At 40.6% G+C, this 288,358-nt stretch overlaps 1 protein-coding gene across 24 annotated transcripts; it reads right to left on the bottom strand.

Moving 5' to 3' along the window:
• Positions 1 to 89,669: 89,669 nt before the first annotated feature.
• Positions 89,670 to 245,561, bottom strand: Elavl2 (ELAV like RNA binding protein 2). 24 transcript variants are annotated; one of them, XM_013116516.3, is made up of 8 exons: positions 245,354 to 245,561; positions 244,912 to 245,009; positions 156,861 to 157,104; positions 127,294 to 127,397; positions 102,805 to 102,958; positions 99,439 to 99,664; positions 92,998 to 93,036; positions 89,670 to 92,448 (listed from the first exon to the last, which is right to left on the bottom strand). In XM_013116516.3, exons 2-8 carry the CDS (start codon positions 244,936 to 244,938, stop codon positions 92,118 to 92,120), a joined length of 1,125 nt encoding a protein of 374 aa, XP_012971970.1. In that variant the 5' UTR covers positions 244,939 to 245,009; positions 245,354 to 245,561; the 3' UTR covers positions 89,670 to 92,117. The 24 variants fall into 24 exon arrangements, with proteins under 24 accessions (XP_012971970.1, XP_021085277.1, XP_021085280.1 ...); XM_021229618.2 differs by lacking the exon at positions 245,354 to 245,561 and adding an exon at positions 159,782 to 159,897 and having other exon boundaries at positions 244,912 to 244,984; XM_021229621.2 differs by lacking the exon at positions 245,354 to 245,561 and adding an exon at positions 159,807 to 159,897 and having other exon boundaries at positions 244,912 to 244,984.
• Between the last annotated feature and the right edge of the window lie 42,797 nt (positions 245,562 to 288,358).

Genomic DNA, 288,358 nt, shown 5'->3' with positions numbered 1-288,358 from the left:
GCTCTATCTAGGTGTGACTGAGAGAGTGTTCTTAGAAGAGATTGATATTTTAAAGGTGAAAATGAGTGAAAAAGATTATCACACAAATTTGGGTAAGTAACATTGAGGGGAAAAGGAGAGCAAGAAGGTGAATTAAAGCTCTCTTCTTGAGCTAGGAACATCACCTATTTCTCTCTAAATTTTTTGAACCCAGACTGAATTTTTCCATAGGCTTTCTGGTCAACCATTCTGCAGATAGAAGACTCTGGGAACTCTTAGACTCCACAATGTGAGCCAATTTCTATAATAAATTTCCTCTTAGACAAACAGATGCATAGACAGACAGAGGGAGACAGTCTGTTGATTTTATTTCTCCAAAAACCACTAACACCAAAGGTAAAGAAAGCACTGTGGCCCCCTGAAACTAGCAGTGACTAAGTGTATAGTAGTATTGTTGTTATACTTCTGGAAGGAAAATCAGAGACAAAAGAACTTGATGACTTTTTAAAGTCTTTTTAGGGGAACTAAGATAGTGTGATGAAGATAGATGAACTACCTCTTTTGTTTTGTTCAAGGAGAAAATGAATCAAAGATAGGACTATCCTTCACATCCAAGGATTGTTTAGAAGAATGAGAAATGTGTTCTTTCCTAACTCTCTGGAGTTGGAAGCAAGCAATCAGATAGGATTACAAAAAGTCTATAAAATTGGGGCTCAGTGGCTAGCTTTACAGCCATCGCATCAGAATGATATTCAGCCTTGTCCCTGTAGCTGTCTCCAAGACAGAACCCTCAGGAATCTAGGAAAACTGAACTCTTGTCCATAAGGAAACACTAACATTGTGTCCGATATAACCACATATGTCTCCCCAAATCCTTCTTGACTCATAAAAGGTAAAAGTTTTCCATCCTGGAACTAGCAATGGCATGGTATAGCGACCAAATGACAAGTGAATTTCTGCCTTGTGACCTGGGCCTCCTCTTTGTCTAACAGGAAACCGATGGTAATAGATACTAACTTCTCACTGTTCTGAGGGTTAGAAATCTTAGATGAGGGTACCTCCATGGCCGAGTTCTTAATAAGGGTCTTTTCAGCCATCTCCCTTTCACAGTATCCTTTATGGTAGAGGGTGAGAGTGAAAGAGGAAACGTGAAACAGAAAACGTGGACCCTTTAGTAAGGGATGAAGAGATCTTTCATCCTTTATTAAAGACACTAACCCTTCATGAACTTATTAACCCCAAGTTTCCACAAGCAAATACCATTTCCTTCATAACTTAGGCTTCAGAATATGAATGCAGACATTCCAGGCACAAGGCTAATAAGCATTCTTATACATTGGTTTAATATACATAGAATTAAAGAGAACTTAATAAAGACAAACCACGCCGGATAACAGAAATATCAGTGTTTGCTTTGATGGGTAAAATTAGCTCACAAAAGGCATTTCAAACTACCTTTTAGGTAACAGAGTTATTCTAAAACTCTCAATGAAGAGTTTTCCATAATTCTACTTATGCTTGATAGTCTAAAATCTCAAAACATATCCTCCATCCTTCCACAGTCTCTTGTCTACTTATTTCTCAAATAACATGTTGAGCACATTTCTGTCTCCTGGATTTAGCCCAGGCTGTGTTCCATTTCTCACTTAAGATTCTTCTCTTATCCAATCTTCATGTTTTATTCCAATTTCCATTACTACAACGTTAGCCCTGCTCTGGGCATTGGAGGTGCACACCTTTAATCCCAGCATTTATGAGGCAGAGGCAGGTGGATCTCTGTGAGTTCGAGGCCAGCCTTGTCTACAGAGTGAGTTCCAGGATAGGCTTCAAAGCTACACAGAGAAACCCTGTCTCGGAAACCAAAAACCAAAACCAAAACAAAACAGAAAAACAATGTTAACCCTGCCCCTACTTGGAGTGAATTATTGACTATGCCAGATAATGCATTAGGCATTGGAGATATAGTTGCCAACAAAACAGATGAGTGAAGAAAGAAGGATGAAAAGGAGCTGAAAATTAATATATTTATGAAGCAAAAAGTAGTATGCCAAAGTGATTGTGTATGATGAACTATCTGGACACTGATGCCACCAACTGTTCTAGAATCTGGGTGACAAAGAACTTGTCCAGACTATACTGTGAGCTATCTTAGAAAACAAACAAAGCTTCAGGCCAGGAATTTCCACTACCCAGTTGTGGTGATCTCAATGGCCCCCACAGGCTCATATATTTGAATGTCTGGTTTCCAGTTGGTGGACTATGTAGGAAGGATTAGGAGGTGTCACTTTGTTGGAAGAGGTGTGGCCTTGCTGGGGAAGATGTATCACTGCAGTGGGCTTAGAGATTTTTGTGATTTCATTAGCCCATGCTAGGTGAGTCTCTGTCTCTGTTTCTCTCCCCTAATTCCATCTTGCATATCATGTAAGCTCCCAGATGCTGCTCCAGCGCCATGCCTGCCTGCCTGATACCACAGCTCCCTGACACCATGCTCCCCCCCCTTAATGTTCATGGACTAACCTTCTGAAACTGTAAGCAAGCCCCCAATTAAATGTTTTGGTTTTCAAAGTTGGCTTGGTCATGTCGTCTCTTTACAGCAATAGAATAGTAACCAAGGTAACAGTTATGCCAGAAACAAATGAGTTGGCGGTATATACATGTTCTTGATTTCTGAGAAGTCTGTAGCTCATGAGATTCCTGTCCTAACCTCTTTGGACCTAGTTGAACTGCTAATTATACACATGATCTGCCTTCTTCATAAAATGAGCAAATCTTTTAACATCCTGGTAGTTAGAGCTCTTTCAATAGATCACATCAATGCTATCTTTCTTCAAGTAGCACAAAGTGAATCTTGAAGTGCTTTATTCTGATGATGTCCCCTGAGAGATATCCATTTGTTAAGTATCTCTCATGTAATTTTCAGTCTAAAGTCCATCATTTGTAGACAGAAGTGAGGACAGCACAGTGGGAAAAAAGTCTAAAGCTGTGATTTTAAACAAACAGCCAGTTACAAGTGCTGGTGAGGGAGAGATTTTCCATTTGTCTTTTCATACACACACTAGTCTGTCACTGCAGAGTTCATGTCTCTAATCTGATTAGCTAGAGGGGTGTCCAGAAATCCCCTAGCTACAATAGCCACTTGCAAAATCCAAATACATCAAAACAATTATTAATAAAATATATCTATAAGCGTGTTTACAGTCGCAGGGGGTTAAGAGGGGAATGAAACAGCAGCTATTGCAGGCTCTTTCCCCCTGGAATTCATAATTTATTTACCTTGTCTGTCCTGCTCCCGGTGTGGCCACAATCAATTGCATTCAATGTCAGCTGCTAGTACAATGGGCTGCTGTGCCTGCATTTTAGCTCTACAGGCTAAAAATTCTACAAACACTTTTAAGAAAACATCAGTGTGTACATATTAGCCATTCAGATGAAATATAATTGCTACTAAAAAGTATGTAGGGCCTTACTCTCTCCCTACAGAGCATCCACACACACAGATAAACTAGTCAGAGTAAGACACCAACTGGAACAACCCTGAACTTCAATGATTTAACATAATAAACATTTCTTATTAATGCCGCATCCAACAGTGATTGCTAGTCTAGGCAGGTCTCCTGAACGTCTCTCCTCCACAGAGACTCAGGGATCTAGCAACCTTCTAACCACATCATTTATCTCAGCAGCATGACCCGCCACTATTTTTCTAAAAGTGTACAAGGATATTCTAGGATATGAGCATGGGCTATTAGAAATATAGCTAGTTTTCCATGTCTTGTTTGCTCACATCCCATTAGCCAGAAACAGGTCCGAGGCCTCAGCTAGACACGTGAGCAATGTGGAATATAAATTCAGTTGAATGGAATGTTATAGTCTACATTATCAAAGGTGAATGTCAACCTAGTGATCAGGTGACCACTTTATAACTGCATTATTCCTTATCAAATCTCAACCTCTACAAATATTAGCCCAAATATCATGCCATAGATCCTAAGGGCTCAGAGTAAGGTGACATGGAGCAGTAGTTTTAAAGATAATTTTAAACAAGTATTATAGCATATACCTGTAGTCCTTGCACCTAGCATGTTGAAGCATAAAGATAGGTAATTCAAGGCTACCCCGGGCTACATAGAAAGATACAGGCCAACATAGGCTTTTTAATGAGACTCTGTACCAAAAATAAATGATAAAAATTAATTTGTTAAGGCTAAAGATCAAGTTTGTTTTAAACAGTCTAGGCTTCAAAGTCAAGGCTTCCTCCACGCTTGGGCAGTACTCTGGTGAAGAACAATGTCTCTAGCCCAGAAGTTTTGAAGCAAACAAATCTAGATTTACATTCTGACCTACCTCTTTGCAACAGTGTGACCTGTAGAGATAATCTGTCTTTTACAATTGACCAGAAAATAGAGATAAACAGTGATATTACATTCCATGGTAGCTGTGGATTGGATGGAATGTATGAGAAGCCCTCCCCCAGGCATGTGCAATGAGGACTCACATTTTAGAAATTTTAGCTGTCTGTAACTAGTAACTGGCCCCTGTCATTCACACTTGTCAGGGACTTAAAGACAATTGATAGCCTAGGGAAGATGCAGGTAGGAGTACCTAAAGTGAGCATCTCAGTTGAGTGCAATTGAGTGTAGTTTGCCCTCTATGCTTGGTCCTGAGTTGTATCTAAGGGCAAAATAACGGATGTACTTAATAGTCACCAACTAAGTCCTCTAGAAAGGGACCAATGCTACTGAGACTATGGCTTAGGTTTCTGCATTGATGGCTGAGAAGGATAGACGTATGAGTTCTATTGTCATCTATGGGAAGGTATTTGTCACTTTCTAAGGTCAGTCTCTAACAAATTGAAGTTATTTTAAATTGGATGGGTCTCTTCTTCTTTCACATTGATACAGATGACTGTCCTAGGCCTATGCCTCTGGTAAGAAAAATTTAATCAGAAATTTCATTGTCTTAAGCCCCAAGCCTTATGAGATGATGGCAAGGAAACTGTAACATGGCAGCTTCAAATTCTGTGCTGATGGCAAAGCTATGTCTACCTCAATAGTACACTGCATCCAGCAAATCTCTCTGCATCCTCATGAAGCCAGGGTTAAAGAGAAATAATGTGCTCTATGGTTCTGTGAATGAATGGGTTTTCCAGGATGCTACACAGCTGAGTGCTGGGGGGGGGGGGAGAGGGAGGAAGGGAGGGGGGAAGGAGGGAGGGAGAGACTAGCAATGCCTACACACCCTCTGCCTTGTTCCCTAGTTCAGAATTGTATGCTCTGATAGGAACTGGGTTCAATAACCAGAAGAGCCTAAAGTTTGCAAACATCCCTTGAAAGGGAAGGATTGTGCATAAATTCAACTGAAGTCTTATCGGTTTGTTTATGAGCCTAGACTTTTACAGCTGAATGATCTCTGCACCCAAGTCATCTCTCCCAGTGCTGGGTCTGGAATACCAACCCATCCTACAACCTGCCCTGCCTGCAAGACTTCCTAGTGGCTCAGATATTGTGGGAGTGCCCAAACAGTGACCTGTGGCATGAAAAATAGAAGACCCAAAGACTGATATTGGGGTTCAAACTTTATGTTGAAGATCAGAAAAGTGAAGCAGCCAGTCACTAGCTCTTACCTCTATCTTAGCTCAGACCAAATGGGGCGAGCCTCAAACTGCTCCCGACTTCACTGCTCTTCAGATTCATGTAGACTGCTATGCTCTCTGCAATGTGACTAGAGACTAATTCTCAAACAGAATGCTTCTACCTTTTATACCTCTCAAATCCTGAAATTAAAGCCATGAGCTCTGGTTCACTCTTCGGTAGCTCAGGGTAGGTAGTCTTGGACTCAGAGATCTGCCTGCCTTTCTCCTGAGTCCTGGGATAAAGGTGTGAACCACAACTGACCAGCTTCTATAGCTAGCTAGTATGGCTTCTTTGCTATTTTTGTCTCCAGTGGCTTTAATAAATCATTAACAATGTATCACTACCTTGACTGGAAGTTCAGAGATTTAAAAAAAAAGTCAATGAAATGATTCCTGTAGGGAGAGGTCTGCGTACCCATAGAGCTACGGGTACAGGTACATAGACCTCTCCCTACAGATTCCTAATGGTATTGTGCTAATTTCATAGATTGATACTTAGCCCAATCAGAGAGGCTTCTTCCAGTAGCTGATCAGAGCAAATACAGAGACCTACAGGCAAACATTAGGTGGAACCCCTCAGAAGAAGAGAAGGAAGGATTGTAGGAGCCAGAGGGGTGGAAGACACAGGAGAATAAGACCCACAGAATCACCCTAGCAAGGTTCATAGTGGCTCGCAGAGACCAAAGCAGCAACCACAGAGCCTGCATGGGTCTCCAGCAGGACCTCAGCATACATGCTATGGTTCATTAGCTTGGGTATTTTATTGGACTCCTAACAATGGGAGTGGGCGTGTCTCTGACTCCTTTGCCTGCTCTAGGGACCTGATTCTTCCTACTGGGTTGCCTGGTCCAGCCTTCATATGAAGGTTTGTGCTGAGTCTTTCTGCATGTTGCTATGCCAAGGGAAGTTAGGCGAGGCTGGGAGGGGGAGCAAGAGAGGACGTGGTTGGGTTGTATTGTGTGGGAGAAGTAATTAGTTGATTAGTTAACTAATTAAAGAGTTTGGAATGTTTGGCATTTTTTAAATGTTTCTTCATTTGTATAATTTCATATAAGAAAATATAGTGATGTTTTAGAAATATATTGATGTGGTGTAAATTGAAAACATAAAGAACATTCAACTTTGTTTATTATATAGTGCTATATTTATTATTTCAAGTGAAGTAAAACAATAAAATGATTTAACAACTGAAAATAAAAACAAAAATAAATTCAACCGAATATGTGAATTCTTGAAAGACTCAATGCCAAATTAATCTGGTTTGGCAAAAAATTACATTTCCTGGAGCCTTTACCTTGGATAGTATTAGTGTTAGCTGCAAGCCCCTTTCTCACTCATTGGAGACAGGGCCATGGAAGCTTCAGGAAGGTATTCTGGGTCTGCTTTTGTCCTAAGAGACAATAGAGCTTCTTCTACATTTCTGAGTCCTTAAGTAAATAAATCTGACACAGATGTGTGTATGCATGTGCGCATGTGCACAAGCAGCAAGGGCACACATGTGTGTTCACAGATGTACCACTTCAACTTCCAGGGTTCTAGAGTGTAGGTGAGTTGTTATCACTAAAAAATAGACTACTTGAAATTTTCTGCAGGTGACCTGGGCCCAACAAGTGATAAACCTTAGAAGAGACACAGAACATTATAAGAAGAGACCAGGACAAAAGAAAGACTTGGATGGACAGGACATGACAATGAACAGTTGATTAATTAAGAAGGGAACTTAGTTCATGAAAACAGCATCATCCAACAACAGGTATATGGTGATATATCTCCACCCTCCAAGGCAGGCCCCACCCCTAGGAGTAGTTGGACAAAACAAAATGAACTCTGTGTGTATTTTGTTTTGTTTGGGCATTTTGTCTTATTGAATTTTTTGTTGTTGTTTTAATTTTTGTTTTTATGGGATGAGAGAGAGAACATAATGTTGGGTGGTAGTAGATAGGGAGATGTGAAGTATCTGCGAGGAGCTGGGGAAAGGGAAAAACATGATTAAAATATATTGTATGGAAATGTAAAAAAGAAAAGCATAGAAATAATTTAAAAAGAAAAGAAAATCCTTGGTTATATCTATACAAAGGGTAATTATTTTCTGGATTTCCAAACATGGTTTGAAGTCCTGTCTGATATTCCTGCAAATTGTATTATAAACTGAGTTTATAGTTCTAGGCTAGAATTAATTAAAATAACTTCCTAGGAGCTAATTATTGAATCTCCAGGAATTGTGAGAAGCTATAATTATTATTAGTAGTAGTACTGCTATCATTAAATTTTTAATTCTATAAAATTGTAACTCACTTGTCAAAAGGCAATGAATACTCCAAAGACAATATTTACTGGTTACCTCTATGACATTTTACTACTATTTATGCTCCTAAGAAGTGTCTGCTATATGTATATAGAGAAAATGCTACAAAACATAGCAATGATAAGTCCCTTTCTAAAAGAGGACTTTCTTTAATTGCATGTATTCATGTGTGTCTTTGTCGGGGTATGTGTGTGTGAGTGCAGGTGCCCATGGAGTCCAGAGGTGGCACTGAACGTCATTGAGATCATGTTACAGGCATCTGTAAGCCCCCAGATGTGGGTACTGGGAACTGAACTCTCATCCTCTGCAAGTGCAGCAAGTACTATTTACCAGTGAGCCTTCTCTTCAACCCCCAGCAACTCTTTTCAAATCCTTGTTTGGTATTACATTGTCTGTTTGGAATTAGTTGTGATGGAAGAATGTGCCATAGAATCAACAAAATTTGAAAATGATGATTCACCAACACTCTCAGGAACCAGTTGTTAAGTATTTAGAATACTACCGATGGTAACTTCCTCGAGCGCCAATAGATTCAATAATATCTCATTGATTATAAAAATGCTATACATTTCCATAGTCTCCTGTGTTGTTCAATATGACATCACACACACAACTGTATTCCACACTTTGCCATTTGAATAGAATTCTGGAAAGCGGCAGTCAACTCATAACACTGACTATGTTAAAGCATATAGCATGGGACTTGATGGATTTAAAAACCCACGGCCCCCAAAAAGAACCACATCCCTTGCTGCTTTAGTTGTAAACAAGGGGAAAATAATAACCATGAAAATAGAATAAAACATTCCAGCAAGGTGAATGCAGACACACAAAACTATATACCACAACAAAAAGTTCAGATTAGTCAAACTGATGTCCCAGAGAGGAGGGAAAATTGTTTCACTGACAGAAAAAGAAAACTGCGCACAGCTTATCTTTAAGTTATTGGAAGGTAATTACACAAAACAAAGATTAGCTATTTTCTGCTCTGCATCAAACAGAATCTTAAACTTTCCATTTGCAAATGCTGTATACCAGGAAAAATGGACATACCCTGGGTATACAGTTATACAAAATAAGCATAAAATCAAACACATTGATAATAACAAAGAAATTTATTTTTGTATTTAAATTAGAAACAAGCTTGCTTCACATGTCAATCCCAGCTCCCTCTCCCTCCCCTCTCTCTGCCACCCACCAATTCCCCCAACTTCCCACCCAGTCCTCATCTGCTCCCCAGGGAGGGTTACACCCTCCAAGGAGGATCTCCAAAGTCTGTCATATCACCCAGGGCAGGGCCTAGGCCCTCCCCCATGTGTCCAGGATGAAAGAACATCCCTCCATGTGGAATGGGCTCCCAAAGTCCATTCCTATTCCAGGGATAAACACTGATGTACTACCTGAGGCCCCATAGATTGCAAGGCTTCCTCACTAACACCCACATTCAGGGGGTCTGGATCAGTCCCATGCTGGTCTCTCAGCCCTCAGTCTTGGGTCCACGAGCTCCCCCTTGTTCAGGTCAGCTCTTTCTGTGGGTTTCACCAGCCCAGTCTTGACCCTTTCGCTCATCACTCCTTCCTTTCTGCAACTGGTTTCCAGGAATTCAGTTCAGTGTTTAGCTGTGGGTGTCTGCAGCTGCTTCCATCAGCTACTGGATGAAGGCTCTAGGATGGCATATAAGGTAGTCATCAATCTCATTTTTGGGGAAGGGCATTTAAGGTAGCCTCTCCACTATTGCTTAGATTGCCAGTTGGTGTCATCTTTGTAGATCTCTGGAAATCTCTCCTCAAACCTATAATGACTCCCTCTATTATGGTATCTCTCATCCTGCTCTCTATTCTTCCCCCGACTCAATGTTCCTGCTCCCACATGTATTCCTCTCCCCTCCTCTTCTCCCGTTCTCCCGCACACACACAAGCTCACACACTTATGGTATATTTATATGTGTACATTTTTGTGCATGTTCACAGGAGCATATAAGGGCAGACTCCAGAGGATACTCTCTTCAATTACTTTCCACTTTTGTTTTGAGACAGGGTCGACCACTGAACCTGGAGCCAGGCTGACAGCCAGCAATCTCCCAGCATTCCACTGCCTTAATCCCCACCATTCCCACGACCAGCACTGGGGTTTCAAGTATATAGGGCCACACTTCCTTTTTACATGGGTGCTGGGGGTTAAAATTCAGATCTCATGTTTTCACAGCAATCTTTCTTATCCACTGAGCCATCTCTCCCAGTTTGTTCTTCTAATGAAATTTGTAATTTTCTGTGTTTTATTGAATAACAATTTCATGTGTATGTATGTATATATAATGAATTTTAGTTGTTCCCCCCATTACCCTCTTTAATCTCCTTCCCTCTCCCACTGAAATCCCTCATCTTCCCAACCCCAGCCCTAATTTTAACATTCATTATAAACAAAGTGAACCTTCTTGTTGATGAGACCAACATGCCATGTATTTTTACTTAAAGGATTAAATGTTGGCCAAATATTTGATTCTGAAGGACACAGAGCATCTTTGGTTCTTTCAGAGTTGATTGATAATTTGATCTTGACTGCTAATATTGTAAACACTGCTACCCATAAATGCAGAATACAAATAGAAGGAGTAGTTTAGAGCCATTTCACAATTATTGGAAATTCTGCTCTAATCCCAAGCCAAAACTCATTTGATAATTTTTAATAAACTCATCATCAACTCAAACAGCAATTTTTAAAAGCAAACATCCTAAGATAATATGATCCAAATATGTACTATTTTGATATGTAAATGCTGAGGAATGATAGTAGGAGAAATATTAAAAGTTGTTTTCTGTAATCAAACCATTCTGTTTGTATAAGAGCAGAAGATTTTGTATGTACAGTAAAAACACTAAAATGTAAAGCCAAACGTCTCAAATCTGATCTGAGGAGTCTTTTTAGGCAGCATTTGTTTGTGACTTATGCTGATGCATTGCAGAGCACACATGTTATATATTACATGTTAAGAAGCAAGGCTATAGTACTACTAGAAATACTTTAAATTCACTATTCATTTGCTTTTTATTTTTTTCATTGAACACTCCAGTACTATTGCTACATTTGATTTCAGCCTTCACATTCACTTATTTGACTGGTAGTTTCGGGAAACTGGACGTTAGACAATAGCTGAGGAATCAATATTTAGGTATTACAGAGAGATACATTTTTATAATAAAGACATGACCATTGTTTTAAAGATGATCTGAGGAGACACATGGCCAACCTTGAGAAGGAGTGGATTCCTGTTTCAGTGTTACTAAATATAGAACCACCTCAAGGTTGGCCCATGGCAGCAACTCAAAAGTACTGACATGAAGGAATGAATGAATGAATGAATGATTGAATGTTACAGTAGTGGCTCTCAGCTGGAGCCTCCTATGGGATGTTTGGAAATGCCTCCACACAATGTAGAACTCTACTGCCCTAAATGACACAAAATGAAGTTTCTTCTTACAAGGAGCTTAAGACTGATGGCAGCAGACCATGTAGTGAATGAGGAGTTTCAAGAGTGGTAAATAGCACATGTGGAGATTTCAACATTTGCTGGAAGAGCAAAGTGCTCCTCTAAAGGTAGAAATACAGGGCTTTTCACAGGAAGAGGACAGCTTCTCAGAGGCTCTGCAGAAAGCAAGCATGTTCAGGAAAAAACTTCTGAGAATGCTGGATGTTAGCAGTCTGGGAAAGCAAGGGGGGGCTGCAGGTAGAAAAAAATGGAGAAAAATTACATTTGGTCAACTGAATACTTAAAAAGAAAAAAGCAACTTCTCATGCGCATTATAATCTAAGCACAGTCTGACTAGATGTTGAATATAAATAGTCTTCAAAAAAAAAAAAGACTGGGAAGATTACTTTTCATTGCTGTGACAAAATACCCCAGAAAGACTTAAGGAAGAGTTTATTTTGGCTCAAAGTGTATAGTCCATCATGACAAGGAAGCCACGCTGACAAGAATCACTCTAGCTGTAATCACAAGAGCGTCAACAAGAAGCTGGTTGCTTTGTATCCACATTTGGGAAGCAGAGAAAAACGAATGCCAGTGTTAAACTCAATGTCTTCTTTTTCATTTAGACCCAGGACCCCACCCTACAGCCTATGGTTTTGCTACCCACACTCAGGATGGGTCTTCTCTCCTCACTAAACACATCAGGAACCACCCTCACAGGTGCACCCAAACTTCTGGAGTATTTCATATCTAAAGGGCAATGAGATTGGTTAACCATCATAGTTGATAAATGCTTGGTTTTGGTCTTGGGTTGTTTTTCCAGAGGCAGGAAGAGAGGTACCGGAGTCTATGACATGATCAAGAAACCATCATCCCCGTCTTATCCCATTCTCCTCGGAGTTGCCTTTGCCTGAGCCGCCGGGGCTTTGCTGTCAGCCCAGCCGAGCAGGCCTCCACTTCAGCGTATTAGGGCATGCTCTTCTCTTCAGTTCAGAGCCTTCTTCCCTAATACACACACAGTTGGTTCCCTTTCAGCCTGAGACCTCCTCTCCGTGTCACATCAAAGATGCCTTCCCTGTCCACACGACCCAAGAGAGAGTTATCTGAAAGCTTCACACTCTTTAGCCTCATGATTATCATCTTTAGCACTAGAATGCAAGTTCTCTGAGCAGGCTGTTACTTGTACATTCCAGTTGTGGTCTCCAGCGTGCCATGTATTCCACCTGAGCCTTTCAAGCTGTCATAGATACAGAAAGAAATCCCATCACAGGAGGGCACCCAGGATGGCAGGGAGACTCCAAGCAACATAACACAAATGACGAACTGGTATGTTATCCTAATAAAATGGACAGTACGAGAGCCACCCGAGAAACTGTCTTAGGAGAGAAAATTGTAGATCTTGAGACATGGAGCTGGTGAAAATACCATCAAATATTTTCCTGTGTCTGTAGGGCATCCTCCAAAGGAAGGGAGGAATGGAATTGCTCTGATTTGTCCCCAAGGGAAAAACCCCTAGAGTAGAATTCTTGTGAGTAAGGTATCAGCCACCACAAGAAAAGACTGTATAGAGAAAGCAATAGCAAAGTTCAAAGGGGTCCTTTTGGGCAGTTGAAGGTCCCATATAAAGAGTGATTTTAGCAGAAGCTAGCCAACCAATTCAACAGCAACTAAATCCTCAGGTTAGCCAGGGCATCAGACCAAATAACTAGTATCTATAAGTCACCCACTACATGCCAGAAAGACTCTACCAGGTGTATGACAAATATTAGCTCATTTTATCCTTACAAAGAACTGAGGGGGTAAATACCACTGTCAGCATTTTACGGTACAACACATCAAGAAGCAGACATCAACGAACCTGACCGAGTTCACACCTCACCAGTAAGTGGCAGAGCCAACTTTGAAAATGACCTTTAATGTCTGCTCTGTATTTCACAGTAATTCTTTTTATGCCTCAACTGGAAATGAGTTGCTATCCTATTTTTATCATCTTCAGAAAAAAAGCATGCCAAAGTGTCCAAGCGAGATGAACCAGATACACAGAGCTCAGATTGTAGGTGGCACATAGCTCAGGGTTTAGTGAACAGATACCCTGATAGTAGGTGAGACATAACAGAGGGTTTAGTGAACAGACACCCTGAAATCTGGTGCTGGATGGGGGACTCCGCCTCTTTCTGAGCATGCATTTTCTTTTCCTTTTCTGGTCCATTCCTCCCTTCTCCAGATCCACCAAGAAGAGTACTGGTGTGTCTCCTGTATCAAGCAAAGAGGGAAGGGGCTGACATCTTCAAGGCTTCTTTGTCCTGGATCCCATACAGTCAGATCTTCCTTGCCATCTTTACTAGAATGCTTTCAAGAGAAGAAAGCCCAGACCTCGAACTAAATGTACAGTCGCTATGGCTTTCAAAAAGAACCCATTGCAAATAGTTTTGTAGGTTAAAAAACAAACAAAACCACAACTTTTGCTTTCAAGCCAGGTTGCTGCAGCATGGATAGAAGTTTAGAGTGTATCTCTGAGTTGTTATCAAAAATTTCATTCTGATTAAATGTAATAAAATAGAGTCAATACTAAAATATTAATAAAATGTTGTTTTTCCCTAGTCACTGGCAACTAATAAAGGTGGTTTCGGTCCTATTTATGAAATAAATTATATTACTTAGTACCCAAAGGTGCTATTGTGTCCGTGGGAGGTAATCATATTCTAATTTAATGATGGAGGAAAAGAATCATGCCTGACTAAAATAACTGTAACCCAGGCTATCCTGCTTCAAGATGACTACAGCTTGTGAGAGGTTGCCCATACACCAGTACTTGTAAAATTAACAGGCTTATTTTTTTTTCATTTACTATGTGTCAGTTAGTCTTCTTCCAGGTCCCACAAGCCCACACTATCTTTTCATGAATATTTAATCCACACGCCGCTCCCCTCCCCCCGCCCCAGGAAGTCAACTCTGAAGTCACCCTTCTAGAAAAAGAACCTTAAACAAGCCTGAAGGGGGAAGTGAGACAGGAGATGATGTGTGAGCAGATGCAAAAGGACAGACTGAAAAGAAGAGTGTCACATTCACCCCAGAGTTACCATCAAAGGAGACAGGAGGAACAATTGCAAGCCAGGAGGGGACAGATCCATTCTGGGGGCATTCAGAGCTCTCCTGCATTCCCCAAATGGAGAGGTGGGTTCTATTCTAAGGCAAAGGGGGGAAGCTTATGAATACTTTATGATGTCTGCATTAGCGAGCCCCACATCAGCAGGAATAGATCTCATCTTTCCAGGGAGAAAGCCACTCCTTGGTCAGTGGTTAGAGATTTTATGTCTTTCTTGAAGCACACTTCCTGGAGGCAGTTGAGTCATAAAACAACATGATTTAAAGACAGACAGAAAAGCTTCAGCGGAGGAATAATAAACTACTTCATTAGCATCCATTAGGCCCAGGAGTATTTTTGGCCTCCTAGAAGAGTTGAGCCGGAAACCATTAGAGAAGCCACCCTTTGGATTGCTCGTAGACAACTGGAAGACAGCCTTGAGAGACAATCTCCTCTTCCATCATCACCGTTATTGTCTACCTTAAGTTGGGAATGCCATACCTGGGGGGTGATTTGGGTAAAAAAAATGTTAGAGGTCAGCATGATTTCTTAAAATTATAATGATTTTACCCGAATTGCTGGGGAGTACTTTCTTGTCTAATCCCCAGGGGACAATTACTTAGGCCACTTCACTGTCAAAGCACATTTTCTTGTAAGAGAGTGTGGGAAGTACTGGGCCCAAGTCCTAGATTCAGTAGAGTTACAGGAAGTACTTGTTTTCCCTTAAGAAGAATAAGGGCTAACTAAATTCTATGCCTAATTAATTTCATTAAAATGGCATTTGGTTCAAAAAATATTTTATAGTTCAGATTTCCATCAGAAACTAACCTAGAGCTAGATAGTGGGATGAAAACAGGAGGTGTTTTAGGAACAACTCTGGAAAAAAACAAAAACAAAAACATTATCAATGAACTTCCAAGATGGCAATCCACACTGAGGAATTCTGGGAATCAGTATAGAAAACACGCCTCAAAATGAACCCTTCTGAGAGGAAGGGCTAGTATAATACAGTAGGCTCTTCCTGTGGCTTGATGGGGGTAAGAGTAGCGTCTTGACAGTCTTGACTGTCAAGCTCTGCCAACCAGCTTATACCTTTGTGGAGCTGAGTGGGGACTAAGTGGGCTCCAGCAGCCAGAGACAGCTCAGGAGAGGGGAAGCATATGTTGGTTCTAAAAATCAATTCAGTGTGTGGTGACATTGTAGGGTATAAGGCACATGGGCAGGGCCGCAGGCTGCTACAGACAAGAAAAGAGAGGAACTACGCAGGCGCCAGGATCCACAGGTGCCAGCATCCACAGATAGACAAGAATGAACTAGAAAACATGGGCTTTAATTGTTCCATACATAGGTACTGACAATTGTTGCTGGGTTCAATCAAAACCAAAAAGGAAGAAGTTACTTATCTATCCTCTGCACCACCACACAGTGCCTAGAATGCTTAAGTGTGAAGCAACACTGGGTTGCCCTGGTTAATGAAAAGGAGAGGACCATGACAGACCCTAGGGGAATGGAAGGAAGGCTGCCTGGTACTTTAGAGCATAAGTGTGATGTCTGGGAGCCCCGATGTGGCCACTGAATAGAGCAGCTGGATCACCAGTAACACTTCCCATCCTGCTTCCTTCCTAGGTAGAGGACTATGACACAGGTGCCCGCATCTAAGTGGACTAAAAACATGGGCCTTCATTGTGCCACACATGGGTACTTACAAAAGACTGAGGAATAGGTAATAGTAATTTTGTTATTTACATGCAATATAATATTTACATTTTATAGACAATACTTTTATATTTTACATTCTTTTCAATGGAACATGAGTGTTTGGCCCCAGCCCCACGAGGTCTCTGTGAGTTGCTGGTCAGCCTACAAGTGCAACTTGTTTTCCAGTCCAAGTGCATCCTGTTGTCTAGTCCTGGCTTCCTGCCCGGCCTTGACCCTCTGACATCAACATCTAGCAGGTGGAAATCACCTCTCTACCTCCTGGGGTTTTTCCACTGTGCTGTAGGCCTGTATATAAAGCTGCTCCCTCCTACAAGAGAGAGACCTCTTAGCACTTGCAATAAAGACACACACACACACACACACACACACACACACACACACATTTTCCTGGCAATAAAAGCAGCAATGCATTCTCTTAGTACAAGCAACTGGATGTCTTGTCTTTCTTTTCCTGATACCTTGGATGTGCTCGTGGCGAGGGCACCACACATGAGCATATGTACATATAACAAAATTTCTCTTTAAAACTGTTATTGAACACTACTTTATACACTAATGGTTTGATATGATTCAGAAAGCTGCTGAATTCTACATCTCTTTGAGGTGGAATTTAAGTGGCACCAAAGCATATTAGCATGGAGAGCACTTTCGCTGAAATACCAAAATACTAAAACAAGTGACCTAAAGGCTAGTTCAGTCTCTGACACAGATTTGGAATACACTCCAACTTCAATTTTTAATAAACATATCAAAAAGTATTATGTTTGTGTCTATGTCTGTGGAGTACATGTTAGCGCATGCTTGTGTGTGCATGTGTACATATATGTGTGCAGGTGTGTGTGTGTGCAGGTGTGTGTGTGTGTGTGTGTGTGTGTGTGTGTGTGTGTGTGTATGTAGGCTAGAGATAAACATAAGCTATCTTCCTCAATCACTTTCCACTTTAGTTTTTGAGTCAGTCTCTGACTTAACCTGGAGCTCACTGATTGGCTAGACTGGCTGGCTAGCAGGCTCTGAAAATGTCCCTTTGTTGTACTACTTCTGCCCCCTACCCTGGACAGAACTAGGCTTAAAGTGCCTGCCTGCCATGTGCCCTCATGCCTGTGGGAACACCAGACCTTGAGCAGAGACCCACTTCCCCTTCTGCCTGGGAGTAGGCAGCTGTAAGACAATGTTTAGTAAAAACATGTTTACTAAAAACGATACAATAAGTTCCTGGCCACTTCCCCTTCTGCCTGGGAGTAGGCAGCTGTAAGGCAATGTTTAGTAAAAACATGTTTACTAAAAATGATACAATAAGTTCCTGGGAAAGGCCTTCCCACAGAAACCGCCCTGACCTCGACCTTGTCCAAAGACTAACCGCACCTTCAAAAACCCACACACCTCTGGGGTCAGAGCAGAACCAGCCAGGGGAGAGGAGAGAGCAGAAGCTTCTCTGGTGGGAGCTTTTCTTAGGAAGTTTTTCTTGAACCTTTTTGGAGCCTGTTTAAAGTTCTCTTTATATCATTGAACGAGTCTCTGTGTTATCAATACCCGACACCCTCCGCACGTTCTCGGACACAGGCCGCGCAGCAGACGTGACACATGCCCATCTTTCCATGTGGGTTCTGGGACTGGGAGTTCACGCTTCCATGGGAAACTGCACTAACTGAACCATACCCTCAGTCCTGAGCCCAACATTTTTCATTGGCGAGATTTCATACTAAACTCTGATTTCTGGCTGAAAAAAAAAGTTAGAAATGCCTATACAATGGGACAACCACCAATGGTTCAGTTAAATACTGTCATTGTTCTTTGTCCATTGTTATGATTAAAATACCCTGGCAAAAGAAATTGAAGGGAGAACAGATTTGGCTTATAGTTCCATGTTATAGTCATCATGGCAGAGAAGTCACAGTGGCAGAGGCTTAAAGGAGCTGGTCTCAGGACATCCTCAGTCGAGAAAAACCAGAGTGACAGATCCTATCCTCAGCTAGCTTTCTCTGTTTTATGTAGTCAAGGGCCCAACCCCAGTAACTGAAGCCAACTACATTTAGTGTGCATATTTTTACTTCATTTAACCTAGCCAACATAATTCTTCAAGAGAAGTGCCTGAAAGCTTGACTGCTGGGTGATCCCAGATTCTGTAAACTCAACAATTAATACTAATCCTAATAACTATACCTCTTTTCAAGTTGACACCTACCATACTGCTTTTAAGCCTTTACCTTCTTCCCTTGTCCTCACAGACTCATAACCATCTCATAATGTGCAAAATATCCCATACAACTTTGAAATTACCAAAGTCTTTAGTATTCCAACACCCTTTAAAAGTCCATGCATGCAGCAGTAGAAGTGTAGCAGGGCTGATAAGTGTCCAAAATCTAAGTCTCATCCAAAACCTGAGGGAGTTTCTTAACTGTGAGCCCCCATAATATCAAAATACAAGTTATATGCTTCTAACATACAGTGATACAGAATAAATATGCTCATCCAACAGTGAAATAATTTGGGCATAACAGGGAATGATCAGACCAAAGCAAGACTGAAACCAATAAGGCACACACCAAACCGTCCAGCTCCATGTCTAACATCTGGAAGTCATGATGCAATCATGTAGTTTTCAAAGAACTTGGATAGCCCCAACTCTCCACATCTGCAATGTGCAGCATGTCTTTCCTTAGGCTTGCTGCATCCCATGCTGAAACCTTCTCTAGTAGACATTCCATTGTAGCAGGATCTCTTAGACCACCAGCCCCTAAATCATGACACAGATTTATTATTAGTTATGAATACTCACTCATAGTTTAGCTTTGTTTCTAGCTAGCTTCTAAAAGTTAAATTATCCTGTTTCTTTTCATCTATGTTTGTCTCATGGCTTTTTTCCTTTCATTCTGTATGTCCCATTTCCATGCTCTTCTTGTTTGCCTGGCTAGCTGCCCCCAGGTTTCTCCTCCTTCTTTTTCTCCCTCATTCTCTTCTCTCTCAAGTCTAGACTCCTACTACTTCTTATTTTGACAGGCCTCCCTATTCCTCTACTATCTGTCTATTGGCAACTCAGCTTTTTATTAAACCAATCAGGTACCTTAGGCCAGCAAGGTAAACAAAATAGCACACCATTACACAGTGAAATATTATTCCACATCATCCCATAGTAATGGCATCTCCACCATCCCAAGCTGTCCATTGCAATGTCAACATCACCATTGATAACTGCAGCGTCCCCCTGAAGGGATTCCAATCCCACCACATACATCTAAAACCATTGTGAAAGACATCATGGCCCTTCTACCCCAATCTTACATCTTTCATGCCTGTAAAACCAATACCGTAGAGACAATTCCACAAAATTCTACTACCAGCTGGAAATGGAACTTGGCAGTCTCTGAAACAGTTGCATCAGCTTTTGTATGCTGAATCTGGGGAAAACAATTGCTTAGGTGGTTGTATTTGAATAGGGAATTGCTCAGTTAGGTTGTCTTCCTTGGAATAAGTTTAGATCTTTGAAAGATAGGACCTCTGGTGGGTGGGGTTTTGCCCCCTTGACACCTTTCCTATTGTCCCCATTCTGTTCTGGAAGTTTCTCTTTAGTGGTGTTCATTCCTTCAACAATTACTTAATTACTGTTTAAGCACCAACCAGAATGCTCTCCTGTTGTGAAATTTTCCTCTACCGAGAAAATTAGTTCATTATCTTTAAATTAAAGTTCACTCAGTTGTTAGGACACAAGCAGAATAAATGCAAATTCTTGAAAATAGTTCATAAATGGCCCCTATTCCAGTTGCTGAGAGTCCTTATTTTCCTCCAAAACTGTGTGAACTAGATCTCCACGATTCATGATTCTTTCAATAGTCCTCTCTTCCAAAGCCCAACAGAATGGTCTAGTAAGCTCTGTTCCAACATGCTAGAGCTTTTCCTGCCCAAAGCATCAAACTCTTCTACATTCTGGCCACGAAACTGTCCCAGATGCCCCAGAACCACATGTTTAGCATAGCAACATCTCCACTTCTCAGCACCAGTTTTCTGTCTTGGTTTCTTTTCTTGTAATAAATACACCAACAGAAGCAACTTAATGGAGAAAAGGCTTGTTTTGGCCCACAGTTCAGGTTACAGTCCATCATAGTAGGGATGTTACAGTGCCAGTAGCTTGAGGGAGTAAGTCTCATTGAGTTTTCAGAAAAAAAAAGTAACAAATGCTTGTGCTAAACTGTGTTCTCTCTCTCTTTTTTTTAATAGTACAAAATCCTAGCTCAGGAATAGTGTGGCCCAATTCTAGTTTGCATCTTCTTACCTCATTAACTTAATCAATACAACACCTCACAGGTGTGCTTGGAAGCTTTGCCTACTATGTGATTCCAGAACCTTTCAAGTAGACAACGCAAATGATCACAAATAGTATGATTATTTAAATTGTCCAAAGCCCTATCACACTACCCATTGCTTTCCAAACACCACATTTGTTGTACTGATTTTTCCTTTTACTACGAAAATAGAAACACCAAACCAAACCATATGGTATATGCTTTTAATCCTAGCACTGAATCTTGAGTTCCAGGTTAGCACAGGCTACAGCATGAAACTCTGCCTCTCAAGCAAACCAGAAAGAAAGAGAAAGGAAGAGAGGGGGTGGGGAGGAGATTTTGATGACCATAAGGAATGAGGTAGAGTTTCATCCAGTCAGTTGGTTGCATGAAGACTAATGAAGGGTAAACGTAAAGACAGCATAAATACTTCTCTGCAGAAGTGGAAAATGGTTTTATACTAAAGACAGGAAGTGTGCTGTGCTCTGACTTCTAGAGTCCTTGAAGATGGCCTCTGTGCTCAGAAAAGATCAAGCTACTGGTAACTCTTTTAAATTTTAGCTTTTTTTTTCATGGTACAAATTTACAAGCTTAGTTTTTCCTTCAGCTTCTCATTTCAGCCTACAAATCCAATTCTGTTTATGATCTAGGAATTTCCAGAAATTGCTTTTAAGGGTACTTAGGAAAATATTTAGCTTCATTTACAAACAGTTAATTAAACCTCTTCAAACAATTTAAAATTCACTTATAAATTTAATATATCTGATTTTCTTTAAGTACCTCAATTGTCTGACTTAAAACCTTCCAGAATAATTAAATAAACCCTTTAAATCAAATGAATTAATTTTATAGATATGGTGAATCAAAGTCTTTCAAATAGTCCAGCGCTGTAGATCAATTTAGTAATATTTCAACATGAAACTACAAGGCTAAATCAATTAGTCAATTATGCCTTTTATATTGGAACTATGAGACTGATCTATTAGATCTCAAGCACTACAAAACTTTAAATATCATACAAATAGATTCCTTTTTTAACACAAAAGCATTCGATTCTCTTAAATGCTGCCATATTTAATATAAACCCTGTTTCCTGAAAAAGAAACTTTCTAGCTGGTGAACAGTTGTGGTTTCTGACCATCTAACTAGATTCTTAATGATACAACTGGGGGAAGATTCCGTGCCATATTCATTGACTACATGAGGACCAAAGCGGATGGTCACACACCAGGCTCTGGAATTAGGTTTCATTATTAGAAATTTCAAAAGAGAGAGAATTGTAGCATTGCCACTCAGATAGTCGGTCATATTACTTGACAGGTAATGCATAACCTTGGTTGTAAGGTTCCCATGTGGGATGTGTGTGTATCTGTCTGTCTGTCTTTCTCCATCTTTGCCTCTGTCTCTGTCTGTCTGTCTGTCTGTCTGTCTGTCTCTCTCTCTCTCTCTCTCTCTCTCTCTCTGTGTGTGTGTGTGTGTGTGTCATTAACTCTAAAGACCTAGCATATAATATCAGAACACTCATTCTTACTAATCTTGCGGACATTAAAATACTCTTACCCCAATGGATTTTTGCTATTTCATGTACCTTGTATCTGTTGGGTTATGAAATTCAAAGTACTTCTACTGTCACAGTCTCATGTAAAGAGCTTCTTCAGGCCCTCTCTCATCATCTGCTCCTGGTAGGAACACACTATAGCCACCTGTAAGACACATAGTAAGGGATGGCAACCCCAAATGCTGTTAAATGCTTGGGTTTCAAGAAAGCTATATAAGCCTTCACATGACAGTAGAGGAACATGGTTTTCAGTAATTTTTAATGTCTTGTGATTTCCAATATTTCAGAGACTCTGTCACAAGCTTTCTCTGCACATTAACACAAAAGCACTGTAGTTAGCTAGGTTCAACATTTTGTTTCTCTGACATTCACTGATAGATATCAAACTGAAAATAAAACAAAACAGAACTTCAGCCTAGATGGACATCTTGTTCAAATTAAGGCAGAAAGGTGTTCAATGGAGATTAGATTAGATAAAGTATCTTTCTTATAAAAAAAAAAGTGAACTCTATTCTGCTTCCATTGAACATGTATGTCAGAAGTGAGCTACGGTGAGGAACACATTTTATAATGAGTCTTCCAAATATGTAAAGGGTTCTTCAGCTGTGGAAAATTGTAAGTGTATTCTCCACCTTTATTGAAGATTAAAATATGCATTGGCTCTTGGAAGACTGAGGCACAAAGATCTCAAGGTCAAGCCAGCCTGCACTGTGTGTCTCTTGAGGCCTGTCTCAAGACGAAACAGCAAAATAAAATATACTTTCAAAATATGGGAAGTTTCCTTCTGCTTGTTTGGTATTTTGGATGTGTTACTGATGATAGTGCAGAAACACCCTTTCTGGAAGTCATGGCCTGGAGTGTGCCTCATCTGTCTCTGGGGTAATTAAGGACTACTAAAAGCAAGAGTGTCACATCTGTGAATCAATGGAAGGATGGATGCATGATCTTTTAGCATTCCTTAAAAACACGTGCCACTGCGTTTCATGTCAGATCCTGGTTTTCCATTAGCCATCACACATGCTATGTCATAATATTTACTAACCAGGGAGAATTCTCCACTGTATTTTTGAGCAGATACACTTCATCTAGTAATGTCAATTTTGTTGAGTTTGGCTTCCCTATTGACACCACAGATTTAAAGGGAAAACTATCCTGACTTTAGATTCGTTCTGTCTTCTTTGTGCTTAAAGCTGTAGGCAAACTTCTAAAGTGATTTACCTTCTGCAGTCTTTTCGGAGGTGTGGTGGGCTTTGAAACGATTTTATCTTCAGAAATCCTGGAGGCAGGATCCTGCATTGAACACATTTAAGGCTTGGATTTCAGTTGCCTGACTCTTAGAGCAACAAACACACACACACACACACACACACACACACACACACACACACACACACACACAGTCACAAAGCTCTGATATGGGAAGCTGTGCTCAAAGACAGCATGCTCCCTTTAAAGCCACAGTTCAGTGGCTGCTTCCCTCGCAGTAAAGCCTTTTTGCTTTGTGAGACTTTTTTTTCACTCAAAATCTCCCCTTTTCAGTCACATGGGTATTTTGTATTTTGTTTTTGTTGTTTTTAATACCTTATTTCTTGGTGTTGATAAGGACAAGAATCTCAAAGGTGCTCACAAAAACAAACATCCTGATTCCTGTAACTTTGGGGAATTCCCCAAACCTCTGTGATGGAGATATTTGGGCAAAAGAAGAGAAGGGAACAGGTGTCTTCACGCACCGGGCAGCCTGCCTCCTCCAAGTTGACATCATAAAAGTGTGTCTTTGGGGAGTGTGAGCCTCCTTTCCAAGCAATTGAATAAAATTTAAATGCAGAAACGAAGACATTTATGTGGAAGACTTAAGGTCAAAAATTAGTCTGTCTCCTCCCACAGTGGCAAACCTGATCTGTACAGAAGTTTGCTAATCTTATCCATCTATTTTTTGTTTATTTATGTTTTTTTTTTGAGACAGGGTTTCTCGTATTGTTTTGGAGGCTCTCCTGGAACTCGCTCTAGACCAGGCTGGCCTCGAACTCACAGAGACCCGCCTGCCTCTGCCTCCCGAGTGCTGGGATTAAAGGCGTGCACCACCAACACCCAGTTTTGTTTATTTATGGAATAAATAATTTCATACAATATATTCTGATAATGCTTTTCCCTCCCCCAACTCCTCAGATCCTCACCAGCTCTCCATCAACTCCAAGCCCTTTCTCACTCTTTAAGAAAATGAACAGCAAAAACCCCAAGAAACACACACAAACACGAATAAAAATATACAGACAAAAGACTAATATTACAAAAATTCCCAAACAAAGTAATGTGAGACAAAATGTCTATAAAAATACTATTGAGTTCTTGAGTTCACTTTGTGTTGGCTAACTATTTCTGGGCATGGGACCTACCCTGAACTGTGGTTAATATACCCAGTGAGACACCATTGGTGAAGACTAGTTTTTCCTTTTCAGGAGGGTATCAATTGCAAAGGGCCTGCATAGGTTCATTCATCATCTTACTAAAGTGGCAGAGAGGTAAATACAAGTTCTACAAACTTCCTCCAAGTTGTGGTAACCAGACATGTCTTAGTCAATGTTTCTAGTTATCTCATTGCTTTCCTTAAGGCCAAGTCCCTTCTTTTAATGCTTCGTAATTTCATGGGAGATTCCAATTAGCAATTCGAAAAACCACTTCCTATTTATGTTAAATTACAACATTTTGCATACTCAAGTCACTATGAACAAATCCATAAAATGAAAACAAATTGACAAGTAACAACACTAGATGTACATAGTTCACTGTTATATAAAATCTGAGTATGAATCTAACTCAGTAACCACTGGAAACAAAGCCATTCATTTCTTCAATTCAGTTGTTCACTCATTCCTTCTGTGTTGAGCTCTTTTTCATGCTAGGCACTGGGAATAGAAAGATGAAGGAGATGCTTCTTTCAATGAGACATTGGCTGAAGCCTGCAGGAAAAGGATACTTACAACAAGATGATGTAGAGCAGTGGTTCTCAACTGGTGGGTCAAGACTTCCACAGGTGTCCTATTTCAAATAACCAGCCTATCAGATATTTGCTTTATGATTAGTAGTGACAAAACTACAGATATGAAGTCGCAGTGAAAATAATTTTATGGGTGTGGGTTACCAGGATTAGGGAGGTGAGAACCACTGATGTAGAGGATTTCATATGATGCTCTGGCAGCAAAGAGAAGGCCTATCTCGTTCAGATAAAGAAGACCATTAGAATGCTAAAGCTGGCTCGAATAAAGGATTAAAAAAGAAATAGCTGAACAAAAAAGAGTATTATATTTTCAAGTTTTTAAGTTTTACTTTTAACACAACAACAAAGCACATTTGTAGTGTGAGAAGGTTTTCCAAGTCTATTATGTCTGTAGAAGACTCAGGTCTGATCAGAACAGAGCCAGCAAAATGATCTCTCCATAGCTCATGGGAAACTGGCATGTGTTTTCCTCAAACAGGTTCCACTGATTGCTCTGATGGCTCAAGAGATGTACAGCCTGACCCCCGAAATCTCAAACAAATGCTGCCTAGAGAAAAGAAAGCAATACAACACCTCAGCTTTCTTTCTAACACACACACACACACCCTTAAGAGTCTAAGAACCTTAAAGACCTATCCTTGCAAAGAAACATTCATGTCCATTTCCACCCATGAACTAATTTTAACCAATAATAATTTGTGAGACTGTGTGCATATTCTGAGTGAACCAAAGGAGTTGGACCTTCATTCTTCTTGCCCGCTGAAATCCCTCATTTTAGCTAACTGTACTTTTATCAGTATCAGAACATACTTCCTGCCAGGGTTTAGCATTTGCAAATTTTTTATAGGTACTGATTTAATGGCACCAACATTAAGGTTTCTATCCACTGGGTCACATAAAAGCCAACTGAAATGAACTGCAAAAGAAAAAGACGGTTGAATACAAGGAGTGGGAGGGCAGAGAGAGACCTGACAATGGGCTCACTCATCCTATATTGACGGGATAACTTGTGCTGGCTGCAATTATTAGCTCAGCGTGCTGGAGATCTGCTGAGAGTTTCCCCTCGGCCTCCTCCTAATGGGAAACTCTTAGGGAGAAGGAGTGCCAATAGTCTATCGTCTTTGATCTCAGACTCTGATCCAAGTATTACCACTTTAGGAGACACAGAAGAGAAATAAAGCAGTCCCCGACATTGACTCATTGAGCTTTTCTCATGAGCATCACATCAATTTGGTTTCCCTAGTGATAGTTGGGAATTTCTATAAAATATACATAGAATCAAAGGAAACTGGCACTTTCAGGGGGATAGAGGAGACGTATAAGCTGGTGACCAAGTGCTTCCTTTTTCTGTATCTACTCTGATCCAGGCAACACCTCACTCCTAAGGGATCCAGACAAGCATTTTGGGGTAGCAGGGTGGATACTGGCAGAAAAGAATGAGACACAGTCTCCAGACCCCATAAAGGGAAGCTCATCTCTAGCCCAGAGTTTTACCATAATGGTGTGTATGTTGAGAGTGGCCAAATACATCAAGTGAAAGAGAAATATAAAATATAACGTGAAGGGGGCTGCAGCTCAGAGTTAAGAGTACTTGCTATTCTTGCAGTCAAGCTGAGTTCCCTTCCCAGCACTCACATCAGTTGCTCCACAACTGCCTATAACTCCAACTCCAGAAAAGTCAACACCCCCTTTGGCCTCTGCACTACCTGCACTCATATGCACATACCCACCAACCCCCCACACACACACTCACTTCTTCAAAGTCGAGATATTTTCAATAATATAATACTCACCAAGGTCACACAAAATAAATCGGATACCAGATACAGATTACAGACCAGCAGTTTGTACCATCTGTCAGAGTATTAAGGTGAGAGTTTAGAGATGATTTAAGTATCACAGATTATAAAGTAGAAGTCCCTCTAAAGTTACCATGTGAATTGTGATGCTTTTTAACCCAATGGAATTTTACACACATACCCCTGACAACTTTGGGCATAAGTATTTCATGTTTCCCTTCTTTCTTTCAAAGAAATCTTAATTGTGTTCAAGGCTGATCATATGAGAGGAAAGAGAGTTGAATCAATGATTAACACAATAGAATAATGAGGCTTCTTTAAAAAGTTGCCTTTGGTTGCAGAGAGCATTTCTTGGACAAAGGAAGAAGGCACATTGATGGGGAAGTCCTGTTTATATGTCAATAAATCACTGTTGGCCAACAGGGAAGCAAGATATGTGGGACTAGGAGTTGAGGAGGATTTTGGGAAAGAGAGACACAGGCAGTCATATGTAGCCGCCATAGGAATAAGAGGTCCGGACCCTTTGCTCTGGTAAGAGAAATACTTAGATTAGCAATTATGGGTTAAATACTTAAGTCAGAGATAGCCAGTAAGAAACCAAGCAAACAGCCAACAGCTTCATAATTAATACACCCTCCTGTGTGTTCATTTGGGACTGATGTAGCTCTGAACCAGGCTGAAGGGAAGACAACACTTTACAGCACATCCACGGTCACAATAATGCATTCATATCGTATTTCACCATAGTGAAAAAATACAGTATTTTGCAGTCCAATCAACCTGGGTAAGCATGGTGGACTGTATAATTTCATTCAAACACTTTTTGGTAATCCAAGTGAATCTTTCTGTTTCTAACTAAAAATATGAAATAGCTACATTGTTGAATGTTGGTGTTTTTTTTTCCTTCTTTGAACTGGTTTTGCTAGAATGGAACTTTAATTTATATAGGCTGATGACTGCCAAAAAGTTGAATAAATTTTCCAATTCAAAAATAATAACTCTTGTGAAATGATAAAAATGTTCCAGATATACATTTGATGAATAAATTTGAACACTAGTTGAAGAATTGCTGCCAAATTTTTTCAAAGGTTGTTGAAAATGAGTCCCTTTGGCAATGCAGGTGAGAGAAAAGTAACAAAATTGATTTCAAATTATATTCAAAAACTTAGTCCCACAGCTGCTTACTTATATTTGACCAAATATGGATTTAATATTTTTTCTACTCAGCCTTAACAGGAGAATGTACAGTGTATCTCTGAAAAATGCATCTAGGTAACCTATTTGAGAAGTAATTAAAACAAGCAACCATTAATTTATGAAGAACAAATGTGTAGATGTTCTGAACAGCATATACCCAGTTTATTTCCAGTCCTTTCAAATTAATGCATTGAATCAGAGGCTGAATAAATCACAAATATATTACAAAAATTAATGTTTATTTCTAGACTTAGCTATCTGTAGAGATACTATACCAGTTAATTTCCATATAGTACCACAGGCAGACAGAAATAAGACCATCATATCTTTGACTTACATGATGAACTTGCATTGCCAAATCAGTTTTCATTCTCCAGTATAGAAATGACAGGTCCGTACTGCTCTCTAGTAATGAGTCCTGCCCTTAAATACATTCAGGAAACTGTTGAGTATTATTGAAATGTTTGGAAACATCCAGTAGAGGTCCATGTAAACCCAATCCCATTGATCGCTGTATTTGATGATGAAAATTACTCCTTATCCCAATTCTTGTTGCCCACTCCTTAGACTCTCTTTATATCCACAGCTCTTTTCTTCTCTGTAAATGTGTATAGGAAGACAATCATACACTGTACTGTGTGTTGGACAATAACAAAGTGTAAGCAATAATTGCTTGAGATGATGACAAAGAGCAAAAGAGTTCCTATCATGGTATAACATCACAGATTTCTTCACATTGTAGTCCAAGGAATTTCACACCAGTTTGTGGGACTGCTAATGTGAACACACCTACAGTGTCATCAGTCACTGGAGTGGGTCACCAGGGCCAGAAAGGTGACTCAGTAGCACAGTGCTTGCCCAGTGTGTGCCAGTCCCAGCTTTCGATCTGTAATACCATACAGTAATATATCGCACTTAATAGAGTATTGTATGCAATACTTGATAACACTAATAAATATATCCTATTACTGGTTACATGTTAAGTACATAGTTTTTTTTACTTTAGAATATGCATCTACTTATTTTAAAAAGCTAGGGGAAGGGCTTTGGAGAGATAGTTCAGCAGTTCCAAGTGCACAGTGCACTTGCAGAGGTCACAAATTGGGTTTTCAGTGCTCACGTGGGCAACTCACAACTAGTTGTTACAGCAGCTCTAGGGTATCTAACACCTTCTTGTATACACACACACACACACACAGAAGGAGAGACAGAGAGAGAGACAGAGACAGAGAGAGAAATCCACAGGTACAAGTAATTTAAAAAATAAATTATATTTTGTGTGTGCGTATGGTTTTTCAGTATAGGGTTTCTCTGTGTAGCTCTGGCTGTCCTGGAACACTGTAAACCAGGCCAGCCAAGAACTCAGAGATCTGCTTGCCTCTGACTCTCTGACTCTGCTGGCAGAAAAAAAAAGGTTTTAAATTATTTTTTAAAAAGTGCACTGTGAGACAGTATGCAGTATGCTGTCATCTCATGTAACTTCCATTTACTGTGTCCCTTGAATACATTATTTTGCCTTGTGCTTAGTTCAATAACATCTTGTTTTGCTTATGATGGATCCTAAAGCATACACAACCCACTGGTAGCGTTTCCTGTTAAGAGGTGTGTTGAACCACTGATGTGGGAACCAAATTTACAATGATTAGGATGACAAAGGTTGAGTTAGTGATCATATCGTTCAGCAGTCAGGCATATCCCACTTTGCTAGAGCTATGGTCCTGAAGGACAATGTAGTAGAGCTATTAAATGCGATAAGACTAATGAAGCCTCGAGAGGGGCTGCATTTGATGTGGGAGATCTCTAGTGATGCTGTCTTAAAGACCATGCACAGAAATCACGCTTCTCAGCACCAGGACCATGGCTAACAGAAAAGTATATTTGAGAGGAATGTTTAGAGAAATGACTGGACCCCACTGTGATGTTGAACTCACCATCAGTTCTTATGGTTTCAACAATTCAAGCATCGTTAGCTACTCCATAGTGTGAAAATGAGTGCTTAGTCTGAAAAGGCTGGCATAAAGACAGCTGGAGAGGGTTTTGTTGGTTGGTTATTTGGTTGGTTTTTGTTTTTTAAGCTTGAGACAATCTGAATGTGGAGAAAAATTATTTACCGGAGCAAATCTTCCATATGGATAATACTGCACTGTTTGGCGAATGATGCTTGAAGGGAACTTTACCTGTAAGAACACAACATCGATGCTAAGTGTTAGGGCTTTTAAGGATAGGATAACTCTTGTTTGGGAGGCAAATATGGAGCCTATAAACTGATACAGGTTACAAGGACATGGCATAGTGAGTACCATGGAACCCCCAGACAAATCAGTAACCACCCATTGTCCATGCCCTAAAGTAACAGGAAGATGATGTCATGGGTGATCCAGATCTTCTTCCAACATACCTTCCTGAACTACTAAGCCAACAAAACCAAAAAAAGCAGTTTAGAGGATAATACAACTTTCAAGCTTGCATTTCTCTATATTTGTCTATGTACACTACAATATTCACCCAATGATCACATTGCTCCATAAAGCATTTCTCAAAATATATCTCTACTGCTAAGAGACTGTAGGACCCATGAGAGCAGAGATCTTTATTTTGTTTCATGATGTACTTGAAATATTTAGAACAGAGCACAGAATACGGTAGGTTTGCCTGCTTACTTCCTACCTTTCTTCTTTCCTTCCTTCCTACCTGATTTCCTTCTTTTGTCTTTTTTTTCCTTTCTTTTATTTTGAGACAGAGTTTCTTTGTGTATTTCTAGTTGTCTTGGAACTCTCTCTACACATAGACCAGGCTAATCGCAAACTCTCAAAGATCTTCCTGCTTTGACTACCAAGTGCTGGGAAACAGCATGGGCCACCATGCCCTGCTCACAGTAGGCTTTTAATAAGCACTTGTTTCAATAAATTTATATGTAAAACATGGTAAGGTTTAAACTTTTTCTTTTCTTATTTTGACAAATGCTTTTCCATATATACATACATATATGTACATATATATATATTTGTAATTTATAAAGTCATATCTTACTCTACCAGGTACTCTTATGACAAGGAAGAAGGAAAATAAGACGTAGTAAAATCATGAGGTCTGTGGATAGTAGGGAAAAGGATTCATGGAGATGCCTTTCACACCCTCATCACCAGTGATCTCAGCAGCAAAGCAACTCTAGGTCTGTTGTTTAGAATGTCATGGTACTCTCACAGATGCACAAGCATGGTCTCAGGTTAAAGCCATACCATCACAACGTAATAAGTAACTGGCTTGTTATGGACGACAGTGTTTCACTTCAGAGAATTCACTTGGGCAGTCACAACATCATCTATCTTTAGAGTCACCTCATTTTTCTCCTTAAAGGCAAAATACTAAAACACTTAACTGAACACGTTTAAGTATTAATATAATTCTGGTGTACAAAATTCTCCTGCAGATGAATATCTGAGTGCTTCTTCTCTTTTGTTTGAAGCCAATCAGCCTCCCAACTATTTGCCTAAAAAGAGAAGAAGCAAAATCAAACATAATAAATGTGACCCACTGATCCAAGCCTTGTCATGTACCAGCTGCGCGTCTTAGATCATGTTTATGTTTTAGTGCCTCAATTTGCTTATCTTTCAAACAGATTTAATGGCATCCACAAATGCAAGGTATAGAGTTTCTGGGTGCCAAGTCCCAATCTGGGATCCTAATTCTCCTACTGAGGCAAAGATTTAAGCCTTATTCCCAGCTGTAAGAAACAAAATCCTGAGTAACATTTTTCTGCTACAATAAAACAGCCCTGCCTTTGTGAACAGTGTTCTGGGGTCGTACTGAGCATGAACTGGGACAGAAGGCAGCAAGGAAAGAAAGTCTGTTAATGCACTTTTACTCCCATCCAGGTTTGAGGTGGAAGAGAGGAGATAGCCTATTTAGGAGTTGGAATGGTCACCCTTCCTTCACTGAGAACTTCTCAAGTAAGACTCTATGGTACCTGGATTGGGTGATCCAATTCCTGCAGCTTATAGCCTTCACAAGTGTTTTCTGTGATCAGCTTGCCTTTAAATGGGCCACACTGACTTAAATAATAACTTGTCAAGGACAACCAATGCTACTATGAACAAAAGACATATCCCAGGATACCCAAACTGTGTAAAGTCTCTGGGCCTCTTGTAAATCTTCAGAAGACTGCTGTGGTTTGAATGTAAAATGTCCCTATAGGCTTTTGTATTTGAGTCCATGGTGCTGCTTCTTTGGAAGGTTGTAGAACCGTCAGGATGCTAAATGAAGCACCACTAAGGGTGTGTCTTGACTTTTCACAGTCAGGCCCTACTTCTTGCCTGTTTTCTTCTTCCTGCAGAAAAATATGACAAGAACAAGTTCCCGACTCCTGTCACCCATGAGTCAGCTGCCACCATGTCTCCCTTTTCCTCCATGATGTGTGGCATGTCCTCAAACAAAGCCCAAAGAAATCCTTCTTCCCTTAAATTGCTTCTTGTCAAGTGTTTGGTCATGCCAACCAGGAAAGTCCACTAACACAGGAAAGCACAGTGTGACCCTCTGCTTTGTCCAGTAAAGACTTGGCTTCAGATTTGAGCCTTGAATAGTGGGAGAGTATAACATTGTACCAAAGCATTATAAACTCATGCTCATCATTCCAGCAGAGATGTAGAGATGGAAGTGTCCTCCTGTCTTTGGAGAAATCATGGTGTCTTCGGCTTTCTATCTCACCTTCTAGTCCATGGCAAAACAACTTAGTGTCATTCTAATTCAATATACATTGCTTTATGCTTAATATTAACTTCAGAAAGGTAAGTCACTCGTTTCCGTCAACAACTTTCCCACACGCAGAAGAGAAGGGAATAGTTTTGTATGCTTCAATACTGAAAGTATGGGCCATAAACCATGTTTCAATACCTATCACTATAGGAGCCTTTTAGCAGTGGTTGCTGGAGATGTCAAAAGGCAGTCTCCCAGATGACTACAGAAGTATAAGCATTATTCCCATCCTTTTCACCATCACCATCATCCCATCACCATGGATATGGAAAACCCAGAGCTGGGCAGATGTTTCAGTGGATAAGGTGCTTGCTATACACGCAAGAGGACCCAAGTTTAATTCCCCCTCACGCAGAAGCCACATAAAACAGCATAGCATGATGGTGCACATTTGTAATCCCAGCACTGGGGAGGTAGAGACAAATAGATCCCTGAGGCTACAGGCAAAAAGGGTCCTGTTTCAACAACAGAAAAACAGTAGATGGTCAGTGACTTAAATCTGTATAATTTGTTTCAGCTGCAACCTAAAAGCTTATCCTCATAGCCACAGTTAAGTGTTGGCATCAACCCTCATCTAAGCTAGAAGGAGGCTCTTAAAGAAAGCCACAATTATCCAGAATTCAGAGAACAATTGACAATAGGATGCCCCATCCCTATTGATACATCTATAACATAATTCCTGCCCCTGAGGTCAGGGAACATCTTGGAAGAGAGGTGGGAAGAGTCCAAGAGCCAGCAGACCAGGATGTCTGCTGTGAGATTGTGCTTTCTACCTAAGCCAGGGAAGCCACACCCATGAAATCTCAGTAACATTGCTGCCTAAGCAGAACCTGAACACCTCCAACAAGAGTTGGTATACCAGCATAGATGGAGGAAATCTTACAGGGCTCCACCCCAGATGAAGAATTATATGCAATTAACAACTGCTGAGAGAGGGAGAATTAGGCTTCACCAGGGAGGAGCTTCCTGATTGGCTATTTAATACCAAGAGGTCAGCCCTGGAAACATATACATGCAGGCAACAAACTCAGCAGGTGGTATTTGCATAATTATCATTCATATGCACATGTAATAACAATGGTTAAAGAAGAGGAGGCCCCATAAATGCAGGAGGGTGGTACATGAGAGGGGTAGAATGAGACAGATGAAAAAATGATGTAATTATATTCAAATTAAATTAAAAAGTTGAAAGAAAGGCAGATGCTCCCTGAAGTGTTGACCTCTGTCTACACAGACATGCATATATGCACATGGGAAACATGGGACAATCTTAACCAAGAGTGCATTCCTGTGATGATCATCACTAAGTACTTAGGAGCATCATCTCATTGGGTCATAACCAGAAACCACTGGTGTATGGTACTTAACAGATAAAGAAACTCCATTTTGTAGAAGTCGAGTAAGCTGTTGAAGAAAAACTTAGTGAGTGGCTGAGTGGAGACTCCAGGACACAAGTTCCTTGCCTAGGTGTCCTTCCGCAGCCACCTTACTATGACATCTCTGGGCTTCTACCCCTATCAGCTCTATTACATATGAATCATCTGTGAGTTCATTCTGTCCTTTGATCTTAATCTTTTGCTATTCATGCTGTGATTACTATCCTGTGCCAGTCCTGATCTTGGGAGGGAATCAAAAAATCACACCAAATTCTTAAAGGAGAGAATTTGATATAAAAAAATAGGTGTTGTCGAATACACACGGAAATAACAATATCCTTTAGAGGATACAGAAAGAAATGCAATTAGAATACAGAAATCTGGAGAAGGAAACAGATCATATTTCTGGAAAGGAGATGCTGTCAGGTGATGGTGAACAAAACTAACCAATAGCTGGAGCGGGAACTGGAACAGAAAACATGGGAAGGTACAAGTTGTAACTTGTCTAAAAATAAAGAGGCGCACTCCCTTTCTTGGGGCAGAGGTGTATTTTCTCATTTAAGGTACATCATCTGACAGTATGAGGTCAAAGCAGAACCTGAGGGCAGTTTTCTGCACAGATTTACCAATGCCCATTTCCAGGTGAGTGTAAATGCCCTTAGGATGAGATGACTGGTGATCTCAATCTTCTTCAGGTCAGTGTATAGGGCTGAGATGCTGGGCAAAGGAATTCATGACTGTTGTGTACTTTCTCATGAAAGAACTCATAGACCTGAGTCACAGTAATCCTCCAAAGATGTCTGACGACACTTGGTAGCCATAGAAATAAATATTTCAACCTCTCCAGTAAAGAATAAAATATACCATAAAATCCCAGGTTCTCTTGTCTGTGACCTTTCACAGTGATCTTTCTAAAATGCAGAAGTGGGTAATTTCATTCCTCCACTTGTTACCCATCAGTGGCTTCCTGGATCCCGAAAGAGCATGTCAGACTCCTTAGAATGAAGGTGTTCTGCCTACACATCTCATTGCATCTCCAGCTGATCCCCCAATCCACACGCTAATCAGCTGACCTATTAGTTTTTCATACATATTAGTTATGAGAACAGTGTAGATTTGTTCACAATCATCCTTTACCTGAAATTTGTGTGGCCTCTAAACTGCATCATTGGCTCACAAAGCTTTCAAGGAGTAAGTCCCCTTTGATTCTTTCTGTAGGCAGAATGAATCACTGCTTTGGGACCCATTGAATGAAAATGTCCCCCATAGGCTCATAGGGCATAGCATTATTAGAAGATATAACCTTGTTGGAGTAGCTGTGGCCTTTTTGGAGGATGTAATGTGAAAAATAAAAGCCCCAGAGACTGACACTGGGGTTCAAGATTCAAGCTGAATATCAGAAAAGCAAAGCAGCTGACCACTAGCTTCTTACCTCTACCTCAGACTGAATGGACTGATCCTGTCTCCAGGAGCTCTCACCAAGCCTCAGACTGTAACCTCTCCTCAGCATGGCTAGAGAGGGAATCCTCTCTGAGACCTTGCTTCTGTCTTATATACTTCCCTAATGTTGGGAATAAAGGTGTGAGCTATAATTCTCTTTTAGACTGATTCATTCTTATCTGGGTGACCTTGGACTCACAGAGATCCATCTACCTCCTAGGATTAAAGGTGTGTACTACCACCTGCTAGCTTCTGGCTGCTGGGATTAAAGATGTGTGCCTGACTTCTATAGCTTGTGGCTGATTTTGGTTTCTGAATCCTCAGGCAAGCTTTAATAAATCTTAAATAATATATCACTACAGGAGGAAGTGTGTCACTAAGGGTGAGCTCTGAGGTTTCAAATGCTCAAGCTAGACCCAGTGCTGCTCTGTTCCTGCTGCCTGCTGATACCAATGTAGAACTCTCAGCTCCTTCTCCAGAACCATTTCTGCCTGCACATTGCCATGCTTCCTAACACGGTGATAATGGAGTAAAACTCTGAAACAGTAAGACAGCCCCAATTAAATGTTTTCCTTATTAAGAGTTGCCATGGTCATGGTGTCCTTTCACAGCAATAGAAACTCTTAAGATACCCTGCTAACTCCTACCACATCATGTAGCCAACTGACTGTACACAGTTGATTGAATGTAAACTCCTCCCTTGATTTTTCTTTTATAAACCCACAAGCAACCTGAGGGGACTGGACACACTGCCAAAAATCTATTCATCCTTGACATGAGCTCATGGCACAGTAAACTAAATGTGCCATGAATATGTAAGGAATAAATGACTAGAATATTAATCACAACAAGAAAAGAGGGCCATAATATGGATCAAACTGGACCTCTTCTTTCTTCTATGTGAAATCTAAAGAAAATCTCGAGTTCCACTAATTACATTTCTATATAGAGCAAAACCCACTGCTTGCTAAAGACTACTTGACTACAACACACATTAAATGATTTGTTAAGATGCAGATGGCCTAGTTTCACTAGGATGGAAGATTCTTGAGGATGGAAAATTCACAAATGCCTTGCCCCAAAGGCAATACTTGCTTCAATATACACAACAAGGAAGCAAACATTAGACTAGAAGACATACTCCCTCTGGTTGGATTATTAAGTGAGGCATCTGCATGCAACACTATAAAGTAAGACTGCTGTGGATAATAAACACTTCCTTACATAACTAGAGGGCTGTAGGAATCTCTCCCATAAAGTGTGAGGTTGATGAAGTCTCTTAAAGAAATAACAGCCAGTTATCCGGCTCCACATGAGGCCAATTTAAACAGAATATAAAAAGTGTGTAGTCACCAGATCTATGATGCTACCCAGACTGCTCATTGGCTTGCTTGCCCGAAAGCTTTCTGGATCCTTGTTCTTCCAGAGTACTCTTGAACTCATGGGTGGCTCACTCTCCCCAGGCAGCGGTGCCACAAGTGATTAAGTATGAGACGGCTTAAGTAGCGAGGTTTCCTTAGGCATGCTTTTCTTTAAAAATGCACATGCAAAACTACACCTGACAGAAGCCCATTCCTAAGCCACTCCAAGGTTGAGAATTTATCAAGATGAAATGAAAAAAAAGGTAAATATCCCAAATCATCTTCTGCAGCTCAACGCCTAAAATGGAGACAGGAAAATTTAAACACAGGCTAGCCTATCCTCCCTGGGGAAGATGTCCTGGTTTACTCTCTCAATTTGTCCCTTCGGGTATCAGAGGAATATTTTTGTGGTGTACTTCATAGTGGTTAAAGCTCTGAAGCCCAGAATACCATTCACTGATCTGTTGCCTTATAGCATCATTTCCTACATTTCAAATCTGGGTAACACATACTTTTAATCCCAGCACTTAGGAGGCAGAGGCAGTCAGATTTTTGTGAGTTCAAGGCTGGCCTGGTATACAAATCGAGTTTCAGGACAGCCAGAGATACACAGAGAGACTCTGTCATAGAAAAAACAAACAAACAACCCCCCCAAAAAACCAAAAAGCAAACCAACCAAACAAAGAAACAAACAAGAAACCCCTCACTCTACTCCTCTTCACCCTCACAAATTGTATCATTTCTTTCCTTCAAATATTAGCAACAGAAAAAACATCTAAAATTTCCTTGCTCTGGAATCAGATCGTACTACAGATTTGGCCAGTCATTCCCCAGAGCGCACATCACATTTCTAGAGCATAGACTTATTCCCAGAATGCAATGTGCTAGTGACAGTTCTGGTCCATAGAGCGTGAGGAGAAAGGATGAGTGCTGAGGTAGGGCTATTCCATGGAAATCTCCCTGACAAAGCCTTCTTCTGGTTTCTTTCTCTGCTGCAGCCATAAAATTTGGGCAGTTAAATGTTAGCTCTGTAAGATGGAAGAATCCTGGATCCTGAAAGTACAGTGAGAAGCTGGAGTTCTCAGCCTTGAACAGGATATCTAGATCACCCCTCCTCCCAAGGCTCAGGGAACACTGCAGAAAGCAAGGACAAAGGAATGTGAGAGCCACAGGTTGGGGAAGGGTGCAGTGAAACAGTCTCTGGGCATGACCAGATCGTTGTACTCATGACCTCGATGCAGATGGGTAACATGAACAATATGTGCATAAGGCTAGCCCTTTCACTATTTCATCGTGCATGGCTGCGGGGGGGTTAAGAAGTCCTACCCTTCACTGACAGATTATGGGCAGCTAATGGATGCTGAAGAGGTGGTGTCATTTTCTTTCCCATTTAGTTACTGAGAAGTTGCTCATGTTCCTCTAGATAACCTGCAACTGATGCCAGCAGAAACAAAGCAAATTATACTTGGCGTGTCAAACAAAGCAAAGCAAAAGAAACAAAAGAAGACGTCAAAATAGGAGGGAGCTGGTTGAGGAGAAATGTTTCAGCCGAAAGTGACCGAAGAAATAGTAAAGATGGAAACTCAGAGCATTACTTACATTTATGAACTTGTCAAATATTAAAAAGTATAAAAAGTTAAGAAAACCAAATACTAAAATTAAAAAGATAAGGAAAATCCTTTATCATATTATAACATTTAAACACAGGAATTTGATTTATTTTATAATGCAAAAAGCAGGAAGTCTAGAAACATTTAAGGTCATAATTAAATCAGTCTCCATGTATATGGCAGTGAAGTCCGTGGACTCCCCTCTGAACATATACACCAAACATTGCAGTCTTTGCCTTGGAACCTAATAGGTATGCAATGTATGTGTGATAACTACTTTTTAAATGGAGATGCCCATGTTTCCTATGTTTTTCTCCTGTAAATGGTCTGCAAGGCAGGTATTACAATCATGCTTCCTTTTAGGAAAAGAAAACCTGTGGCACAGCAAACATACAGGCTGCACAGCTAGGAATCAACACAGTGAGAAGTCTCCCCTGTCCAAAGCTCTATCTTAGCCCTGTGCCACTGTTGTGGAGCCGTTTCCTCCTAGACTCAAACATCAATCCTGTAGGAAGCTTCTTAAAAGAAGGTACCACAACTCAAACAGTTTCAGGAACTTTCTGAGACTGACCAGATCCACTAGGCTCCTCCCTGTCAGAGTAAGCAGTAAAAATTGAGAGGCAAAGATAGCTGACAGAACGAGAAGACACAAAGTCTCTTGGAGGAGAAAAGCTACGAAGACGATTCCGAGACTAAGACCAGAAATAGAAACCAGCTGAGCTACCTGGAAGATGTTTAGACAAATTTAGGCATCTGGAAAGGACACTCTCCAATCCGCTGAGCTGCCTGTAGGCTGTTCCACGTGCTTCAGGTTCCCAGCTTTGTGAGCTGTTTCCCCTGTTGGAATGGGCTTTGGTGGTGCAGCTGTCTCTGAGTCATTTCTGCTCCTGTAAGTAACCCCTCACCCACATGTCTATAAGTAACCCCAATAAAATTCATTAGTTTACCAAACAGGACTATGGTGGTATTTGTACTTTGGGCTGTCATGGACTCCCTATCTGGGATGAGTAGATGTGTGTGTTGCTGTGTTTCATCACCCAGGAAAAAAGTTTGGTCATACTAGAGCCATCCAGCAAGCAGGTGAAGAGCGCTCTCACAATGGCTCTTACTCTCAGGACTGTGGAACTCTGTACTTTACAACTACGCCACTTCTTTTAGTTACTACTCCCACAGTGTCCAATAACTAGCTCCAGGTTTACTGACTGGACAGCTTATTTTCTTCTGCTCCTCTCTACCTTTTCCATACTCCAAATTCTTCACGCCAAAATTCCTCCAGAGGTGCCACTAATGCTGATGTCCTACCACATGTGACTACCCTTTAATCATCCCTTAATTTAGCCATCTATTTCAGATCAGTGTCAGGCTTAGATCTATCAGCAGGAACCTTCCCTAAGAATGTGGCCCAAAGAGGAAAGTGTTAAAATAAAGCATTCTTTAGACCTTAATTTTGCTCATTTCTTCGAGAGAACTGGGTGATAGTTGACTTACACTGTGTCTTTTATCTTGAGAGACATATGCGATTCCTACATAAATCTACCATAAATTCTAACTTACTAATCTCTACCATGACTGTCCTTATTATGAAGGACACCCATCAGCTGCTCTTTCTATTCAGTGTCATGTCTTTGACCAATGGTGTCTGACAAAGCACGTCCCAGCAGACACCAGGAGAGCCAATTTGTAAAACTGGGTAACCAGAGAAGGGAAAGATCACCTGTCAGAGGCCACCAACTCCTAAACCCCTGAGAGGCTCAGCACAGGTATTTTTTGTGCTAACCTTGGCATAAAACATAACTTGCTGAGGTAAAATGAAGACAAAGACAAATTAGGTACTTCCAAGAAAGCCCTGATTTTTTTCTGTTGCTATGGCAACAGTATTCCATGGGGGTGGTGTAGGCCTTAGAAATAAGCTATAAAATTTGTCAATGATGACTCCAAAAGGACTCTAAAGATACTCCTTTTAATGTTTTCACTAGTAGCAACTTATCCAACAAGACCATATGATTAGTGAGCAAGTACATATGAGATGTTTATGTGAACACTATACACAGGGGTCAAATAGAAAGTACCTAAAGACTCGGAATTGACTACATTTTGGCATAATCACAACATGGAATCCCAGGGCGTGAGAAACTGTTTACTCATTGTCCTGTTCATATGGTATGTTCAGTGTGTATCACTAAGTCAGCACCAGATTACAAGACAGAACAGTGTCCTTATAAAAATTCTCGGAGAGGCCAGACAGTGGTGGCACACGCCTTTAAATCCCAGTACTCAGGAGGCAGAGGCAGGTGGATCTCTGTGAATTCCAGACCAGCCTGATGTACAAGAGCTAGTTCCAGGACAGCCTCCAAAAACCACAGAAAAACCTTGTCTTGAAATCCCCTCAAAATTTTCAGAGAAAAAAATGTTAATATCAGCAATTATTTCGAGAGAAATTTTGAAGTGATTGTCAATGTTGCCATGTGTTTTTTTTTTAGTATTTTCTGTGGTTGTTTTTTTCATTATTTGTATAATGAAAATAGAAAAATGCAAATGTGGCTGATTGTACTATTTATTCTAAAAATATCTGCTGTCTATTCCTAGGAGCGTCCTTTTATGAGAAGAATATTATTCTTGTCCTGATAGATACCAGGGTTAACCAAAAAACATGCTTTGATTGATAAAATGTGGACAGAAGAGACATGTTTGACTCCCAACATGAAGATTGTGAGCTGACCCTGTGCTTCCATAAATCCTCCTTTTTCTTCCCTGAGAGGCATGTGCTAGAAGGAGCTGCCCCTCCACCTTAGACAGCAACGTGGAGATGATACAAAGCACGTTCTGGCTGACTGTTCCTCTGCCATTATCTTTTTTAGGCCCTACTGCCCTTCTTCTCTGTACTCCAGGCTAGCGTAACCAAGGGCAACAACATTAAGTTCAATCTTCATTGTAAATTTTAACTTGACAAATAATTACACATATATACCTAGCATCTGTATGATGACATGGGGTAGCATGTGATGTTTCAATATGTTAAACAGACATTGTCGACATGAAGCAATAAATTTGTCACTTCACATTGTGTTTTTGTCTGTTGAAAACATTTAAAACCTACTCCTGAAATAGGAAGGATAGTTCATGGTTCATTGGTTAAGAGTGCATATTGCTCTACCAGAGGTCCAGAGTTCAGTCCCTACTGCTGGTGTTTGATGATTTACAGTCACCTGTAACTCCAGTTCCAGGGGAATCCAATGCCTCTGACCTCCTTGGACAACTGCACTCATATACACATGGTCTCACACTGGTGTGCACATATAAGCAAAATTAAAAATTATCCTTAGGAAAACCTACTCTTCAGTACTTTTGGTTAACAGGTGCTTTATTTGAAATAACAATAACAATACCAAAAACTAAAATTAATCCAGAATAGGTGAATAGCTACACAAATTGTGTTATATCCATACTGTGTAATACTACTCAGAAAAAAAGGAACATATTTGAATCTAGACAAATTTTGAGACAAAAAACACAAAACAAAAAACCCAACTCTTGGCTATAGACCATATGATTCCATTTTATTTTATTAACATATTATGACATCTGCACGCAAGAATATATTTTGGTCATATTTTCTCCATTACTCTTTCAGTAAACTTCAAGTATGCAATGCGTTCTTGTTCCCTGTAGTCACCAGCTGGTTCTCTTTGTGACCCACTGTAAGCTTCATCTTGCTTAAACATAACTTCTACTCATCAGCACTGGTTCAAGGCTCCCTGGTCCTTTCGTTCAGAATTTGGAGTGGTGCTTAAATTCTTCAGTCATTACTCTCCAGCCACATGGCCTCATTCATTACTTCTGCATACTTCCCATCTTCCCAGAGGAGAATCACATTTGTCAAGAGATGAAGGCGAATTGAGTGTCGACTGACAGACTTCAGGGCAGGTAACACAGCCTTAAGACCCAGGTGACAAAGTGAAAAGATATGTTAATAGACTCCAGATAAAGCCACCAGCAATTTCCCAAATCTCTGAATACAGAGAGCCCATCTGGGCTGACTTTAGGACTAGCTGAGACTGAGAACTAGATGCCAGAAGCAGCGTCCTGAGACTTTCAAGAGCTTAAGAAGTTCAGGGGAATTTACAGAAGGACCAAGGGCCACAGGTAGAGAGGTCTTGGGGGTTGGAGAGTGGCTCTTCGAGGTTACTCTGTGCTAGCTAATGGTTTGAGCTGCATTAGTTAGCTACTGGAGTAGCCCCAATTAGTAGTGCAGTTGTTTGTTTGTTTTTTCCATTTTTCTCATTGGGGGACCTACAGGCCAGTTTGTAAATACATACATGGAGACTTGTTCTTACTTAAGAAAGTCTGGCCTTAGCTTGGTTTATTTCTAGTCAGCTTTCCTTAAATTAGCCCATCTACATTCTGCCTCTGGACTTTTACATTTCTCTATTCTATATACCTTTTTTCTTACTCCGTAGCTTCTTCCCCTATTTATTCTATGTGCCTAGCAGCCCTACCTATCCCTCTCTCCTGCCTAGCGATTGGCCATTCAGCTCTTTATTAAACCAATCAGGTGTTTTGGACAGGCAAAGTAACAGGGCTTCAGAGAGTTAAAAAAATGCAACATAAAATAATGCAACACATTTTTGCATCATTAAATACTCTACAGCATTAACAAATGTAACCCATCTTAAGATAATGATCCACAAGTAGCATGTGGGGCAGAACAATTGGGCCGATGAGTCAAATCAGCAAAGACCGAGAAGAGCAAACTGCAATTTGTAGAATAATTTATTCCACAGCAACTGGTAAGAGATAACAGGTGTTCTTCTGAATGCCCTGGGTAGTAAGAACATTACCCTCTAATTCTTTAGGTGAACTTGAGGGCAGGAATCCTGGCAATAGCCGGGGCACTAGGGTGGCCTTAGGTGACCAAACAGGCATTGAATTTAAGTCTTGGGAAAAGAGGTATGCAAGAGAGCAAGGCTAAAGATGGCAGACACCATCTGGTTAGCTGGTTATCCTTTGGGATGTAAGGACTAGAAAGCTGAGAGGAAAATCCCTCTTGAAGATGTCAAGAGCCAGGAAACTTATTTCTGTGACTGTTCCCACTGGTTAATAAGAATCACAAGTCACGTAGCATCAATCACCACAGAATCTATCTATTTCCACCCCTTATACCCACCACGTTTTGCACCAGACTGTGAATCCATCACAGGAGAAGCACACAGTTGCCTTTGAGCCCCAAGTGGCACAGAGCCTTAGCTGATCACCAAACTCAGGTCTTGTTCCTGGGTACAGTGACAGTGCAGCATCCTTTATACTTGGTGTGCTAGTGTGCAGGGCTTACCAGCCTGGCTACTGCAAACCTCCATGGGCTGTTCCTCTCACAGAAGCCTTGGCAGTAATAGGCTAGCAATAGGAAACCCTCCAGTTCAGATCCTAGGTCCCCAATCTCATTTAGGAGAGGTACCACCCAAAACAGAACTTCCATCATGGTGACTGAAACAGTGATGTTTTTGAGACTTGGGCATTATCTTTTCTCTGAGATATGGTCAGTATATGTTGTTGGAATATGCCGCAGTAAGTTACCTGGCAGCATTAAGCATCTATGTACGGAATTGTTCTTTGGTGTAAACATATCCTACAAAGGGTCTCCAAGATGCTTTGAAAAACCATAATCAAATAATGAAAGTCTTTTAACTATTTTCAATACTCAAAATTTCAAAATTCAAAAGGGGGCTTGTCCATTTTTATAGGATAATTAAAACATCAAATATCTCTCTGATTTTGACTTAGATGTGTCACCTTAGCACAGAAATACTGACAAGGGCAAGATAAGCCAGAGCTTGGGGCTACAGTTATGGCAAAATAAATATTAATTTTATATTAGACAATGTGACCTTTTCTTGGATAAAACAACAGAAGACATGACTGCTAGCATGAAGATCTACATACAATTGCTCACAACTGTTTCAGGACTTTTTAAACTTATTTTTGCTTATGAAAAACACCAAGACACCAAAGAATACTACTTCATCTATTTGAAGACACTAAGAATGAAGCTAGACCACTCTGCTAACCAGCTGGTGAAACCTCTATCTCCGTAGCTTAGTATGGGGGCCCCTCCACTCACTTGTAATAACTCTGCAGCTCAAAGACAATGAGCAGGGTTTGCTCAAGCAGATCTCTTGTCACCACCTGGAGACCTGCATCCAGGCATCAGGTCTGTGGTGGAGTTCCAGCTCTGCATTTCTGACAGATGCTGACAGTAAAGGATTCTACCAAACACAGAAATAAGTGAGCCAAGAGCAGAGCAGAGGAGAGGAGAGAGCATGAGGTTGAAATTTAGGACTTTTAAGGCACTCGCTTCCAGAGGAGTGGGCCTACCAAGTCTCAAGTGTGTAGGGCAGGCCAACAAGCTGGAAATTTTGGCAGCAGTCAATGTTGCAGACTTCAGTCTGGCAGTAGACCCAAAGCAGAACCCTCCTCCCCTCCTCCCCTGGAGAGCTTAATCTGCTAAGGCCTTCAGCTGAGGAAATGGGACCTCAGACTATGGACACAGTCTTTCTCCACAGTAACGTCTAAACCAGCCTTTACGTAAAGATCTGAGCATTACAGTCTGGTAAAACCTACACCCAAATTATCATGTGGGGCAGCGTCAAAGTTCTCTCAGCCCTCTGACAGACACTGTCTTAACAGATTGGGAAAACAAATTAGCTGCCCCTCACCTGAAGAGTGGATGGAGAAAATGTGGTACATTTACACAATGGAGTACTACTCAGTGGAGAAAAACAATGGAATCTTGAAATTTGCAGGCAAATGGATGGCACTAGAGGAAACCATCCTGAGTGAGGTAACTCAGTCACAAAAAGACAAACATGGTATGTACTCACTCATATATGGATTTTAGATATGGATCAGGGGAGTGTCAGCCTACAATCCCACTGCCAGAGAGTCTGGGGAACAGGGAGGTTCCCAAGAGAGATGCATGATACCCCAGAGAAGTGGAATGAAGCAAGATCTCCTGAGCAGATTGGGAACATCAGGGGAGGGGAGAGGGAACCAAGAAACACAGAGGGTGATAAGAGGAGGGGAGAAGAAGGCATGGGAAACAGGAAGGTTGAGTCGAGGTAAGAATAGAGGAGAGCAGGATGAGAGATACCATAATAGTTCAAGTCATTATAGGCTTGAGGAGAGAGCTGACTCTAGTGAGATCTCCAGAGATCTACAAGGATAACACCAATTGGCAAACTAAGCAATAGTGGAGAGGCTACATTAATTGCCCCTCCTTGATGGTAAGGTTGATGACTACCTTATATTCCATCCTAGAACTTTCATCCAGGGATTGATGGAAGCAGAGACAGATACCCACAGCTAAACCCTGAACTGAACTCCTGGAACCTAGTGACAGAGATGGAGGAGTGATGAGCAAAGTGGTCAAGACCATGATAATGAAACCCACAAAGACAGCTGACCGGATAAGGGGGAGCTCTTGAATCCCAGACTGATTGCTGAGAGACCAACAGGAGACTGATCCAGACTCCATGAATATAGTGCCAGGGAAGAAGCCACAGAAATCACTGGGGCCTTGGGTAGTAGATCAGTGTTTACCATGGTGTATGAATGATCTTTGGGAGCCCATTCCACATAGAGGGATGCTCTCTCAGCCTGGACACATGGGGAAGGGCCTAGGTTTTGCCCAGGATGAAATGACAGACTTTAGAGATGCCCCCAAGGAGGGTCTCACCCTCCCTGGGGAATGATGTGGGGATTGGGTGGGGGGCTGGAGGGCTGGTGGAGGGGCAAGGGAGGAGGGGTGGGAGAGGGACCTGGGATTGACATGTGAAACATTCATGTTTCTAATTTAAATAAAAACATATATTGAGAGAAAAAAAGAAATAAAACCACCTACTAACAAAGGGCTTTCAGTTATAAGTGCCCCCCTTTCATGTGCGTGTGTGTGTGTGTGTGTGTGTGAGAGAGAGAGAGAGAGAGAGAGAGAGAGAGAGAGAGAAACAGAGAGAGACAGAGAGAGACAGAGACAGAGAGGGGGTGGAGAGAGAGAGATATTGATTCTGAGACAGCAACTCCCTATTATACCGCCTAAGCTGACTTTGAATTTGTAATCCTTTTGTCTCAGTCTTAGTGCTGGTATTACAGGTGTTGGACCACTAGACCCAGCTGCCTTTTAAGTTTCAAACATATAAAACAATTGGCAGGGGACATCGTAGTATTTCAGGGATAAATGCCATGTACACAGAATGCATGCTTTCATAGCATCAAGTGTTTATGGTCCTAGCTATGGCCCCCAAAGCACCATTCTCAGAAGCAGTAGATACTGAAGCAAGCTAAGATTCCTTCATGGAAATCTTCCTGGGTATAAATTTAGAATACTAAATTTCAAAGTTAATGAGCATATTCTGGCCTGGCATTTAATAATCACCTTACATAAACACGATGACTACTTTTGTGTGTTGAAATGTAAGATGATGGTATAAATGAAATGCTAATTGCTCTCTTTTTAAAAGAGAGCGGTTTCCTACTACGATTACATTCTTGCTTTTTTGACACATCTTAAAAATCTGCATTTCACAGCACTTAGGAAATAGCAGAATTTGGTTCTGATTTAATCGGATGAGAACTAATTCAGCTTCAGGCCAAAGTGACACTTGGTGGGAGAGGTTGGCAGGATTTCACACTACATTTTAAAAACCACAAATCCCTTTCACTCTTCTCTTGAACTTTCACTCTGCTTGATACTATTATTTGATTTCAATTCCCAGCTCCCTCGAGGGAGAGGAAAGCCACTGACTGTATGAGAATGTGAGCCATCTGGAACGAGGCCTTTTATGACGCCAGCATCGGATGAACGGCTTCTCAGCTATGGACTTGGGCAGCAGCAACAGCACTGAAGTGCAGATGTGGATACACACGTCTTTTCGACCAAAGGAAGCCCTAAAATACTCCAGACATTTGGAAGTTCCTGACCCTGATTTAGTACTACTGTCTTCCACAAATTATGTCTTACAGAGTTTCTCGTAATGGGTGTTAAGGGGGGAAAAATCATTCCTGGTTTCACAAACTCCTTAGTCTAGAAAATCTGGCACTTTAAAGTGATCATATGCATTGAGACCTTTAAAACACATGAATGGGGCCAGTGTGATGGCCAGAGGGTAAAAGTGCTTGCCTTGTAAGCCAGATGACCTGGGTTTAAAGCCACAAAGAAGTGATTCCTGAAAGTTGGGGTTTGACAATGTGCGCATGAGTGTGCATACGTGTGCGCATGTGCACACACACACACACACAAATACATAAAGATTAAAATAACAATATAAGCAGGAGAGAATGAGCACTAAGTACACTAAGCAGTCATTAAATCCATAACTTTACTGTTCATTAATGACTTTAGTTTCAGTGAGAAATACCCCAGGTTCTGTGTTTTACTAAACAGGCTACAAGTGGCTTACAGATGAACTCAGAGTGGATGCTAATGACGGAGAGCACTCCTTCCAAGTCAACGCTAATATGGACCAGGCACTTTTTATACCTAATCAGGCCAGTCAGGTCAATTCTTAACTGAGGAAGAGAGTAGACTCCAAGCCTTAATGATGGCTCTGATTCTTCCGCTTGCTGTTCATTCTGTAAGAGCAATGATGCTCCAAGTCCATGGCCAAACGGCATGAACACCTGCTCCACATTCTAGTGAGGAAGCTAAAATGACACGATTGAAAGAGCTGATTGGCAACAGTAGACATTTCTATATGGTCAAGCATATGAGAAGGGTTTTCAGATTGTCCCAGGTTTTTATGTCTTTAAAAGAAGCACATATATATTTATGTAGAATTTCTTTCTTTTATTGAAACTTTTTGTAAATTCTCTTGTTTTTGCATCATAACCAAAGCTTCCCCTCCTTCCTCTCTTCCCATCGCCCCGCCCCAATCCCATGCATCTCTTTCTTCCTTCACTGTTTCTCTTCAGATGCAGATGGGCATCCCATGGACATTAGCTAGTAAAAGAGGCATTTTTTTTCTAATCACAAAATTAATAAAAATTATTTTAAAAGGTAGTCTGATGTACGTTTTTTCCTCCCCTCTGGAGAACTTTTACCATGTAAAAAATACTTAAAAGGTTGTTTTCATCTTCATTACCAGCTCAGAATACAAAAACAGAAAGCCTAGGTCAGAAAGTCAAACTGTCACATAAAACTAACCAAGGGCTACAATTACCTTTGTTTTCTCTTTTCATGTTATTTGAGCTACTCTCCATTAGCAAAGGAGCATGGAGCAGGGAGGGCTCACAGGCTGCACCCCTCGCTGAGGAACAAGCAGCAGCTGACGGCTGCTGGAAGGACAGCTCTCTCTCTTTGTGGGTGTTGCCCCTGGCAGGGTTGGGCAGGAATCATTAAGTGGACTCAGTGGGTATTTTTTTAAGAAAGAGGACATGACATTGCGAGGAGACTTGGTGTGCAGTGGGAGATAGAGGTGGGAAACAGTGAGATTGTCAAAGAATCAAAAATATTTTGGAGATGATGATGATGATGATGATGATGATGATGGACCAGCTGGGGCTGGAGAGATGGTTCCGTGGGTAGAAGGTGCGCTACCCAAGCATATGGACCTAAGTTGGGGTTTCCAACACTCTCTTTTAGTCAGCCACGGAGTGTGCCTGTAATCTTCAGTGCTGGGTGGCAATACAGGAGAATCTCCAGAGCTTGTTGATCAACTAGTCGACATAAATCAGCAAGTTCTAGGTTCAGTGACAGATGCTGTGCTGTTAACAGAAATAAGGTGGAGCAGGGTGAGGTAATGTACACCTCTGATCCCAGCACTCAGCAGGCACAGGAAGGTAGATCTCTCCGAGTTCAAGGCCAGCCTGGTCTACACACAGACAGATAGACAGTCAGACACACACACGCGTGCGTGCGCGCGCACACACACACACACACACACAGAGAGAGAGAGAGAGAGAGAGAGAGAGAGAGAGAGAGAGAGAGAGAGAGAGAGAGAGAGAGAGAGAGAGAGAGAGAGAGAGAATCTGGAGTCTGTGAATTTTGCTTTGCTGGTACAAAGAGATTTTATAGATGTGATTAATTTAAGGATCTTGACATGGAAAGATCATTTTTGATTATCCAGGGGTACCCTAAATACAACCCTACATAATTGTAACTAAAAGGCAGAGAGGTGCATGACTACAGGCAGCAGGGAGGATGGCTTTTGACCACAGAGTAAAAAAACTAGAGATATGGTCATACTCCAAGAAAGATGAGAGATCCTTGAGATATGAAAGAGACAGAAGGTGACTTCTCCCTTAGTAATTCCAGAGGAGAGGACAGGTCTGTGGATGCTTTGATTTTAGCACAGTGACACTAATTTTGAACTCTGTCTTTCAGAACTGGGACAGCATAAATTTCATTTGCTTTTCAGTCACAAAGGTGGTGGTGATTTGTGAAGGCAAAGAAGAGAAAAATTTAACCCAATCTTCTCCGTTATAAGAGTGAGTCTCATGAGCCCAGCTACTGGCTACAGCCTCCAAATACAACACCTCCAAGCTGCATTGCTGAAGAGAATTAGCTTTACACTTGGACCACGAGCATATGAAAATGACCCAGAATAATGCCCATTTTCTATTAGTGGCTAACTTTATGAGATTGTTAGTTTATGTTTTAAAAAATCACCTCTTTGGTCAGGTGACTATTTTAACATGTAGCTGACATGATTATACACACAGTTCTTATGTCAGATCTGGGTATCAGAGAGCATTTTAAGTAGGGAAGATGGGAGAAGGAGACAGATCACTTACCTGAGTTATTGATTACACTCCTCAAGAACAGAACATACACTGTGGAAAACATGGGCAATTGAGGAAAGAATTGCAGTACTTGTAAATCAAATCCATTCCACTTAACGACTCCATTATCTCCTGGTAATACCAGAACTGAAAAGAGGTTATTGCTTTTAAAGGTTTAATTTAAATTTAGGCCTTTCAGAGGCAGGCTTGGTGATTTATCACACTGACATGAATTCTAATTCTCTTACTATGCAAAATTCCAAAAATTCATTCCCTTTACACATTATTAACACTGAGCCGCATGGTACACATGTAGGGATGCCTGAATTCTCTAAGAAAGCATGCAATGTACATATCATGGAATTGCCTGAGGTGAGGGCAAGTTGCTGTCACAAGGCAGTACAAGGAGAGGTAGCATCAGGCATAGCATTGGGGGAAGGGGGAAGTAGTCTTCTATAAAATCTGCCTTTGCAAAATGATACAGCACAGATAGATTAACACGACAAAATATGGAGAGAACCATACGTAGGCAGTGGAACATAGATTCTCAACAACTCACTTTCCACCACTTATTTACCCTCTCAACCACTGCTTTGTACAGCATTCTCAGCAAGAAAGCAGCTTAATATCTCAAGGGAAAGTGATGCAAACTCAAATCTGAATGTAAATGAGTGCCGCAGGAAGGTAACAGCAGAAAACTTAGTAGATGATGCATAAACTAATGTGTCTTCTTCACAGACACATACTTCAGATTTCTGAGTCTCACTGACAGCTGGAGCTGGACATCCAGCTAGGGCTATGTGCAAGCACACTGATGCACACCGCTTCCCATAAGGCCACGACTCCCAAGGAAACCGTCTTCTACTTTTCTACCGGTCAGGTACCTATCTTAGAACCCTCATGCTACAGAAGGCTGGCAAAACCACAGAATGGAAGGAGCCTGAAGGAATACAAAGAAATGATTGACATTTATGTATTGTAGCCGTTAACATGAGCTTTACTAACTCAGTGATTCTCCTTGACTCATTTACTTATGTTCAGTCAGTTAAAGCCATAAGGCATTGGGTAACCAACAGAAACCAGAAAAAAGAAAAAAAATTTTAAATCCCAGAGAGCTGTCCAAATCCAAGAAGCAAAATCAAGTAACAAAGATTAAACAATATATAGTCGTAGGTCCTATAGGTGACATGTGTGCAGAGTTCTGGAAGTTTCTATGGAAATAGTAATTCAAAGTACCACTGTGAAACATGACACCTAAGTTGATTACTGAGGCACAGGGACAGTAAGAAGAAGTTCCAAACACATTCCAAAAATGTGTGCAAGAGCTTTCAGATTCCAGAGGCTGTGGGAACCTGTGGGCTGGGGTGGGGCCTGATAACAAGTGCCGAGGCTTTACATATAGGCAGGAAAGTGGCTACCACAGGCTCTATATGATCAGCAATGATCTTCGCATTTGATTCACTGTCTGATACCAACAGTATTGCTGCAAAAGAGGCGGCGCTTCTTGAAGGTCATGGGAAGTCACTCAGAGTTTTGAAGTCACACACAGAATTGAAGTATGAACTGGGAACGCATCCCCTCAAGAGAGGGCAGGCTTCTGCTTTCAAACTTTGGAGGAGGCAAAGAAGCCAAGGACTTAGCAATAGGTAGATTTACAAGCAACCCGACTCCTTGTCTAACGAAAGCTTCTATACCTTACTTTTAATCTGCTTTCTAAAAACATACCCCAGATACTGTCTTCCAAAAGGTGCATCTTCTCAGGCAAGTCACCCCTTTTTAAATCCAAGAGCTGCTTTACATTTTATTTACTTGTATTATGTATTTATAAGGGATTTCCCAGATCTTTCTAGTATCGCATTAACAGAGAGAAAGAAATAGTGGAGAGGGGACAGGAAAATGGAGAAAGGAGAGAGAATAGAGAATAAATACATAGTAACATAACATCTCTTCAGAGCTTAGCTGTCAAGCAATCATACCCATGAGAGCCATCAAAGAGTAAAAAGGCCTCTGAGAAGCGGAGAGAGATGTCACACTGATGACAGTGAGACACGGTACATTTCCCATAGGGAAGAACCTCAAAATATTATTTCTGCAGTTCAAGCTGCATGGAAGCAAAATTACACAGAGAAGGTAGCATATGAAACTTTTTTTAAAATTAGTAGACTTTTTCTTTTAGAGAATATAAAGATTAAAGACAGTGTAGAACGTGAGGAGCTTTCTAAGCAGCTGCATGCACATAGAGCACTCCCCCTGTTACTCTTACATCAATGTGATATATTGGATACATTAATGGGCACCATGAATACATTATTGTCAATACTGGCAAAGCCCACGGTTTGCATTACGGCTTAATCTGAGTTGTGCACACAGTGGGTTTTTGCGGATACACAATGCCACATGCTTACCTTCATACCTTCACATGAAGCGTCACAGCCCCAATCTCTTGTCTGCTGCTGGTTTACCCTCTATTCCTCTATTGTTTTGACCAGCTGACAACCACTGCTGTTTCCACTACCCCCACAGTTGGCCTTTTCCAGAATGTCACATCAATTGCACAGCCTTCCAGACATGCTTCCTTCAGTAGAAATATGTATTTTAGGTTTCTTGTGTCTTTTCATGGCTGGATAGTTCATTTCTCTTTATCACTGAATAATATTCCACTGTATGCATTTACCAACTGGTTTGTTTACCCATTCGACTATTGAAGAGTATCTTGATTGCTTCCAGTTTTTTGTTTTTTTGCCAATTATGAATAAAGCTGTTATAAACATGTGCAGGTTTCCTGGGTAGACGTTTAAGTTTTCAACTCATCTGGGCAAATAACTGTTACAGTGATTGCTGGACTTCATGGTTCGATCCTGCTTAGCACTGTAAAATCTGCCAATCAAAGAGGCTACGCCACCAGTGACGACCTTGTTTCTTCTGCTCTATGTTTTCATCAGTATGGTGTGACCAGACCTTTGGTTTTTAGCCATTCTGTCGAGTGTGAACCAGTATCCCCTTACTTTGCCTTTTGATTCCTGAATGACAATGGATGTTGAGCATCTTTTCACATGCCCAGTTTTCAATGTGTATCTGTTCTTTGTGTGGTTACCATTTTAGCTTTCTTGTCTACTTTTTAATCAACTTGTCTTCAAACTATTGAGTTTAAAGTTTGTATTATGCTCCATTCTCAAAACTGTAAAACTAGCATTCTATATTCAATATTCACATTTTAAGACATCAGACCCATCTTAGTAAAAAAAACTGCATAGACCTCGATCTAGGGTGTGTTGTCCAATTCCAGCGGCCGTGGTAAACACATTTTCTGTGGAATACAGTGAGGCCATGTGCTGATGTGTTACCTATGTCACCTTCAGCACTGCAACAGAGCTGAAGGGTGGAAGCAGAGAGTACGCAGTTTCTAAAGGCTGAGGCATCAGTCTGGCTCTTTACACAAGACAGTGTTTGCTGACCTTGATGTAGAGCATGGAGCCAGTCATCCAAACGAGTGTTTTCATTGTGAGGTAGGCAAGTTTTAAAAACACATCTACTGCCTTGATTTCAGAGGCCCTATCTATGACCAATGTCCCTATACAAGAATAGTGAAACAGGAAGAGTTAGTGACACCTGTTCTGAAGAGAGGTCCCTGTAAGTCTGAGAAAGAGCACATGTTCATTCTACTCTGTCTATACTATTTCATTCTGAGTGAATGCTAAACTCAATTTCTCCCTGTGTCAGGATTAAAGCATATCCATTTTAGAACTTGCCAATTAAAAGCTGGTTGGTTCTAGGAACCAAATACATATAAATTATAAGTTTATCTGGGTTCATTTTCATTTGATTCCGCAACTATCATGGTAAAGAACTATAAAATGATTAAGTACTGAAAGGGTTGTTATCAGGAAAAAAACCAGAAACCAGTTAAATATCCAGCTCTTAATAAAAGGGAATGGCTTGCATACCCAGGGAATGTCATATTGTAATTAATGTACCAAATCAGGATTGTGTATGTATTTTATATACTCATACATATATTTACAGGGTAATGTGTTAACAATATAGTCATGTCTTCACAAGGAAACATAAGAAGAGCTAGAAACAGAACTATGAATCTCAGAATCCTGTTTTAGGTTTAAAAGTATATTTATGTGCACAGAGGCACTGAGAACATGGAAAGAATGTAAAAATGTTAAAAAGCACGCATTATAAAAAGGAGTATGTTTTCCCTTTTGCTCTTCTCTACTTTTAAATTTTTTAACAGTGAACATGGGTTCCTTTTCATTATTGAAAAGAAGGAAAAATTTAAAAGATTATAAAGTAGAAGCGGGACAGAGGGAAAGCTTTGGGGATGCTGGTCATGCTGTGTTCTTGATGTTAGCCTGAACACCGCAATGTCCAAAGTGTGAAAATTCATCGAGCCATAGACTCAGTGCACTTTTCTGGGACTATATATATTATACTTCAACAAAACTTCTTTTAAAAAAAAGGATCATATGATCCAAAGTGAAAAGAAAGCATTTAACCACGTTCCTTGCAGAATTTCATTCAGACTGCATTTATCAACTACCTCCCACAGATGAGACTACCTGCTAAGTATTAAAACACAGCATTAAAATGAAGACACTCAGAAGGCCCTTCTGTGGAGCTTGGCAGAATACAAAGACAGCACGTACAAAAGCACACAAATAAAGAGGTACATGAATGTAAGCTTCAGGATTTAATTACAAGACATAAATATGCTACTAAAATAGCTTAGGCAAAAGGATAACTCTGGCTCAGAAATTCCAAAGGGCTAAAGGGTACTCTAGGGGCAGTGGACGGAGATGAGTTCAGAACTCATAAAATGGCTCTAAGAGTGCTAATGGCATCCAAGAATAGGTGCCAGAGATGGGATGGTGGTTGGCACTTTATTATGGCTATAACAACCCCAGACAACAGTGATAATTTGGTTTCCAAAGTCAATACATGTAAGGTTTAGATGCCTGTGTTATTAACAGGGTGGTCTGATGACTGACAGCTTTTAACAGCTCCTAAAAGTAGGTCAGAGGTTTAGAATGTTGACCCACTCCTATATTTAAGTCAGAGCTGCACAAGATCCCAAGTACCTTTTACACACAAAAGAGTATCGCCAACAACCATACTGGGGCAATGTCTCTGTCAGGCATGTTTCTCCTTCACGCCATCACTCTTTGTATCCAGATGCCGTGGGTTCCTGAGACTCAAGTGTGTGTCCCTTGTCCCTGCACAGGAGAGATAATGATTATCCTCCCTGGATGCTGAACTTACCAGTAATAGAAGGCCATATGGTCACAGGGCAATTGGGAGTACCTTAAGAAACTTACATGGATTTGGGAATCGTGGACATCCACAATCAAATTTTCAGTTGATTTCTGAAAGCACTTAGCAAGACAAATATCTGCCAAATGCTGTGTTCTACATAACCACCCTTGAGCTGCAAGTGTATTAATGGATAGCACACAGTCCTCCTTTTGTCCTGGAGGAGCTTTTCTATAGTGCACAAAAGGACACACACACACACACACGCACATGCACACATGTGCACACACACACACACACACACGCACACAGACACACACAGATATCTCAACTACACGATGCTCATAGAGGAGGGAAGGGACGAATAAAGAGGTAGGAAAATAAAGAATGGTGTGTTAGAACACCCGGGACATAGGGAACGAGTATTTTGGGAAGGATTCTCCAAATGTGCTTTGGACTGAGATCTGAAGGACAAGCAGTGAGCAAAGCGAGCAGGGAAGAATCAGCATCATGCAGAGAGACCGTGAAAAGATCTGGAGGATGAGCAGAGCTCCCTGGGTTCCAGCATGAGAACAGAGTTGTGGGGGAAATCACAGATTGGATGGGGCCACCGTGAAAGGGAGAGAGGGGGCTGTCTAGACTGAGGCAAAGATAGGTGATTCCTTACATAAAATTAACACTGGCCTTCAGGCAAGGGACTGCAATCACATGAAAGACCTTGGGGTCAGAGGTGGGAGTGGGCTCAGGCCTCCGGCCTCCTCAGTTTGGACCTGAGATCCATCATTCATTAGAAGAGTGACTTGCACTCTTACAGCAAAGCCTGTAATGCGGGAGCTGATAAAATCCGGTCTTTTGCCCATTTTGAGCAACCATCGCTTCTTTTAACTCTCTTAGATGCTCACATGTTAAGGGGTTATGTGTTCTCCATCCGATCCTTGAATTTACCACATTCCCTAAACTAGGAACCATGTGAGCTGTACAAGTTTCTCATGTAGCACACGGCCTATATACAGATGCTCAAAAGGTGAATGCCATCATCGCCATCTACCCTCACCAAGTACTCGAGGCTCTGTGGGAATCTCCACACAGCTCTGCTAATTTATAGTTACAACCCAGGCAAGGAACTTCCTGGGAATCCACAATGTAACCGATTCTGCAATCAAAACCAAGGACTCCATGCCTTCTAAGCCCAAGATCTCCCATTCTGTCGTGCAAACGCCACACAAGCACAATTTCTATTAATGCCTTCTCCAAGTCTGCTGTTTGGTCCCCTGCATATCTGACATGGACACAGGAGATTGGAACTAAATTGATCTGAATAATATTGCTTATTCTATAATCCAAAAGGCAAGCGGGGGAGGGTGAAGACAAGGAGAGGTTTTATGAGGGTAGTGCTTAACCAATGGATTGTTCTTCTTTTTCTGTCTTCTACAATGAATATGTTATTTTTTTTCAAGCAGGGAAAATACTTATTTTGTATAATGAAAGCAAGCAGAAATAATCAGCCTCACCCAGAGTGTCTATGCACTTTTTAAAGCTGGTACTATTTTGACAGCCAAAAAAGACACTTTGGAATACAGCATTACAAATTCAAGATCATGTCTATGAACTTGGCTTGGAAAAAAAAAGCCCTCCATAAAAATACAACCTACCATCTGTACAATGTATTCAAAAATGATTAGCATAGTATGAAAAAATAATGCTGGAGCAGCAGATTTTTTTTCTTTCTTTATGGTTAAAGAACACTTCCTGTTCAGGATTCTTCTCAGATTATTTTCCAGGAGGTGAAAACCAATTGTGAAAGAAAACATTAGGTCAGGGAGACGGAAATAGTAAGTAAACAAAGATGAGAAAGGAACACGGAATGTTCTTCACTGAAGATATGCCGCTGTCCTAGAAAGCCCACTGAGCCTAGAGAGCTCTGCCCCGGAATGTTCCCTTCTGGCTCCGCACGTAAAACCAGCCCCTCCTCCACTTACACCAGCTCAGCCATCCAATCTCTCATGCCATTCATGGGGATCTGCACCCTTGCTTTCCTGTCACTCAAGGGGAACAAAAAGGGATGGAGGTATGGGAGGCTACTCAGAGCCCCCCAGACACACATGATAGCTGGGGACAGAAGAGCTAGCAGCGGTCTGCGGTCTCTGAGAAGAGCCTTGAGTTCCGCTCGCTCCCTTGCCAAGTAGCACTCTGTCTTCCAGAGGTCCTCAATCTGTCTGCAGCCTGGAGTAAACTGCTAACTCAAAAGTTGTTCTCCGTTTTTTTTTTTTTTTATGATTTAGATCATTAAATCTTGGGCACACTTTTTAGTAAACATAATCTGGTAACATAGGTTTCAAAATAATGACCCAATCAAAAACTCCATGTGTTTGTCCCCCAATGGAGAAATGTTTCAGGTGTGAAATTCATATTTGTTGGAGAATATTTACCACGCCCCCTTGCACAATGTCTCAGGAGACTCCAAACACTCCTTTGCCTCTGTGAAGCAGCCTGGGCTTGCTTTGTTCTCAACCCTGGCTAATAGGCTTCTGTCTATACAAAAAACTCAGCCATGCCATTTGTGATGGAGAAAATGACCTCCAGGTCTGAGTGGAGACCAAAGCTTGATGCCTAACACAGAATGTCACCTGTGTGACATTTCAGGAGACCAGCTCTAGAGAATATAGATTTAACAAGTTAGCTCTGAGCTGTGGTCAGTAGTGAACACACACTTGCTTGGAGATAAGGCCACACAGTCTGTTTCCCCATCAGTGCTGCCCAGTTGGCCCCTTCCATATCAGAGGAAACATGGAAAAAACCAAGCAGAACAAATGATTTTGCTCATGTCTGAGGTCACCTCCAAGATCCCACTGCTTACAGAAAGTGCTCAGTTGGCTGTGAGAAGAGCTGAGGTTCCAATGCAGGTGAGTAACCCGTCCCTTTAAGGCTAGCTGCTTTAGTCCCCAAAGAGAAAGGAGAAATTTACACTCCAGTCTTGTTGCCAATAGGGACTGAGGGTCAGATGACCTGGGCATTTCAACACCAACATGCTTTTCCAAAGACAGAAACCAGTGGATCTCTTCTGTAAAAGGCCAAGTAATCAATATTTTGGGTTTTGTGGGTCATGAAGCATTCTTTTTGAAATGTTCCTTCAACTACTGAAAAACAAATAAGATTATTCTTTGCTGGTTGAAATGTTCCTTCAACTGCTGAAAAACAAATAAGATGGTTCTTTGCTGGTTTTCTTTTCTTTTTTTCTTTTTTTTTTTTCAGGCAGTGTTTCTCTGTGTAGCCCTGGCTGTCCTGAAACTGACTCTCTAGACCAGTCTGGTCTCAAACTCACACCAATTTGCCTGTCTCTGCCTCCCAAGTACTAGGATTAAAGGCATGCACCACTGTTGCCTGGCAAAAAAAAAAAAAAACAAAAACAAAAAAAAAAAAAACAAAAAAAAAAACGGTAATTCTTGGATCCCAAGCCACATGAAAACAAACAGGATCGAGTTTGTTGATTGCTGGCTGAGACCACTGCCTGATTCAGTATCCTACCACAGAGAGGCAAGAAGAAAGCCTTTGGTTTGTTTGTTTGTTTTGTTTTGTTTTTGGAGGGGGTTATTTTTCGAGACATGGTTTCTCTGTGCAGCTTTGTAGACCAGGCTGGCCTCTAACTCAGAGATCCTGCCTCTGTCTCCTGAGTGCTAGGATTAAAGGCATGTACCACCAATGTCCGGCTAAAAAAAGTCTTTCTACAGTCTGGTCATATTTGATTTACCCCATCTTCTCCCCAAACCTAACCATCTAAAATATTCCTCTACTTTCTCTTGACTCCATGTTTTTAATTTGTGTGTGTGTGTGTGTGTGTGTGTGTGTGTGTGTGTGTGTGTGTGTGTGTAAGTTAGAGAACACCTTTCAGGACTCAGTTCCTTCGTTCCACCATCTGGATTTTAGGGACTGGATTCAAGTCATTAGGCTTGGTAGCAAGTGTGTTTATCTGCTGAACCATTTCACTGGGCCCCAAGAGCTATGAATTTTAAAACAGGTGGGATCAAGTTGCTTCTCATTTAAGCTCCTTCCAAGCCCTGACCAAGACACTTAGAGAAAACTCCAAATCCATGACCCCTGCAAGCAAGGCTCTGTCGCTGCCTGATTTCATCACTCTTCCCCTTTCCAGTGCCCACATATGATGACTGTATGTGGCAAGCTGGCCAAGCTCAGGGATGCCCAGATTTTTTTCTGCTTTGTCATTTCTTTTTTTTTTAATTTAAATTTAAATTAGAAACAAGGTTGCTTCACATATCAATTCCAGGTCCCTCTCCCTTTCCCTCCCCTCTTCCCGTGCCCTCCCACCAACCCCTCCAATATCCCCTCATTTCCACAGGGAGGGTGAGACCCTCCATGGGGGTGTCCATAGTCTGTCATTTCATACAGGGGAGGGCCTAGACCCTCCCCTGGGAGTCCAGGGTGAGAGTGCATCTCTCATTATTGGATGGGCACCCAAAGTCCATTTGTATACCCGGGATAAATACTGATCTACTACCCAAGGCCCAATAGATTACCTAGGATGCCCAGATTTCTAACCAAGGTTTATTCTAGGTCTATCCCTAGAAATGCTTCTGGAGGAAATTAACAGTTGAATGGGAGACTGAGTAAAAATGATCATTTGGAATGGTTAGGATTTCCAAGAGAAATGGACCAACATTGTAGAGAAACAGTTCTGTCTACAATGAGACTTACTGTAAGGAAATGGCTACGTGACTGCAGGCTGAGATATTCTGTGATCTGCCGTCTGCAAGCCAGAAGATCCAGGAGAGCTGGTGGTATTTAACATGACAGCAAAAATCCTGAGAACCTTTCGAGGATGGCAGTGTTTAAACCTCAGTGCGATACACAAAGGGACTATTTCAGCTCAGGCAGGTAGGCAGAGGTATGACAAGGCTGAAAATGAGCTATCTCTTTCATTCCAGCCATTGATGTATCAGGTGATGCTCTTCCACACTAGAAGGATGATTTGCTTTCTTAGTCCATTATTTAAAATACCAACATAGACACACTTGTTGACAAAGTTGAGTCAAGTATCTGAGCAGACACATACGACCCACCACGACACCCTCCCCCCAGCATGCCCGGGTCTCCGTCAGCTGCAGCCCTGGACAGAGCATGACAGCTCACCCTCTACTGAGTACCAACACTCTTTCCTCCTGTCTAACTCCTCTGATGCAGGATGTTAACCTTCTCCTGTCTTTGGTCTCAAATGAAAACACCAGTCTTTGCTGAGTCTTATGCCTGCCAGCCGCTGTCCAGGAACTACACCAGGGTCTCTTGTGTTTTTCAAGCATTTGGGTACAGTATGCACTACACGGTTGGCTCTCAAAACTGATGACTCATCTTCAGTTTGGGGACATGCCCATCTTCTTAGGTGTACACATGCATCCCTCCGAGAGACCTTTATGCACACCTCTCATAAACACTCACCTGAAGGGTGCATTTCTCAAGAGAATCCTGACTTGGACAGCTGTGAGCTGTCACACTTGTGCAACTTGGGATGTTCTCTCCACATTAGGACTTTATCTTCCTATTCCATGACTTCATCTTCTCAATCACTATCAGCTTGGATTTCTACTACTTCAATACCCTTCTATTCTTTATCTTAGACTTTTGGTTGTGTCCCCTTTAAAGCACTGGTTAGATCTAGAATTATTTTGACTATTTGTGCCTATTTCCCTCAACTAGAAGGAGAGCTTTGGTAGGCTATACGCCACACGTGTGCAAACCCTGAGCTCAAGCCCCACGGCAGTGCTTTTACAACACACTCACTTTTCTACAAAATGTTGTTTGCAGAAATAAGATGATGCCTCTGAAGTTCTCTGGCCTCTCCCTGCTGTTCTTGCTCTCGGGGCCTACCACTGAAGCAGAACTTACTCTCACGAAACAACTTCTTACTTAACCATGTTCACATCACTATTTTGGATTAACAGGCTAGTGGCTGCTCCCCAGTAATGCTGGCATACAGCTTGGAGTAACTCTGGTTTCTAGGGACATGGTGGGTGCTTAAGGGTTTGCCAGATTAATCTGATTTTCTACTCCAATGCCTCATTTATTCCATGGTTTATCCTAGGACAAAGAGTCCAGGTAACAATGGAGGCTCAGCATTGGAGACACAGGCATCAACTTTAAAAATATATCCCTTGATGGGGAAGTCCTGTGTATATGTCAAAAAAGCACTGTTGGCCAATAGGGAAGCAAGATAGGTGGGACTAAGAGTCCAGGAGGATTCTGGGTAGGAGAAACACAGGGAGTCAAGATGTAACCGCCATAGGGGTAAGAAGCCCGGAAACTTTTCTCCGGTAAGAGAAATATTTAGATTGGCAGTTATGGGGTAAATACTTAAGTCAGAGCTAGCCAGTAAGAAACAAGCAAGGCCAACAGCTTCGTAATTAATACAGCGTCTTGTGTGTTATTTGGGGACTACAACGCAGCAGAGCCCAGGCGACTGGCGGGGAAAAAACCAAGCGGCAGACAAGGAAAAGGATCTCTCTACAATCCCTAGTGCACAAATGGACTTTGGGAGCCCATGCCCTATAGAGGGATATACTCTCAACCCAGATACACAGAGGAGGGCCAAGGACCTCCCCCAAATGATGTGACAGACTTGATGATCCTCCATGGAAACCTTACCCTCCTGGGGAGTCGATAGGGGGTGGGTTGGGGGACATGGGGGGAATGGGAGGACGGGAGGGAGAGGGAAGTGGGATTGATATGTAAAATAAGATTGTCTTTAAATTAAATAAATAAAAAACAAACATCTTTACTTAAGATGAGAAAAGTCTGGGAGCTTCCCAGCTGTATGTCTATTTTTCATATAAAAATCAGTTCTTTATAATCTGTCTTTGGAAGAGTACACAGAGTAGTTACTTCCTTTCTGTGCCGGTGAGGAGAGGCTCAGACTTCCACATAGTACAGGAAGCACAGGGAAAGTAGGGCAGGGTTCACTCTCTCATTTGGGTGGCTCGGCGTGTGAGGCTGCCTGGCTCCTCACGGTGCAGTTCGCCCTTGCTGAGCCTCTCCCCCCGCTTCACAGAGCGCAGTATGAGGAAGAACATCTTTAATTTAGCTAGAACAATCTGATCTTGGTGCAACTTGCTACAACTTAATTGAAGATAAAATAACCTGTCAGCACTAGTTACAAGACTTTCCCTTCCTATACCTCAGAGTCCCCAAATGAGGCCAGGCACAGTTATCTGAAACCTGCCAGCAAATTGAGAAACCCAGTCCAGGGAACTCATCTGTGCCAGGAATGGCTCCATCTCCAGGCAAGTCAGTTTCTAAAAGACCTTTGGGCTACATGTGGCTAGGCCAGGATTCTGTTCACTTAAGTGCATGGACTGTAACTGGTTAGGAAATGTGCTTTTCCATGCAATCATGCGAGGGAAGTGCTTACACCTGTTCTCCTGCCACCCCCCCCCAGGTGATTTTCCTGTTGTAAGGGCTAACTTTGGGGGAAACAAAGTGTTCATTTTTTATTCCTACCCAGTTTTCTGTCCACAGAGAAAAGCAACATAATCTGTGCTGATGTCTCATGAAGATGTTGTGAAGATGGTCCTTGATTTAACCTGAGTTTACATCTGTGCACTTTCCCTTTTAATATGATGCTCTTCCCAAAGTGGTACCTTGAGGTGTGACCTTTAAAAGAGCAGCCTGAGTCAAACTGCAGCCATTAGTCTTTAGAACCCCACATAGCACTATACAGGCTGCTTGATTTTTCAGCAATCACAGAGGACGTTGGGGTGGCATGTCTGCCATTCGGCAGTAAGAAAAACCAACCACAAGAGTTACAATCTGAAGTGCCCAAGTGTTGGCTGGTGAAGCTAACAGTTTCTTGATTTATTATAGATACATTCCCTGGCCCTGAGTTTTCAGAAGGCAATGAAGCACAGTACATACAACAAATTTTTTTAAATGAAGACTTCATTATTGGACTCAAAGTCCATGTTTATATGTTATTGCTAAAAGTCAGAGGGAAGACAACATGTATCCACCAAGGCATTTCCTATGGCTTTGTAAAACATGGTAAGTGCTACAACTGAAGAAACATCTTAAAGCACCTTTAAGCTGCAGATACAACTTTCTAATAAGGTAAAGGGAGTAAAAAACTTTCTCAGCACTGAATGAAGAATTTCAAGGCTGCAGAGATTAGTTTTCCAGCAGGAATTTCTGTTCTCTCCTCTACTGCATGTGTAAAAAAATTTCAAGGGTCTCAAATTGACTCCCTGAACTCAAGGTTTGTTTTCTTTAGGTCAAAGCTATCCAAAATCAACCATATTAGTAAAACATAAGGATAATCCCATGGAAATGCTGCTGAAACTCACTGCACTCTACCTAGAGGCCTGGCCTCCTAAAGAATATATGATCATGAATGCTGACTCTGTATTAAAGAGCATCTACTACTCACAACAGCATGGCATTATGAGAAGTGAAATTCATGGAGTGGAGGGTTTTCTAGGAACAAATGAAGACAGATGCTGGGAATCAAAGTTCAGAGGGTTGGGAATTTTGTAGAACTTCTCTGAGCTTTCAACATTCTGATATGTATTGTGGATCTTTTGAAGCTTTTCCATTGGAAAAAAATTTTTATCAAAAAGTGCTTAACATTTGGCAGGGCAGGCATTCCACAGAATGAACTTCTGGAACCACAGGAGCAGGCTTTCAAATTCTCCCTTCGGAATCCAGAGACATTTGCACAATGTAGTGGAAAGCACATCATTCTGCTGCAGGAAAGATGCAGGACCTCACACCATGCTCTCGGATGCTCTCTAGCATCCTTACTCCTGTTTCCTATCCGACTGGCATCTTGAGCGCCTCTAGTAAGGGTCTTTCCTCCAAAGCAAGGAGTGAATTGTTGAAAGCATGAATGAATAAAAATCGAGGGGCTAGAGAGAAGTGTGACTGCCACATCTGTTAGTGGTGCATTTGGTAAGCCTTCCCCTGTCACTATATATATATTCAGAAATAATGACAAAGAAATGTAGTTCCTCCCGGGCAAATGAAACGGAGGTGCAAATTAGAATCACACCTCCAGTCTCATTTTGGTATCACTTCTTGTCTGGATAAACAACACTTCCTCTCACTCTCCTTCGCATGGCAAGTAGCCACTGTTAACACTTGCATTAGGGATCAGTCACAACAAATTACAGTTAAGTTTCACACTGCTCCGCAGGAGGCAGCCAGCCCCAGGGGAGCAGGGAGTTAAGCTGGGCTGCATTACCAATTTTGAAATAACTAGCACTGGGCTGAAAAGGCCTCTGTGCCTCAGCCACATGAAGTGGTTAAAATTCTAATTCTCTAAGTGGCATCTTAATATTTCTGTGGATGGTAGTTTATTATTCTCCGTGGAGAGCAGCAGTGGGTAGCTGCTTGCAAAAGGGGTGATTTTAATCACCAATCATTTTCAAGAACACAAGAGATCAGTGGTACTCAACTGTGAAAGCTTTACTGTAATGGGAAACTGCCTGTGTGGATTAAAAACAAACAGATTTCACTTTGAAATAATTGTATTTGATGCTAACCTTGCCGGATGTGGAACACATCTATAGACCATAAATCCCCTCCCCCAAAAAGAAGTCCACAGGGAAGATTTTTAAAAGGGGGGTTCATTATGCATCAGCCCCAACAAATGGGCGGGTTGTGTAACCTATATTCAAGGACAGCTCATTTATTGGTTGTTCATCTGGGGCAGAATCTACCACTTTTAGGGAAATGTATAGGAGAAATTTAGGGGGAAGGGCTATGGAATGCATATAATTAATTTCTTTGTAAAACAAAGCACAACCCCTCCCCCAAATATTAGAGACTGAGTCAGTATAGACATGTGTGAGTAAGAAAGATGTAGTGATAACATGTGTTTATATACTCGACACAATCACAGATGAATCCCACTGCCCTCAGAATTGCCGCTTTGCACACGCATTCCTTTGGCATTCTTGATACAGAATCCGCTGATTGCCTGAGATCCGCAACCAAGATGCAGTCTACAATTTGATAGGGTAAGAAAGAGGCAGCATTTCTGATGTGCTTGAATACTACATCAAACATAGGTGTCTCTATTGTTCTTGTTTCCCACAAGGCATCCTGTTAAATTTTGTATTTCTATTAGCTCTCACAAGTAGACAAAATGTGTAAGAACCCATCCATTAGTGGAGATGTCCTTTCCAATTTACAGGAAATCACTATGTGAAGCTCGTTGTCTAATATGAGTATTACTCTTATTAGGTCTCCATGGGTCTATGTGCTATGCACCAAGTTAAGCTCTGGCCACATCCGCCTTATCTGCCATACCTTTCCTGACCATCTGTGAGGTAGATTTTATTATGCTGACTATAAGTCTCAAAGACATAAACAGTGCTCTTCTGGATATGGAAACGACTTAGAAGTCCAACACAGGTTAGATTTCAGCCTGTTTGATACTAGCAAGTATGTGTACACTTTTACAGAGCAATTACTAGAGACAGTGAAGGGGAAACGGACAAACAGCTGCTGAGTTTTCAGCTTAGTGCAGCCAGATGTACGAGCCACCAGTCACAGCACAGACCCTAGAGCCGACTACATCTGAGCCCAGAGGATGACAGAGAAGACACTGAAGTGAAATTTAGGATGAGTGAAGGCCTACCTTTCTAAATTAAAATTGTAGTCTCTTCTCCAGGCTTTTACCAAGATAGATAGAAAAGGCAAAATAAAGGGGTAAAGTGGGGTGGAACACATATGCCGCTCACTCACCGGAGAGCCGCTGGCACCGCCACCAGCCCGGGTGTGCTGAGGCGAGAGCATGTGAAAGGACAGAGAAGACTACAAAGGTGACCCAGTCAGCCACACAAGAGGACGATTTCAGAATTAACGTCTTCCACAGCACTGCCAAGTTCCAACCCTGTTGAGGCAGGCATTTCCTTGTGCACATTTCCATCCCAATTTCCACAGGGAAATTCTCCCATTTGCACTTGGCACACTACAGTCACTCAGCCCTCTTCTACCTCTCTTGAGTTCAAGTCCAGGTCACACTGTCAGCATTCCTTATCTGTAAACTCGGCCTTACCCAGAGCCTTCACTGACCTCCACCATTCGACCCAAGCATCAGTTCTAGTTCCAGATGTGTTACACCTTAGACAAGTTCAATGCCACCCTTGCCTAAAATAACCAAAGGGGCCTTGAAAAGAAACTACTGGCTTGTTCTCTTCCAGGGTTCCATGGCTCAACAACTGTGTAGCTTATATGGCAAAACCAAATCAGTGACCCTATCATCTCCTCTCATTCCAGACTCCATTTGCAAGTTTGAGAAGATTCCTAATTGAACAGACCCTTAGAAATGAATACCATCATTTCCCATTTACCTCTGGCAACCATTCCACTGATTTTCTGGACACGAGCCTTAACTTTGTTGCAGCCTTTCACTCAAGATTTCCCCCAAGTGATCAACTTTAATCATATCCCTCCCCTATTTTCAACTCTTCAAAGTATCCTGCTTGTGGTGGCAGCAGGCTATCCTTTTAACATGGTGTTATATGATACTTTATTGGGTGGGTTGGATGGAGCAGGACCCGAATGTGTCTGTGAGGGGAGGGTCATTTTTCCTAGACAGAATAAAGGGGAAAAGGAAGAAAGCCTCCAACAGACATTCAGTCTTTCTGCTTCTTGGCCACCATAAATTAATTGTCACACACCCTGTGCTATGATGGATTGAAACCTCAGAAACAGGAGTCAAAACCAAATCTTACCCTCCTTCCCTTGTTTATCTCAGGTATCAGTCACACTGATAGCAGTCTGACTGGCTCAGTATCCAAGGCCTTTCAGTGACAGTCTGATTGACACAGAGTAAAGGGCCCATCAGTGTCTGTCTGGTCCTTGTTCAGATCCACTGAATCTTACCTTATACTATTGCAAGCCTCCTCCCCATACTGTGGTTATAAGGAACTACTGGAGCATGTCTGAACTTCTACATATTCTTCCTTCACCCCTGCTGTCTGCAAATATTTGTGACACCTATCCCTGCTTTGCAGATATGCCCTACTCTGCCCTGTTCCTCTGAGTCTCAGTTGACCATTTCTGTCAGGAAGGCTGGTCTCTCATCCTGTCTGAGATTCCTTTCATCTTCTACATCACCTGATAGACATGCCCTCATCAGTCCAATTCCTCCCTGGTTGTCTTTCTTGTCATCCTAAGAGGCTAGTGAAGAACTTATTAAATATTGCAACAAGATTTTTCATGCTAGAGAATCACAAAAACATGATTATTTTTGTAAGCAGAAAATATTGCTGTATTTGCATAGTTGCAAATCAATTTACTAATTTTCATTTCATATAAACATTTTTTAACTCTCTCTGTAATTCTGAAGAAAGCTATAATAGAAAGAATCTTCAAATTCTGAAGAGTAATAACATTTTCTACTTTCACCCTCTGCTCTTGGATAGAGGTCCTGGCTGCTGGTCTTTTGTAGGACTTTACACACCTCTGTCAATATGAAATACGGCAAGTGAATTAATATAATGCAGCTTGACAGCATCAGAGACAATTACTCCAATTACTATTTTTCATGAGACGTCTACATAATTCCCATTAATTACCAATTGCTGCCTAGAGGCTCAGAGTTGACTGGCTGGACAGGGGTAGGATGGGAAAGTCATGGGTAGGATGGGAAAGTCAGCATTCACGCTCTACCCCTCTATAGTTCTCTATGTTTCATTCATTCTTCTCTTGGCTGCCTGACAGTGGTTCCTAGCAATATCAAATTCTCTGGTGCATAAAGGCACTGTTGGCATTTGATTTGTCCAACTCTGAAACGCTTAAGTGATAAATGCTGGATCTTTTGACTCACTGACTCAAGGAAACCATGTAGAGTTGTTAATTAACATTGTTTTTCAATCGCTTAGCAGAAAAAAAAAAACAGAAAAAAAAAACAGGAAAAAAAAAAGCATCTCTTCTGTCCCCATATTCCTAATGGGAAAGGGGTAAGCAGTAGACCTAACAAAACAATAGTCCTTTTAAATTGTTCAGTAAAAGCAGAACTGTCAGATGGGCACAATGACTACCCCTCCCCACAGAGAATGGGAAGGGAGGAAAGGAAACAAAAAGAATGTAAAGCATTTGACTGACAGTCACATTCTAACTTGTGAACAATTTCTTAACTCACTCGCTGAGACAGTTAACCATCAGTCTGGAGATAAAGAATCTAAGCCCAACCAAGCAACAGGAAGCATCAGTGTTTATTTTGGTGGCTTCACATCTGCAGCTATTCCCTCTCAATGTACCCTTTCAGAGCCAAACCAGGGAAGGGAACAAAGGTACTGGGCCTAAATCCATCCCTGTGCCTGCGATAGCTGAGCCACCCACAGCATCTCGGGAAGGAAGTTGTTAGCTTCATGCTGAACAACTAACTCCAACCCACATATGGGCAAAGCCTGGAAGGAAAGAACAGTCTATTCAACACTATTAACTCCTTCCTCACTCAGCACAGCCAGCGATGTCCCAGGACGGAGCTAGTCAAACTTGGTTTTAAGGATCACATCCAAATGGACGTGCTCCGAATGACATTCAAAGGTACCTGGTGCTACACTGGACATCACCTTTGAGGTTGCCTCGGCGTTACTTAGTGTTGATTTAAAAATTCATTTCAAATAAGCAGGCTGGAGAATAAACAGAGAGCACTGTAGAGAGCAGCCACTTAAACAGACTCTTTGTAAACAAGGGATGGGATGGGGAGGCATCCGAGCAGGTAAAGGCGCATGGCACTAAACGTGAAGACTAGAGTTTAATCCCTGGGGTCCACACGGAAGGGAAGAGCCGACAATGGAAAAATCTCCCGCACATAGTGAGTACTTGTGGTCACAAGCGTCTACAAACCATGGCCTTCAGGCCACATCCTTCTGGTCATCACCATCATGTAAATTAAAGTTGTACCGGAACATAGTCATAACACCTATTTATACAGTATCCACAGGGAGATGTGTCTGCGTAACAGCACACAGCTGAGCAGCTGTGGCACAAAAACTTTGCCACAAAGTCTAAAAAAACATCTCTATAAAAAATACTTTATCTTTGGCTCTAGTATAGTGTTTTGTTCTACAAATGCAGGTCCTTAAAAAATAGTGTGTGTGTGTCTGTGAGAGAAAGTGTGTGTGTGTGTGTGTGTGTGAGAGAGAGAGAGAGAGAGAGAGAGAGAGAGAGAGAGAGAGAGATTGAGAGAGAGGGCATATGTGTATATATGTTTTGTGTGTATTTTGGGGTACCTTATTTTTTAGACAAGGACCTGGACCTCACTAACTTAATTAGAATGCATGGCCAGAAGCTCACAGTGGTCACCCTCACCTTATTTCTGCACCCTTCTCCCTCCTCACCAGCACCACTGGGATTACAAGTGCCCACCACACAGGCCTCAGAACTCAGGTCCTTACGTTTGCATAGCAAGCGCTTCACCCACTGAGCCCCCTTCTTAGCCCACTCACACCCAAATTATTTTGTCTTGATTCTGCAACTCCTACCTGAAGACCCCAGTAATTTAAAATGTGGGGGCTGGTCCAAAGATAACCCAGTCGTCTGCTTGGAAGCACTATAGGAACATGTCCAGGTGCCAGCCCCACAAATCTGAACAGATGCCTATTTTTTTCTTATGCCCCTGAGACAGATGGTCCTCAGAGAGGGGGAGAAGAATGAGTCCACAAGAGAGAATTCTCTGTACAGCACTAATTTTGGAAATTCGTCCCTGATCCATCTGGCCAATGAGGATTCCTCAGAAGTACCTTTTGCCTAACATTCAGGAAGGGAATCCTGGGACCCAGTGCCCAAACTTTGGGTATTTACTATGAAAACATCCACACAGCTTTCCACCTTAGTCATGGAGGCAGAAGCCTCAGATACTTATAAGGGCAGAAGATACTGTAAGGATGAAATCAGTGATGGCCCCTCACTTTGGGACCATGTTTCAGAGAACTCCCTCACTTTCCTGACGATGACTATTGTCCAGAATGGCCTTTCATGTACACAATAGGAGCAATCCCTTCCTGTCTGGTCTGTGGAACAGCAGCTTTCCTCCACTTGGGGCAGCAGGGCTCTTGTCCTTAACCCAACTTCAGTATCCTGACCTTGTTATGTCAAAGGGGGTTTCTCCCGAAACAACAGACTATAAATTTACGGTGTTCATTAGAACTCTGATCTGGGGGTTTCCTTCTATTCCATTTATGTTCCATTACACTGTTACATAAATAGCAAAGAGATAAAATTAAGATTATACATGGGGGGAGTTAGACAACCAGAAGGCACATTACGGGAAGCAGCTGTTGACAGATGCTTTTAGTCTCAAGCATCAGTCCTCTGAAGTCTGTAGGACTTGGTGTGAAACTCCTGTTCCACTATTTACTACCTGGGCAATCTCAGTGTCCTCGTCTATAAAACGAAACAACTGAGCTCCCTGTAGCTTCGCTGTGGGGATTGGGTGAAGATGTGTACTTCATTTAACCACTCTTTATAGTGATTTACAGTGACTCCTCAATGTGAACTTAATAATCAATACTGGGCAAAGTGCTGGCTAAGAAAACAGTTGCTGCTAGCAAGGGCATCACAAGAAGTCTCTCCCTTTTCTTCTGAATCTAGAAATTTCTAGTGTAGAAAGACTGCATCCCACATCCACTCTTCTCATTATCAGGGACACTAGAATCCCTATTTGAGGGCCAAGTCTTGTGTGGGGTCTGTGGCGAACATGCGTCCCTCTAGCACCTCCTCTTCCAGCTCCCACACCACCAGCACAGATAAGAGGCCTCTGCAGATGATGCTGTAACACAGCAGTCCACTGGGAACCAGCTACACACCCACTTTGGGTTGTAAGCAGTCCTTGCTACAAAGAAAGTATCAGTGGCTATAACAGCAGCAACACAGTATCATATAATTGAACTTAAAGTGGTAAAGCCCCTAGCTCAACATCTAGACTCACAACTAACAAATGCCGTTTGCTTACATAATCTTGTTCCTATATTTTCCTAAAACGGTAGTGATCTTCCATATAACAATTCTAATCACACATAAGGAATACAGACTTTTTCATTGCTTTTTCTCACTGCCATGATGGAATACGTACAAGAAAGCGACTGTAGGGAGGAAAGACGTCTTTAGACTTAAGAGCAGAGAAGGTGGCAGCCCACCACGGCAGGGAAGGCCTGGCTTGCTCACTTCTAGGTAGGTCAGGAAGCAGAGAGAGGTGGAGGCTGCACTCAACTCAGCTCGTACTCGCTCCCTTTTCCTCCTTTATTCAGATTGGGACCTCTGCCCAGGAACAATGCCGCCCGCCCATATTCAGGACACGCCCTTCCCCTTTAGTTATGAAATCCCCAGAGGTGTGCTTAAGGATGTCCCAGGCATATCTTAAGTTGACAATCTAAATTAGCCATCACAAGGACAATGCACACACTATATGGCAAGAAACGAAGACTTGATTTTCATGAGACCAGGCTGAGGGACAAAAGGACAAAAGGCTTTATGAATGAGGACTAATACTTGGTTGCATTGTTCCCGGCAGCAAATGGGTGGCCAGGGCAGAATACAGAACCCAGCTGCAATGACTTCTCGCTGCTGTTAATCTCATGAAGCTTACCTCCGGGGCCACTCCCCTGAAAGCAGAGCAAAACTGCCCTGCTTCCTCTGCCAGATGTTGCTTTTTTCCAGGCTCCCTGGGTTTAGATTACACTGAGCTCACTTTCACCCATGTTGTGAGCTAATTACAAAGAATCCAGAAATGCAGGATCGAACTGGGAATACTGCAGGCTGCTTTAACAAACCCCGGCACCATCTGCTGAAATATCAAGAAGCTTGTTTAAGAAGTTGCCTGTCAGAGGAAGCCGCAGCGGGGATGGTGGGGGAGTTCTCTTAATAATTACTTTTTACTTCTCTCCTCTGAAAAGGAGCGGCAGGGCACCGAGCATGGTGATCGGTACAGAGATGAAAGACCATCTCTGTTTACCTTCTCCTGGTCCTGGTGCTGGCAAGGGAGGACCCAGAGGGCTTTTGACATCAAAGTAGGAAAGATACGGTCAAAAGATTGCAACATGCAGCTGGGGGCAGTGGCTTAGGCCCCAAATCTCTGCACTTGGGAGGCTGAGGCAGAAAGGATCACCAGATGTTTGAAGCTAGCCTGGGCTACAAAGCTTGTTCAAAACCAGCATGAGATTCTGCATGAGATCAGAGTGAGACTGTGGCATCCTCATTGTGTTTGGTCCTTACCAACAGTCTTTTGGAAAATCCTTTTCTGTTTATAATTACTTGGGAACAGACAGTTGGAAAGCATACTACTTAGGGAAATTATCAGACACATGCGATTTTTATCCTGGTATAACAATACTCCAGTAACTAGAGACTTGCGGGTATGGAACACCGTTTGTAGACTGGATGCTTTACTCCCAAACTGGCATAGGTGTGGACAGTCTCAGGTTTGTAGATAATGATTAGGCCCACAGCAGAGCTCCAGGCCTTACACATTGCAATTATAATGTTTAATGGACTACAACACAGCCTACAGTGGTCAGAAGTAAGACAATGATAGTCACAGGATTACCATTTTATTTTATTTTACTCCTTCAGCAAAGAGACTTATTCATTTTCTTTTTTGTGTGATAAGAGAAATAACGGTAATAAGAGAAACAGCAGCTAGCTAGCATCCTTTTCAATTTTTAAAAATATTTATCTCTGTGGATGTTTTGCGTGCATATCCATGAACCACGTCTGTACCTAGCGCCTGAGGAGGCCAGAAAAAGGCACTGGATCCCCTGGAACTTCAGTTAAAAGATGGTAGTGAGCCACCACGTGGGTGCTGGGAATCAAACCCATGTCTTCTGGAGGAGCATCCAGTGCTCTTAACTGCCATGCCGCATTTCAGCCCCAACTGCTAACAACTTTTGAGTAGGCACCCAGTACCAAGAGAGGAAACGGATGCCTACTAGATTATTAACCTGAATCAAATACATCATGGGTTAGGCAAGATAGGTAGAGCAGAGATGAAAGCCAAAATGCTATACAATAGATCAATTGCCTTTGTGGCCAGAGTCCCAATGGACTGACTTAATTGAAAGAAGTGTCCCCTTAAGGATGGGCATAATGGAGAAGACAAGACTTACAAGAGCCCCAATATCATGCTTCACAGACACAGCAGATGGAGCTGAAGTAAATAGACTCCAGGCACCACAGTCACGATGAACTCCACTGCCAGTGCTACTACTGAGCTACCCCCTGCTTTGCTGACACACTTCTCTCCAAAACTGCCTCACACAACTCACTGGATAGCCAAGAGGCTGAATGGCCTATAGCCAGACAAGGAGCCTGGAGGCAAGGACTGATAAGTACCACAAACAACTTCAGTAAGCAATGGGGGAGGCAGGCAAGTCTGGAGAGGGCCATGAGGTCAGTGAGCCTCAAGATGCTCATGTCCCACAGAGGGCAATTCTGCATCCTTCTGGGATCCTGCCATGCATTCCTGGCATTTACAGATATTACTTATACCAAAAGAACACAGGACCAGCTCCTAGGCTCAGCAGTCACTTGGTTGAGCACACATGAAGATGACTTTGAAGGCAGACTGAACTTAGAAAGGGTCTTCCTCCTTCACCCTGGGTTGATTTCAAAGTCATTTACCAGAATGCAAAGTTGCCTGGGTCCTGATGTCCATTTACCAGGAGGCTGGTCATTTTCATCATTCCGTAGAGGGGTGGCTCTGAGCTTAGCCGGGCCATCTGTTGTCCTTCACAAGTCTGTGGAATTCACAGCAGGGCACGAGAGTCTGCCAACTCTCTCCAGCAGGCTCTCAGGGCAGGGTTGACGAATCACTTCCCAGACAGGAAGAACAGTCCCCCATATATCCACACAGAACCAGAAACTCAGGAACAACAGGTCACCACAAAAGTAATATCATCCTCCCAGAAAGAAAAGAACATACCCACAGCAATCACGCCGTGGAATTCACACCTGACTCACTGTTAGACCCCAAAGGTCTCCCAGAGTGAAAAGTCTAGAAACTCCTCAGTGGTATCTGAAACCTCCTGCTTCATGCAACCCAAACCAATGCTACAAACAGGAGGCTGCAACGCAAGCCAGCAGATCTTTATAATGAGCACTACCTCGTCTCCTGGGAAGAATATTCTACTTTAGAACAGGCAGCGCATTCAAATATTTATACCCCTAACAATTAAGCTCCGAGGACAGTGATTCGGAACATCACTGGAGTCCAACTATTTGTGGGTGGTCCTCAGGCGCCACATAGCTTCCTGCTGTCCGTTTCCCAGAGATGAGTGGGTAAGGAAGCAGAAGGAAAGCAAACGCCGTATCCACCACCCTTTTTTACGGAACATTACCAAAGCCTGCAACAAGCTAATTCTCCCCCTTTCCTGCTTCTCTCAAACACACTCTAAAACACACTGTCTGGTCAGGCACGAGAAAGCACACCAGGCTGGAAGGGAACAAGAGCCAACAGAAGCACGTGGGACCACCAGTGCCCCGCCACTCACCCACAGGCACGTCAGCCCAAGCAAGCTTCAGCTTGTCACCTCTATCTCACCTAAAAGTAGGCTGTCGGCAACCCCACCCATCCATTCGTGCGGCATTCACGGATCTCATTCTTTCTTCGCCTCCCTTCTCTCTCTACAGCTCAGGTTTGCCTCAACTCACGCTTCTCTTGCCTTAGTCTCTCAAGTGCCAGACTATAGGCTATGTACCATTGTGTCCAACCTTGACATTTTCATGTTGAGAATGGTATGGGCTGCCTGTGTTCAAACCTCAAATTGCAATCAAAGCTCTGCAAGTAGGTGTTGGGAACTGGCCCTCTTGTTTCCTAGGCTATGGAGAGTGGAATACCACGCCTTGCTTTGCAGGACTGTGAGGTGCTGCTCACAGGGCTAGGCTAAAAGAAGCCCCTTTTACCGTGCTCTAGCAGCTGACCACACACACCCAAGGCAAGCTGAGCTCAACTGAGTTTTCACAGACGTGGGTGCAACATGGACGTGGGGGGTGGATCTGACAGGAGTTGGGGAAAATACGATCAAAATGAAGCTATAAAAATTTCAAAGAATACAATTTTTTTTGAGAAGAGGATCCTCAGGGAAGAGTTGGATTTCTCTTTCTGTCTGTAGGTTCTTTGCAACTAACACCTCCAGAATTACCCAGTGGCCTTTTGACAAACACCTTAGCCTACAGTATGTGCACATGCACACACATGCATGTGTACACACACATTCACACACATACACGTACACACACACACACACACACACATACCTAAAATGAACAACAACCAAAAAAAAAAAATCTAGGAATTCATAGGACACGCTTTCCAGAAAATATTCTTACAATTTTAACCTGACGATTGTCCTCAAAAACACGTTCATTTAAACTGAAGTAAATTTACTAGGAATAAAAAGATGAGTAAAAAGCAAGTCCTTCATCTCCTAGCAGATACTAAGCATATCTCTGAATGAATTACTTTTTCTTAAGTTCTTAGCTGAAAATTAAAGACAAAATGAACCAAAGTCATGTACCCAAGCTTCTTCAAAGGGCAACCGTTTTTAATACTGTGCTCACTACAAGTAGTGAAGAGATTTTCTTTTCCATTAAACATACCATGTAAGTAATGCTAAAACAAAAGAGAAATAAGGGTTTCTAAGTTATTAGGAAAAGCCTCATGACTAAAAAGAAAAAAGTTAAATTTCCAGTGCTACCCATTGTTTAAATGTTCATTTGCAATACAAACAAAAATACATTTCAACCTAAAGAGTTTTCATGTAGACATGAACACCTGTCAATCCCCATTAAATCTCCGCCCAGAAGTCACACTCTGTAGCCTTCCGAGGGGACAGGAGTGGGGGTCGGGGAGCCTGTACTTCCTAACCATGCTGATCAGCAGACTTCTCAAAAGCCTCAAAGGTAGCTGTACTCTCAATAGGTGGACACACAAAAACGCCTAAAGGCAAAGCAGTAGGCAGCCAAGCCAGCTGCCAAGCACCACTCTAAATCAACTTAAAAAGGGAAAGCAGGACGGCTGTGTCAGCTGCTGAGTTCTGGTCTGTGTTTGCTGCTCACTGTTCGGCAGGGGGAGGGATAAAAAGCTATCTGAATTCCTTCTTAGAAGGAAGTGGAAACTTAGAAAAGCTGAGACGTGCAATTTATTTCCTTTTTGATAGATAAAGAGGGCAAAGACTCTGGTCAACCCATTACACAGTTTGCTGGAAACAGTTCAGATATGATTGCCCTGTTCTATTTATCTTCTCATAGATCAGCACTTCCCCTAGTGACTATAGACACTCTGTATCACCCTAGCCTTTTGCAAACTTCCAAACTCTATCCTTAGGCCTTGGTGAAAAGACCTAGATCTGCCCATTAAGATCGTAGCCTCACTGAACTCAACAGCTCAAACCGTAGCTGGAATACCCTGGCTCTGGGGGCAGTCCAACCATTGCTACACAATGTCCAGAGGAAGAACAGCTCCCAGCATACATGTCCCTCCCAACCTCAAAGGCAAGCTCTGGATCCAGGGGTCTTTGTTCTAGCAAGCACTAGGTCAGTCCGTAAGCCTACTCAAACTTGAGAATCATTTTCACTGTTGTTGAGTTTTTCTCAAAATCTTGTGGCACACAGAATCCTAAAAACTTGGAAAATGCAGATTGCTCTACATAGCTGTGGAACCGCCAATGCATGTACTTTTCAATAACTTCTTGTATGGCTTAAGTGCTATCGATCCACAGATAATATTTAGGGTAATGGAGCCGTAGGGAACAGAAAGCAGTGCTCTTATTCTGTGTACTATTATACTTTATTAGCAATCAGATTTGGGAACTAAGTTCACGTGATGTGGAAGCCCCTGTGGCAGTGGTAGTAAGTAATCAGAATGCTGCCCAAAAATTGTGTAGTTCATTTAAGAAAAAGCTCTATCCACGCACAAGTGTGCACTTCAATTTAGACAGCAAGCACTACTGAAAAATGTATTTGAGTATTCCCAGATGTCATTTCACATGCTGGAGGTCTGCAGTTCTAATCACACTGAAAACTCAAAATCTGTTGATCGTTTGCTTCTGCTCTACCTGAGTTCCTTCCATACGGAATGCAAGTGCTTCCGCTAACAAGTGCACAGATGCATGTATTCCTGCTGGACACCATGCATGTCCACCAGGAAGCAGCAAGCCCAACAAGAGTCACAAGCACAAATGATGTAAGGATGTTGTACATACCTAACATAAAGCTACAAGACAATAGCTTATCTAGCCACCTAAAGAACAATTACTTCTCGAGAAAAATAATTTAATCTGAATTCTCCTAGCAGAGCCTGCAAGTTTCCTGACCTCCAAAGTGCACATACCATAAGGCAAAAATGGAATTACCCAGGTTTTAGTTCCAGATTTAGTTCCCTGGCCATAATTTAGCCACAAATATAACACTTATTCATCATTGTACCTACCTGAAAGCAATCTTCTTTTCCACTTTATTTAGTGATTAAGTTACAATATTTGTAATCCACCAGAAATTGCTTTGCTATTCTAAAATCCAGATTTTCCTCTATGCAAAGCAGATATAATTTCTGTCTTTTGTAATGATGAAAATTAGCTCTTTCTAGTGACTTAGTTATATTCAAAATTCAGCAGAAGAAAACCGTTACAGCTCCTAAGAGTGGCTAGAGATCCCTGCTCAATGTGCACTAGAACTCGGAAGGTTATTCATCAACCTGACACTCCTGACTCCCCCCTCAGATCTCGTTTGGTTAAGAAAAGATGTGCGCAACGCTCTAAATTCTAAGCAGTGGACAGCATTCTATAATTTGAGCAATAGCAAACAAAGCAGCCGGATTCCTCATGGCTATTAACACACCATTTCCACTAAACAGGAGGTAGCTATAGATAACTGCATTGTCCACTTGAGACCCCTGAGAAACAGAATCAATGATAGTTCAACATTACATTTCAGTCCCATTCTGACTTCATCACACATGTACAGAAGATCTCCACCCCTCCTGTGTACACACGCACATGCACGCACATGCACATATACACACACACACACAGAGTCATAGAATAGATTTATATGATGTCCAGTAGAAAAATGCAGTATAACTAACTCTTTGTATCCCCAGTTTTAGATAGGAAATGAGAGGAAATATTTATCCATATTCAAGAATATGGATAAATGTATGTGAAATCCAGGTGGCATGTAGACTCACAGATTCTCATGAAATACATGGATTCCCTTTCCACTATAAGTCCCTAGAATTGCTGTTTTAGATCTTAACCCCCGCCCCCCTGCAAAGCAAGCAAACAAACTGGAATTAGCCCTACTGATTTAGACATGGTGTTGAAATGCAATCCTCACTGTGAGGTAGCAAAAGAGGCAGAAACAATCTGAATGTGGTGTTTGGGGTGGGGAGAAGGGGTTAGCAGGCACATCTAAGTTCAGAGCCTTCTGAAGGTGACTGGGGTTAGAGGAAATAGATTAGATGCTTGCTCTTGCGGTTTCCAAGAAGAGGGCTGGAGGTCACACATACATGCATGTGTATTCCAACACTTGAATCCCTGGACTGCTTTGGGGCTCCATTAGGAAAACAGCAAATGCCAGATCTTGGCCCCTTGATCTTGGGTAAGAACTGTGAGATAAAATATGCCTATTTTCTTTGTAACTTCTGCAATTTATAATATTATGCTATATCAACAGAAAATGGATCACTCTATGGGGATCTGGTCAGATCCTACGATAGAGAAAATAAAGTTTAGGATGAGCCTGAAATTCTACTAAGGCCAGTTCCCCAGATTTCACCCTCCGTCTATAAAAATTCAAACAATGTCCTTCAGGATAATCATGACACACAAGTAAAAGACGGAGGAAGTCCAGACACTAAGGAACATTCCAGTATGGAATGCTGAACCATGAACAAGCACACCCCAGTGTTATGGTTTGCACAGGAATGACCTCACCCAGTTCATGTGTAGAATAATTGGTTCTCCAGTTGGAGTGGATTTGTGTGTGTGTGGGTGGGGTGGAGAAGGTCTTGGAAATTTTAGCACTTAAGAGTCCATTTTTCCTGTGTTACCTGTCGCTTAGCACAGTGTCTAGTCTACACTATGCTGTTATATGTAAGCTTTCTCAATGGGAACTGGGGTAGGAGGGAGCAGAAGGGCTCCCTGGAACCTGAAGGAAACACCAAAGGGTATGAACAACCTCAGTTTTCCTACACTCTTGTCGGGTGGTTCCAGACACTAAGCCAGTATGACTCTGTCATGGATCTATCTGGAGCTCACTGTAGAGCCACAGCATCAAAACAAAGAAGAGGTGAGTCTATAAAGTATCACGGTAAGTTGTAATATCGGTACCCATCTACCCAAGCAGAGAACCACTGTGAATGTGGTCATGCTTTGATGTGCCTGAGATGTGACTCAGGTGAGGTTTGGCTGCATTTAGGGACTCACATGGCAGTGATCTACGGCTGTGCTTTCGGCAATTTCAAAAGCTGTGATCATCAAGTTACCAGTAGAAAAGAAGGCCAAGTGCAAGGTACTGTGAGAGAAACATTAACACAACCTTTTTTTTTTTACCTTCCTAAATTGTCCTGTTTTATTAGTTTATCATTAATCTCTTCCTGTGATTCATCACAAATTAAACTGTCACTGGCATGTATAAGAATAAAGGTCTTCCTTTAACATTATAATGGTGTAACAGTAACAACATTCAATGGCAAATGCAGTTTGAATTTTGATCCTTTTTCTAGGCTAGCAATATGAACATACTGTCTCATACACTTGTGCAGTGGGAGACAGTACCACACCATCCAGTCATAATATCATGAGGGTGAGTAGCAGGTACTACAGTGGGCCTTGTTGCTAAGTTACTAGGCTTGCCAGGCTAGTTGTATTAAATGCATTTCAGTCTATAGTGTGCACAAGTTACAATGGGATTACCAGGATACAACCCGATTATAGTTAAGGAATGTCTCCACATTGTGAATTCTGCATTAGATGTGGTTTCAGCCACTCACTTGGGGTCTTGGAAGATATCCAGTTTAATAGCTATCTAGTCTCTAAAATCTCAGTTGCACTGTTCTAAATTCCATCCAGAAGTCTTGGTAACCTAGTCCCTCCCCATCCATCAGCATCACTTTTCCCCATTCATCATACAGGAAGAGCAAGGAAAAGATGTACTAACTAGTGCCCCTGGTTCAAACATCTGGCCCCTGGCCCCTTCTATCATTAGTCATGGTTCCCTCATCATTCTCATCTTGCTTATCTGTGTCTCTGCTAGGCCCTTGACTAATGTATTCAAGATGCTATCACCAACATCTCACTATTTCTCATATTTACTATTTCTCATTTTCATCACACTAAATCTCAATATTTAAAATGACTCTCTATACACATTCTTCAAGTCTAATACTTCTTGATGTCCAAGCATGATTTCTAGTTTTCAAGAAAAATTTAGAGCCCAAAGAAACAAGAAACCTATCAAGAAAGGACTGCAGAGATGGTTTGATAGATAAAGTGTGTGCCATACAAATTCTCAGATCTCCTGATCTGACTGAAAACATGGGGGGAGGGGAGAGGGAGCAGGGAGAAAGAGAGAGAGAGAAGAGGAGGATATGGGGGAGCAGGAAGGTTGAGTCGGGGGAAGAATGGGAAGAATAGAGAGCAGGATGAGAGATACCATAATAGAGGGAGTCACTATAGGTTTGAGGAGAGATCTGGCACTAGTGAGATTTCCAGAGATCTACATGAATGACACCAATTGGCAATCTAAACAATTGTGGGGAGGCTACCTTAAATGCCCTTCCTTGATAATGAGCTTGATGACTACCTTATATGCCATCCTAGAGCCTTCATCCAGTAGCTGATGGAAGCAGAGGCAGACACCCACAGCTCAACAATGATGCACTGAACTCATGGAACCCAGTTGCAGAGAGGGAGGAGTGATGAGCAAAGGGGTCAAGAATGGGCTGGTGAAACCCACAGAAACAGCTGACTTAACAAGGGGGAGCTCATGGAACCCAGACTGATAGTTGAGAGGTCAGTATGGGACTTATCCAGATCCCCTCAATCTGGGTGTCAGTGAGGAGGCCTTGGCAATTTATGGAGCCTCAGGTAGTAGATTAGTATTTATCCCTGGCATAAAAATGGACTTTGGGAACCCATTCCACATGGAGGGATGTTCGCTCAGCCTGGACACATGGGGGTGGGGTGGGGTGGATAGGCCCTGCCCCAGATGATATGACAGACTTTGGAGATTTGAAGATCCCCCATGGAGGGTCTCACCCTCCCTGGGAAGGGGAGTGGGAATTGGGCAGGGGGTTGGTGGGGGCCAGGGGAGGAGGGGAGGGAGAGGAAGCTGGGATTGACATGTGAAGCAAGTTTGTTTCTAATTTAAATTAAAAAAAGGAAAAAAAGGAAACAGAAAAAAAAACCACCACCAACAACAAATTCTCAGATCAGTAAGAGACCCTGCCTCAGAATACATGTGGAGAGGAATCATTTATGCATACACACACATGTATGCACACATCTACAAACATTATATGGGCCACCGAATCCACAGTTCATATCACTATATTTATGAATACTCAGAAGAAATGAGAGAAGGAAATGTTGTATATTATGGAATTTTTATGTGGATAATTTTAAATATGAGTGCTGTAGGAGACTATGATATAATCTAATATAAAGTCATCTAAAAAGAAACAATTTACTGGAAAGAAAACTTCATTAACTAAATGAAATTTCCAATCACCAGTGTTCATACCTCCCCAATTATATGAAAGGTATTATTGGAAAGGGTATGATTAAAGAACTATTCCACCTGACTCTGCAATGGACCCAACCTGGCTGATCAAAAAGATTGTCATCTGGTCAATCAAGTGCCATTTGAAAGGCTATTCTAAAAATACCTTCATTTAAGTGTCTAAAATCTCGTAAAAAAAATCTGATGGCTTTGAATTGATTTGGGCTAGCTAAATTTAGGAAATGAGGTTTCAATATTCACCTAAGATTCTCATTTGTAACATAATCACTAAAACCTTTCTAAATTTCCCCAATACTAACCCCACCGAAGGCAATCTACCCTGATTTTCTTCTACCAAACACTACTAAACTAATTTTGAACCCAACAGTAGTTTCTACCAACCTATAATATAAAGCTGAGTCCATCAAAATATTTTATTCAGTAAGACACACAGTATACGTATATCAAATGGCTTCTGTACAGAAGAGCAGCAGGCACCTGGCCATTCATCAACCCTAACCTGTCTACTCTTCTGTAAAGAGGGTTATGGAGAATCCCTTGCTTCCCGGGTGACCGTGAGAGCCAGGGGAGGATATGGACATTAAAAGCATAGTGTGAATCCTAAAGCATTATGCTGATGAAGCAAGTAGACACTCCTTCCTCCAAATGATATTCAAAGGCAAACATACAGACACTATAAAAATAGCAACCAATCCCCTCATTTGAGCTGCTCTTTCTAGAGTGTCAGGTATTAAACTGGAGCCAAGATTATCTAGTAAGCTACTTGAAAAAATTAGTGGGTACCAGACTGTATGAAAATCTTTCTCATGACTACACATGCAGGCTACCTCATGAAAGCCCTGACAAGTCAAGAAGTGAACACGAAAGGAAATATTCCCTTAACAAACATCGAAATGTTTTGACGAATCACACCCAAGTTTGCATGGAGAGGATGCAGACAGGACCGGGACACAGCAAGGTGTTGACGTGACTCTGATCAACACAGCTGATGATCCCATTGCACACTCAATTTGGCTCAGGATCACCCAATCGAATTTGCTAACACAGTCAACTCCAGAAGAATCACCCATTAAAAACAATCCAAATACAGACTCTAAATGTGCATAAGGCCTTTGTGCTCTCCACTGGAGCTTATAGTATCTAACAGCTGCAACTGTGACTATTCTAGCTAATTGCTCTCAGCAACAAAAATAAACAATCTCTCCAGGAAGAAGACTGTGCCCGCCAAATATTAATGAATTTTTTAACAGTCAGAAATTTCAAATCTTGGTTTAGAAGCCTTGCTACTTACTGGAAAGTCTCAAATCAAATAACAAGAACAGAATTGAGGAGGTGTTCCCCCACCCCCACAGTACATATCTTATATTTAATCCCCCCCCCTCTACCAAGTCCAGCCCCCTCAAAATGGAAAAAGGAATGTGCCTTGCATTTGGAAGACTTTAAGCAATCTGAGATATTTTAACTCATGTATAACTTTTTAACATATGGGGGAAAAGAGTCACACTGATTGGAGCTATTTTTAACGTGCAGCTCTATCGTAAAAATAGACATTTACTCATGAGGGTGCTTGAATAGAGAACAGGCCCAATCTACGTCTCATTGTTAAGAAAGAGGTGAAAAAAGGCTGCCATGCTTTCCAGAGAGCCGCTGATGGTCCACCTGTGATGTCATGGCAGGATCCAGGTGCACTCTAACGAGTGTCTTTTAAACTCATCACCCCTTTGAAAAGTGCTCTTCTCCATCAGCTACTTGTCTGAGCACATGCAGTAAGGAGTCAGTATTTACCCAGACCCTTGCAAGAGGAAAGATCACCGCAATCAGAGACCTAGGGAAGGAGGAGGACAAATTTACTTACCTACAATGGGCTTCCCAGACATCCTCTTCCTGGCTCCCATCAGGGAAGAGTTTTTGCTAAGGAAATAAAGGATAGATGTAGTTGAACTTCCTGGTACTAGGATATCTCTGTCTGTTCTTTATGGCCTCAGAGTCTTTCTCTTCTCATCCGGGACCCTGCTACACATAACACTGCAATCAGACTTCGAACTGAGAACTGTGGCAAGCATTTAGACACTGCCACTCTAGGCTTTCCTTAGGAGAGAGAACCCCCGTTTTGGACTTTAAATTTGTCTTCAGCCCATTCACACAAATCCAGGGGCATATACCAATGGGAAACAGAATTCTTGATTTCCATTACTTTCTGAAATAACATAAGCAGCAATCAACACAGTAAACACACACACACACACACACACACCAGCTTTCATTAGATCTGCCTTAAGCCAATCAACATATATTGTTTCCCTATGCTAAAGCAGTGGTTTTCAACCTGTGGGCTGTGACCCCTTTGGGGTTGAAGGACTTTTTCACAGGGGTCACATATCAAGTTACTGCTAATCAGACATTTGCACTATGGTTCACAGCAGTAGCAAAATTACAGTGATGAAATAGCAGTGACTATAATGGTCGGGGGTCACCACAACATAACGAATTGTATTAAAGTGTCACAGCATTAGGGAGGGTGAGAACCCTTATGCTAAGAACAGCTATTTGAAAAGCAAAAACATTTATCAAAGAAAAAAAACAAATTTGAATGTTTGAAAAAGTACATGGAAAAAAATTACACACACAAAAGCACCTTAAAAACTAAGGAGACAAAATATATAATTTTGAAGTAAAATGCATTAAAATATGTAAGTATGCATACATACTCACCTTTATTCCACTTCTAGATGGCAAAACTTTGATTCTGTAAAAGCCCATCAGCACACACCAATTCTGCTTGGTCTTAGTGCCTCGATGATGATGAAGGGCAGGGTGATGGGAGCCAGAAGAGCTGCGGCCAGGGGCTAAAGTTTCCAGGGAGACCTGATTCACATTATCTACAAAATAAGATACTAAAGGAGTTTGATCAAGTGTCTTCCAGCTCAGAATGAGAGGGAAAAATACAAATTAAATCTTCAGTCTACAAAACAGCCTGTGACTGGTACAGAGTGCCCACTTAATGTGCACTTACTGAGAGACAAATGGCAATGAGATAGAAAGTCTGCATTTTGAAGGTTTCCCACCTTGTGCACAGTATACTGCTGACTGTGGACAGGATACTGGTGTGACAAAACATGGTTCCCTTCAGGGCAGAGGACAATAGATGAAAAAATTAGGGAAACAACTTAGAAAATATACAACAACTAAAGCAAAAACAAAACAAAAAAATCCCCTAAGGCTCAAGATAAACTTTTCAATGCATTTTTTTTTAAAGGAAAGAAAGGCTATCCGTTGCCTTACCGTCTAGTACTCAAGGCTATGTAATCTTAATACAGACACAGAAGCCACAATTTGAAGAGGCTTCATATTTTTCATACAATGTCTGGGTATAAAAGGGATATTTCTTAAAGAACAACTTGAGAAACAGATGATTTTAACACACGGTTCATTGTGTGTGTGGGGGAGGGGACACAGCAACAATCATTCTTGAGGTGGAGTTTTATTAAAGAATATTTATTATAGTAAAACTAATTTCTGGTTCAACTTTAAGACAACAGGTATTTTCTGACAGCAACTTGGGCATTTGGAGTATGAACATCTGCATTATTCGTTATTACTATCTATGTTTGCAAAACCTACCCTTTGAGAGAGGAGAGTATAACATACACAAAAATGTGGGGTGAACTTATGATACAGTGCTCTCAGCACTTCCTGATACTCTGGCATTAATTCAGACTCCAAGAAACCAAAGCTCTCCATCCATCTATTGGATGCCCAAGTGGCCTTCTCACCATTTCTCATAGGTAGTAGCTATACCTTTGCCAGCCCTGAAATACAACCTTGCCTACCACACTTCATTCCAAAGGGCAAGTTACTTGCAGCTGGTATCATCACAGCTTCAAGGAGGTGCACAGAGAGGCTGGTTGCTTCTGAAACACACATTTAGCTATATAGAAAAGAACAAGAGGAAAATATCACGAAATTAAGTGGTAGGGATTGAATGTGGCTGCAAGATAAAGAAAGCTGCAAGACTTGGTCATGGGAGGGCTACGTAACTGACCTTTCAAGTAGTTCTTTGAGAGGGAAGGCATGGCTCCCAAATAGGATATAGGTGTTAAGAGGGAATCCCATTAGCCAGTATGAAAGACACACAGTTGAATGGTAGATCAGCCCAGAGTTCTATGACCAAGGAAATGTGGGTTGTGTTTAGTGCTCTGCAGACGCTTCATAGCAGCTTCAAATGCACACCTTATAAAGGAGGCAAGGCCCCAGCAATGTGACACTATTCCAAATTCATATAATCTACTGCACCAGACACTGTTAAGGTCACAGTGGAAATGGACAACAGAAAAAAGGGACCAAGTTTCAATATTTAGGTACTTTTATTTTATCATGGCCTCAAATGTCAAAGTGTCACTATTTAAGGACTTCCAATTTCATCATGCTCTCAAATATCAGGCAAATCTGAAATGTAACTAGTCTATGCAAATGTTTAAGGAACTTATAGGTCACACAGTTTATAAATGAAGACACTAAGCTCCAAGAATAAGACAAGCAGGCAGAAGCTTACCTGTTCATGGGGTTTTCTTCTTGAATTCTCTCTCCCACAACAGTTTTTCAATCCTATCTGGTCAACTGCTACCACTTCTGTGTGGCTAACTGGTTCTTATCCTACTATTCTGTAGGCCAACACCCATTGAAAACTAAACATCCTCTTTATTATAATTATGGATTTTTGTGCCTGAGACTCTGTCCTTTCCTTTCATAGTGTATTTGTGATTTGTAGTCCTTCTAAACTACAATGACAACCTATGGACTTCAGTGAGGTATGTCTTCCACTCATCATGTCAGCCCACATATAAGCTTGTGTTTATGTCTGCTATGTGGCTGGCTGGAAGAGAGACTTGACAAACTAACACCCGTAAGCATTTCTGAGGGTCATATCAGTTTAGTCCTAACCTACATTTTTGGCTACTTAAACTAAATATAACATTAATACCAAATTCAGGCCCAAGACTGTATCTTGTCCTACTTCAAAGTTGAATACAAATAACAGAACATCTTTTTAATATTCAGGCTACTTTATCACCATTAGTGCTTTCTAAACCATCACTCTATAGGACACATTGATAGAGTGTCAACCCAACTATGAGGTTACACAGTAGCTTCGGACTTTCATTTTGATTCACAAAGGACTCGGGCAACTGAAAGAGTATGGGTTTCAGAGGCTTCACTGAATGAAAGGCATGTGCTGGCAACTGCAGAGACGGAGCAGAGTGGGTTCACAGGCTCTGTGCTGTGACTGGGTCTGTATAAGCCACAGCCCATTAGCTCAGTGATTGCATCTGAAGGCACCACAGTCATGACCTGGCAGCTTACCTGTTTTTCCTTCTAGGTGACGGCTTCTGGGAAGAGTGACACCTGTTCGTTCTCACTGTGTAACAGGCAGAAGCACACATGTGTGGACTCTCTCTCTCTCTCTCTCTCTCTCTCTCTCTCTCTCTCTCTCTCTCTCTCTCTCTCTCTCTCTCTCTCTCTCCCCTAATAAGTACATGGAGTGGAATTTTGAAGAGTTAACATCAGCAAAGTTCATGTGGCACCAATCAGCTGACTGAATTAGCCAGGTATGTTCTTTAATCTCCTGCCCTGAAAGAATGAATCTGAATTTTGAGGTGAAGAATGTAAAGAAACTATAGGTAGAAAAATTAGGGACTATTCACTGCAATGACAGACTACAAAAACTTGTCATTCAAATCGCCATTGTTCTGATATGGTAACAGAGACATGTCTTTTTTCTTATTCTACTTATAAAGTGACATATGGATACTGTACTAAAGAAGTGCATTAAGAAACCTGGGATTATAGTTCCTACACCCTTACTGTTAAGATACTTGCATTTTTTGTTTTGAAGGTAACACTATTGAATGAGTAGTTGTAAATTTACACTACATTTTAAAATATCTTGTAAAGGGTGGAATCTTGGGAAGATTAACATGCCAACATTTCTCTTTAAATCAGATTAATCTGAAATCATGTTAACAGTTATTGTCATTTACTGTAGCAGTGAATTGCAGTGTAATTTGAATGATTCCCAAGCACACGTGGCAAAGGAATCTGAAGGGGAAAATGTAATTTCTCCACAAATACAACAGTAGTTTCACAACCCTCCCTCTTATGGGTTTCTTTTCTCCCACTATCGGCTCTAATGTAAAAGAACTACTGGCAAGCAAACTAATCAAAACTCTGATAATGTGAGAGGAGAGAGGGGTGGGAAGGGTGTTCGACATCACACATGTAAAATGATGAAATTCACATAATGGGAAATATGGAGAGTTTAGTTTAATTGCAGGTTGGAGGGAGAGGAAGTAATTTGCCACTCAGTCCCTATTGGCTATTAGGTTGTGAATGCAGAATAAATACTTTTTTAACATGGCTTTTACCATAAGCAAAGTGTGACCAATGCAATCAAAAAAGTTATTCAGTACACTTTAAAAAATCATACCGAGCTTTCTGAAGTTTTATAAAAGTAGAATTCTTGCAGAAAAGAACAGCAAGAAGCTGGGGACACTGGTGCTCATCTTTAATCCCAACACTCAGGAGACGGGCAGATCTCTGTGAGTTCCAGGCCAGTCAGGACTACACAGTGAGACTGTCTCAGACAGACCGATGGGCAGACAGACAACCAAATGGAACGGCGAGAAATGTGTTTCCGTCCATTCATCTGCCAGGGACACGTTGCGATTAAATCCGTAAATGAAGCATGGACAAAGCTGGCACAGGTCACAATTTGCACACGTGTGCTGTACACATGTTCACCTAACGGAAGGTGAGTTTCCTGTTTAGGAAAAACTCTGTTAAGGAGACAGCAACTGGGCAACAACAGTGTCACACCCCAACACCTCTGGGGAATTCAGTCTTCCTGAGGGAAGCAGAACAAAGCTGTCTTCTGCGCGTGCCCCTGTGCCCCTGCACTGGCTCAAGTGACTGTGTGTAAACTCTGCTTGTACCCATGGCTGAAGGTTAAATTGGTGAGAGTGAGAACAACGAGTCCTCAAGCTTTGCAAGCAGCTGATGAATGGCCGTGTCCCAGCGAGAGTCACCTAGAAGCGTATTTGACAGAAGACTAATCAGAGTATTATTCAGTCACGGCTTTTGTTTATGGGTTTCGTTTTGTTTGGCTTTTTGTTTGTTTTTCCAAATTCTCCTTTCAGTTAACTTGTCTTCTGGATGCCTTTCAGAAAGCACAGCTTTCAACTAGAACTCTAAGAACGCCCCTTTTTTTACTTAAATAACTTTTTTACTAGACTGAGTATTGGTGCCCCACAACCCCGATGTATTTAAAGATACGCCACAGTTCTTTCCCTTCAACTTTGTTTATTGATGTACCGAACATGAAAAAGCACAAAGAATCCAAACACAAAAGAAAACATGTACAGCCTCTTAAATACTCAACAGAATATATTTTCTATTCCAACAGATGTGAATTAAGTCATACTGTACAACTTCAAATAAATACCAGCCTTACATTTTATTAAGTGCTCCGATGAACACTGTAAAGTGAAGCACAATTTGCATGCCCTCTCATCAATGCCTTGGTTTGCTACAGTAGTACAGGAAAGAAGCGTGTAGCTGCTGTTTTCCCACAAGGGAAACCTTATTTTTTTAAGTATATACATGTATTTTATTTTTTATTTTTTTAAACGCAGGTTAACTCTGACAATCTAAATGCACCTAAGGATATGAGAAAGTGCTAAGCCAATTGAGTTCTGAAGAGCATTGAGTGGGTCAGCATGAAAACTCGCTTATTCACTTTAGCACGCGCCTCACAGTATATGTACTGTACTATACTGAAAAGTTTTATAACTACAGTTTTAAATAATAAAGAATAGAACTCAAAGCAACTGCAAAGATAATGTACAACTATGTTATGCATAGCACATTGCCTGTTCTAAGGGGAAGCATATGAGCATCTCAGTTTATACAAAACGCAGGACGTAACGTAACTATATAGTTCTCAGTGCATCCTGATGAAGGCAGTGCTTGCCTTCAGCTTTTTTGAAAATTTATTATAAGCTAGATGCTAATCAGAAAATATTTTGTATTTTTTAAAATTTCTCTCATACATGGTAAAGACTTATTTTATTATTTCCCCAAATAGTGGTTTAAGCATCATACAAAGTTAAATTTCAATAGCATACAGATATTTATGATTTTTGTATGAAAAATGTAAGGAAATTTGTTCAAAACCTATGGTTATACTCATTTTTCTTTTTTTACCACAAACATATTTATAAACGAAAATGTAGCATCACCATAAACAGCTGAAGCTAGACTATCTACAGACAGAATTCGCAACGAATCTGATGCACTGTAAATTCAAGTCCTCAGGACAACAGAAGTGAATAAGCAAGACCTCAAGTAACAATGTTAGTGCCATTTACAAAGGAAAAAACTGATACAAAACATTCAAAACCTGAACATCACTTGATATGTAAGGGAAAGAAAATAAAATTAGCTGAAAGGTTCATAAACACAAGGTCTTATTTACATCACACAAAGCTCAGGTGTTAGCCTTAAACGTAACTCTCAAAATACCTTCAAATATATCCAACTCAGATCGCCTTTGCTGACTTGCTGCAGTACAAATCATGTGCAGCATCTTTTTTTCCTTAAGACAAAACAATTCTTCAAACGATACTGCAAGTACATCACTAAACACCATGAGCTCTATCTGAAGGGATTTCTTTAGGAAGAACAGATTTTCCCCCATCTCTTGGTAATTTAAATTTCTTGCCTGCTCTTATATATTCTTTTGTAAATTTTTTTATTTGTTTCAAAATCACAAATCAATGTGAGCCATCTATCACATAGCAACCAGGATGATCGGACACCCCACTGGTGATTACGAAAATGAAACCAGCAGTGTTCCCTCACTGACTCAATTCCTCTCATACAAAGATCTCAAAAGTATTTTCCTACATCATAAATCTTTCTAAATTTTCCAACTGTTGCAAATTTCCTGGTAAATTTTAAAAGCTCACTAGGTGTCATATGAAGAGATTTCTCAAAGTATTCAAGTCAAAATATTTGTTCCAGGACCAGTAAAAAGTTTCTCCAAATTTTCTTTTTTATAAAAATAGATGCTTTTTTTAAACCCACATCAAAGAGGCTCTTATCTCTTTGGCAAGGTACTGCTTTACGAAAAGTTCTCCAGTATTCTTACAATAAGCGTTTATAATGTCGCCCCCCCTGCCCCAGCCCAAATCAGAATTACAAAATAAATACTGTTTGTAACTTCATAAATAAAAATGTAAACTTCAAAATACTTTTCTGAGACATAACAGCAATGCTTTAAATGTAAACCAAACACAAAGCTAATTAAAGAACAAAAAGAAAAAGAAGAAAGAAAAGGAGGTGGGGAGAGGCACAACCAACTGAAGAGTTACAACACAAAGCCTCAATATCTACTCACAGGTTCAAGGCAGTTATGTAAAAAGAAAAGAAATGTCTTCCCTTAGCTGAAACACTTTAAAAGGTCCACCTTCTTCAAAGAAGGCAATAGAATGCAATGTGACAGGTAAAAACCCTGTACCTCTTGTCCATATTCAAACATAAAAGATATTTAAGAAGTTTTAATTCAAATACTAGCAATAAAAAATCTCACATATTTCTTAGGATGCTAAGTAGTCATTTTATCCCCATCTCAACACTGACTTACAAAGACATTTACTAATGTATAAAGTTTCTCTTAACTTGCTTTTGTTGTATAGTTTTCATATATAAATGGACTGAGGACAAGAGCTCATTAGGCTTTGTGCGTTTTGTTTGTCTTAAAGGAGACCTGCAGTACTCTGTCTCCCAGACGGTATCCATTGAGGCTAGCTATCGCCATGGCAGCCTCATCATAGTTTGTCATAGTCACAAATCCAAAACCTTTGCATTTATTGGTGTTAAAGTCACGGATGACCTTCACGTTGGTGACAGCTCCAAAAGGCCCAAACATTTGCCACAGGATACTTTCGTCTGCATCAGGGGCCAGGTTGTACACAAATATGCACCAGCCTGTTCCGGGGTGCCCAGGAATATTAATTCCAGCCAGACTGGTCATCCCATCAATCGTCATTGGTGAAAACCTACTAAACAAAATAAGAAACAGACATACACACACAAAAAAGGAACATAGATTGGTTACAGCAATGGGTTTAAGTTCTTTCCCCTTTTCCATTTCCCTAAATTCAGCAATTCCCCTTTCCCAACAGATGTATACAGCTATTTGATGTGTCAACCAAGGCTGTATTTGTAGCTTGCAGTGACAGACAAACAATCCAGGTGTTGATAGGTTATGAAATGACCATTATCTGCTGCACTGAAAATGGCAAAGAAATCTAAAAATTGGCTTCATGAGTTAAACAGGACAGGGAGGGGAGAAAAACCAACACATAACATAAACATGCTATAATGTAGCGATGCAATCTGAAACAAATAATGACTTTTTAAAAGACAGTGTACAGTGGTGTACAGTGGTATAAAAGTATTCCATGAGTCAAATGCACTCCGTAAGCAGCTTTACAAGAGGCTATACATGCAAAAGAAAACCCAACATAAATTATGAGGGTGGAAATACTGCTCCCCAAATCAAAGAACTGTGGGAAGGGATTATGAGTATCATGAACCTGTGTCATTACCTCTTCACTCCATAAGCCATATTGAGCAGATTGTCCAACCTGCAAAACACACATTTAGCAAACTTCAGTGTTTAATTTTCCCCCTTGAAGTTCATGAAAGCTAGGCTCATTACTGCCACCTTCCAAGGGGATAATTGTGCACAAAATATATGTGTGACGTCTCCAAACACTGGATCTTTTACTATTCCTGAGAGAATGGGCACCCACTGTTATAGAACACTGGCAATCTCTACAGGGTGAGTGTAGCAAAGAAAAAAAAGCAGTGGTCATCTGAAAAAAACAGCCAGGAACAAAATATGAAGGCGCTAGAACAGTTAACATCTGAGTCCCACTGGAACTGACCAGTACTTGCATAAACTTCATCACTTCTACTTGGCACAATTCCATTTGTTCCCGAGGATACTGAAGCACAGAAAAATTAACCAGGTAGCCTAAGCTCAAAAGGCTAGTAACTTCAGAGCTGTTTGATCTTTTAAAATCAAAGATATAGAATTACAAGTGCATAGACTTTTATAGACAAACTTGGCTGTATAGAATTTGTGTTATCCTGCGTTATCAATGTCAGGAAGACTATTGAGGGTGCCTCAAGTTTCTAGAATTCACCAATAAGTTACAAGTGAGGAGCAGGCATGTCTAATGCATAGCCATAAAACCATCCAACTGTGAGAATGCTCCCTACTCTCCAAAGACAGCCGAGTTCAGGGGTGAGGCACAATTATTTTGTCTTTTAACACCTGAGAAAGGGTAAGTGGGTGGATATCAGATTTTTTTTTTTTTGTCTAGCTCAAGCACACAGCAGAGCATGGAAGAAAAGGAACTCCTCTCAGTTTTTATAAAGGCCAGTGTATTCCTTCTGGTCTTTCAGATATGAAAGAATGTTGTCTTTGCACATCCTAATCTCAGTCTCCACTGGGCATTTGTGTGTTTTGTAAACATGAGAAGGAAATGTTGACTTGCTGTAATGTAAAGCGTGAGACAAGAGAACAGGTCACAGTGGCACGAGATCCTCCTCCGTTTATTTGGGCCTGCCATGTTCCATGGCCCTCTCAAATGTACTACTTAGCACAGACAGCCTGAGCATTGCATGTTTATCACATACCTGATGATTATGTATAAAAGTAAAAGTTACCAAAATAGTCACCCACCACTTAATGCAGGATGGAAACTAGAAGGCAGACTGGGTGAGAATATTTGCACACACAAAGCATAGAGCAGTTGCGAAGAGTACAGAAAGTCAGAGGACTTTGTGTTCTGCAGAGTGAAGATGAATAAAGATGTCATGCCTTTATATACAAAAAAACCACGGTTACAAACACCAAGAAAAATGGATGCAAATTTGCAACACCAGCCACAAAGCGACCTGATACAGAGAAGTTCATCAAATTACTGGAATGATAGATATGAAATGCATTTGACAAACGGTATCTGTGGGACAGATGAATGTATTGAAGTCCCTGTCCAAAGTGACTAAAGGATGAAATTCAGAAGCTCCATTTTCCCTCCACCCACTTAGGAGAGAGCAACCGAACTCCCAACACAGAATTTCCTTTCAATGTGTCTGCTTTTAAGATAGGATGGAGTCCAAACCTGCCATGGGAGTAAGCTACAAACACCGAGGGAAGACATCTCAGTTCCCAACTCTATCCCATCCCACAATCTCTAGGAAATCTAGGACTTTTCCACCTAAGTCTCTCCAGACCCTCAATGGGTCTCACAGCTGCCTGACCCGTGGGGTCGTATGGCCCCCTGATCTTCATTTATCTCCCGATTTTAGAGACAACTCAGTTGTCTATACCTCTCCCTCTCTCCCTCTCTCCCTCTCTCCCTCCTCCCCCTCCCCCATCAACAGGGGTGTGGGATACTGCTCTAGGAAACAGCCCAGGCACAGCACCTGGATGACTACATGCAGCTGAAAAACCAATTCTCCCTGATTCTCCTGCCATACATCTATGCGTCCCATTTGAATCTAGAGAAGGCAATGGGCACACTTCATTTGGACATCCAACAATCTTTGTCCAGCAGCAGGCAGCAAATTGTAAACTGTACAGCTACGGGAGAAAATGTCATATTACCCCTGGCACAGCTGTCATACCTTCACTTTATGTCCCACAGCTCAAGCACTACTTTCATACACGATCACCTAAAAATGAAAGTGGGGCCCAGTCTAGTGGCCTCTGCGGTAACATAGGGGCACACAATGATGACGTTTTCCACCATAGGAGTAAATGTTAAGGAGTCAATTGCATGTATATTTTGCTATTTAAAACCAGAATGTTCTTAAATTATATTTAACATATGGACTGCACCAATATCTGCATCTACTCTCCAGGGTATCATATGATTCCCAAGGAAGTCTGAGCCTTTCTGAAAGAAGGTGACCAATGTCACTCCCATTAGCTGGTATATAACTCAATTTTCAAACTTATTTGGAAGAGTAGATAGAAAAACCTAGCTTCGCTTAAGACATCCTTTACTTAAAGAAAGATTCCCAAGAGAAGGGAAATTGGATTGAGGATGATTCAGTGAGGAAAACTCAAGAAATAAAAAAGTGAACGAGTTATTTCCCTAATTCTCATAGAAACCACATCAGGAGGCTAAACACAAGTCAACTCAACATCTCTTACATGCAGTGAGAAAATTCAAAGTGATATATATTAACACTTTTTGAAGCTCACTTAAAGCAAAATCTTCTTTCCTAAGATACTTTAGGCAAATACGTCAGTATAACATTTATCGGTGCATTACTATATTGGATAGAATATACATTTCATCTTTTTCCTATCTTTGTATGTGTGGTTAGAACTCAGAGTTTCAAGTTCACTGACTATAGAGGCCCAATCCATGTGCACACAGATGCACAGTGAAGACATCTGGGAACAGTTCCTATCACCAAGATAATGTAATTCAGATTATTACTGGGCAATATTTTTAACAGCACCTTCCATCAGGTAGAACATCTTCATTTCAAAGCGGGGTATTTAGAAATACACCATAAAATTAAGGTATCTGCCTGATTTTCAAGCTATCTAGCTAGTAGGTTAAGGAAAGACCATATTGAAAGGGAAATTTTAAAAGTCAATTAAAGTCAGATATAATGTGAAAAAGACAATAAGAAAATATAATTCTGGGCACTGAAAGAATTATCAAACCTCTCTAAAGAATGGGGCTCATCAAAATGTTCCCTTATTCCGTAACATGGCATCAAGTCTTCTAAGAATGAGGAAAATTATTTATGAGGTTTGATGTCTTCCAACATAAGATCAAGCTAATGCAACCAGCAACATACCTGAAGCTCAACCCAACGGTTGACTTATGAGCTTCTCAAAAATACAAAATGACTCACAGAAGCAGACACATAGGTCACTGCATAGATCACTCAATAAAGTTAAATCTATCTCACAAGAATGAATGAGAAAATTTTCTGTTCAATTGAATCTGGAGATCCTGTACTAAGAATATGCTTAATGGGCTGAAATTGCATCATGTAACCAAATAAATTGTTTTATTTTGAAAACTATAAACACATCAACAAGCCCATCAGATTAGCAGTGTTTAAATAATTCAAATTATCAATACAGATTGAGCCATAAAGCTCATAAACCCACTTTTAAAATTAATCTTTATTACATGGAATTTTACTTTTTTATCTTCATGAGCACTGAAAGTCCTTTCCTCTTAATATCACTTATATTCTCCAGTCCTCTCAGATATCAAGGTACCAGGATAACATAAAAATACACAATGAGCTTTCTAAAATTCAAGCTGAGAAGTGGCAAACTCAAAGCAAAGGCATTATAACAATAAATATTATGAAGAAATAGCTGGACCTCCACTACAGAGACGGGCAAGATACCAACAAAACTTCAAGTCCTTAATTCAAGTGTCTCAAAAGCTCAAAGAGATCAATTTTCATTCAATAAAAAACATGAGGAAATTCAAGGCAATGATAAACAAATTAAAGAAACCTTTAAAAAGCACCAGTCCCACATCAGGATAAATCTGAATTGTAGAAATTAAGACTCAGCTTCTCCCAGTACATAGTCTAGATCAAACATACATTCTCTAGAACACTGGTACTTCATATTTTACCACTTAGACAGAGGCAGTGGGGGTAGGGATGAGCAGAGATGGGGGAGAGAACAAGAGTTTAAGAAGAGAAAGTTCTGTCCTAATTCCTGATTGCTTTCTGTTTTGCTCTCATTGGATCCGCTGGCAGCAGCTACTCCTCTGAGGCTACCCAGTTGATGTCAAACGTAGTGCATTAAGAAAAGCATTGCATAATCTAGTCCATAACTCCCAGTGATCTTCCTGCCTCAGCCTCAGGAGCAGCTTCAATGTACTGCAATCCTCACTTACTAATGACAGGTTTTCCTTTCAACTAATGTGACCTTGTGCCCCTTTTCTACAGTCTTTCTGTGAGGGCCAAAGAATCTCAGGTAATATATACTGCTAAAAGACTCTTTGTACTGTAAAATGGATGGAAGATAAGTTTTAAATTTAATCATGAGGACAACCTTGGAAAACTTTATCCCATCATCAAAAAATAAAAGGAAAGGGGGATTTACCGGAGGGACAGGAAGATTCAGTGAGGATGCTGTGGTGCCCACTGTCCAGCACTTGCTACCCACGTATGTGCTAGCCAGTGCTCAGGACTCTCAGTGCTACCTGTGAGTTCTCTGGTCTGGTCTTAAGAGTCTAGGAATGCTCTTCTAATAAGCAACAACCAAACAAAACGACAGCTTTAATTGAAAACAGTATAGCTTTCTTCTAACAGCAAACTAAAACTAACTGGTAAGGGGGACTAGTCAGAAAAGATGTCAGGGAGAAGGCATGCGTCTGTGACTGAAAAGGGGTGCTGTGATAATTTCCTCTACAGAAGGAAATAATCAAAGAGCTCATGTGCTTGTCCTTTACTTCAACTGTCACTACTTGTCACCAAGATCAAAGGTGACACACATTTTGTTTGTCCCAATGCTTTTTCTCTCAAAATTATAACAGCTAAACAAACTCAATGAACCAGGGAACTGGTCATCTTCATCAACACAGCCTTTGACAATGCCATCATTCTCCAGAGAGAATGCTAACTTAAGTAGGTATTCAACCTGGCATTTACAGAAATTTCCTTTCACACCTAAGTAACACACATAAGTATTTTTAGAAGGAGATATTTTAAGTTGATTTTTTTCCTTCTCTTTTCAACACTCCAATGTACCAATGGGGAAAAATGTATGTGACTAGGGCTAGAAAACATGTAAATTAAGCTTACAACATTTGTGATTATGTGTTTTGGTAATTAACTATTTTGTCTCAGGAAGGAAAGAATAAAGATTTACATGAACTTATAAAACGTTAACTTAGGAGTTATATGCAATGTGATTCTACCATACCAACTGGCCAAATGGTATTTACAACATCCTGGGAAATAAAAACTGGGTTACTTGTTCATAAAATCAGATGTTTACTACTCCAAGTCACTTTTTTTTTCACATACAGTTGTGCTCTGAATGACTCATGGTCTGGTTGTTAACTCAAGGACTAGCTTAATGCTAACTTGAGAACTTGGAGTATTTATGTCCACCAGTGACTTCACTCAGTGACTTCTTTGAGTTAATGAATCCGTGAATAACCACACAGAGGCAGAATCCAGACTGCCATTACTTTCTGTATGGCGTAGCAAATGACTTAGATTTTTAAAGAGCTGAAAAGAAAAAGAAAATGAGAAAGAAAAGAGAAAGGGAAATGGTAAGAAGGGAAAGGAGGAGGGGGCATGTTTGCAAAAACCATGACTCAGAAAATGTAATGTTATTTCCTCTCTGAACCATTATAGCTATATTGGTCAACCTCTAAATTGTATAAAAGGAGACAGGGGTCCACTTTTGGAAACTTAGGGCATTCACATAGGTAACGTATCTCTAACAATGTCTACATTCTGAGATAATACTAACTGAAAGAGCTCAACTTAACAGCTCAAACACAAAAATTCTTCTCAAGAAAACAGTAGCAAAAGGAAAACAGCACATCAGACTTTATTGTCTGTAGGTCGGGTTTTCTTAAACTGTGCTTGGGGCCCAGACACCTGTGGCTGCTGGGTACCATGAATGCTGCAGGGTGCTTAGCAGCATCCCTGGACTCTACCCACTAGATGTGAGTCACATCTCCACCCAAATTATGCCATCACGAATGACTACACTTTGGCAAATGTCTTTTGGAGGCAAAATCACTCCTGGAGGAGAACTGCTTTTACAGTAATTTGCCCCCACCTTCAAAAGTTGCTATTTCCCCAAGTATGTTTTCTCTGTGCCCATTAAAGAAAAATAAAGAAAGAAAACAACAGTAATGACAAACTCAGAGCAGAGATCTTGTTGATACAATTACTTGACAGTAAACCTGCACATTCTCCTCCAATTTATTAGCTGGGCACGAGAACTGGACCAGACTTACCTAAAACGCTGTGCCTGCTGAGCTAGCGGTCCTGGGTACCTTCTGTTTGGAGACTGGTACAGCTGGGAAAGGATGGCCTGATTGGTTTTTTGGCTTGGATTATTAGCAAACTTTACAGTGATTGGCTCTGTGGCACCAGGAGGTTTCTGGCCATTTAGGCCTTTGATAGCTTCTTCTGCCTCAATCCGCTTGTCAAATCGAATAAACCCTACACCCCTTGATATGCCTAAGGTAGATTTAAGTAAAGATTTGGGAAAGAGGGAGCAGGAGAGGGGAAGAAGAGAAGAAAGGATAAATTAATTTTTCCTTCTCACGAACATCTTTTCACCCACATATAACATTTGCCACAAAAATCACATCAGGAAGAAAATTTTACCTTAGCAATTCAACTTAGGATCTCAATTTTCTACCTTTTTTAAAATGCACAAAATGACCTATACAATGTGAGTTTTCACTATCACGTGCTTGTCAAGAAGCCAAGAAATCACAAAGTATATAAACCCATGCTTTCTTCCCCTGCATTCCTTCCTGCCTCCTATGCTTTCTGTAGTAACATCAACTGCATGCCTGAATTCCAATTTTCAAAGCATGCTATCAGACTGACAGCCCCTTCCCTTGAAATAAGAACAAAACCAAGCATTTACAAAAAAAAAAAAAACTCTAGAGCAGATATAGCTCAACTAAAATTCTAAGTAATACATTCATCTTAATCACATCATATAGCATGAAGGTCTCTCAAAATCTAGCCAGGTGGTGGTGGCACACACCTTTAATCCTAGCACTTGGGAGGCAGAGGCAGGCGGATCTCTGTTTGAGGATCTCTGCTCTGGTCTACAAAGCAGATTCCAGGAGAATCAAGGCACACAGAGAAACCCTCTGGTGAAGAACAAAAAAGGGAAAAAAGAAAAGAAAAAAATTGAAGATGGTCCTGCACATTCTGAGTCCCCCATGTTTCTCTTTAGCTATATATTACAGAAGTAATGTTGCATGGAGTAAAAGGTAAGACTTTCCAAGTTAAGTCAGTAGAACTGGTAGCTTCCTGGCTCCTCCAGCATTCCCCTTAACCAGCAATGGCAAAGCAAGGCATAAACATGCATTTTCCAGTTTACGAGAAACAGCAGCCTGATTCACAGCTCATTCCATTTAATCGTCACAGGCAGGTGAACAGATAATCACAGCTGGTCAACACAAGGTAAGCAGCTGCAGAGAAATGCCTTCTTGGCAACCAACCAGATTCTCACAGGACCAGGTTTTAGACTAGTAGGTAGGAAAGTACAGATAATTCCAAGTGGGCCAGTGAAGAAAGGAGGGGCTACCGAGAAAACCTAGACCATCTTAGAGCAACCTCAAAAGGAAAAGGGGTCTGTTTGCCTTACAACAAGCCTGGATAAGGCTCAGATTTTTCCTAAGGTAAATAAGGCATGTTCTACACATACGCTTAGTCTGATATCGTCTGTCACTTTGCCTTTTTTGTATAAATGACAATGAATTATAGACGGTAAACACTTGATGGCTGAATACCGAAACTGCTGGGCTTCATATCCCCCCTCCCCATTTCAGGGAAAGTACATGCTTTTCTTGAAAGTTGTAAGTATGAAGAAGAAATAATTATAAATATACCCTTTCATTTATCTACGGGCTCCTAACAACCCAGCTAATATATTTCCAACTCTCAGCAGGCTGAAGCAGGTGGTTTGCTACAAGTGTGAGATGCCAACTTGATCACAGAGTGAGATCTTGAATTTAAAATAAAGAAAAATGTAAAAAAACAAAAGGAAAGGAAAAAAATAACAAAACACATACAAGAAGAGAAAAAGAAAATAAAACACTGTAAATTTTGGCTGCTCCATTAGGAAAGCACAGATTAAAAACTGGCATCCTCAAAGGTGAGACTACTTAAAGTGTGTGTGTGTGGGGGAGAAGGTGCCTATCCTCAGGGTTGAGTAAATTTGGAGTAGGACCCCAGAATTTGTAGTTCTAGAAATTTCTATCAGGCTGCTGATGCCAGGGGTATGGGCCACACTAAGGAAATACTAAGTCTGTCCACCTGTCATCCTTCACACTCCGGAAGGGCAATTATTAAAGGGAAGAGACAGGATTTCCATATCATAGATGAAGCCTAGTCTCAGTCCACCAATTTCTCATTAGGTACAAAATTCTTTTTAAAAAATGCTATGAATAAAGAGGTATTTCTGTTGCTTGGAATAAATCTTGTTTGAATTGTTATGCTTGGATTTCTACTCAGCCTCGTGAACAGTGTGAGTGTGTGCAATGCACCACAGTGTGACACAGTGGCATCAGGAGGATCGTGGAACAGCTATTGCAGCTGACGCCCTGTCTTGTACACTCGCAGACTTCCTCAAGGCAGCACAATCTACAGGTCATTCTCACAGGCAAGTGTACACACTGTTGAGTCTCTACCCAGAAGCCTATGAAGAGCACTTCCTGTGAGGCCAGTTAACAACACAGAAAGGAAAAGCAGACCACTCTGGCCAAATTCACAACTGAACTGATCTCCACTTGATGACTAAAACTGTGGTCTGATTTTTACTCCAGGGATAATCTGCTCCTTTCTTACAATAAAAACTCACACATTGTAATATATGGTATCACAATATGACTGGCATGGAAATAAAGCACTCCAGGTGACTTTCCACCCCCTCCTTTTCATATTTCTCTGCTTTTAAAATGTTTGAAAAGGACGAGTATTGCTTTTATAGTAGAAAACTGTGTAACTTGTTTTAAAAATCTGTAATAATCCAATCCATATCAACAGCTTTCCGTTAGCTAACAGTGCTGGCAGAAGTGCTCCTTACATATAAACTTCTAATGAACATCTTCTCATTTCATTTGGTCAAAAGTTGCATTAGGCACAAAACAAACTGCTACGACTCAAAATTCCATCCTCTGCCGTATGCCTGTATGGCACAGCAGAGCCCTGGAAAACTGCCTCCACAGCAATTACCAGAGTGGATTCAGCCTCATCCTGCTCACAGTACCAGCTGCATACTGCTGCAGTAAATTTTGCTTTTCACAAAAATAAGATTGTTTATAAGGAGGATAGGGGCCTTTTTCACACAGAGGCTTGAAAATGAAGATTATAGCATCTATAAATTTATTACAAGCCATGAAACAGGCTTCAAACCTGCACCTTCAGGGTGGAAATGACTCAAGCTTGCTCAGTCTACTCCACAATCTATTTCTGTCCATGCATATTTATGAACAATTCCAGCAGAAAATTGCATTTTCTGGCCCACATATACCTTTGATGTGTTCTAGAGGCAAGACTGCTGTGTGAGAAGACAGAATATTTCACAATCTGCCCATCAGGGAGCACAAGACTATCCAGAACCACTGCCCACTTACCAGTCACCTGGTCGACAAGAATGCGAGAAGTAATGATGCGCCCGTACTGTGAAAACAGCTGCTCCAACTCCTTCTGGGTCATGGTTTTTGGAAGCCCACTGACATATAAGTTTGCATCTCTGATAGAAGCTGAACTTGGGCGAGCATAGGAAACCTGAAAAGAGGAATAAGGTTAAGCATACTGGCATACTCACTCCTTTCAGAAATCCAATAATGCCTACCTTGACAATTTCTCCGTAAGGGGCAGCTAGCAAACACTGGCCTTAATATAAGTAGGATGCTGTTTATTCATTTGGGGGAGAGGGGTTCCAGACAAAAATGAAATGCTATTTCTCCATGGAACATCTGCTCTAAACATTATCTGTGCGATCTTGAACGAGACTAGCAGTACACAAAGCATGGCACACTAATGGGAGCAGGCTGTTCTCAGTGAGGCCAACAGGAAACAACAGATGTGTTTGAAGTTATCAGATACATCTTATGACTTATTTTCCACCCTCTACTATCTTTGGATGTGGTGGTGTCCATTTAAAAATATGTAGCTGGTACTAGTGAAGGTCTTCTAATTTATATCATATAAACTCCCAGATTTAGACACACTAAGGAGTCATAACCTTTTTTGTTCATTGTCTTCTCATCCATGAGTTCACGATCTTCATTTTTAGACCCCAAGTGTTTTTACTGCTATTTAATGTTCTCTCAAAAAATCTTTTAAAAATTATTTGTAAAATTTTTTCATACAATAAAATTTCATCATATTCTTTCCCCTCCCCCAAATCTTCTCAGATCCAACACCCATCTTCATGTTGTTTCTCTATCTCAAAATAAAACAACTAGTGAAGTCCACCAAACTAAAGACAGAAAAGAGAGTCCATTTTGTGTTGGCCAATACTCCTGATCATAAGGCTTCCCCTGGAATGTGGTTGATATACCCAGTGTCACTTCATTGGATAAAACTGATTTTCCCTCTTCCAAGCACGTACCAATTACAGACAGCTTTTCGGCTAGTGATGGGACCTTGTGTTGGGATTTGTCTGACCGGAACTTGTGGGGTCTTGTGCATGCTGTCACAGTGTCTGATCTGTAAGCTCCTGTGTGTATCAGCCCCGTGGTGATGTATTTCCTTGGAGTTGTCCATCTTCTCTGGATCTTAAATCTTTCTGTCTCCCTTATACTTAAAGTCTTTTAATGAAAGTATCCTAGACTGAACAAGATGGAAGACAAAAGGTCTGCACTAGTTTATCGTCATCACTATTAAGGTCTTGCTCATCATTGAATCCTTAATGTTTAGAAATGACCAAAATGTGGCCAATGCAAAAATATGTGTGAATACACCACCACACTGGACCACAGCATTTGTGGCAGAGTCCATCATCTCATCTAGATTTCTTGCTCAAGCTTAAATCCATACGTGCTTTGCCCCATCATATAAGCACTATTTAGACACCTACGGATGCCCTAAGTGATTCCCGATCATACTCCCTTTGGTTTGCCTGTGATCTCTTCAGGAATGCCCAACTATATATGGACAAAAATTTTGCAACGAGGCCTGTCTTCTACATCATTCATAAAAATAGGCAAGGCCTCTAACTCTTAGATTGACTTGGTTTTAACAGGATAAATGAAAGACCCAGAAACTGATATTGGTGTTCAAACTTCAAGCTGCAGATCAGAAAAGCAAAGTAGCTGACTACAGCTCTTACTACTACCTCAGGCTGAATGGGCTGATTCTGCTGCCTCTCCTCAGGATGGCTGGAGAATTCTGAGACTGAATGTCTTCCTATCCTTAATGCGGGTGGAAAATGAATGTCTGATACTAATTACTGAAGACTGCTCCTATTTTTTATATCCCCCTAGTGCTGGGATTAAAGTCATGTGATCCCAGGTACTGAGATCATCTTTGTGTGAACTGTTTCTCTTTAGGACTGGATCAACCTTGTGTAGATTTGGGTGGCCTTGGACTCACTGAGATTGTCTACCTGTTAATCTCGAGTCCTAGGATTAATGGTGTGTACTACCACCTTGTAGATTCTGGCTGCTGGGGTTAAAGGTATGTGCTTGGCTCCTATGGCTTGTGGCTGACATTGCTTTCTGAATCCTCAGGCAAGTTTTAATAAATCATAAATAATATATCACCCCACTTGCTAGACTATCACGATATGATTATTTCTGCCTGATCATATTACCTAGTAGTACCCATCTTTAATCAGGCTTATTATTCCAAAACTAATGTTTTAATAACTAAAGCATCAAACATTTTTTTTTGGTTTATGCCTTCAGGTCTTTGTCACTTTTAAAAAGAACTTTCTAGGAAATAAGATAAAAGATGAAAACATATGAAGTTTTGAGTATCTTGTACCCTTGCCCCAACAGGGCTTACATTTACTACCCTATACTTATTCAATCGGTTTGCTCACTAACAAGTGAAAATACAGATGCTGTTCCAAGGGCTTATTTGAAAGTCGCATTATCCTGTCCTGTCCTACACAAAGAAATCTGGCACAAGAGTGAAGAGAAAATATGCATATATACTCTTTTCTCTTTGCACCTAGCTACTTAGTAATGAACACTTGTAAGTACAAAAAGGGGAAAAAAGGAGGAAAACTTGAAGTAATCAAAATAATAAAAGCAAAAATTCAGCCTTGGGACTTCTGTACCTATGATCCCACAGTCACTGAAGTGTGTTTGAATCCAAGTCATGTGAATACATTAATACCAAGGCTCTTTTCTGGACTGATTTGCAATCATCTAAGGAAACTGTACAATCGGCACTTGGCCCACTTCTGGACTGACGATTTCATGGCTTTATTTCTGTAGCAGGGAGCCAGTCAGCAGTCGCTCTGCCTTGAAACATGTGACTGAAATGCACTCTGTGAAAATGGGCTACAGGTCATGCATGAGCACTTATGCCCTGTTGATGAGTGATAAAGCAAGAAGGAGACGCAGGCACAGGGTTCAAGCTTAGCATGAGGCAAGAGTGTCACAGTGGCGAAAGGTGACAAGTCTCCAATCAGTGAGTCTAGTTCAAAGCTAGGTTCAATTCATTACACATCCTGTTAAATTGGGATGAACTCCTTAATCTTATTATATCACATAAACCATAGAATTTTACCTGCTTAAAAGTAGTTCTTAGGAATAAATAGATTCTTTTTAGTATGCTTGGCATTTTTTAGAGTCTAATCATTGGGGTGGCTGTGTTATAAATCTTACCTCTACATGCATCTGAGTATGTCAAGATCTCCATGATTAAGTTTGGAGGAACTGAGTCCATCACCACTTTCCAGAGTCATTTACTCATGCGGTGACATTCACTGCTTTGTATATTTCAGACGTGTGTGGGCGAGGTGTTTTAAGTTATCCTTAAATATATTTAGGATAAAGGGCTTATATTTAGTGATTATGTAAAACCTGAAAGCATACTGGGATCAGTTGCCCTTCCCTCAATATCCATTCTTTTGTTTTGCTTGCTTTCCTCTTTGTTTGGTCTGGCTTTTGAAACAGGACTTCATTCTTTAGCCTAGGCTGGCCTGGAACTCACTATGTAGCCCAGGTTACCTTCAAACTTAGATCAATCCTCCTGCCTCAGCCTGTGGGTGCTTGGTTACAGGTATGAACATCCATAGTAACTTTACTATACACATTTAAATGCACATTATTTCATTCCAAATCATCTTTTAAAGACTCTAAGACAATCTTATAACAGCTTTCTTCATAACGCTGTCAAAGAACCGGTTTCCATTACTATATACAGAACAGAGATGATAGAATACACTAAATCCCATGATGGTAACAAACACTGCTTAACAATGAAACCATGCTCAAGCTTAGGGTTTTGCCAGATATAAATCATGATCAAATAGTTTTCTTTCTTTGCCTTCAACTCCCTTGTGAGGCAGGCAGGTCACACATAAAAGAGGTAGAAGAGGTAAAGGTAAGACAAACCCCATGTCTGAGGTCATACACAGCTGCTGCTGAGTTCTGGGTTCACCAACTGATGTTGGCTCTGTGCCTTTTCCTCCTGGTCCAGCTCTCTTCCCACATTGTCATACTATTGGAACTAGCTTGTCACTTCACTTGTTTTAAGAGTTCAGAATTTTTAAGTAACTCTAGACTGTTTAAGACATATCTATAAACTAAGCAAAGATAGCAGAAAAGATGTCACTAAACCAGTTATTTTTATGTCATATGAATTAAAGTATTTCAAAGTAGCTTTTCAAAATTTATTTATTTATTATGTATGCAGTGTTCTGTCTGCAGAACCAGAAGAGGGCACCAGATCTCGTTATAGATGGTTGTGAGCCACCATGTGGTTGCTGAGAATCGAACTCAGGACCTCTGGAAGAGTTGCCAGTGCTCTTAACCTCTGAGTCATCTTTCTAGCCACAAAGAAGCTTTTCTTAAGAGTAATGATCACTAGTTGAGATTAACTGCAAAAACTGCCCATCACAATTAAAATTAGTTTTATTATACCCTCTAATCCATATAAATAAAGAACGATACCCACAGGAATGTCCAAGAAATGTAAGAAAGGGTACCCATGCTGACCCTTTTCTCATAATGCACCAGGTTCTATCCTATATCTAAGTTTTTCAGAATTAAAGCTGCTGTCAGGAATGTCGCTGTCAACATCATCCTGCCTTCTAAGAAAAGGAAAACAATTCTTCAATTTCAGAGAATTATGAATACTAAGTACACTTTAGATTACAGTGGGAACCCTTGTAGAAGGATGAGGATGTTCACTACAGGCATTTACATCAGTTATCAGCCCAACATACCTAGTAATTATCAGTAATGGTCACCATTCTGACTTTGTTGTGAATTGGATGGATGCCTTATCAGTCCTCACCTAGAGAACCACACTGGGGGTGTCTCCATCTTCAAAGTGTCAAACACCCTTGTGAGTCTTTAAAACTAAATTCCCTCAGACAAGTCTCACATGAGTTTTCTCTACATGATGAATTCTGTATTAGAAAAACTTCAATACAACGAATCTCCAGCATATGTTCTAGTGGGGGGCCAATAGCTTCTCCCTTCAGAAAATGTGAGCTGATCTCTAATCTACAGTCATTGGATTAATATATGGGTTTGTACCTTAAAATTTCACTGCCATTTAAACAGGTGAATATTTAATGCCTGAGGAGCAAGGTTATGAAATGTCAAAACTACTAAGTGAAGGATCTAATTTAAGAGGCAGCCAGAGCGTCTGCAATTTAAATATTTAAAGATGATACAGGGAGTACAAAAACTGAACACCAATCTGCTTCCAAGATAGCAATTTAAAACTCAGGTTTATTCTGGAATTTCTCACAAGCCTACAAGTGATATAATAAACCAAGACAAGCAATACTGAGGCTACTTGAGGGAAGGAGGAGGGAGGGAGAAGCAGCAGGCAAAGAGACCCTCTAGCCAATGGCTTTCCAAAGTGCTCCTCACAAATGAGATTATACCGGACAAACAGAAAAAAACAAACTTAACCAAAGTAATTAGTTCCCCAAAATAGAGTACTCTGAAACACGCTATATTCTTTGTAATTAAAAACCCATTTCTTCATCATCAGCCAAAACTAATTACACATTAAACATGCAAAGATGAGTAACACATATACTAAGAGCAAGCTATTGAAACACGTTAATCAAAATACACAGAATTAAAGGGAACAAAAATATCTTACGGATAAGAACCGGTGCTTCATTAAGCGTGAAGATTACTATCTTAGAACATTAGTGCATTCCACAGAAGCCATCTGAAGCAATTCCATCCAAAAGCACTACTGCCCTGTCTCTGAGTCATCAAGAGGAACATCAGAAGTAGTAATGGTAATACTGGTAGATTAAAGTGGTATGATCCACAAATGAACAAACAATCCCTTTCTTTTTAAACTATGAACATCTGAAAAAATCACCCACTGACAAGATCACCAACGAATAACTTTTATCATTTGTCAACTATTGACCCATAACTACAAACATTAAACTTGAAAATTAGATACTTGCCACTTTGGACATTTTTTTTAAAGCCTTGTTCATTTTCTTCTAGCTGAAAAGCGTAGAAAAGGTCATACTTATGCCCATTTACACTCCACATTAATTGCTGTTCATATCATAAAGCGAAAGCCTGAAGTGACTATCACTAAATTCAAGTTGGCTCTCAGTATACTAAGTGAAAGCAAAGCATCATGGTTCCAAGTCTGGCTGCTGCATGAATTCCTCCTGAGGGACTTAGAACACACACAGAGGGATTCAGCCTCAGAACACAATTCAGGCCACAGACCTCAAGATGTACCCAAAGGGAAGAGGTGGGCTTTGATCAGTTTCCACATGCAAAACGCTATCAGAGGCACCTCTGAAAACACACCAAGCATATGCATTACCATGGTGGCAAATGAGAAAGGCTGACGGTGCAGAATAAAGACTAGCTCTAGCATTTATGTTGGGGCTAAAGGAAATGATCACTTCTAGCTAACAGCTTATATTACACATTAGCATAGTTTCCTTTGATATTCCAAGATACAGAAGTTAGAAAACATCACCAGTGGAAAAAATACGGAATTTCAAGTTTATTTAAAATAATAATGTTTTGACTAAAAGTGATTGCTTCAACTCAACTGAGGTCAGAGATACCAGGGAACACTTTTGATAGTGTTATTTTCTGTTTAAAATGCCTGGAGCATTTCCTATTGCTTTTAGAGAAACCTAAAATTTCTTGGACTTTTACGCTCAGGGCACTGCATACTTTTTCTATATAAATTCAAATAACCTACAGTTTCTCTGGGCTTCCTGCTTCCTTGCTTCCTCATGTTAAAAAAAGCTGCTGCTCTCACTCACCTATATTTCAGTCATTTCTGACTTCGTGCAGACAGATGTATCTAGTCTAGTACTACATAAAAGTCAATGTTTGCCAGTCCCATCCACTGTAGTCTGAATCCCATGCCTCATTACCTGCACCTACAGTGCACTGATTGTGCTGGTCTCGCAAATACTAACTGAAGCAGGGCAAGCCTACTTTTATCCTGTCTTATTAGTAACATGACTCTTTGAAATAAGGAAATAACCACTATACTACTTTGCATGCATTGGTATCAACCACTCATTTATTGGGATGAAGATGGTATGCAATCGTAGTGAACTAACATGGTGAGTTTATAAAACTGTTTCTAAGACAAGCCACAAATCCGATATGGAGCACCGAAAATTCAAAGTAAATGTTACTAATATAAGGGACTGTCAATGATATTTAAACATGCTTAACGGGAAGTTTTAGCTCTTAAATTGAGGTTTTTAAATCCCTGAAAGAAACAATCTTCAAAAGAATAATATGGTGATAGTGGGGCAGGGGTAGGGCTTAGTGTTGGAATAAAAAGAAGACATAGATCATTTAATTCCATTTCTTTACACATAGAAAAGACAGCTGTGACACAGAAAGGCAAGTAGCTTTTCCAAAGACACAGAGAGGACAATCAGGTGCTCCACTTAGAGGTATGACTCTTTTATCCCTGCATTTTTTTCATTATACCATTTGTTGAAACGTGCGTGGCCTTTGTACTCACAAATAACTGGTGAAATGTCAGTCAATAAAAGGATGAGCAGCTGTTACCAAGAAGATACCCGAAGAGATGCTGTAAGAAGTTAAGGATCTTTGCTTTGATAAATTAAATATTCTGTTATATACGTATAAGAACTGTGAAACATGGATGGTGAGAGGGCTCAGTGTGTAAAGAACTTGTCATGCAAGCCTGACAAGTCCAGTCTCTGTAACCCACATAAAGGTGGAGGGGGAGTTGTTCGCTGACCTCCATGTGTGTGCACACATACACAGTAGTGATAATAATAATGTTTTTAAGAATATGAAACAAATCAAGGGGAGTACTTGGTTAGTACAGGACAGAACTTCTTTTTTTTTTTTTTTTTTTTTTTTTGGTTTTTCGAGACAGGGTTTCTCTGTAGCTTTGGAGGCTGTCCTGGAACTCGCTCTGTAGACCAGGCTGGCCTCGAACTCACAGAGATCCACCTGCCTTGCCTCCCGAGTGCTGGGATTAAAGGCGTGCGCCACCAACGCCCGGCTCAGAACTTCTTTCTACTACTAATACCCAAGATAAATTCAGGCTTTGTGTTAAAAGAAATAAATCTTTGGAGGCAGGCCAGCAGAGTAAAAAGAAAAACTAAGAATCTTGACATTCCACCAATTTATACTAATTGAAATACACCTATAATACAAGTTCTCCTATATCAAGTGCTTTCTGTCTCTTTTGAAAATCATACACCATTTAAAAGACAGACACAACTGGCTGTTTACAACTATGGAGGCTTCTCAGCCTCATAGCAGTTTTAAATTTCATTAAGTAAAAGTCAAGGCGATTGACCTTAGCTCCAACATAAAGACAAAGCTAAGAATAAGAATAACTGATCGCAAGACAAAAGATGAATGGCAAAGAAAAGCAAAAGCACACTGGTTCTAAGGGTTGTGCCAAGCAAACTAGCAACTGCAGAATTGATATATGTGCTTTCCTTTTATATTTGGTGTAAACACAGTCTCTGAGCATGGCACCAAGCAGAGTTAAATGGAACCAATTCCATCCAAGTGTACCAGTTAAAAGAGAATCCAAATGGCTGTGGTGGAGGACATGATTCTATCTTCTCAGGTATGATAGTTGGTATAGAATTCTGGCCCTATACTCTTGTTTCTCTTTGGCTGTAGCAGGCATACAGCTTAATGAGGCCCTTTCAAGGTAGTAACACCAAATGGCATGTATGTGACCAAGACAGTCCCAAGACACAACAAAACACAATGTTTTCTAAGTTCCTAAGGCATTTCTGCATGTGAACAGCAATTAAAAATGAAACTAAGTATTGCAATTCACAATTGATGAAAGAAAACCTCAAGTATTATTATTATTATTAGCTTTGATTTCAGATAAGAAGGCACAGTGGGGACAACTTGGTATGTGATGTTTTAGAGGACAATGGTTCAGATATTGCACATATATAGATTGCCAAAAATCTACTGTAATTACTGAAGTTTGTGTTTCAGGACTATGAATTTTATAACATGGCAGCAGACCTAACGACATGGAGTGAAGGAAACCTTACCAAAAGCAGAGACAACATCAAGAATCCTTTTTACGGGGAGAGGGGATAGAGTGTGGTGGAGGAAGGCAGGGAATCTTGCCATGTAGCCTAGGCTGCAACCCTCATGACTCAGCTTCCCAAGTGCTGGGATTACATGTGGGCATCACCACATGAGTCATGCTGAATCTTTACATGAGCCAACAGAAGAGCCTTACTCGGTTTTTTTTTATTTCCAACTAAACAATTACACATTAAATATCTCACCGTCTTAGTCCCTCCAGCATAGAGTTGTTAGTATCTATATCTAATTTTTTAAAAGGGTGCAAAATGAGAAATGATAACTTTAGAGGGCAATAATAATAGAAATAATAAATTTAACAGAGGAACATTCAACACCAGATCAAGGCTTTGTGTACGTTTCTAGCATAGGATGGGCTAGTTCCAATTCTCTACACATAAGTTGCCTAATGTTTCAATGTGATTCCCTAATAGAATACTTTAGCATGTGACAAAGTGCATAACACAAATATGCTATGACAATGTTCAATAGATTTAAAGGGAGATCTTGGTATTTAGTGGTCAGGACTTCTGTGTGAGGAGTCTTCAATGCTGCCAGGCATCAGCTGCCTCAGAGCTTCTGCACAGGACAACAGCATTACTACTCAGAGCCTTCATAAGTTTTAAGATATTCCAGGGCTGAAATCAATTCTTAACTATATGCCTGTTTTACAGCCCCCCCACCAAGTAGGCACTCCAGTATATGATGAATGAATATAACTCAGGGATTTGGGAAGGAGCTACCTATGAAGTACCTCTCCAGCTCGATGATTAGAAGTTGTGATATTCAGAGACTGAGCTGATAACCAGGGAGCCTGCATGAGACTGACCTAGGCCTTCTACATATATGTGACAATTATGTAGCTTGGTCTATTTGCTGAACTCATAACAATGGGAGCAGAGGTGGTCCAAAATGTTTTGGCTGGCTCTTAGGAACCTATTCCTCATATTGGGTTGCCTTGCCCAGACTAAATACAAGGAAAGATGCTTAGTCTTATAGCAACTTGATATGCCATGCTTTGCTGACACCCATGGGAAGCCTGCCCCTTTTTGAACAGAAATACAGAAGGACTGGATGTGGGGTGGGGGGATGGGAAAGAGGAGGGAGGAGAAACTGGGGTCAGGATATAAAATACATTAATTAAAAAAATAAGTCACGATATTTGCCAAAAAATGTTCAACTGGCATTTATGCTTCCTGGGAAACAACAGGGGTTAAACTGCTTGAAGAAATCAAGATGTCTTCATCCACTTATAGCGAGCCATTTTCCAATAATGGCTTCCAAAGGGTTCTTTCAAAATTCTGAAACTTGAACTGAGGATATGTCTAACTGTTCCAATATATCTCCTAAAACATCCTAGGCCATAATGTATTTATTTGTATATGAATGTTAGTATATCTCTAACAGTGTCAAATGGTTAAAATGCTGGCTTGGAAAGGTAAACATGTGTATTTACTTTAAGTAATCTCATCTCTAGTGCTGGCTGAAAATGTATACAAAAGTAAGAATAGCTAAGCAAGCCAGCTTTGGTACATTTGATATCTTAGAGCTTTCACCATCTCTACCTAAGGTCTGAGAAGAAGAGAGGACACTATGAGTCATGGGCAGTAGGCAGATATGGGCTGATAGGATGCGTAGGGAAAATCTCACTTGAAGGAAAAGTTCAGTTAAATCTTCAGAAAAAGACAAGTCCTTCAGACATCCATTGTGGGGTCGCATCTTTAAAGTTTAACTATACCAAATAGGAAGCAACAGAGTTTTGCACCACACACCCAACATTAGAGATGGCTTTTGAAAGTACCCAGAAATGTCATTTTTAGTGGCACTGAAGTTACAAGGTTCTGCACTTTTGAGCATGTGAGCATGTCTCCTAACAGAAATCCCTGAAGAACAAACTACTAGCAGCAGGCAAAGGTAATGTTCGTTAAACAGATAATAAGCCAAGCAAGTGCTTCTATGACTGAATAAAACTGGTAAGGGCAGGGGTGTGTGTTGGTATAAGTGGAGAAGGAGAGAAGGCGAGGAGATGGGAGTGAGCTCTGAATTCCTAAGGATAAGGAGCCAACCCAGACAGAATACAGATGCTGACACCACTGAAATGGTAAGCTGGTGCAGCTCATGAGAACAAGGAGGAATGGCTGAAAAGTGGAAGAATCAGCTAAGAAGATAAGGGCATTTTCCCATCGTAACCTAGACAAAAGAGAATAGCCAACACCAGTGTGCCTGTCAGTCTTACTCCCATCTCCAGTAAGTTTCCTTTTGTTCTGTAACTAGAGGACACACTTCTTCAGCACATTATCTCAGACACTCAAGTCTTCTCTGACCTATTTACACATACAGTAACAAAGGTAAACTGGTCCTGGCCCTTTGTGTTCAGGAAACAGTGTAGAGAAACTTCACTTTGGTGTGGGTCTGTGAACGGCTTAGTGAGCCCCACAGGTCACCATGGACCTCCTTAGAACAAGCCAAACCTGTTTCTAAGAGTGAATGATGTCTAGCCCAAATCCATTCTTCTTGTTCCTCTAATGATCAGGCCTACTAAAGGCACTTAGATGCAGAATATACAGCTACATTTGGTAGAATTTCCCTACGAATCTATTCTGTCAAAGGTGACTACTTGGCAGAATACATAAACTTCTGTAATTTTCAGATTTAAGTTTCTTGCTAAGGGGGAGTAATATCAAAGCTTCTGTGCCCCAGATATTCCTGTGTGATTCTCTCCTTTTTTCACTGAATGAAGCCTGTCACCTCACTGCAGCAGTCAGTCAATGCAGAGCTCTCTAGAAAGGCAGGGACACAATCATTCCCACTGCTCTCTGCATTCACTTAGCTAGCATCCAAATAACAGTCACATAAAGTAAGTGCTGTCTCCCCTACTAAGAAACCATGTCAAGGTCAGACTGCCTCACCTTATTCTAAGTTGTCTCAACATTCAGCAAAGGTAACAGGACACACTACACACTCAAAGGGCTTACGAAATTAATATTTAATTACAGATATATTCCCTGCCTAAGACTGCATAGCCATGACAATATTATCAGTTATTCTTCAATTTAAGTTTTAGAGTTTTACATGTGGTTATCCTTGTCCTTTTGAGGGGGTGAGGTGGGTAGTACATGTGTGATAGGACAAGGTAACATTTAAAAGCTAGCAACCTGGGTTAAAGATAAGATATTGGTAGAGGTAGTTGGTAGAGTGATTACCTAGCATGCATGAGGCCCTACCATGGATGCATGGGTCCCCGGTACCACATAAACTGGACATTGTGGAGCATTCCTTAAGTCTCAATACAAATCAGAAAGTCAAATCATCCTTAGCTACACAGGGAATCCAAAGTTAGACTGAGTTACACGAGACCATGTTTTAATGCAGATGATGGTGATGATGATGATGATGATGATGATAAGAATGATAATGCAGCTAGCAAACATTACTACTCAGAGACTAGTCTTGTTCTGGTGCCCTGCAGTACTTAAGGCTTTAAGAGAATAGGGCTCTTGAACATATTATAATCATTTCTACAAAGTCTTTTAGTGGCCCCAGTACTCTGGAGGAGCCTGGGTAGGAGGGTTTTTTGGAAATTAGATCTTAGTTTAGTAGTTTACACAGCGATTTTCAGGCCAACCAGGGCTACATGAGACACTTAAAACCACTACCATGATGTACCTTTAAAAAATTATCTCATACATCCAAAGACAACGTCCTAACAAATTATTTTCCACACTCAAACACATGACAATAGTTTTCCCAACAATTTCCCTTTAGATACCTATTTTTAAAACCGCAACCCAAAGACAGTGAGATACCTCAGCAGGTAAAGCACTTAGTGTTAAACCCAAAAACCTGAGTTCAATCCTCAGAATGTATACGTGCACAGTAATAAACCAACTCCTACAATTCGTCCTTGGATCACCACATTCATGCTGTGACATGTACATGGCCGCCCCCTTCCCAACACACACATTGTTTTTAATTCAAAAGTATCTGTATATACAAAAGGTAATACGTTTCTTCTCTTCTATTGTTAAGTAAACTGTGTACAACATCCAAGACAATGTTTGGGTGTCTGAGGTAACTTTTTTTTCATTCAAACAGTTAGAAAACTATTTTCTTTCCAGGGTAGCCTGGCTATAGTAAGCCTCAATCAGTATAAAGTATGCAACCAATTAAAACAACAACAAGCAAATGAACAAACAGAAAACTTCCATCAGCTGCAGGAAATAGTCTAGATTTAGCCTTTAAATGAGACAAAGTGAGAATTTGTGTGAGGAAGACATTTGTGTGCATGATGCGGGCAGAAGGATTTATATAAAATACAAAATGCTTCTAACAGAGCTAAAGGAGTTTCTCCAACATGTTTTTTGTAGATGTGATTGAAGTTATATGACTGTGAGAAATTTATTCAGTACCCATGGGGATAACATTATTGAGTGTTTGATGACTTAAGTCTACAAAGATAGCTCGCTCGCTCTCTCAACATGATCAGACATTGGAGAATAATCAGGGGAAAGCTTTCTTTAAATGAACTGATTTGCAAGACTAATGGTCTCATTCAAAGATGAGATCCTCCATTCTCCAAATGTCTATTAGACACCTGAGCTGTATATTCCCCCAAACTGCTTTAACAAAAAATAGTTACTGTACTCCTAAAGCTTTTCCTGTGGCAGTTGTAAAAATTTGACAAGAGGTTTTATAAAATACATGACAACCTTCACAGGACAAAGAAAGAGATGGCATCACAGCCATTTCTAGAACATCTCCAGAAACTTAAGAAGGGAGCAGTGAAAGGGGAGTCAGCTACCTTCATCTTTGTTCTGAGACTCTGAGACAAAGCATCCTCTTCAGACCTGACTTCACCTTCAGAATCCCATCCTGTGGTATTTAATTACATAGAATGATCTGGCACCAGGCCCTCTCCTTGGGTCTCTCTGATTGATAGCATCAATAACACTCACTAGCTGTAATTAACCTTCCAAATAGTATCCTCTTTGCTGCTGGTCGATCAATGTTCTTTAATACTCAGAGAACAAAGTACAAAGGTGAGAGGTAGTTTTAGCCTTCACCTTCACAGAACACTTGACTTTGTGGGTCAGGGTAGTTTGCAGATAATGCATACCTCACAATTTCTGTAAGACACTACTTAATAAAGAACACTTTTTAAAAAGTCTTTGGTTGTGACAATTTCTTACAAATCTGTGTTTGCAAATCTGAGGCTTCTGGGAAACCTGTATACTGTTTTCACATAGCTGTGGGGCAACACATTTACTTTGCAGGTTAAAAGGTCCTAAACTAAGGTTGCTGACAGCAAATGCTTTCTTTCAAAGCTATTTATATTATACTACAGTTTTTTATGATAATGAAACAAATTGATATTTGGAGGAAGGCCCTAGACAAAAAGGTTAAAAAAAATCAAGATACTAAGGAAAGGTGAAAAGAGGGGTGTGGGATGATATGAACATATAATGAATTATAAAATCATCTTTTATAACATGAGCATCTGCACAGACCACCATGAAAACCCATCTTAGATGCATGGGCTTTAAACAACCACAAGGATACACAGGCAAAAAAAGAATGTTATTTTACTTGTGAAGTATCTGATGATCTATTATATTCTGAAAAGGATTTAATTATCTGTGTGTGGGGAGGGGGCATCTATTGCTTCTTCATTAAATTCACCATTTTATTCATTGAATGCACATTGCTCTGCTATGAAGATCATTCACAATAACACACAAAGAGCTCTTGCTAGTTGAGTACACCTAAATGTAAATTATAAAGGCTCACTAATCCAGGCCACTTGTGGCAGCTGTTAAGAGTAATATTCTCCTTAGCCCAGGTCGCTGGTCAGTCAGTAACCCTTGGTGGCTATAAATCTGTATTTTATCAACCACTCCACCTTACTGATGCCGAGAAACAACAGAAGTTCTGGCAACCCCTCATCAGGAAGATTTAAAATCCATAATGTTCAAACTCTGGGCCTCGCTTTTAAGGATTTCCTGGAGAGCTCATAAAACTCAGAGCCACCAAGTCCTACTTACTGTCCTCTAATGGTAGTTTCTGAATGAGACAATTCCCATGTTGCAACTTAGAAGCATTTACAGGGATATAAAACGCCAGCAAATGCAAAATTGCAGAAGTAAAAGTAAGTCCATAGAATCCTAAGGATTTCCAGGAACTCAGACTGTCTGAAAGTTGCTTTTCTGAGCCAGGAGCCCTGAAGCCTGGCCAGCCCCTGGGAAACTGAAATCATAAGTACTGTTGCACTCAACCTCACAAATTGTGTTTAGGGAGAGGGGTGCTCTCCATGTATCCATAACCTTTCTAGGAAAGAAAGGAAGGCTGTAAAAATAAGACAGGCAGGAGACATCAAGTTTCTAAATACAAATAGGTAAAAACAATTCATGGATACTACTATTTTTCTGAGTCATCAGTTTCCAGAACCCAGTACAATTTCCTCTTTCTTGCCACTCACTTGGGGGCTCTTTGAGACTCATTAGCCACCCCATAGCCTGAGCAGGAAGGATTAAACTCTCAGTTCCTGTGGGGGGAAGCAGCTTTACACTAATGACCAAAAAAAAAAAAAAGAAAGAAAGAAAGAAGGAAAAAAAAGGCATGCCAGCAAGATCTGAGATTTATTGTCTTAAGAATTAACTTGAGCTCCAATTTATATCAGTGAAAGACACCATAAGCATCTGCCTCTCAGAGACAACTACAATTCATTTGAAAATCGAAACAAGTTATTTCAGAGTCCTATGACACTACTGTAAAAAGCAGGCATAGCAAAGAAAGGACAGACTCCTTGAAGTTAGCACCTAACTCTGCCTAACTAGCTGCACAGAACAGGGCAAACAGATCACGCTGCAGCTTTCCCCGCTATACCCACCATGGCCATAAGCAGTGAGAAATCAGAGCAGCGAACAGTCAGCAGCCTTACAGAAAAACCTCTGTGGAGGCACAGTTCTACAACAGCATGGAAGGTGGACCAGGGTCGGGTCAGGATGGCATCTTCTGGCCATGTGAGTCAGATTCAGATTTTCCTCTCTTACTGCTAGCTTAAAATTCAAGCCCAAATATATCCACATACACAGGACTATTATTATCCCACTGCCTTATGTAGTAGCTTCTTCTTCAGGTATTAAAAAGGCTGGAGTTGAATGATTCAAAGTTCCAGTCAAGTCAGACTGATTAAGTTCCCAAATAACGCCCCCACCACAAAACAAGCAAGCGAGCGAGCAAGCAAACAGAAACAGCAACAATTCCCTCGCGCCCCCCCCCAGTGTTCAAATATTACTTTCATGCCCGTCCCCTCACTTCCAGATAGGTGTACTCAAAAGGCCTACTCTTTTACTCCAATGGTGGTAGCTCTAAAAGCTTAAGGTCTCCAGACTGGCTACAGAGAGAAGCTGCCAGTATTCTCCAGGCTAGAGTCACAGAAATAAGTGAAGCCAACTTCCAGGACCATGATATTCCTGCAGGGCATGCTTGAGCAACAAAATGACCCACCTACTTCCTCCTGAGGAAGACAGGTTCAGTCGACTGCTGACACTTCTACCATCGCCACACTCCATGGCCCGCTGTGTGGCAGGTGGGCTAACAGCAAGAGAACTGGGGATGCTGCCACCGGGACCTGCCCCACCCTATCTTCTCTATGAGCTTAGCTGGGGATGCTGCCACTGGGACATGTCCCCCTTCCCCCCATCTTCTCTATGAGCTTAGCTTTGGCTCCAGCATCTTAGAAAATGCTGTCCAAAGAATATCTGTTCAAAGAATGGAAAGTTACTGGGGATTCGCAAATGTCCACCTAACTCTCAGCTTGCTAAAAAAGACTAGAGGGTGACAAACAGGTCTGGACCCTCTGGCTATATACTCACATGTGGACAAAGCTAGGCAAGAAAGAAATCATGTGTAGGCTTTGATGAAGCAGGCTGTGAAATACACGGAGGAGTCTTAGCAGGGATCATTCTTGTGCATTCCTGAGAATTTCTCCAGCAGCAGGTTTCTCCCTAAGCCCACAATGGTTTCCTCTATCAAGACATCTCTTTCATTGCTCTCTCCCCTTCCTTCCTCCAACTTGGCCTTCTTGATCTCTCATGTTCCCACCCCCATCCCCTCATTTCTACTCCCTTGCCAGTTTACACGGGAGATCTCAACTATTTTCTCTTTCTAGGGCATTCCATGTCTGTCCCTCTTAGGGTTCCCCTTTTTACCTAACATCTCTGGGGTTGTGGGTTGTAGCCTGGTTATCATTTGCTTTACATCTAATATCCACTTACGAGAGAATACATACTCTGTCTTTCTGGGTCTGGGTTACCTCACTTGGGGGTGTTTTTTTTTTTTCTAGTTCATTCATTTGCCTGCAAATTTCAAGATGTCATTGTTTTTTAGTGATGAGTAATACTCGATTGTGTAAATGTATCACATAACTTTTGGCCATTCTTCAGTTGATGGATATCTTGTTTCCAGGTTCTGGGTATTACAAATAATGTTGCTATGAACATAGTTGAACAGATGTCCTTGTGGTATTACTGTGCATCCTTAGGGTATATGCCCAGGAGTGATATTGTCATTGTTCAGTTTTCACTGTTGTTCCATTTCTAGAATGCACCCTTTCCCCCACCTTTTGTCTTTTCTTATTGTTTAGTTGGCTTGGCAATGGACAAAGTTCTGAAGAAATGAAATAAATGATGTTTATTAGGCTAGAACTCATAGGTGGTCAGCAAATTTAAGAACTGTACTTCAAATGATTATTTCCAAGGTTTGAAATCTTTTCAAGGATAGAGAAATAATGGTCTACAGATAAGTTTGAAATGAAGGAACACTGCATGATGTAATTCACAAATTCTACACTTTGACTATCACCAAAAATAAAGTACTCCAGCCAGAAAATTACTAGGTGGCTTGAGATGCTCAGACATATATAGAATCTAGACACAAATAAATGTTCTCTTGGAATGAACATCAAAATCCATTCCCATCACTGTTACTCCCCAAACTCTGGCAGATCTCTGTTACCTGCAGGAAAAATGTCTCCTTTACAGAGTGTTCTTACCTTCCAAGCAACTGCGGTCATTTCAGGATCATTTGTACATTGCACCAGCAAGTTCTATATGGTTCCTCTAATACTTGCTTTCCAATTCCCACACCCTAGACATGCATGAACAGTCAACAATACAGCATTCGTCCTAAACCTCCCAGAACCATGCTGCCAGCCATTGTAGCAGAGCACTTGCCAACTGGCAAGTCCTCAGCACTGCTTCCACCACGTCCTCTCCTCCTACTCTATATTAGGATCAGATTATGTAATATAGAGAGAATGTTTCCTAATAGTCAGAATGTCATGCAACGATTTACAATGGTAAACGAAACCCAACACCACCCCAGTCATCGTGTGGCAAAAGGAGGCTGCACAAAGCAAAGGGTTTCCCAGCACAAGCTGCACTAAGTACAATTACAACTGGTAGAGGACGTCAAAACAGTCAAGCCCTCAGGAAGGAATGCTGATTTCCATAACCAAATCATCCCACAGTGAAGCACTGGTTTACCAAAACCTGGACTGGGAGGCAGAGGCACTAATATTCTGACCTCAAGGGACTACAGAAAGACACATAAGTACAAAGTAAATATTGGTATGAATTACTACCATAAGTTTATCTATCAGTTGCACGCTGAATATCTACTACCTGAAATGATTCAAACCGGAAGTGTTTTAGGGACTGGAGAGTGACTCAGTATAAGTATATAAGTATAAGGACTTAAAGTTTGGAGTACCCAAAACCCCTGTAAAAAGCTGGCTAGGCCCAGAGGCCATTGGTAACTCTGGCACTCAAGAGACACATTAGCTACCAATTCTAATCAAATTGACAAGCTCTGGGTTCAATGAGACAACCTGGCTCAAGAAGTAAAGGGAAGAGTGAATTGAGGATGACATCTCACACTACCTTTAAGCTTCCATATGTGCTCGCGCTCTCTGTCTCTGTCTCTGTCTCTCTGTCTCTGTCTCTGTCTGTCTGTCTCTCTGTCTGTCTGTCTCTCTCTCTCTCTCTCTCTCTCTCTCTCTCTCTCTCACTCACTCTCACACACACACACAGTGGACTGGATGTCAGTTCTTTCCCGATTTTTAAAAATATTTTCATATGCTCAGTAAGGTATCTGGGAATAGGGCCCATTCACATTTTATACACACCATGATCAACAGCCTGAAGGGCACGTTACAGGTTATTTCTAAGAATTCTGTGCATGGAACAGTGTCATGTTGTGGACTCATCAGGTCAACATCCTAAGGCCTCAAATTTTGGACCACAGTTTAGATTTCTTGGTTTGGGAGGTCAAGCTCCAAGTCAGTCACAGATACACATGGAAGTTAAACAGTTAAAAGAAAAGATTTCAGAAACAGAGGCTTCTGGTTACATGTTAAGATTCCAACTCTTGGCTGAACAGGTGAGAAAAATGAAATGTGACATTTTATAATTTTTAATTGAGGAAACAGGAAAAAGTATAAATCTTTAAGAAAAAACTGGAAAGCAATATAGAGGCTCAGAATAAAGGTTTATTATATTATCTTAATCACTGCCAAACTGAACGCTTTAAGGAATAGGTATTATTAATATTTAGTACTCTAATTTTTATAACAGAATTTTCCATATGTACTTAAACAGTAGTTTAATTTTTTTAATAAAGGTATTTCATATTTCAGATAGTAGTTAATAATTTTTAGGTAAAAGCAAGTTTTAGCCTGCTATATGCTTGAATAATTATCGGAAAAATGGAATAAAGGTAGCACTTTTCCATGCTGGCCATACTTCCACAGATTTCTCAGATGTAAAGACTGTTTCTCAGGAGTAGTATCTAACCATAACAAAAGATTATTTTCCAGTGACAGAGATCACATTCTTGAAAATAAAGCTTCTTATGGCCTGCTATTACAGAGTATTATCCCAGAAGAGAGACATGGGAAACATGCTGAGTCAGGTGTTCAGATCACTGTGCACAATCACCCATCCTGCATGTGTCTAGTGAATACACAGGCACTTCAGAAATGAATGATTTTACTTTGTAAAAGAAGCATTTTTCTTCTACTCCTGAGTTGAAGTCTGATACATTAATCTAGACATAGGGCAAATGTACTGGCTTTAAATTGTGTGTTTTATATATTATTCAAATCTTATCAATATACAAGGTTCCCTAAAAACAAGTCAGGAAAGGGCATTAAGACTGACAGTCAACAAGCACCAAGCTCCTGAGCAGTCCACAGACAGGTTCTTGTGGACAACGGAGGGCTACTGATCAAAGACACTACTATGAATATAAGTTTGTATACTGCCTTCAAATATATTGGACCTCTACCATTTGAGCTGTATAGAATCTACACTTTTTCTCTACCCTACCTAACGTAAGACATGAACATTTGGGAACAGTCACACTTTATCTACTATATCAATATACAGGACAATATGGGCAAGGTTTAGTCCACAGTGTACCTCCATGCTGCTGACAGATCCATCACTTGTTACTAGCAAGGGGTGTTGTAAGCACATTTCCCCAGCAGGAGCACAAAGATCCAGAAAAGTGATTCATCACATTGAAGGTTAAGCATCATCAGTGCTGCTCAAAATAAAGTGATACCATTCTCTTAGGACTTTCTGATTCTAAGATGCTCTTTCTGAAGGTAAAGACTGCACCATAAGCTACAAATGTTGACCACTGATCTAATATACTCAAGAAGACACAGACATTTTACTCCGGCTAATAGAACTAACCACAAAGGCTGATCAAAGCAAAAGCTACAAGACAAACTGAACTGTTCGTGCAAACCATCAACTGTGCAGAGAAACCACCCATTCAAAGACAGAAGCATGCAGGGCTGTGGCAGCCCACACCTTTAATCCCAGCATGTGGGAGGCAGAGATAGGCAGATCTTTGGGTCTGAGGCCAGTCTGGTCTACAAAGTCAGTGCCAGGATAGTCAGATACACGGAGAAACTCTGTCTCAAACCAAAACAAAACACCAAAGTTCACAAAATGGAGATTGTTGAAGCTCACTAGGGGACACTAAGCTAATATATCTCTAGTTCTGGAATATGTGCATCTAAGTCACTCTTCAAATGATTTCCATGCAAAAATAACTTTATATTCTCATGGGGCCTGAGAGACTTTTATTCACTGAAGAAACAGTAAATATATGTCATTTGAGATGCCAACTATTACTGGGCTGATGATATTAGGAAGTCCTGAGAACATCTAAGTAAGCTACCTTACAGTACTTCAGCCTCAATAATAAAAAAATCAGGAATTTACCAAGGTCTTTTTGATATGGTGGGTAGCTTGGAAAACAGAACAAAAATCAATATTCAAAAAATCTAAACTTTATAAACACCTGTATACAAAGCAGATATTTTCCTCTAAAGACAAACATGATGCAACAGCACATGCTTTGGTGGGTATCATGTACTGGAGTCACTGCTTTCTTCAACTGTGTAACTGTGATAATATCTTGCTTATACAAACCTGCCTGAAGGTCAGAGAATGGAGCTTGTCACTAGCTAACCATAGAGGTCTCGAGGGTTTGTACAAACAGACAGGAAGTGAGATATCTGGGCGGAATCAGGATATAAGCAGGGAGAAACAGGAACTCTCTTGACCGCTGAGATGTTAAGGAGGTTAAGGTGTGACGTTGGTTTGCTCTTTCTTCTCTGATCTCTCAGCATTTCCCTCTATATCTGATTCTAGGTTTTTATTACTTAGACCAATTAAGAATTCCATTTACATGCAACCTTGGCTAAGCTGTATAAGCACCAAAGTCTCCACACTTTCAGGAGTCTAAACTACACCTAGATCATGCTGATCCCATGAATTCTGTGGTTACATGTGGGTAAAGAGCACGGAGTTCAAACAGAGGAGAACCCAGCATGAGTTGGAGCAACCCAACAAGGCAGCAACTAAAGGCATGGTTTCAGAGTGACTATAACGAGTAAGAACTAGTAAAATCAGCTTGAGAGCCATCATCAGCCTGGACTGAAGCAGGGAAAAGACAATGGTGAAATAGCCTTCCAGGGAATGGAAAGACTTAAGTGTAACTTCCAGATCACACAGAAAATAGTGAACAAAAGGTAAATCACACTACACTGAGAGTTCATGTTAAGAATGTGAAACCTATGTAATTGGAAAAAAAAGAAAGAAAAGGAAAAATAGAAATACAAATATAGGCAAAAATTGTGCAATCTACTTCTGGAAAATGGTCTGATTTGCCTCTTGGAGAAATCTGGGCCAAATTGAGGATACCAGCTGTTATCTGATATTTTTGCAAGAACCAAATGGGGGCAGGGAAAGAAGTAGCCTGCTGCCTGTCCATCATCCCTCCTGAATTTCAGAAAGTCACAAGTAGCAGATGTCACAGTATAAAAGCCACAAAGCATTACTGTCCTTTCTTGTACATCCAGCCCAAGCAGCTGAGCCCTGAGGAGAGGAGGCAGGACCATGGGCAGTATGGCAGCAGCTGTCATCAATGGTTTCTGTAAAGGCTAACTACATTTATCTCATGGTGACCTGCTTCCTCTGCATTTCTACCTTTTTCTAGATCTTAGAGCTCACAGTATATCGCAAAAGAAGTGACTCACTAAGAATGAAATAAGAGTGATTATTTCTGGAATGAGGAAAATGGTTATTTGCTGAGATGAGCCATCCCAATCATATTTCATTTTCTTTTTAACAACAACTTGGGCTCTCAGCACTAAGAGCAATTGATTTCCAGGATTGCTGGTCATTTAAGTTAAGAAGAGGAAGCCTACAAAAATCCATAGGACACAGAACACATAAAACAGCCTGGAGGTAACCAGATAGTCAGCACCATTGTTAAGGGCATTGTATTATCACTATTCAAAGACTGAGTTTTTGACAAAGAAAGATTAATCAGGCAAGTGTGAAAAGCTGGGGGGAAAAAAGCAATTCAGGTTAATAAAAAAAAGGGATCAAAACCAACTTTTATCATCTTAAATTTCTCTAAGATTTTTCTTAGAATTTTGGTTGCATAATGATCAGTCCTTTTTCTGATTACAGGATGTATCTTCCATTTTCTTTATTAGAAACACCTAGAATTCTTGGACATCTTACATCTAAGTATCTTTGGAGACCATCATACAGCTTCCTTTAGATGAAAAGTGCTGACAGGAATTTTTCCTATGGGCCAATAAACATAAAGAATGAGGTGTCAAAAAGACCCAGGTCTAACAAATCACCTTAGCTGACAATCCTAAGAGAAGTCACTGTAAGCACAAAGATGACACTGCATTTCAAAATACCTCAAAAGGCAGAAAAGAAAGCAAGTCTTCTAGACAAGTCTCTTAACAAGATGGATGGCACAGTCAGCCTTGAGTAACCTCTTCTCACCTCAGACTTCAGTTTGGGCTGGCTTCCTATATCACAGGCTGAAAATAGGTTCCAACTTGAGTCAATTGATAGAGATTATCTGGAACACTATTTTGAAATGTATTTGGGAGCCACACCTGGATTCAGCGAGTAAATGTACCAGGATAGATATGAGATGTCCACACTGGGCAGGCGGGAAGAAACTGATGACAAGAGGGCTAATGGTGTGCTGGAGGCCACTCCACTTTTATTTGCTAAAGAAAAAGAAATCCATGCTGGAAACTGGATCAACATCTTACCCAGATAATCCAGGTAAGGGTTTCAAAATATAAAGCTGCAGAAAAGTGTCCATAAAATAAATAGCATTGTACATCTTCAAAGGAAAAATGGCCCACGTGCCATGGGAGCTTTGGAGTCCGTCTCCTCAGAAATCTGCTAGGACTGAGTCAAGCCCAAACCCCACTACCAGATCTAGCTTACTTAACCACTAATAATTTTACATTTTAAGCTAGAAAAAATAATACTTTATTATTCACAAAGACCACATGAAGTTTAAGTTGTGGTGTTCATAAAAACGGCTGTATTAGATCGTACTACACCCCATCTACATATGTAGTAGCCAGAGTCACATTCTTCTTGTATCAAGGGCAGAGGTGAGAGCTCTGAATGGGTCTTATTGGCTTGCAACAAAGCAAGTTCAATAACTACTGTCCGCAAAGGTTCAAGAATCCCTCAAGCAATAGGATAAGGATTCTCTCTATGAGAAGTACTTAATGTAGGGGGCTTCATACAGTATTTATCCAAGAGCGCTGCTTCTCTGTTTCGTAGTAAGTATCTACAGTATAGCCTCCTTTGTGCAATAAGCACAAACATATTATGCTGTGTGTCTCAGAGAAGTGTTTATGGGGCCCAAATGAAAAATAACTACAAATGAAACTTTAATAAAAAACAAAACAAAAATCCTGCTTTTTCTACAGGTAGATTTAAAAAAATATGAACATACTTTTATTGTTTTGGTTTGAAGTCTCAGTCCATTCAGAGTGTTGATAGCTTTCTCTGCATCCTTCGGGTCAATGTAGTTCACAAAGCCGTAACCCAAGCTCTGCCCTAGGGAGAGGGAAGGAGAAAGACATGTTAGTTCAACCCACTGGCAGGAGCAGACTTTGGTTTGGGCACAGGCTCTTCTCATTCACATCCAAATACTTTCTCATTAGAAAAGGAAACTGTTAATTCTTTCACAGATGTAGCATATTTGCAAATCTAAAAATCACTTAGAACTTACGAGATACTGCACAAGCCCAGAGTATCCCATTGCACACCACACACCTAATTCAGGATGTGGCAGCAACCCCCAAAACTGGATGCATCACTCTGCTGAGCTCCAGAAGGAAGAGACAAAACCATGAGCTTCACTTCCCCTGCATATAAAATGGAAGATGACAACAGCTGCCAAGAAAGAACCTGCCAGTGTTCATTGAATCGTACTGACACATGGACAGCACTGTGCCACTACACTTACTACGGGCAGTAAAGTAGTGAAGGTGGTATGTACTATGTGGGAATGTACTACATGATGACATTTTGGTCAATAATGTGCTGCATACACAATGGTTCTAATAGAACTGAAAAACATTCCTGTCATGGTGACATCATTACTAGGGTGATCTCACAGCACAACCCATAGTCATGTGCTTATGACAATGCCAATGCAAACAAACGTAATGAACTGGTCATATGAGAATGCAGCACATATGGTTTGTACAGTGAACACTTGATAATGGCTATTACTAATTAATGTATTTTCTATTATCCATTTAACAATAAGCATTTTAAAGGTGCCATGTTTTTGTATACAACATCCTCCAGTACATGCTTTATCTCAAGATTTACACCAGGTAATTGACCTGTATCATTTAGGATAAGAGGTCCACCTGCAATGTTCATAGATGACAAAATGGATAAACAGCACATCTCAGAATGGGCTGTCATTAAACAATGTATGAATACACTTTAGAAGGGTATTTCTTTAAATAAATACAACAAAATTTCTATAGGTATTATTCTAATCTAAAAAAGGATTACAGGAAAATAAGGGGATTTATACAGAGAACAGCATACATAATGAGAAAAGGAAAAGACTTAAGGAAATAACAAAAAACAAAAAGGGTTGCACAAGAATAACTTCCAGCCAGGCAATGATGGCACACACCTTGAATCCCAGAGTTCGAGGTGAGCCTGGTATACAGAGTTGAGTTCCAGGATGGGCTCCAAAAAGCTACACAGAGAAACCCTATATTTAAGAAAAAAATCTTCCAAGTAACTCTTGCTTGTTGCCGTTGTAGTGTACCCATGAGGTGACCTCTCACTTCTCATTCAGTGGCACCCTTATTAGAAACCAGCGAGGTACCACGCAGGGGGAAACAAGACAGCACAGCCCTACGTCAGGCTGTTCCCAAGATCAAATATTCAGTTGAGGCAAACTTTCTCCATTTCAGAAGAGACAGGTGACAAAAATGAAAAGTGTTTAGACAACTGACATTTCCTGGAAAACACCGATGCAAAACTCTGGCTCGATAGCAGTTTCATTGGAAAGTGAGGGATTTGCTTTAGATGGGTCCCCCAAGTGCTAGCTATGTGTCAGTATTAAATACAACCCTTCTGGTTACTCTGATGTATGAGTTCTTTGCCAATGAACAGATAAACACAGAAGGCCAAACATAACCTAGTAAGTGTGCCAACCTGTGATTTATTATGCTTTGGAGACCGAGAACAGAATTTGGGAAAACAGGAGCTAACATATTCCCTCTTACCAAGATGTGTTTTTCCTGTATGCAAAATTATCAACAAACGAGTGGGGGAGGGGGTTGTGCTTGGGTATGACAGTTGTGGATAGCCTAAGATGTGCAATGTCCTGGGTTAAAAGACCAGCATCTCAGAAAAAAAGAATTAAAAGGGAGAGTCAAGAAAGAAAGAAGTAGGTTCTTTTGTTTCCTTAGCACTATATCCAGGATATATATATATATATATATATATATATATATATATATATATATATATGTATGTATGTATATATATATATCCAGGATATATATATGTTTGTATGTTTGTATGTATGTATGTATGTATATGTATGTGTGTGTGTGTGCACCAGGCACACATGTGCATACTTTGATGCAGACGGAACACTCATACACATAAAATAGATCTACAGAAAAAGGTCATGTCAAACCACTGTAATCTCAAGTCGTCAGCTTTTTACCAATTTGAGAAGCATTTCTCACATGTCTACTGTACATGTGTGGAGTGCTCTCTTAAGAGAAGTGCTGTGACTCTCCTGTCACTGAGCAGGATTTAGATTGGCAGAACATAAAAAGAATCTGCACAAGAGACCAGCTTATGATGGAAAGAATATAGGATTTGCAGACCAGCATTCAAGTTCCAATCCAATCTACTACCATCTACCAACGAGTGACTTTGAAGATGTTACTCAACCTTTCAGAGCCACTACTTCCTACCTTGAAAAGGAAGATAATAATTCCTACACAAGTAGAATGCTAAAACAATGATAACACGATATTCATTATGGATGAAAGTGAACATCACAGTCAAAAGATAACAAGGAAAAAGAGCACACATACGACACACTAATGACTTTAAGCATATTCACTTAGGGTTGTATCAGGAAGATATTAAAATAGGAAAGAAGAGGCAGACAAATATATATTATATAGTTTTGTTAGTTTACTACTCTGATAAAAGTTAGTAACTGCCATCAGAAGAATTCAATTCTCCTTTCTTCCAGAAACTTCTAATCACCGTATTGTTTCAACCACAGCTGTATGGTAGAATCACTCAAGAGATTATGGGAAGCCTGAACCCCACACTCCAAAATCCTGACTGTATCAGTTTGTTTTGAAGCATTAAAAACAGCTATCCCAAAGTTTAGTGATTTTTTTAGGGTACAACTAGGCTGAGAAATATGTTTTGCTTTTTATTTTTTAAATATTTATATGTGTGTGTGCACAACTTAGAGGATTGAGTCAGTCTCCTCCTTGCAACATATGTGTTCCAGGGATTGATCTGGGGTCATTGAGTTTGGCAGCAAATTCCTTTACTTGCTGAGTCATCTCACTGATCAAAGAAAACAAGCTTTAAAGGTGAGTCTTGAGGTACACGGACCATCTAGAAGCTATGACTGGGGCTTAGCAAGTAAAATGTCTCCACAGGGAAGACACCATTTTACAAATGTATTGTGAAGAGATTTAGGATGGTCTTTGTCTATTCTGTAATATTACCCACTATTTCAAGAAGCAGTTTACTGACCTCCTGAGGTGGGTCTTGGGCAGCTGTGCTTCTAGGCCTAATGCTATGCATAAAGAAGATTCATCCACTTTCTGGCTAACCTGTTCTCAGAAGGCTGCCTGGAGTCCTGACGCTCCTTTGCTATAAGCAATATAAGATTTGCAAAATGAAACCCAGAGAACATAAATGATTCCATTTATTTAACCAAAGATATAAAGGCCACCACTAGAGCACATTCTTTGTATTTGACCTGACACCCAATGCAATCTGGCCAGCTATAATGATGAATAAAATTCTCACTACTGTTGACTATACTTAAACATACATTTACCTCCAAATAACTCTTCTCCTTGTAAAGAAGTTTCTGAGCTGGCATTATTGAGAAGAGTGCCATCTGCCAAATAAAATGTGTTCAAGGTAAGTGAATATTCCTATTAATACTAAAACAGGTAAGAATTATCTGCTACTAAAAGGTATATTCTTAAGTCTACTGTTAGCAAACCAAACTAAAATGTTGGGATGCCAATAATGCAAGAAATGACTCCACTCTTACCTGAGAATCTTTTATTTTCAGCAGATAGTGATTACTACAGAGAGGCACAACTGGGAAAGGTGCAGAACAAAAGACTGCAGAATTCTCTGCCCTAGATAAAACAGCTATAACATACCCTCCTCTCTCCCAAGGCTTAGGGATCATATGGAAGAGAGAGGACAAGGAATCTAAGGGCCAGAGACAGGGGGTAACTACAAGGAAACTGTTTTCCAAACACAGCAGGGCAGCTACATATATGCAATCACAGCATGTGTGACAGCAGGTACAAGACCTGTGCAAGTTCAAGTCAGACAAAACGCCAACATGGAGGGGAGCAGTGGACACTAAGTCCTTCCACCCCTGGCTATAGAGTTACTGATAGATGAGAGCTGTTCAAAGATGGCGACCAAGAGTGTTCCTAGGAAGGTCTCGCAAGCTTCTGGGGAGGCCACACAGCCAAGAACATGCAGGTAACACAAACTGGACTTAATAAGCTTTTTTAAAAAAATGATACAAGATTGATGGGGTAGAGAAGTGAGGGGTGTATTGAGGGGGAGTCTGGAGAGAGGAATGAATATGATCAATACATATTATATGAAGTTCTCATGAATTAATAATATTGAGAAAAAAGTACAAGAGTGATAGGTACTTAACAGATTTTTCAGTATGGAGTGCATTAATTATCTGGGTCAGCAAATACTTACTAAGCCTAAGGTGCACATAGGAATCATAGATATGGACAGTGACTCCCACTGTCCCCTTTCAGCTATGTGGTAAGAAAATGCTCCATTATAAACTCACAGTTTTCACACAGAGGTAAGAATGGCTTCCAAAGCTTGGGAATCAGCTTCTACAACATCAGCAAGGGACAAACAGTAGGCCCTGCATGTAGGATGAAGAGGCTGTGGTCTTCCACTCAGTTACACAGTCACTTGCCATTTTTTTGACAGACTCCACACATATATGTATTATTAGTACTTTTTTGATTTCCTACTGTCTCATTTCTGTCGATTCTGGCAAATAACTGTTTATTCTTTATGTTTATGCTGTTTTTTAATTATCTTATTGATACTTTATTTCTAGTTACAAGTTCATATTTTTTAAAACGCAACAGCAAACCAAACACCAAGGAAAGAAAAGAGCCTACTGAGCCAGGACTTAAGTCTTTCCATCCTGTACTCCCCAGTTACTCACCAGCAGGAGCTACAATGATGGCTTGGAAGTCAAGCACCTTTCCCTTTATCATTCAAGTATCCCAAGTGACCCCTGAATTAAGAATGTGCCCACTGTTTATCCCTAAACCAAACATCATTTTTTAAAACACTCTTACAATGTTGCACATATAAATCCCAAATACAATGAATCATCGAAGCCAACACAAATGAGAACAAAGTTTCTTTAAAAAAACAAACAGAGCTAACATCACTTGTCCCTAGCTGTCTTCCCATGCTACCTCTGTCTACACAGTCTTTCAAGGGTTTAAGAACCACCAATCCAAGTCTTGAACCTAAATGCATGGCAAGGGTTCTAGACATTCATTATGAAAACAGTATGGATGGACAGTTACACAGCCACTCTCACAGAAGTACAAAACTCTCTGGAAAGAAAACCACACTCCAGTAAATTACAGGTGTTTTTTAAGCTACATTCTTTTGAATTAAGCATACACACCACACCCTCCCTTCACAAGAGATAGAAAACAACCTAATTGCTACAAGATTAAGCTGCTAGAAACATGATCAATGACCTAGAGCATGGAGTTGAGACACCTGAGCAGGCCCTTGCAGGGACAGAGGACCAAACCAAACAGGGTGGGGTAGGAGGAAGAGGAGCTAAACAAGAACCCATTTAATGTTAAAGTGGTACTGTGGGAAACACAGTAAATGCCAATTTATCCCAAACTGTGTGTAATTCAAAGCATCCGCCACTCCCTAGTCACCTACATTGCTTTTAACAGCATACTTTAATTAAAAACTTAATTGCATATTTTAATTAAAAATACAAAATCTTCTGGACCCATTTCATTCAAAGGTCACTTTATTTACTTTTTTTTCCTATTTCAAATTACTACCACTGTTCAAAATATCAAATTACCCCCTTAGGTCTAAAACTAAAGACAATAGACTACCATAATTCTTGATTAAAAACCTGGCATGTTAATTTTGTTCAACCAATATTAAATGAGATCTTTCTCAACAAGAATTTGTGGAAAAGAGTTAGACTTAATTATTTCTCACCTAAACTAAGTATATATTCATTCACTATCAAAACTTACCTTTTACTAGACCCTGGAGTATGCCAAGATGAGGCAGTGTTCCTCCTCACATGCCTCCATTCTGAGAGGGGACATATGAACACGAATAAAACACGAACAAAGGAGAAACATCCTAAAAATTAAATCTGACCATGCCCCATTTTCTAAGAGCATCGCTGGTTTCCTGCTGACTTCCACTAGAGCTTTGCTTCTGCTGGCTCTACAGACAAGCCCTACTATGCACACTCAGGTGTCAGGATAACACTTGTCCAGAACTGGATTACTCACACAAACCTTTGAGACTATCTGTGACAGCATTTCCTGCTACCAAGTGCCTGGATCCTAATATGTAGTATCTGTCACTCCCTTCCCTAGTAGTTCTCCAGCAGGCCCCATATTATGGCCTTATTTTACGGTGCGTGCGTGCCCGTGCGTGATTGTATACTAGACAATTTGGATGCATGCTGGGCTAATTTGGATATAGGCAGATTGTTCTACTTTGGGACTGAGCAAGGCAGGGCAAGCTGACCTCAATTCCTGATAAAGTCCTACCACATACTACTTAAATAAATGTTCAGTGACCAAATTAATGAATCAATCACAAACAGATAAAGTAATGAAGTAACTAAGAGCAGTATCAGCATCCCAGGAGCTGACGGCTTAGGACTGAGTTGCCCTTATGAACATGTTCCCCTGCCCTGTCTTGTACCAGATGGATTACAGAACATGGAGATGAGATGCTCAAATGTTACAGTATTCTGTCTTCATAAGGGAATCATATGAGCTATTTTTTAAATAGTTCATGTAAAATTTCTCACATGAAAATTTTCTATAAATACCATTAAAATGAAATCTCAATTTAAAAAATAATGTTATATAGAGTAATTTGATAGATTTACATAAATCTGTTTCACAAATCTGTAAGTATGAATTATGGGATGTCAGCATATAATTTTGTTGAAAGTGCTTTTTCACTAATATAATTAAGTCTGCCGAGACTATTCATGAACGAGTCAAATAAAATACAGAGTGAATTCTGTAAAAACCTGGTAGATGAATCAACAATAAAAGGTGACTACACTGATTGATGTGTATCTATTATTTCATTTACAGCAGTAGTAATGTCTTATAAATAACAGAATAAAAGCAGCAGGGATCTTTTTTAAATCTCAGAGTTATCAGAACCAGGTTGCTGATGGTTATCTGTCAAGCATGACTTTTAAAATCTGAAGTCTAAAAATGAAACATTTGGGGGGGGGAAAGAAAAACAAAAAATATTTGTGATCTCAGAACATTACCTGTGTAAAACCAAATACCTTTACTAAAGAGTGGAAAAGCAAAAAATAAGATTTGGAAAACTTGATTCCTAAGGGATAATTCTCTCATTGTGCTCCCCATCTTCCTTCCTCCTCCCAGTACACAAAAAAAGTTGCAAATGTGTTGTCTTTCTTCAGATGGACTTTCTGTTCCTGGGCAACCATCATGTGTGTCTGTTCAGACAGGCTGTGCACTACAACTCTGGCACCGGAGTGGCACAATCCAGACTTCACCAGCTTCCTTAGTATTTTACTGCCTGGTGCCACACAGAAGGGGAAAGGGGAGAGAGAACCCTGAGAGCAGAGGGATGCAATTCTTACTGGTCACATTTCTCTCTCCAAATGTCCGGTTCCTCCTAGCTTGAATCTCCTTCAGATGCAGGCAGTAACTCCATTTGAACAACCCACTAACTTGGGTCACACCAAACAGCTCCTCCTTGCTGCCCTCTAATGACTGAGAGCAAATAGAGAGGAGATGCCGGCAGGATCCCATTAACTACAATCCAAGCCAGCTATCAACATGAGGAGCATTTTGACCAGCTTCCCAAAGGACATTACCATGGATCATACCAGGGATAGAGAATTCAACCTAGATACTCACGCACTGTAGAAAACAGATGGGTCACCCCAAACATTAATAAAGCTGGCGAGGACTCAAAGGACCTAATTCTTTAAGTGGCTTTGAAACTTCAGATATATGGAGATCATAAGAAAAAAGTCTAAATTGTAACTTTTCTGCTGAAATCAATGTTGTAAGTAGTGATTATTTGCTAAGTATTACCTAAACAGCCTAATTCTATGGGGAGTGTCTAATGTCCTCTGCACCAGAGCATTTTCTCTGTGATTTAATTTTAATGACCATATCTGTCCTGATTATACAACTAGTAAAGTTCTATTTCTTACAGTTCCAGTACCAGTAATTATAAATTTGCTGGCAATGCAATGTGACCTTGCTTAAGTTGGCGAAAGTGTGGGTTCTTAATACATTACCCTTGCAGACAGCATTAAGAACTCCCACACAATTCAATCTTAGGTCATCGAGAACAGAGAGAGCATACTAAATCCTCTAAATTTTCAAGTGCTGTACCAGGTACTATGACTGTCTTGCATCCAATACAAGAAAGACTGGGGCAATTTGACTTCATCTGAAAAAGAAAAAGTAAATGGATTCCTCCCACTCCATATCCTAAGAAGAAACTCATGGAGCAGGTAGGTTCCCACTGTGGACGATTAAGATGGTGGAGCATCTGAATAGCGAGGACAACAGCCAGCACTCGTCTATTACGAGTTTAGGTAGCTGCTCAGACGGAGCCATCAGCAGCCCTACCTTCAAATCATGGGGCTACTGGAGTGTGAACAAAAGCCAAACACTGGTGGGTAGCCAAAAGCTCAGTCCCTATAGTTCAAAGTTAGGACATTAACAACCCTGAACCAATGCCAGATCTACTCCTAGTTAAAGACTTGAGTTTCCTGCAATGACTTGAGTCTCTCTTTCATAATAATTAGCATATGTGGACCTCCATTCATATAGACACTTCTAGTCTCTGCCTTGCCTTGTGCCTGCTTAAAAAGCAATGGGGTTGGTTCAAGTAAGTATCATTTGAGATGAGGGCAGAGGAACTGTATTCCTCAAGATAGTATTGTGGTAAAGCAGAAAACCAGTTGACAACTGTGGTAGTAGAAAGGGCATCTGCTGTTTCTTGCACTACCAGCTGGTGTCAATCTTCACATGGAGGCACGCACAAGCTCACACAAAGAAACCAGTGAGCAGTCCACCGAGAAGCAAAGCCGCTTTCTTAATGTGGCTTTTCCTCTCTGCAAGACAGCATTTTCATTTAGATATTGCAGGAAAAAAAATTAAAGCCCCTAAGCACTATAATTAGTTCAGCAGCCTTTTTGACATTATGTCAGCCTTTAAATCTTGTAGGAGCCTGTTTTATCCAAAATTTCAATGAAAAACATTTGATTGTACAAACTATGGAAGAAGCATTAGATTATGCAAACCCTACTGGGTCTATATGATAAAAGATTCTTTCAAAGATAAATTTTCTTTAACATCCTAAATTTTCTACTGTGGAAAGGTCAGTAAGTTTGAAGGGCAAGGTCCATTCCCAATAGCCTGTAAGTACATCTAACTACCTACATGGAAGCAAAAAATACTATACCACCTAACACTGCTAGGGAGGAACTAGTGGGCCTTAACATTACGTAGATTCATTATATTTAGTTCTATGGACAAACATTTACAGACATAAGTGTAGAGGTTTAAGGGTGGTAATTAACTTGCTCAGAGGTAGCTAATAAATCAGTCTGATTTCAGAGCCAGGACTGGTCTTCTAAAACCCAGCTTCTCCAACTTCACTACTGTCAGTGGAGTTTGGGAATTAATGTGAAGCAGAGTCTTGTGCATTCCAACATCAGAACTTTCTAACCAGAAAACTTATCTCCAAATACACCTGCATTTGATTTCTTGTCCTTTGTTGTATAAGCAGCTGACTGGAACTTCACAGCTCCTTCTTGATCCATCTAAAAGACCACATATGAAAGCAAGGGGTGGGGGACCCTGAAAGAAAAGGGAGTAGCATCCTGCAGGTGCAAAAACCACTCAGGCCCTCAAAACTCCATCATTATAAAGCAGACAGATGAGAGGTACCTGCATTATCACAAGACTCATCTTAAATGAAGCTTGATTTACATACTTCTCTTCCAGAAGCTCAGAAATCAATTCTTATGACTACAGCCAAACATGCTTGTTACTGCCAAAACTGTCTCCCACACAAGACACTTCTCTCCTCAGCAGATTGCTTAGAGTGCTTTCATACTCGGAGTATGGTTTCCTAGCTGTAGGAAAGAAGGTGGGATCAATGCCACATGGTTTCTAATCCCTAACATGCTTAAAGATGTAAAGCCCCACCACAGGTAGGAGAGAAGCGGGTACCAGAAATGAACTCAGAATAATTATGTCCATCATTGGAGTTCTATCTTAAGCAATAATTAACCTGAAAAGTTGAAATCTAGTGTTTCAGGACAGATGAAATTCAGGATTTTCATCTCAAAAATAAAAAATAAAGGAGGGGATGGGACACACAGAGGAAAACAAGGAATTTGTAGAGAAATATAAAGGATCTGATCAGGACAAAACTAAGTCTGCAGAAGCAAGAGAACTGCCTCTCCCAGAGAACAGGACCTGACCTAACAGAGGTCTAACTCCACAATACAGGACTGACCACTCAATGAGGCACACTGAGGAAGGACACTTGAGAACAGTCTGTCCATAGCAGTCGCAGGGGAGATGCTGATCTAAGATACAAAATCACTAAAATCCGCCCTTCTTCTGCAGTCTTCTGGAGCTTCCCAGGCCTACACCTGTCGCGCCTGCTGCGCAGCCTGTGTCCGAGAACGTGCGGAGGGTGTCGGGGATTGACAACACAGAGACTCGTTCAACCATGTAAAGAAAACTTTAAGCAGGCCCCAAAAAGGTTCAAGAAAACTTCCTAAGAAAGGCTCCCTCCAGAGAAGCTTCTGCTCTCTCCTCTACCCTGGCTGGTTCTGCTCGGACACCAGAGGTGGATGTGGGTGGGTCTGAAGGTGCGGTTAGTTTTTGGACAAGGTCGAGGTCAGGGCGGTTTCTGTGGGCAGGCCTTTTCCAGGAACTTATTGCCCCGGGCATTGTATAGTTTTTAGTAAACATGTTTTTAGTAAACATTGTCTTACAGCTGCCTACTCCCAGGCCGAAGGGGAAGTGGGTCTCTGCTCAAGGTCTGGTGTCCCCACATACACCAGAGCCTCTCACTCATCTGGATGAACCATATGGTTCCACAAACCTCCTTTCACCCAGCATTCAACTTCAGAACCCTATCCTGCAGCAACGCCCCTCAAACCAAGAACAGGACAGGAATCCCTGTCTTTTCCAAGAGGATCTGTAGCTCCTTGAATGGCTACATCTTATATTTGAAAGCGAATAAGGAACCTGCTTACTTATAAGTGTGTGGAGATTACCACTGCATCAAAGCTGTGCAGTTATTCTCATCACACATACGACAGAGATAGATGACCACATCTCCAAAAGACAAAGATGGCTACCCAGGGCTGATTTAAGTCTCCCTTTTACAGATGTAAAAATATGTGGATGTCAACACTAAGATGCTATTCTGAGTGGGCAGAAAGTGGGAAGAAATTTACCACAAGACAATTGATTTTTGACATGGCATACAGGAATCTAAAGATTATATTTAATCCAAGCTTGGGTTTGTCACAGATAACAAGGTTAATACCAAGTTTAAAAAGGCTAGAAATGGAAAGAGGTAGGGTCACTGCAGAAGAATAATGGATAATATCATACAACAAAAAAGAAAAAAAATTCTATAAAGTAAAAGCCTCATTTCATCTTAAAGTGACCTCTACAAAGTGGCATGCACCAAGCTCTACCTGGGGATAAGTGCCCACTCTAGTTCCTTTTATTTCAAAAAAGAGCATATTTCAATTAGTGATATTTTTAGCAAAGACAGAGAACCAAGTTTCCCAAGGACTGTCATTGTCCTCTCTCAATACAAAGATCTAGGCATAAATAACAAGACTTTCCTTCTTGTATGGAACATTTTGCTTAGTTTATATTTGATGAACAAAGACAGTTAACATTTTCAAGCATATAAAAAACTATTTTTCCTCCCTTAATTGTAACATAGTCATACAAAAACACTAGATTTTTATATCCAGGAGAACTCTCCCAGCAGAAACATTGTGTTTGGTCAGGCTGGGGTATAAACACTGAGTATAAGGAAACCTACTTAAGTACTGAAGACACTACCTTTAGGACCTAAGAAAGGTGTTTCTGTAGCAGTCGAGGGGGAACAACCCCAGTGGATCACCACTGACAAGGAAGCTGGCAGTACTCACAAAGTGGGAAAGGCTGTGGGTCAGAAGGAACCATGGCTACAAGTTCAGTCAACAAAGTACCCTGATGGAAATAAATACACATTTTGTTTTTGCTAAGGAGCAGCTTATGTTATAGCAAGCCACTCAGACCACATGGCAGCATGCCCATCTATTAACAGATGACTTCTGAAGAGAAATACAAAATGGTGCAGTTACTATGATGACTGTCACACTCACAACACACATACGCATGTTCCCAAAAATCATTTCATTTAAAAGTTGGGAAGAGAAGGTATTGCAAACCTCAAAAAAATTTTAAATTCATACAGACACTGGAATAAAGAAACTAATACTCAGAAAAACATGACTCATTAGGTCACAGAGTAGTGTGGCTCTGTCTGCACCAGCATCAAAGTAAATCACCCTCACTGAAGTGAAAAAGCAGAAGCTTCCTTTTTAGTCATATGAGATAGTTAATCTCATTCCAGAAATGTAGTGCACTTAACCACTACTGGCAATTCCAGTCACACCTTCCCAGTGAAACAAGAAAATTCTGAACGCAAATGTAATCTTTCTTATTATCATGTTACCATTTAAATTACACCCATGAATCTACAAGATGGTAGAAATTAAAAGATGCTTATTCGCGATCACCCAAATTTTAAGCCATCTTGGAACATGAAATATAGATATGTTTGATCACCTGACAATAGGTTCACATATTCTCTGTGCTGTTTTCATGAAATCAGATGAAATAGTAAGACCATCTGATATAAGCTATTCATCACATCACATGGCAACCCTGCAAAAACATCTCAAAACCAGAACAAAGACAGGTGGGTTTTCTAGGGCTAGGAGATTAAGGCTATCTGCTAAATAGCCTTATGAACTTGATACCTAGTTTGCTTAACACACCTCAGCTATGTAAAAAAGCTATGCCAAGGGTGTTCTCTAAAGCTTGTGCCCACAATGTCCCCCTAAGTGCCTTCCACTTGCCAAATTATCTTCCAAAAATGCGTTTAGCCCTATGTGCTAGAGTGAGGCTTTTAACATTCTACAGGTAGAATCATGGAGCATGCTCAATTACAAGTAAACTCAAAGAAAAGAAGTTTTCACTAAATGCCAAACTTTCAGCTCTTCAAAAACTCAACAGTCTTTAGTGTCAAGCAACTTTATGGTTTTGTTGCTGACAAATTATTTCTTGCTACCTATGAAGTAGCAGGAAAGATGGTAAACTGGTCTTTTTTATTTAGGGGTGGCAGAACTATTTTGAGATGCTGCCAGATATCTTATTAGTTTAAACCTACTCTCAAATACAATATCAATTATGAAGTACTTACTCTAGGTTCCTTAGTTGACAACATTATTAAGGCATTTCATTTATCTTCCAGACTACTGAACTTTTCTCAAGCAAGATACTTTATAGCAAATAAAAATGAGCATATACACTGACAAGGATCTGAACACAAAACCCACTTAAATCCTATTAGGGTTCTTTATCTACACCCATAACCAAATTACATCTAATAAAAGTGCAAGGAAGGAAAACTTGTATCATTGCTTAAAAGCTGTCTAGCACATCCACAGTTGTGCTTTATTTGTGTATTAAAATTTTCAGATACCTTTCAAATTAGTTGAGATTAAAATAAAGATTGTTTCAATAGTCACCAATGTTGTATCTATATTTGAGAAAGTGTCTTACTATACAGTCAAGGCTGGCCTTTGAATTCAAGATCATCACCTCCCCTCAGCTTCTTACACTGAGATCACAGATGGGAGCTATCATGGCTAGCAACAGCACTCTTTGTAAGGGAGATATTTTAACTCTACAGAATACGACCAATTAAACCTATATTCAACTATTCCATGATACTTAACAACTTAAATGTTATTTTTTCCACTTATTACAACATGGATATTAAACCAGAATTTCTTTTCTTTCTTAGATAGTCTTCAGAATTTCGGCTGAACAGAAACAAAAGAACTAAAAGGTAATCTTAGCCATTCAAATTCACCCAATGATTATCCCAAGTTGAATGTGGACTCTTACCACCAATGTTCTGGCACCATTACCTAGCATTGAGAGAAGAAAGGGGGCGGGGACTGGTGAGACCTGCTCAGCTGTTCATAGAGTACACTGTTCCTGAAGACATCACAGGTCAGACAATCACTACTACCTGTGACTCCAACTACGGAGGACTCAAACCCTCATCAGGCTCCCAACGGCACTGTGTGTAAAGCACATGTCTGTATGCAGACATACATATATATACCTATTATTTAAGAATTAAGTTCTTTATAAAAATCAAACCATTAAACTGGGTGTGGAAGAACGCCTGTTATTCAACACTAAGAATGCAACAAAAGATGCAAGAGGATCCAAGATTTACAGTCATTCTTGGCTGCATGGTGAGTTCAAGGCCAGCCTCAAACAATGAAAACATTGGGGGGGGGGACAATTTAAAAAAAAATCAAACAACTGAGAACCCTCCTCATTAGGTGACTTGGAGCTAAGACAGGTCCATTGCAGTCGACCTCCCACCTCTACCCCAGAGAGAGTTTCTCTGTATAAGAGCCCTGGCTGTCCTGGAACTCACTCTGTAGGCCTTGAACAACAGAGATCCACATATCTCTGCCTCCTGAGTACTGGAATGAAAGTGTGTGGGAACTTTGTTTTTAAAAAGAAGAATTTATCAACTAATTAATGTTGGGGAAGTCCTGTGTATATGTCAATAAATTACTGCTGGCCAATAGGAATCGAGATAGGTGGGGCTAGGAGTCCAGGAGGATTCTGGGAAGGAGAAACACAGGAGAGTTCGACATGTAATGCCATGGGGTAGGAAGCCCAGAATTATTCTCCGGTAAGAGAAATACTTAGATTAACAATTATGGGGTAATTACTTAAGTCAGAGCTAGCCAGTAAGAAACAAGCAAAGGCCAACAGCTTCATAATAAATACAGTGTCTTGTGTGTTATTTGAGGACGACAACGTGGCAGAGCCCAGGCGACTGGCGGGTGATAAACCAAAGCGGCTAGCAAGGAAAAGCTTCCCTTAACAGGGAAGGCTACTCTCAAAGGAAAAGCTTCTCTTAACAAAATGGTGATCAGGAGTGGGATCATGAATTTCCACGCAAAATAACAAAAGCTTTAAAGGAATTTTAGAAACAGAAGAACGGAGAGAAGCACAGATTTTTGGTAGCAGCATTTTTCTCAGGTGTGCTCTGTTTTGCTAGCCACAAGCCGAGATTCACGCGGCTCGCTTACTGGAGTCTTCCTGACTCGGCATAAAAAGAAATAGAAAAAGAAAAAAAAAAAAAAAAAAACCAACAAGGTTCTTTTAAGAGACTCTGCTAACGATTGAAAGGTGTGTACGTACAGCTGGAAGTGGCAGCTTTTGCGGGATGTCAGCATGGACTGAGGCGGTAAGCTGGAATCACGCTTATGCCCGCCATCTTGACGAAAAACCGGCAGTTTAAAACAGCCAAGGTTTTACAAATAAGACACGTGGCCAGAAAAACATAAAGATTTACATTAAAGTCAGACTTGGATGAAGAAAACCTCTAAAGGTTTATAGTGTGTTTAAAAATATACGTGAGACTGAGAGAAAATAAAACGACAAAATGGTAAATAAATAGAAAAGCCGGCATTGTGGTGGCACACGCCGGTAGGATTTACTCCAGAGGCAGAGGCAGGCAGATTTCCAAAGAGAAACCCTGTCTCAGAGAAAAATAAATAAAAGTAAAATAAATAAAGTAATAATAGATAAATAAGCCATGTAAAGATGGAAAATACAGAGAAAATCTGGATACTGTACGCTATTGTGTTTTTCAGTTTTTTTCATTGCTAAGGAAGGAACGACTGATAAAGTACACTTGCTTATAATCTTTTGAAAATGCCTTGACTTCAAAATTTAAGTATAAGGATATGTTACTCGGAAAAGGAGTTTTAGTTTATGTTTCCACAGAAAATGAAAAGCTGAGGATTCCTTCCAGGCTTCTGTGGTTTGACGAACCAAGACCCCCCGGAAGCAGTGGACCAGGTGTTGCAACAACTGAAACAGCTAAGACGATGGAGCTTTATAGACCCTAAAAATAAGGACTTATACAGGTTTATGAGTTTTGTCATGATCCCCATGGTATGAACGGCGCCCCCTTCCAGCAGGAAGCAGTTTGGAATGAGCGACGTCCCAATTCCCATCTTGTTTATAAATCTTTGTTTTCATTTCAATGGGATTGTTTATAATTGGCTAATGATCACAGCCGATCTCTTGTTAATGGTAAAAAGGGGAATTATGTTATGGGTATTGTTTTTCCTTTATTGATATGAATTCAAGGTCAATTTTGTGATATGTACATTTCTCCTCTTGATTAAGTATTGTGCTTATACTGATCTTTTAAAACGTAATGCATAATTGAATACAGACTATAGATAGTTACTTATAATAGTCAGAATTTATAGTTAGGTAAGTTAGGTTTTCTAGATATATAGAGATGTATTTGAGACAGATAGGTAGTCTTCAAACCTTTCAAAGAACTTCAGAAAATGGCATTTAAAATGGTTTAGGGTTTTTCTTGACAATGAGAAATGTCTGCTCCTGGCAGCACCAATTATGTCTGAGAGGAAGATGGGCATCGAAGAAACTCGTTATGGAGTTTGCTTTCAACATGGCAAGATTAGCCATTTGGGCAAGAAGCTGCTCTTGCCTGTACTGCTTGACTGTTGTTGTATATTCTGGACAAGCAGGACCCACAGGAAAGTGACTGCTGAACTCAGTCTTACAGGGTTCCTGCTTCATGGAAGAGTCTACCAGACTTTCTGCAGGACACAGAAAAGTGACTGACAGACTTCTGATGCAGACACATTGTGGCCTATGGGCTGAAGATGGATGCCCCAACGTTACAGAGGAACTTCGGGTGACTGTCCAGGCAGTAAGATACCTCTGTCAATCCTAGTGTTTATATATTATGCTTCTGTGGTCTTTAATGGAGTTAAAGACAGATAGTTATAATTATAGTTTTCCTTAGTTATGATAAAAGATAAGCTACATATAGGACTTTGGACTCACAAGAATGAGATAGATGATATTTTCTTTAAATCTTGCTAAATGTTGACAAAATATTGTAACTGTGTTCTTACTTGATAACTGTTCTGTCATATACAATTTGACTATGTTAAAGTTAAGACCTTTCTTTTTGTTTAAACAGAAAAGAGGAGATGTTGGGGAAGTCCTGTGTATATGTCAATAAATTACTGCTGGCCAATAGGAATCTAGATAGGTGGGGCTAGGAGTCCAGGAGGATTCTGGGAAGGAGAAACACAGGAGAGTTCGACATGTAACGCCATGGGGTAGGAAGCCCAGAACTATTCTCCAGGAAGAGAAATACTTAGATTAACAATTATGGGGTAATTACTTAAGTCAGAGCTAGCCAGTAAGAAACAAGCAAAGGCCAACAGCTTCATAATTAATACAGCCTCCTGTGTGTTTATTTGGGACTGATGTGGCTCTAGAACCAGGCCGGCGGGAACACTCCTCACAAAGAAAAACCTTCTCTTAACAAATTAAGGCTTTCTGCAAGACTCTTTTCACTATCTCCCAAAGTTTGGTGTCACCTTGGCCTGGCTTCTTAGGCCCCTACCCACACTGTGTTTTCAGGTAAAGCCACCAGAACAGACATCTGATTCCTTTAGGCTTCCACAATAGCAAGCTAACAGCGTAACGTTGACCGAATATATTTTAAAATGATTACACTGTGGGTTCTGCAGCAGGTACATACAAAGAATAAATATTGCAAACAAAGAGAAGACAAATCTTTTCCAAGAGAACTCAAGATTGACTAAAAGAAGGGGACAACTGTGGTGACCTGAGATGAAGACAATTATATCATGTGCAGAGAAATTAAATTACACCAGTGTCAGAAGACAAGAATTTTCTCTCAGGTTTCTCTTGCTTGTAGTTCTAGATTTCACAGATTACATTATCCCTATCAGAACTAACTTGTTCTGGCACCATTATGGTGTTTATGTGTCTGATACACAGACACATAAAATCATGTATTTATATCTCTTATGAACACATATACTCAAGTAGGGGAACAAGGGACTAATGAGAGGAGGGAGTGGGGGAAAATGGAAGAGGTGGTGAATATATGTGGAATATGTCCAAAGTTGCAGTATGTGATTGTATGTAAATATCCCTACGAGACCCAGTGCCATGTACAACGAATATAAGCCAACTAAAATTTTTAAGTGGATAACAATGACATGTATCACTGAACCCAAAGGACACAGGAATGCAATGCCTCTAAGTGTACACATGCCCTCATGTACCTGGCCACAGAAAGGCTTTTTATTAAATGAGGAGTAAAAAGGCAAAAGGAATAAATGAAGGTAACTGATAGGTGAGTCTGTTTTACGACCAGGTAGGTAAACAGTTGCTCTATGCAATAGGAATTGTGAAACTGCTGACCCCTGAGCTTAAAAAAAAGAAAAAGAAAAAGATATACACCCTAAGTGACCTGCAGGTCTTCAGACACTACTGCAGCTGGTCATCTCTGTCATTCCTCCAGATATTTTTGCTCATATTCAAGAATGAAAGGCATGATGAGGACACAGATATGTGGAGACGGGGACATTCCATGAGGTAACCTAGGGGCAAGTACTCTTCATTTTACCTCTTCTGCTCTGGCACAACTCTATCAGAATTTGGTTTCTTACAACACTGGCAATGGGAAGCTGAGTTTATATATCAAAAACACAGGCTACACAGTTACAAATGTTACTATGGAGGTAAAATCAAGAAGTAAATAACCATTCTTTAGGGTGAAGTCAAAAGTAAATGCAGACAGAAACAACTAGACATGTGCATTACACAAGCACCTTTCATTACAGTGTAAATCAGGAGAAATACAAATCAATTCCAGCTAATTAGCAAAAAGGAATTTACTGGAATCGACACAGGAGTGTTTGGAAGGAAAAGAAGGCAGTTATAAACCAACCTACAGAGTTAATGAGACGTAAAACCATCATGTCAAACCAGACATAGTGTCTCCCATCACAATCTCCTCTGACCACTGACTCTTCAATGAAATGCATACATCCAGCTAGGCCTGGGGGCTCTTGCCAGTAATCACAGCATTCACTAGGGTTGGAGAGGAGAACTGCTCAAGATTGAGCCTCAGGCCTGCTACAGAGTGAGATAGCATCTTTAAAAATAAAGTAAGAAAAAGAACGTGGGTCCTGGGACAAACTGCCTATGTTGACTCTTACTCCTTTTCTGGCCTTGCTTTTTGTAGCATACTCAGGGAGGAAATGCCCTTTAGCCTCACACCCCCTACACACAGAAAGGACCTAATAAAAAGAATGAGATAACTTTCTCTTTAACTCACAAAGATCCTTATAAATCTTTCCATCTACACCAAAAAAAATATTTCCATTGCTCTTACATAAAGGACTAAAAACAAAACAAACAAAAAACTATCAGGTGGTATAATCAACAAGTAATTAGCCAACAAATCACACTAGACTGCTGTTACATTCCAGTTTATAAACAGCACACAGAAGCCTCAAACATTATATGGCCATTGTCTGCTCTCTACCTTAGTCTAACCATGACCTCTTCTCTCTTCAACACATGGTCACATCACCCCAAGAATGAGGAATGCAACAGCACAGATTTTTCCCAACCATAGCCAAATGTCTCACACAGTTGATTACCAAATGAAGGCAGATGATAGCCTCAGCAATAGGACTTTTTCCTCCCTGCTCAAGGTTAACATCTGCAAGGTCCTGGTTCCAATTCCCGGCATGAGGAGTAGGGGTGGGCGTGGGCTGATTAATTAAAAAAAAAGACTTGAGAAGTATTACATTTATTATTTTAAATTCATACAATGGGGGGGATATGTTAAGCAATTGCTTTGAACTGTCAATAGACAACTTCTGAAGACAAGGCCAGTCAGTCACTGAGAGCAGCGGCAGCAGCCATTCATGCAAGCTGCTGCCAAGTGGGAAAGCTGGAGTCCAAGGTATAGACAGACCCAAGATGTAAAAGGCAGACTGCTCTGCTCGGCCGCACAAGTCAACCTGATGCAAAAGACAGAAAACTGCTACTCACCACTTTTTCCTAAGGCCACACATATCTACCTCCCAAAGTGGCTTCCAGAAGACACCAAATTCCTAACTACAGGAAGTGTCCCACTGTCTGGGGTGAGGGAGATGGCTCCACTCTGAGGGTTTGAGAGCCATCTCTTGAGAGGTGTGTGAAAGGGTACTTGGAAAAGAATAAGTGAGAAAAACAAGTTACAGATGGAAAGTCTCACTCTTATTCATCCCCTCCTATTGGGGAAATCTACACCCTCACTGCCTCTCCACAACAGAAGGGAGGACTCTCGGGAAGACAGCCACCTCGCTCAAGGCTTTGACCTGACAACCCGGTCCAGATACTCTGGTTTCCACACTCAGAGAACTAAAACCTCAGCTACATAAGGAAGCTAAGCGCAGATGAGAATTTTTTAAGGATTTATTTATTTTTATTTTGTGTGCCTAGGTATTATATCTGTGTATAACATGGTTGCCTAGTAGCCTTAGAGGCCAGAAGAGGGCATGAGTTCCTCTGGAAATGGAGTAACTAACAGTCGTGATGCCCCATGTATGTATCAATGATCTAACCCAGGTCCTCTCAAAGGGCAGCTAGTCTAGCTCTTAATTGCAGAGTCATCCTTATAGCCCCTCTGGTCTACACTGGGATGATCAAAAACCTAAAAGTAGGGTTATTGAATGTTACCTAGTCTTTCTGTCAAAGCTTTTGTTTTCTAGCACTTTAAAAAATGAACATATATTTAAAAATTACAAATCAGTATTGTCAATTATGTGCTGTCATCTTTTCTAACATAGATGAATGCATCCCTCAAATCAGAACCTAAAAGCACCAGCAATGCAGGTTTAAAACAAACCTGGCCCAGAATCTTTTGATTAACACATGAAACCCCAATTCATCAAGTTTGTAAAGGTGAGTGCTGTAACAGAGCAGAAGCATACAGCACTGTGTTTAAGGAGGGCTGCCTCGGCCGGGCGGTGGTGGTGCACGCCTTTAATCCCAGCACTCGGGAGGCAGAGGCAGGCGGACCTCTGTGAGTTCAAGGCCGGGCTGGACAGATAGCCTCCAAAACAATACAGAGAAACACTGTTTCGTAAAAACCAAAAAAAAAAAAAAAAAAAAAAAAAAAAAAAAGGAGGGCTGCCTCAGCACTCAGATCACAAGGGGAAAAGTCGGGATTACAAGGGGTCAAGCTGTGATGTCATTAGGAATCTTCCACAGATTTGACACCACAATCAGCCTGCTTGGATGCTGCTAAGGCGGGCTAAGAGCAACTACCATTCTTTCCAGTTGTGTTATGAGAATCTCTCAGACTAGTACCAAGGTCAAGAAGATTTCAGAGGACAGTAGCTCATAGACTCCTGTGTTAATGTCCTCCCTAAAAGGACATTAAACATGTGAGGAAATAAACCTCCCAGTGATCTTAAAGACCACACAGTAATTCTGGTTTCCAGTTTGCCTGCATCTGTATCTCCCTTAAATTTTTTTTTAAGAGGAAGATTTGACTTCCTGAAGATAAGAGTCCAAGGTCAAACAGGCTATAAGGGATCGAGGGCAACTGAAAGGTATCAAGTCTCTCATGCTACACCAAGAAACACAAAATTTTAACTGAGCTGACGGAGGGTATAAATATGAAATTGGTAAGTTATACACACTCTCCCTTTAAAATGAAAACACTAAGTTGAAAACAAGATTCCAACAAAAAGTACAATGAGGAGAAAAGGACTCATTAAGAACTAAAAATAAACTCTAATTCACAACATGCATAAGGATTTAACAGAAAAGGGAAACAAGATGTAAAACTACATCTGCTAAGTTAACCATGCCCTCACAGAACTCGCCCTCATCTCTACACAGTCTGAAATCTGTAAAAATCTGTGAGTGAACGAAGCGATGCTTTAAATGTTTTCAATGAATGTTTCCACAGAAAAGAAAACAAAAGAGACAGCAGTTTTTCCTTCTAAGTTCTGTGATCTGCTAACACTGCAGAAATGCTGGGCTTCTTTACATCCACATCCATGGCACTGCTCTCTGTACTTCCCTATGTGAATGCCTTAGCAAGAAAGAGTATTGTGATTTACATTAAAGGGATATCATCATAAGAGAAAGGCATCCATAGAAGTGCAAGCAAGCACACCTGATACTTTTCAACTGACACCTTATGGCTAAATTTAACAACCTGCTCAGGGGCCAGGTTAGTTAAGTAATACCCACTAGGGAATTTAGTTGAGGGTACCTTCAGATGGAGTCACTCTAACACTCTCTCTCTCTCTCTCTCTCTCTCTCTCTCTCTCTCTCTCTCTCTCTCTCTCTCACACACACACACACACACACAGGCACACACACACACGCATACAACACTTCCTATACACTAGATCAAGGCTGACATATTAGCATCAATCAACTTTCTGGGCTCCTTTAACTTCCTATTCCTACTTTGTACCACTCCTTAGTGATGATGATCACTTATATAAAAGAAGCTTTGCATTCCTCCCAGATCATGGGAAACTAAGACAAAAGATCTATTTGGAGATGTTTTCTCAGAACCAAATTGAAGTTCAAAGTCAAACAATTCCAATAAAGCTGTAAAACAAGCCAAACTTACAGAGAGAGAGAGAGAGAGAGAGAGAGAGAGAGAGAGAGAGAGAGAGAGAAGAGAGAGAGAGAGAGAGAGTGCACGCACGCGGGCAGGTGTGTGCCTGCACGAGTATATGCATGTGTGCACATATGTGTGTTTGGGTTCCCGATGCAGGCATGGAAACCAGGAGATATCTGGTGTCCCCTTATATCACTTTCCACCTGATTGACTGGAGACAGAGTTACTCACTGAACCTGGGGATTGCTGGTTTTTTTAGCTAGTCTGTATGGCCAGTGAACCCCTAAGATCCTGAGGTTTCTTATGTCACACTGCTACACTGGGGTTACAGGTATCAACAGCCACACTCAGCTTTCTCAAGTAAGTGGTGAGGATCCAGGCTGAACTCAGGTCCTCATGTTTGTTCAGCCCATGCTATTACCAATTAAACCATTTTCCTAGCCCCTAAGAATGGGCTTTATATGCTAAAACCTTCAAAACTACTGTTAGTAAAACCACCTTCTCTATCAAGAAGACATTTTAATAGTAATCACAAGTTGAATAACCCTAGTGTATAGAAAGTTTTCGTAAAACCGCATAGCACCCACTTAATGTAGGAATAGAGAACACATATACACAGCTTAAATTAAATCACTCCACCTTGCAAAATCTTTCCTTCAACGAGGTATTAAGTACAAAATAGGAAAATTGGAATTATAGTTAGTCAGTCCTCAAATAACACTGAAATCAAGGTGGCATACTGCCTAGGAGATTACTGTGCAGCTGTGTCACCAATACATCCTTTTAACTGAGAATCTGTTTCTTTACAATACTAGGAAGCGTTACCAGTACTTTTAGCCTTCAAAAGGTATTTGATTACAAAGATCGATATGGTAGGGCACATGTGTATCCCTAGGACTCAGAAGCTGGAGGCAAAAGGACTAGGTAGTTGACGATGGCCTTGGCTACACAGTAAGTTCAAGACCAATATGGGTTACACTGTTAAACCCTGCCTCAAAACTTAGAGTGTGTGTGTGTGTGTGTATGTGTGTACGTGTGTCCAATAAAGAAGGCCCCTAATGATGTCAAATTTAACATTCTAAAAATTTAAAGAGAGGGGAAAAAAAGACAAGAAGTAAAAGATAAAAATTAAGTCACTGTATACACAACTACAAGTCAAATGACATTCACAAATAAAATGCCAGGAAATATTTGTTCAGGTTGACCTTTTCACAGAAGGGTTTCCACAACAGAGTGCAGCAGCAGCAGCATGCTCAGGTGAAAGTCAATTAGCCTTAAAGGAGCTCAAATGAAGCTGACAAGCTCTGGAGCACAGCTCCAGAGACAGGAAGCACGTATTCCTTTCAGGAATATGCAAGGGAAATATTCCAATAGCATGAAAACACTCCCAGTCAATTCAGAATTTTGACACAGTTTAAGAAAATAAAGGCTAGTGCTATGATAGTCAAGCCTTTAAGGCAGTGAATGAGAAAACATCAAAAGTAGGCTAATTTTGTTCCATGTTAAAAGATGAGGGATGCTTAAGTGTGGTTTAGATGAGAAGCATCCCTCTCACAGATGCATGTATTTTAACACTTGGTCCCTGAATGGTGGGAATGGAGAAGTTAATCACTTTTAAGACATGGAGCTTTGCACACATTGAGAATTTATAAGCTTGCTCCATTTCTGTTGTTTCTCTGCTTCCTGCTTCCAAGTGGATGAAGTGGATGTGGTCAGCCAGCTTCCTAACCCAGCCACCGGTAACAATACAGTCCTTGACTCTCCCTCTGGAACCCACAGCCAGAATAAACTCTTCCTTCTGTAAATTACTTTGGGTCATGGTAGTTTGTCTTGGTAATAGAAAAATAACTAATGTAGTAGACAATTCAGCTTCATATCTGAAGGGAAAACCAAATAAATATCACCCTTAAATAGTCCACTCTTCTATAGGGACTATTTAAGTAGAAGATGGTTATCAGTCAACAAATGCAAGAAGGGTTCTCTTCCCCTCTCCTGTTCTGCCCCAAAGGGAAACATACATTCTCCCCAGGGACTGTGTGCTCCTCAACCTACACCAGCTAAAGGAATGGCCTCTGTCATTACAGATTGTAGACATGAGACAAGTTCACACAAACATACCTTACTAAGACAACTCCCCTTTCATTTTGTTTCCCCCTATAGATTTCCTAGGCACTGTGTTGAAATTTATCATCCTTCAAAGACCTAACTTTTTCTTTTGTAAAAATATTGTGTTCACTCCCTTTTTTAACTCCTACTTCGAATTTCATTTATTTGTGTACTCATGCATTAAACCTAACAGATTAGGTGATTTTCTTCTCTGACAGTGGTACAATAGTGTATCCAACTCTGTGTGTGTGTGTGTGTGTGTGTGTGTGTGTGTGTGTTTCAGTAACTTTGTATTGGCATTTATCAACACCAGCACCAAAGACTATTCTATAAAAATACCTAGTACAGGGGATAAAGAGACAGCTCAGCAGTTACCAATGCTTATTGTTCTTACAGAGGACCAGAGGTTCGGTTCCCAGAATCTACATCAGGTGACTTATAACGACTGGTAACTCCAGTCCCAGGGATCCAAAGACCTTTGGCTTCTGTAGGTACCAACCTGCACATGGTTGTATATAAATTCACATAGGCATACACACACAGAGAGAGAGAAGCACTATACTCCAGCTCGTCCCAACCCACACAATATGTAAATACCCTGTTCGAGTAACACAACAAAAATGGGTATGGAATAAATTCACAAGCCTTTGTCCAAACCTTTTGGACATGTTCCATAATGTTAATATCATACTTTGAGATGACTGATTAACCATAACCTATAGAATATAACAACGTACATGAAAAATAATAAGGTCTAATGATATACTTATAAAATCCACAAATTTCTCTGGTATATTTTACTGATTAGAGATGTTTCAAACTTTGATCACAGTTCCATAAATTTGATACATTATTTTATAAATTTAGTCTCTAAAATCTGAAAGTAAATTATGCAGGCTAGACAGGTACCTACAAAGTGCTATCCCAGCTTCAGACCTGGGAGTACATGCTATCTTGCCTCTACCCTTATGATTAAACAGCACGAAGGCTCAGAATGGATGCTTTATGTTACCACCCACCCACCTGCCTGGCCACCCTGCTGTAGTCTGAAACTCTATGGGTTCCAAATAAAACTGACACACAGAGCTGTGTTTTCAAATTAACACTCATCAAAACAGCCTGTGTCTGCCACGACTGACTTCATCCCAGCAAACAAATACTATTAAATTTGAAGGCATCTATTAGACTAATAAAATATCATTTATCTATTTCAATCCTGAGGAGTTAAGATTGTGTTTATTTTAAAAGGAGTGGAGAATCCCGTTACAATATTTTTGAAAATCAGTGTTCTGGCAGAATAAACAAGGATGAAAAACAGCTTTAAAATGCTCAGGAAGTTAAGAATGAACTGGGCTACAGTGCCCTAAAGGGGAGGAAACAACCTGTTTACCATCCAAAGTGTTAACCTAACCATGGGTGGTCAACACCTGCAAAGTCTCTGGATGCCTGGAGTTTTTGTTTGTTTGCTTGGCATCTAGTCTTTTCTACTACTTGGCTTCTTAACTTACACTTCCAGGCATCATCACAGATCAAACTCCAAGAGGCAAGAACTTCAGGCTAAACTGATTAGTGCTTGAATGATTTTGAAAGCTTTTGTAGTTTTTAAAGCCATTAGCAGCACCATATACCTGCAATCCCCAGCAATTGGGAAGCTGAGGCAGGATGGTGGCCAGTTCCAGAACAGCCTGGGCTCCATAGCAAAATACTATCTCAATGGAAAGGAAAGAGGAAAATAGAGTATGACCATGATGCCCACTGTGGGATTTCCTGGCCTTGCTACTTGCTCTCTGAATAATTTTTTTCTTTATCTTCTAGTGACTTTATTAGAAAACTTCAAGTTGAAATGTAAAGAGTGATGTCTATCTGCAAGTACTTACTTTATCCCATACTAAAATATTTTGGGCTTTCTGTTTTTATTTTATTTTTATTTATCATTATTTATTATTTCAAGGAGGGGCAAATTCTAGACAGTGCTTTTCTGTATGGATCTGGCTGTCCTGGGATTCACTTTGTAGACCAGGCTGGTGTTAAACTCAAGAGATCTGCCTGCCTCAGACTCCCAAGTGCTGGGATTACAGGATCAAGTACCATGCCAGGTTCTGATTTTAGGCTTTTATTAGTTTTATAAGTTTCAAGTTTCGTACAATGAATTTTCGTCATCTTCACTGCACTAAGTCTTCCAAGATCTACCCCCTGCCTTATCTATTCAACCAACTTTGTACCCTCTATTTACTTTTTTTTTTAACAAAAAACCTTCAAGACCAATATGTTTTGCCCAAAATATTCTTAAATGTATGGTCTTCCACTGGAGAGTAGTTGACTCGGCAGAGGCTATACTCTTAGAGAAAACTGATCCTTTTTTTCTCAGCAACTAACAATTGCAAATCATTCCAGTTAGGGGTGGGACTGTGTGCCCACCTACCTTCTCCATGCTGGATTTGGTCTAGCTTGGGCTTGCACTGGTTTTGTGCTCCACTGTGAGTTCATATGGTTACCTGATATTTTAATAGAAATTATACTATCCTGGAAATCTCCATGGCTACAAGGACAATGAAGCAAAGGAATGTCAAGAATCAATTTCATTTAAACATCTAATTGTGCGTCTGAGGTAAGTAAGCCATGTGTTTCCATTGCCACTGCTCACCACACTGAAGCCAAGGAGTGCATAGATATGAAAACTGAGAACTCAAATTTACCCCATTATGCCATGTAACAGCGCTGTAAAGGGTTTATGGAAGAATATGATGATTCAAGTATGCTCAGGGATAAGATGTGGAAAATCCCCTAAGCTGTTTTCTGTGGCAAATGTCTAATATGAAAGATGGATGAGTTGTTTAATATTTTTGCTTACCACTCCAGTATCATAAAAAAAAATGTGATTTTTACACACTATTCAAGCATCTTCATTCTATAATGGCAAGGTTGCCACTAAGCAATCGAACAAGAAATCACAGAAATTGATGTTATAGTCTGCACGCCATTTATCATACTTTAATACTTATTTCAAGTAGCCTAAAAAAATCCACAAGCAAAAAAAAATATTATTTTACTAAAAAACATTAAAGATAAAATTCACTATAGGGAACAGAATTATTTTCTACCTTTTCCAACTTTTCAAAAACTCTTTATTAATTTGATATACTTCTAGTCCTCAGTTTGCAAATGAAATTTGTAAATGGCCAGGATATGGCTCAGATATTGCCTACAGTGTTCATGGAGACCTTGATTCAATCCCCAGTATGCACACTTTCCAACACACACAAAGGGCTAACGGAAAGTGTGATCCTTTTTAGTTTGAGTTTTCAACAACTGAAGAATCTTCCTGGCAATATGGTGAACACAGAAGCAACATAATTAGCTAAAGACAGGATTATTCAGAGGCAGTTGGATCTGTCTGAGTTCAAGGCCAGCCTAGTCCACAGAGTGAGTTCCAGAAAAAGCCAGGGCAACACAGAGAAACCCTGTCATGAAATAACAAAAACAAAACAAAAAACTTAGTTTGATATATTTGTTTATAAACTTCATAAAGCAATTTGTGCTCCACCAAAATTTACAACATGAAGGCCCTACAAGGTCTATCTACATTTAATGTCATGGTTTTAGCATTTTAAAACAATTCTTGTAGGAAACATTAACTCCTGTCCCAAGAACATGCTCATTAAATAGGTTTGAGCTTAGATGAACATTTACTCAAATAAAAGAAGTTTACTAACATTTTTCAAATACCTAGTACTCAACTTGAGCCAAATGGATCATCACTTAGACCCAATTTCTCACCCTTTCCTCTTCATCTTTACAATAAAAAGGATGCTCACATACCACATATTCTTTCCTTGTTAATGAATAGAACATAAAGTTCCATTAATTTTTTTCAGTGCAAGTGTTTAGAAATGGAAACTGTATTAGCCAACCCATTATCATACATTTTATAAGCATAAAGACCAAAGCAACTTAATGGAAGAATACTGTGAGTTTTTCCCCCTTCTTTCTAAACAAAATATTTTCCTTATAGCTCATTGTTGAAATGCTGTTATGCAAGCTCAGGGGGACTGAAAAAGTAAAGGTTAACCTGAATGTTACTATCACATACTGTTTTCCAAAAGCACTGTCCTTCATCCCAGAATATATTCAAAGTCCAGTGAAAATACATACTGCTATCTAGGCATGGTAGCTCACACTTGGAATCTCAGCACTCAGTTAGCTAAGACGGGGATGCCATAATTCAAAGCCAGAGTGAGCTTCAGGCCAACCTGTACTACAGAGTAAGAACCTGCCTTTAAAAAACACCAAGCAAAAAAAATAAAATCAGAGACAGACCCCAAAAGCATTTTATGGTTTAAAAAGAAACACTTAAAACTAGTTTCATATTGCTTACAAAGTAACTGAAATCTAGATATGTAAAGCTTCAGCACTGAATGATTTACACATACAAAGGTATTTTCTCATATCGTGACCCATGGTTCTTTAACTGTCAAACATCTACATAAAATTGCATACCTGTTATTTTGTCTCTTACAAGCTTACAGGACTCTATCTCACCAATGCTCCCAAAAAGACTCTTGAGTTCCTCCTGGGTCATGTTCTGAGGAAGATAGTTGACTATTAGGTTGGTCTTGCTGTCCTCTGTGTTCCCAGAGTCAACTGGTGAGGAGCAGTTGTTGTTTACAGTGGTTGGACCATTGGCTGTGTTATTGCAAGTTGGCCCATTAGACAGTTGTGTTTCCATGGCAGCAATTACCTGCTAAAAACAGAGAAAATAAGAAATGTCAGAATTCATATTTCACAAGCTATTAGAGATTCCACCCAAGAGTTAAACACTTGTCACTAAACACAAGTCGTTCTGCTGAGATTACAATAAAGCTTCAACAAAAAGTGCAACACCTACGCTAATTGTATTTCACATTAAGCTATTCAATTTAAGACTACAATTATACTTCCACATACATATCCCATACATGCACATAAGCACAATTTAAAACTTAAAACATCTTCTAGACTCTTATCTTGGGTCTAGTCATATACTCTCAACTCACCTGCAGCGTCCACAGAGGAAGCAATTTAATACCAAAGGGCACAGAACTGTGTCCTGACTAAAAATCATTCTAGAAAATAAAAATGCTTAACATGCTGCCAAAACAAAAGAAAAAAAAAAACGGCATACTAACTCTGAAGAGGATTCTTCAGTTCGAAAGAGTCAATTATCTAAGACTGGCAGGCATCCATTAACAAAATCAAGGAGCAAAGGTACTTTCAAAAATAAAATTTGTCAACATGTACTGTTTTGGTTACATACTGAAATGTTTTTGATTAACATTATTTTGTACCTCTAACATTGGTAAGAAATAAGAAAATAGATGTTATATGTTCAGGAGTGAAAGGGTAAGTTAACTTGGGAGTAAAACTATGAATATTCTGTCTACATTTGTAGACTATTCAGCCATTCTTGTCAATTGGCAGCTGATTACGACCAACAAGTAACTGATCTATAGCATCAAAACAGAGCCCACAAACAATTCAGGATAATATTGTGCCTTGACTGTAATTTTAAGACCAAAAACGCATATCCAGTTCACCAAAGCAAAAATATAATAAATACACCAACTTCTTCAATCAGGCCAGCCCAAGGCTGTTGAAAATGCAAGTGATAAGGTGTCCATAACCATACAGCAGATGAGTAACAGAGTGGGGGGAAATTTCCTCAAAAGTTCCAACTACTCTAAAAATCATGTATTATACCATTTTAGTGTAGAATCTGATGGTCTTTGAACAAGAGTCACAAACCACAGCCCCCAAATTTTCCAAAAGCGTTTTCCTAATAACCGTCCAACTTTGGACAGCCAAGACCATGGGGGAATCCAAATGTCAAAGCATTAATGAAAAGATTACACTGTCTCAGCCAATACACCTCTCAGCTCCCCAAAGAACTGCTCCAACCTGACAACTCTGAGAGCATGCTAGCTTTAGGAGGCTTTAACATAGTAAAGGCAAAAGAATCTGATAAAAGAAAAAAAAAAAAGCAAAGTAGAAGGAAAAGATGGCTGATTATAAAGGGATGGGGAAAACATCTTTTCAAATTCAAATTGCCTAAGAAAAATAAAAGGGTACATCTACAAAATCTCTATTGCCAAGAGATGTTTACATAAGAAAGCAGCACCAGGCAAACTGGTCAAATGACCAGATCCAGAATAGTCAGGGACAAGAATCAGCAGCAGCCCTGTCAGGATAAAAACAGACTCAAGGCAGAGGAGTTAGGAAATAGCCAAACAACCTGTAACCTTTCAATAGTTTCGTTTCTTTTCCAAAGAAACAAACTTCCCCCCCTCAAGATTTAAACTACTTTTCTCGGGTAAGTATTCTCAGTGAATACTTAAGAAAATAAAGGGCAATAAACAAATCTTTGGATTTCTGTATTTAAAAAAAAATCAAAATATTTCAAGATACTATAACTGACGAATTACTTGAAAACGAGAAGGGGGCTTCAGATTTTCTAATAAAAGTGTGACTGTTCCAGTTTGTGGGTTACTTACGAATTATTCTTTTAACAGCAAAATTCTCATAGGGCTACCTCTGCTCAGCAACTATAGAAGCAATGAACTACAAGAGGAAAGTGGCCACAGCCTATTAAGATAAACCATCACTTAAAAGTAAGGGTGTGTGCACAAAGTACAAGAACCCCAAATCTGAGATTCGGACTAGAGCTCATTGTAATGTCGTGTGAAATATAAATGTTCATTGAATGAAATTAGCAGGGTTTAATAAGGACAACAAACACGCTCACTTAATTGCACATTTATTTCCATGTTCAGGTGGCAAGAATGAGCTCCTAAGCCAACATTCAAGTGAACAGCTGCAGTAGGCTATGTGCACTGAAAATCTCAGCATCTCTCAGCTATAGGACCATCTGCTCTGAATAAAATGATACTAATGTGCTATATTTTCCAAATAATGCATATTCCATTGATAGGCTCAACACAACTGTTCAGAATGCACAGTCTTTCAACAGTTACTGGGCAAATAATTTTCAGCCAGATTTACAATTTCAAAATTTTTTTAGCATCAGGAATTGTAAATAACTTCAAAATGTAGTAACCAAAAAAATACATAGTAAACAGAATGTAAAGAATTACGGTAACTTAGTATTCAGACCATACCAAAACTTTTTTTGTTTTTGTTTTTGTTTTTTAAAGCTTGTCACTCTTTTGAGTCTGCACTAAATCCTAATTTCAATTAGTTCAGTTACATATAACAGCACGGTTCCGATCTACATTTACCACCACAGTTAAAATTGCAATGTGCTTTTAAATTCTTAATGATGGCCATACCATAGTAGGTAAGAATGATTAGTATGCCAAATTAAAGGTTCAAGTGTTTGGTATGGCCTCGGCACTTGCGCAACATGCTAAAAAAAAGTAGCCTACAGAATTTAAGAAAAATCCCACAGACCCCGGTCCAAGGCTCTGCTGCCCACGAACCGCTTCTAAGCAGAGAAGCCACATCACACAGTCTGACTGCCATGTTAGTTTGGAGTTGCCGTCTGCAATATGGACACAAAAAGTACCATACGTTAGAGTAGAGCAAGGTAATGCAACATGTCAGCTTGCACAGATTTACAGTGATTGTCTTCATATTCCCAGCACGTCCATGCAGTGGGGCTTAATTGAATTTGAGGCAATTCCAATCTAATCTCTCCAAATTTATTCTAACATGTAGTTTTCTTGCATCAGTGTAAGTATTTGTAATTAAAAGCCAGATTTTCAAACAATATTAACTATTTATCTTGCCATCTATCTTTAAAAACTACCTTAAATTCCGTTTTGAAAATTTAAATTAAATAAAATGAAAATACTACATGCAATCCTCTCTTATGGATGTGGGAGAAGGGAGGAAATGTGAATGAAATTTTAGTGAGAAAAGCTGTCAAGCGATTCATAAGTGATTGCTTTGCATAAAAGCACACTCTCCCCTAAATATCAAAGGGGCATTAAGTGAATCTGTATTTGCCCACACTGCTACATTATACTGCAAATGATCCTTAATCCTGGGACTTCAAATTAAAAGGGAATCAAAACCCCCTGTGATTATTCTGCCACTACAGTGAAACTAGTCTCTACCAGTTTCTCCAAAAACAGTTCACATATATTAAGAGGCAGTAAACCAGCATCTTTCAATTGAAATAATTGGACAAATAAATAGGATTTTTTGAGTAATGATTGTATAAAATGTCAGCTTTGTCCCTGAACAAAATCAAGTGAATAATTTTATAATATGTAAATTGTGAACCCAGCATGCTTTGAAATTAGTGCTGCCATGAGACTTCCAATAGCATTAATGGGCTGTTTATGCCTTACTTCAACTTGCCTGAAAGCTAAACAGAGCTATGACAGTGGTCCAAAAGTTAAAATTTACTTTTTAGCTATACATCCACGTGGTTAAAATGACCGACGTATCAATTGGAAGACTCAGGCTCAGAAACAACAATGAGCAAATGAAGGCTGAAACAAAAATCCCCTTACGTTTTAATAATTTCAAGTTTTCAACTTCATAGTTAAAAGCCTGACTGTCCATAATCTACATGAAATAAATCATGGAGTGGACTCTGACATCTACGAAAGGACTTAAAGACTCCCTGTTGGATGCATGAAAATATTTTACTGTTCTTCCTTTCTCCCACTGTACCCAGAGAATTCAGTCTGACCCTGTGTTCTTAACTTTACAGTTCATCTTATAGTTAACCTGAGATAAGAGCAGAGTGCTTTATATCCATGAAATACTTTCATAAGAGCCCAACTGTAGAGCAGGAAGACCACACCCAACAGGTTAAACCAAGACATAATGTATGTCCAGGATATATTCAGGAGTTAATATCCAAATATCCTCCTTGCCTAAAATCACAGGTAAAACCAGATCTAATGGCCTCATCCCCTATATTCCATAGGAGACAACACTAACAAGCTGATCTATTGACATCCCTCCTTTCCAAGGCCTCAAAGATACACAGTCTCTACTGAACCAGCTAAGCTGATAGAAAATGATTCCACTGCACTTTTACAATCCCAGCACCCAGACAGTTTCTCCGCTTGAGGCCGACACATACCTTTATGGGAAGTTATAAATAAGCTGCTCACATGGCCCTTACCTTTATGCTGGCCAACAATTCAGTTACTAAAAATGTAAAGCTACTTCCCCTTCACTTAAGGACAGGTGATTCTGCTCCACTCAATCTACCACAGACAACCCGGCTGTGCACTATTTATAGAACCCACTGGCTCTGAGGCTTTTCGGAAAGGAAAAAGGCCACATTCCAGTGAAACAGAGCCATTAATTTTAAGGCTTAAAAAAACAACGTTTTATATGTGTTTGCCACTTAGTTTAGACATCAATTGTGCCAATTCAAACTGTTATTCTCAGCTCAATAACTTATGAAAAGACACTTTCATAGATTAACCTAGGATACTCCACTCTTGCAGCAAGCTACAAGAGATAATGGTGAGGCACAGTGATGGATGGGAGCATGGATCTCACAGAGAAGGGAGGAAAGTAGCCTTTACCTTTGTATGGTTGTATAGTTTACCTACAACAGGCACTAAAGCTTTCCGCATTTGATTGATCCCCCTCCCCGCTGTGTTTCTTTCAATTATATGTACTTCATACTAACATTACTGTTTTCTTCAGCATATACAGGTTCTTACACAGCGGAAATCTGAGATCAAAATTCTCACTTTATTTCTCCTCTCTGGAAACAGTAAGAAGATGAGAAACTGGTCCACTTGTGCAGCATTGGTCTACCATGAGCCAAGTTCCAGGGTTTGATAACCACCACTACATTAAGGGTCGGGGGATTAAGTAAAACCGATGCCGGCTCATACTTCCTCTGAAGAACCTAAGTTATTTACAGCCTCTCCAAAGGTCCTTCCCATCCTAATTCACACTAACTTCTCCAGGAAGCTTTTCCTAAGCCATTAACAGCCACCTGCTGCCTGTCAAATCCAACACTAGATAGTTAATATAGACACGGAGTGCTCTGCATCCCTTATTTCTACCAGCCTTGGACATCAGAGCCCACCTTGTCCCTCAGACAAGCCCAGTGCCTTCCTTTCTCACTCTGTTCATGAATCTTCTCTAAAGTCACCTTACTCCCTTTGAGGGATCCACACAAAGAAAGAACAAAGGGATTTCTCCAAAACAGAGGCTGAAAGGGTGAAGGACACTATCCTTTATATGTGCAAGTTCGAAGGCTTGCTTCTCTATCCCACCTAAGGGATTTCACAATAAGCATAACAATGAAAGCATACTTTCCATTCTGTGTGCATCCCACCATCGACACCCACCCACTGAAAGTCACATTCCTGTTTCATGGTTAGGAAAGGAAACCATTTCTCTTTGAACTGATCAGCTGTGTGATCCTGACCTCAAGAACCTGTGACTCCAACTTGCCAACTATAAAATACACACGTCAAAACAAATCCTGAAACATTGCACAGGTAAGTTCCATGCCTTTACCCATTACAGTTACAGAGATAAACCATGTGAGATTTAGGGATCACTTAGCAAAATGGTCAGAAGCCAAGAGTAAATGTAGATGTAAAGGAATTCAGAAACCCATTATTCTTAAGTTAAATGTCTTAAATGGTTTTAACTCGATACTGGCTAAGAATGTTAGGCAAATACAAATGATGTCTCTAAAAAGAATCATGGCTAGAGGCAAGGACAAGCATCTCTCTCAGACTAAAACGTCCAGTTTGGATCCAATACCTTGGACTCCACACTCACTTGGGACTAGAACTTCAATACTTCCAAGGTACACACGACAAGGGCAGAATTGGTGTAGTGTCTTCCCTCTGCATGTTAAGACTTCCTCTAAACACCAAGTTCAAGACACAAGGTGAAAAGAAGGCACCTGCCTCTAAAGTTTCAAAGATAAAGCTAGGGGGCAGTAGAATCCTGACCAAACACCTTCCTTTAGTGAACCCAGTAAGAAACTGCAAAGTAGGCAGTGATGTGCCTGATGAGAGAAGAATAAACAGCCTGAGGACAGATGGGGTCACCTGTCTAGGGGTGACCATGCCTTCAGTGAATGCTTTATCATCCCCCATTGAAATCATTACAATGACATGTCCATGGTACATTGCTGGATTTACTGAAGTAAATGACAATAATAAACCAAGCTTTAAAACCAGAGATAACCCATGAGTTACAAGGATGAACAGTTAATGTGTTCTCTATAAGGCTCTTGGCTTCATAGAGTCCCCTGGATCATAAAAATTCCATCAATTCTCTACCCAACTTTACACCATATTATCTCATCGGAATTTGTCAATCTCAGATATAGATATTAGGCATTAAGGTTAACAAAAGACCAACCAGCTGCAGGAATACCAAAAGAAACTTTGCTAACACTGTGACTTGGCCTTTCCAGCTTTTACACACAAACAAGTCTCTCTTGATGTCAGTCTGTAGGTCTGGAGTTCCAGAGTTGGCAGGATTAAAGGCTTTGGGGTTTATGGATTAAGATGAGTACAGAGCTCCAAATCCTCCTCCTTTGTTCTAAGGTTATTACAGTCAATCATGTTAGTCAATGGGAAAATAAAGATCCAATTAAAAAGATCTGCTCACCAGTCCCATCCTGCTCGTCCATCAACAAACATCTTCATGCACCAACTAAGAACCAAGAGAAACTTAGGTACTTGAGGAACTGACTGAAAGAAGGAAGTACCAGGGTGCACATACACAATGGAGATGTGTACAACAGAGCAAGAAGAAACACATTTAGGAAAGAGAATGTGCGATAATGGTGGTAGACTCGAGTAATAAACAGCAGGTCTCATTGAGAAGATAGGCTTTGAGCTAATGTTTCAAAGAGAAGTGACCTAGCTACTGTATGGAGAGAATAAGGTCTCTTCAAAATGTCCACATTCTGCTATCCCCTCAGTCTGTAAATACGTCATGTAACACAGCAAAATGGAATTAAGGATGCTAATCAACTGATCTTATAAACATTAGATTGTCCTATATTATCCGAGTGTAGATGATTAGCAATGATTCTTATAAGTCAAATCAGGGAAAGTCACACTGTCCAGAAGTCACAGCATCAGAAGGACCTCATAGTTAGCCTCTATCAAGTAGAACAGATGAGGGAACATTTTCCCCTAAAGCCTCCAGAGGGAACTTCCATCTTGGCTGTGGCAGATCTACTTTGAATGGACTTCTGACTTACAGAGCTGTCAAACAGTGATGTGCATTGTGCTCTGCTACTTGTTATATTACAGCTATTTGGGATGTAACAGAAAATAATTGTCCTCTCCACTAGACTATCAAGAAAAATATCCCAGGCAGGTCAAGTTAGGCTGCTGTGTAGAATAGTAAGGAAGGAGCTGCTAGAGAGGGAGGGAGAGGGGAGAGAGGTCAAAGAGGTGATGAGGTCAGACTACATAGGGCCTTGAAGACCATTCGAAGAAAAGAAACCACAAAAAGGTTTCAAGCCAAAGAGCAGCATGAGGCTCCTGTGAAGATTACTGTGTGGGAGAACAGGAGGGCTCAGTAAGTCTGGAAGCAGTTAGGGTGGGAAGGCAAGGAGCTGCCACAGTAACACAGGCACATAGGGATGACAGTGACTGTCGAAGGCACTGTCAGGGGCAAACCATCAGATTCTGAATATGCTTAGAGGAAAGCATATAGCTCAAGGGCTACCCTTAAATTACATGAGCAAACTGCTTAAATTCACCATCAAAAAAAATCAAAACAAAATAAAGTGGGTTTACATTCCAATGGCTTGCATTCAAACAAATCACCAAAATATTTATTATGTGCTAGGAACTAAGAATACAAGATGAATAAACAAAGAAAAGGTTTCTACATAGAGAGCAGAACCTTAAAGAGCAGGAAAAGAATCTCAGGAAACCCAGAGTAAAAACCAAGTACTCAATCAAGCTAATCTCTGCAAGTACTCTTTACAGTGGACTCTCCACAAAAGAATTCAGTCTTCAATTCATTTAATAGCAAATATAAAATCAACAAGCATTTAATTTTAAAGATTTAACTAAAGCTATTCAGTGTGGTTGCCCAAGCCTGCAACCCCAATGTCACAGCTAAGCACAAGCACCAGGATGAGTTCAAAGGCATCCTGGGCTACTTTGTGAGACCTGATCTTAAAGCACCACCACTTCAAAAAAGTTGACTTGTATTAGGAATCCATTTTAATCATGATGCAAAACAAGATGTAAAACAAGATGCAAGATGCAAAAACAAGAAAGATATCAATTTCCCCCCAAAAGTTAAAAAATTTTAAATGTCACATTCTGAAGTGGAAACACACTAAACAGGGCTATTTGCCCTGTTGTGGATAGTGAAATGAAATCATGGGTTAACTGGGTCTTGGTTACAGCATGGAATATACTAAACCGTTAACTTCTGGTGATGAATCATTGTCACCTCATTCTTTCATCCCAACTTCAGTGGGCCTAATTAATTTCCAAGCCATTATTTGGCTGCAGAATCTAAAAAGGAACATGAGTATAATGAGAATAAAGTCAATTTTGCCTTCCATTTCTGTAGCGAGGCTGTTTCATATAGGCAGATAGATGTGAACTGCTAAATTAAGACAGTTCACACAGTAATCAGCACAGAAATTGGATTAACTTCACATTCTTCTACAGAAATCACAGCTATCAGGAATTCCCTTAGGGTAGAACACATTGTGAAAGGCTGATTGGAAATCCTCAAATTAATCCCAGTAGTTGAGTGTTTTCATAAGGTAGGCTAAAAACATGGTTCATCTGCAAGATAGAGACACTGAAATGCTCTGTCATAATTGAGCACCAAACCAGGAGAAGTACTTAATCTTAAAGGGAATATGAAAGACAAAGGCAGCTTTCTTATGAACAAAAATGCCACTTTTTAACTCACAACTGTTAGAAAGGGCCACAGTTCTCCATGTGGTCACTTGTGGTAACATTGTGCTTTTCACTGTCATTTAAAAGGACTTGAATAAAAATGCTATAGTTAGTGTTTAACCCCAGGCACCTTATAACAAAGTAAAGTATCTGAAATGTCAGCTGAGTGAACAAGGTATATGCTAATTTCTTAGTAATGCTGCAAGGTTACAAATATTTCTGTAGAACTTTAAAGAAACTAAAAATCGATAGTATCCTAGGACATATGCCTTACAACACAAAAGGAGTCAAGGAGAGAGAGCAGAGCAATGTCCTCCCGCCCTCTTCCTTGTCTACGGTGATCTCTACACCCATTGACTCTGAAAAGTGGACCATCTCACTTACTGGTATTTACCTATGTAACACTTTTCTTTTAAGTTGTGTGAAGCCCCAAGGGGTATATACATTCAACTTAGACATACAACTATGAATTACTTAGCAAGTTAAGTTGGGGCATCTTCAAAAACAAGATTCATATCAAGAAAGTTATTCATCTCCTTTGGTCTAGCTAGCTCTGTTGCTCTCTCCCCTAATGACAAATTCCTTTAAAAACTACATCCCAGCTAGGGGTAGGGTTAAAAAAAAAAAAGGCTTTAGTACATTCTATGACTTGTTATAGTCATAAACTGCCAGTTATTTACATTCCAAAAACTTGCAATTAACATAGTATTTTTATTGGTAATTCCATTGAGAGGAGACTATGGAGGGAGAGCGTCCCAAAGACATTTCTAGTTAATATGCTGCCTAAGGATACACAAGAGTTAAAGTTCAGAAGAGGCTAATGCTACACACCACAAAACGAAGACACGTCTTTGCCTCACACTTTACTGATCCCACATCATACGGGTCCAGATATCCCTCTTAACAAGCAAACAAGTCAAGGTCAGTGCCTGGTCAATATCCTCTGCCATCTCATAGAGCAATGGTTCTCAACTTTCTTAACGCTGCGACCCTTGAATGCAGTTCCTCATGTTGTGCTGACCTTCAACTATAAAATTATTTTTATTACTACTTTATAACTGTAATTTTGGTACTGTCGTGAATTGTAATGTAAGTATCTGTGTTTTCCAATGGTCTTTTGGGGGTTGAGTCCCACAGGTATCATAGAGCAAAGCTTCTCCACTCACTTTTACTTCCCATGCCATCTTCACAGGGTTAAGAGAGAACTTAACAGTGAGACAAATGTATAAGTGTCTATGTGCAGTTATATTTTTGTATATAATTGTGTAAAAGTTACTGAGAATGGATCTATCGCCTGGTGACCGTAAGGAGTGAAAGAAGGTGGAGATGCAATTGAAGATTCCTTGAACCTAAGAAAAATTTCCTGAGACTCAACCACGAATACATTTAGCCCTAAAATCATCTGTATTCTGGGAAGAGAGAAGGGGGGGTGGAAAAGGGGCCAACTTTCTTTAAAAGCTTTTGTTATGTACAAATATTAAGCAGATAATATGTCAAGCACTTTACAAACTAAAGTGCTTAATGAGTATGAGGCTGTTATTATTATTAGACAAAGGAAAATGCTTCTTGAAAATGCTATCACAGAAAATTTGTCAGTCTTTTGGGTTAAGGCGTAGATAACTCCTCTCGCACCTCCCAACATCTAAAAGGGCAACAAGACTGAAGAATTTCAGAAGACTCATACGAAACAGGGACACTGTGGACAGAAAGTACTTTTCCTAATCATGACTGTCGTCTCCTGTCCTGGGTCTCTGAAACAGATGCTATGTTAAACTACATTTAGCACAGTCACAAACGGTGACTAAAGATGGGAATTTTCACTTAAATTACTGCAATTTTTAACCCCAGATCTCCAAACACTATATTTAAAAATATAGGGTGCCAATAGTCTAAACATTTCACATCTGAATTACAGCCTTATCTATTTTAACTTATCATACTTCTAAAACTACACACCATCCTACCTCCTTAAAAAAAAAAAAAAGAGCTCAAGGCTTCCATCCTTCCCACCTTGGTCTTTTCACCCTCAACTACCAGACTCTAAGAACTTCAACACTCATAATTCACCACCCACTCTGCTTCTTTAACAAATAAGGGCTTCAAGGATGAGCCAACCATCTTCTGCTTCCACTTGGAAGTAGAGACGCAGTAAGGAAGTCCCACCACCCATGAACAACACACTGTAGAACCCAGACTGAATGTGCACAGCATATGGCACTGGGGGAGCACCATTTAGTGGGGGAAATGGCCCAGACACACAAGGCCACTCAGTTCCTTTATCGTGTCTCTTCCATCATGACAATCAACCCAAACTGAATTTAAACATGACTTTTACAAGCCTGCATTAACTGAGTTTTTGAGATGTTTAATTAAAATAAAGATAAGGCATTCTGAATCCTCCACAGGATTTGCATAATTTTAGTACAAAAAGGTTGCTAGAAAAATGGACTGCCTTTTGTAGAAATCAATGAATCTTTTGACTAAAACAGGAACAATTGTAAGAAAAAAGCTATCATTTACTGACTACTTATTCTATATATGAGCTATAGATACACACATATATGTATTATACACCCACACACACACACACACACACACATATATGATCCTCAATTTACAAATGGCAGGGGTGGGGTGTAATATAGAAAGAAGCTAGGCCTTGTACTTGCTGGGAATGTGCTGTACTAAGTGAGCCATATCCCCCCAGCTCTCTTATTTTTTTATTTGAGACAAGGTCTATTTTAAGTCGAATGGGCTGTTCTTTAACTCGTACGATAGCATAGGCAGCCCTTGAACTTATGATCCTCTTGCCTCAGTCTCCCAAAGAGTTAGGACTGCAGGCCTGTACCACCAAGCCCGACTATAAATAAGGATTGCAAGTACACAGACATAATGCTGAAAAAAAATAAGATTTGAAACCAGGGTCAGGAGCCCACCAAAAGCTCCCAACTACTGTTTGCTTCCGCATTTGCCCCATCTGCAATCACCTTCCAAACCCCAGCTACACAGAGCTTCCCCAAAATCGTCAGTAGCTCACAAACATCTCTTTGCAAGGCTTTTGCTGACTCCATGCTGCCAACAAAGCAACATCTCAGCTCCCCAGCGAGGCATCCAAATAGACCTGTTCCCACCTACCTCTGCATAGCATGCCCACCACTCCCATGGTACACAATAAACTCAAAGAATCCCCGGTTATCCCACCAACTCCCAGTCTGCTTTCCACTGGTACTCTCTGTCATACACAGCATCCTCACCGCCTTTCTTCTGAGTAAAAGGAACATCAGTCTAAGAAGAGGGGGATACATTGCCTCCAGAACGTATTCTGAGAAACACTGAACTAGGCCAGATAATTATCCAGTCAGTGCTTCTAGAGGTCCATATCTCTAGCATACACCTTACATGAATTTGTCTTCTTGTCCTCGGCACAAAAAGTCACACAAAGCAGATATATGGCCATGAAGGCAAATCAAGGCAGCAATGGAGGCTTCCATTCCTTGCCAAGAGGAGATTTCCCATGGTAGCCTCATGTGCCTGCATGAGTCAGTCATCTTAGGTTGCCTGTAAAGAAAGGCTTCCACTGGCACTTCATGGAGGGCAACGTTTCACTCTTTTGGCTTTTTGAGAGGACCACCACACCTAGCTCCCAAATAAATCACACACACAGAGGCTTATTCTTACTTATCAATGCCTGGTCTTAGCTTGGCTTGTTTCTTGACAGCTTTTCTTAAATTATCCCATCTACCTTTTGCCTCTGGTCTTTCATCTTTCTCTATTCCTGTATAGCTTTCTTTGTTTCTTACTTTGTGGCTTTCTAGGTAGTGAGGTAGCTAGCCCCTGGAGTCCTCCTTTTCTCTTGTTCCTTCTTCCCTTTGTTCCAGATTTCTCCTCATATGTCTCCACTCTGCCTGCCAGCCCCACCTACTTCTCTCTCCTGCCTCCGTGTTGGCCATTCAGCTCATCAGACCATCAAGTGTTTCAGACAGGCACAGTAACACAGACTCACCGAGTTAATAAACAAATGTGACATAAACAAAAGTAACATACCTCAAAATAATAATCCCGAACACCATCACAAATTTTTATTCAGTATCAGCTCAAGCTTCCAGTTGAATCAACATTAACAACAAGCACCTAGCTGTAGGGTTTCAATAGAACAATGCGGGCCTTGGTAACCAGGGAGAAAGATAAGTGTAGACGTGTCATACTGCCATCACATCGCAGTTCAAAATAAACAGATCTCAGCAAAGACACATAAACAAATCCAAAACTACATGTGAGGTTTATACCCCTATTGTTCCCCTGTGGTCTGCTGTATAAAAGACTAAAAAAAGGTACTTAAAGTCAGAAAGCAATTTCCCTGACCCACTGGATATACCAGGCACTTTGCCAGGTGGGAATAATAGAGGTGCACAAAACATGAACATTCAAGCCCCCCACCCTTCCTGAGTAGCCTTGAATCCCGAGGAGTCAAAGGCATACGAGGGAACCTTCCAGAACTCACAGCCATTCTGGCTGACCTATGCTAAATGTTTCACTAAGAAGAAGATAAAAGGGAAACATCACCTGCTGCTATGGAAACTACCTCTAACTTAAACAAGGGAGTTTAAACATGTATGTGAGCAAAAAGAAATGAGGCATTTGCTTCCCAATGTTTAAAGTGCTGGAGAATAGCAGGAGACTGCACTTGGCATTCACAGTACAGTTAGCATTAAACTAGATTTCAGCTTATTATCAACATTTGAAATGACAAACACAGGCTCCAGAGTAGTCATTCCCAGCTACAATTTTATCTTGTGTAAAGTAAAAGTTTCTTTACAAGAATTCTGGTACAACAGTAGACTGGCCATGCAAACCATTGGTGATAAATAGTCTTTCATTACTGACAAAACTTTCAGAAGAACTCACTGCACGCCAGGTGATATGTTAGTTCTAGAGTGGTTATGGCTGTAATCTCTTCCAAACCAGCCTTGAAGGAAAATTCCCACCATCTCCTACTACTTGAATCTGGAAAGGTTTGACAATAAGGAGCCTAACCATTCTTCTGAAGAGAACTGTTTCTCCAACCTCACTTTCTTTGTAAACAGTGGAGACACTCCTTTAAAAGACTTGATGTTGACTGGCAACCTCTAGTTAAAAATTAATGGCTGGTTTGAAAATCATCTATCTAAAATATAGCTCTGTATAGCCTTGAAAAATGTACCTAACATAAGTTTTATTGTTATAGGTAACTATTAACCTGTATTTCTTTATCATCCTAAATAACTTTCAAGGGCTAAAACTTTACATTTTTTAATGAATTGCATATGTACAATACCTAAAACAAGAATAGAAATATGTATACAAAGTAACTAAAATAACCTTAAATTTGTATCAATAAACAAAATTCCATACTAATGTAAAAAAAATTTAATGGCCGGTTGGTGGTGGCACACGCCTTTAATCCCAGCACTTGGGAGACAGAGGCAGGCAGATCTCTGTGAGTTTGAGATCAGCCTGGATTACAAGAGCTAGTTCCAGGACAGCCTCCAAAGCCACAGAGAAATGCTTTCTCAAAAAACAAACCAAACAAACAAAAATAATGTCATGGGAGCATACCATTTCTGTAAATCTATTGCCCCACTCACACAGGCTTGTTAAATCCATCTTTGTCAAGCACATACACTGGGTTCACTCCAAAAACTACATGTGTTGGATTCTGTTCTCACTAACTGGCTCAGAATATGGAGGATATAAAAAGGATCATGGAGACAGAAGCAAGAGTAGTAAATGAAGACAGGTGAAAATTTCAATTGCACTGAAGCTCAAAATGTCACCTCGCCAGTTTAAAAACAAGTTCCTGGCACCACTGTGCACAACTCAACAGAGTCTCTCCAGCACACTTTGTTCTACTGACAATGACCCACATCTTCATTTGTTGGAATTAAAGAAAAGTCGCTTCCTACGTTAAGAGCTGAAATACATCCCAATGCTAGGAACTGGCTACATCTTGTTGAGTCATTGGCCAAAGGGGATCCCATAGACCTGACCCTAAATATTACAGGCTATCGCCAAGGCTACTGATCATCCTCCATACCTGATTGTACATGTCATTAAATATGGACAAACTGAACTATTGCCCAACTAGAAGTTTGACTCCTACTGACTAGAACTCACTGTGTTTTAAGTTATTCTGCATATTACTGGAGGAGAAAAATAATTATCAGTATCATACAAACCCTGCCACCTACAACAGCAACCTGCCTACAAGACATACAAGTGCAATAGAGGCACAAATGTTATAGAAATAAAACCACTTTTATTGGATTAAGTCCTACTCCATGAGATGGAATCCATACTTGACACTGCTCAAAAGGCCAAGACCCTGGGACTAGATAGGTCATGGGACCTAGGGGAAAACCTAATACTACATTCTACTAAAGCAGTAGTTCTCAAGCTGTGGGTTGAGCCCCCTTTTGGGGGTTGAATGACCCTTTCACAGGGGTCATCTAAGATCATCAGAAAACGCAGATATTTACATTGACTCATAACAGCAGCAAAATTACAATTATGAAGTAGCAACAAAAATAATTTTATTGTTGGGGGTCACCACAATATGAGGCGCCATAGAAAGGGTCACAGCATTTGGGAAGTTGAGAACCACTGTGCTAAAGGAACACAGCAATGGATGACTCTTAATGGCATGTTACCATACCTATAGATCAGTGCTATCACTCGACCTTTATCGCAGAAGCTTCTTCTTACAGTAGATGGTAATTAACACAGACTCCTAACTGGACAATGAGCAGGCAGTGACTGACTTTGGAGCACTCAGCCCTAAATGGGATGTCTTCATCAAATCTCTCCCCTCAAGGTTCAGAGACCTACATGGAAGAGGAGGTGATGGAGGACTCCAAGGAAACAATGTCTTCCCAACACATATGGGGCTGGTAATACATATGAATACACAAGAGACTGGCAGCACACACAAGACCTGCACAGGTTCAAACCAAGGAAAACTCGAACACAGAGATGGAGAGGTAGACACAAAGTTCCACCACCAACCAAAAAATAGTAAGTGATACCTTCAGGGAAAGAGAAAGTCAGTATTCTCCAAAGTGACACTGAATTATCAACCAGACTCTAGAGCAGGTCCCAAGCCCAGTTACAGTTGTCAAACACAAAACTAATTCCATGGTTTTTTGTGTGCTTTTTGTTTTGCTTTTTATCTTACTGGGTTTTTGATTTTTGGATTTGGGGTTTTTTGTTTGTTTTGAGAAAGGGAAAAGAGAGAACATAAAGTTGAGTGGATACGGAGCTGGGAAGGGTCTGGAAGAAGTTGATGGAGGGGAAAAATATGATCAAAGTATATTGAAAAAATGATAAGAAAATAGCTAAAACAAAACTAATAAAATACAAACCACTGTGTCCTATTTATCCATCAACATTCTATACATTAGCTAATACCTGATAAACAGCATCAACAAAACAACAGTGGATGGTAGAAAGCTCATTGTACATCTAATGGCACAGGAAACAAGACCCAAGTACGGTCCTGACAAATATTAGAAAAGAGTGGGCTCACATAGGGGTATGTAGGGGTATGAGCAGTCTTGATATATTATGAAATAATGTATTATACATTCAAATAAATGGCAGTTTAGATGGCCAGTCAGTGAAACCAAAAATAATAGCCTCTTAATAATTCATACACAAAGTTTAAAAGGCACTGCACAATCTGCAAGCGCTGCAAAGGGAATATGAAAAAACAAAACAAGCCATAGGTAACCACCTATGATCATACACATATATCCTGAGAAAAAAGTCAAGAGGATAGATGGAGAGAGAGATGCAAACAGACCCATCATGCTCCTCAAGACTTGCAGGCCAGAGGCACAAGAATCTGGGGAAGAGATTTAGCAGTCAAACTTGTTACTTGGTCTTTTTATTAGTCTTTTACAACATTTAAAACGTTACCATTTGCATTTAAAATATATGTTCTCTTTTTAAAAAACATTTATTATTTGTTTATTGATTGTATTTTGTATGAGGCAACAGCTTCACTGAAGCTTGTTCTCTCCTTCCACCATGTGAGTCCCTGGAATCAAGCAAGTTAGGTCTTCAGGCTTGCCCACAAGCAGCCTTTACCCGCTGAGCCGTTTCACTGGCCCCCCACCTTGCTTTCTTCCAATGCACAGACATTTTAAAAATCTGTATCTGTGTGTGCCTGTGCACATGTGCCATCAGCACAACCCTCAGGAGTAGCTATAAGCACCTTTACTCACTCAGTTTTCTCACTGGCCTGCTGCCAGTCTCTCTCACCTCCTTCCCACTTCCATCAAGGAGGAGGAGGAGAGAGATTGGGACTAGGAGAGTATAGCAGTTTGAATGCAAATACCTACCACCTTGGGCTCATGTATTTCAATGCTTAGTCATCATGGAGTGGCAGCTATTTAAGAGGAATCAGGAGATGCTGCCTTTTGGGAGGAAATGTGTCACTGCTTTTGGATCCAGACGAAGAACTCTCGGCTACCTCTCCAACACCATGTCTGCCTGTGTGTTGCCATGCTCCCCACCGTCACAGCAATGGACTAACCCTCTAAAACTGCAAGCAGGCATGCTTCCTTTTTTAAGGTTGCTGTGGTCATGGTATCTCTTCACAGCAATAGAACCCTGACTAAGACAGGGAGGGTCTGTAACAGAATCCGCATTCCCACAAAGCTATTACACATCATTACCTTTTATGAGCTGTTCTTTCCAATTTCCCAAGACTGCATGTCACCCTGGTTCCTGCTAAGGCTGGGTCCATACCATAGCCTAGAGGCAAGCCATCCTAAACTGTTCACAGCTTTTCTACTATGCATGATGGACAGATCCAGAAGATAGAGGATTGGAAGGGTACCCCTAGCATAAAAGGCCTGGGAAGGCACTGGCTACATAGCACAGAGATATACCAACAGTGAGCTGGGGAGAGAGAAAATTAGCAAAAATACTTCACACATATCCTGATCACCTAAACTGAGGATTTTAAATTTTAGATCTAATCATCTTCAAGATATTTCATAGTATAAGCAGAACAGAAACATCAATTCTGTATTACTGATATCGTAATATGACCACAACATGTTAAATGCACTTGAAAATAAGACCCACTTTGGCATACTAATACTTCCCTGGATTCTAAGACAAAGTCATCTTGCCCATACAAATTAGGAATGTCTTTTCCCTTCTAGGGAGCTATGGTGGTTTGAATGAGAATTGCCTCCTCAGCTCAAATATTTGAATCTTTGTTCCACAGTTAGTGAACTGTTTATAGGAATATGAGGTGTGGCCTTGTTGGGAGAGGTATGTCACTGAAGGATGGGTTTTGAGGTTTCAAAACCAATATGGTTTCTCTCTCTCTCTCTCTCTCTCTCTCTCTCTCTCTCTCTCTCTCTCTCTCTCTCTCTCTCTCTCTCTCTCACACACACACACACACACACACTAAGACAAGGGCTGAGAGGAAAGTTAATTCGAAGCTAACAAAGTATTTTGATACCAGAAAAGGAGGGGTGCACGAAATGCTTTATCACAAGTATGGAAGGGAAGAGGAGGAGAAAAACCAACCCCCACTCAAAGCCCCTCCCCAAGCAACTGATAATCATCTCACATAAACTAGAAACCCTGGAATTAACATTTAAAAAACTTAACAACTGGGCATTGTGGCTCATGCCTGTAACCTCAGCACTAGGGAAACTAAGGTAGAAGGCCTGGGCTTTTGGGCCAACCTGTGCTACACAGTATGACCCTGTCTCAAGTTCAAAGCTGCTCATGGTATACAGCAAATTACATTTCAAGATGCAGAAGAGAGTACCTAAGAATAAGGCAGAAGTTAAAAGAAGTTTAATTCATACTTTGTTTTTGGTTTTTGTTGTTGCTTGCTGCCTTTAGTTTACTCAAATAGATGCCCCAAAAACCTACTTCAAAATAGCAAAGCAGGCAAGCCATAGAACCAAGGGGCTCTGAGCAAAGCCTTTCCTAAAGACTATTTGCAGTACAGCAGGGTGAATGGAGAACACTGGAGGTGGATGCATTTTTTGTGTCCCCCATGTCTGCTATTATCTCCTATTCAACTTTTCAAAGCACCATGATAAGGCTGCCTCTAGATTCATTTTAAATGTAAGTAATGAGATAGTAATTCTCCTGTAATTTACCATTTTCTAGAAGTAGAATTTTCTAGAAGTAGGAATTTGAACAAAGAGAGGACACCACCATGCAATAAGCAATGACAGTCCTCAAGAATCTCTTAAACTTGTACAACATTGAAAGTTTCTGTAATTCTAGGCAGAAACAAGAGGAGAGTATACTTTTCACCGCCTCTCATTAACTAAAAAGCCTCAGCTAAAAATAAAACCTGGAGAAACTCCAAAATTGAAGTTTTTATGGGGATGTTAAATTATTCTCTATCAACTTCAAATCTTTAAAGTTGCAGGATATTACTTTAAAGCTGTTGACTTTAAAGCCACACCAGAATACATAGTAATTTTCGGGGGGGGGGCGCGGCGAGCTTGTGTTTTTAAATCTACATGAGGAAAAGCATGGCTCCCAGTGTAGAAAGCAAGGCTCCACTCCTACAAAACCACATACATTATGGATACATACTTTCTCTTCTTCCTAGGCCAATTATAAACTGAGAAAGGACCAACATTGGCATTAAACACTTTACTAACCTGGCAAGCGAGAGTCAAACACAGAGCTGTAGACTACAGTAGAGAATGCACTAAGAACTTGCTGTATTCAATGCTCACTTAAATACAGGCACACGTACATGGTTGTCTCTCTTGGCACAGAATTGTCATTAACACTCAAGATAAATTTCTAATCTAGTACAAATGGATCTGGCTTTCCACAGAGGAATGCTTCCAATTGGATAACGTTTATCCATATTATGTACTTATAGGCCTCAGTACAATCACTTTCTCTAGCTATTTTTGTCAACTTAATGTGCCCTTTTGTGTTGAATTCTACAATATGTATATGCCTATCACATAGAGGGACAACTTTTGATTCACATTCATAGCTGTGTTGACCACATAAAGATTCTTATTACTTTCTTCATTAAGCATCAAAGTTACAGAAGTAAATACACTGTATCAATCTAAAATCAAAATAACACAAAACCACATGTAACTACACAGGGCAGTTCCCAAATATAGTCACTCTTTACAATATTTAAAACCTAAGATGTTGAAGCTAGAGGGATGTCTCAATAATTAAGAGCACATACTGCTCTTGTAGTTCCCAGCATCCATCTCAGGCTTCTAACTGGTCTCTTCAAGCACCTATACTCACCTGGACGGGGACACACACACACACACACACACACACACACACACACAGAGCTGAAAATTTAAATATTAAAAAATAAGATTGTAATTTCGTCCATTTATAGTAAAACAAAAGCTGAGAGGCTGAAAGATATGGCTCAATGGTAGAGAGAATGTGCACTTAGCATATACAAGGTTTCAATCACTGGTACCAAAAATAAATAATAAAATACATTGAAGGCATCTGCTCAGTGCTTCATCAGAGTTAAAAATTTCAGATTAGACTGTGAGATGGCTCAGCAGGCACTTGCTACTGAGTCTGACAGCCTGAGTTCAAACCCTGTCACCTGAGGTTCAAGGACAACTGTAGCCAGTTCCAAATCTATTTCTTAATGCTTTGGTGACCTCTGATGAATTTTAGCCTTGGTAATTTCTCCCATCCATAAAGTATAATTTTTTCATTCTTTTTTTTTAAAAAAGGTCTCATTTTTTAAAAGAAGTTAAGCAATGTATAAAAAGAACAACTCAAAAAATTGTCAGGCTAGGTGTGATAGTACATGACTATAAGCCTAGCCCTCCGGAGGCATGGCAGGAAAATGAGAATTTCAAGGTCAATCTAAACTTCAAAGCAAGCCTAAGCTACATGGTTAGATCTTAGGGGGGGGGGGGAGAAAAGAAAAGAAAAAGAAAGAAGTCAGCTACCACACAAAACAAGGTATTGCTGCGGTGTGTGTGTGTGACACCTACACACAAGCACACAAACTGTGCCTACAAACTAGGATGTATTTCCTTCGTTTACCCAAAAGAACATTTTTACTGATTAGCAAGCAGGCCATTTATCATTTATCAAACGCCAAGTTGAGTACAAAATATTTAAGCAACTATAGCACACACCATCAATTACCTGGGGGGGGGGAAGAGTCCTGTAACATAAAAAAACATTCATGTAGATAGCCAAACCAAAATACCTGATTACTAAACAGCTAACAGTGAGTGCTGGATGGCATCTTTAGAAGCACACCCTATAGACACTATGTAAGAATTCAAAACCACAGTACATAGTGGGCAGATTTTGCTCGACTTAGCATAGTACTTAACAGGGGGTCTCATAAGGGTCAGCAAATTGTCAGTAAGCTGTTATTAATACTACATGCCTGAACTCTTAAAGTCACTTGGGAGATTAGGCCATTTTAGAAAGCTAAACCAGGAATTAAGATTAATTCTGGAGATAAGCTAGTTTGAACCATCCCACAGTAAGAAAATCACTTTGTACAGTTAGATGAGGTAATCCTGTGTCTATTTACTGATGAAAAGGAAGCTACCTGCAAGGCTGTCTAACCACCAAGGTTTGGTAAACAAACCTGGGCACAATGAGAATGTACACTAAAGATAGAGATGACAAGGTGTGGGTAGTGATGGCAACAGGGAGGTTGGGTGAGGTAGCTGGTTAGAAAAGCAGAAGCAAAGCTAATTGTCCTGATGCTTTTGAACAGCAGGTTCTTTTCCCTTTTTCTACCTCAACTACTCACTGAACTCTCTCATGCCCTCTCCTATTTGAGAGCTCAGCTGAGTTCCCAGGTAGCTCAAAATACCAAATTAGCCAAGACAGAAAGCACACCCCATCTGGGCAATCAACAAACTCAAACCTCATAGGCAGAAAATACAGAGAAATCGTTCCATAGTTGTAAAAAGTAGCTGACCTTTGCTCTCTCAAGAGACAGACTTGTCCTTCTAGTTGACTTGTTGGGCATAATTACTTTTACTTCATCTCTTACACTACAGTCCCCTAAAATAGCTGGTAAACACAAAAGGAAACATTCAAAGTGCCAAGAATCAAAAGCAGCAAATCTCCGTTCATAATATAGGACCACTTAGAGTAACTACATGCATAACTCCGCCACCTAAACTGAAGAAATACAGAGCGAACCAACACAGCTCTCAAGCAGCTACAGGGTGCCCATACTTCAACCTGGAAGCAAATGAGGTTTAGACTGAAAATGAGGCATCACAGGCCCTGGGAGATGAAGCTTCCAAATGGTCTTTTATTCACAGAAAGAGTAGAAGTACTTCAATATCAACACATTTGAAGAACTTTAGACATCTGCATTTGCTCCAATAGGCAAATCTTGTAAGATACAGGGCAACAGGATGTGTACTCAAGATGATTCAGACAAGGACTCCCTACTTACTTTCTAGCAAAGAACAGAACACATAAGTCGAACCACAGCACAGGATGCAAGCTGGGGTGTGAGGAGGGATGACGTTGGGGTGACGTTGGGGTGACATAGGGAAACTCATGATGAAGACTCCCAGCAGAACAAGTGCGTGTGCAGAAGGCCATATGCTATATCCAATGTTCAAACAGGGTGGAATCCACACGGATTCAACCACTTAATAAACACCTACCAAGTGTCAGACACTGGGCTGTGCACAGTACAAGCATAAACAAGACAGGCATGCAGGGAACTTAGTGGGAGACACCGGTATTAAACAAGCCAAAGGTCAATTTGTGTCTCCACTACATTCCACGGCCATGAAGAAAATGAGGATGCTACAGTAATAAAGAGTGATAAGGAGAAAGCCTCTCTGGAGAAGTGACATTTAAACTGAGACTTAACAATGAGAAAAATCTAAGATATATTGGTATTTGGGGACACAGCATGGCACCACCCTGGGAAGGAAGGGGCAAGATGAACCATGAGCCCTGAGCAATCTGTTCCAAGATTGGCCACATGCAGTGTGTTAGTTCTGTAGACAGAACTGTTACAACTACAGAAAGTTAAGCTGGGAAGACTGAATACCATGCATACCTAGCCATTCCTCTGCTCAAATGAAGGAAATGAAGCCTAAAGATGGGCTCTGTGTCACCTAAGTAAACATGGGCAAAGGATGGTCCCAGCCTGTCACACTTATTCCATCTAACTGCCAATTAGCTTTTTAATCAGATAATTCACTTGAAAAGTTGGAGCTCAGGAAATTGGTAAAGAATAAGTAGCACTTAATTTCTTCCGGTTAAATGAGCAGATTAGGTGCCAAGCATCTCACTAGACTGTATGGAAAACAATCTCCACACAGTTGATGGAAAATGAGAAATGTAGTAAGTTTTTCACAAAGTAAAATATATTCACTTCTCTTCTGACATTGCACACATCCTTTTGGGTGTCTCAATATCTAGGAAATCATGGGAAAAATACAGTGTGTCCAATTATTTTAAATGCTTTTCCTTGGAGAAACAGAGTTGACAAACACCCCCAATGCCACTGAGGACAGGCACACTTTTGATTCTTGTACCCACCAGAGAAACAGGAGCAGAAAACAATTCTTACCAAAGACTGAGAGTGAAGAAAAGCCACCAATGGGGTTTACAGATACGTTGTACCTAAAAGGAAAACACTGAAAACAGGAAGACAGAAATATGCTCCCATCCAACTAAACAACCATAAAAGAAGGCCCATGCACAGAACAAAGTATGCTATGAATTTTTCATGAATTCTGTCCTAGGGGACCAAAAAACAGACTTAGGGTCTTTCAATTACAATTGCCCTTAAAAAAATCAAATATTGTCAAGATCAAACATTAATTTTTAATCACATATTTTCCCAAACACTGCATTGTATTTTGCAGGAATAGTCAAAACAAGAGAGAAATCTCTTGAAGCCATTGCCACTCACCCTCAGGGCTTCTTCTCCCCCAACTCCTACCCCCAGGTACTAATCAGGTATAACACAAAGCACTGGAACTACTCTGCCAATGAAAAAAAAAGCTTCTGAAGGCCTGGGTTTACCGATAAATATGCATTTCTGAAGCACTGACTACCTCCAGCCTGAGTGGAATAATGGGTCATGACTGAAAAGCCACAGAGAAGCCAATAGTCCCAGAGTTTATGAAGTCCACAGAACAGGTGAAATAACTGGGTCCCATTGTGCCCTGAGGAGTCAGAATTCCAGACTTTAGTGTGTCCTTCATGGTCACAGAAGAGGTCACCCAAGGTGCTGATTGATCTACTGGATATCCATCCGGCTGGTCCTCACTGGTGCTGTACTCTATTTTAGACACCTACTGTCTCGAGCTCTGTGTACTTGAGAGATTTTTTAAACCTTTCCAAGGACATCAGAAACTGTGTCTGTACCTGAGCATTTATCTCTGTTACCAAAGAAAAGTCACCTTCCAAAAGAACGCAAAGCCCATATCACGTGTACTTTGAGAAAGGAAAAGTAGTTTAACAATAAAACTGTATTATATATCAAGAACGTCAAGGGGACTATAAGAAAATTAAAATCTTGATACTTCATTCTACCAAAATGATATAATCAGTCAAGACTTAACTTACACTGAGAGAAGCAATATAGCTCAGACGACTCCAGGCAAAAACCTCAGGTGAACACTGATTTCTTGTAAGACATGAATGATTTGTAAATTCACATGGACCCCGAGCTATGGATGATGATGACAACCCAAAGGTGACTACTGGACTATCAGAAGAATAACGATGGCACACATGCAAATGTGCACACAAATCACTAAAATCTTTATAAAAAGAGAGAGAAAGCAATAATTTAAAAGGACAGAAAAAGAAGAGTGGAATCATTCCATTGACAGCAGAGTACAGGCTAGCACTTTTAATAGCACTATACAGTATGTACAATAGGGGACAAGAGAGCATGAAATGCTCTTTAACTGATGTTACAAAAGGTATATAAATTATAGGGAAAGGGGAAGAATTAACAGTTAACTACTATAAAGCCAGAGGATGGTGACACAAAGCAATGATAAGATAGAAACCACACAGGTCTTGAGGAGCAATCAAATGCAGTAGTGGTCACAACCATGGCTCAGTTGGGCAGTGGCCCTGTCATCTTATTTAGTAACCAGAAGGGGGAAACAATGAAATAATCCACATAAAATGGACCAAGAGCTTCTATAATCTAACAGAGCACAATATAAGAAAAGAGTCCCCAAATTTTTTTCAGCTTGCAGTTGGAGAATGAGCTAGCCCTGGTGGTTCTATAGGCTCAGCAACTGTAAAAGCAAAGCCTGATTCCTACTGGTTTCTCGCTGTAGCAGCCTAGTCCAGTGCCAGATGCAAGATGCAGCCATATGAAATAGAAAGGCTTCCTATATGGCCAGCTGGACCATCCTCTACCACAATCAAAACTATCTTATAAACACTTTCTCAGTTTACTAATTTGTTGCGCCATATTATCTTAAGGACTAAAATAAAACCTTATGTTCTGATTATATTACACATTCTCAGTTGAACTGCTAGAGTCAGTATGATTTACAAAACCAACAACTTAAAACCTGACACCTGTCAAATAAAAAACTTTGCTCACCTGCAAAGTTTTTTATTTCACTTTAATTTCCACATGCCTTGTTTTGTCTTAGGATGATTTCTCCATGCTCAGTGGGTAATTCTTTAGCGGCATGATCTTGAGATCCACACTTAAATGGCAAGAAAGTGCATCCTTGACACTCTGTTATAGGCTACAAGCTATTGCTCTAGTCAGCATTACTGTGCCAACCCTTCCTTCCCTTTGAGAAGTAAACATTCTTGAGGGAAGGAAGCTATATAGCTATAAACATAATTTCTTGGATCTTTCAAGCTTTTGCAAAATATCATTTATAAATTTTTTAAGGTATGTGAATATTTGAAGTTTTTTTCTTTCTTTTTATTTATTTTTTTGAGCGTCCTCTCTCTACAGAGTCCTCACTGTCTTAGAACTTTCTATTTAGACCAGGGTGGCCTTGAACTCACAGAGAACTTCATCTTCTACACGGATTAAAGGTATACACCACCATGCCCAGCTAAAGTTGTTCCTTTAACCGGCTCTTGGGTGCATAGACGCTTGTACTCTGAGGTCAAAGGTGCAACACTCCTAGTAATATATTCTAATGGCAGAAAGCAAGGTTTTCTAAAGGGAGCATCTACAACACTGGCATAACCCATTGACAGGCACAAAATGGCAGCTGCAGATCGGAATGTTTGAAGGCCTTTCTGCAAAGGAGACCCTTTTCTCTGACAACATTCTTTGCCCACAGAAGTGCTCTAACAGATATGACAGCTCCAGTTCCTGCTTACCTGTTTTGTGCTGGAAACAAAATAGATCTAACAGGGATAATGAATACCAGTCAGAGATCACAGAGGGATTCTTTAAATAAGCTTTTGTGGCTGAAAAGGGTAAGTAAGAGAGACAGACACAAAAATATCCAGAAACACAAGCTTGGATGAAAGAACAGGGACCATTTTTGCCAAGCCATTTATATGAACCATTCTCAGGGACCCACACACCCTTCTACGCCTAGCAGGTAAGACAAGAATACTTCTGCACTTTGGAATGGATTTTCCTGCTTAGGATTAATTAAAGGCACATCGGTTTCTCTTTGAACCAAAAGGAGGTCACACTAAAACCTGACTGAAGGGACTAGAATGAAACATATTATCTCCCCTCACAAACAACGTATAGACTTGTTTTAAAAAGGGGGCGTTGCTAGACTCATTGCTATCCCTCAGAAGAAAGGATGTTCCATGGTTACCTTAAAGGAACTAGGTTAGAACCAATAACTATAAACTAGTTAGCTAACAAAAGTGGATGGGAGCCAGAGGCATGCTTTTGTGTTTTAAATAAGAGTGTTTTAGACACAAGAATCTGACTGCTGGCTTTCCCTTCAGTTTGAAAACCAGAGCTCTATTAAAGGAGCCATGTTTTCAGATACATGATCTGAGTAAATACACTGAGCAAAATAACCTCATGTAAAAGCATTTCCAACAGAAACACCACAGGTTCCATGCCCAGCACCTCAGCAAGGCAGACGCCAGAAGACATTCTGTAAAAACACTGCCAAGACCCTCTTACCACCTGTAGCAAAGCATGGTGCCTTTCAACAGTACGTTCTGTTTAAGTGGCTTTTAAAGCAGAAGCACGATGACTTTCAAAGTCATTCCTAACAAGAGGTCACACTATAAAACTAAAGACATTAGAGAAGAAATCAATTTATAGCAACTGCCAAAGCCCAATGCTAAACGGCAGAGTCAGTCAGAAACTGTTTTACACACTGAAAAACAAACAACAACAAAAACCCACCTTCTGGCTGGAATCCCACACCTGCTGGGTGGGAGTAGAAGGCCCTGAGCAACTGTGAGCATGCAAAAGTACTTCCCTGTTTGAGACTAAAACCAAGTTCCGAGACCAGAAACACGGGGAAATGGGCTCTTTCTCTTCGTTTCTATAAGAATTAAAATACTCATTATTTGGATGAACTGTATTTTACAAAATTCCTATGCAGAAGCTTTTGGCTCCAAGTTGACTATGTATGTGCAAACACTTTAAAGAGAAGGGTAACTAAGCTAGGTCACACAATAGAGGAGAGTCCAGATGCTGTCCCTCTCTCACATTCTCTCTCTCTCTCTCTCTCTCTCTCTCTCTCTCTCTCTCTCTCTCACACACACACACACACACACACACACACACACACACACACTAGCGAACAAATGAACCACACAGTGAGAAGACAATCTCTACTCTCTATCAGTGCCCCAGTGCTTGATTTTGGACTTTCACCTCTCCAACTATAATAAAATGAACTTTTATGGTTTAACCAACCTAAGCATTGGTATTCTGTTACAGAAGCCCAAGCTGGCCAATAGAACCCCCAAGCAAATTCTCTCTCAGTTGCCTTTTTCTTTCCACTGACTCCAGGTTAAGAAAATACTACTCAGCTATGCCCCTGCTACCAGGCCCTTTACCCACTCTTCATTTCGGTGTATCTATCCCCAAATGCCTCATGTTACCAATACTTACTACTAAAAGTACGCATGTAAGTAGACATTCAAGACCTTTTTCAATATTTTAAAATATGTATGTCTGTGTCTATGCATGTGTAACACATGGATGCCTGGCACCTGTGAAGGCCCAAAAAAGTCATTGGATCACCTAGAATTTGAGTTACAGATGGCTGTGAGCCACCAAGTGGGTGCTGAGAACCAAACGTAGGTCATCTGGAAGAGCAGCTAATGCTCTTAACAGCTAAACCATCTTTCCAGCCACATGGGTCTTTTTCGAGGCCTGCCTGATCTACAGAGTGAGTTCCAGGACAGGCTCCAAAGCTACAGAGAAGCCCTGCCTCGAAATCTTAAAAAAAATTAGAAAACCATAGATTTCATACTCATACTATATCCATGAGTTCTGAGAAGAGGGAGGAGAAAACTCATGAGAGTTTGGCTAACTTTTGAGAAGAGACCACATGCTGTACCTTAGACCTTAGGGCAAAGAATGTCAACTTATGACAGCACAGAAAATTCTCCGTTCCATGTTTCACAGAGCATTAGGAAAATGTGACCTTAATTGAATGCAAAGGATTTCACAGGCTTTTGCTATCCCCTAAACCCATCATAAGTTCTGCGAAGAGTCTGGAGGCCATGAGAGGAACCCACAGCTTTGCTCCCCAAACTATTTTCTTTCCAAACCTATCACTTCAATCCTAACAATAAAAATCCCCACTGACAGAGTCTCTGATTTTCCCATCAGTCCTACAAAGAACATAACAACAAACTTCTCTAACGCTCTTTTCATGAGATGACCTACATTAGGTTCCTACTGACTTCAGGCACTTGTCAGCAAGACACAGTTAAGACACCAATGATAACCTACACTGGACCCCACATATTTACAACATGTGGTACCAGGATACAGTAAGACACCATGACTTTCAGCAAGCAACACCTGGCTCTCAGTTTTACAGACTGACAAACCAGCCTCAGCCCCACTCTCTAGACTTCGATTCATACTTTTATAAATGCTTTCTCCAGTTGCCATCTTCTTCCTACTAGTTCCCATGCATACTTACACCCACCATTCAAACAAACTTGGCAAGGCCCCCAAGAGCTCTTTCCATGCACTGTGGTTACTAGACACCTGTAAGACCCTGCCAATGGCTTCATTTCTGTGATAGTTTCTATGTAGAAACACAACAAGGTATGGAGGGTTGAATTCTAGCAGAGATCTAGTTCTTCCATCTCTCTGACCAAAACAGCACTTAGAGAAAGCTCAAAGTCCAAGGAGAATAGCCAAAAGCATTCAAGTTGTCTGATGCATGTATCTCATCTATTGCAGGTATGACAGGCCAGAGAATGATGGCTAGCGGATCTACAACTGGGCCCAGAAACTGGCACAAACCCATAGCATAACATTCAGAGACTTCAGTGACTATTTCCTAGAACATTAAGTGCCCAAGAGGGCTGGGCCATCGGCTCCCATCAAGAGGGGGAAAGAACCACCCACTTCTATGACAGATTGATTGCTAAACACATGTACAGCAGGCCTTGCAGGAGAAAAGGCAAGCTGTCCTGCCAGAGTTCTTAACAGCTTCTGAGGACAGTGATTTTTAAGGGGTAAGAAGATGCACATCAGAGAGCCCTTTTTCTCCAACTCAAGGCTGAATAATGTGCTTTCAGTTTTAAATTTTCCTAGAATTCTAAAATATCAGCCATCTTTAAATAAGAACATTAGTCATAAAAGAGTAATTACTAAAATTGCAAAAAGCATGTATGGGCAAAGCCGACTGTTCAAGAAAACAATTTTTAAATCAATGCAGTTAAACACAATGTAATCTTGTCAGAGCCAATACACCACCTACTCACTCCCTAAAGTCTAGGAAAACAGCCCTGACCAATGGAATACAAACAACGCCAAAGGAGGCTTTAACCTTCTCATGTGTCATTTCAATGACAAGCAGAGAACAGTGCTTATGTGGTCAGTGTACATAGATCCTAAAAAAACAAAAACAACAAAACAAACAAAAAAAAGCTACAAAGATTAACACTTCTCTTAATCAAATCTCCCTGTCTTACACAGAAATATACACACAACTGTTCATGCCTGCTGCAAATCAACTATCAAGCTGCCAGAGTAATTTAGATTGTAGAACATTTCTAAGTAATATGTTGAAAGTCAACAGCGAAAAACACCATCCCTATGGTCATCATGGATTTGTATTGGGTGGGTCATTTCTTTGTATTTTATATAAATGCTTTCTAAGAGCAAGAGACCCTAACAATTGTAAGAAGAACAGTGTTTTAAGAACTGGTAATAAAACATGCAGAGTCATTAGTTATCACAGAAAATGACCCTAAAAAGACTGAGAGTCTTGTAAAAGACAGTACAGCTTGCAGCCAAGAAGAAACTAAACTTTTGACATTAAACAAAATTTAAAATCTCTAGATTCTCCCTACTGAAAAAGAATATTCCTTTGTTCATTACAAACCTGAGACAAAAACAAGGCATTTCATGGCAATGCGCTTTCTCCCAGAAAACTAACTTATTGCTATTTAGTGGTTCCAAGATAGCATTTCCAAGAGTTAAGTGATTGTTTCAATATTGACTCTTCACAGCCTGCTGTGGTGTTACCACCTCCTCACAAACCGGGGAAACACCGAACAGGATGCATAAATGACTTCCTTCATCTCAATATTTCTCCCACCAGACTTTGGAGTATCACACAAAAGCAGAGTACTCATTTAGTTCTTGCGATCTCTACTGTGACTCATTTTAAAGGGCACAAAAATTAGAAGAGTGAATCAACTCAGTGATCTAAGGAAGGACAGATCCAAAAGTCAAACATCAAATGACAAATGCCCTATGCCCTACTCTTCAACACAAGGGTTGATCAATGCCATCACATAACCATAATTCCACCCTTGGAATCCAGGGCTTTCACTAGCTTATTTCAGTTCCTGTTATTTACAAATGTAGTCACTTATTACATATAAAAGCTCTTAGTTCCAATAAGCTCTGGGTAACTTGCTATCTCCATTTGAAAAGCCTCTTCCTCACAATTACCATCCATTTGAAGAGTGATTTGACCCACACTCCGTCCTTGGAGACATTACATAAAAGGACTCTCACCTACTCAAAAATCAATTTTTTCAATTAGATGAAAACTTAATGAAAGCTGAGATCATCTTGATGAAAGCAAAGTACTGCCAAAAGGCAAAAGCAGCTTCACACTCTAACAGTAAACCCACAGAGTTGACAGATTATAATTCTGCCACTTAGTCACTGTGGTTCAAAGATGTGTAACTACCACAGGAGGGCAGTGACTTGCTGTAAGGGACACAGGGTTTACCAGCCTTACAGGAAGCCCCAACACTGAAAATGGCAAATAAATACTAACAGAATTGGTTACCGGCAAAAAAAAAAAAAAAAAGCTATTTATCATAGCCCTGTAACAGTCTCTCCAACAGAAAGAGTACTATCTCACACATGCAATGGAGATTCTAACACACTTGCCTATGCCGCCTTTAGTATTAGAGTACAAAACAAACCAATCCAGTTCCCATGATCATGTGATTGAAGAAGAATGAATTTTGGTTTACTTATCCAACATTCACTTTAACAGCAATTGACATGGCCAAATGGTATGAAGTCATTTGCGAGGTGGCTGGTGATAATGAACGTGAACAGGGACAAAAGTCTGCAATGCTGGTTGATGTCCAACTCACAAGTATGACATGGTGGCCAATTTAGCCAAGTGGAAACGGGATGAATTAACCTCACCTTTATCCTTCAATATCCTGATACAACAGCTACCATCTACCCAGGCAAGTCCTGGTGTAAATGTTTTCTGTAACAAGAAAAATAAAAGACCCAGAGACTGATATTGGGGTTCAATCTTCAAAGGGAAGATCAGAAAAGAAAAGCAGCCAAGCCACTATCTCTTACCTCTGCCTCAGGCTGAAAAGGCTGATCCTGTCCCCAGGAGCTCTCACCAAGCCTCAAGACTCCTGCCTCTCCTCAGCATGCCTAGAGAATCAATGTCTTCCTATCCTCAATGTGGCTGGAGAATGAAGGCCAGCTCTGAGGCTCTGTTCCTGTCTTAAATACCTCTCTTGAGTCCTGGGATTAAAGGTGTGAGCTCTATTACTCTTTTAGACTGATTCCATCTCATGTAGCCCTGGATGGCAGTCACTTTTTAACCTCATGCTCTGTGATCAGTCTAGTATTTTGTTATGACAGCCCTAAATTGTGAGTTTTTTCCTGTCTTCTCTCAATCTCTACCTCTTATTTTGTCATTCTTAAGTTCTCACTCCAGCACCCTGCTTTCATTTAGAATCCTTTATTTTTTTAAAATTATGATTACGTGTGTGAGAGTCTTGGTGTACGTGTGTGTACATGAGTTCAGGAACTTGAGGCCAGAAGAGAGAGCACTGAATCCCGGAGCTGGGGTCAAAGGTAGTTGTAAGCCACCTTATGTGGTGGTGCTGGGAGCTAAGACCAGTAACTGTTTTTAACAGCTAAGCCATCTTTCCAGCCTCCCCATTTTAAAGACTTTAAATTCCCAGTAATCTAAAACTCACTGACTGACTTACTACAGGGAAAATTATTTAGCTAGTTCATACAATAAAATATTGTATCTACCCTAAAACTGGGGAACCGTGAATGCAACAGAGAAAGGCTGAAAGCTTCAGGCAGGGGTGCGCAGCCTGTGTCTCCTTTAATTCCTGCAAGGTCACATTTGTCTTAGGAGTTAGATAAGTCATAAATCTAGTGCCCAAAGCTACAAAAGAACTAATTAATCTGCAATTAAACTACAGTACTGGGACACAGAATTCTAGGCAAGTTTCAAGCTGGTACACCAGAACTACACAGAGCTCATGCACCCTGGCTCCATCACACTGCGCCTTTGAACCTATAAGCTAGGATCCCATGCTGCAGGTTCCTCATCTGTACATGGGAAAATGTCTATGAGGACATGAGTACGTGTAGGCAGGTTACTTAGGACGAAAATTTTAGGACAGACTTTATCTCCATTCTTAAATTCTCCAGACACAAAGAAAAAGCCTTCAAATGATGCTGACACAAGCACTTTCACCATACAGCAGTGACAAAGAGTGAATGGTATTGGGGTACATTGAATAAAATGAATTCTGTTGGTCTCAGGGGCCCTTGTAAGGAATCCTGTGCAGGAAGGGAGGGGAGGAGTCACGTTTTCCTGCTTCTACCCTTCCCAAACCACAAACTGAAAGCTACACACATAGATGAGCACTTTCTCATTCAGCCTTGCCCATTTTTCCTCCCTCGATGGCTTCAAATGGTTCCCAGGCACACATATAATTAAAATTCATTATCTTAAAATGCTGCTTTAGGAAACCCAGCAATCAAATCTAATATCACCCATTTTTATAGATAGATATAATTACAACCTAATAGGCGTCATTTAATCAAGATTTAACAATTAGATTCTTAATCCAAAACTTGATCATTTTCTTCCTTATCAGTGCACAAAATTTTCTCCCAGGTGGTGGTCATATAAAGTGAAGAGCAGAAAAACTAATAAATCCTTATCATAATAGCCTTTCTAAAGTGCTAATTATTACCTAATTATGACAGGCATAACCTGAGCATGCAGAGCCTAACAAAACGTAATGCGATCTTATTCACAGCACTTTTTTATTATAATATTCAACCTGGGTCTCCAAACAACTACCCATCACTGAAACAAAAGGCATGGAGGGCGGGAATCTCTCACAGATGCCTTCTAAACAAGAAAGTAAGATGTACACACAAACACCTCAGGCTCTATCACCAAAGTCAGAACGTTAAGCTGGAAATGCAGCCCTGAGGGTTATCCTCTTTCCCATCCCATTCCAGAGAGAAAAGCATCCTGAGAAGTGTGTACTGTCCCAAGACACTGGGGGTCAAAACCACAATGGGAACCCAAGCATCCTGTACACATCCATATGGCAGGCAGCCCCACCCACGGCTGAGGAGAAATGGAAGAATTTTTCCAAGTCTGATTACCACATCTCCCCTCTCACATCTAATTACAATATCTATCCCCACTTGCAGCTAAATAAGATTAATTCTTAGTCACTGATCCTTAATAGTAAGGCCTGTTACTCCCAGCAGCCAACACTCTTCTTTGAAAGAGATGCGGCTGACTAATTAGTGCATCTTCTTTGAGAGCCTTCAAATTGCCTTACCACACCCAAGTCCCTTCCGGCCAGACCAAGATTCTTTACAGGCATAATACACCAAGCAAGACTCGCAGCTGGGGGTGCAGGAACTATTAACAATTAGGAAGCCCTGAAACATCTCTTATCATTGAAAAGAGAAAAGTTAAGCCTCCTTACTTTTCTCAATCTGTTTTTCCTTCCCTGAAAGTTACGAGAAGTCTCCTAGCAAGTGGAAACTAAGTCCTTGCTTTTAAAAACATAATTATCCCAGGGCTCTGTGGATGCAAAAGCAGACCTGGTTTTGCATATGTAAAGTTTAAAGAATTCTATTATATAAATTAAGTTCTTGAAGTTAAAGATGTTTCCTGATATAATTTTGTTTAAGAACTGTATATTCAGTCTTCTAAAACGCTCCAATACAGGAATGAGGAAATCTAACACTTGCCTCTAAGAGCATTCCTAAAAAGCAGTGGTTCTCAGCCTTCCTAATGCTGTGACCCTTAATACAGTTCCTCCTGTTGTGGTAATCCCCAACCATAAGACCATTTTCATTGCTACTTCGTACTTTGCTACTGTTATGAAGTGTCATGTAAATATCTGATATGTGAAAGAGTCAGTTGACCCCCCCAAGGGGGTCACAACCTGCAGACAGAACTGCTACTATACAGCATGTTAATCTTCCAGGCAGTATCCTCAATAGAACCTCAGGCTTGGCAAGGCTGAGAACACAGAAGAATCCAACCATCAAGTTCTGGAACACAAGAGGCCCCCATCCCTTATGCTCAACTTATCCAATGCTAAGCAGGTCTTACAGCCAGGTTATTGGCTCACATAGGGGTGGAAGAGTGCTCATTCACACCCAAAGCAGCTAGCGTGAGCAAGTGGCCCTCCCTGTAATTCAGTGCCCAGTGACTGTACTCCAGGGCTCCTTCCACTCCAACCTCCCTCCTTCTCATCTAAGGATAACTTCAACCTGACTAGCTGTTTTTGTGTCTCTTCTTTTTTCAGGAGACAAGAGATGGTGGGAAATAGTGTTCAGACACAAAGTTTTACAATGTAGCCCAGGCTGGTGTCAAATTCAAAATCTTCCTGCCTGTATCAATGAATCACCAGCGTATGAGGACACCATGCCAATGCCCACAAGTACCTCTTTTACTTTGATTACAATTAAAATGAACAATGTAAAAAGCCCTCAAAGGGCATGGATCATTCATTATTGCCAATTTTAATAAGCTAACTGCTTTCAGCTTAAGTATCAGAGGCAACAACTACTTCAGAGTATTTGATCTCAATGAAAGAACTATTGGTACAGAATCATCCTCAGGGATAAAATTATAAAGTCAGGAAAGCCCAACTTCATAGTAAACATTTAAAACCGAATCTACTTGGGGAAGGATACAAGGTTTGACACTTTCATTCAAATACTGACTTTCCATCTGTCTTTATTCAATATGGCACCTTCCAGGACAATAAAAACTCTGTGTAAATGTCCTTGACAGCTCCCACTATCATTTGTTACACAGAAGTCATGGAGAGGCAGCACTGATGTCCTCCTCATGCTCTTCTGAAGGGTCCCTCATTTGGGCTTTTCAATATAAAGAGCACACTTAGTAACAATGGTCCTCATGGTTGGACCCAACAGAGAACCCCACACTGTGAACTTAAGGCAGGCCTCTCCTTCACCAATCCCTCCTTCTCTCAGTTTAGAGCTATAGGACAGATTCAACAGCTCTCCAGACTTCAACTCTCAAGAAAGCTCTTTGCCTTTAAAAACACTAACCAGGAACACCTTAAGCGTGAAACAAATACAAAATTCTGGAAATGGTTGCTCAGTCAGAAAAGTGCTTGCAACACAAATAAGGTGAACTGAGTTCAACCCCAGCACCCGTAAAAAAGCTGGCAGTCATGGCACACATTTGTAATCCCAGCTCAGGTGATAGGCAGATAGGAGGAACCCTGGTGCTCCTTAGCCAGCCTAGCCTAGTCAGAGAGCCAGGGTCCAGTCAGACACCTTGTTTCAAAAGACACTATGGACTGACCACTCCTGAGGAACCATAGCTAAGGCTTCCACATACATATGCATACATTTACATAAAAATAAAAGAAATGCAAAATAAAGCCAAGGAAGATGTCTCAGTGAGTGAAAGGCACTTGCTCTGCAAGTCTGGAGACCTGAGTTCAATCCCAAGAAGCCATGTATGGGTGGGTGGGTGGGTGGGTAGGTGGGTGAGGAGGGGAGAAAGATGGAGAGACAGAGAGAGAACTGACTCCACAAAGTTGTCCTCTGACCTCCACAGACATCATAGCAAAACCACCACACACACACACACAAATAAAGAATAGCACTGCTGGAAATAGTCCCAAGTTTAATGGTTTTAAAAAATGGACAACTCAATGATGCCTCATTTCTCTTAAGTGAGGCAGAAGTTTTCAGTTTAAAGATTTCATTTTCACAGTAAAAGTGGGAATGCACGTTAGCTTAAATTTTATATTTTGAAGTTTTACTGTCATCCATTCAGTACATATTAAACTATCAGAATATAAAAATGTCTTTGCCTTCATAATTCTGAAAGTGGTAAATTACATACAATCTGTAATTCTGGGCTGTTGGTAATTCTCCCTACCACCCACCTGCCTAGCAAAGGTGTCCTCACTAAGAGCCCTCGGTTTTAAATAGAAATCAGATCATCAGGAATTGTGGATGCTACTGGTTCATGCAGGAAAAGGTGTTAATACTTAACACAATGTTTACACTGTTAGTCAAATCAAATTCAGAAAAACGTCTAGCCCACTACATTTTTGACAACTGAAAGAAATTAATTCTACCAGAATTCTAAAAGTTGAAACACAGACAGAAAAACAATGAATGGGGTATCCCTGGCTACCATCCCTCTCTTTTTCAAGAGAAAGATTTGGGGGTACATTTTCTTCTCCCAACAACCAGTAATGAGCATCTGTCTGACAATAGAGTTTTGATGACTGACACTTCACTTTCCTCCTCCTTTCCCACCTAATCCATGACTAATGGTGGGTGAGGGGGGAGGTTCCACAAAAAGGCTTTTTTCCAAGAACAGGCAAGCTCAACAATCCACAGAAGAGATCAGGGTTCTATATACACCCACAGTACCATTTAAGTCAACTTCTATTTAAGAAACAAAATAGGACAATGAAACCAATATAGGAAAAAAAGAAAACGCTTAGGTGAACTACTCCAAGGTGCATTTTTAGCTCATGTGACCTTCCAGCGTGCTCCTTGTATGTGTAAGCCAATGTGTGGGCATGTGTATATTTATAGAAAGTGTTGAGAGCGCTATAAAAAATGTGCATAAATCACAGAACGTTCACACTTTAAGATTAGCCCACAGCCTCAATTTTTAGGTAAGGAAAGCAATACCTAAGATTTGGACCAATGTAAAACCTGCCAGCGGCAGAAGCAAATCAGTGTTCTCAACCTGCAACTATTCCAATTCCATACTTACACATGCACCCCCAGTTCCTGCTGGAGATGCACACAGAGCCTTGAGTGAGCCCAGCAAGCACCCCACACTCAGCTCCATCTCCAAGCCAAGCCATATTCTTAAATTTCCTCCTTGGAGAGATGACTTGTGCCTTTATGGTACTGGCTCTAAGTTTTCCTTTAAGGTTCAGGTGAACCTGGCCTTACTTCTTCCAAGAAGCCATTAGTCTAACCCAATCGTGCTCAAAATACAGTGATGACCTCCCTGTGATTCCCGAGTTTGGAGCATTAAGGGTGAGGGGCTGGCAGCAGTGGTGGGTTTTGAGACAGTCTCACTATGAGGATCTAGCTGACCTGAAACTCAATAGAGATCATGCACCCATCTCTTCCTCCAGGTGCTGGGACTAAAGGTGTACACTATTGAGGCCGGCCTTCCTGCGGCATTTTTAATAGATCTAGAAAACAGAAAGTCTTTTTCTCCCGTAAATGTGAGCCAGAGCCTCATGAAGGTTCTAGAGATGTGACCTTTGCTTCTGCACTCAGTCTGCTGCCATATGAGGATAAAGTTGCACTCTAATAAGGCCAGAGTCAAATGGATTTATAAATGCAAAATTGTTATCCTTATCACTTCTGTCTTAGGAAAGACATTTTTTTTTAAATCTTTTGTTAATACCTACTGAGATTTTTTTCTTAAGTAAATATTCTTAAACTTTCCTTTCTTAATTACTAGTATAGTAAATATTGGCGAATATAACCTGCATAAACAAAAGGTCCCTTCCGGGCAGTGGTAGCTCACACCTTTAATCCCAGCACTTGGGAGGCAGTGGAAGGTGGATCTCTGAGAGCTAGTTCCAGGACAGCCTCCAAAGCCACAAAGAAAAAATGAAACTAACAAACAAGTAAAAAACAACAAGAAAAGGTCCCTGATGGTCACAGGTAAATGAAGTATACCAAAAGATCCTGTGGTTTGTGAATCTTTGCCTAACTTGTTGCCTAACACTTTTTTAGTCAATTCCTTTAACACACATCAACATGATACTGCTAACTGTTGCTTTCCTGAGCAACTAATTAACTTACAAGCAAAAGATAAAAGTCAATGTAGCCACCTCAACTTCTTTGATGAAGAGAAGCAAAAGTCTTTACAGAGAACCATCCCAAATGCTTTCACGTCTCTCACACACACAGGTTACAGGAGGTGCTGGAGTGCTATACCGGACTCTTCTAGCTGCAAACTGCCAAGCACTTCTTCGCGTTCACTTGGTGGATCCTGCAGTGGCACGCAGTCATCTTCTATTGCTTTGTTGTGCAGAACCATCCAGTACATTTCCTTTTTCTTCTGCTTTCCTCACCCCAGCCACCCTACAGAACTGTCTCTCAAACAAGAAATCCATTTGTTTTACAGGGCCCTCTAGAAAAACACATATAAGAATCAAAAGTGTGCAGTGGTGCACACCTTTAGTCCTGGAACTTCTGAAGCAGAAGCAGGAGGATCTTTGCCAGTTTGATGCCAGTCTAATCTGCATAGTGAGTTCCAGGTCAGCTAGGCCCACACAATGAGATCCTGACTCCAAAAAACAAAACAAAAACAAAAGAGAAAGAAGGGGGGAGGGGGGGGAGGCAGGGAGGGAGGCAGGGAGGGAGGGAGGGAGGGAGGCAGGGAGGGAGGGAGGGAGGGAGGCAGGGAGGGAGGGAGGGAGGAAGGCAGGGAGGGAGGGAGGCAGGGAGGGAGGGAGGCAGGGAGGGAGGAAGGGAGGGAGATGGTTCAGCAATTAACAGCTGGCTGCTCTTCATGAAGAACCATGTTTGACTCTTAGCACCTACCAGGTAGCTCACAAGCAGCTGTAACTTCAGTCCAAGGGGAGAGACACTACACTCATGTAGTGCACATACACATTCATGCAAACGCTCATATTCATAACACTAAAAGAAAGCCTAAAAAAAATTTTTTAAATCAAGTGTTTAAGTATGTCAAAGGTGCATCATGCCTCATCTTCTGCTTTTACAACAAAACAAAACTCCATTTACATAAAGCCTTCCAGAAGCATACTCCTGTCCACCTACCTGGTCTCAAGAGCCTTTTCCCAACTATTTCAGCATCTACCCTTAAAGCCCCGCCCATAATCACTCCCTGTGGGCTAGACTCAGCAGCATCTACATCCTGCTTCTGTAGACCTGGACACTAGGCTCAACAAACAGCACTGAGCACTAATCAAGTCTAAACACAGAAGGGAAAAAAATAATCAACCACCTATTGAATGACCTGAACAATACAAGGAAAATCACCATTTGAAGTAATTAACAATTCCATTTTACCCATTAAGGAACATATATTTGATACAAAAACCCCAATTACAGAATTAAAGGAAATATTTAAGTGTTTAACTCTTCTATCACCTGCATCTGAGATAAGAGTTTTATGAACAACTCGAACATTTCAAAGCAAACATAAGCAATGTGAGAAAAAGAAATACTTGAACATGCAGACACTGATCTTCCTCCAGGCTGCAGGCCCTGCTTTTTACAATGTTACCTCTCAGAGTATGACAAAGATAAACCCTAATTAAGTCAGCTGCTAAAACTATGCTTTGCTATCACAAACAATTCCCATAGTAAAAGTATCTTATACAAGAGGGTAAAACACACAAGTAAGCCTGGAGATGACTGTGCAAGTCTTTGATCCCAGCACCTGGAGGCAGAGGCAGGCAAATCTCAGTGAGCTCGAGGCCAGCCTGGTCTTCAAAGTGAGTTTTAGGACCCTCCTTGTTACACAGAGAAACCCTATTTCAAAAAACAAAAACAAGTGAGAGAGAGAGAGAGAGAGAGAGAGAGAGAGAGAGAGAGAGAGAGAGAGAGAGAGAGAGTGTGTGTGTGTGTGTGTGTGTGTGTGTGTGTGTGTGTGTGTGTGTGTGTGTGTGAGGCAGGGTCTTACTTTCTAGTCCTGGTAACTCACTAGGATAGGCCTTAAATTCACGGAGATCCACCAGCCTCAGTCTTGGAGTGGTGGTGCATTTTTAAATTATAGGTATTGCTACCAAAAAGTTTTAAATTTATCAATAAGAAATCCCTCTTGAGAATCATCCCACATTTTGAAAACCGAAATCATGCAAGAAGAGCAAAGAAAGGAAGTTCAGGATAAGTAAAAGCAAGTCAGTAAACAGGTGCATCCCTGACATTAAAAAAACTGCTCTTCCTAAGACACTGGGCAACACGAGACACTCAGCATCAATTGTGAATGTATAAAGTGGTCAGCACTGTGGGTATGGGCCCTTGTAGCTGTGGCATTCTCCCATGTGCTTCAACTTGCTAAAGTAAGACATGTACTTTAAGTATGAAGATAGAATGAGTATCCTTTGGGCTTCCCCAGGCTAGGAATAAACAAATGCTAAGAAAGTTGAACTCCTACACTGTGGAGTTAAGGCTCTGATGAAATGATTAAAAAAAAAAAACTCTACTTGGAATTTTAAAATCAAAGTCAAACTGAGACAGTGATAACCACATAATTGGAAAGCTTAAAAAATAGAAAATTGTTTTGTTTAAAAAAAAAAAAGGTTTTATGGGCATTCAGAGGCTCCCTGGTCCAAAACAAAACACATATGAATAGAAGAAATACAGCTAAATCGCTACAAGCAAGGGCCAAAACACCCTGGTGACTACTAATTAATAGAAAGTCACAAACATCTCTTTCAAGTTTACAGTTTGCGAGCGTGGATGTTAACAGGAAATATGATTTGCTAAGCTAAATAAAAGCCTTCATTAACGGGAAGTGACAAGATCACAACCCCACTGCTGATAAACTGCCAACATACCAGAGGTGTTTGAGAAAGGGCTTTCCATGCAACAGATTACAGCTCTAAAATGAATTGCTTCAGAACACACTGTTCTATGAGAGGGCAGTCCTACAACATACCAGATGGAGCTGCTGCTATGTGGACAGTGTGTGAGCACATGTATGCATCTAAGTGTACGCCACAGTAGAGCTTGGCCCACCCCCTTGACTCCTCTGTCTACTTCCACACAGACCCAGTGCTGTTCAGAAAACAGCCCTTCTTCCAACGGCCAGAGAAGTTCACAGGGTTACTAAAAGACTGGCCTAGGGGTCATCCCTGGAGCCTGCTCCATATTTCTGCCAAACAGCCTCTTCAGTCCAACCTTGAAGCAGCTGATTTTTTTTTTAAATATAGCATGGCTTGAAGCTGTGTAAGGCAGTCATGAATTCCTGTAAAAGGCAAAGTTTTAAAGTAGTCCTAGAATCATCACATGAGCTCTTTTCCTGTGTGGTTCAAAGTAAATTGTTAAAACTCACTAGCTGGGAAAGGACAAATGGAGAGAGAAAAGCTTTAATTATTCCCAGGGATGGATGAGATGAACAATGCAGTTAACACGAAAGCCATTTTAAAATATTAACCTACACAAAAACTTGCATTTAATTATTACCACATGGTAATAAATGGTATTCCTTTAAAATACAGAAATGCTCAGTAGTTTAAATATCAAGGACTTTATTAACTGTGATTAATCAAATATGTATAGTGTAATGCCAGGTTTACAATAAACAGAACAAGGTCAAATATGCCAGTTTTAAAAATCACATGACATAAAAAAATCACATGACATATTTACCTTTATTTATATAACTTTACAGCTTTATTTATTATTTAAGAAACAGAAACTCGGGCTGGAGGTAGCTCAGCTGTTAAGAACCCTGGCTGTTCTCCCAGAAGACCTGGGTTCAATTCACAGTACCTCCATGGTAGATCACAATAGTCTAACTCCAGTTCCAAATCTACCTTCTTCTGGCCTCTGGAGACACGTAGTACAGACATACAATATTTTTTTCTTTCTTTTTTCTCGAGACATGGTTTTTCTGTATAGCTTTGGAACCTGTCCTGGCACTCACAGAACTCAAACTCACAGAGATCTGCCTCCTGCCTCTGCCTCCCAAGTGATGGGATTAAAGGTGTGCACGGCCACTGCCTGGGCTAAACAGTTTTTCTTAATCATAACAGGTTCTATGTCCAAGAAACAAGACTGAGGAAGGCTGAAGGGTACAGAACCAAAACCCTAGCTATTTCAGGGGCTGAAGCAGGAAGCTGAGACTCCAAGTACAAGGTCAGGCTGGGCTGCCCAGCCTGGACATCTGGATGAGGCTGTATGTCAAGTGAGCAAAGTTAAAAGCAAAGAGATGGGGATGTGGCTACTTGTCTAGTACTAGCAAAGCCACAGGTTCAATCCTCAGTACTGAAAGGGGAATCAAATAGGTGTAAGCCATAATTAAGGGTAAAACTTTCAATACCCAGGATGTGAGAAGTGTCCTAAAAATTCAAAGCAATTTAGTTAGTCATTAAAGCAGTCCAGACAACCAAGGCAACTAGAGCCTTTTGCCCCAAAATACTCCTTCCTTGCCTTCTTCCTAATTCCCACCTCTACCACTCAGGCCACAAACAGCACAACAAAATGCTTTTCTTCTCTAAAAATTCCAAGAGAGTACAGGTTAGCGTGTACAAGTTCAGCAGCTTTCTTCTGCACACCTAAGGAAAACAAGCCTAGAACGGAAAAGCGATGATGAAATAAATAAGAGTCAACTAGAAGAATGTCGTATCCATGCTACATCAAATACAGACAGCATAAACTAAAGAAATACGAAGATTTTAATTTCCTTCCCCACAAAAAACAATAATATTTAAAACAAAAGAAATTAATTTTAACTTCTCCAAGGAAACTAAAAGCATTTCAGACAAATATAATGCTATAAGAAGCAGACCAGAAAACTAAAATACCACTTTATACATTTACTGTACTGCTTACTCCTAGACAGACAGGTGGAGATTTACTTCCTGGTTCTCCTTTCTTCCTTGTCATTACTGACTGCTCAGAAAATTTGTTACAGATACACATAACCCTTTAAGATTCATGTAGTGGACCAATGACAATCTAGTCATTTTAAGACAAATGTGCAATGGGCTACAGGTAAAGAATGCCCTTAATATTCATGAGCCCTCTTACACAGCAGAGTGGGAGGGAGGGGAAAGAGGGGGAAGAGAGAGGGGGAAGGGGAGGGAGGGCTTTAAAGACAATTACAAATTAATACAGTAAGTCCTGTTAAAGTTAAGTGAATGCAAGGAGAGACACAGTATTTTATTTTTTATTATTGAAAACAGATTTTTTCATACACTATATATTCTGATTACAGTTTCCCCTCAACTCCTTCCAGATCCTCTCTGATTCCCCATCCACCCAAATCCACACCTTTTCTTTCTCATTAGCATAAAAATAGGCATATAATAATAATTAATAATAATACAAAAACAAATCAGAACAGGACAAACTAAAACAGAAAAAAAAAGGCACCCAAGTACAAGAAATACATTCAGACAGACATATATTCACAAACAGAAAACATATATAAACAAAAATCAAAAACCATAATATATAAGCAAAAGATTTGCAAAGAGAAAAAAAAAAGGCCAGATAAAGCATTGTGAGACAAAACCCTCCAAATAGACTGCTGAGTTCCTCTTGGGTTGGCTACCTACTGCTGGGCACAGGCCTGAAGTTTAGTGTGGTTTGTATACTCAGTGAGACTCATTTTTTCTTTGTGAGATGTTACTAACTGGAGATAGCTGCCGGGTTAGGGCTGGGGGCTTGATGTCTACATCCCTCCCCAGCACTAGAACCTCACCTGGCCCAGACCTTAGGAAGACAAGGCACAAAGACTGTCAGTAGGAATGGAAGACAGCAAGGAAACAAGGCCTTCTAGACACAACAGGACTGAAGCACAGTCATCTTACAGGGACTGTGGCAGCATGCACAGAGACACAATGTTTTAAAGAAACAAAGTGGCTTGCCAAGCAAGAGTTGGCAGAGAGTGGAATTGTAAAAAGTTGTTTCATAAACCAACATTTCCATCAATGGCAAAATAAAATTCTGGATTATCTGGTAAATCCTTCAAGCTAAGCAAGAATGACGACAGACATACTTACATTCTTACTGCTTGCATGCATACCCTGAACAAGCAATTATTTAAAAAGCACTGGTGGTGTGGTGGCAGTGGCGTCAGTGTCAGCACACACCTTTGATCCCAGCACTCAGGGGGCAGAGACTGGAGGATCTTGGAGTCCAGCCTGGTCTACAGAGATAGTTCCAGGACAGCCAGGGCCAAACAGAGAAACCATATCTGGAAAAACAAAACAAACAAGCAAGCAAAAAAATAAAAATAAAAACTGGTTGAGCCACTTGTGATGGGTAACACATGCTTTTTACTCCTGGTACCCTAGAAGCAGAGGCAGGCCAATCTCTTGTGAATTTGAAGCAAGTCTAGTCTATACAGAAAGTTCTAGGCCAGCCAGGAATACATGTAAGACCCTTTCTTAAAAGAAAAAAAGCACTTATTACTTAAAAAACTAGACACAGGTTATTTTCAAAGCCATGAGTGAAGGGAATAAATGATATAGGAACACAGATCTGCCTGCTAGGTTTGGCATTCATTGTACAGTTACTAAACAAAAGCTGTCTAATTACGCTGTATTTAAAGGAATGCTGAAAACTATCTCAGCTGTTATAGATTTCAAGGTCTACAGTTGGATATACAAACAAGGTGCTGAAGAGCAGACCTAGGCTTCAAAGTTCACCAGTTCACCAAGAAAGTAAAAATGACATGATCCTTAGCAATGCTGATGTCCTACTACACAGAGATTCTTCAGCTAGAAGCCTGCCTTTGTGTATAGGCAGAAAACAGTAGCTACTAGGGAAGAAAAAAGTCACAAAGAATGACCTTACCTGAGCATCACCTAGATATCAGGTTAGGGACCCCACAGGCTTTTTTCATTCACAGCACCAATCAGAATTATAAGTAATAAGTTATAGACCTTTTACATATATGTCCTCTGCAATAAATCCTGAGTTCTATGTCATCAGACACCTCCCTCAATACTAAAGATCACAGACAGCACACTGGACAATTACAGGTCTTTACTACAAAGATTAACAAAAGACCTGCCACATATAAACTAACATTGTCATCATTTTTAAACTAATGCAAAGCAAAATTGGAACAATAAAAAAAATTAATGGATGATCATTCAAAAAAATCTTAAAAGTCATGAAGCCACAAGAAAACCATAAAATTTTAAACCTACAAAAATAGAGCCCTAAAGGAATTTTTAAATTCCTCATCTATGTGAGCCCTAGCAATTGAATTCAGGTCATCAGACTTGACGGCCAATACCTTTAGCAGCCGAGCCATATTGCCAGCCCAGGAGAAAAGATTTCTTTTTTTAAACTTGTCTAGAATAAAAAGTTTTAAAAGTTACCAGTAAAATCTTTATTTGCCCAAAAGGCATAGTGGACATTTTCAAATGTTCGCAAGCTATGCAATAAAGTGTCAGTCAATCTGCCTGGTTTCTTTCAACTAATAGCAAATACTAAGCATGTAGAACACACGGAATGGCTGGGTGCCGCAGCTGGAGTGCAAAGCCCAAGGTGGCTGTGCATCAAAGGCTCGCTTCTTCAGGAGGTGCAGCTAAGCAGTGAACCCTCAGATGCGAGACAGTGGGAGACCCGCAGGTCACAGGTTTCGCGCCTTGTTCTTTCTGCTGGCTTCACGGTCCTCTTTCAATTTGCCTTGATGATTTTAGTACAGTGACAGAAAGCGGGTAAATATATCAGGCACAGTAAAATAAAATAAAATTCCTTAGGGATAAAAGCACCTTTAGGAAGAAGGTGGCTAGGTGAGTTGCCCAGCCATCCTGATCTACGTAAGTGAGTACCCAAGGTCCACAGAAAGGCCCTATCTCAAAAACAAAAACAAAAATGAAAAGATACTTTTCTTAATAAAACTTGTGATAGTCTATGCTAACTAAATGACTATACACACGTGTACACACACACACACACAGAGAAGGAAGCAAAGGTGTCATGTCCTATAAAATGGAAAGAAACCACACCACCACACCCATCTTTGAATTCTCAACAACTGTTTTAACTTCTGCATCACCTTGTGCTGTCCTAAGTAACAGCTGGGCAGTGTGGAGCATCCTAAGCAGGACCCCACCTGCTGGCCCTGCTCTGTGCCTTCATGCATTGCCTGTCAGGCCAATGTTATGCCAGAGGCACACTTATTTACTTAGGTTTACACTAGTTTCACATTGCACACACAAGTACAGGTATATTATGGAAGGTAGACAGTCTAATAAAATAACAGGTATATTCTAATAAAATATACAGAGCTGGAAAATAAAAAGAAATGCCAGCATGCATCTACTTCCGCTTCTCAATTCACAACTTCGGGGGACATAAAATCACATCAAAGGACATTTTTGATGCAAAACTACAGCGTTAAAGTATTATTTTTGCTAAAATTCTACAGGGAATCAACTTCTGATACAAATGCAATTGAAACATTCTTGACCAATACTCAAGAACTGTGTCATCTTTTGTCTCTATAGTCTCTGCATTCTGAACTTGGAGTTTACACGAATTTGGCAATGTATCCTGAACTTCTATGGCAAACAAAGGGTGAAAACAGATTGTGTTGAATCTGCATTCTTTCCCATTCACTGTCACCAATGCCTCTGCCCATGAAGTGGAAGAAACGCAGAGGTGACCTTGATACTCCCTGGAAAGAAGAGACTTAAGGAGTCTCTTGCCTCTCACGGATGTTTTTCTTGGTTCATGTTTGGACAGCCTGTATCTTATTGAACATCCAACCTGAATTTTTTATCTTTCCTGAAATCAAAACACTGATATTTCTAAAAACCCACCAGATTTAGAACGCATCTGTTTCACAAAAGTAGCAAGCTTAAAAGATCAGGCCCCACGGAATCTGCACTCCGAGGACCAGGGGTTAGATGAACGCCTGAACACGCTCTCACTGGGAATACAACCTACGGTATCTCAATCTTCTTTCTTGATCTTAACATCATCCAAAAATAAGTCTGCAGATGATGTCTTCATTCCCTCACTTATAGAAAACAAGCCATATCCTTACTTCATACAGTTCCAAAAAGTAATTCTGCAAGTCAAGACTGCCAGCTGGCACCAGGAAGAGAGCAGCCTGCAAAGGAATCGCTTCCAGCCGTCACCTAGTCTCAGACCTCACATAAGCCTGGGTAGAATCCTGGCCCTGAGGAACAAGTTGAGGTCACTGTCCTTTGAAGTGCTGCAGAGACCAGGATGACACTTCACAAAAAACATAAGCTTGGTACAGCTGGCCCACCACTGACGAACCAAGCAATCAGGATGAAGATGAGCTACATCTGCTGCTGGCTGACCCACTTTATCACAAGCACTCACAGCAGAATCAAATAGTCTCCAGGCTTTAAAGACGCCTGTGGACGCCTGTGGCCTCAGGCACCAGAGCCAGCAGGCCAGCCAGAGGGAGAGAGAACCTCACTGGGGCAGAAAGAGGAAAAGGCACAGGACTCAGGAGTCAGTCAGAGCCTCCCTTCCCGGCTCATGTGCCGCTTTCTTACAGCCTCACACTTCTCTGGCCTACAGAGCAGTGACAAGGGTCCACACCATGTCATCACTGCTTGGAAGCAAGCATGCCCTCACCTCCAGACTCCAGCAATTTCAACAGCTAACTACCTTTTAATCGGTGGTTACAGACTGTTGTCTTCCTTTTTTGAAAAGCTAGAATAGATCATTTTGTTTACTTTGTCATTGTGCTGGTGACTAAACTAGGGACATTCTACATACTAGCCATAAGCACTGCTAAGCTATGCCAGGTGCTCTGTCTTCCTAAGAGTCATCAAGCATTCGCGGATAGTTATCTGCTGCCCATCTCTCAACACACTGACAATCTGGCCAGTCTTCTCTGTTCTCTAAGAGGTAGCCCTTAAGGCAGGTCTATATAGACCTTAAGGTAAAAAAAACAAAGCAGGTATCTTTGCTGTTTCCAGACCCTAAAAACTATATTGTCTGTGAAGTTGAATGGCCATCAACTATCATCCACAGAAGAGTGCTTCTAAGTCAGTCAAACACAGGTGATGGTGACAAAAAACAAGCAAGAATACAAAGTATTCCCTCAAAAACCAGCTCCAACTGAGGGAATAAACCTTCCCAGCAAACCAAGGTGACCAACATATGGGCTCTTTAACCAGCTTTCAGAATGAAATATGCATACATACGTGCTAGCACTACAGAAAGGCCACAAGCAGGCTGGAGGACACCAAGAAATGATAGGAGAAGGCTACAGGCAGCTATCCGGAAGACACTTGCTCCTGGAAGATGGGGCAGGAGAAAGACACAAGGAAGTGAAAATCCCTCCTCCATAAAATGTGTAAGCATTTAACCTATTGTCTCTTGACCTTGAAACTAAAGGCCTTAAATAGAACAAAAAACCAAACATCATGGGAGTTTTGGAAAAACAATTGTGGGCCACTGTGGCAGGCAAAAGAACCAGCCACCTAATGATGCAAACCTGGCGATCTGAACTCCATCTGGAAACCCATGTAAAAGTGGAAAGGAGAGAACAGATTCCACAAAGCTGTCCACTGACTTCCACAAATGCTGTGTTATGAATGAACACACACACACAAATTATTGAGGGAAAGGAGCTAGTTTTATTTAAAAAGTAAAATAAACTTATTTACCAAAGAAGGTTTTGGTACAGAATGCTACTGAGAGACTGAAACTGGACAAAGATTGGGCTTGGGACCTGTTCTTCTGAGCCAACAGCAGAATCAGACATTCTCAGCATCTCTCTGCAGCCACAACTTAAAATGTGGCAGGTCTAGCATAAACATTTTCCACCTATGACAGGGTACTTGGCAAATCAGCAGTCACACAACAGAGAAAAGGAACAAAACAAAAAAAAAAAAAACACAGAAAGGGGGCCCAAAATTAGTAAATGCATAAAGTAAACTGACTGGAAAAAGCCACATGTCTGTCCGAATCTGACCTGTTTACTGATTCTCAGAACACAAAGATAAATCTCTTCTCCCACTTTCTCAAACACTCAGTTTCTACTCTAAGGTCACTACATGGTGGAGTTTAATATGAGCTCTTTCTTTCTGGTCTCCTTAAGCAGCTGGCTAAGGAACAGTTTACACAAAGCTCTCAGTATCGGGTACTTGGTAACGTGATGGCACAAAGTATTACACACCCTTCCTGGCTTCTGAGTATTCTGCAAATATAAAAACAGACACAAACTTCAGATGCACTTTATAAAGGTACAGAGTACAAGTTAACCACCAGCTCCCATTTCATTCACTGCAGTGAGATTCACCCCCACCATCCTCTGGAGAGATAAAACACCCTCTGTGGTTCTCGGTTTTTGTTCGGTTTTTGTTCGGGGAGAAGGTGTTAAACTTGTTCTCAGTTCTTCACCAGCACCTACTGGCCAAGACCCCCTGCAGGCATCTCAACTATACACTATAGAAAAGATCAAACACAAACAACATTTTCATCTCTGGAATCAGGTCACAACAAAATATGGCTAATTAAGACTTAAATTCCTCTGAAACCTAAGTTCCGAGCATATATATACTAAACGAAAAATAAGTACAGTTAATGCAAAAGTGGTTTTTTAAAGATATACTTCTGTTCACACTCAAAATAACATCAAAAATTAGCTGGGCCATGTAGGCTGTGCCAATTTTTAAAACTGCCAGCATTAAGCTCCTATTATTCTGAAGAGTTTTTCTAAGATGTTCAACACAGGGACACACTCTGATTCATCGTTATAACTGGCCTAGCTCAAGTGGCTGCCAGGAGAGCAGGGCTTTGTGGGCATTGTTCATCCTCAGGAGCTGCATTAATGCTGGCTTGATAGAGTAGGTCTTCATATCTGTTTGCCAGGCTGAACAAAAAGTTAACTAGAAACCTAAGTGCTTAAAGTCCCCGAAAGGAAGGCTCTACGCTGACATTTCCTACCTACTTAGCATTCATCTCACTAGACATTAACACACACCAAAGTTGCTCTCTGCTATTCAAATCGTGCTATTATGCTCAGGAGTAGATTAATAATATCCACCTTCTTTATTGTAAAATAAAATTACAGCATTGGTCCAAACATGACATGTGGTGCCTCTTGCTACTTCTGCCGCCACTTCAGCTTGCTCTGCTGCACACACACGCGAGCGAGTGCAGGAAAGGTGCCCCGCTGTTTCTAAAGAGGAGGAGGAAAGGCTGAAAAGAAGAAGGGGAGGAAGGGAGAAACACATATAAACCGCACACCTGGCAGCCTGTCCAATCAGCTCTTTTTGAAGCCATCGGAGAGGAGAATATCTTTTCCAAGCAATGAGACTAGCAGGAGGCCAAGAGCCTCTTTTAAATGGCTCATAACATCCTATTAGCTTTCCCAACACCAGGAATCTTTTGCTGACCCCAAAATATCTTTAAAAATACAGAGAGAGGCAAGCATCTGGCAAGAGGGTTCCAAGTTCTAAAAGCACTGGAGGAAAGAAGGAGACAGTGGAAAAGAAGCACCCCTACTCAAAGACAGGCTGTCTTTCAACCAAAGTTAGCACAAGACACTAAAACAGGGTTTCTCTAACTGAAGTAAGCCCTAAATTTGTAATGAATCTAATGCAATCCAAAGATCATTTTCAAACATACACAAAAGAATAATTCAAAAGAATACAAAATCTTTACATGTGAGTCAACTCCCTAAACCCTATGGCTCAGGGAGCTGGAGTGTCAGTCACAACCTCGAACATGTGCAAAAGGCAGGTAGTGACAGTGACATACCCCCAAATCAGCAGTATAGTGTTTACTCTTCAGAGGGTAGTTGACAGCTGTGGGCCCTGCTACTAGGTGCCTTCAGTTTCCCATGAGGCAATAAATATGACTATAGGCCTGCATGTGATATTTCCAAACTCAAATAATAATAATGACTATAACGATGATGACGACGACAATGATGTTGATCAGATGATGATGTTGTTGATGAAATGATGACTCACAACTTTTAAAAATATAGTTCATGCCTGGGAATGCGACTCAGCTAGTTAGAGTGTCTCTCCTGCATATACATCCCCTAGCACCATCTAAAACTACAATCCCAGCACTTCCAAAGGGAAGGTAGGAGGACCAAGATGTTCAAGGTCATCCTTGGCTACCCAGAAAGCTTGAAGTCTTTCTGGGATACATGAGACCTCATTTTAAAAAAAGAAAAAGTGGGAAGGTGGTGTTGCAGGCGTTTAGTCCCAGCACTCATGAGGCAGAGGCAGGCTTGGATCTCTGCCATCAAGGCCAGTCTGGTCATCAGAACAAGAGTTCCAGGACATCCAGGGCTACACAGAGAAACTCTGTCTCAAAACAGAAAAAATATGGGGTTGGAGAGATGGCTCAGTGGTTAAGAGAGCTGGCAGCTCTTCTAACAGTCCTGAGTTCAATTCCCAGCAACCACATACTCTCTTCTGTCATGCAGGAATGAATACATGCAAAAAGAGCACTCATATACATAAAAAAACCCTAAAAATACAAAAAAAAGAGGTCAGGCAAAACTAAACAGCTGCAGGTCATACTTGCCTATGCCCACTGTGTGGAACAAGCATCCATATGCATTTCTTTCTCCCAGCAAAGATTCATTTAGTCACAGAAGATGACTAAATGACTGAAATGTAAGCACGCCCATCAGAGGTGATGAAAAAGTACAAGCAGGAGAAGACAATAAAGGAACAAATAAGTGTCATCTAACCCTGGCTGAGCTTAAGAAGCTCTAAGGAAAATTAGCTCAAGAGCATAAATAAGGGACAGGTGCTAATGCACAGGGGTCCAAGAGAACAGAGAAAGGGTGCAGCTGGTTCAGGTTCCTTTCACACATACACAATGGAAGGAATGGTAGCAAGTACAAAAACAAAAACAAACAAAAAACCCCTGATGGCCTGGGATCTGGGAATAGCCTGTGACTCCTCACAGCCACAGGCCTAAAGGAAGAACACCCAGGTTCTTAAAAAAAGAAAAAGAAAAAGAAAAAACAGAGGCCAACAGTAAGTCAAACCTAGGGAGGAAAGTAGGGTTGAGTAAACTCATATGGAATGTACCTTACATGGATGATAAAATGTGTTCAACTCATAGCAAATTACGTATGCTACACATTCTGGTCTGCTCTAATATAAAAGTAGGTGACCATCCCACACCATGTCACCAGGGGCCCAACAGTAAAGCAGCCAGTGAAACAGAAAAGTCACACTTTCTATTTTGAAAAGCAGTTTGAAGGAAAGAAGACAAAGTGTGATCAGTTCCAGGAATATTTTCCCTACCTTACCCAATTTGCTCAATTTATTTTCAAATGCACTGTGATTCATTTGCTTTGAGAAATATCCCTGGTACTTCTGATATACACAAATGATGTCTGAAGAATAAAAAAGTCCTTAGCATCTTTTAAAAATGGAGCTAGTGAGCAATTTCCAATAACTTACTTGGCAGAGCATCCATCAATGGGCTTGTCACTTGGGTGGGGCAAGGAACCAAAACAGTAAATGTGCCACATAAACTCTACTTTGTGATATAGGAAACAGACCTCCAGGAAGAAAGAAAATCAAATTCAAACCAGGAAAAAAATTCACTGATTATTTTAATAAAAATACTAAATTTTAACAATTTGATTTCTCACTGAAAGACGGGAAATTTAAATTTTAAAATTTACATTTCTGGAATAATTAGCTAGCTAAATTTTCATGTCATCTAAATATTTCATTGTTTAGCAATATTTATATTTTCAGGGAAAATACATTTTAAACTTTCCTTACATGCTGATATTTATATTACAGTCCATACTGAAATATTCAAGGCATAAATACTGCTGGAGTTTTTGACTTTTCTTGTCTTCCATGGGAAAAAATAAATAAATATACAGTGGTATATAATACAGCTCTGGATATAGTGAGTGCTACCAGTACTATGAACATAGCTGATCCCAAGTACCAAAGACAGACACACTGGATCATTTAAAGAGGGTTCATAAGATGGGGGACAGGGGAAGGAGGAGAGGGAGAAGGAACTGGGAGTAACATGTGTAAAAAGTTAAATAAAAAAATAATTATAAAAAAGGTAACAGAATAAGGAAAAAAAAGAGGGTTCACAATGACAACCGAATGTAAAACTAACCTAGAGTGACTATCTATTACCACTTTTAAAATTCAGTAAACACTGTCCAAAATCCTGTACATCCACATCAATATACTCATCTGTATTTGGTCCTTGAGGTAAGGAAAGTGAGGTTGGTCAGACGGAGGAGGTGTTTAAAAGAACCAGGACATGCAACTAAGCTTAAATCGGACACTGGAAACATCTGCACTCAAACCTAGTATTTTCCACCTGGCTCTGCTAAATTAAGAATTTGAAACTAAGTGACTAAACCCACTGAGGCAAAGCAACTCAGCAGAAAGCTGGCAGCACTGTGCCAAGGAGGCCTTGCATGTGTGCTATTTATTTACAAAACCAGGACGGGCCCTAACACAAACTACGAGGAAACAGCCAGGCTTGGAGCCATTCTTCCAAGAAAAGCTACAGGCCAACAGGGGTAACTCAACTAGAGATAAACTCTTAGACCTTGTCAGAGTATTGCAACTCCAATTTCTAACATCCTGTCTTCCAAATTCTAAAATCTCATTTCAAGAATCTTTGCTCCTGAGGGCAGCAAAGTAAAGATGCTATGGAATTTTTCTGTGCGTGTGCATTTCTCAAATAAGACAGGCCAGGCCTACAAGCTTGATCAAATTGTTCTCAGATGCGCGGATCCTAAATATTAACATATTGCCATTTTTATTTTGTTTTCAGAATCTGGGTTTCTCTGTTTAGTCCTGGCTGTCCTGGAACTCACTGCCTGCCTCTGTCTCCTGAGTGATAGGATTAAAGGTGTGCACATTTTATGCCCTCCACAATACGGAGATATAGAAAAGCAAAACATTACACAAAGCAGCCATTACCCTTGGCTCTACATAAAATCAGTCAACAAAGTGTCTAATGTAACTTTAAAGTGTCTTTGACCACAGCTCAAAGAAAGTGTAATAAAAGTGAATAAAATTCCATTCTGGATAAACAGGTTTCCTGTCTAATGTTTATAGAAATAGAGTGATGATATTCCACTACTAGTTTTTAAAGCTGTTAAAATAATGAACATCCAATAGCAACAGAGTTATGGAAAAAAGAACAGTTAATTAGAATATAAATTTCCCTTTTTTAATGACAGACTTTCTTCTCCACAATTAAAAATACTAGCATTTAAAAAACATATAGAGGCCAGTTGGTGGTGACACACACCTTTAATCCCAGAACTCGGGGAGACAGGTGGATCTCTAAGTTCTAGGCCAGCCTGGTCTAGGGCAAGCTTCACAATAACCAGGGTTACACAGATAAACCCTGTCTCAAAAAACAAATCAAAACAAAACAAAACAAAAAATTATCTGCTTCAACTTCCTTTCTCCAATTTTTTAAAATTAATTTTTTGAAACAAACTAAGTTAGAGAAGAAAGTTTGGTATTGACCCATCACTATTACATTGAGCTAGAAAGAAACATAGCTACCTCTACCTACGAGTTCAAATTGTACATGGCACTAAGACAAAATCATCAGCGCTTGGTAAAATAAATCCTTTACCCTTTAAACACAAATAAATCTACTGAGAAAAAAAAGTCATTTTTTTAAAACTAAGAACTTTTATAAGTGGGAAATAGCAGCTTCCTGTCAAATTTGCTCTTAAAACGGCACCGTATTGGTAATATATATAAAACAGAAAACGCTGCATTTTAAAAAATGTAAAAGAAACATACCACAGCTAATTTGTTGTAAATGGGATAAACTATAAACTGATTTCTTTTAATACTGTGACACTCTTACGGCCTTCTTGGATGCTTTCTGTCACATCCCTTCCCAAAGCCCTTATCCGTCTAGGTAACTTTCATTCCACAAACTACTCGGTAACAGTCAGAAAGGAAACAGGGGGTTAAGAGCATCAGGAAAACGGATGCATTCAGAGCATCATACATTGTTTGAGAAGGTAACGCCCCGTCCAAAAGCAGGTTATTTTTAAAAAGACCAAAGTTCAGAGGCATAGAATCCATATTGGGGGTAGGTGAATAATACACCTCCCACAGTGTTTCCACACAAGAGCTACCGTTGTCTTTGTCTTCCAAGCTCACGAAACTGCCTAAAGACACAGGGAATTTTCCCTTGAAATTAGAAATTTTCCTAGTGACCTTACTACAGTGAAAGTTATGAAGTACATGACCAAGCTAAAAATCAGATCTGTTAATTTTTTACTAAAAATTTTCCTAAACACTAGTGGAGACTTGGGATTTTACAATATATAATTTCTCCTATTGAATCTGAAAACTGTCATGTAAACCTACATTAAAACATTTTTTCATGCACATAAAACATTGTTTTTCAAGCTTATATACACCCCCCATTTCTGCTTCAATTTACATTTGCTTAAAATTTAAAATTAATAATCAATTAGCCAGCTAGCATCTTGAAGAAAGTTAAATACACAATTGTTACATATTAGAGTGTGCAATATCAGATTTGTCATTAAACTACAACACATGGGTTGAGTGACTACGGTCAGTAAATAACAATGGCCCAATATTTTGTGTCCTCCAGAACAGGGTGTGGCATCCCAGTAAGTATGAAGAGCCTACATATAGTTATTTATCAACAGAATGACCACACAAATAAGAAAGTACCTAACAAGGATAAACTCATCTGTAGGTCACAACACAAAAGAAAAACAGTGAGCCCTTGTTCAAAAATTCTTAATTTCAAGATGTCTGAGGCAAGCTGGGAAAGTCATACAACTGTTCAGATCCCGGAGTACATAAGACAGCCCTGACTTTAAAGAAAGTACCATGCTAAATTAAAAACAAAACCATCAGAAATGTGGGATGTGGCCTGTTCAGTCAAAGATCCAGGGCAACAGGAACAACTGAGGTAGACTACTGGCATGCTTTTTTCTGAAGAGCAGTGTAACATTTAGGCCCAAGGTAACCCCACCTATACAGAGGTATCCCACCCCACTCAATGCTAACAGAACAGTAACCTAACCAGGCTAGCGGCTTTCCAGTTTCTCTCTCTCCCAAATAAATATCATGGGCAGCAAAGGTGCTAATAAAAATGTGGCGATGCGGTAGACTTAGTAAGATCTCAAGTGAGAGCAAGAGAACTGACACTACCAGGCAGACAAGCAATTAGAAATGACCTGTGTACTTAAGAGTACATGGTCCTTTCGGGGAGGGGGACCCCGCTAAGGACAATCCACCACTGTGGTGCTCTTATACCATGCAAATAAGACCAGAAAAATGTCGCTGGTTTAAAAAAATTTTTAAGAGAAACATTTGATTGTAACTTAGCAGTCAGAGTATTCTGGATGGCTCTGCTGTGTCCTTTAAGAGAACTTGGGACTTGCTTCTAGAAGAGAAAATGGGAAAGAAAAACATTTATTATATATATTTATATATGTATGTGAACAAGAAAAGCACCAACAGCTGAGGGTAGTTTCTAGGGCTTGGCCAAACCATCTGTGCGAACAGAGACCACTGTAAGGAACAAGGTAGAGAAATTGTGGGTTCACGCACAGTTTTCCCTTAACCTACTAGACATGGATCTTAAAACCACAAAAACTGGAACTAAACTTTGTGGAGAGAAACCACAACCAACCTCAAAACCAATTCAGACTTCCAACGGCTGGTGTATCTTAGGTCTTAGTAAGTAAAAGAGGCTCCCACCCTGAACAGGTGGGCTGTGGACTCGGGCCAGGACTGGATATTCTACATGAGTAGTGTGAACAGCTTCAACAGCAGGTTTAATTCCCAACTCCATGCACTACCCTGTGGAGGAAACACTTACAGACCTAGCAGGGAACTGGAGACCAAACACTTACGCTTCCCTCAAAAAAACAAACAAAAATTCCCTCACACCTTGCAAGTGACAACACAGTCAGTCACTCAAATAGGTAATAAGGAGCCAGTTTTAATAACAGGAACACAAAAAAGGAAAGGAGGGAAAGGTGGAATGAAAGGAATGTGTTTCTTTATGGATTTTTCTACCTCTCACCAATAGCTGGAAAAGAAATACAGGAATACTCAAAGCCATCCAGCAAGCTGTCTCTATTTGCATACCCCAAGCACCAGAGGAGAGAGGATACAAATCCAGGAGAGCTTTACACCTGTTCGCCAAAATGGAGACTCGGGGTCAGCTTCTACCACCCAGCACAAATATGAAACTCACGGAATCTCGACAAACCATTCTAGAGGAGGCTGCGTTCTAAGGCAACTCAATACTTCACAAGGCAGGTTTCTGTTAGGAGAACGGGAAAAACACCCATAACTGGCACTCAAGTGATGACTTTTTGCCTTAAGTTTGACACTGGGCTACGATTTTGTGAAGACAGAATTATTAAGGATAAGATGGAAAGAAAAATTGTTTTTAGGGCTCTTTTGTCCTTTCAGAAGGTATTGCATCTCGGCAGTGCTAAGCACCGTTCTTTGGGGGAAGGAATTAAAAGAAAGCACATAACGGGTAGCAATCCCTCTGTTTTCCACAATTTCAGAAAATGTAAAGAGAAGATAGAAGACGGAAGTTTTCATCGTAAAGATGGAATATTAACTATGCACACAATTGGAAATGACGGTCTGGACAGGTAAAACTCCAAGCTCAGCTCACACCTAGAGGCATGGTGTTCCCACCCCGGCCCTGTATTAACTGGTTGGCTTTTCTGTGGACTGACTGCTGGTCATTGTCACCGCTGCACCTGCTGGTAAACCCAGTTCGGTTGGGTCTTGCCTGGCTCCTTCCGTCTCCCCGGTGCGCTCACTAGTCTTGCACCAAGGCCTCGGAGATTTTTCGCCTGGCAAAGGCATGAGCAAACCGCAGGGATCACGGTGAGCTACCTAAACCCGGTAAGCTACCTAAACCCGGTAAGCCAGCTAAACCCGTAGCCTGCGGGAGCAGAGAGCATCCGCGCTTCGCGCCAGGAGCGCGCAGACCCCGGGATGGCATCGCCGGCTGCAACCTCGCGCGGGCGGCTGCGCCTCACACGCCAAAAGGGATCACCACCGCTCCCGCCCCGAGCACCCACGGCCTCACGCTACCCCGGCACACCGCGTGGTCTCTCCAAGTCTCCCTCCAGACGCCGTCCCAGGTGGGCACACGCCAGACACCACCGCCGCCACCGCCGCCGCCGCCGCCGCCGCGCTCCCCGCACGACGAAGAGCAGCTGCGTGTCCTCCCACAAGGCGGCCGCGGGCTCCACAGGAAGCCGGCGTTGGGGCGGGAAGCCCCCTCCCCCACCGTCCCTCTCCCCGTCCCTCCTTCCCTCCCTCCCTCCAATGCACTCACCTGCGTCTGGGCGCAGTTTCCCCGGTGGCGCTACACGCCGCCGCCGCCGCCGCCGCCGCGGTGCAGAGTACGTCCACGCCCGTGCACGCGGCCGGCGCCACCAGCCCCGCGCGGCTCCCAGGCCCCGCTCTGCTCCCGCCGCCCCCCCACCAGCCCGCTCCGTGCCCACGGGAGGGGCGGTGCCGGGCGCACGGTCCCCTGCAGGAACTTCGAGGGCGCTACCTCCTCCGTCGCCAGTGGCGTTGTCGCCCGACCCGGCCGGCCGGCCGGCCGGTCAGCCAGCGAGCGCTCTCGGGCGGGCGGAGGCGAGCCGAGCCGGACGGACGCTGCCTAGCGCTGCGGCGGGCGGGCGGGCGGGCAGACACCGAGTGTCCCCCCACCCACCCCCCCTCCCACCCACCCCCAGGCCGGCCGGCCGGCCCCGGAGTCCGGGCTAGAGCCAGCAGAGGAGCGGCCGTCCCCGCCCCCACCCACGCCCCCCACACTTGCCTGCGGCGGCTCGGCTGCAGCTCCCACGGCTCGCGCCGCCGGCCGTCAGCACCGCTCACGGGAGTCACGCTGGCGGCGGCGGCGGCGGCGGCGGCGGCGGGAAGGCGGACTGGAACACGGCGGAACCCCGCCCTACCGGCCCGGCTGCTGCCTCAGTGACGCCGGGGCGCCGCGGTCCCGCCGTTTGTAGCAGGGCGGGGAGGCGGGGCTTGCCTGGCAGCGCGCCAGGAGGCGGGGCTGAGGCGAGCTCGCCACGCCGCCCGCCGGCCCGCGTGTGCCGGGGCTCAGCCACCCTTGGGGCAGAGGCTCCCGCCGGGCGTCCTCCATTGGGCTTCCCGGGGCCGCCTGAGCAAGTTTGCAGACACACTCCCAGAGAGCAGTGACCCGGGAGACACCCCCACACCCCCATCCCCGCCCCGGCTGGAGCAGGGGTCACTTTGGACATGTGTACGTGCGCCAAGTGTACGTCTAGATACACACAGAGAATACACGGTTTTCAAGAATTTTTTAAAAGGCTCTTTTTTTTTTTTTGCCCCCTTGTCCAAAGCCCAAAGGTCCTGCCCCTCGACGGGAAGCCTAAAAAGCTCAGCCCCCTCTGCGCCTTTCCAAACCTCCCTGGACAGAATCTGAGGTCTGAATAAGCCCCCGAGTGCCTGTGCCGGGTGCTCTACTCTGCTTCAGATGTGGAGTAGGCGACCCTGCACTCCACCGCGCTTGCACCTGCCGTGAACCACAGCCTCCCAGGACCCCAGGACAGCCTGGCAAAGGCCCAACTCCGAGGGGGCGTCCGAATGCTGACTGTCCCCAGCCCGGCCCTTCACCCGGCTCAACCCCCCCCCCTTGCCCCGAAAAACCTGCCTCTGCCCTGGACTCAGACCCAGCACTGGGAGACCGAGCCGCGCACGTTTTTTACACCTGCTTGGCGGCTTAATTACCAGAGCACCTGTCGTGCTGGGAATTTTTTTCTATTATTGAAAAGGTTTCGATTTTAACCCTTCCCTCTAGAAAACTACATTTAAAAACATCACCTGTCATACCTACCTGAAATTGCGGGAGACGGGAGCAAAGAACTAACAGTGGGCGATCGAGTCGCCGCAAGAACGTGACGGGAGGTTACAGTTTCAAGGACATGATGCGGGTTTGATGCAGCAAGGTTCGCTAAGGGCGCCCAGCGATCCCCGCCCCCATGCGACGGGATGGGAGGGAGGACTCCTCTAACACAGGGCTGGGCAGCGGGGGAGGCAAATTTACCCTCTAAAGGGAAGTGAAATCAGGCATAGTAAATTAGGGAACACAATCATGGTCAAAATGGAGACAGGCCATCGTCAATTTGGGAGACCCAGGTTGGGGACACCAGAAATAGCTAATTGACTCAACATCAGCATTTCTGTGTCACCCCAAATCAGATTTAGAATTAAGTGACCTTAAGTGACTTTGTGCGGGTTCCTGGGAAAACTGCTCAAAGCGCCTGTGCCTCTCTGACCTCCCTCTAAACAGTTAATTATAATATCCCTGTCCCAGGCATGCATTATTGCTAAGAATGCCAGTTTTGAAATGTTGGGGAGAAATGGGCCTACCCAATTTGCTAATCTAGACCTGAAACCCTTCCAATGCCCTTCACTCTACTTTCTGAAGATGTCTGCTTGAAGTTAGGAGACCTCTCCCTCAACAGATACTTTCCAAGTCTACTAAACCACTCCTGTCTACAATCTTCATTCTCCTAGATAACTCAAAACCGGTTAGGTTAGCTTTATAACCTAAAGCTATAGGTTATAAAGCCCTTGGTTAAAAGGTGGAAGGGTAAGACTCAAGGGTCTGTTAAGGCAGGTTCGGGGAATGGCCGTGATAAAAGGTAGAATTCTAATGTGCCTCCTAAATGATGACTTTGAAACACTTAACGTTTTTCTTTTTCGAAGACTTGTTTGCTCCATGTTGACAAATCTCTCAGCTGTCCCATTTAAGAAGCCATTTTACAAGGATTATCTTTGGAGCACTAACATCCCTAACCTTCCTTTCCCCCACAAACCACAAACACCCTTTTCCTGCCCTTTAGGAAGTGATTATCATTTAGGAAGATAATTTATTGGGTTACTGCTGTCTATGTTGTACTCCCCCAACCCCCTTCATTTTTAAGCCAGCTTTTTAGGTTGCAGTTAATGGTAGGCCCAGAATATAAAACATATGCATCTCCCACACCCACTACCCTGGCAACAGCTATAATAAATAGGGGTGGGGAGAAAGGTTGAAGGTTTAGAGTCTTAACCAAATAGAATGTTTGTACATGAGTGGGGGAAGGGGCAGAACCCGTGTATTTCAGGGAAGAAGTTCATGGACATCCATCCCATCCAGCGGTAGTAAGAGTAAACACTAAATGGCTGATTATTTTTCTCACCCTCGACACAATAAACCCTGACCTGAAGCTGTAATTAGGAGAGACAATAACCAAATCTCGAGGTCAATTTTGATAACGGATACTTGAAAATAGAAAATGGGGAACGTATCCACCCTCCAACCTGCCACAGTTGTACAGCTCTCCTATTAATTCTTTATAGACGTGAAATAGGTGGGTACGTAGCAACGTGCTGGGCATAAATTAAGCAACAATGGCCACATGAAGTCCTGTCTGCCACGGAGCTCCAGAGTGGGCACTGCCACCTTGCCATCCCTAGCCCCCACGCCCTTGGCAGAGTCGAGGGGGGGGGTGAGGAGAGGCTGGCGGAGTGCTGGCTTTTCCAACCAGCCTGTGGGTGGGGTAGGGAGCAGCGAGAGATGAACCACCCGGGCCATCTTTATCCCTTGCCCCCATACTTTGCGTCTGGAGCACCGCTCGACGCTCGCACGCACACATTCACCCACCTCCCCCCCCCCTTTTGCCAATAATTTAAACTTCTCCGAGGCAAAACCAGCACCTCGGTTCACCACTACCTCCCCCGCCCTTCCTGCCCGGCGAGCATCCTCCCCCCTTTCCCACGTCTACCCGGATTCGCTCTTTCGCAGTAGAAAGCCGGCTGGTTTTCCCTGCACCCGGAGAAATCACAAAAGTTAAAATGAAGCGTGTGCCTGTCTGCCCAGCGTCTGGTCCCCAACCATCTTTCTCCCGGCGTCAGTTTTAACAATAGCTACTCGAGGAAGGGGAGCTGCGAGGAGGGGCTGAGGGCTATGCAGCCGACTCAGCTCCCAGGGTAGCTGCGATGCCTCGCGACTGCCAAAGGGTCCCCCTCTCCTGGAAGGCGGGCTCCGCGGCGTAGGACCAAGGACAGGGCTTGGAATCCACAGCCCGGCGCCCAGCACCGCTAGGCGCCCGAGCAGCCGCCACTTCTCATACACAGCTCCAAGGATCTTATTTACGCTTTTCTGAACAAAGGGAATCTCATATCCGGTACAGGCTCAAAGATTCGGCCCCAAATTGGCAATCTTCTTTTAAATCTGAATTATGATCACTGGAATCCGTGAATCAGAGACCTCTTATCTAGCGATGATGAGTTTTGACAGCTTCTAACCACCCCAGCCCCAGACCAGCCCCAGCCCTCAGGCTGTATGTACTTTTTCCAGTCAACTACAACTCGCTGCCTGGTGCAGCATCTAAATTCCATCTGGCAAGCCCATCTCCTCAACACATGCTATCTGGTTAATGCAATTAAGCTAAGGGGTTTTTCCCCTGGTTTAATCCAGGCTTCTGATTTCCCCCAATCCTCCAATTCCTTTGCGAAAGTAGAGGCATGCATTTCCCCCCAACATTCAAGTTACCCCTCTCTTCCCACGAAATGAACTTCCAACCTCAACCCCGAATCTCACTCAACATCTAGCCTCCCATTGTAGCCCTGCTGTATCCTTACCACATTTACCACTTAAGTTTCTGCCAGTGACATTTTCGAAAATTCAGTACGTTAAGCATGCGTCCACTGTCTTTTAGCCTGTCTTTCTAAAATTAAAAAAAAAAAGCAAAGCAGTCGCTTTGAATGAGGCAAACATGTGCAATTAACTTCACATTCTGTATTCCGCTCACTTACAGGTTTTCTGGGTTTGCCAGCGCATCGCTGCAACTAATGATTAAAGAAACCAAACCGAAACTTACCTTTCTCCCTTAAGGTTTTTGTGTATGTGTGTTTTTAAAGTAACGGTGCAGTTCTCCCAATAAGGATGAGCAAGAAGCTGCTGGATAGTTCTCTTAAGACAGCACGAAACCTAAAACTGTGCTCGGCTTAAAAGAAGCAAATAAAAAGAAATGCTTTCGACCCCAAAGTCCAATGCTAAAAGAAATGGTGAAAAAATATGAAAGGGGAGGGGAAACTTAAAAAAGAGAGTTTAAAAAGACGGAGAGACTACCCTCCTATTGCCGTTCAACTAAACAAAAAGGGGCAAGAAAAACAAACCAAGGAACAAAGAAAAGAGACGAAAGAACGTTTTTTCAAAAAGACGATGTCTTTCTCCTTGTTGCTTTTTAGTAGGTCGCTACAGGAGTAAGCTGCTGCATCTCTAAGTGAGAACAGAAATAAGGGGGGAGGACGTCTTAAAAGGGAGGTGGACTGGACCACAGATTTATAGCACCGTATCACCAACCCCTTCTCTGCCTCCGCACTGCCGTGTGTGCAGCTGCTCTGCCAGAGTCCTATCCCGGGCAGCACGCGCGGAAGTATACGCCGAGTCGTGCCACAACGCAACTTGCTCATCGCCCCAGGCTCCTGATTGGACCAGACGCTTCCATTGAGGCCGCCCAGGCGAAGCTCTGCTAGACGATTGGCTAGGGACCTGTGTCACTCTCGAGAACTCAATGGAGTCCCGTTTCAAGGTAAGTTGTGCGGGGAGGTACACACTTAATACTGGCGGCGAAGGGAAATGCAAGGAGCAAAAAGAGATGGGAAAGAGCAACGTGGGAGGGTGGAACTGTACTATGAGAGTTTGCGATATGGCACCATCTATTTTCCTTTTAAGTCTTTCTGCTTCCGAAAGATTCATTTTCCCCCACGGCTGCATCTTTGGCATATTTCTTTATAATAGTAAACTGTCCGGTATGTATGAGTCAATGAGAGCTCCTCTCTTTGATCTGAGAGGGATGAACGTACACCCATTACTTGTCCGCATGCCTCTTTTCGGTTTGTGTTCCAGTAATCTGTAACTCTGTGTTAGACATTAGGTAGCTGTGTGTGTTGCTCTGTCTAAATATGTGCACATTGATCTCTCTCTCTCTCTCTCTCTCTCTCTCTCTCTCTCTCTCTCTCTCTCTCTCTCTCTCTCTCTCTCTCTCTCTCTCCCTCCCTCTCTCTCTCTCTCTCCCTCTCCTTTTAGAATGAGAAAATGGTTCAATTAAAGCTGTACAGTTTGAATTAGCTTTTAGTTCATGTCAAAATAGGAAAGGAACAGCATAAATATCCTGTACAGAAAAACAGGCACTGAGTGGAGATAAAGTCCTTCACTTGAAGGTAAAAGGAGCAGCTGTGTATCAACTAGAACCAGCTACTTCTCTGCATGTCTGGCAATACAGTCCTTGAACCACATGGATTGCTGACACTCAAGATAGTTCATCAGCCTTTACCAGGGTTTTTTGAGTATTCAAAAGTTTGACCAGTAGACCAAATGCTGTCTGTGTCTTTGCTTTATGGATGAAGATTGCTTTATTCCAAGTCCATGTTTCGTTAATATTCAGAATGCTGAAGTACAGGTTTATTCATATATATTTCTGCCTTTAAGTGAAAGTGGGGCTACTTGCTTATAAGGAGAAACAATACCCACCTAACTTAGTTCCTTTCCAGATGGAATTTTTCAGCTTTGAAGGATAGCATCAACTTCCTAGAGAGTACATACATTTCTTATGTAATCTATCTTCTCTCAAAAATTATTTTACCTGTTTATTTGCAGCTAGTCGCTGCTTTGATAATGCAAAAGAGGGAAGGCACTGGTGGAGAAGGTAGGATATCAGAAGGGAAAGACAAACATGGTCTGAGGGCAAAATGACTTGGAAGAGGCAAGTAAATCAGTGTTTCATGAGAGTGTCCTTGAATTTGATAAATGATTAATGGCAAGGAACTGGGGACCTGTTTATCTCCCTTTAACCTGTGTATAAGATATAGTACTTCGCATAACAATAACTGGGGTTGGGGAAAGGGACCTGAACCTGTATGTATAATTACCATTTATAATTTTCACTTCCTAGTTCCCACTCCCTGCTTTTTATATAACAATAGCTCCTTAGAGCTTAATTTCAACTTAAAACTATTAGTATCTACTCCCAAGTGAAACTACAAGCAAAAAATAAGAAAAAAAAACAGTAGCTTGAAGAAATGAAGCCAGGAAGCTAAATATAAGAAAGCCTGCATCCCTATTGACAATAGAAGTCTGACTAACAGGAACCTGGGTCTCCTGTCCTGTGCCGTCCTCTCACCTACCGGTTCAGTGCAAGGAAAGAAATATCGTTTAGGCAAAAGTATACTACTGTTTGATTTATTCACAACTACATAGGACATGAACTATATTTTCTCCTTATGACCATGTTCCCACTTTTATATTGCATTGTTTTTGTGTGTTCATGTAATTGAAGCACTTTGAAGAAAATTCTTACCTTTGTAAATACATGAATGCCTTTTTATGGGGTGGAAACTAAGAAAGCTATTACATGGAAAATAGGAAAGCTGTTTATTCAAATGTAAAAATTCTAAATTCTGTGGGTTTGGTATATATGCTTTTTCTCAGTTTGGCAGAGGAGGAAATATTTTCAAGTTGTTATATTCAACATGTTGTATATTTTCTGTAAATAACACAGACTTAGATTACTCAGGAAGTTGAAAACATCTTAAAACAGTAATTTACTCCTTAAATAAGACAGTTGTTATACTTTAAAGCTTTTAAGTAGATAAGCAAAATTTACCTTTCCAACTTTTAAAAATAAAACAAAATGACATCTGCTTTAATACAAATGGAAATTGGAAATTCATGTCATAACCTGGAACGTTATGGTGCACTGTACTTAGCAATTAATGAAGACTATGTGCAAACATCCTACCTAAATTCAACACAAATTGTAATCAAACCCTCCTTATTCATAGTGAAGAAACAGATTTGTCCTCAGCACCTGAACTTGCATTAGATAAACAGTTTTTTCAAGATACTCAAATTCTGATTAAGTCTTGCTAGCTCTGACATTCTCTCCAAAGTCTCTGCCCTGTTTTGACTTAAGATAGAAAGGAGAAGGTTTGGGGAGCTGCTGGAGATGTGGAGAAAAGTTGGATGTTGACAAAATTGTAAAGTAATGCTTTTCAGAGCTGAAAATTAGAGAATCCAATTGGCTGTTTTACTGAAGTTTTCTCAGAAAAGAACATGTCCCTCACAGGAATACTTAAAGCTGTTGTGGACAATGTTAAGATGAATAACTTCCTTATATGAGCTGTCTACAGGAAGAGAAAGGGCGACTTGAGCATAATTAAAGGCTCTGCAAACTACTTGTAACTTTTTTAAACAGTAAATAAATTGCTTCGGCTATTGTATGAATTACCATTGACTTGTCTTGGAATTTCTAAATAGTTTACCCTCTCAAATGAATCAAAATACTATTTTCTGATCGTTGAGCTTTGGAGATGTTTTGTGTTCATAATGGAAATGTGCTATCTAAATCCTTCATAAGAAATGTTATTATATAACACACCCACTACCTTTTTTTTTTTTTACTTTTCTTTCTTAAAGGAGTATTTCACCTTTCTTTTTTACTGTTTGAAAAACAGAAAAACTTGTGGAAACATTGAACACTTCTGTGAGTTCAGGTTCTGAGAGCCCACAGGGGAATGAGGCAGGAATTAGCACCATGGACAGAGACCAGCCTAGCTGACAGAGTGAAGTTTGCAGAGCAGGTTTGGTACAGTATTTTCTGTTCTTCCCTTTGAGACTTGGTAAGAACACTTTGGGGGAACCTTTTATTCCACGAATTGAGACAGAGACTGCCCGCAGTAGAATCAGGTTTGCTTGGAATTAGGCTCTTTTTTTTTTTTTAGGGGCTCGGCTATTGTGTGTGTCTTCCTCTGCTAAGCCTACCCCCCACCCCGATTTGGAGGAGCTTTCCTTTCTTCAAGGTGTTCTTGCAAAACAAATGCTAATCCCGGTAATCTCGGAAAACTTTGGCAAGCCTACTGCAGAGTTTTTCATTCTAAAAATTTCCAGTGGGAATGGCAGCAAGAACTCACTCATCCTTGACTCCCCCTAGTTCTTCTCTGGGGTGCTTTCTCTCCCTGGCAAAGAGAAAATGTCTTTCATCCTTTAAGGGGAGTACATCAAGACTGTTTTGCAAAGGACCTTTATATTGCAAACGCTCCAGCAGGGACAGTGTCAGGTAAGGCAAGAAGCAAGATCACAAACAGTCTTTTCTTGTCTTTAAACTCCTCTTCAGGGGAAGGGCTGAAAAATGCACTCTACTCGAGGGGAATTCCTCCGGTACCTGTTTTACCTGAATTACCCGAAGATTATATATATATATTTTCCAGTAAATCTTGAGAGATGACCCTACATTGTGACCCCACTTGTCTCTCTCTGCCCCCGGGAAATTTTTTGTGTGAGTCACATTCTTGTTTAAGCTTTTTGCCTGCCGTTTTCAGACCAAGATCTGTCGCACGTGTCCCACTGGGCTTCATCCTGCGATCAAAGATCATTTACGGAAACGCTCCCACGAATATCCTCAGATTTTCTTGCGTCGGTTACTCGGGAGGAACTTTTACGAGAATAAACTCGTGTCTCTGCTAGCGTGAAGGAGAACATCCCGGCAATCAGTCGAGGTTTAAAAAAAAAAAAACTGGAGGTGATACAGGACAAATCGGAGCCTCGTGTCCGTTTCTTTCAGTGATGCTAACAGCCTTCTCTAAGCTTCCTCCTGCAGCCGATAGAGCTCATGCAAAATTAATACAAGTAATTAAAAATAGCAGTTTCCAAAGTTAAAGGAAACCATCTGTCTCAGATGGTAGCAATCAGTCTTTTTGCCCGCCCCTTTACCCGGACCTGGGTAGAAACGGTTTCTCTGCTTCCGATACTCAGAGGCTCTTTCTTATATTGAAGATTTATGTTTCCAGTTATGTGCGATCCACGTCTAATTTGAAATAATAAAGCCGGGCTGACCAACCAGTCAATCACAACCATCAACTGAGCCCTGCGAGCTCCCTGCCCCCAGCTCCCTCAGGTCTCCAACTCTTTTCCTCCCCACCCAGGCCCTCCCTTCCCACTCCCTCCTTGTTTTCTTCCTCCCCTTCTCTCTCACACACACTCACATTTTTTCCCCACGTGTGTTCAGATCAACCTTTGCCCCACAGTGCAAGCGACAGCACCGGGGCACTGTGACAAAGGCGGGGTTTGCATCTAAAGACTGAGGCCCGGGGAGACCGCGGCTAGTGAAACAGCTGTCTTATCAGCCCGCCGCAGAGATGGAGATGGCTGGAGAGGTCCTCAACAGATAATCGCTTGAATAGGTTTGCAAAGCGCCAAACTTCACGCTTGATAAGCCCAACCCAATGTAGAGGGCAGCCCGGATCCTGCTCCATTCTGTTTCATCTGGGCTGTGAATTAAGAAATTGAAATTCAGGTGGCAGAGGCAGCCGGCTGCTGATAGACTCCGAAAGCAAACTGACATTAGAAAGCTTTCGGCAGGCAGAGAGGGGGCGCCTGCAGTGGGACTCGGTGTTTTGTTTTTGTTTTTTTCTACGGTGTAGGGGGCCAGTGGAAGGGAAAAGCCCAACAGGTTTTAAATTTATCTGGGAAAGGGATGTGGTGAGTGGTGGAAAAGGGACTCAGTGTTCAGCATAAAGTTGGTAAGATAGTTTTCAGTAACAACTGAATCCAACCTGATGTGAATGAAAGGGGACCCTGGCTCAAGCAGGGGACAGAGGGCAGAGGAACTGGCTTCCAATTAGGCTCCAAAGTATTTCTTCCTCCATACGGAAAAACACATCAACCTGGATACAGGACTTTCCAAAGCCAGGTTATTGCCTGACTTTGATCTCTAAGCGAAAGGGCCTCCTCCCTGCTCCAGAAAGAACCTGCCTAGCTTTTAGAATAGCTTGAGAAGTCATCAACTACAGCAAAGAAGCCACTTAGTTCTCTGTAGAAATAACAGTTGCATTTCAACTCCCTCCCCTTTACACTGCTCATCACAATAGGATAATTGAGGAAACTCTGTTCAAGGTATGTGTTGTAACAAATTCCAGCTTTTCACACAGCAGGTTTTATTTCTACACTCCTCTGCCTGTTTAGAAAGTTTGAAACTCTGTATTTGAATAGATGCTACCCCACAATTTGATGTGCATAAAGACCAACATATAAACCCTGATGTGTTGCCTTGATTCTCTGACAGGTTGGCACTGGACCTTGTGCTGTTTAAGTGTCTTAACGGTAAGTCCACCATGGGTATCCAGTTAGGATGTCTACAAGAGGGTGTATTTTCCACAATATTTATACCTGTCATAGACATATCATAAAAAGTACCTTAAAGTGACAACACATAACTGGTCCAGATTCAGACAATCAATCTGTTTTTATTTTGTTTAACCCTCAAATTTAGATCAATGCCAAAGTGCACATGACTAAAAATAGAAAACATGATTTAATAACTTTGAGGTGAGGAAAACCAAGTAAATTTGTTAGAAAAGGTGATAAGAAAAATCCTTAAGATTCTATCACGTTTTGATAATTATTGAGCTTTTTCCCATATAAAAAGAGTTCTTTTAAACTTTGAAATGATCTGATTACTCACTGTTAGTGGTGATCAAATAAATACATTATCAGTCATGGGATCTCAAAGACATTTCTGTTGAGTGACTATGGAAATCCTTTATATCATGTAACACAGAGAAAAGATATTTGGATTTTCCTTTTTTAAAAAAGCAAGGTTGTGCTTTCAAGAACCCTATAGTAAGGCAGAAATTCATAGCTATATAAATAATTCTTTTCCATATCATCTTTTTCTATAAATTATAGAAGTTCAAATAATGACAACTGTTAAAGCATGTTAAGGAAAATTCTTTTTTTATAAATTCCTGTATTTCCACACTATAGTATTATCTTCAATATCCATATAAACACGATGTTTACCCACATGTCACAAAAGGACAATTTTGAATTACCCAGTTCAATGAACATTTAAGCTATGAATTCTATTTTTGTTTTTCTTAAACAAATTGAAAATATACACAAAGAAGATGATTTAAACTATTGTTTATTGGTACAGGTAGAACTTCTTTTAAAGATATGAATTTGCATCAAAGCTAAAAAATGCATTCCAAAATTGTGAGGTAAAAGAGACATTTCATGAATTTAAATTATTATAACATTTCAGCCCTAAAAGATAACTTTAATTTTTTTCATTAAATATAAAAATGTTTTGGTCTTGAAATTAATATTAAAACCACTCCTATCTCCATTTTGCCACTAATTAATAATATATACATGCTGGGTATTGTTTCTGGAGGGCTAGAAATCCATTATCAGTGGTGAAAAGTAGCAAAAATAACCAAGAGTATAAAATGTGTTTTTTTTAAAGAATTTTCTAGAATCATTTCTCTGTAGGAAATAAGATAATGCATAGTTAAGGCAGAAAGTCTTTCTGTGACTTCAGAGACAGAACTATTGGAAACTCTTTAAATACCCACAAGTTGTAATATTTGTGTTACCAAAAAGATCTGACAGATCTATTACAGCTCTCCAGTTATAGCATCTATCATCAGGTAAGTGCCAAATAAGTGCCAATCCATCCAGTCCCTAAATATTTATTTATCCTTCCTCTTTGACAAAAGGCTCGTTTCAATTTGATTCGAGCATCCTTTGAGTGCCCATCATGTGCCAGAATAACAAAACAGGGTTACAGACTGTAAGTGTTTAATGGAAATCAGATTAAGCTTTTAGAAAACCTAGTAAAAGAGAAAATTAGGAAATCCAAATAGCTCAGTAAATGTGTTACATGAAGATTATTCACAGTATGCCTGCCTGTGCTGTGTTATTGCTGTTTAGTCTTCTAAATGTTTGTGCACTGTAACTTTTACTTTATGATGGTCAACATTTTCTCCTTGAAATAGATATCATAATAGTGCCCTTTTTAGGAGCTACAGTTTTGCAAACTGTTAGGAGCTTGAGCCATGGCTTCAGCACGTGTCGTCTTGTACCTGACTCTGCCACTATGGAGTCTTTCTTCCACTTATCACCTTTAAGCTTTGGTTTCCTGATCTATAAAACAATACTAGTGATGATCAATTTAGTATTACTCCAAGGTTAAATATAATTATGTGCATGGAACAATCAAAATTCCTGCATAGAAGAATCGGTCAATACATAGTAACTACAATCATGGGCACTTTTATTTCCATAAAACCAGAATTAGAATTCCTACCTTGCATAGGTCTCTTAAATGTTTTTCATTTGCTCTCAGTAATGTCTTCCCTGATATATTCTATGATAAATATCTTCTCATATTTCTAATTGTAACCAAGTTTTACAGGCCCCAGAAGGCATAAAAATCTTCTGTCTGCCCTGTGATGTGACTCTAATATATTTCCCAATACAATTTCATGATTCCCCCATAAAAAGTTGTGGGTCTTCAAAAGGGAACTGAGTCTGAGATCCCATTTGACTGACATAATAATAAAAACACCTTAGATTTTTATAGTACCTTTTATCACAAAAAAGCTCAATGCACTTTTACATATTTATCATGGTAACCCCTGGAGGTGAGAAGGACATAAATTGTGTCTCATTTTCAGGAGCACAGCAGAGGGATGAGGAATTTAGGAAACATTTCTAAGGTTAATAGAAACAGAGCAGGTGTCCCAAATGCCGATCTTACTACAACCTGTTCTCTCTTTGGCATTAATTATGGCTATTGTTACTTTAGTTAGGCTCAAATGTTAGTGTTTGGCATTCACTATAGCTTATAATGCAGTTAATTACTTGATAGAATCATATTAATCAAATATAGAACACTGCAGTTTAACCAAATTAAGGTATTTTGATTTAATGTAGAAACACTTGATTATTCAATTACTCTCTCTGTCTCTCTCTCTCTGTCTGTCGCTGTCTCTATCTCTGTCTCTCTCTCTCTCTCTCTCTCTCTCTCACACACACACACAGACATACACACAATCTATGCTTATTTTGTATTCTTTGCTAATTCCAAAACAGGATATGAAAAGTTACTAGTTATTTATGACATGGAAAGAAATTGGTTCCAATGTCCTTGTCCTAGCCTGTCTCTAGGCTCATTCTCCTTTCCACGTGTATTTTTATATGCTATTACACTTTTTCCTTTTACATGGACTAATAGAAATTTCCACTCTAGTATACAGTTTCTTAGGTTGCCTGTGCTTGAAAAAAACTATCAAATAAATATTCAAAGGAATATAAAGACAGACTGTATAAAGAGCTTTTAATAATAGGGTATTTTTGTTTGTTTTGAATTGAACAAAGTGGAAAATTAATATCAAGTTGACATCGAAAAACATACTATCAGAAGAATAATAAAACTGGCTTGTGGTTTATAACTTTGCAACTTCCCTCCAGGCTTTCTTTGCTATAGACTGATAGAGATATAACTATAGACATGGACTTTCAGTCATTAGTTAGAAAGAAACAAAATTCTACAGCCTGATAAAAAAGAAAGCATGTAAACTTTTGGAGGTCTTACTTCATTGTAGGTCACAGTGGGAAGCAGAGGCAACGTTCTTATTTTAACCTTCAGTGGGTATCTGATATCTTATAATTTGATAGGACTGACCCACTCAAGGTCAAGCCTAGTCATGTGACTACCAGGTTTCCTGAGGAAGTATAATTAGAGCCAAGAAGAAATGTATATGCATATACATGGAGTAGCTAGAACTCTTGTTTATTGCTCTTTCACGCCAATTTTTCTTAACTATTAATTTTGCTATGATTAAATAAAAAAACCTGTTTTTTGAGCAAGCGTTATTTTGAGGCCAAGAATACTGTTGTAATAGAAAGAAAATCCTATTCCTTTGGTCACTGTCATCTTGGCATCAGAAACTAGAGACTAAGATTCCTTAAAATATCAGATTTAATACACAAAAGTTGGAAATTATAACATAAATGAATGAGGTACAGACTGTTTAAGCTGTTTGAGTAACAAATAGACGTTTCCTTGAATTATTTTGACACAATGTACTGTGAGATTTTTTTTCTCTTGCTAGTATTTATGAATTCCTTGTGCAGACACTAAAAAGAAAAGCCTTTCTTTTATGTCAACGCTCATTATTTAACTCATAGAACACTGGTGTTTTCTGGAATACTAATATTTCCTAGATGCAAAATGAATACTAAGAGAGGTGTGTCTCTGTTTTAATCATATCAAAGGAATTCATGAAAGATTGAGTCTCTTTATAAGGTCTGTATAAAGAGGGCAATATTAATACATATTACAGTGTTCAGCTTCAATTTGAAGGATCTTTCTACAAATCTACTGTGTGTGTGCAGCGGGTGGGGAAGTGTTGTTTGAGACAAATAGGAGATGTTTCAGAGGTAACAATTACAGCATAGAGGTGAAGACCAGGCTACTAGCTACCGAGGATACGGCGGGATGCAAAGTGCAGCTGTAAGGTCGGTTTAGTATGCTTAAGTCACCATGCTGGCTTTGAAAATCAACCAAGGGAAGTACAGATATGAACGTACCAGAAGAAATTACATATCACTGACTAATGTAAATTCGGGAACTGCTGAGCAGGAATGAGACCCACAGCATCAATGGAGTTGTGTCTGAAATTCAGAACGATTTCAAATGAAGTGGTAGGATCACAGAATAACAGAGAGCAAGGAGAGCCTGCAAGGTACTGGGGAGAGGTACAAGACACTGACAAGAATGAAAGTATTCTGATGGTCAACATATGTCGCTTAGAACTTGGAAAGTGACAAGATTCTGAACAAAGAGTATGTTTGCAACAGGGGGCCAAACATAGCTCTAGGAAAGAGTCATGGAGTCAAGGCCTGTGAGGCTGATAAGCTCCTTCACTTTGGATGCCCCTAAAACACTGTCATGCCTATGGAAGGCATGGGGAAAAAAACCCTGCTATAAAGGCACAACTTGTGATGTTCACCAAAAATTCCTGGCTTTAGGGAAAGGATATATGAGTCCTAGCTCGGTTTTCCCCACTGACTGGCTGTTTCCCCTCACCAAGTGCTTCCATTTGCAACTCCCACTAACTTAGCAGTAATGAGTAGGATAACATAAGCTGTGCACTTAACTCAGCTTTCTAACTCAGGCCTCATCACAACACTCTTGAGTTAAACAATTTACCCAAGATATACCAGTAGAAACTGACAGTCTCTAGAATCTAAGTCCCCACTGATCAGTACAACAGTCCTACTGCACTTTTAAAGATAGCACAAATTACAGGTGACATAACACTTGAGTAAGAACAAATGATAAGTAATATGTAATTAATGTGAACAGACAAAACTACTTCATATCAAAAGTAGTTATACTTACATGTCTTACATTCATGATAATTTGTCTATTGCTATCAAATAGATGAGAAACAAAACTGATAACTGCTTTGTAAAAATTGATTCAGAGAAAATGCTAGAATTTTTGAAACTATCAGCTGCCCAAGGATATTCTCAACCTTGGGTAATATTGTTTTAGAATTTGAAGAATGTGATTTAGTTTTTGTATATTTTGAGGCATCTTCTCCCTACCTGTATAGTAAATAACTATAAAACCATTGAAAGGATGGTATATATTTAGTGTGTAATTATATATGAGGAGTTTCTTGAAACACTGATCTTATTAAATTTTATATAGAGGACATTCACTGAAGCTTATTTGAACAAAAAGGTAGTATATTTACAGTTAATTCTTTCACTACATTTTCTGCTTTATTGCCTCTGTGAAAATTCTAAATAGGTACTATCTTTTACAGAGTAAACAGACAGACAGACGGCTTGGGTTTCCACAGGAAAAATAGAATAAAAGTCTACCAGCTCAGGGTTCTGCCCTTCCAACCACCAGGTGGGGGCAGCTGCTCTATGCAGTGTGGTAAGGTCTAACAATGTCCTTTAGGACTTGGATTCAGAGACAGGTCAGACCTGCATCCCTGAGTTTATAAGCAAAATACCATTTGCTGACAAAATCAAATATTTAAACTTAATGCAGATGGGAAACAAATATGACAGAGCAATATAATCACAATATAAGAAAGTGTTCTCCCAGTTCCTTAAGACTACGTCACAAATAATTATCCTGTCCAGTTAGAATTTACTGATACTAAATGGAGAAAGAAAATCAACTATTCCCTTCACTTACTACCTATCTAAATTATGACCAAGGAGAATTTCTCTCCTCAGTAATTAATCATTTCTTTTACCCATTATATCCTTTCCTACCACAGGTAAAGAATTTCATAAAGCAAACCTCTGCCAACCAGAAAAAAGAAATCCTTAAAATGACTTGCTTATATTTCTATGGCACATTAGTAAATGAAAACCATAATACAGTAAGTAATTATAACGAGATTGAACAAAAACTGGCTTGCTGACAGGTACCATTTAGTGAATTGCTATTTCAATGCCCTAAACAGTCACCCAAGTTAATTCAATTTTCATACTGTTTAATTTTTTGCCTTTAAAACCACTCTTCGGAGAATGGAAAAGTGACTCACAGTCTGTCTCTGTGGAAGAGGCCGTTCTCTGATGCAGTCGCTGCTTTATCTCTTATTTCATTGCACTATTTAGAAGCATCTGAAAACCATGGCAGGGCTCTGAGCAAGCGCAACATGCAGGTGCTATGTATCTTGAAGGAATTTAGACTAAATTTGTAGTATTGTAAAAACTGGGGGGGGGGAGGGTAATCAAGAAACAATTCCTAATTAGAGAAACATTTTTGTAGTATGATCTATTTTAAAGTGCTCTGTCACTACACTTTAAGCATTATAAACTACATCTATATTACTTTTTAAATATGAATTAAACTATTTTTAAAACCTTGTTTGTCGTAAGAGGACAAAAAGTGCTGCTGTTTTCACCCATGCACTCAATTGACTCAAAGCACACACAGCCTTGAATAATTTTAAACCAAACAGGACTGCAGCAATCAATTCTCATCCCATTTATTGGGCATGAGTTAAAGGCAATTAAAAAACCATTTTTGGTGCAATTCAAGGGGAAAAATGTATAAACTCATGGAAAACAAATTTCAGTCCTAGACATGAGTCATCACTATTTAAAATATTGCTGTCATCCCTAAATCAGAAAGGAAAAACAATCCTAAAGCTGTGCAGTCCACTCGGGAAACTGCATCTAGAGAAACGATTTAGATATTTGTTAATATTTTCATGGGGATCTGACCTGGAAGAAAGCTCCTGCACGTCCAGCCTTGCCTCCTATCTGAATAAATTCTGCAGTGAAATTACAGTAGTTTCTGGAATTTGTGAATTAAGGGCTAAGAAGTGACCTTTATACAAAGAAAGCACAACATTTTACTTACAATTTGAAAGTATCCTCTACCTATTAGACCATGTCGCCTTTCGCATGACTATAGTGGCTTTCTTTCAAGGCTATAAAAATGAGACAATCCCTATACAATCTGGATACTCTTAGGGTAATCAAAACAGCAAAATTGAAGCTCCTGGGTGGGAAATTGCAGCTATAAAACAGGGCCATACATTTTCCATCTGGATATTAAAAGGGCTTTTTCAAGTTCAGAGTCGTGGCAGTTAAGTGTTCAAGCAGACCTCAATTCTGGGACCGTGTTTTCCCATGTCCTTGATTTATGAGTTTAGGCAAGTCACTCAAAAGTTCTAAGCCTCAGCTTTTGTTGTTAGTAAAACGGGTGCTGAAAATAAGAGCCACTAATTTACACATGCAGTGCGCATCCTTAATGAAGAAAGGCCTCGTTCCCTAGCCAGGTGTGGAGGCACATGCCTTTAATCCCAGCTTTTGGGAGGCAGAGCCAGGTGGATTTCTCCGTCGGAGGCCAGATTGATCTATAGAGTGGGTTCCAGAACAGCCAGGGCTACACAGAGAAACCATGTGCCAAAAATAAAAGTAAAATAAAACAGAAAGAAAGGAAGAAAGAAAGAAAGCAGAAAGACAGAAAGAAGAGGAGAGAGATGGGGGAAGGAAGGAGGAAGGAAGGAAGGGAGGAAGGAAGAAAGAGGAAAATGTCTTTGTCTTAGGAGAGAGCCTGTCACAGTGTCTCCCAGGTCTGTGTCTATGCGTCTTTCTACCCAGTATGGGCTTTTCTCTTCTCTGGTCTTGACTCTAGGAAATTCCACTTGGTAATTGTGAGGTTAGTACTAGGCATACTTGTTTATTTAAAAAACAAAAACTTCATGGATGATTTGGATAAAACACTGGTTTAGAGCAATGAAAAAAAAAAGCAGTTGTTTGAACTGTTGTGATTGTGCTCTCTCCATGATGCTATTACTGATGCTGGAGGACATTTAGTTGTTATCTATTCAGGTTTTATTTATATCATATGGCTACATGGAATAAGCACCACTTCCTGCTAGTAAAATGAAAGAACAGTTATGAGAGATGACCCTGGGAAATTACAGAATCATTCCTGGCAAAGATAGATTTTAGTGTCAGCTATGTTTGCAGTTCTAGTTTTATTTAATAAGCATAAGCAGATGAGTCAACACTACCAAATTAATTTTTTCAGGGTCATATTTTTCTGTTTAGTTAGTTTATTTAGCTCATTTTTAATGTTCTACTTCAATATAAATTCTTCTCAATGTAGAGGTAAAGGTGTCACACAGTTAAGAAAAGCAACCACTAAAGAAATATATAAATGTACATACTAATATGCACACACACCAGGTAAGCTAGCCTGACATGAATATTCTACAAGCTACTTGTGATTCACAGTGACTTTTTATTAGCCACAACAAGACTATCCTTAACACTTTTTCATTAGTTTAGAAATTAATTTATTAGATTAGCAACTCGTCTGTCACCTTGGAAGGAACAGAGATATTTTCCTTGTAGAATTTGAAATGTAGCAATAGTAATTAAGGGTAAAAACAGAGCCTAAAGAGAAAGAGGGATACTCAGGTCCTAGAAATAAGAGACAAGGTGGAGAGGAAGTGAGAGAACCTCCTATTTTAGTCAGGGCTTGTCTTTGTACAGCTGGGACATTCTCAGACTCAAGCATTTTAAAGCAGAGTGACAGATATCTTGCCATACCTATGCACAAGAATTCAGGAAAACTCCAGGGCGGTCCACACTACCACACAGAGTTTTTGATTCAGAATTTCTAGAGAGCAGGCCATTGATATACTATCCCTGGGTTTAAGAATGCAAATTGCATAGATTACCTAGGAGCTCACTGTGAAAATACTTATTCCCTGAGGGCAATCTACCTTCAGGCTTTAGAAATGACTCTGTGGTCTAGATATAATTTAGCATCATGCATTGACAAGCTGTTGTGGATCAAGGAGATGCTGATCAAGTTGTACAAGAGAGGGGTTGATAGGCCCTTATTCCAGTTCCTATATATAAAGTGAAAGAGTTTCCATGTTACCAGCAGCAAGTTGTTTTTTTCACATACGGAAGCTTGAACAGCTGTAGACTCTGACACTCTGTTGTCCCTGGGACAGAGATCAGGACACAGTCTATAACACTGGTAGAGCAGCTAGTCAAATACTTGGTCAGAGGCACTGTCCAGTGCGACCCACTCCTAGCTACCCTAGGATGGCAGAGCAGACAACTCATAGGCATTGTGCCTCCCTACCGAGGGAACCACCCTCCCTGAATGCAGCCTTTTCTGGTTTATTGTCAGATCTGGAAGCTCAACATAAGGATTCCTTGTAAGGTCTTTGACTCCAGGCTCTTTGAATCAGTCAAATTCACTTTTTAAACATTCTATAGGATATTTCTTGGAATACATTTTAGGTCTTTCATTTTGGGTAGTAGTAGATAGCTCCATTTTCAACATACTGTAAGAAGAACAAGTGAGGAGTATTTCAGAAAAGCTGTCATTGGAGTACTCTTTAACTCCTCTCCATCTCTGTGGCCTCTGGCATTGGATGCTTAACTAACTCTTGAGTTGAGCCACTGGCTACATATCAGGGTTAGAAGGAAAACATTCCCCCAACTTTTAACACCTCCTGCTATTTCAATAAAGCGATGTTTAAATAACTGAACTGGCTTCAATGAACTCTACTTGCCGTTTTTTTTCCTGCTTCTTAGCTAGATAAAATGGAGATAATTATGAAGTGGGTGAGCAGGTTTAATGAAAGCCAGTTTCTTTTGGTACACTCCTGAAGCAGCAATCATCATCTGTTTGGCTTTTGAAGAGCAACAATTATAATCACTTAAACCCCCAAGGGGAACAAAAATAGAATTTACATTAGCATATAAAATATACAGCTGGATTGGGCAAGCCTACAAAATTCGGGGGAAATCATTCTAATCTGAATGCTATTCAAGCTCACAAGTAAAATGAGTTCAAGAGTGTTTTACATACTTCCTTCCTATAAAATAATACATATAACAATGTTGAGAGGAGTTTCCTTAAAATGAGCACAGGGAAATAATTTTAAAAAAGGTTGCCAGGAGAGACTCCCGGAAGGAAGGACTACATTGTGGTATTGGAGTATCAAGTGAGCAACTGTATGATGATATGCACACAAAGTCCTAGTCTGAAGTCAAGGTGTTTTGTTTTGTTTTGTTTCTTCACAGTGAAACCACACACTGCAAGCTTCAGAAAGAGACAGGATGGTTTGAACTTGACCAAACAGTGAAAATTAGTCACAAATTAGGAAACTTTCACATTAGCAACACTCCCTTCCTCCCGGGCAGATATGCAACAATGCAAAGAGACTGAAACCACCTTCAAGCATTCTTAGATCAATCTGTCTCAAATAACCCCTTTACTACATCCCCTTGCTCACAATAGCCAGTTCACAGGCAGTTTCCCCCAGCACTTACATTATTTAATTTTTTAATTGCCTTTGCTTGTGAAAACCCTTTACAGTTTGCAAGATTCTTTTTTTTTTTTTTTTTTTTTTGCATAGAAGAATAATAATGGAGTTTGTGCCGGGTCCATTATGCCACTGGCAACAAAACACTAACATAATCAATATATGAAAGGCTTTCCAGGCTGTGCACATTTGTCAAAAGCAGTGTGTCTGAAGGATTGTACTAATGAATCTTGGAACCAGCAGCATCCTATGCAGGAAGTTCACTCTCCCTCACCATAAAGTGCATATGTATGTTAAGATAAGGCAAATGTACACTTCCTTCTTTCTGCATGCCATTTGAAAATCTGTTATTCTATGTTCTTAATGGAAAGAAAACACAAAGTCCATGTGCCAAACCCAAGACGCCTTCACAAATGTCAGAGTAATGCCCAGTGTAGGCATACCGGTAGGTCCACACTTTGTCTCTCTAAGGGAACTTGGTACATACTTCTGACACTGATGGTTTCATTCCATTTAACTATTAGGTGACATATCTACTTCAGACGTGGGATGTACACTGCTTGGTAACATGGTTCTATTTTCCAGCAGGGCATTCCCATGGATGCTCTAGAATTGCACTTAACTAGACAATATGAGGTGATACTTGTAGAGCAAAGTCTTTCATTCTTTTGAGTTGTCAGATACAGTGGCCTCAAATGTGTCCTCCACGGTAACAATCAAACATATTCTGTATATCATCAGTGCCACAAAATAAGATTCAGTGCAGATAGATCAAGTCCTGAGAAATTAGAAATGCAAGCCAAATTTCTACAGCAGTCTTAGCTCTCATTATCTTTAACAAAGGATAATGGTAATTTTTAACATTGTATTAAATATTTATAATATTAATTAGCTCTTTAAGCTACTTTTCTGGAAACATTCAAAAAGTTGGATTCTATCTTCTTAATAGAAACAATCTCCAGTCTTATTAACTTTATAATCTCCATTTTAAGGAATTTAAAGCCTTGCCACTACCTTTTCCAGCTTTCCCGGTGTCTAGCAAGGGTGGTGGCATCTAGTTTGCATGATTTTGGAAAAAACTTTCATGTTCTCAGAGGTACTCAAAGTCCACAACATGTAACTCCTCTAACGCAATGTGTAATGGTTTCCTATTCGGAGAGTATATAGGGATAATCCTAGTGAAGAGCTCAAAGATCCCAGGGTCAAGATAGACTTTAAGGTACTTTTGGCTTTTTTCTCCTTACCTTAAAGATACTTACTATTTTTCCCATTAACATTTTAAAGACATTATAACTTTTTATGAAGTTGTGAGAATGTAGTAGTGGAGAGGTTAAAAAAAAAAAAAGTAGTGTTCAGCCGGGCGGTGGTGGTGCACGCCTTTAATCCCAGCACTCGGGAGGCAGAGGTAGGCGGATCTCTGTGAGTTCGAAGCCGGGCTGGACCGATAGCCTCCAAAACAATACAGAGAAACTCTGTCTTGTAAAAAAAAAAAAAAAAAAAAGTAGTGTTCATAGAGTTACACTAACATAGTCCTGGTCTTTAGTTAATAGTTAGTATAGTAAATTGTCTTATTATTTAATAAAAAGTCATTTTCATGGTATCTACTATCCCTTAAGTTTAAAGCTAAAAAATGTTTAATAATTTAATTTTCCTCTTTTGCTAGGCATTGCTATGACCACAGCCTTTTATACCTACAGCTATATGTATTTATTTATAAGGATAGATTTTGCATTTTGATGAACTTGAGTGGAAAGAAAATCTGTCTAGACAAAGTGTTTGTATTTTAGTGCATAATAATATAAATTTTCAAATTATGGATATGATGGGAAAGTCATGAAAATGTTTTAACATTAAAAACAGAGACTAAACTTCATTGAAATTTTTTAAATATGTGCAAACAACCATATTTATTTCCTTGGGGGTAAGATTTGACCAGTCTTTCAAGATATGTAGTCTGGAGTCAAAATGTAACAGAACTGAATTTTAAATGTTATTCACATTCAAACCTTATGAGTCTCCCCTTTATAGCATGCTTCCTTAAAGTTCAAAATTATCTGACTTCAAGAACATCTACTGATATTTTCATGTAACATAGTTTAAATATGGTAAATATAGGTAATTCCACTTTAAAAGAGTTAGACTTAAAAGACAAATGAGTCATTTTTTAAAAAGGTTTGCACTTGGCAAGATCATTAATATAATGTGTATTATTTTAAACATTGTTGGTTTTTTGACAGAGTATCTCTATGTTATACAGATTGGCCTTGAACCTATGATCCTTCTGCCTCTACCTTCAAAATGGTTGGGATTACAAGTATGTGCCAGTGTACTCAGATTTAACTGCCTTAGAAACTTTTTATTTGTGCACTTACTATTGTGTGTTTACATACATGGTATGTAGGGTACCACACATGGAGGTCAGTGGACAGTTGTGGAGTCTGTTCTCTCCTTCAACCTTTATATGAGTTCCAGGGATGAAGCTCAAGTGTCGAGGTTTTCACTACAAGCACTTTTACTAGATGAACCATTTTGCTGACCCCCCCTTTTTTTTTGGTTTGTTTTGTTTTGTTTAAGACAGGGTTTCACTATGTAGCATCTGCTATCCTGGAACTGGCACTATGGACCAGGCTGGTCTCGAACTCATTGAGATTCACCTTCCTCTGCCTCCTGAGCTCTGGGATTAAAGGCATGTGCCACCACTGCCAGACTAGACTTGTTTTTGGTTTTGTTTTTTGAAAATATATAAGCTCTCTGAATTTTTACAAAAGTAACTAATTTTAAAAAGAACAAGCCAAGATTCCGTTACTGCATGGATACCTGACTTATTCTGGGTGTTTTCTCCTCCTCTTCAAGTAAAACTGAAGTACTGAGCAGCTTCCTGTTAGCCCTAATGATATTCTTAAATCTATTTCCATATGGGCAATATGAAAATTAGGGCAACTTGCCTTAATTATTTTGATCAAATCTAAATACCCCACTTTCACAGATCTAACCATATGAACAACAAATCCAAGCAGATGGCATATATATATGGACCAAAGACTAATTTTAAAAGAGCACTTACAATGTACAGGCTGGTTTTTTGGTGTCTGTTAGAGAATCTCCCATCATGTAGGACCTTGAAGGGTAGCACTTCAGGCTGACTTGAACTCAAGGCAGTTTTCCTACTTCAACTGTCTAAATGTCTAGGGTTTCAAAAGTCGTCAGGTCTGGCTAAGACTCTATCATTGTTTAATGTTAAAAACAGAATTGTAGATTAGGGTTCCATTTGAAACTTTTAACTTTTGGAGTAACTTTCAGCTTTTAGGGTTCTTTTGGCTCACCAAATGAGGACAGTTTATAAACTGGAGATCTCTAACTCACTGAAGAGTTGAGGTAGAGACCACCAATATCAAGGTAAACACTAGTGCAGGAAGTATACCACAGAAAAGATAACATTAATCTACCACTGATAAAATCCTATAGGATTGTATTACTTTAGAAAATACTATTATAATCTGATTTTCAGGTCTTTTAAAATAACAATTAAATCCTACTTAAGTTGCTAACAAAACAAAACAGCTTACTTATTTAGCTTTAGGTTCCAATTAAGGAAAATTAGATTTTCAGTTATATTTCCCTTTTATTTAAATAGGTATTGTGGAAATTTATTTTAAAATAATTTGCCATTATAATTGAGTTATTGTTTTCTCTTTTGTGTGTTTGTTTTGGGCACAGGACAAAGAATACAACAAATCTCCATAATTAATATCCCTAAGAAATAAGCAATCAAACAAGGTTACTGCATCTAGAACAAACTGGAAGACGTCATTGGAAATAATTCAAAGTTTTTTTTAAATTTTTATTTGTCCTGAGAAAAAGTTCTTGTCACTCAAGCAAAAAAAAAAAAATTACCAGGTAATCAGAATTTATGGAAATTGTGTGGGTTTTCACAATTTGTTTCCTTTTAGACCTAAATACATAGTGTGACAGACATTGATTCAAATCCTCTTATGCTTTACGACCCATCTGACCCTAAACACTCAAGCTCCTAGGCCACATGAGCTTGCTACTCAGTGTTTTTTGAGCATTAACTGAGATCATATATACAAAGCACTTACCCCTATGACTGGATCCTGACTGATAAACTGACAATATTAACTAGCAAATTCTCAGCTATTTTAGACTACATAATTGATATGTAAGATACACTTTAGTTTATGCTAATAAAATAATAAAGATTGCTTTTGTATCTTAAAAAAATGTTAATGTTGGAGTCCTAGAGATGGTTCAGTGGATAAAGGTGCTTGCAGCCAAACCTGACTACCTGAGTTCAGTCCCCAGAGTACACTCCTGAAAGCAGTGCTTCCACACCCACATGTATACCACATCATTCTCCTCCGTGCCCATACACACGTACACACACACACCAATAAATGAATGATTGAAAATGTTGGTGGAGAAATAGCTTAGTGGTGGAACTCTTGCCTAACATGCATGAGTTCATAGGTTCAGTCCCTAGCACCGGGACAATGACAGCATCACTTCAATGAGTCCTATCTTACTTCCTTGCTCCTAGGTACATTTCATGCCCTAGGTATCCTACAAGAATCCAGATCTTCAATGTATTTGACATACCATGAGGTAGTCTGCTTGCCCGCCCCCATCTCCTACACCTTATCTACGTCTTAGTATGTGAATAATCACTCAAAATAACCATAGTCTAGGAAGCAATGCCTGTTTGTCAGACTTAAAGACATTCAATAATTTTCTTCTTGGGGCAAAAGAGATGGCTAAGCAGTGAAAAGCATGTGTGGCTCTTGCATCAGACTGGATGGTTCCCAACCATCCATAACTCCATCACCAGGGGATCTAATACTCTCTTCTGACCTCTGTGGGCACCGGTCACAAATGTGGTACACACATACGCATGCAGGGAAAATGTTTACATACACAAAATAAACAAATCAAAAGAAAAAAAAGGATTTTCTACTTATGAGAATGATAAACTTTCTGCTACTTTAAAATGTATTTGAATAGACTAAGGTTGAGGGAAAATATCAGAATATGATCTCTATGTCCCCACTATGCTAATAATGCCTAAGAAGAACACTTACATTTTATGCATAAAATATATGTTCAATTGTTTTGATTTTTTAGAAAAAAATAGTTCTAACATTACATTCTGCTATGAAGAAATTTCCATACATACTTAGCAGCCTCAACATTGGCAGGGAACTACAGAATTATCAAGGGAAAATATCAGAAATGATTTGTTCCCTAACTTTTTCAAATAATATTTCTTTTGAGTGTCTTCAACTGAAATAGTATTTCCAATGTGTAGGTGGGAAGCTACAGTGAAATCGGATGATTTGAGATGGAATGTGGTTAAAAGAACTCTTAATTAAGGATATTTTTCTAAATTAAAGTGTCAAACTAATCTATTTTTATTATGTACAGGAGACATATTTAATTACAATTATCTATATAGTGGAAAATAATATTCTTATTTAATATTGTGTACATACATACAGTTTAATGTACTTATTTAAAATCTCAAATGATGCTAATATAGTTTGAGATTAATTACACAGTTAAATAGCTAAGGAAGTGAAGTAGTGAGGACCAAAACTAATTATGTCTGTCTTTAGAATAATGCTAGCTGGCTGTCTATAGAGAGCAGAACACTGCTAGCTGTCTGTCTCCAAGAACACTGCTAGCTGTCTGTCTGTCTCTAAGAATACTGATACCTGGCCATGGCTCAGCACCAGTTTCACAGAAAAGTAAGCTTCCCTACTGAGGTCCTGCTACTCCAAACATGCAACCCTGAATTCTAAACTGCTGAGACTCCCCACCCCCACACATATTGGTTACAGAACTGATTTTTTTTCCTTTTTCTTTTTTTTTGACACAGGAAGTAGCTTAATTGGCTATTGAGTTTGGGAACTCTAACTGAGAACAGTAGTGCTGATGACTTGGAAAGCTGACTTGGAAAGCTGACTTGGAGTTCTTTCCTCTTGGTTACTGTGAAGTTACAGGAACTTTGTGTAGAACAGGCAAAAAGTCAACTGTTAAAACAGTTACTAAAGACATTTACAAAACATTCATTCATCTATACCATAAAAACACACTAAAAGTTTCTAGGTTAACAAGGAGTTTACAATTACTGAAAAAAACAACAATTTAGACTACATCTTGAGAATCATAGGAATGCAATCACATCAGCACACACAGAAATGAAAGGTAAGAAGTTCAACAAAACAAGAAGGAATTCCTTTCAAGGGGCATTTTTTGTTTCTATTACAACATTCAAACTTGAAAATTCAGATGGCCTTCCCTTATCAGACAGTGTGTAGATCCATTCAAATATAGGGCATTCTCAGTCACTTCTATGACAAAAGCCCTAAATAAGTCAAAAGCAACTGACTCCACAAAATAAAATAATAATAATAATAGTAATAATAATAATAATGTCAAGACTACTGACATTAATACTTCTCTCCCATATGAGAAGGTCCAGACAGAGTTTAGAATTCCCCAGAGCAGAAGTGGAGTCCTTCACCCAACTTAGAATTCTTAACTTGGACACACCACAAACACTGTCTTGGATAGTATTCATTCTCAGAAACTGAAGGAGATAAAAAGGTAAAACTGAGGAATCCTTCCCTGGAATATACTTCCAATATAAAATAAACAAAGGGGACTCAGAGGATGTTGAAAGGATCTGAACATTTTCCCACTAAAGGGGATAGGACAGGGAAAATTGCTATGGCAAGGAAGGCATAAGTAAGGGCTTCTTTAAACCTAAGTCCACAACTTTCCATATGCATTATTTGGTTCTCAATTCAGGATTTAAAGTCTAACAGTGATGCTTCTGATGTTGCTACCTGAGGAAGACTGAGGGGTTCGTTCAGAGGAGGAGCCTGTGATAGCCTCGGGTTGAGCAAGACCCTATTGTTCTTTTTCTGTTAAGTGATAGGGAAGGCCCCAAAGAACTCTGGTAAGTTCAGGAAGTCAGAGCCTCAGGGTTCTTTTGAAAACAGACAATATCTATCCCAGTTCCTGGGGGTCCCCCACTCCCTACTGACTGTCAACTCTCATCCACTTTAAATGCATCAAGGCCACTGCCAACCCAATACTATCAAATAAAGCACACAACTTGTCTGTTGACCATTGCCAGGAGAAAGAACAAACAAATTATAAACAGTGGGTTTTGTTTGTCCGTCTAATCACCCCTCTTCCCAGCCCCCAACCCTTTGTGTGTGAATCCTTTCAAACCACCCACAGACATCATACCAGAAGAATGATAATTTTCGGTTTAAAAGTTCACTTACCACAGCAACCTCATATTGCTTTGTCATGTTTTTGCACTTAATTTTTCAAAACTGCTTTTGCTGGGCGAAGAACTGGGAAGGCAGGACTAAGGTAATCTCTAGTAATCACAACAACAACGACAACAACAACAAAAAGAAGAGAGAGCATTCACCAATCAGAATTACATTTAAATGCACAATCAAAACCCCTGAGCAAGTTGCAGGGTTCAGACCACACCAAGGAGGAAGGGGGTAGGGGGTGGGAAGGCCAAGCTAACAAAAGGTAAGAGAGTTGAGTGGTTGGAGGGGAAATTGATCCTAGCCGCCTTTTGACCGAGGACTGGCTTTACATCGCCAGCACCACCACCCCCGCCCCCAGCACCCCCGCGATTACCCGAGCGACAGCACTTGCCTCCAGCCAGTTCAAGTGCACAACAGGAAAGCCCCATCTAAGTTCACTAACCCTGCCACGGTCTTCCAAAGCCTGGCGGGTTCCTTCAGGAAAACACTTCCAGAGTCATCCATCCACTTGAGGTCTGGGGCTTAGCGGCTGCTGCAGCCCCGGCTGCTTCGAGCAGCTGCTAGGATCCTTGTAGTCTCGCTCCTGTCTCAATCGCACTGCACAATAGCCCCGGCTGGGTGCACCTCATGAAGCCAGCCTGAGAGCCCCAGGAACAGGGCAAGCTGTGAGACAGCGCGGCCCCTTTGTAATGACTGTGATGGATGCAACCGAAGGGTGGGGTCTGGGTGGGTCAAAACTGTTAATGACAGTATGTATCATTCTGTCTGTCCTGGAGATAGAAGCCCCCTGCGCGTTCTCTCTCTCTCTCTCTCTCTCTCTCTCTCTCTCTCTCTCTCTCTCTCTCTCTCTCTCTCTCCCTCCCTCCCTCCCTCCCTCCCTCCCTCCCTCCCTCCCTCCCTCCCTCTCTCTCTCTCTCTCTCTCTCTCTCTCTCTCTCTCTCTCTCTCTCTCACACACACACACACACTCCTCCCTCTTACTCCAACTCCCTATAAGGCATTTTCTGCACTCAGCGTTCAAATAAGTAGGGAAAACATCGAGTCGTTTTCAGTGCTACGCATAAGGAAGAGAGAACCGATCCAAACGCTAAGAAGATCCTAAAACTGAAAGGAGGGCGGGCGAGCATGGGGGGGGGGTGTTGCTAGAGGACACAGCTGGAGTTAGCGGGCCAATCTTTGCACCTGTCCTCGCAGCGCTCAGCCGACTCAGCGCACCTCCGGGAGGCGCCGGCCAGCGCTGGCTGCGGGCTGTGGAACTCGCGCGCCCGAGCCCCCTGGAGGCGGGACGGTGCTCAGAAGCTGCTCCTGCACGTCTGCTCCCCGCCCGCCGATCCCCGATCCCTCTGGGGGGAACCCACGCAGACTGCTGGGGAGTCCGTCCCGGGGCGCTGCCCCGCCCCGCAGGTGTGCTTCGGGCACTCTCGGCAGGTGCGGATGCGCCCCAGGACAGTCTGGAACTTCCCATCTGCCCCCGCCACACGGAAAACATCCCTGGCGGCTACTACTTCTTCTGTCTTTCAATTTTGTTAAAGGTCCCAAAGACCCAGTTTGCAGACCTCGGTTGTCTGGAAAGTCGTATGGTACTTTGATTTTCCATGTGTGAACAAATAGACTTCTGTTTTACACTCAAGTTTCCATTACTAACTTACTGTGAAGCTGTGTGCTCCTCATGAAGCCTCAAAGCACCTTCCAAGGACCCTGAGCACCTTCTGCAGAGACTCTATATCCTGAGTTTAGGGAGCGGCCCCTTATCTGTCTCTGAGTTTAAACGACTTCCTAGTTCTTTCGTTTTGCTTTGCTTTTTACCACTGATGCCTTAACAGTTGCCAAGAGAAGGCAAGAAGCTGAGAGAAAACAGCATGTATGCCCAGCGACGTGGCTCCCCTTTTCTTCATGTCAGCTATTTATTAATCACTTAAATTCTGTGCTCGTGGGGTTTTCTAAACCGTAGGAAAATCATTGAAAATTCTGTGCCACTCTTCAAAAACGCCTCTAATACACGAAGAAAGAGCAGTTAAGCGCTCCCAACATAAACTTTGTTTGAAACAAGAGTTCTGCGTATAGTTTAGTCAAGTCTCAGACTCAATCTGTAGTCCAGGCTGGCCTCAAACTTGCGTTTCTCCTGTCTCTGCCTCTTGATACAGATGCATACCACCTACCACTCCAACTATGAACCCACCTTTAAAAATGCAAACAAGAGCATTGGTGGCCTGTAATTTCAGCACTTGGAAGGCAGAAGCAGGAGGATCTCTGTGAGCTCAAGGCCAGCCTGGTCTATAGAACGAGTTCCAGGACAACCTCTAAAGCAATATGAAGAAACCCTGTCTCGAAAAATAACAAAAAATGCAAACAAGAAATAGTGACAAACTTCTAGGAAAGGTAAGGTATTGGCTTGTGGTTCCCTCAGGTCCTGTCTCTGTAAGACCATAGAAGTCTTTTCCTTAATACCATTCATTCATTCATTCATTCATTCATTCATTCATTTATTCATTCATTCATTGATTTATTCATTCATTCATTGGCAGGGTCTCATATAACTCAGACTGGCTTCAAACTCACCTGAATCTGCCTCTCAAATTCTTGGGATTACAGGCATGCATCCAATTGCAAAACCCAGCCCCTCCTCCTTTTGGATACCAATTGCTTTATGGGTTTCCTAATCGTTTGCTTTGAAACTAGTGCCAGACTTTGGCATTTCCAATAATTAAATATAGTGACAGGAATAGAAAAGTAGTGAGTTGGGAAGGGACAAGAAGATCAGTGGTAATTATTGAGAAATAAAAATAAATTGCCTAATTAATTTATTGATTAACAGTAACACAAATTTAATAAAGCTTGCCTAGAAGGAATCCTTAGAGATATACCTTAGTGAATGTGAATTATATGGAATTAGTAAAATTATTTTATGTAAATTGCTCTTTTCTCTATCTCTGAGGTACAATCTCATGGAGCCCAAGCTGGTCTAAATCCCAGACCTTCTGGCCTCTACCTTCCAAGGACTTAAACTTCAGGCTTGTGCCACCAGAACTAACTAAATTGCTGATTCAAAAAAAAAGATTGACTTAATTATATTTGTGTGTGTGTGTGTGTGTGTGTGTGTGTGTGCGCGCGCGCGCGCATTTGCCTGTGCATCTGGGTGCATTCAAAGTCCAGAGGAGGGGACATGATCCCCTAGAACTGGAGTTACAGGTGGTTGTAAGTGCCCCCACCCACAATCATGAATGCCAAGGACCAGAACTCAGATCCTTTACAAAAAGAACTAGAACTCTTCCAAGCCATCTCTGTAGCCTTAACTTGCTTCTCTTAGGAGCATATGCAAATTCTTGTTTTCATATATTTCCTCTTGCATTGTTTCAGTGTTTATTTACATCTACTTATAAAATAGTTGAGACTGAATCTGGGAAATGGATGTATGTTCTCACTTGCAGGTATAAGAATAGCAGAGGAGGGGGACTGCAGGAACTGCAGGGGTCAGGGACATCACTAGAATGCAGTCCACAGAAGCACCAAAGCACAGCTCATCGGAGATCACAGAGATGAAAGCCACACTATCTGCGCTAGGTCCTCTGCATATACATTATGGCTGTGTAGCTGGGTGTTCTTATGGGAGTTCCAACAGTGGGAGTGGGGGTGTCTCTGACTCCTTTTGCTTGCTCTTGGGACCCTTTTCTTCCTACTGGGCGGTCTCATCCCATCTTGATGTGGGTTTGTACCTGGTCTTGTTATAACTTGCTGTAGAATGTTCAGTTGATATCTCTGGGAGGCCTGCTCTTTTTAGAAGGGGAATGGGAGTGGCTCTCAGAGAGATAAGGAGTGCGACTGGGAGAGTGAAGGGAGGGGAAACTGCAGTAGGGATGAATGTACGAGAGAAGACTAAAAGAAAACATAAACGAAAAAGGTTTGTTAATAGTAAAGGTCTTCACTTCCTTGAAGGTTGCTTAGGCAAGATACTGAATATTTTTTCTTGGACCACAGTCTACTAAATGAAAAACTACAAGGACATCCCCCACCACCCCAACACTTACCATTAGCTGACTCAATAAGTGGTTTTTGTTGTTTGTTTTTTGCAATTGACTTTGCAACAATTTGGTAGACCTGGAATATGCTCTCTTTGGTAAATTCATTTTGTTTGCTCTCCCTTCCCACAGTCCTTTAAGTTTAGTACCTTGTTATTAAGAGAGAGAAAAAATAGCCAGGTGTGACGCCCCACCCCTGTAAGCCTTTAATCTCAGCACTCAGGATACAGGAGCTGGCAGATGCCTGTAAGTTTGAGACCAGCCTGATCTCATAGTGAGTTCCAGGATAGCCAGGGTTACACACAGAGATCTTGTCTCAGAAAACCAAAAGGAGGAGGCAAAGGGAGAGAGGGAGACAGAAAGAGAATATAAAGGAAGGAATGCAAATAACTAGGAGAATAGTAAATTTTTTTTGACATTTTGACTAGTAGACTATAGAGATGAACAATGAATTTAGAACTTTTATCAAAAAATTTTAAATGTGATTTAAAACAAGCAAACCTCACTAAAATCTACATACTAAGCATGTTAACCTTGTAAAATTCAAGGTTGCACCTGGGAGAAGTTAACACAGTTGGAGAGTATTAAGGTTTTTGAACTCACTTCACAGATGATGAGCATAATATGAGAGTAGTTGTACTGAATTTGCAATAATTATACACCTGAATGTAAACTGAAAATTTTTCAGGCAGTTAAAGTGATATCGAGCCCGAAGGAAAACCAGATACTTTAAAACTTATAATAGTAATAATAATTTTAAAAAAACACCTCTACAATCCTGTAAAAATGCTTTTCATAGCAAAAGCATCTGGGTTATTCTATAATATCTATATGGTGGCATTAAAATAACTTTGAAAAGAAGCTATTTAATGCCTGAACACTAACATGATTAGTGTCATTTATTTAAGGCTCTTCTCTGTCTATGGCAGGGAAAAACAGAGGGCTAACTGGTTTCATTGGCCTACATCAAGGGCTACATTATGACCACTAAAGCAAATCTAGTCCGGAACATATCTAGGCTAGGTGTTAAGTGAGTATTTCACTGTCTGTTAGTCTCTCACCAATAAGACTCATGAGAGAGCTTCGGTGACTAATGGAAGAGTGTGGTAAATCCCAAAAGACCTTGTTTGTCTTCAAGTAAGGACAGGAACAGTGTGTAAGGATGTAAAGACAGGCCTGCATGCTGCCTCTGGGGAGCTCAAAGCTCAGCCCTTGGGAGAGCCCTTGTTTTCATGCTGTGATGCTTTCTCTCCCCACATCAGCAGTGTTTCTTGAGACCTATAGAAACTGACGCCAGTGCCTGTGAGCTGGGTTCCTTGAGCAATTTTCTTAACTGCTCTAGATTACACTTGCCACTCTAACAAAATTAAAAGAACAAAGACCAACTCCCACAGTTGTGATGATTTAATGATATGAAGTGTGAAAACACACTGCCTAGTAAAAAGATGTCAGCCTGTTGAGACAGACATTATAATCTGACTAACTCAACATGAATTCTCAACTTCCTCCATCCTTGTCTTACCCCACTTTCAGTGACTGGAAAATTGAATATTTAATTTCCCAGTTTTCTTTGCAGCTTGTAATGGCTGTTTAAGCATAGTCTGATGCATTAAATGCATATTTGCTGGGGGTTATCTGGAAATACTTTTGCCTTCCTGATGAAAGAAAAAACATAATGGCTACCACATCCTTTCTGTTTGCCCTACTCCAATCTTCCTGCCTGGATTGGTACGTGATGTCTGCAGGTGGAGCAGCTATCTGGCAATTAAGAAGCACTTGTAAAGAAGGAAATCCAGCTGGGAGGTGGTGATGCACGCACACCTTTAATCACAGACCTCGGGAGGCAGAGGCAGGTGGATCTTTGTGAGTTATGGACAGCTTGGTCTTCAAGAGTGAGTTCCAGGACAGCCAGAGCTGTTACACAGAGAAACCCTGTCTCAAAAACCAGATAGATACATAGATAGATAAATAGATAGATAGATAGATAGATAGGAAGAAAGGAAAGAAGAAAGGAAGGAAAGAAGGAAGGAAGGAAAGAAGGAAGGAAGAAGGAAGGAAGGAGAGAAGGAAGGAAGGAAAGAAAGAAATCCAATCTTTATAAGATGGTGAAGAAAGAGACCAACTGGTGTATGATATCTACATGGGCATACAGTGTCTGGACTTCCTGTCTTTAAACTTTTTGTTATATGTGAAAAAAAAAGACATTTCTTTTTACTCTTGATGTATTTAGTGGCATGTCCTGTAGCTTGAAACTTAAATAGATATGTCTGCTGCTGTTGCAGGTTTTCTGCTTGTAAATACAATCTGCCTGGACTATGTGTATGACCTGGAATGCCAGCCACTTTAGGAAAGTCTGGGTGAAAAACCCTGAAAGGACACCAATAGCCAGGTGAGCAGCAAGGGTTAGATGACATACTGAAATGACTGGATTCGGAAGTAAACTTATATGAACTAATTTTTCTAAAATTTAATCAAAATGTGAATCCAAGTACCTTTTCCCTTTCTTTTTCTTCCCTCCATAACCTAGGCTGGCCTTGAACTTTTGATCTTCCTACCTCGGGCCTCCAGAATGATAGTGCATGTATGGGCCACCATGCTTAGCTTTCCTTTTATTCTTAAGTGGGCAGACTGAGTGCAGAGGTGAATTCACTTTGAAGTATATTCATATTGGAATATTAAAAACATTCACTATGAGACACCACCAGTGCTTATTTAGGTCATTGATTAGCTCAGTTTCCAGCCATAGTGCCAAACAAATTATAACATTCTCTTTAAGAATTATGTTCCGCTGTGGGGTGGTAGCACATGCCTTTAATGCCAGCACTTGGGAGGCAGAGGCAGGTGGATCTCTGTGAATTCGAGACTAGTCTGGTCTACAAGAACTAGTTCCAAGATGGCCTCCAAAGCCACAGAGAAACCCTGCCTTGAAAAACCAAAATAATAATAATAAAAAAAGAATTATGTTCCAAACCTGGCAGTATTATAACAATGTTCACAAATATGTCTTTAAGCTTAGATCTGCTATAGAGAAATTTCCCAAAGCTGACCAGAGTTTAATGTAGTAAACTGAGTAATCACACACACACACACACAAATAGGTTGAGATGGATTATTTTTCATTTGTTCGTTTTGCTAAAACATGTGTACACAGGATGATCAGACTTGGAGAAGATCTGAAAATATGTTGTAGCAACAACGATGTCACTCAGATGAGCATGTCTTCCTAAGGTGACTACTTGGATGGACCCACACTCCTTCACCTGTGTTAGCCAAGCGTGGCAGGCTCGTAGCTACTTTCTACTACAATTTCTTGGAGTGACCCAGATGTCCCATTTTTCACCTTTCCCTTGCCATTCTGTCTTAATGTTCTTAGTCTGTAATACACTGGGTGTTTAATTGATCAAAGTCATTTTTGTAGTATTCATACTTTATACCAGGTGATTACAGTAGTAAGACAGAATGGTGCCAAAAGTAAGGAAGTAGGCTTTTCAAGCAATCCAAATTTTATTTGAGCTCCAGCGTTACTATTAACTAGCTGAGTGATTTTTGATTTTTATTGTTGTTGTTTTTTCTTTTTTCTTTTTTGTTTGTTTGTTTTGGTTTATTGGAGGCTGTCTTGGAACTAGCTCTTGTAGACCAGAGATCTGCCTGCATCTGTCCCCTGGGTGCTGGGATTAAAGGTGTGTGCTACCACTACCCGGCTAGCTGAGTGATTTGATTAGTCATTTAATCACATAATTTTATTTGAAGCTTGGAAATTGATGCTTAAAAATTACAATAAGCCATTTTTTGGGGGGGGTTAAAATTTTGTCTTATTTTTACTTATTTTTTTAATTACATGTGTGTGGTGAATGCCTACAACTCCTGGTGATAATATATGCATTCTGGTTTGCTTCCTCTCCTCTCCCCCCCCCCCCCGTCCTTTCCTTTCCTTTCCTCTTTTCCAATGTTTATCTAATGAATTCTTTCTTGTGTTCTCATGGATGAAACTATTTTACTCTTCCTCTGTGTGTAGTATTATTTTAAGAATTTTCTACCATGTTGACTTAGATGTCATGAATGTCTTAACTAATTATATTAGAGGTTTCTAAAGGAACAGAACCGACAGCCAATGTGTATGTATAACACATATGTAAATATAATCTAGACACACACATACATGTGTACATTGCTGTTCAGATACTTTCACAATAGTTGTCTCTGGATGGAAAGGACAAAAGTGTGGTCATTGTTTGGTCTACGAGGCTGAAAGCCTCAGCTGGTCTTCAATCTGCAGCTTTGGGAATTCCAAGCAGCTGGTTCTAATAGCAGCAAAGAAATGCCTCAGCAACAGGATAGCTGAACTTATTAGCACGAGTGAGGGCAAGCAGGCAAAAGCTTACAAATCCTTTCAGGTGGGCTGCCACTAGAAGGCGTGGCCCAGATTCAGAGTGAGTCATCTTACTTCAAAGCATCCAATCAAGAAAATTCTTCACAGAAGAGACCAGCTGCCTGGGTTTTAGTTGATTCCAGCTAGAGTCAAGCTGCAATCAAGGGGATCCATCACACTTGTGTCTGTCTTGAAACGTTCCTAGCTAACTGCTGGGTAGAGTGATTTGGGTTGATTGTTACTTTCCTTCAGGGTTTGTAATCTCTGATTCCATCATTTCTGGGCTTTCAGGGTTGCTAATGGCAGAGCTAATGTTATTCTGATGTTTCTGTTCTACATATGTATTGGCCAGGATTCTCTAGAATAACAGAACAACCAAGACAGTATAGTAGTTAGTATTAGCATTGTTTTCTTCTTACAGCTTGTATCATTGTTTCTGTGCTTCATGTGTGTGCATGTGTGATTTTTTTAATTTTTATTTTATATTTATGAATTCTTGTCTGTATGTTTGTATGTTGTATGTGCACTATGTGTGTTTGTGTACCTGGTGCCTCAAGAGGCCAGTAGTGGGTTCCAGATCCCCTGAAACTAGAGTTACAGATAATTGTAAACCATTATGCTAGGAATTGAATCTGGGTCATTTGCAAAAGCAGCCAGTGCTCTTAATCTCTGAGCCATCTCTCCAGTTCTTTATATTTTTAACCTATTTTTTACAATTTTATTTTATGTGTCTGGATATTCTGCGTGTGTGTGTGTGTGTGTGTGTGTGTGTGTGTGTGTGTGTGTGATCATGTACACATGTGGGCCACAAGCATGAGTTCTTGTGGAGACCAGAAGAGAGTTAGAGCTTCTGGGACTGGAACTGAGGATGTTGCTAGCATCATGTAGGTGCTGGGAAATGGCCCTCGGGGAAATCAGCAAGTGTTTTTAACTTCATGTGGAGCCATGTTCTCGGCCCCTAATTTTGATATTTTGACTATGATACATTGTAGAGAGGCTCTTCCCTGGTCAGGTCTATTTAGGGTACTAGATACTTTTTTTGTGCTTTCTGTAGGTAAGACATTCTGGCAATCTATAGACTTTTATAATTTTATTGAAGGTATTACTTAAGTCATTTGCCTTTATCTCAGCTCCTTCAAATCCAAGTGCTCTCAACTGCTGAGCCATCTCTCCAGTCCACTTGCCAAAGCAGGTTTAATTTTTCTCTAGTGTGTCCATTTCACTGCTGACTCTTCCCTGTATGTATGTTTTAATTCTTTTCTCTGATTTACTATCTCTTTCACTTGCTTTGGTTAATTTCCTTTTTGGGTCCTGAATGAAGTGATTTATTTGATTTTCTTCTTGGACACTCTTTAAACACAAGACTCTGAAACATTTTTCTGCCCCTCCAACCATTTCCTTATCTTTGTTTTCTTGTGATTTGAGACACTTAGAGCTTGTGGGGATGTCATAGTGGAATGCTGTCTCATTGTGTGTGTTACTTAGATATGTCTTATGCGTCTGCTGAAGTGTTATGTGTCTTCTTGCTTGTAATTTCCCTTTTCTCACTTTATTTTGCACATTTTATCTCATGTGAGCCTTTCTGGTAGGTTGTCTTCATTTGGATGTGGATTCAGGAGAAGAGCTGGTGCTGTAATAACCGATGATTTGTTAGCACCCCCATGGTTAGCTGAAAGAGTAGATAGATACTTGTACTTTATACTTGTGTCCTCTATAAATTTGATACACCAATTTCCATCACAAGCTTCCTGTGATCCATATACCTATGAGCAGGTCAGGGATTGTATTGGGAACTTCTTTAGATTCCTTTAACAGACTTCCGCTGCTACCTCCACAAGTTGGTTCAGCTTGGGATCTGTATGATGTACCATTCAGCTCTTCCTGGGGTCCTTGGCTCCATGGGGTGAAAGCAGGGGTTGGGGATGATGAGCATTCCATTGTTTTCAGCTTCAGGATCTTGCATTCCTTCTGTGAAGCTGTGCCCATGGGTGAGCTGCTTTTCTCTAATGGTGCATGTTAGATTCAGCTTCTTCCGTGTTCTTCTCATGGTTTCCCTGCTTGCTTCTCCAGTCACTGGTGTGGCAGGGAGGTGGTAGACATTGGACATCTCTCATTCCAGATTCTTTACCCAATTTCTAGTACATACCTGTGCTTTTTCTATTGTCTCTTTTACTTTCTGTCTGGTGAGTTCAGTTTGGTTTTCTGCAGCATCAACTGTCTCCCTGTGGTTCATGCCATGCTTAGTGCCCATCATTCTTTGTATGTAGGTGTTTTCAACATGGTAGATGGATGTGTTCCCTCTGGTAGTACAAAGTAGGTAGCAGGTAGCATGTAACAGAGCCTCCTAAGGTTTTTTCTCCAACCACACCTTCAAGGCAAATCCTTTTCACAAAGGTTTCAGACAAGAACACTTGCTAGAATAAAGCATTGATACTTTAAGGTTCATGGCATCTTGTCTGGTCTTCTTATGTAGGTGTTAAAAACAACAAACTAAAACAGCAGTGGAATTGAGCATACAGTGAATGCTTGTAATCTCAGTGCTTTAGAAACTGAAGCAGGAGGATTACAAATTTGAAGCCAGCTTGGGCTACATAATTGAGACTCTGTATCAAAAATGACAAATGAAGAGCAACCTAAATCCACCAGCAATGAAGGCTAGGAAATGTATCTGTAACCTGTTAATGCTGCCCCAAACATTTATCTGCTTAAATTTCTTCTTCCCCAGGAAAATCTACTGGATAAAGCTCACAGGAATTATATTTGACAGCAGTAAGGATACAGTGATAAGTCTGGGTCCTGCTCACATTGCCAGGTCTCAGTCTTTGGAGGGCACATTCAACTCTCTTATTTCCATGACTCCGTCTCTGGGTAAGAGGCATCTGTGGATTAACTTGTCTTCAAATTAGGATAAATGTTTTTCTGTTTCAGTCAAAATTTCCCAACACATAGTCTCCTTTCTAGCTACTTTTTCTTTCCTAATTAGATCCTTTTACAACGAATTGGTATGCCAGTGCATGACTCTTTTCCGTCCTCTGTCCTAGTGCTTGATACTTGCCATCCAACTTTCCTGATACTAACCAGCCATGTGTCTGCCTGGAGAATTCCTTCTCCCCATCCCACCCACCCAGAGCATTTACTTGCTGTGACAGCTAATCCTGACTGTCAGCTCGATTGGATTGAGAAATGCCAGGGAAATTATTGAAGTGTGTGCCTCCTTCCTCTTGGAGTATCTTCAAGGGCATTTCCATGAAGAATTAGATTTGGGGAAGTGATGACTGATCTTGGTTGTCAGCTTCACTACAAATGGAAGCAACTAAAACCCAAGCAGCTGGATACAGATATGAAAGATTTTCTCGACTGGCTCCTTTGAGGTGAGAAGACTCACCTTAAATTTGGGCCACATCTTCTGGTGGCAACACATACAAAAAGACAGGCAAGAGGGAAGCACTTGATTTTTGCTGTTTGTCCTCACTCTCATTGGTCAAGTTCATCCATCCTCTTGCTGACTGGTATTTGAACCTACTTATTTGGGATTTCAATGCACTTTGAAGAATGGGGGCTCTCTGGGACTTCCCTGGGACTTTAGCATCAGACTGGGACTGCTGAGACATCCAGTCTTGTGAACTGAACAACTACTGAATCTTTAGGCTTTTCATCAGGAGACAACCATTGTTGGGCTACTCGGACCACACCCTGTGAACCACTTGGTTAATCTCCTTCTAATATATGTTATTACTTTTGGAATGCTGGGAAGAGACACTATGGCCAAGGTAACTTAATGAAGAGAGAGTTTATCAGGAGCTTGCCTACAGTTTCAGGGGCTTAACTTTGTCTTAGTTAGGGTTTCTATAGCCGTGAAGAGACATCATGACCACAGCAATTTTTTAATAAAAGAAAACATTTAATTGGGCCTGGCTTACAGTTAAGAGGTTTAGTCCACTATCATCATGGTGAGAAGCATGGCAGCACGCATGCAGACACGGTGCTGGAGAAGGAGCTGAGAGTTCTACATCTGGATCTGCTGGCAGCAGGAAGGGAATTGTCACACTAGGCATGGTTTACCCGTATATGAGACCACAAACCCTGCATCCACAGAAACACACTTCCTCCAACATGGCCACACTTCTTAATAGTGCCACTCCCAATGGACCAACCTCTCAAACACTCACGTTTAGGGGGCCATGCCAATTCAAACCTCCACAGAGTTTATATGCTGAGACAACCACAGGACACACAAAGAGAGCCAACTGGAATGTCACAGGCTTTTGAAACCTGAAAAATCACTCCCAGTGATACACCTCCCCCAATCAGGCCACACTGGACCAAGCATTCAAACATGTGAGCTCTAGCACATTCAAATAATCACACACCCAGTCAAGATATAACTCTGTTAGTGTCATTAGGTTAGACATTTCATGTGTCCCTCTTTCACTGTCTAGAAATGGGCACCTTAGCCAGTGCCCATCCATCCTCAAAGCTAAAAGCAAGGGCCTGAGTCTCTTTCACTGCATCACCGTGACAATGATTTTTAGCCTTCCTTCTCTATTTATAGGACCCTTATGATAATGTTGGCCCCACCCAGATAATCCACAGTGATTTTTGTATCTTGCTAATGTAATATTTCTATAAGATGTTGAGATTATGAGGTGGACATTGCTGTGAGGGCATTATTTTGTTTCCCACATTTGCATAACAAGGACACTGATTATTACTAAGCGAGTATGTGTGAAGGTGTTTATTCCCTATTATTCTTAAGACAAAATACCCAGGAAAATGTGCTCATTTTGTGACTTTAGGAAATCTATATACTTTTCTAAAGGTTCTGAGGATCTTGAGAGGAGAATTGCTATGAAATCACCTGAATGAGCTTGTCATTTTAAAAGCATGTGTAGTTCAGTAACCTGTGTTCTATAAGCACTGCCTTTTACCTACAGGCATCAGCATTCATCCGTGTATAGGGGAAGCATTTGTTAAATGCTAGTCTGCCTATCACCTCCAAAAGAAGTAGGGGCCAACTCAAATGAAATGGCGTGGGGCTGAGCAGAAGAAACAGAACAAAAGTTGGTTCCATGAAAGTTAAAGGAGTTTTTTTTTTAAATAATGTAATAATTCTCAGTCTTAAACCTTCATCATTTTCTCTGGCTCCAACCCTGGAACCTATCTATGTTGTTGATTTAGCAGCCAAGTGAGTAATTTAAACGCTGGGACTTATTCTGCATGCTAAATTCTGTTTACAGAACCAAAGAATTTTCAAATGGAGGTGTCTGTCTGGAATTTGAAGACGAGATCTATCCAAATGCAAAGAAAATCTTTAGTCTGAGATATAATTAAATTATAACACTGCTTATTAGGCTCAAAATCAGCTTGTTGAATAACCTAAATATTTTGTTTTGATTTTTGCTGTTCATTTTTAAACATAAAATTATTGATCCTGTAAATACAACACTTGCTCATTATGATGATTTCAAGTCAGACAGAAAAGTAAAGAAGAAGAGGTTAAAAAAATCACCCCAGAACATTTTTAACCATTATTAATATATTATGCAAGCTGTTTTTATAAGTAAGTATTGAAGTAGAAAGAAGAGTGATGAAGCTGACATGAGTTGGAATTGATTGATAAACTTCAAGTAAATGTTGTATTCATAACAGGTGTATCATTTCCTAATAGACTTATTTACAGTTAAGAAAAATATTATTAAAAATATGAAGATATTTAAATCATAATAATAATTTTAGTCTTGAAATCTTTTGATCTAGTACATCAGTAATATCCCCACCCCAACAAAGACTCTGGCCTCCTCCTTGTCTTTTCTCCCATCTCTTAGAAGTAGTTCTATGTCACCAGTGTTTCTTTTATAGTTACTAAATGGACTTAAATTAATTGGTCACCCAAGAGCTTTCTTCCCACTGGACATCTTGCTCACTAGGCAGCATGTGTCTGTTGGTTTGGGTTTGGTTTGGTTTGGTTTGGTTTGGTTTGGTTTGGCTGCAGAGAAGGAGGGATGCAAAGGTGGTGTGGTCTTTAGTCTTCTTTCCAGTGTGAAGACATCAGTCTGTTCCACCCAGGTCATAAGCCTGGTGTGCACTGATACTCTGCATACTTTTTGAGGTTATGGTAGGATATTGTATGTCCTTCTCTTTCATATCTTTTAGATGTTTTCCAGTGACTTCTACCACCTCATGTTACTGAGGATGAAGGCTCACTAAGGGCTGATCTCCGGGTTGGGTGTTTGCAATCAAATGACCTTGAACTTTACACTCCCTTTCAATATGAAGATTAAATTTACGTTTCAGTCAGAGACAGTTTCCTTATTTAAAAGGAATTTCTTTGAACACATTGTTGTCTTCCTCTGGGTTTTCCTCCTAAAGACATTGCAACTCGGCATAGACGTTTTCCATTCTCCCATTTTGAGCTGCCTCTTTTTCTCAGTCGGCTCTTGCTCTCGTTATCTCAGGAGGTTCTTGCATTTGAAGTTTATTATTAGTTCTTTAATGATATTCTGCCAGACCTCTAGTTCCTTCCCTCCATAATCCGTCTTTTATCCATTTTCAGCTTTTTAACTCGTCTTTGAATTTTGTTTTATTCTTCCTAAATTACTTTAAATGGTGAAACACTTGTAGAGAACTAATTCACTTTCTCATATTATGCTTTTCCTCAGTTTGGGCCAAAGTTGTTTTATTTTAATTGTTGAAGTGTGTGTGTGTGTGTGTGTGTGTGTAAGCGTGTATGTGAGTGCATGTGTGGTGTTCACAAGCATAGGCATGTGAGTTCAAGTGCTCAGGTGCCCTCAGAAGCAAAGAGGCACTGATCCTCTGAAGGGGGTATTCCAGGTGGTTATGAGCTCTCTGACATGGGTGATGGAATAGCGCATTTTCCCTGCTGTTTCCCCCTCAGAACATAGGACTCTGACATCATTTTGCATCTTTCATTAAAAGTCTTCTACCATGATTGAGGGATCCTGCTTAGGCAATATTGGCGTGCACAGTTCATTTTTACTGAGGATACTTTTGAAATTAAATTGATGAGCTCCCAGTATAGGCTTCACTTTCCTCCAAGAGTGAGCACTGTGGGCCAGTTTCCCTGTGTCACCTTCTTCCGGTGACCTTTTCCATCACTAGCCATTCAGGAGAAAGAAACAGTAGAGCTATCTACTTTTGATACTTATTTTTATGTATGGAATAGATCATAGGGGACCAGGGTATTCTTTTTTTGGGCATCCCTGTGTTTGTAGGTGAGATTAGCGTATCAACCAATAGATTGAGTGAAGTGAATTGTTCTTCTCCATGTGACTGAGCATCATCCAGCCTGCTGAAGATCTGAATACAACTGAAGTGGAGGGGGAAGACTCACTCTCTATCCAATTACTGGGACCGAACACTGGTCTTTTCCTGTTTTTGACAGATCATTGGCTTTCCGTTTACCATTGAGCTCAGACTGAATTATGGCATTAGTTGCTTTTGAGATATTGCCTATAGATGACTTGTAATATTACTTCTCAACCTCCGTGATTGCTTAAGCTAATTTTTCATAATAGATTACAAGTGAGGGAGACAAATAGTGGGTGTTCTGTTTCTCTGAAGAAATTCAACCAATACCATGAGGACGATCATTAGCACTTCAGTGTTCTTGTGCTCCTCCTCCTCCTTCTTCCCCCCTCCTCCTTCCCCTTCTCCTCCTCCTCTTCCTTCTTCTTTTTTTTGAGACAGGATTTCTCCCTATAACTTCCCTGAAACTCACTCTATAGACTAAGCTGGCTTCAAATTCCCAGAGATCTACTGCCTCTACCTCCTGAGTGTTGGGATTAAAGACTGGCACCACCCTTGCCCAGCAACTACCCTTCTCTTAACTCCCAGTGCTAGCAATGATAGGGTAGCTTCCCAGTGGATAACGTTGCCACTGATATGGTTGCAAATCGGCCCAATATAGGTATCAGTTGCTTTAACCTTGAGTTACAGTTCCATCTTTTATTTATAAATATAATCTTTATGTATCATACATATTCCATTGTAGTATTTTTCCCCCCTTTGGGAACACCAAATATGTTAACATGGGTAGAGATGGGTTGGGAAGAAGGTTAAGGTTGGGACATTCATGTTGTTTCTAGATTCCTCTACTTCTTTTTGGGGATGATGTGGGGTGGGGGTTGGGCTACTTATAGCACCATTGGTGAGGGGGTACTTAAAGGAACCAAAATTATTCCAAGATAGCTGCATCACTAAAACTCATCCCTGCATGGGTAACAGCTTACAAAAGCTGGGAACTTGGACTATACTGAGCAACCTGCAGGCAGTTCAACAGGTTGGACAGTGTCCTTTCCAGGTCCCTTAGTTGGACTAAATATCTTCCAGGCAGCTTGGCTGGTTTCTACTTCTTCCAGGTAGCTGCTCTCTTCTCTACAATTCTCTGTGATTCTTCTTGCAACTCTGCTTCCTTGGTCTGAGTACTCTGGAGACAGGAACCTAGTAAATCTGGTCAGTTTCAGGAACTTCCTAAAGCTATTTTGAGTTGTTTACCTTACCGCTTAAGGAGCTTCCCTGCAGAATTTAGTAACATTTCAAGGTAGGAGGAAATGGTTGTATAGCAGGGTCTCATGCTGAATCTGAAGTTGATCAGCTAAACCATCTAGTCAGTGAAGTCTGGCGACCTTCCTTTCCCAGTCTTCCTAGCATTATAATTACAGGCACATGCTGCCATATCTTGGCTTTTTATCTGGAATCTGGCAAAGGGAACCCAGGTCCTGAAACTCAAGGCTTCTATGCTCTTTAAATAGCTTCTTTCCAGTTCACTCTCCCCCATATGTGATTAAGGTAGGGGGTGTCTTTTCATTTCATTGTTATCTTGTAATATATTTTCACTAGATTATCTTTACAGGTAGAGATAAACTCGTTTTTCTTATTTATTTAATTAAAATAATGTTATTTTGTGTGTATGTGAACATGTGTGCCATCACATGTATGTATGGAGGTCAAAGGTTAAGTTGTAAGAGTTGATTTTCTCCTTCCATCATGTTGGTTTCAAAAGATTGAACTCAGGTAGAATGGTGGTGGTACATGCCTTTAATCCCAGCCCTTGGGAAGCGGAGTCAGGTATATCTCTGTGAGTTCAAGGCCAACCTAGTTTGCCAAGCGAGTTCCAGAACAGCCATGACTACACAGTGAAACTCTGTCTCCAAAAACAAAACAAAACAAAAACAAAAACAAAAAAACCTCAGATACTTAGGCTTGGTGCAAAGAGCCTTTGCTTAGTCATCACTTATTTTTTTTTGAATGGTCAATGCACAGTGAAAATCAAGTGTCTCACCAATTTCTGTTTATCATCCATACAGATTCTTTCAGGAGATTGTGTTTGTGTGTGTGTGTGTGTGTGTGTGTGTGTGTGTGTGTGTGAGAGAGAGAGAGAGAGAGAGAGAGAGAGAGAGAGAGAGAGAGAGAGAGAGAGAGAGAAACTTTTCTAAGCTAGGTCCTGAAAAACCTGTTGCCTTTGCTCATGCTGGACAAAGTTTACCACTGGGACACACTTCTAACTCACTATGTAGCTTTAATATGAATTGTAGCATCACTATTTATACAGTTATAGAATTTCTAAAATACTATGTTTAAATATAATTCTGTACAAACACATACTTAACTGCTACAATTTAAAAATTGTGCTTACTATTTCATTTTGTATCTGTATATAACTCTGACTTAGGAGATGTAATAAAAACGCTACCAATTTCCCTCTCTGTTCCTTTAAATTTTACTTAATGATGTGTTGTTCTTCTGCCCTAGGTGGAATCTAGGGAACATCTCTGTGACTATTCTAGCCCCTTAGAGAAAAAAAGAAGCCAATAGTCACTTTGTCATCAACAGACATTAGAAACTAGAATTCCCATGTCACAGATTGTCACAACCACCTCGACCAGCAAGGAAGATGCAACTCAGGAATCCTTCTCACAAGCAGTTTATTCAGGACCTTGATGAACAATGTGGAGGCAACCGTGGGAGAAACCCCTCCTACTCCCTAAATAGCCGAGGCCAGCCAACCCTGAGCAGCCACATGTGCGCAAGCCATAGGCTCAGTAGCATGTGTAAGCCATCTGATGATCATGGCATTGATCCCGGCTGGATAGGAACACACCAAATAAGGAGTTGTTTGTTACCGAGAGCACTCACCGTCGGAATGGTGGAAGCCGGCGCCATCTTTAAGGCGTGGCACGTTGCAGCTCTCCACAACAGATTGTTCAAAATACAGACAATAACCTCTCAAAGTGAACTTGACACACAATCCTATCTTCTCTCCAATTAACATGGAAATCTGTTGAGGGAAATGGAAACAATCTGGGGTGAAGGTGAAGTCCCTCTTCCCTGTGTAGATGCTCCCCTGCCACCAAACACATTCCCTCACATTTGCTAAGTTTGAAACCTTCCAGTGTCATAGTTGGTAGGATGAAGAAAGACAAGACAGTTTGGCTAGTGTCTCCATGCCTACCTCTTTTGAGACATGGTTTCCCTATATAGCTTAGGCTGGCCTGAAAGGTGTGATCTTCCTGCCTCAGCCTCCTGAGTGCTGAAGTTGTAAGTGTGTACCACCCTATCCAGGTTGGAGTCATGCCATCCTGTGCTGTAGAGCTGATATGTTTAAAGTGGACTCTCCCTAGTGGGTTTCTTTCCAGGGTCTCATCAGTCATAACCACTATCCAGAATCCTTCCTTTCTGCTTCATTTCCCCTTACATCTCCCCAGCAGCAGATTCTACAGGGAGGCTCGGTGGTGAGTCCCGTCATCCTTTGCCAGTTTCCCTTAACTCTCTTAAATCAAACAAGAGGTATACTTGGGTCTTTCTCTTCTGTTGGTGCTGTTCCATGGATTCAAACCTTTCTCCCAACAATCTGTAAAACGCTGGCCTCTCTCAACATAGAAGACTCTCTCTCTCAACACAGAAGACTTTTTTTAGTTCACTATTCAAGTGTTCACTCCTTTCCCACTCTCCAAACTTAGTAGCATCCAGAGTGTAGTTTCACTGCAGAAAACAGTTCCAACTCTCTCAGGGTTCCCACTTCTTAGTGCCCTGATGAGCAACATCGACACCCCAGGGAGAAGGAAAATGGGCACACCTGCACACACTTACAAAAACACAAAGACCCCCAAGTGAGACCCAAACCAGTTCCCATATTTTGAACTGTGTAGATCAAAACATCACAACACAGATATAGATCAAATGACTATGCACAAGGGCACACTGTCAATCTCTTCACATTACTTTGTCAATCCACATGAATGTGTGTCATAGGAAAGACACATATCCATCATGCTTTGTCTGTGCTAGTTGCCCAAGAGTCATCTACTGAGAGCTGGTCGCCAGCTGGTGCCAGAACATGGAGCCTCAAAGGACATCAGTGCTTAGATCCATCGATGGGTTCATAATCTGATGGCATTATTGGGCAGTGAGGGTAAACGGGAGGCAGGGACTGGTTGTAAGTGTGTCACTGAGGAATGGCTCTGAAGCTACTCTTACTCCTCTCTCTCTCCAGCTGTCATGCGGTAAGAAACTCACTGATACCCCCTCCTTCTGCCACGATGGACCAAACCGTCTGAAAGCACAAGCCAAACAATTCTTTCCTCCTGATGTGTTTGATATATTTTCATCAGCTGTTTTGGCACAATGACAAAATGTTGACTAGTGCACTGTGTCACCCTGAAAACAGGGCTGTATGGAAATGTTTTTTCTATTGTACAACGAGGCAGGTAAAATTCAAAATCCAAACAAAAGCTACATTGTTCTCATTTAAGCTTTTTGCTATCTTGTTCAACATAGATTATTTTTTACAATACTAGTATTTTTACAATTTTTGCTTTAAACTATTATTTATCTTGATTACTAGGTTTGGGATACCTTTAAGATTTTTACAATTATTGCTTTACTGGAATATAATTTGGCATCATAAAATTCACCTACTAAAAGTGTACAATTAAATGACTTTCAGTACAGTTTGAGAATTTTCAAACATAGAATTTTGTTACATCTATCTACCTATCTACTTAACTATTTATCCATCATCATCTATCAATAATCTATCTATCTATCTATCATCTATCTATCCATCATCTATCATGTATTTGTGTGAGCATGCCACAACATGTGTGTAAAGGTTAGAGGACAACTCAGGGAGGTCAGTTGATCCCAAGGATGAAACTTATGTCTTTAACCACTGAGATATCCCACCAGCCTCTTATTTTTCTTTTAAGCTTCTTCATTTACTTATTTGCTTATGTGTTTGTGCACAAGTGTTCTATGGTAAGTATGTGTAGCTCAGAGGACACCTTGTAGGAATCTGTGTTTTCCTTCCAGTGTTTGCGTTCTGAGGATCAGACCCAGACATGCTTACCTGGAAGCATGCTTATCTCCTGGACCATCTTGCTGGCTCAACAGTCAGAATTTTAGAACATTTAAATAATTACATTAAAAAATACATTAGCGGGCTGGAGAGATGGCTCAGAGGTTAAGAGCACTGACTGCTCTTCCAGAGGTCCTGAGTTCAATTCCCAGCAACCACATGGTGGCTCACAACCATCTGTAATGAGATCTGGTGCCCTCTTCTGGCATGCAGACATACATGGAGGCAGGATGTTGTATTCATAATAAATAAATAAATCTTTAAAAAAAATACATTAGCAGGGGAGGAGAAAAGGCTCAGTGATTAAGAGCACTTGCTGTTCTTTCAGAAGGCCCAGGTTTGGTCACCAACAACCACATAGTTGCTCACAGATCTAGGAGATAGAACTATCGCTCCAGTTTTAGGAGATCTAAGCCCCTTTCTGACCTCCATGAGCAGGCATTGCGTGCATATGGTGCACAGGTATACATGCAGACAAAACATTTGTTCATACATGTAGAAATAGAAATAAATAAATCTCAAAGAAAACCCTACATAAGAAAATACACTCCACTATCCAAGCCCCTAGGCCTGCATATGCATTCAACAATCACTTTCCAGTTGCCATTGGCATACTCAATAAAAATGAGGACATGTATCCACACCAAAATGCCCACATGAAGGTACAGTACAATGATATTGCTATCCATCAAACATGGCTGTGTTACATTTCATCTGTACCTGCTTCTTGGGCTCTGAGGAGGCTCCTTCAAGTCCCCTTTCCACCAGTGAAACATGTCTCTCCAAGGAAACTGCTTCACAAAACCATGCTTATTCTTCAGTGCTCAGATATTTCTATGGTCTTGATCTAGCTGAGACATCCATTTATCCTCAGCCTGACTTTGAGTAGACAAAGAAGGAGTCTAGGCTTGCATTGTGAGATGCAGATTCTAGAAATAAGCTAAGGGACTCACTTCTAAGTCAATAAGCTAGTTAGTAGTTAAGTTAGTTAAACTTCTAAATGTAAAATTGAGGTAATAGCATTAGTTGTCACTAAATTCACTTTTAGATTATATTTTTGCTTATTGACATATTTTAAGTAATACTTTTATCATTTGAAAATTCCATATAATCATACGATGTGCATTGATCTTATCCATATACTGTTACCTCCCCTAACTCCTCTACTGACCAACTCTTTCTCCCTCCCAGCTTCCTGTCCTCTTTTTATGTTTTTGTTATTAATACCACCATCTCCAGTTTAACTAGTATTACCTACATGTACATGGTGGGGGGTGGCTTTCCAATGGAAGATGAACAATCTACCAGTAGCCGAATTCTGAGAGTGACACTCCTTCCCTCAATCACTACCAACTTCCAATACCCCCTTCACTAGCGGTGGGGCCTACGAGCCCCTCCCTTGCATCCTTGAATTTTGATTGACTTGCTCATGTGCAGGTAACTATATTTGCTATGAGTTAATGTCAGTAACAGCCATGTCATGTTCAAGAAGTGAACGTTTCATGGATCTCCTCCCCCTCTGCCGGTTCTTAACATTCTTGCACTTGTATTTTTCCCAAAGCATGAGATGACCTATCCAAGACAGAGCAGTATCCGTTACTTATCTAACGCGTTGACAAGTTACAAGCCTGTGCATTAACTGCTACCCACTGCAGAGAGAAGCTTCCTTGACCACAGTTCAGAGCAGCATGAATTCTCTTCCCAGCTGCTCAACTTCCTCAGGTGGAAGTTTGGTAAAGTTTCAATTAACTTATTCAGGCAACGTGCCTAGAATAATTTCAAATACTAAAAAAAAAATCTAAATGTTTTAGTAATATGTTTTTAATTTTTTGTTGTTAAAAACACATAAGTAAAATTTGCCATCTTAACCAGTTTTAAGTGTACAGTTTGTAGTATCAAATGTATTTATCTTGTTCTACAAAATTCTAGAACTTCTTTGTACTGTATAAATGAAATTCTAGATTCATTAAAAACAACTCCACATTGCTCCCTTTCCTGTCTTCTAGAAACCACCATTCTGCTTGTTGTTTCTACCAATTTAAAGCTTTGGGACTGACCGGAATAGAGCAGCAGGGAATGAGGAAATGGCAGACACGTGAACAGAAAAGCTGCAAATAGGTGAGCTTTGCACTCTGACGAGCCGTACGCTCTGGTGGCGATGCACCTGCAGCCCAGAAACTCAGTGGATTTATTTTATACAAGCATGTATCATATACAGCTGAACAAGCAGGTGAGTCAGCTAATTTCAAACTGGGACTCTCTGCAGGGGGCCAGTCTCCTCTTTCAGTTATCTGGGAGGAGGAAGCTGTGGTTGATACTTTGTGGACTTACCATTGTTATCCTCTGACTGTGGACCAGGGTAAGGCCTCATGATTCCAAACACATTGGGGTACTCTGTCCATAGTAGACAACAACTCAGGCCCTCATTCACTCACCGCACTTTTTATTTTGAGACATTTGTTACTCTTTTACCCAAGTCTAAGTGTAGAAAACAGTATTAAGTGCAGGCACCATGCTGCAAATCTGATATCCACATATTCATCTTGCATATCTGAAGCTACTTATCCTTTGCCCCTTTGTGCTTCTGTATGAATTTTAAGATTGTTTCCTTATGACTGAAAAATACTATTGGAAATTTGATAGGGATCGCTTTTAGTCCATAGAACACTTTGGACACTCTGTACGTTTTAAAAATATTAATTCTTCCAATGGATGAGCAAAAGTTATCTCTCCAGATACCCACATCTTCTTTTAATTTTCTTCTTCAGTGCTTTACAGTTTTCATTGTCCAAGTGTTTTGCCTCTTTGCTCGAGTTTATTCCTGTGTGTTTTGTATTTTGCTATTATAACAAAGATTATTTAGTTAATGTTTTCCTGATAGTTCACTGTTAGCCCATAGAAATGCTACTGGGTTTTGTGATTGTGGATGCTTAGCCCTTAGTGAATTCATTTATTAGTTCTAATACTTTTTGTTGTAGTTTAAGCTCTCTAGTTTTCTGCAGATATTATTTTGCTCTCTTCAGAGATAAGTTTGTGTAACACAAATAATAAAAACCTAGAGACAGATATTGAGGTTCAAGCCGAAGGTCAGAAAAGCAAAGCAGGCAAGCTACCAGAGAGCTCTTACCTCTACCAGGGCTGGGGCAATCCTGACCTCAATGTGGCTTTTCAGGGGCCATGAGAGATACAGCAGGTGTTAACTAGTGATTAGCAGGTTGACCCACCAGACTCATGATTCCTGATGGGGTAGCCCCACTTGGCAAGGCTGTGGTGTCACTGGCTGTGGAGACCAGTTGCTCCTGTCTGTAGTTTCTCTCATGAGTCACTTCATTGTTGCCCAAGAACTTCACTTCTTCCCTAGGATAGCCTGTGTTTATCTCCTTAAAATATTCCATCTGCTGGGCACATTATCTGTAGGTGATCTAGAATATTACTTTTCTTTGGCTATATAATTTTTTTTTTGGTTTTTCGAGACAGGGTTTCTCTGTGGCTTTGGAAGCTGTCCTGGAACTAGCTCTTGTAGACCAGGCTGGCCTCAAACTCACAGGGATCCGCCTGCCTCTGCCTCCCATTGCTGGGATTAAAGGCGTGCGTCACCAACGCCTGGCTATAATTTTGTTATATAGAATATATATTGAGACATGCCTCATAACCAGATCTATTTGTCCCACAAGGACTGTGAACTCATAATAGCCTGCCTTGTCCTCTTATTCAGACTAACTGCACACAATTAGTTCACTCTCACCTCAGAACAAGTTCAAACTAAAGGCATTTTGTAAATAGATCATATGTTTGAAACCTTACAGATATGTTCAAGGTCAGAGCCACAGATGTCCAACCAAGGTTACTAAGAAAAGGATGCCTATTCTTCACTTGCCAGTCTACTAACAAGAGATCTGGGTCTTAAAGTTGTTGTTGGTCACTGAGCCCTCCCTGTCTGGTCGCAGTTTTGCTCCTATGGCCTTGTGACCTTAACGTTGCCATGGCAGTGGCTCCACCTTTATCCCTTAGCTTAAAGAATGTGCTTCTGACCAATGAAAAACTAACTCTAATTCTTATCTTTTGCTTCAAGCCTCTGGGGGCAGAGAGATTTGGAAAGAGAGGACTAGAGATGTAGTAGCTGGAGGAAAAGCTGGCAGAAACATAAAAGGATAAGAATGTAGGAAAAATAAATAGGTAGGAAAATAAATAATAATAATAATAAGAAGAAAAGAATAAGACAGAGATTTAGAATTGACATTAGAATTGAGACAGAGAACTAGAACTAAGAAGTTAATAGACATTAGGACAAAAGAACTAGAATAAAGAACAGTAAAAAGAGAACAATCGAGAGCACATGTATAGAAAGAACATGTGTGAGGAGATTCTTTTCATAGCCCTCAGACTTAGATCCTGTGCTTATTGAGGCGTGTCTTTTTGGACCCCGAGATAAGGCTTCCAAGACAAGGACTTTGAAAGTTTTGGATGGTGGGTGGAAACTATTGTCCTGGGATTAAAGGTGTGTGCCACCACTGCCCAGCTGTGGCTAGCTTGGCATTCCAACCTCCAGGCAAGCTTTATTAGATCATAAACAATATATCGCCACAAATTTGCCTCTTCCTCCTCACACTGGTGCATTTGCCCTTTTAATTTCTCTGGTTTAGATTTTCATTGCTGTGGTGAGTAGAGGTAAGAGAAGAGGCATCTTTGTGCTTGTCATATCTTTTTTTTTAATTTGAAAATATATTCTTCTCTCCTACCACAGTTTCCCCCTTCCACTCTTCCCAGTTCCCTCCTACCTCCCGCTCCCCAGATCCTCTCCCTCTCCATTGCCCTTCAGAAAAGAGCAGGACTCCAAGAGATGAAAGCCAAATAGGACAAAACAAGACACAATATGACAAAGCCAAAGCCCTCTTATTGAGACTGGACAAGGTAATCGAAGAGCAGGCAAAGGAGTCAGAGATACACCTCCTCCCACTGGTAGGGTCCCACAAAACACCACGCTATCAGCCATAACATGCGTGCAGAGGACCTAGTACAGACCCACCCGGCCCTGCTTGCCCTTTCAGTCTCTGCGAACCCGAGTGGACGCTGCTTAGTTGTTTGTGAGCCTTGTCCTCCTGGCGGTCTCCGTGTCCTCTGACTCCTGCAATCGCTCCTCTCCTTTGCAGTGGCTCCCCAAGTTCTGAGGCTTTCGCCGGTCTTCACATGGCCCAGGCCAATGCTCAGCTCTTTGGGTCTGAGCAAAAAGGGCAAGGGAATCTGTAGAACAAGATGTTGTGTACTCTACCTTAAAGGAAAATCTTCCAGGTCTTTCTGCTTGAATAGTAATTTTTTCCCCTACATTTTAATTTAAAAATGTGGTGATATATCATTTATTAAAGCTTGCCTAAGGGTTCAGAATGCAAAGTTGGCCACAAGCCATTGAGGTCAGGCAATGGTGATACACACGTTTAATCCAGCAGCCATTCTACCAAGTCATAGAGTAAAGATACACACCTTTAATCCCAGGACTCGGGAGACAGAATGCTGGACCTCTCTGAGTTTCAGGCCATGCTGGACTACACGAGAGTGAAGAGTAATAGAGCTCATGCCTTTAATCCCAGCACTAAGGAGGTAGAGACAGGAGTGATATGGCTGGGCAGAGAAAGGAATATAAGGCAGAAGGAGACAAGAACTGAGAGCTTTTGACTCTGAGGATTTGTGGAGACAAGATTGCCATTTCATCTTGGTAGAGGTAAGATCTACTGGCTTGGCTACTTTGCATTCTAAACCCTCAGGCAAGCTTTAATAAATCATAAATAATATAGCACCACAAAGCAATATTTTATTAATTCAGTGAGAATATCATACATGTATTTTGATAATATTTAATCATGATTATTTTATTGGTTATTTTATTATGAGTTTGTTAATTAGTTATTTTATTTTCACATATGACCTTGATTGTGTTAAGGAAGCTTTTCTTCTATCCCTGTTTCAAAAAGTTACCATAAATGGCTGTTGAATTTTGTAAATATTCTTTCTAAAATAATCATAAGGGTTTTGTCTTTTTATGTTGTGTATGCTATGCTTGGATCTAGAATGTCCATTGCTGGCTTCTGTTTTGAATGCTTCATCTCTAGTTTGTGTCACTATTTTGAAGACTTCTAAGCCTTTAAAAGGTGGGGCATAGCTGGCCTTACAGACCACTCACTGCTTTGGGTTCTAGCTTACTTTCTCTATGACCTAGTCCATCTATTCGAACATTCTCTACCATAAGCTACTCTTTCCAGGGACTGATCTGATATTTGCTCCACCATGATACACTGAGATCCCTCTGAAACATGGAGCTCTTCAGTTGAGTGTGGTAGATCTATCTGTTAAGGTGACCCATCTTGCATTCCCAATAGATCCCATTTCATTGTGTTGAGTAAGACTTGGAATGCTGCTGAACTCAGTTTGCTAATATGCAACTGAGGACTTTTGGGTCTGTGTTCTTATTCACATGGGGTTTCAGCTTCTTTTTCTTGTAGTCTTTTTCTGACTTGAGATGCTGGTTTCATAAAATGAGTACAGTCATATTCCTTCTTATACTTCCTTGGGGAAGAGTTTAAGATGATTGGATATAAATTCTGCTTTGAATTCAGTCATGGGCCATCTGGTCTTGGATGTTTGTTGTGAAATTTTCAGTTATTGATTCAACCTCCTTTCTGTTCAGATATTCCATTCTTCTACTTCTCCTTTTTCTGCCTTCTCTTCTTTCTCTTTCTCTATATTCTGTTTCTTTCCTTCCCTGATTTTCCCCCCAAAGTCTCGTTGTGTTGTTATTGTTATACAGATGTACATATAGCCCACGGTCCACCTATGTACTAGGATTTCAGGATAGTATGATGCCACTATCTCTACCTTGTTTTATTCCTTTTGGATTCATTTTGGTAGGTGATTTTGGGTGTATATGTGTGTAGATTTATCCAATTCTTCTAGGTTTCCCTCCAATTTGTTCTCAGGCAATTGCTCCCAATAGTCCCTTAGGATCTTCTCTTCCTTCCTTCCTTTCTCCCTTCCTTCCTTCCTTTTTTCTTTCTTGTTTTTGAGCAATCTAGTATTAACATATTTATATTTCATTTATCTTTTTCCTCTTTTTCTTGCTGATCTTGCTAAGGATTCCTTTATATTTATTTATTTAATGACATAATTCTTTATTGATTCTTTGGGAATTTCACATCATTCACACCAATCCCACTCACCTCCCAGTCCATCCACATCTACCCTCACCCCTGCAGAATCCCCTTCCAAAAACCCAAATTAATTAAAAACAAAAAAACAACAAAGAGAAAAACTTGCTCCATCCTTCCTGTCTTGCCAACACCTCTTCATTCATCCTAGTGGCTTTGAGAACTGTGGTATACCATGCAGTACACCCTTTGTCCAATCTGCCCACCCCAGAATTTTCATTACAATGAGTCATTGGTCAGGTTCAAGGCCTGTGGCCTCTGGCACACCATCATCACTGGACTCTCACTAAACTCCTCTTGGATATCTGCTGTTGCCCTGAGTCATGGGGATCCTTCAGCTATCATTCTGCCCCATTCGAGGTCATAGATGGGGTAGATGTTGGGGTGGGCCAACCCAAGGCCCACAATGTAGGTCTGGGTAGTAGCTGAGTTGGTCAGTCTGGGCCACTGGGACCACCCCTTCAGGCAAGTGGCAGAGCCAGCTCTGCTAGGCCCATGCTATTAGGGTGCTGCCTAGAACCATGTCGGGGTTCTTGGCCTGCAGAAGCCAGGTTCTGAGTTGATATCTGTGGCTCCTGTTACCACCGAGGGGTGTGTGGTTTCCTGGGGTCTAGTCAGCCAACTGAGACCATGTTGGTGTCCATGGGCCATGCTACCCCTGAGGCCATATTGATCTGGGTGACCTGTACTACCAAGGCTATGGTGACATCTGGGCCCAGGCTGTTGTTGAGGGCCATGTCTGGGTCTGTGATTCCACTGCATCTGGGGTTTGGTGTTGATGTTCATGGCCCATGTTGCCGAGGGGGATCATGGGAATGACAGGCTTTGAAATCTGGGAGCCATGCTGAGTTGACCTTGTACTTCATTGGCCCTGGAGTAGCTAGCCCTACCCCTCATTGGACACTGTATCAGAAGAGCTGGCCCTGCTCCTCATGGGAGAGTTGGCTCCCTACACTTGGCAGAGATGGCTCCATCCCTCACCGTAGATACAGAGAGCTGGCCCCATGTGGTAGTGCAGACCACTCAAATTAGCATGGCCTCAGTAGTGGCATGGCCCTTGGACACCAGCATGGCCACAGGTTTTGGCCTAGACCACAGACATCTGTATGGACTTTTGTGGCAACATGGGGCACTGGTACTAACACAGATACAAGCTGTGATAGGACCATGGACCCAGACATGTTCCTCAGCAGCAGCCTCGTCCAGATATCACCCTGTCCCAGATGATAAGCAGGCCACCCATACTAGCCTGTTTCTTACTACCTTCATTTCTTCAGTTCTGCCTCTTTCCACAGCATGTGAACCGCCCAGCTTCTCTTTCTCTCCTATTTCTTCATCATATATTTTCATATAATGGAACTGGGCCCATGGATGCTTTCAGCCAGCATGTACTGTGAGGACCCAGGCTGGTCCATGGTGACCCCTGGGAGTTTTATTTATTTTTTTGAAGAAACTATTGTTGATACCCCAGACGTGACTGGTGCCTGTGAAGGCCAGAAGAGGGTGTCAAATCCCTTGGAACTAGGGTCATCATGTGGGTGCCAGAAACAAATCTGGGTTATCTGCAATCATTTCTCCAAGTCCCTTGTAAATTTTTTGATTTGTTTTTCAGTATTTCTGTCTTGTATAAGCAAGAATAATTGGAAGTGTTAATAAAAATCTAAAAATTAATATATTTTTCTATAACAAATACCTTAATTAAACTATTTTTTCTTCTAATAGTATATGCTTATGTTTAAAATATATAATAAAATGAAAAAAACTGTGTGGATTCACATGTAGATAGGCCTGTTGGTAGATGTGGTTGCTTCCAGGTTTTGCAGTAATTTAATGAAATGTGTTCTTCGTTTACCTGCTGTGCAGTGAATGCCTTCCATTATCTTAAATAAACAGCGATCATGAAGTCAGTTCTGCCTTGTTATCTAGTGTCAATTCATCTCTGTAGCAGCATTTAAATTCTGCTATATAATTGTGAGGGGTGTTTTAGAAACAGTTGCTCACTATCTTCAAGGATGAAGAATTCTCAGAAGCACATGAGAAGGCAGTCCTTTATTGTAATATAGATTTTCAAATTAGGGATGGCAAGATAGCTCAGCAGATGAAGATAGTTGGTGACAAAGCCAGTGTCTTAGTTAAGGTTTCTATTGCTGTGAAGACACACAATGACCATAGCAACTCTTATAAAGGAAAACCTCAAGTTGGGGCTGGCTTACAGTTTCAGAGGGTTGCTCCATTATCATCATGGCAGGAAGCATGGCGGCATGCAGGCAGACATGGTGCTGGAGAAGGAGCTGAGAGTTCTACATCTAGATGCTCAGGCAGCAGGAAGAGAATGCCACACTGGGTATAGCTTGAGCATCTGAGACCTCAAAACCTGCCCCTGTGACACACACTTCCTTCATCAAGGCCATACCTACTCCAACAAGGCCATATGTCCTAATAGTGCCATTCTCTATGGGCCTGGTGGAGCCTTTTTATTCATCCCACCACAGCTGGTGACCTGAGTTTGAACTCCAGGACTCACCAGGTGGAAGGAGAGAACAAACTACCATAAATTGTCCTCTGACCTCCGCACTCGCACTCATTCTATGGCATGTGAATACCTCCCCTACATTCTGTCCCTCCCTCCCTCCCTCTCTCTCCCTCTCTCTTCCTCCTCTCCCTCCTCTCCCTCCCTCCCTCCGTCTCTCCCTCCCTCTCTCTCTCTCTCTCATACACACACACCAAATAAATGCAAATTTTTAAAAAATAAATGACATATCAACTTAGTTGCTTTTGAAGAAAGTCTCAGATATCACTGCCATTAGCTGAGTTATTTTGATATGACAACACAAGCAATATGCAGTAATTTATTTATCATTGAACCACAAAATGAATCTACAAACTAAATTGTTTTGTATTAAATATAGATGCAATTGAATTATTATTTAAAAGTTCTGGGCAAAGGGTTAGATTTCCTTTTACTTGTTTTCATAAGGCAAGATAAATCTGCACTCTGTAGCAAACTGTACCATGATTGCATATGAATCTATGCTTATATGCAAATATGGTCTATGTAAAATTGAATATTTTATAGGGAAACTGGTTGTGAAGTATTTAATGAGAAATACATAATTTGCAGATTCTAGTTAAACCTCCAGAGAGTGCATAAATCATAAAAGACACTTCTTGAGAAAGCTATAAAGGTGAAATATTTTGAAAAGCTCCTATTTAAAATTATCCATTGAAAATATGCTTGTGTTTGCGTCCATTCTCTTTCCTAAGACTGCATCAGAGCCATAACCAAGGAGTTAAAGGAAGATAAAAAATTTATAAGGACAAAAAGGAGAGACGGAGAGAAGATGCCTTGTTTATTGATGTAATTGTTATTCTGACCAGTTGTTTTCAATTTGAAATACCTAACTCAGGGAGACTGTGAATTAAATAGCAATTGTTGAGGAATTTGGGCAATCAGAACTGCCTCCCTACCAGAAAATGGATAAAGTTTCTTTATGGTATTTTTATTTTTTATTTTTGGTTGAGTACTGTTGCTTGAATGTGCTTTGTTCCCTAAACGTCCCCGTGTAGAGCTGGTAGTTCCCAGTGTGGTGATGCTGCACCTTTCAGAGGAGAGGCCTGGTAGCAAGCAGTTAGGGTGTGAGAGCTCGAATCTCAGTCAAGGGTTAATGCTTGCTAGAGAGGATGCTCTCTGTGTGTTGCCTCTCTGCACGCCAGTGCTTCCTTGTCTGAGTCTCTGCCCTGCCATGCCACAGCTATCAGACCCTCGCTAAGATGCCATGCTCCCTGCACGATGTTTGAGTATCCCAGCTACAAAAACTGCGGCAACATAATTCTTTTTCAGAAACAAAGTAGGCTCAGATATTTTGTTATAAAAACATTTATAGCAGTCTGAGACAATGAGCAAGCAGTTAACTTAATGTGGTCAATGTACCCTGCTGAGATTACAGCATATTATGCGCGCGCGCGCGTGCGTGTGTGTGTGTGTGTGTGTGTGTGTGTGTGTGTGTGTGCGCGTGTGTGGTCAGTATGTGTGTTATAGAAAGTGGATTCTGAGGTGGGTTACTGAAGCAGAAAGGCACACTGTAAAAAGATGTGGATAACAATTTCGGACTCCCCTGAAGAATGGTAAAGAAACTTCACATATAAAATAATAATTGCTATTTTGACTTCCCTAGACAAGAGGCGGCGTCTGTGCTGGGAAGACTTGCTTCTGTACCCATTTGGTTGCATAAATAGCTATTGTTAGGTTGCATCACTGTGTAGGGGTTCAGCTGGCATAACAAGACGCTGAAGTGTTTTAAATGTATGAGCCTGGTATTCCTCTGTGACTAAATGTATTGTTTACTAATGACATTAAGTGTAGGGTAGCTCATTTAAAAAATTGGCCTATTGTGCAATATGAGCCTGATTTAAAATAAGACCATGTATTTTATTTAATCCGAAAATTAATGTTCCTGAAGCAAATGCAAACCCATTTTAGTGGTTACCATGTAATTCTAATAAAAAATAGCTGGCAAAAATGATCAGCAATTACTCACTGTTAAGCCTATTTTACTTGCACTGAATAGTGGGATTTTTAAAAATTTTAATTTAAGGAATATATAATAGTAGAAAAATCATAATGTTCACAGAGAGTAATGGTTTATTAACTACAATGTATATACTGGGGACTAGGTGTGAAATCCTTTTGAGCTTTAACAAAAATAAAGCAACAAGCAGAGCTAGTTTGCTTGAGAAGAAACTGACTTGGTTGTAGCTGGCTGCCATAAATTATGTTTTTTTTTCAAGTTAGGCACAAAAAGTAGGAAGAATCTAACAAATGGCTTCAAGATGATGAAGAAGAAAAAACAAATCCATAAACGTTCAGAGCTATTAACTTCCAGCTTGGACCCAGAATTCGTTTTCTGATTATATGTAACATGAAAAGCATATTCATAGAAATAAAACAAAGAGCAGGGAAAATAGTTTCTCTCTTCCTGTGTCATGATAATACCCTTTTAAGCTCCTAAACTGAATTTATAACACTCAGACAGAACTCTGTTCATAGTGGGCGTAGAAATGCCCTCATTTGATAGACAATGGGTCTGGCATGCATAGCCAGGCGTTTCTTTTTGGCCTACTTTTGAGAATTCATGATAACAGCATAAAAAACAGCCTTGTTCCTCTCAGGCTAAAATTTTCTTTACCTCCTCAGTTAATTAATGATGTTTTGTCCACCTCTGCATCCAGATGTAAGCCTTGCCCTGCTGACAGCTGTAGGCGGATGGTCCTGATGAGGCCCACCTTCTCTCACGCTTCTTATCTCTGCAGACCTTTCAGTCTTCAGAAAGCACAGGACAGGCCTTCCGATCACAAAAGCCTAGCAATGTGTTCAGGTGTCAGAGAAAACATGCATCTGTGACAGTTCATCTTGATTGTCCATTTGATTGGATTGAGAGATGCCTCAGGGATTAGCATAAGACACTTCTGGGTGAGCCCAGATTGGTGTTTCTGGAGAGGATTAATTGAGGGGGAAGGGAGACTCACCATGAATGTGGGGAGCCTCATCCAAAGGGCAAGAAGCCATGCTGGGACCAAAAGGGAGAGAAGAAGCTTGCAGACCGAAGCATCCTTTTTCTCATTGTTTCCTTAACACCATGAGGAACACACTCCCGTCACCAATGTTTTAGCTCACCTCAAACACCCCAAATTATGTATCTAGCTGGTCTAGGGCAGAATTCTCTGAAAGTGAGAGCCAAAATAAGGGTTCACTCCTTTAAGTTATTTCTCTTATAGAAACAAAAATATAGCACAGCATCTTTGTCAGTGTTGGCAGTTGCTTTACTTTCTTTGGACACATAAATGAGAAGACACTGGAGTCCAGTGTGGTCATGTGTACCTTAGCCTGGTCATCTCTAAGGTCATCCATTTAATTTCATAATAATCTTTAATGTGCAGGGTGTAGTGGCACACACCTTTAATCCCAGCACTTGGAAACAATGTCCAGTGTGTCTCTGTGAGTTCAAGGGCTGCCTGGTCTACATTGTGGGTTCCAGGTAAGCCAGGGCTACATAGTGAGACCCCATTTTTAACAAGAAAAAGTAAAACTAATAAACTTTTTTGTGTGTATGTAGGAGAAGGGGCAGAAGCCTGCATATTTTTAAAGGTTCAGTGTAATACACACCTATAATAGATATATTTATGCCTTTATATACATCTTAATTATTATATGTATCTTAAATTATTCTTTTTTTTCTGAGACAGGGTCTTACTTTGTAGTTAAGTAGTCCGGGATAGCCTTGAACTTGTGGCAATTCTGCCTCAGCCTTTCAAGTGCCAGAAATTCAGGCATGTGCCTGACAATCTTAACTTATTCTTGAATGTATGTTTTTGAAGGGTCCATTAATTTTAGAATATCAGCAGCCACCCAGGAGCCTCCAATGAGGCTATTTTACATTACAAGGCTGGGGATTAAATCCAGGGCCTCATGTCTGCTAGGTGAGTACTAGTCTTCTGAGCCTACCATCCAAAGACACATAAATTAAGAATCCCCAGGTCCCCACCTAATGACATATTCCTCAATTATATTTACTCCTCCCCACCCCAAGACAGGATTCCTGGCTGTCCTTGAACTCACTCTGTAGACCAGGCTCGCCTCAAACTCAGAGATTCGCCTGCCTCTGCCTCCCAAGTACTGGGATTAAATGTGTGTGCCACTATGCCTGGTTATATTTACATTTCTATATGAAAAGTTTCAGAGACATAAAAACAGAAAGGTGAAATGAACCCATGCACATTTATCATACAGTTTCTGTAACAACTAAGACTTCAGTAAAATAGTTTCATAATGTCATATGTAGAATATTTCTCGTGAAGTTTCTTTGAAAGTGTAATAGAGTATAGAAAGAACACACAACCCTATTCACATCTGTGTCAAGAAGTAAAATTGGCAGAGATGCAGGCTGCCTCATGCCCCTTCCTAGTCATCACCCTCTAATTTAAGGGAAGCAGGCATCACCACAGGGATGTTTTACACAAAGGAAAATGTCAAGCATGTGCATCTGTGTTTGGACTTACTTGTTTTGCATGGTTATTAGGATTACACCCTCTTTGCCATTCTTTGTTGTGGTTTGCTCTTCCCTGTAATGTAGTATTAAATTCATTTACAATCAAGTGTTCCTTGGACTGTTTCTGTAGGTAATGTTAGAAATAGCGCTGCTATCAATGTTCTATTACATGTCTTTTGGTAAGCATGCTTATGAATTTCTGTTATGCATTTGCTGAATGTCCTAAGTGAAATTTGTCATTTCATCCTTATATACCTTGGTATTCGCCTCTAAAAAAAAAGTAACATTTTGTCACATACTATGATTGCTTACAACCAGAGTGACTGGTTTGTCCTTTATTAACCAAGATCCATTTTTAAATGGGAAAATAGTCTTTCCTTGGAATGGCTTTGGAAGATAATGAGCTGAAATTATTAAAGTTTAGATGTACCTAGGTTCATACTAATTTTCTTTAGCTTGAATGGAGAGCTCAGGCACATAATCAAGTGTTTATTGAGCTCCTCTACTAACTTAACATAGATTATCTGTTGGGTGCAATGGTTTTTATTTATGCACTAGCTGACTGGAAGTTAAGGGGAAACATTTTGTGATAAAATGTTGCATATTGAGTTATTTATATTAGGCATCACAAAATCAGAACCTATTCATAAACAAAGTGAACTGTAGAGCACACTTTAATGAATACTGACTAAAAACAACACTTTCTGTTTGTGATGAATATCTCACATTCAGTACAAATATTTGTGTTCTAGAAAATAACCCTAATAAATGTAATTGTGTGCATATATAGAGAGTTATATTACATAAATATAAACATGATTCTATACAAATGGTTATATATTAATTGTATATATTAATATATAATGACTATATTAACCTTAAGCAATTAATAATGAAAACATTTGAGAGGCAGTCTGAACAAATAGACCCTGTATGTGTTTTCATTGTTTCATGGATGTTCATAGATGTAGTACCTATGAAGAACCCACATGGTGGGAAGGAAATCAGTAACCCCAGTAAGCTGTCCTATGACCATTGCTCACAGGTCACAGGGCACACAAATTTGCATACACATATACACACTTAAGTAAGCAAATTAATGTAAAAAAAACAAGCAAACTTGCCATAATTTTAAGTATTTTATATCAAATTAAATTAAATTATTATGCTCCTGTACTTATAAGTTGCACAATGAAAAGAATTACATAGAAGCTAACGAAACTTTCCTTCCTTCCATCCCTCCCTCTATTTCCCCCTCCCTCCCTCCCTTTCTTCCTTCCTTCCTTCCTCCCTTCTCTCTTTTTGTTGTTGAGACAAGGTTTTGCTATGTAGCCCAGGCTGGCTTCTAATTTTTATCTTCCTTTCTCAGCCTCCCTAGTGCTGGAATCACAGGCATGTGCTGTCATATCTAGCAATTCAGTCTCTTCTTATTAAGGATTGGAATTACTAATAATTTGTAGGTTAATTACTTTCTGCATGGTATACAAAATATTATTGTGAACTTAACAAAAAAGTGTGTGTTTGTGTGCATGGGGATGGGTATGTCTGTTTGTGGGAAGGTAAGGGGCAAAAAGGAGTGGAGGTGAGAGTTACCTTGGGAAAGCAGATGCGAGAACATGGGATCAGTCAAATGGAGGGACTTTCAAATCAATGTTGCCAAGTGTACAGGAGTTTTTAGGTCACTATTTCTCATGGTTCAAATGTTTGAACTACAGGCTGGCAGTATTTGGCCAGTTTATCGCATAGCAGGGTTGCTTTATCTATAAAGAACAAATGGATTTGATATCAAAGCCACTGATGAAGAAAAGATTTTAGGAATCTATGATTTTAAATGTTAAGACACCAGGTGGAGGTCCTTGGAAGGCAGTTATAAAATAGATGACAGTTCAAAGAAAAGAGATTTTGATTTTCTACTTGTGTAGCTAAATGAGCTGTTTCAAGCACATGGTAGTAGCAATCCTTTGGTTTGTTTTATAAGATGAAAGTTAGATTCTCTTCTCCATCATCAAGTTACTCGATGAAAATTTTGCTGCAAGCTCTCCTCTTTTATCAGGAGCTCTGTGTTTGGTGTCTTGCATTCTGATACGATACTCCATATAAAGCATTCACACTGGTGGACCTATCATTTGCTAAAAGAGAAGAATGAAGCCCCCCACCGCCCAGAACAGCTCTTTGGAAAACTGGGTTCAGAGAACAAACTGTTCACTTAGCATCGCAGTTACTTTGTTCTGTTTCTCTGTGATATGCTCCAATTTTATTAACAGAAACAAATGAAAGAAAACACAGGGATAGGAAGTGGGTACAGGCCATATCCTGAATTGGCTTTCAATGGTCATTTGTTCTGATTTCATTTGTATGCTCAGAGATAGCTATTCTCAAATTAAATTTGCTTGGCAAATCTAAGCTATCATTTTGCTTTGTTTTACAATGCTTCTCTTCATTCTGCCGAGTGACATAGTTCAGGTTTAGCTGGTCATTCTATCACTCCAGTGAGTGAAGCCTGTCCTTTCAGAGACTGTGTGTAGGAATGCATGTTCCCTTTAGCCATGTGTTGAATGTTTGTCACTTGCTTCAGTTTCTCCTCAGCTGTCATGGTGAGACCTGCATGACCATCAGCCTCACCTGGAATGATGGCTCACACGCAGATTTCTTCACACACATAGAGGATGAGCAAGGCAGTGATCTGCATTTTAAACACATTTCCTAGATGATTTGATGGAATTTAGCATTTCAAACTTTTCCTGTGTTGTCATGCTCAGATTTCCAGCCAGCCAACCTATTATACAGATTTCAAATTTGTTAGCACTTACTATGTAGTAAGGATATTTCTTAATTAGCATAACTCAAGTCTTTACCCTGAAACCTGACTACAGAAGTACCCTTGAATGCCCATACAAGTCCCATTTTCAGTTGACATTCTTAGGCTCTTTGCAGTTCTCTGCCTTAGGTGTATGTCTTCAACAGAGTTAACCCCTGCCTAGAATCTTCTATTACTGGCTGCCTCTCCTCAGCTGGCCTTATATGAAACAATGAATTCCTACCTTTCTTCCATCTCATTCTTATTCCTAATTACAGTTGCTTCTGGATGTATTACTTCTTGGTTTTGATCTCCACTGATCAAGTTGAGCATATTAAAGATATTCAGATAGAGCACAGTATTATTTGCATCCTTCCCCATTGGCAACCAAGGGAACTTTCCTGGGATCTAATTTGTTTTAAGATGCACATACCATTTTGAGGCAGGATAGAAAGACAGTAAAAATCTTGGGGATATGACAAAGGGAAAGGATCCCAGTCCCATCTCTTTCCAGAAGGAGAGCAAGAAAAAAATTGAAGAGGATATCAGAAGGCAGAAATATCTCCCATACTCAGGGATCATTTTTTTCCCTATCCCTTTCTCTATTTTCCCAGACAGACCATCTTGATTTGAGTGATAACTTGAATGATCAGGGTAAACACATAATCAGGCAATATTTTCCTCACTTTCTTTATGCCAGATTTTTATTTCAGACTGCAAAAACAAGTGTAATGAGATGACAAGAGATTTTTATCACTTTGTTCATTGGACTCAGAATTCCTTTCATGGTGAGAAAAGTTTTGGGTAAAATTAATTTGAAATTATAGTGGAATGCAGGGTGCCATGGTGGTTCAACAGATAGGTCTTACAATCAGTCTGCATTAGTTCAGATGTCAGCTACATCATTAGCTGTATGATCGTGGAAAAGTTATTAGACCTTTTCATTTGCTCATTTTCAGATGGGATGATAATGTCAGTTGTTAGAGTACTGGGGTAGCACCCAAAAAGCAGCACAGTGTCTGAAAAGGAAAATATAGCTATTGTTATTTTTGTCATCCGAAGAGGAAAAGTTGTTCTGCCCAAGACAAAGAGAAGGCAGGGATTTCTAGAGGAATGGAGAAAACTTGAAACAATATAATAGTAAAAAGACTGGCAGAAAGACTTTTAAACACAGTCCAGAATCAACATTCCTTTGGTAGTAGACTGTGAACATTTAAGGCTATTTCCGAAATCCTCCTCCAAAGTCAATAAAGTGCCCTAATCTCATGACTGTGATGCTAATGGACATGTTCTCCCCCAGCCTCTCAGAATGCACTTTACAGAAAGCCTTGATTTCATATCTAGGTTCAGGTTGTATATCATGGACATTGTATATATGCAGTAGTATTAACCAAGATGGCAGAGGAATACTTTAGAATACATGACCCTCAACAATTAACTCTCATTTTTCGTACTCTTACATTTTGGAACTCAGATCAAACCAGTTTTTCTCAGTTCAAGAGGATGAGCCCTCCAGCTGATATTCTGATTACTAAGTAATATTGTCCTATTGTGAAACAGCAAATCGTGATAGTCATAGTGCTTCATATTGCTAATTTTTTGAGGTGTGATGAAATCATCGAAGACTAGCATCACAGTAATAGTTATTACTACAATAATCACTAGAAATTAATTTCAAGCATCCTTTCCATTCCATGTCTGGATCCAGTATGAGAATCAAGTGTAAATTTCCAACTATACTTTCCTAAATAGCCTTTACCAACTCTGTGATCTCTCTGAAGGAGCTTACTTAACTCCTCAAACTTTCCCAGACAACCAAATCTTTCATTCTTTTACCCCTCTCCAGTTCTTTGTTATGTAAATAGACATGACTATTGTAGTTAGGGCCTCCCTCTTCCATACCTCTCTCAATCCTCTCTCTCCTTTGAACACTTTTGCATCACAAAAGAATAGTTCCCACAAAGTGGGGCTTCTCATCAGAAAATGTCAGGGGAAAGAAACTACCTGGGCAATGACAAAATTATTTTTAGTAACAACATTAAGAAAAGGAAAACAGCACACGCTTATGTTCCCAGGTGTGGGGACCTACTTCAGTGGCAGAGATCTTGCCTAGCAGGTTCAAAGCCCTGGGTTTATTGAAACAAATGCTGACTGTTTTTTGTTTTGTCAGAAAATAAGTTTTTTACAGAAATCGCTTGGAATACCATCATTTATGTGCTTTGAATTATTCAAGGGACTAATCATCACTTCCATCAGTCCTGACCTAACAGTTGGGACTGTTTCTTCTATTGGTATTCTTGGAAGGTTTGGATATGATCAGAAACGTTTATTCCCAGAATGTTTGCCTGTATCATTCATGATGCCATTCATGTCTAGACATTTCCATGTGGTCAGATTTTTTAAAAAATACATTTGAACGGAGTTCTTAAATAGTATAGTAATTTCATTTTTTTAAAAAACTGCATCAATTTTATAAATTTTAGTTTATGTTTCAATTTTGTATAAATTGTCAAGTGTTTTGGCATGAAGTTGATGATGATGTACTTATGTAGTTTTGGCACCTTTATTACCTCTTACCATTTTCTTCTTGATAATAATGTTGTCTATAAGTTCAATGTCCTTATCTTTTCATTCTGGGATAGACCCGAAGTCCCTTTCTTTCGTATCACTTTCTGCAAAATGTCTCTTGGGTCTCTACCTGAGAATGCTATGCTAGATTAAAGGTAAACACGCATTCTTTGAAATTCTTTCTGTGGTGTGTGGAGTCTGTGTGGAGTCTAGATTCCCTTGTCTGTAATCAGAGGAGCAGTGGCTGGTTCTGGGCTCTGGTTTTAAGAGGAGCCACTGTTCCACCTCATCCACTTGGTCCTCTCAGATACCATGGAGAAAAATCTGACTCTGGCTAGTGACATCTTGCAAGGAAACTGAGATTACAGGGACTAGAGAAAATTCATGTGGATCCCAATCTGCAGCCACACCCATCATGGTACAAGGGAAGTAAATGAAGTCACTGAAGCCTATAGGCTAGCCTCACATTTCCTTACTATCTATTCCTGAGTAACACTTTGTGGGTTAATTGGAAATGGAATGGCTAGACAAATCCTGCCTGGAATGTTTTACAACTAAAGTTTTAAGAGTGTATTTTGTAACCACGGAGAACAACAAAGGACCACTTGCTTCCCATGCAATTTAGTTTTCATTGCTCTTCTGTATGCTCTCTGAAAATGTGCTCTGCTTATGGGAAAATGTTTCTATGAACTTTCCTAGATCTTAGAGGGATGCTGTTTTGAGCAATAACAATAAGCAGGATTGGCCTTTGTGGTGAAGTAATTGATAAATATAAACTTACTGGTTAGAGAAGACATGTATTGATTGATATAATCATTCTATGTAAAATCATGGAGGAAGAAAACAAACGAGATAAATATATGGGCTTGAAATAATAACAATACATATATTGATCTCTGCCCCAACTTCTGGCCCAGGATTCTTTAACCCACTGTAGTTTCCTAAGGTACAGTGGTACTAGAAATACCTTTGTTTTAGTGAGACAGCTCTTGGTGGGCCTCTAGACAACTTCAGGATAGGAACTGGTTGCCTGCAGAAGCCAACTATAGGGTTATATGTAGCTCTGATTTGTTGGTAGGAGAGAGAATTTCTAAGTTAAGTTAATCACCAGCAGCTAAGAGTATGCCTAATCAGTCATGCCTTCCCAAAGGAAAAGTGTGGATGGCTTCCATTTGTTTGAACACAGGGGTTTCTTAAAGGATAGTTTACTGGGGAAAATATACAGCAGCTTCTTGCCTCTTCTCCCATAGTTTGTTCCGTGTTTCTCTCCTATCTGGATTCTCATCTGTGTCCTTTATAATAAATTGATAGATGAAAATATTTGCCCTCATTCTGTGAGGGACTCTAGTAAATGAATACATTCTTAGTTGGGGGTCCTAGGAATTATAACTTATAGCTAGTTGATAAGAAGTACGGGCAAAACAACCCAGGGCTTGTGATAGGTATTTGGAGTAGGACCATTTGTGACATTGAAATCTGAACCTATGAGATCTGACATAGTCATTTGGTGGCCTCCGGGGAATACCTGTACAGTTGAATGTGAAGATAAAAGCAATCACTTATTTGTGCTAGTTATGTTGAGAGGACAATAGGAAAGAATTTCACTGTTTTTACTTGTATTCTCAGAGGGGTACTAATATAAATATATGTATATTTATATTTTTATTAATATCCTGTTTTCTGAAACAGAGATTTGGTGAAATGAAGTTCTGAGGAAAAAAATTAAAATTCCATATAAAGGCCATGGTCTTAATACAGCATTTCTTCAAGTAGATGATGAAGTATCAAAAATGAGAAATGAATTTCTGGAAAATACCAAAATGTCAACTTAATAAATATTTATTAAATCAATGAAATGCTGTTTTGAAGTTTAATGGTTTTATTTACTTATGGACTTAGAATGTTCTTCACTGTGTATAGAGAATTGTAAATATCTAGGAGCCATCATGCAGGAAATATTTGGTAATGTATTCTGTGGGTTGTTCACTTTAAGGGCTTATTTATGTCCTATAAAACTGATGTTGGGAAATGCTGCCTTAATTTTCACTGGGTTTCCACAGTTATTAAATTCTAGTTCTGCAGGGAAGCGGTGGTTCTTCCAGCAGCATCAGGTAAACAGGCCGGCTTCCCGGCCTGTGCTCCAGTGCCTGCAGATCGCCTGGGACCTGCACAGAGCTCCCAATCCCGGCGGGAGCCAAGCACCCCAGACTCCGGATCTTCGCTCCCACCAACGAGACCAGGAAAGGAGAGGAGGCTGGGAGTCCAGGGAAGCGGCGGTTCTTCCAGCAGCATCAGGTAAACAGGCCGGCTTCCCGGCCTGTGCTCCAGTGCCTGCAGATCGCCTGGGACCTGCACAGAGCTCCCAATCCCGGCGGGAGCCAAGCACCCCAGACTCCAGATCTTCGCTCCCACCAACGAGACCAGGAAAGGGGAGGAGGCTGGGAGTCTAAGGAAGCAGCTGTTCCTCGGACAGCATCAGGTAAACAGGCCAGCTTCCCGGCCTGTGTTCCAGTGCCTGCAGATCGCCTGGGACCTGCACAGAGCTCCCAATCCCGGCGGGAGCCAAGCACCCAGACCCCAGGTCTTCTCCCCCACCAAAGAGACCAGGAAACCAGAGGACCCAAGGAGACCAGGGGAGTAGCTGTTCTGGATCAAGTACAACAGGACCCAGCAGAGGGTCCAGGGGACCAGGTAAGAGGATAAGCGCCCCAGATTCCTGTTCTTCTTCTCCACCCACGGGACCAGCATTCGGACAAGGAATAGAAGAACCACCAGATTATTGGACTTGCTAGCACCCACCAAAAGGGAACTCTGGTCCCCAGACCAGTAAGGGGCTCTTTCTGCACCCACTAGAAGAAGAGATGGGAAAGAGACAATACAAAAACACAGTCAGCAACAGAAAAACAAATATGACACCGCCAGATTCTAGAGACTCCACACCAGCAAGACCCCAACATTCCAATGCGGACAAAGCAGAAGAGAACGACCTTAAAAGCACTTTCATGAAAATGATAGAGGCCCTAAAAGAGGATATTGGAAAATCTCTCAAAGAAATGGAAGAAAAAACAAACCAAAAAATG

The sequence above is a fragment of the Mesocricetus auratus genome, unplaced genomic scaffold (genome assembly GCF_017639785.1).
Source record: "Mesocricetus auratus isolate SY011 unplaced genomic scaffold, BCM_Maur_2.0 Super-Scaffold_100014, whole genome shotgun sequence".
In the NCBI taxonomy this organism is placed as follows: Eukaryota; Metazoa; Chordata; class Mammalia; order Rodentia; family Cricetidae; genus Mesocricetus; species Mesocricetus auratus.
This window is presented reverse-complemented; position numbering and strand designations above follow the sequence as displayed.

Excerpts from the sequence above, each read along its gene's own strand:
- Elavl2 (XM_021229618.2), bottom strand. The coding sequence starts at position 159,859 with ATGTGGCTTCTCTGCTTAGAAGCGGTTCGTGGGCAGCAGAGCCTTGGA. Across the intron at positions 157,105-159,781 it reads TGGGATTTTTCTTAAATTCT|CAGGTAATTGCTGCCATGGA; the intron begins GTAGGCTACTTT and ends CTCTGTTTTTAG. Across the intron at positions 92,449-92,997 it reads ATGGCTTATGGAGTGAAGAG|TAGGTTTTCACCAATGACGA; the intron begins GTAATGACACAG and ends TATTTTGTTTAG.